We start from the raw sequence: 288,358 nt of genomic DNA on the forward strand, positions 1-288,358 counted from the left end.
TCATTTAGCATATCAGGGTCCGCACCCTCAGTTGCCCCTGTGAAAATACTCATCCGAGAAGGCTGGCTACTTATTCCAGCGATGCAGGGGTAATTCCAAATGTTTGGGACACTTGTAGAGTTGCTTTCAGAATCTTCCCTGACTGTTTTTGGAATAGCCTGGGAAGTGGCAATTCTCAGCCCTCGGGGAACCAGGAAGGATGGAAAATGTGAGTAAAACGCTCTGAGACAAAGATAATTTGAGCAAGCCACTCAGCAGTTCCCGGGCCAGAATACGCCGCACCACTGCCCCAGGAGAGTGTGGGGCAGCTCACCCCAACCGAGAAACACATCAGGAGAACAGAAACGAAACAGAAACAGGAAAGCAGGTTCCTGTCAAAGATGAGGAAGCAAATAGGACCAAGGAGCTTCAACTGAACATAGGAATACAAACTGACTTAAAAAAAAAAAAAAAAAAGGACTGGATGGAAATATAACCAAAAATCATCATGTCATAACAGTAAAATGATACAATCTTTCCTCTTTATATTTTCCAATTTTTCTTAAATTTTCTGTGGTCGTGCAAAAACTATTATAATAAAAATTAAATAATGGAATAGGTTGTGAAATGTAGGCAGCGTTATTTATAATTCACGTCCACCCAGAGGCACCTTGGAAGAAAGGTCTCCTGAAAATCAGCCATTGAAAACCCTATGGAACACAGTTCTACCCTAACACACGTCGGAATTGATTCCATGGGTACCTGGTTTATCTATCTTTTAAGTTTATTTCTTTATCAGAGTTGCATATCCAAGTGATTAAAGTATAAATAACAAGTAATATTTTTAAATGGGCTTGCTGTTGGAGGTTCCTGGCAGTCAAAGCAAAAAAAATCAACCAAACAAACAAAATGATTAATTTCACAATTCTGAAAAGAAAGCATAGATTAAACCAATTTCCACTTCAAGGGAGTCATACTTTATTTCGCATTTAACTTTAAATGAAATTTCTGATTTTTACATGTGCTTAAATTGGCTGTCTTCAGAGCAGTGCCAGTATGAACAATCCAGGATTTTAGAGCGAAAGCAGTTCATTAGAATAAATATATTTCCTCCCATGGTTACTTGCATGAAGGGAGCAATACTCATTTGGATGTCCGAGATCACAGAACAAATGACTACCTCAGTGGTCTCAGCTCTCCCTGTAAAGGAGGTCACTCCTGGCACCAGTGTTCTACCATAAGAGCGCTTCTAGTACCGGATGTAAGTACAGCCAGGCCAAAGCATGTTCCTCGCTCCCAGGCTCTCACTGCGTATTCTTGTTAACTGATCAGTTGCTGTCAAGTTGACTCCGACTCATGGTGACCGTGTGTGTGTCAGAGTAGAGTTTTCAGTGGCTGACTTTTCAGGAGTAGATCACGAAGCCTTTCTTCTAAGGTACCTGTGAGTGGACTCGAATATCCAACCTCTTCGGTCGGGGTGAACGTATGAACAAGAAAAACATTTGACGCTGGTAAGTGCTGTGCAGAAGAACACACAGGATGCTGCAGGATGAGGGACTGGGGGCCATTGAGACTGGGCCATCCTGGAGATGATGAAAATCAAAAACGGACCACACATGAAAAGAGAGGGAAGAGCAATCAGGACACAGGGAAGGGCCACTGCAACGATCCCGAGGTGGAGGAGCTCTGTGCACAGTGGGTGAGGGAAGGATGGTACGGGTTGAAAGCAGAAAGGTGTGGGTAGCCTGGGGGAAGAGTTGGGATTTTATCCTGAGCATCATGTGGGACACTTACTCTGTTACACAGGGGAGGCCTATACCAATGGCCCCCAAATTCTTTGCATCTTCTATATAGCTTTTTGCAGGTGTCTTAGGGTGTCACCTCCAGGGGAAGGTTTTCTCTCTTCAGCTCTGGAAGAAGGTCCTTATCATCAGTCTTCCCTTGGTCTGGGAGCATCTCTGTGCAGGGACCCCAGGTCCAAATGACGCACTCTGCTCCCGGCACTGCTTTCCTGGTGGTATGAGGTCCCCAACTCTCTGCTTGCTTCCCTTTCCTCTTATCTCTTGTTAGAGAAATGGTGGTGTGGGCCATACCCCAGGGAAACTCCCTTTACACTGGATCAGGGAGGTGACCTGAGCAAGAGTCTTACATCCCACCCTAACCCTCTTAACATAAAATTACAATCACAAAATGGAGGACAACCACATAATGGTGAGAATCATGGCCTAACCAAGTTGATACACACATTTTGGGGAGGGAACATAATTCAATCCATGACAGGAGGTCTCTCAAGAATTTCGTACTGTTAGGGTAGCTTCTCTCCACCCCAGTAACCCAGTTCTAACTGGCTTTTTCTATTATGCTTTGGGCTTCAAAATCTGTCAGCATTTGTAAATTAAGAGAGAACGATGCTTGGAAACAACTGAAATGTCTATCAACTGATGAATGCATAGACAGAAGGTGGTGTTTACATACAATGGAATACTAAAAAACAAAACAAAACCAAACCATTGCCATCAAGTTGATTCCAACTCATAGTGACCCTATAGGACAGAGTAGAACCGCCCCATAGAGTTTCCAAGGAGCACCTGGTAGATTCGAACTACTGACTTTTGGTTAGCAGTCATAGCACTTTGCCACCATGCCACCAGGGTTTCCTACAGAGCTTTAAAGAGAAATGATGTCCTGATGCGTGCAACAGCAGGGATGAATCTTGAAAACATTATGCTGACCAAAATAAGTCAGTTGCAAAAAGACAAACACTGTACGATCTCATTTATATGATACAAGCAAATATATGTTATTGTTGTGTGTCATCAAGTCTTTTCTGACTCATAGCAACACTACAGGCCAGAGTAGAACTGCCCCATAGGGTTTCCAACATTAGAATCTTTACAGGAGCAGATTGCCAAGTCTTTTCTTCCAAAGAGCAGAGAGGCTGGTAGGTTTGAACCCCTGATGTTTTGGTTAGCAGCCAAGCACTTAACCGTTCCGCCACGAGGGCTCCTTTAAGCAAATGTATAGAAACCAAATATTAATAGTGGCTACTTTTTTTTTACTCTTATTTCCCGGGGTGGGAGTAAAGGGGAAGGGGTGAGTTTTTGCTTTGGAGGCAGTGGATTTACGTTAATGGTAGTAGAATAATTTGGAAAAGGATAGCAAAAATGGCTGCACAGCATGAAAAATGTAATCAATGTCACTGAATTATACGCGTAAGTATTGTTGAATTGGTGTGGTTTTGCTATGTATATTTTTACCACAATTAAAAAAAAAGAGAATGATGCTTCTTGTAAAGGCAGAATTATAGAGTCAGAGCACAGATCAGTGGTTGCCAGGACCAGGAGTGGAAAAAGAGGTTGACTATGAAGGGGTGCAGGGGAATTTGGGGGGGCAATAGAATTCTATATCTTTGTTGTGGTGGTAGGAGCCCTGGTGGTGTAGCGGTTAAGCGCTCAGCTGCTAACCGAAAGATTGGCACTTTGAACCCACCAGCTGCTCTGAATGGAGCCCTGGTGGCTCAGTGGTTAAAAGCTATGGCTACTAGCCAGAAGGTTGGCAGTTCAAACCCACCAGCTGCTCCTTGGAAACCCTATGGGGCAATTCTCCTCCGTCCTATAGGGTTGCTATGAGTCAGGATCAACTCGAAAGCAACAGGTATTGTGCCTATAGTTACGCGAACTTTATCAAAACTCTCAGAACTGCACACTTTGTAGGGTGAATTTTACTGCATGTAAATCATACCTAAATTAAAAAACGAAACAATAATACAAATATATAAGACAAAAATGATGCGATTATTAGTGAAAACGAAACACAAGATCCAGCAAGGCTTTACCTGAGAGGGTGTGGGTGCAGCTGGCTGAGCAAACAGTCCAGATCTGACCTCAGTTTCACTTTTCTTTGAGGGTTTCTCTCTGTTGCTTCCGGCTCCTCCTGTGAAACCCCAGTCCCCCTTAGTTCCTCTTATCATGGCAGAAAGCGGCTGGCATTTTCAGAAGCATCTTTAAGGAGCCCAGTTTCTAAAAGCCCATGTGTCTTAGTTTCCTAGGCTGCCTGAACAAAGTACCACAAACCGGGTGGCTTAAATCAGCAGAAATTTTCTTCTCACAATTCTGGAGGCCAGAAGTCCAAAATCAAGGACCAATATCCCTCCTAAGCATCTAGAGGCGATTCCTTCCTCGCTTCTTCCAGATCTGGTAGCCCTAGACGTCCTTGGGTTTGTGGCAGCAAAACTCCAATCCTTGCCTCAGTTTCTCTCTGTGTCTCTTCTCCTCTTACAAGGACACAGTTAACCCATTGCTGTCGAGTCAATTCTAACTCATAGCGACACTCTAGGACCGAGTAGAGCTGCCCCATAGGGTTTCCAAGGCTGTAATCTTTATGGAAGCAGACTGCCCCTTTTTTCTCTCGCAGAGCAGTTGGTGGATTGAAACCGCTGACCTTTCTGTTAGCAGCCAAGTGCTTTACCCACTGCACCACCAGGGCTCCTTATAAGAACACCAGTCATAGTGAATCAGGGCCCATTTACTCCAGTATGTTAACCTGATTACATTTGCAAAGACACATGCACAAGTACAGGGGTTAGGACTTAAGTATCATCCCACCAGGTGACCTTCCTCTCCTAGTCCCAGGAGGTCTCACCCTATCTTGTCCTATCCTGTGGACAAGGGCAAGGGTTCCTTCTTTAATAAAATTAAAATTTTTCCCTCCTTCTCAGGGCTGGGTTCCTCAAGACCCTCCCCATAGGGTTTTTCTGACAAGCCCAGAACATAGCCAACTTTAGGGGAGCCATGTTGGTCTTCCCTGAACTCCTCGCCTTTCCAGGCTCTGGCCCTAGGTCTCCAGACTCACCCCAGACCCAAGGCTGGCTTGCGGAAAAACAGTGCCTGAGCTAGGATCCCTCCAGGCTTGGACACCTGCCCCAGCCAGAGTGGGGTCCAGACACCGGCAGGAGGCCATCACCCACAGGGCAAAGGGAAGGGCTGTGTCCCTGTATGTATACTCTTTCACAGTCAAGGCTGGATTTGGAGGATGGAGGCTAGAGCATCTGACAACCAAAGCCTACAGGTCCTGTGTGAGGACAGCTTAGGGGCTAAAACTTGATTGGAAGAAGATGAACTAAATAACACCCTGCTCCCTCATGTGGAATCCAAGAGGGACGCAAACGGTCCCTCCAAAAGGCACGTCTTCAAGGATCTTAGAAAGCCCTGCTGGCATGCCCTTCCTGCTGGAACTTTGATTAATGCTAAAACACAGATCTCTAAGGACGTATTATGTATTTAAGTTTGCTTTAAAACTATTCATGCTTCAGAGTGAAAATTTTAATATTTTTCTTTTCTTTAATCTGAAGTGCAGTGGATTGGATGAATCACACTCTACAGCAGTCTGTATAAGCCCCCTCCCTAGTCTTGTTTATGTGTTTATTCTCTTTCACAGTGAACTAACAGAAGGGTCATGGTCAGTCTTATGTGTCAACTTGGCTAGGCTATACCAGAAAAAACCCGCTGCTGTCGAGTCGATTTTGACAGAGTAGACAGAGTAGAACTGTTCTGTAGGGTTTCCAAGGAGCGGCTGGTGGATTCGAACTGCCGATCTTTTGGTTAGCAACTGTAGCTCTTAACCACTGCACCACCAGGTCTTCACGCTAGGCTGTAGTCCTCTGTTATTCAAACACTAATCTAGGGGCTGTTGTGAAGGTAATTTGTCGATGTGGTTAACATCTATAATCAGCTTACCTTAAGTAAAGGAGACTATCCTTGATAACTTGGGTGGGCCTCATCCAGTCAGTTGGAGGCCTTAAGGAGAGAACTGAGGCTTCTCCCAGGAACAAGAAATTTCACCTGTGAGTGTAGTACCAGCTCCTGCTCAAGAGTTTCCAGCCTGCCCTTCCTGACAGCCTGCCCTATGGATTTCAGACTTGCCTAGCTAATCCCCATGATTGCCTAAGAAAATTCCTTGCAATCACTCAATCAATACAGTGTGTGTATGTGTGTATCGGGTATGTGTGTATCTGTATCTCTATCCCTGGGTATCACAAATGGTTCAGCACTCGCCTACTAGCCAAAAGGCTATGGTTTAAACTCACCCAGAGGTGCCTCAGAAGACAGGTCCGGTGATCTGATCCTGAAAGCTTACAGTCTTGAAAACCCTATGAAGCACAGTTCTACTCTGCACACATGGGGGCACCATGCGCTGGAATCAACTCAACAGCAACACACACACACACACGCACACACGCACACGCACACACACACACACACATTCTGTTTTCTGTTTCTCTGGGGGAATCTTACAGTGGTCCAGATCTGAAGCATTTTGGGCCTTCAGAGAGGAGAGGGAGTATAGTGGGCTGGAGGTGTCTGGGCAGGCCTCCCAGGGGGTTAGGAGGAAGTTGGGTGCTATCTAGGATAGATGTTAAGAGCTTAGCCTCTGGAGTTTGTCTTGGTTCTGTCCCTTACTAGCTGTGTGGCCCTGGTACCCACCCAGCCTGAGGCTGTTTTCTCATCAATAAAATGAGGATAATGACGTGCTGTCGAGTTGATTTCGACTCATAGCAACCCTATAAGACAGAGTAGAACTGCCCCATAGGGTTCTCTTGGCTGCAATCTCTCTGGGAGCAAATTGCTAGGTCTTCTCTTCCTTGGAGCTGCTAATGGGTTCGAACTGTCGACCCTTTGGTTAGTGGCTAAGTGTTTAACCATTGTTGCACCAGGGATCCTTGAGGATAATGATACCTGTGCACTGTTGCCGATAAGTCAGTTCTGACTCACAGTGACCCTATAGGATAATGATAGAATAGTAATAATGCCTTTGAGCAGTGTCTAGTTCCAAGTTAGTGCTCTAATTAATACCTATTGGATGGAAAGGAGAAGGAACAGCATGTGTGAAGGCAAAGAAGTCAGAATGTGCAAATCCATTTCTCAGGAGTGTGTGGAAGCCTGACTGACAGATACCTGGTGAGGCCCTTGGCATGCCTGCATTTGCAAAATAGAAGGCCAGGGGCCGCCCCCTGGAAAGCTGGCCCTCAGCTCCTCTCCGCCATCCTGAGGCCCCCAAACAAGGTTTTTGACTTCTCAGATGCCCCTGTTTTCTGATCTGTAAAAGGAGGTGATAATACCTGTCAAAGTGGTATTGTGAAGAATAAATGAAGTATGTCAAGGTTTAGGCAGTGTCTGGCACACAGTAAGAACTCAGGAAATGGTGGCTGAAGCTCCCAGGTAGGACAGCGCAGTGTGAGGGTGGGTGGCTGAGAGTCAGGCATTAGGGTTGGGGGAGGTGGTTCGGGGAGGAAGACCTCAATAGTTGGGGCTTCTGAAGGGGTTTCCAGCTTTCTCCCTACATTCCAGCCCCAGATGGACTTGTGCTCACACCTGCTCACCCCTTCCCTTCACCTCCACTTTCTGGGCTTCAGCAGAGCCCAGCTCAATGGAGCCCTGAAGGCCTATCACCATCGGCCCCCTCAGGTGTGTCCATTCCAAGGCACCTCATCTAGAGAATTAACTTTTTCTCCATGTGTCTCATATCCCAGCAAGGCTCATGTCCAGCATTGCCTGTGGGGCTCAAAGGTGCTCATGAAGGAGAAAGATTTGAAGGGCCATTGGCCCCTTGTTTACAGTGGTTCCTGGTACCTGACATGTAGTTAAGTATCTGTCGACTAAGACATTTCTTGATCCTTTACAGACACCCTGTCCCTCAAACCACAGGAGGAGAGGCTTGGCAGGAAGCCTCTGATTTCCCCTGAGGAGACAAATCCAGGCAGAGCGGGGGCTCTGGATGGGAGATGCCCCACCTCCCATAGGTTCTCCACCTCCAGCCTTTCTAGATGTGCCAGTCTTAGGTCAGATTTTCCACAAGCCCACAAGTGCCGCTTCCTTCCCCCTTTACAATGCTCACCATGGCTGACAATCTTCACATTTACTGTAAAACACCCTAGCTGACTCCTGACTTGTGGAGTCAGGTCTTCTTTCATCCTGGCCACCCCCACGCCCACCTCTGCCATAGAAACTGAAGAACAAATTCTCACCCAAGGGCTAGGGAGGTGAAAATGTCACATGTTGTGAGAGGAGATTCAGGCCCTGGTACTAAAAGAGTACTACAGACACAGCTCCCCATAGCTGCCCACTGTACGATGGAGTTGGGGCTGGAGGGATGTGGACCTCTAGTGCCTTGCACGCCAGCAGCCAGACTAGCAGAGCAGCAGCTCACTTTTTGAGACTACAAGATCCTCTAAGACTCAAGCTGAGTAAGCCCCCCAGAGACTTCCTCTGTGCTCTGAGATCAAAAGGAGGCTCAGGCTGGCTGCTTACCATATCTGGAGACACCCAAAGGCCATCCAGGAAACAAGCAGTGAGTTAGCGCTTGCTGGCGTGGAGGTGCCCCTGTCAGAGGCCAGGCTGAGTCTTGGGCGGGGGGCGGGGTGGGCAGCAGGAGGAAGTGCTAGCAGGGAGGGAGGTTTTCCTATTCCTGGAAACACGTGCACCCAGAGGTCTGACCGCAGCCCACTGGAGGGACTGGAGAGCGAAGAGTTCCTGCCTGGGGCATGGGGGCAGGTGGACCAGCTCCCCCACCTCCAGGGTGCTTTCCCACAAGAGAGAGCCTGAGCTCTGGGCCTGAAGGGCAGGCGGCTGGAGAGTCTAGAGGAAGGAAAAAAAAAAATCCTGCTGGAGGATGAGGAAAGATGGTGAGATCCAGGACCAGGGCCTGTGGATAAAAAAGGATGTTCAAACCCACGATTCAAACTAGAACTGCACAAGTGGATGTCAGTGCAGGGAAACCCCCGATCCTGCCTAGCCCTGACGGAGGAGATGTGTGTGTTTGTTTGGGGAGGTGTGGCCCTGGGACACAACCATGACTCAGCACCAGCATGAGCTAACCTATAAGCCTGGAATTTCCCATGTTAATTTAAGCACCTTTCCTTCTGGATCATTCTATCAGGGGCCGACAACCATTCTATCTGGAGACCCCACCCCCCATAAAAGGAATCAAGGAAGAGTGACTTTAGGAGGACCAAGGGGCCAGAAAGCTTTAGAAAAGTTCGCTCCAAGAATCTCGCTATGGCTCAGAATGGCCCCCAGGGGAAGGGGTAGATTTCCCAGGGGTGTGGGACTGACTCTGCCAAAGAGCTGGACCCTTCGGCATTTGCCTGCCAGTGCTGGTCCACGTCATGGGCTGCCTATGCCACCCTTCATCTTGTCCCTCCCTTTTCTGAAATCAGCTGTTTGGACATTGGCTGAATGACACCAAGCCAGGGTAAGGGAGCTAGGGTCCTGGAGTAGGGGTGGGGGTGGGGTATGTGTATGACTAACGTGCATGTTGTACTTGGTGATTTGTTAGAGGGACGCTGAGAAATAGGGCAAACCAGGGTCCAGAATTCTGCTCAGAGATGCACAGATAACGAATGCCTTGTGGCAGAGTGAGTGAGTGCTGATGTGGCTGTGTGAGGCCCTTGTGAGACTTTGTGTTCCTTGAGGGGAGGGACTGTGTTGCCTCTCATCATTGTAGCCTTATGCACAACACAGAGCTGGGCCCATGGCCAATGAAGAATAAATGTCTGGGTTTGAATCATAAAGGCCAGGAAACACACAACTCATCAAACATGAAGCCTGGTCTTCATTCCTGTACTGACCTTCCCCCACCAATCCAAGCCTGCGGCTTCCTTCACACTCTCAACTGAGATTCAATCCTCCTCGTTAATTTCCTGGAAACCACCTTTGAGCAGCTGTTGCTGTTTTCTGTTACAGGCGGGTGACACTGGCACATCTGCTTGTGGTGGGTGCAGTCATGGTTGGAACTCGTGGGCAGGGGCCCAGATTCAACCTGCAGGGAAAGGAAGCCTATGGTGGCTCAGTAGCCTGTTTGTAAAGGGGTTCACCTGCCACCCACAGAGGGATGGATGCAGTGCCACCTTAAAACTCTGGGACTCTAACATCTGCCAGAGCCCATTAACATCTATGGCTTTGTTTCAACCCTATCACCACTTTGTAAACAGAGAGTGACTGTTATTTTCCTGTTTCATGGGTGAGAAAACAGGTCTGGAGAGCCATGCCCAGGTCAGTGGACAGGTAGTGGCCAAGCCGGGGCCAGGCAGCAGATCAGATCCTAGGTCCAGGGCCCGTCTCACATGGCCATGGCTCCAGTGAGGAATTTTCCTGTGAGGGTGGGGAAGAGCACGCTCAAGATCATCTTTAGAGGAGCATAAGGGAAAAGGAAGGGGCTGAGAAGGTACCTCTGTTGGCTTGGAGGAAATGACTGGACCATGGAGAAGCACAGAGGGGACCAGGAACAAGCAGCCATACAGCTGTCCCCACCTTCCCCGCAGAGACTTGCCCTGCTGGGGGCTGTACTGCTGGCCTGGGTGGACAGGTGGTCCTGTGCTGGGGCCTCAAGGCTGGAAGGAGTCCCTGGATCCCTTGGTTTTATGGGCACATCCCAGTCCCACTGAGGGTGTGAATTTGCTTCTTGGGAGAAGAAATGATCCTTTTACACAGAATTAAAAAAAAAAAAAAAGACTGACTTTATTTTGGTTGTTGGCCACTTTAGTACAAACAGTTGGGGGTAAACGTGCACCCCGCCACACCGAACTGAGGAGAAGTTACTATTTGTTTCTACGGTGAAAGCCCTCTTTCCTTCCACTTAACAACTCTCAAAGTCAGACTGGACGGCAGCAGGGTTTTTACGCTCTGGGGAGCCAATCTCTCCCCTGAACGGGATTTCACATATACAGGCATGTACGCACTTTATGGTTCAACTAAGTCACCATGGTGTTGCATTCTCCCTCTACCCACTCTCCCCAGAGGCCTAGTGTCAGGAAACTTGTCTCTTCTCAATGCTTCTTCCAAATCTCTTTCTGTAGAGCTTCCACCAGTCCTCGGGGCTCTGCTCCAAGGTCCTTTTGAGGTGGTTCAAAAGAGATGCCTGTGGTTGCCATCCCTCAAGAGTTAAGGTCCTGTTGGCTCCCGGCCCCTCCCCTGCTTGCCAAGGCGGTTGTCAATGAGCCAAGGGCTTCCACGGCACTGGGATCTGGCTGCAGAAAATGAGGCGGGAGGGAGAAGACGGGAGCTGCCCCTGTCTCCCCTCACCTTGAGCTGAAGAGTGCTGGTTTGCTCCCAGTAAGGCATTGAGCGCTGATTCAGGCCAGTGATTGTCCAGCCTGGTTTACAACCAGACAAGAAAGTCCAGGAAGTGGGGGGCCTCGGGCAGACACTCCTCCAGGCAGATACCCCTCCATACCCAGCCCTCACCCCTCCCCCACTCCAGGTTCTCACAGGCAATGCTAAGAACAATTTGATGAAAGCTTAAAAAATTATTGAGACTAGAAATGTTATTCAGTCCCAAGATAAAGCTGGTGCCAAGCTAGTCTTTCTATAAAAAGGTATTTAATTTTTAAAAGCATTAAAAAAAAAAAAAAGCTAAATAAAGTAAAGCTGGGGAAAAGGAGCTGGATATCAGGTTTATCTTATTTTTTCTTCTCTTCTAAGGAGAAACACTTGATATTCAAACTATTGGGGAGGCAACCTGAAGGCTAGATAGCCAAAGCCTTGAGTATTTAGGTGTTCTTGCTCTATCAAGAAATTCTCATTTTTCTGGGTGGTGTGTGAGTGAACCCCTTGTTCTTCTGGCCCTTGCTCAGCACTCTAACACCCAATGTTACAGACTTGGAATGAATTCCTTATCCTAGGCAGTAACCCCGTGGAGGACCAGGGGCTGGTGGCATGTCCCCTGGAGCCACTGCTGGGAGAGCAGGTCTGATGGCCAGCCCTTAGGTATGGGTGGGTGGTAGCTGGTGTCAGGGGACAAGTCGGAATGTTCCAGGAACACTGCCTGTCTGCAGCAACCTGTTTCTAGTAAGTTCAGGAGAGGAAATAAAGACAACCCAGCATTTAAAATAATTAAAATAATTTTAAATAATTAAAAGTAAACGCACAACTCTGTGGGCTCACTAGATAGATCTGAAATGCCTTTGGGCAGTAGGGATCCAGCCTGAAGAGGCCCTGGGGAGCACCTCCCCTCAGGTCCTGACTCAAGAACCTCAAACTTCCAGTGCATTGACCCTTCCAGCCAATTTTGTGCCTCACATTAGAGGGAAAACAAGGCACTGGCGAGGTAAACGATGTGGTTAAGGTAACACGTGGTCGGGGGAATAGGCAGGAATGATGTTCATGACTGTTGTAACCTTGCTCTCACCTGACCTGCGCTCCCCACCGCGTTCCCACTGGTGGACAGGCACCAGCAACCGCATCCTCCTCACAACAGCTGCCTGAGGCAGCTCCACATACACTGGAGAGCTTACAACAGTCCTTCTCCTAGATCTCGAGGATGCTACATCTGCCTACTCTGGAGGCCATTCAATACAACATCCAGGCTACAAGAGTCCCAACCCACATCCTGTCTTGCCCCGCAGCCAGGGCCACCCCCACAGCTGGCTCCACCCAGGGTCCAAAGGGCTGCCCAGAGCTTGTAGCTGAGACCCAACTGCTGCAGAACTAGATGGCCTCTTCTGGTCACGTTGGGTATGAAAAGAAAGGTGTGTGTGTGTGTGTGTGTGTGTGTGTGAGCTTCAGAGGACGCTATCTCCCCTCCCACATTCGTCCTGGTTACTGGTGACTTCCCAGGCAGGGGCAGCGGGCAAACAAGGCCTACCCTCAAAAGCTAAAACTCCCAACTTGCACGAAGACCTCAGGGTAGTAGGCTCAAGGAGTGAGGCTGCATAAAAATGCTACCTGGTAAAGTCCAGAAGTAACAGGCTGCCTAGGAGCGACTGGAGGGCCAACACGCTCCCTGTGCTGGTGTAGCAGGAAGGAGTGTCGCTAAGTGGCCCGTCTCGCCAGCTTATAAAGTGACATAAAATGGCACATTCTCTCCCCTTAACCATTTCTGACTCTGATCCCTAAGGGTTCAGGAAGGGTTTCAGAGCCAGCAGAGTGGCCATTTGTTGGAAGAGGGTTGTATGCTTGAGGTGGCTCTCATGGACTCCAGCAGCCTTCCTTTCTGGTTGTCTGCCTAGAAAAACAATCCCTACTTCCTGTCTCCCAGGGTTGCTGTGAAAAGTAGCCAAATCCTGCCCATTCCCCTCTAAAGAACAAAAGGTGACTGCAATCAGAGTGGGTGGCCATCAAAACCACTCTCTCCCCCAAGAGGCAAGGGCCATGATCTATCTTTCCTTGCAGGAATCAAGGGCCACAGCATCTTCACACTTGAGCTGGTTACATGTTTTTTCTTCTTCTTTCTACCTAAGATGTCCTCATTTGTCCTGGCCAGGCTCCTTTCTTTCTTCCGGGGTAGCTGGCAACATCTTCCTGGTGGGCAGCTTTCCATGGCAATGACCTCCAGATGACCTCTCAACTGGGCCAGGCTCAGGTCTACCCGTTCATTGCTGTTCTTTGCCCTCCTCTGCTGCCACTTTTGAATTCTCCAGAGGGAAACTGTATGCCTTTGGGGTTAGTTCTGTGGGGGATCATGAAGCCTGTGATATTTCTGATATGTTAACACACTAAAGGAGGGGACAAGCGAGCTGGACTGTACCTCTATTTGGAAAAGCAGCCCAGGAGGGTTCCGGTAGCAAAGGGAGAAGAGTTGGCCTGGACTATTTCTTTCTGGGAAGTTCCAAGACCTATGTACTGAATGAACATGGCAGACATGAAAACATCTGGATGGTTTTGTCCTGGTAGCTGTAGACCCTATACCAGTGGGCTCACTAGTCAGCCACGTAACCACACTGGTCAGCTGGGGGCCAGGCTAGGAGAGTGGACAGTACCAAAGGGTCACTCTGATTTGGAGAATCTCTATTTCAAAGAATATGCTTCTCTTTAAGAGGCTACCGGGGCTTGGTTTTAAAGAGCAGTTTCTTATCAAACTGGGTTGCTTCGAGTTCCCACGTGACCTGGTGCCAGAGCCACCTCCACAGCAGGCTTCACCTGGGGTCCAAAGGGTTGCCCAGGGCTCAGAGCTGAGGTCCAGCTGCTTTAGGACAACATGTCCTCTTCTGGCTCAGAAAGGTCACGTTGGGTATAAAAAGGAAGGAGAGGTTGTGTGTGTTAATGGCTGAGCCAGGGTAATACGCGGGACTAAAAAAAAAAAGTGTTCTTTTAACAACCTTGTACACACCAATGCACATGCCAGATATAAAATGACTTGACTGGACTCTGCCTCCTGCAGCAGGCAGGGGGTGGGGTGTGGGATGCACCCTGGCTTACTGCCTTGTCCAATAAAACGACTTAAGAAATACACTATGTATTTCTTTTAAAAACTTTTATTGCTTATAAAATGGGCCACTCCCCTTTATGGGTCAGACATTCCCATCTTTTTTACTCTCCCCTCTTCTTGCCCCACTAAAGTTTCTTGTCTTAGGATAGATTAAAGAACAGTCTGTGTCATTGCTGGCCCAAATCAGCTTGAGGATTGCTCCTGGCAACGAAGACCCCAAGACATCATCTCAACAGTTAGAATCCCTGCTGGGGAATCTCCACAGAGAAAACTTCGGGAAAACAGAGCTGCTGGCTACCACGCTATTGGTGGTCCCTCAAACTCAGGAGCCAGGGCTGCCTTCCCTCCAGGCTGCTAACTCTGGTTCCCTGCAAGACTTACTTAGCCTTGTGTTTGGGCTCACTCAAAACAATGCTGGCATTTTATAGACATATCCTGCTCCCCCGGCCTTCTAGAGGACTTAGCTCTTGGGAAGAAACCTTAGCTGGGGAAGCTGCATACTTTCTCAGTTGAAAAATACTTCACATAGCATGTCATCTAGTACTAAAATCAACTGCAAACTAGTTACAAAAGGGGCATGGTTTAAGAACAAGTGCTCTACTAGAACCTGAAATCCTAACATTGTTGAGAGTGAAGAGCTAGGGAACATTCTGGAAGCTTGAGGAGTTTTGCAGCCTCTGTGCAAAGTCTCCAGGCCCTTTCTGATAACTGCAGGCAGCAGCGTGTGCTTTGAAGAGTGCAGTAGTCATAAGGTTGACATGTACTGGGGGGCAGCAAGGGGCAGATGCTAACGCCTGGTGTTCCTGCTACATCAGGCCATTTAAAGTGTATCACCATTGCCACAGCCCTCATGAGTAACTTCATAAACTGCTTCCTTGTTTAGGGGTTAGGAGGACCTACAAGGGATGGAGACAGCTCTTCTGGGGCTCACTAGTCTGAGTGGGATTCAAGTGGTGGAAAGGTGAGGGAAAAGGCCATGCAGGCAAAGAAGGTCCTGTCCCAAGTCTGATTTTCTTGGATGACTGGGATTTGAAGATAGAATCTAGAATGCCTCCCTCTACCCCTGCCCCCACTTTTTTTTTTTTTTTAAGAAAAGTGAATAAAAATGGAGACTTTGCCTCATCAGAAAAAAGGAAGTAAAGAAGCCAGAGCCTGTGATGGTTGCTAGCAGTATGTCTCCTGGGTTTTCACAGGAAGAGAGATGGCAGCTTTTGGACAAAGTGAAGAACAGACAGGTTCTTTGCTCGTTTGTAGTAAGTGTTCAGGTTGAGGCACAGTATGGTTCCCCACGGAAATTCCAAGATCAGCATGGACCCTTGACCTGTCCTGTCCTTGGGAGCCCTCACAGTTTCCTGTTCCCTCCATACTGGCCCCCTCCCCACCAGGAGTCAGCCAGAGCCCCCATTCTGGACTGGTCTGGCCCTGAGGGGAAACCTCCCTGGGCTTACTATGTGCTGACTCTATGGCTGGCCAAACAGCAGACTCCTTGATGTCCTTAGTCAGTGGCTCTACGAGTGGTACACAACCAGGCTCTGGCCGAACCACCAGAAGTGAAGAGTTTGGCTTAAGGAACTAGCTACATGGTGCTTGTCATCCCTAGAAGCTGGATGCTTGCCTCCCCATGAAGAGCCTGCTACTGGGGAGGTTGCTGACCCCCTTGGCAAGAGAGGGCTGGATTTACTTGTCTGTCTGTGTGAGACCAACTTAAATCCCACACCTGCTGCAACAGGTACATTTCTACCTGGTTTCACCTTAAGCTAAGACAAGGAACTCATCAGCCAGGCTGATTACGAGATCCCACCACAGCTGTCTCCATCAATCCAGAAGTGGGCTTCCCTCAAATTTTCTTTAATAAATGTTTCATGGGAGGTGAAACTCTGGCACCAAAACTGAGGAAAAAGGGGCTCGGCAGGGCTGGGATCCCAGCATGGGGAGACAAGAACCGCATCTTTGCCTTTTGGCTTGGCCTCAAATGATGCTGAAATGTGTTCTTGACAAGCGAATGCTCCAGGTCTACATGTCTGGTGCCCCCTGGAGGACAGGGTGCTGGGTGAATGAGGAGGAGGGGGCTGGACATGATGTACAGGAGGGAACAGAAAAGCCGTGAACAAGGACCTGGCACTGTTCCCTGATGCCCGCTGGGTCAGTAACACTATGAAGAAGCCTACTAGAGGCATGGATCGCACGCTCAGTCTCGGGTCGGGCTGTGCAGATGTAACAGGGACATGCCCCTCACTCCTACATCCGGGTGCCAGGTGATCAGTGTCTCTAGTAAAGATATAAAAATGAAATTGCTTCAAGTATTAAAAAATAAGTTAATTAACAAAAAGGGTCCAAAGCGGCTGAGGGTCTCGCCAGGTCATCAGCTTCATTTCAAGGTGCAAACACAGAAAAAACGCCAAGAAAAGAGAACCCCCTGCCCCACGTGAAGCACTGAACAGTGACGTCACCTGTTGGTTGAGCCGGGGCTTGAAATGCAGGGCCTTACCCTGGCCCCCCAAAGTCAGTATTTTCCAGTGTCAAAATGGTGTGAATTAAAAGCAAAAATGCAGCAATCCACAGGCCTCAGGCAACAGCCAGAGAGATGCCTGGGGCATTTGGCCACTTAGGGTCCAGTGTGTGGTACAGGGCAGGGAGCAGACCCCTCGTTCCCCCCTCACTTGCATAATGAACTTGGAAGCCTCTGGCCCTCTGTTTCCCCGGCGATGCTGGGGTCTGCATCACCGTGGGCGGCCATGGCTCCTCTCCCGGTCTCCATACACAGCCTTACTCTGGTGGGGGGTGTTTTCATTTCTTTGGTGGCGCTTCACGGAGAATGAAAAAGACAGCTGCCCCTTCCTCTGTGGAGGCTTGCTCAGTGGTGGCTGTGGTTCTGACAGCGGGGGCAGCTCCTGCTCTTCTCAAACATGCCCACGGAGAAAAGAGGCACCAGCCAGGGTGCTTCCTCAGGGAGTGTGTGGGCTATCTGCACGTCGTACGTCTCACGCTCCCCGCCCTGCTCTCTTCTGTTGGAAGTCCAGTGGACCTCTCCCAAGGAGGCTGAGTCGTTGCAGGCTAGTGTCTTCGCCTAGGGTTTCCCCGCAGCACGTGAGACTTGGCTGTGCTTCTCAAGAGGCACGAGGACATTTGAGTGCAAACTCCCAAAAGTGCTGGGCCTTCTCCATCCTGGAATCCCGATGGTTTGGGAGACCCAGCTCGAGTCAGGAGGATGCCGAGAGACTGACCAGCCAGAGGTGGGCAGGCACTCAAGACCAGTTCAGGCTGAAGCCCTTGGACAGCATGACTGCCTCCAGGTCCTTGTCCTCCTCTTTTTCTCGGAGCCGCTGCTCCTCCAGCAGGGCCACCAGGGAGTCTCTCTGCTCCACCACCTCCAGCATCTCATTCAGGATCTTCTTCTCCTCTGACAGCTCCTCCTCCGTCTTCAGGTGATCTGTGGGGACCGAAGAAGACATTAGGTCTGGAGGTCCAGGGAGATGGCACCCACACCTGACCTCCCTGTGTACACCTCACCCCCGTTCCCTCTCACCTTCCACCGCCATCCGCTCCCGCAGTTCTTGCTGCAATCGGCTTTGCCGGTCTTCCAGTTCTAGCTCCCGGGCACTGAGAATGGGGCGAGGGGGAAAGATAAGCAACAGTGACTCGGGGACCAAGCTGCCTCACCCCATCTCATTAGGAAGGGCCAATGGTCTTTCTGTGATAGGCACTGCACTAACATCTCCCCCTTCGCCGGGCCTCCTAACTTAAGGCCACTCACAAGATCATCAGCTCCGACTCGTAGCGCACCATGGCGTTTTTCTCTTGCACTAGCTTGAACCACTCCTGCATCAGCTTGGGGTCGTCCTTCTTGCCCATGCCTGCCGAGAGAGAGGGCGCGTCAGGCCGAGGCAGTGTCTGCTGTCCACCCGGCCGGCAGGAATCATCACACAGGGCAAATGTGCAAAGAGAGCCGAGCAAGATGCTGCCGGAACACTCCCAAGCCAGGCCCAGAGTTTGCCTACAGCACATGGGAGGAGGGGCAGAGAACTAGAGGCCCCTGGCATCACGCCTACCCCCAGGGTCTCACTGGGGTGCTGCCCTCATACCCCTCTGGAAGACCCCTGGCCGATGGTGACTACTCACTCCTCATGGGCTGCTGTGTCCCCGTCAGAAACCCTGACCCCCTGCTCAATGCTTTTCTTTTGGTATGTCTTCAATTGCTTTTCTCTCCACACACTTAATGTTTACCGAGCACTTGCCATGTACTAGGTCTCCTCTGAGGTAAGTGGTCTAAAGAAATGAGGTAAATGTGAATTTATAAATTATTCTTTGCCCAACTTTTGAAGTTACATTCATTTAAGCAGTTTTTTTTTCTGGGCTACTGCCCCTCTCTGGGGCCACTGATACTGATGCCTCATTATTTCTTTACATCCTGACAGGAAGATACCTTTCCTGAACTTGTGCCTACATCAGGCTTCCTGGCAAATATTGTCACAGTGGATCCCCGTGATACATGTGGCACATGCCAGGATGTCTACAGGTTTCCTACCAAGGGCAGAGAAACAGCAGACCTCAGAGACTAAATAAGGCAGGCCCCTGCTCTGATCCAATCCCAACAGTAGTTTCCAGAGCTGGCGATTGGCTGCTAACTCCGGAGGCCCAGCTCTGGCACACCACTGCCCTTCGGACCTCCACCAGCAGCAGCCTGACTCCACTGGGCTTAACTGCAGCAGGAGAATGGAAGGAAGAACTTTCCAGCAAATCAAACCACTAAGGAGGGAACAAACTCCTTTCCTTGGCACACCAAGCAGCTCATGACAACAGTGTGGTCCTAAGGCAAAAAAAGGTAGACTTCTCCAATGGTTACATATTTTTGGATCACAAGCCCTTTTTAGAATCTGATGAAAGCTAGGGAAATATATATGTGTACACAGTGCACAATAGTATATAGAATTTCAGGGTCTCATGAGTTTCTTGAAGTCCATCCCTGGGCCCCAGGTCAAGAGGCCTCGGACTAAGAAACGGAATTTCCAAGTCCCTCCAATTTTATATTACTTGGTTGGATGCTCTATCCCAGTAAAGGCCAAGTCCAGAAACGTATGGAAGACATTCTCAGGTATATTCTCTCATATCATCAGGCTCCTGAACTCACTGCTTGCCTACATCCTTCCCACTGGACTTTTTTGCACATTATTCAAAGATAAATCTCTTTCTACAGTGCTGTTTGCTGATGCACATGATGCCTAAGCCAGTTAGTCTTTTACCCACACTCTGGAGAGGTAGAACCATGTCGTGGCCATACAAGCGGAGGTTAGTGTCTGTGTCCTGCCCTGGGGCACATGCAGCTTTGCTCCCCCATGAAGCCCTGTCCCTGAGCCCTGCTCTGAAGGATGGACGCTCCCTCCTGGCCTGCAGTGCCTGCTGCTGAGGAGTCCATGTCTGAGTGTCTGGGGACCATAGCTCTCCTCACCCAACCCAATAGACCAGCCCACGGCTCAGTTCCATGCATTCCTTTCGCAGCATCTCTGCACAGTGTGCCCACGTGCCCATGGAAGATGGAGCCCTTAGGCATGCAAGCTGTCCAGTGCGGCAAGCTGCCGGTGCACTGGGAATGCTCCCCCGCCTCCCCGCCTCCCCGTGTGTAAAGACAAGAAATTCCACGGGGAGACATCGGAACACCACTCATGAGCTATGGTGGAGATTGTTCACAGCTGATGAGCAAGGGGCATGGTAGGGTGCGTGAAAGTCAATGTGAGAGCCATGGAGAGCAGAATAAGAGGTTAGCAAGGGTTAGTCATGACCACACTCCCCTTCCCCTTCCCACATGCCTTTTCAATGACAATCTTATCACCACAACAGACTTCAAATAAGACAAACTAAAAAAACACACTCAGCAAGACACAGGGCAGAGAAGTTTGCTTGTAGGAGTTGTTGTGTAAAAGAACTCAGGGGTGTGTGTGTAGACCAGTCTTCCTAAGGACAGTATTCCTTGACTCCATCAAGATAAATCACTGCTGCACAGGTGGGAGGTTCCTCCCCTGTGCCCTTGGCCCCTCTATCTGATGGATTTGAGACTTAAAGGCCCCAACCATGGAAGGCAGGGCAGCCCTGGGGGCCATACTTGGAGGCCCTGCTTCACTCTGAACCCAGTCCTCCCCTTCAACAGTCAAAGGGATACTGTGCCTTGTAAGAAACTGCCACATACTCATGGGATTTTATAACAGGGCTATCAAGTGTCAGGGGAAGAAAGAGAAATCGTTGGGTTTTGGGTCTCTGTGTGACTAATGTTGCTACAACCCCTTCAGAGGCAGTGGGGATGAAGTTGGGTGAGGTTACGTTACCTTCATGGACACAGCAAGGGCAGAAGGAGAGAGGTCTACGCCGTGGAGTCCCGCCACTGGGCTCAACTTCAAAAAGGACCAAACAAGGAGAGGAGGAGGAAACGGAGAAAGACAAAAAAGGAGGAGGAAAAAGAGGAGGAGGAATTTGGAAGCGGAGAGGGACAGGGAGAAGGTGAAATAAAAAACAAGCAGAGGACAAAAAGCATAAAAATTGAGAAAGGAACAAGAGGAGGAAAAGAAAAAAATACAAGAAATGGAGAAGCAGAAACAAGGGAAACAAAGTCTACAAATGAATTAAGTCCTTTTTTCAGCACGGAAACTGAACAAGAGCAGACCCAGGCATTGGGCGGCAGCCACTGATGGGGCGTGTGGCTTAAAAAAGGGGTGAAGGATTCCTCCAGGGAAGACGCACACAGAGCCCCATCATGGCAGGCAGCTTGCGTGCTCCTTCTTTCTTTATTCCTTACAGGGAGGGCTGTGAAATTTGTGCATTACTACATCGTGGCCTTCTAGGCCTTGGGCTCCCTCCTCAAAAGTGCCTAAAGCCCCTGGATAGGTCTACCTCTGTGCAACAGATCATATTAAATATGGAGCCAATATTGCTTTTAGGCTTGCAGGTGATAACCTGGGGTCACCAACCAAGCCTATGTGAGATATTCTGTCTCCATAGTCACATGTGCTTGAACTGAAACGAATCTTGGGTCAGTCTAACGGATGAGGAGGGCTCTGCTGCCGACAGGTCACTATGCCTACAGGAAGAATATGAGACAACCGAGGTAGCACCCTCATCCTGTGGCTAGCTTCGAGGGCTCTGGCATCTGCAACGCTTTGAATTCTGAGCCAGGACATGTTGGAGGAAATGTATACACACAGAGGAGACATTTACCAGTCCAAATCACCATCCCCCCATATGCCAGGGACAGCGAACCACCCATTTCTTCTGGCCCTTCCACCTCTGTGGAAGGATCCAATGCCACATCTGGGGGGAAGGCTGTCACACTTTGGACTGCAAGACCAAAAAGGGTGAGCTGACAGGACATGCCAAAAATTCACAGTAACGATGCCAGTAAGTCATGGATGGGGCAACTGAGAGAAGACAGTGTGGAGGGAGACATTTCTAAGATCTTGGGGAGACCTGAAGGTTACTCAAGGAAGAGGGAGGGGAGCTGTGCAAGGGACCATCACAGAACCACAGGAGCACGCACAGGAGACAACAAAGCCCAGAGAAGAAACAGGGCTCAGGGCTGTAGGGGCAGGGTGCGCGGGTAGCTTTATGATCACAGCAGGGCTTAAGAAACAGCCTTGCTTTAGTCAACAGAAGGGCCAAGCAGACAAGCTACTGTTGGGCTGCCTTTCTCCTGAGCAACTGGATAAATGCAGGCACTGTGTTTTCCCTTTGGGTCCATCACAGTATTTTGCACAATGCTCTGCTGTGCACAGGTAATATGATATGGGGTAAAACTTCAAAACTAAAGCCAGACAGAGAGTATGTGTGTGCACCTATGGTGATTATACCCACTGTTCTAAACAGATACAACTCAACATCAGCTTCCCTGGCTGATTCCGGCATGAATAAACGTGGGATAGGGGAGAAGGATTCCTGTCCTAAAAAATATGCTCTGCCTATTTAGCTGATCTTCTGTTTCCTTTATTTCAAAGTATAGAGTCTGTGTCGATGCTCAAAATACCTGGACACCAAAGAACAAAATAAAACCCTTTGCCATCAAACTGATTCCGACTCATGGTTGCCCACGAGTTACAAAGCAGAACTGCTCCATAGAGTTTTCCTGGCTGTGATCTTTACAGCACCTTGTGAAATACGAGGTCAATGAAAAATCACTGTTGCTTTCTGTGTTGGATGTTGCACAACAGTCCACGATGCAGGTTAGAACAGCGTCCACATGCATTAGCAAGGGACAGTGACACAACACACAGCCAATATACGTCCACAGCAAAGAAGTACGTGCTGCATGTATCAACAAAACCGGCTTCTACTTTTTGGGCATCGTGAAATATAGCATTTAGCTTCTTTTATGTAGACCAAACCCCTAGTTACCCTTCCCGATACCTACGACAATACGAGGCACAGAATATTCAGAACAGGAACTAAGAAAGGGGGCATCACATAAAGGAAGTGTTTAAAAAGAAAAAGAGAAAAAGGTCTTCTAACACTAGCAGAAGGCAGGATGGAGAGGGCTGGCACTGGGCCCCTGAAGACATAGACCGAGGTTATAGCTTTCTGGCATGCTCCCATATTTCCAAAATCAATGTATGCTACTTTTACCATCAAAAAAGCATACAAGAAACATTATTTTCAAAAACAGACACAGAGAGGGGAAAAAAAAACAAGGGAGTTCCACCCCAGGCTAAAATCTGAAATGAGACGTGAGGGGGCACAGCCACGTTCATAGCAATTTCTCTACCTTTTATGGAGATGTGAGAAGTAGGTGATTTGGTTCACTGGTCCTAAGGGCTAAGATGTCATCAAGCACACGGCAAATACAATTTTTTTTTAATGCTGGGGCAATTGTTTCTGTCTCTTTTTAACAAGCACCATACTGATCACTTCTCAAACCATTTCTGCAGCCTCTGGACTCTTGTCATTACTTTAGAGCCCCCAAGATTTGGTCAAGGTTGGAGGCTCTTTATCAGCAGGTGAAGACTCTCATCCTGGACTACCTGGCCTGACTTCAACACTCTGCAAACTTCCCTGGTCCATTTTACACCCTGGCAATAAACGAAATCTTTCCCTCTGAATCAGTACTCCTTTTGAAAAGTGACCCTCCTTTGGTGCTTCTCTAGCCACTCTCCCTGAAGCAGGGGCAGGCAACACGTGCCACTGAATTCCGAAAAGCAGCAGAATATCATCATAGAGTAAGACAAGTGCGATGTATGAACCAAGCATGGACTGTGCTTTAAAGCTTCAAAACACTCTCACACGTGTTACTTCATTTGATCCTTACAATGTCCCTGGGTGGCTACCCGGGCAGCCATTATCACCCCCATTTTTAAATGAGAAATCTGGGACTTAAAGCAGCGGACCCTGGACTGAAAACATCTTCCTTTTCCACCCTGAGCTAAGAGCTTGTTCTCTTTAGAAGGGCCAGTGCAGGTCCAGGCGAATCTAAAAAATGGTGGCGACTTGAAGTGGCATGAAGAGGAGCCACACACAGGCCCTAGCTTGGTGCACAGTGTGGAGTCAGAGTGCCATCCCTCCTTCTGCGCCAGACTTCTGTAGAGGATAAGTACCCTGTTAGGGGATGTAGGGCAGGTGGGACCTGAATCCAGGTTTCACCCTCCTCAGTCGGGTGTGCTCTCCATACTGTGCTTCACCCTTGAACTGCTCAGATACCTCCCCTCAGGCCCTGCCTCTGCCATGGCCCAGGCTAGTCTGGGACCCAGTATGGTTGGAATGGCTGACACGTGGGAGGAAGTTAACAATCCTATGGCTTTTTCTCTTCTCTACACTTGTTTGTTCTATATTTCCATATTCCCTTCAACCCACTCATAAGATGCTTCATCCCCAAGATACTGTATCCTCCCCTCTTATCAGCTAATTGAATGAAAGGTTAGGATAGCTGTGAAGAAAAACCCTGCAAGATGTTGAACTTGGATGTTCATATGAAATATACATAAACCCTACTTCAGTCCCTCTGGAACTCCAAATCCCAAGAGCCCAAGCAGCCCTTGCCCTGAGACTGAGAGGTATAGAAGGGTTTAGTACTTTTCTTATGAGGAGAGGCGGGGATGTATGAAGCTTGGCATGCCAACGAACACCAGGGACAGCACAGCCCTGATGGGAGTCAGCTTGAGGCTCTGCATTTCCAATTCAGTAATTCAGTTCTGTCTGGTTATATTTAACCTGCTGGCTTCTATGCTGGCACTAACATAAAAACCTGTTAGAAATATCTTATAAGGATCATGGGCTTATTTTAAAGACAATGTGAGAGACTAATCATCTATATAAGAAATGTCTGCTGAAAACCTCTTCGGTACCAGGAACTGTGCTAGCCACTCATTATCCCAATTTTCTTTAAGAGCTAAAGCAGATAAGGGTTTCTGGTTGGAGGGGGAAGATGAGGGCAGAAGCAGCAACAGGAAAGCAAGTTGGTAGGTCAGACTCCAGTCTTCCTGGACAAAAAAAAAAGGGGGACAACCAGGAAGCTGGAATAGGCTTAGAAGAAGCCCTGGAGACCTACTTTACCTCAGGCACTCATATCTACCCATTATACAGGCTCCTAGCTCCCCCATGTTGGACCAAGGAGCTGTCACCAGAAGCCTAAAGCTGAGGGGTCTCTACATGCTGTGCCTGGTGGTCCATGGGGAAGGGCTTGCTAGGGAGAGATCTAGATCCTGCGAGTCCCAGCCTGGACTGTTGCATTTCCCCAGGGAAACACACTAGTCTAGTACTATATGCTAGAATGTCTAGAAACATTGAGGTGAAGTTTCTATAAGCTAAGCCACCATTTATAACTGCATTTCCATGTAAAAATACAGAATTCCAAAGAATCAGCTCACATAGAACATCCTGTTACGAGACGGAAATCGCCCCCAACCTCTACCACACACACTTTCCCTTCTGATATACAGAAGGTTGTTGCATGTGCAAAAACCTACTGCAAAGTACCCCTGGGTTAGATCATTTCCCTTTCAGCTATACTTTAGGAAAATCCTGCAGGTACAAAAAGATTCTTTTTTGGTTTTGACTTCCATTTGGCCTCTGAACATGCTCTATGGCATATCAAGGTGTCAGGGGCTGGAGAGAGGCTCGCTTACTTCCTCAGGGGCATTTGAAGAGTCCAGCTTTCTGACACAGGACCAGTGTCTGTGGGACAGCCCTCGTCCTGCCTGGGGTGGGCTCTTGCTTCTCACGCCTGTTTTGGGCAGCAATGCCACTGTATTTACTGATAATTCCCAGTGCTGGGACAATACTCTCTGCCCCCCAATCAATGTTAAAGATACTACCAACATTTTTGCTCACCTTTTCCTAAGGAAGAAACCTTATCAGGGGCATTAGCTTTCCGGCCCATGCTCAGTCTACCAGTTCAAACTTGCACAAGGCCAACCTGCAGAATGTCTTGGTGGTCTAGGTATAAGCGATGAGGTTTTTATTTACTGTCTTCTCTGTGCTGTTCAGGCTGTGTAGGCTGAAGCAAGGACAGGCTAACCAAATGTTCTGTTGGCTAAGATTATACCTGACTATTCCGACTCCCCAACCCAGGCTACCTATCTGGTCAGTCCCAATGCCTTGGCCCTGGCATGAGGAGGCCTTTCCACTACAAGGCTTAGATGCCCATCCCCAAACCCAGAGTGATGACAAACACTGCTAACCTCGCAGGGAATCAGGTTGGCTGGTGGGCAATGCTATAGAGCAGTGAGCAGACATGAGATGGGGAAGAAGGTTTCTGGTCTGGCAGGCTCAGGCTACATACGTGTGACAAGGCTGGGGAGACACTTCATGCTATAACAACTCAATGCAGAATCAATCTCCAGATTGGGGAACAACATGAAGGCCAAAAAAAAAGGTATGCAAGAATTGAGATCCAGCATGTGTGTGTACACACACACACACACACAAAGGCACATGCACACGCATACACACAGTGGAATGCTGGGGAATTTCAAGGATTTCAAAGTTGTTCCTAAGCAAAAAACAGAGCCAGGCTAATGTGAAAACTGAGCAGATGAGCCCAAATCTAACAACAGCAAATTGAGGGAAGCAAACAGAACAGGCAGGTGTGGACGTGGTCCCTCAGAGGGCGGGAGATGTGGGCAGGCCCAGAGGAGGCCTCCATGTGCCCTTCCCACAAATCACCAGCAACAACGTTCCAGCCCTTTATGTTCCACTTCTAAATGGTTTATATGCTTTCAATTTCACTCTGAGATACCCAATTCAAGAGGTGAGGTCTTTGAAAACTAGAAACTAGGTGTGTGTTTTAATTGAAAATTCTTCAGAAGAGATGTGGTTTTTCTCTAAAGATTTCTAGTCATCTATTTGTTCCAGTGCAAGACAACTTGGTGGGCTGTGGTGGGGTGGGGTAAGCCTGTCCAATGTCCCAGGGGAAGGAGAAGAAGGAGTGAGGTCACTCTGGGACCATTCCTCTCTTGCCCAAGGGTCATTATGTGACCTCTTTAATGGTTTCTTTTTAAGTCACAAGGTCCAGGTATGTGGCAAAGGGAATTCTTCATTCACTGTACTGTGGCTCAGAGACAGATTTGGACCGTTTAAATAGCTGGGTGCCATCGAAAGACCCCACCGAGGAATAGTCTGATGGGTGTAACAGTGGGCAAGGATCAGGAGTTTGGCCTCTGCTGGGCAGGGTATGAATTCCCAACACCCTGAGTGCTGCCTGGAGCTTCATCGTAGCCACATGAGAACTAATACAGGCCCTGCTGCCCAGCAGCAGGCTTCTGTAGTCTTCTGGGGATGCAGGAGCAGAGGGGCAATCAGGTCTACATCTCAGGCTCCAGATCTCAAAAGGTATCTTTTTTTTCAAATAATGATTACTACAAAGTGTCCCAAGAATGAAACACCTGCAGAAACTGAAAAGGGACCTAATTCTGGCATCTACGTCTTCCTCTTGGGGCTTGGTGAAAACAGGGCCTGGGGTCCTTGCTCTTTGCCAGGGGGGTCCCCAGGTGATGCCCTCTGGACTAGAAGGTTTCTTTTATGCTTCATTAGGAGGGCAGCAGCAGTTCCTTATGTGGCGAGCAGAACCACAAAAGAAGTCTACATTTTACATAAAATCATTGTGGTCTGATAAAAGGGGAAGTGAGGAGCTGATGAGAACCAAGTGGCAAGGGTTTTGGGGTGTTTGATGGTAAAGTGTTTTATAATTCCAAAGACACACTGAGTTTCTTTTTTCTATTTATTTCAGTTCCCCCTTGCATGTGTTAGAATTCTAAATCCAAAAATCTTCTAGCTGGAGTTCAGGGACCTAGAAATGAAACCAGCCAACTATATTTCATCACTCAGGCTGAATGCTGTAACGTGCAATGGGGGTAGGAAAAATCTAAACTAGACAGGTGTGAGAGGTGATCGTATGGTAACAGTATCTTGCGCTGGGAGGGAAGGGTGAATATAATTTTTAAGGAAATAGGTTTTGACTATTTCTTTCAGGATATTTTGAATTTAAAAAAATGATCTTTTCTGCACATTGATATTCATTTTAGAATTGACATAAACATTTCCCAGGGGGTGTTAGGAGGAAGAGGGAAAGAAGTAAGGGGCATTAGACAAGGATGGGATCGATTAACTGGAATGTAAGCATCAGCCCTTTTACAGCACCAGTGGTCGTAAGTCTGAATGTCACTGAACACACCAAAGCTCTGGGTGTCCAGCGGTCTCTGGAGGGGTGGAACTCAAAGGGAGTACAGGGCCACGGAACATAGCAAGCGGAGCCCACAACAATCAATCCTATTCAGTGAGCTCAAGAGCTCCGGCTCTTTATTGGTGGAGTTACCCTAAGGGTATGGCATTGCCTTATAATAGGAATCACAGAATTACAGCTTTGTTTTTTAAATGAATGGGCCAAGGAGTGCCTTAAAAGGATGGGTTAGAATAAAAAATGAGAATTTCCTTTGCCAGCCTTTCTGTTTTAAGACCACTTCTAGGCATGGAGTCTCCAAGGGGCGATGAAGAGGTCAGGCTGCCAGACCAAGGATGCCAGGACACCAAGAAGGAGCCAGAGCCTGCCCTGTCTCCGCCCTTTGGTTAACCTCAGTGTTGGCTGTTTGGCATTCCTCTTGACAAAATGGCAACCTTCCAGGAGAAAAACTGCCCAAAGATTAGAAACAAAACTCATGGACTGATCATTTCTCTGAGCTAATACAAATGCTGAGCTTTGTACAGCAAGACAACAAAAATACTGAATTTCTTTAAAAGCTGGTAATTCTCCCATGTTAGAGGGCATCGGGATCACCCTGAAGGTGTTAAAACACAGATAACCTGGCCTCATCTCCAGGGTTTCTAATTCAGTAAGTCTGGGGTGGGACCTGATAATTTGGGTTTCTTAACAAGTTCATAGGTAAAGATGCTGATACTGCTGGTCCAGGGACCACACTTTGAGCAGCAATGCCTTAGGCTTTTCCTGTCTTCATTTAAAAGAATAGCAAAGTAAGGCCCAGGACAAAGCAGGGAGTGTGGGCATCATTATAGGCACCTGTCAACATAGCCTTGAGCTCAGCGAATGTGGACAGAAATCACAGAACTCGTCCGTGCGCTTGAATCTTCTGGGGGGAAATGCGAGCACACCCTAATTAATGAAAATGGGCAAGGCTGATTTCTTCACGTTTGATTCTTGAGTGTGGTTTGCAGTGAGCTTTTTAGTGATGTGATACCTACAAGTTGTGTGTGATGAAATTTGGGAAGATGTCATGTTGACCTGCGAGTGTGTGTCTGTTATGTATGTGTGTATGTGTTGCTGCTGTCAAACAACCAAACAATATATGGGGACCAGGCTGCAAGGCTGATGGGTTGAGGAAGGTGAAGTTTTGTTATAAAAAATTAAAATAATTTTAAAATAATTTTAATGAGGCAGGAAAAGTGGCCTCAAATCTTTTGGAGCGTATCTGGGCAGTGGGGAGGGTCCGGCATGCTGCTGCGTTCTGAGCTGGAAAAGGGCCTGTGCTTTTGCCATTTGGTTATCAGGTTCATTTCTTCTTGTTTGTGAGCAGGGACTGGGAGAGAGGGCAGGGAAAGGGGATCAGCGGGGTTAGTGTCAGCAACAGATGCGGCTATACATACCACCCAGATGCAAGTCGATGAGGTCACTGTAATAAGACTCTCCCCAATAGTCTACAACAAGGAATTGGTGAAGAGAGAGTCATTAGATCAGATAACCCTCCTGTCCCCCCACGCCCAAAGCTATCGACGAAATGAAGCATAAGAGACATACACGCAGATACAGCAAGAGGGCAAAGAGGAACAGCTGGAAAGCACACATCTCTAAGTGCATTATACACACAATAGATACCTGTAGTTTGGGGTGGTGAGAAGGAGGAATTAACTGAATACCACTGGCGATGGAGCCAATACCCAGTAACAATGTGATTCGTATATATACCGCCTGCCGGTTAGGATGGAAGACCTTGGCATTGTTGGGAACCCTGACTCCTGGGACCCAGCCTTATTTAACTAAGAAGGTTTAAGCAAGTTTAGGGGCAGATCAGGGGTTACTTCCTTCCTTCTTAACCAAGCACTAGAAGCTCCAGGCTGAGGGACTGGGGGCAAGATCTGCACATCCTAAGCAAGCTCTGCAAGGACACCAACTCAGTTTTAAATGCAGACATAGCTCTCCAGGAATTCACTCACGTGTGACCTCACTGGAGACCGTATCAAACTCCTTGCACAACCACTTTTGCGGGATGGGTTTGAGATGAAGGAGATCCTGTTCTTCTGAGGCTGAGGCCCCATCTTCAGCCAGCCTTCTCTTTAAAACAGGAAATTAGCCATGACTTTGTACAGTTCTTAACTTAGGACGATGTGCCCTAAGGCCCTTGGAGGTCTGCTGGCCAGAGGTGCTCCTAGCCTTTATCTCCATCCACTCTGCCGAATGTTAAATTCTTCGCATGCCTGAGATGGAAAGGCTGGGTGCTGCTGAGGGGCTCCAGAAACTCAGCTATTGAGTAGGTGGTGGTCATCTGCCCCAAATCATAAAGAAACACAGAACACACCAAATCTCAGCTGCCACAGTGTTACCCCTTTTTCTCCAAACCTCACAATCTGAATGCTGATCCTGGCAGCCATTTACTCCACATGAGGGTTTTCCCTTCAAGAATGGGCACATCAGAAAGAAGAGGGCAATCTTGTAATGGCTTTTCAGCTCATGCTCTGGGCTGCTCCAGTGGCTTTAAGTCTGAACCAGGGTTCCAGAACCAAAAAGGGCTTCCTGGTGTCCCCAGGACCAGAGAGAATGCAAGAGTCTCAGTGTTGCCCTAGGGTCGAAGGCTCTGAACCAAATCTTTAACTCCAGACCCGAGTAATTCTCAGATAAGTTGAGAGGAGTGGGATGGCAGGTCCATATCAGATCTCTTCCCTGGAAGGGCAACTTGGCTAACGAAGTCTGACCTCCTCAGACAGCGACAGAAGCTTGAGTCCATTCAGCAAGATACTAGCCAGTTCAGCAGAGCCTTCAGGGTGGGGGCTGCACTAGCATTGCTGAAAGACTCCAGATTATCATGCCCGCTGAGGTTACCTTCTTACAGCAAAAATGGTCACACTGATCTGGGCCCAGCCAGGCGCAACCAGAGGAACGGAATGCAGAAAGAGGAAGGAGAGGCCAATGTGCATAGTTTAGCCTCAAAGATGATAAATGTCAACTAAGAACAGGGCCACTAGGAATTCTGACGGAAGACCAGCCTTGGAAGTGACGTCATTAAAATAAGAAAAGGAAAATAACATATTTGGAAATACATTCTTATGGTAGAAGCCACTGTATCTTGAGAATCTCTCAAATGCACCATGGGGAAATCTCCAAACAGAGCTACCAAGGCCTGTCTTTAAAAACTGGACAGACATGTCTTTGGATGGAGAGATCTTGGTGCAACATTGCCTAAAGGAAAGAGTTCGGACCAGAGGAGTGGTTTTCCAATGTTCTGTGGAACCCCAAGGTTCCACAAGAGGGTACTCCAGAGGTCTCCCAAATACCTGGTTCATAAATACTTCTGACTCATTTAAACCCACTTTAATAAGACACAGCACGTTCACTTTTAGCCCACCGAAAACCATCAACACACTAATCTGTGCTGCTAGGTCAACTCACTCTGTGATGCCCCAGGATCAACTTTTCTTGGCCCTCTCTGTGCAAGTATCTGAACTCTCTGAGAATGTGTAAGTGGGACAGCTTGCCTATTTATTTAAAGTCCAGCCTGCAAGTATAGTATTCGTGCAAAATTGTACAGGACAGCTAGCACTCCATGAGGTGGCAGCCACTCTGTGGTGTGAAGAACTAACTTTACCTAAAGTAATGTCTTGCCCGTATTTCCTGAGAAGATAACTCTAAAACCTTGGACTTTCTGGAGTAATTGAGGTACTGTTGTTATCCAGACCACAACTGAGGATTTGTGCTAATGAATGGGGCTGGCCAGACCAGAAAAATCACCTGGTACCTAGTATCAACTGGTCTCATGAGGTGTGATTTAACCTATAGTGATTATGCACTGAGGCTTTAATCCTGACTAAGTAGACTGAGGCTGATAATGGCTCTGACTTGGAGACTGCAGAGCTTCCTAACTGGCGAGGGGAGGGTGACTCACCCTCTTTGGGATATGGTATGGAAACTCCATGTTGGGAACCCTCCCAGACTTCGCCCGCTTGTCTCTTCCTTATGAAAAGCCTGATTTATATCCTTTCACTATAATAAATTTGTAACTTTAGTACTTTCTCTGAGACATTCCAGAGAATTATTGAACCTAAAGGAGAAGCGAAAGCCAATGAAGGAAATGAGGGACCCCAGGGCATCTGAGCTTGCAGCTGTCATCCTGAAGGAGTTATGGGAAAACCCCAAATTTGAAGCCAGCAAGTCAGAAGTAAGGGTGTGGTGTGGACTCCCGAGTTTTTGGCTGGTGGCCTATTTGGCAATCTGCAGAACAGTGTTCTTTCAACTTGTGAGCTCTACTCTAGCTCCAGATGGCGAGGGGCAGAGAGAAAGAGTGCAGTGTTGCACGCAACTGGTGTCAGAGATGACTGAGAAATGGGAAAGGAGGGATTTGATTGATCTTCATGCTTTGGAGATAGACTGATGTTGATTCTTAGCCACAACCTCTCCAAGCACACTCCTGCCTCGGCGTAGTACTTTACGTGGGTGACATGTTACGTGAAGATACCATAGCACAGTTGGCTTTTGTGTTTATATATGGGAGCTTCCTGACTGATATTTGTTATTTATAAGGAACATGAAGTGCTGTCAGATTCGTTCAACTGTGAGAACATTCCTACTGCTCCACTTTTAAGTTTTGAGCATCTCACATCATTTAAACCACAGGTATCCTGAGATTTCCAGGAGGGCTGCTAAACTGGTTATCATTTGTAACAACTACCTGCGTGAACTGGGACATTCTCAATACAGGGCCCCAGGAATGAGGAGGATGCCAAGCCTTACTGACATCTGCTGCTTCTACTACAGCCTGTATTTTCAAATTTGTGTTTACTAACATTTTAGACTAATTCTTTTTTTTTTTAATTTTTATTGTGCTTTAAGTGAAAGTTTACAAATCAAGTCAGTCTCTCACACAAAAACCCATATACACCTTGCTACACACTCCCAATTACTCTCCCCCTAAGGAGACAGCCTGCTCTCTCCCTCCACTCTCTCTTTTCGTGTCCATTTTGCCAGCTTCATCTCCCCTCCAGGCAGGAGATGCCAACATAGTCTCAAGTGTCCACCTGATCCAAGAAGCTCACTCCTCACCAGCATCCCTCTCCAACCCATTGTCCAGTCCAATCCATGTCTGAAGAGTTGGCTTCGGAAATGGTTCCTGTCCTGAGGCAATAGACTAATTCTTTTTTATTTTAAATGTGAACTTATAAAACATACTTATCTAAACCCCTAGAGAATTCTGGCAAAATCCTATGCCAATTTTGAATGGTATATTTTTCTGGTCCCTTGGCAGTTAGCAGCTTGAGTAAAGCAGGTTGTTCTAGAATGGTTCCTAGAAGTACTGTCTTAGGCTCAAACTACATTGGCAGCCAGTGGATGCTAGAGTGCCTTAAGGGAAATGATCAACCCTGGTGGTGAGTAAGGAGGGGTAGAATGCCTTCCTTAAGGATTTAAGCCAGCTGATCTATCTCTCTCCATCTTGACAGAAGTACACTGTGGGGAAGGGTAAGAAGGGATGATGATGGGCCCAGGCTCCCTCCTGATACCTTCTCCAAGAAGAGAAAAGCAGTAAGGAAAGGGACCTGTGGACACAGTTATACTGGGCACAGGGGACCTCAGGTGGGTTGGGCTAACTCCTCCCAAATGAACAGCCTTAATGGAGGAGGCCAACCCAAAGCATGTAGGGCGGGGAGTGAAAACAAGGAAAGGGGGGCCCGTAAGATAGTGGAGGATTCTCACAGGTTCACTGGGAAGCTTGGTGATCCTTCTAGGTGAATCTGACACATGGGGTCAGTGCTTGCTGTAACACATCCCAGGCTTCTTGGCTGACTGATGCTCAGTGGTTCAAGTGTTTGCATTTCATTTGGCGGCCTGGGCCTCAGGCACTAGGTGAGCACGAAACCAAGAACATCCACATCTTCATCTTCTTTCTCCCCCATCCCATCTCTTCACCTGAAGGACATCACTCAATTGACTGTAAGGCTGTGATATCTAGGCCTGGAAGGGCCTGGAAAAGGAGATCTACTTCTATGCTTGACCCCCTACTCCCAACCACATGAACTACAGGCCTACAGAACCTTATGAATTCAACTGACACCAGGCACACACCATGAGGTCAGCCCACTGGTCTGTTTTCTAGAAAGATCAGATAGCAGCAGCTGGCCCAACTCTTAGCTGACTCTCACTGGCTCTTTTTTAGCTTCACAGATGACTTGTCTGCATGTACTCCCCTTGCCCCTGCCTGTAATACCAGAATAAGGAAGTTAATAAACGGTCACTGCAAAATTAGATCACTATAAAGAGATGGAGGTTTCCCCATACAGAGACTGGACCAAGACTCACGGAAGCTCGAGAAAGCTGAAATCAGTCACAACATGCCTGAGGTTGGGGCTAACGTTGAGGGCTGGTCCAGTGGTTTCATGCTCCTGAAACGATACGGCTTCCTGGGTCCTCAGGACCAGGGATGGCTCAGGTACTTCCTGGCTTTCTTTTGCCCAATTGTACTGAACCCAAATCCACAAGGTTCTTCTGGTGGATCACTGGGTGTGACCACACTATATTCTAGAGCTGTTCCCTGTCAAGAGCGGCAATCACAGTCATTCTCCAAGGTTCTTTCCGCGCTGGCTCATCACAGGACAAATGAGCCTCTCAACCTACTCTGAGCGGCTGTCCTTCAGTAAACAAAGGGCCTGGGTTCACACTGGGAAATCTGTGCCAAGAGGGCCTTGTGGCCCACCCACAGGTTGTGGGAGGGCTCTGTGGCCATGTCCTTACGTGCTCTGTACAGCTTGGGCAGGAGAGAGCTAAACAAAGGGGGGTGGCATGTGGGGGGCAGGCTGGGGCTTGCTCATGCAGTTCTGTGATGGCTCCTTGTGGTACAATCTCCCTCATTCCCAATTATTTTCTCCTAGAGAAAATGAGAACGGGTGGGAAAGGAGGAAGAGGAAAGGGGGAAGACCGCCCAGAGCTTGCCATCAACCAATGAAATGGACTCAGATTTCATTCTACAGGTGAATAGCAAGCCCAAGGCTGGGCTGAAGACCAAGTCTGGGCTTTAGGGTAGTCCCAAACAGAGGCACTTCCCTTTCCTTTGCTTAATAGGAAACCCTAAATCTCAGTGATGAAGGGGCCCAGTGAATCCTGCTGGAATAGGAGCTGAGATCCAGATAAGGTGACACAAGGCCAGCCTACTATTGGGGCTTTCCTTCAGGAACAGACCTCCTCCCAAAGGAAACCAAGACAGTACCTGCTTCGCCACGCAGTGCCTTTTCCACAGCAACCCCTCTTTCCTCCAGCTGCCTCTGCTTCTCCTCTACCTGCTCCAGCTGCCGTTGGATAATCTACCACAAAACAAAACGCAGGATAAGCATCCAACTCTCTTACCTCCCAGCTTTCAGGAGGAAAATGAAGTGCACGAAGAAAGGAGAAAAACAATTGGGTGAACAAGCTGAGAAGGGCTCTCTTTATGGGTATTATGCTCAGAGTGCTGTGTGAAGCCCATCTGCGTCTGAACCCCTTGCTCACAGGGCCTCGATCCCTGTGTAGACTTCTAGGTCCCTGTGTGAGTCAGCACTGCGGGGTTGGATGTACTTTAAAGTGGTGGCCAGCCCCTCTCCGCAGCAGTTAAAAGAAAGGAACTGGACATAAACTCCCAGAGGGAGGATGTAAGTACCCTAAACCAAGGCTCTTCTGATAGCGAGATTGCTAAAGCACTAGAAGGGGCTCTTGTAAAGCACTGTGGAAATCCTGCCTGCACAAAGTAAATTGTTTTTTAAAACTCTGGAAAGGCCTAGGATCCATAAGGCCTGAAGACATAGGCTGATAACTCGGAGGACAGCTCTGGCCTCTTTCCCTAAAATTCCAGGCCCTTCAGAGGCTGACAGGCTACAGACTGACTTGTTAACAGTTCTGACAATTGAATTTAGCAGACTTTACAATGATTATTCTAGACTAAGGAATTTAGTATAGAAACTGAAAGCTTGGCTCTTCCTTTTTTACCAACAAACACAAAAATGAGGCCTCTGTAGTTGCATTAAGTTTGTGGCCTAAGAATTTGGGGCTGTCATCTCATGCAACTTACTTCAAACAGGGCCGCCTGTCTACCTCAGCTCTGTCCCTGTCATGGCCGTGAACAAGCTGGGTGGATAGGAAGATGCTGCCATGTGACTTAGCCAGGACGCCCAGTGACATTCAGGTGTTTTGCTGTCCCACCTTCTGTGGTCTCACCTGGGCTCGGTGTAGCCGCTTAAGCTCCTCCTGCTTGGCCTGTCTCCGAGCAGCCTTCTGCACACGCCGGGTCAGTTTGGCATTCAGCTCCTCCTCTGTGTAGGTTCTTGGCTGGAGAGAACAAGAGGTATTTCTTCAGTCAGAGCACACAGGCCTGAGATGTTAGTGGGAGGCTGGCTGGCTAGTGGGGTTACGGAGAGGATTCTTCCCCAAGGTGGGACCTGGTGCCTGACAAACACACTGCCTCTCCACAGAGCACTGCAAGGGTGTTGACAAAACATGTGGATAAGGTGTGTGTGGACTCCCCAGCCTGCAGTTCCGTCAGAGGGTTCACTAGTACTACCGTTACTGTGCCCCCAATGCCACAGGGCTCACTTTAAGATCTACAAGATGAGACACTCTCCCCTCATGACAAGGATGGAAGGCTGAGTGGGGACTGACGGTTAGGAAGTTAAAACAACTGACACCCACATGCCCCTTTCTGTTTGAGATCACCTGCTTCCTGTATAAGGATGCCTGCTCTTTCTAAGACTTTATGGGGGCAGAAAATATTGGTAAATGTTCCCCCCAGCCTCCTGCTTCTAGGAGGCTTACAGGAAGAGGAAAGAGAAAATCAGGGTCTTTCTACTGTCTTGTTTGGTATCAGATGCCACTTTTTTCAGATGAGTGGTACTTGTAAGGTTCTTTTAAAAAGTGACATCTGACATAAGGAAAACAGGGATGTTTCTATTTTAAGTCTGGGTGACCTCAAATTTACTAACAGCGTGAAGGGAAAACCACAGAGGTGAGCCTGGATTGACCCCAGGCTCTACACATAGGTGACAGAGTGGGGGGAAGCAACACTGGGAAGAAGGGAGCCATCGGGGGACAGAAGAGCTGAAGAGTCAACTGACCAAACTCTGGGTGACTTCACTGAGGGAAATGCCGACGTCCGCCTGAGAATGGGGGCAGTAAGGGTGCCAGTGAGTGTCGGGTGCTTTGAATAAACACTGGGCCAAAAAAGCCCAAACCCGTTGCCATCGCGTCAATTCCGATTCATAGCGACCCTATAGGACAGAGTAGAACTGCCTCATAGGGTTTCTAAGGAGTGGCTGGTGGATTCCAACTGCTGACCTTTTGGTTAGCAGCCGAGTTCTTAACCACTGCGCCACGAGGGCTCCAAACACCAGGCAACCAGAGGCAAATGTTGGGGGCTTTGCCTTTATTCTTAATATCCTCTTTATTGCCTCTAAGGACTTTACAGACTTTAATGGAGACTTCCAAATTCAACGCAGGGGTATAGTCTCATAATCTTAGTTGAAGAGCTAGTATGATGGTAGAGTCCACGGAATAGGCAGCCTTTAAAGATCACAGCGGGGTGTTGCCCTTAAAGATCACAGTGGGGTGCTGGGACCCTAAGTGTTTCAGCTTACAGCCAAGGCCCGTGACCACCCATCTCTGCAGTGCCCCATCCCAGAGGCAGCTCCGTCCACCTGAGGTCCTGGAGCAAAACTACCACATGCAGTCCAGCCAGCCGAAGAGCAGGCTGTCTCATCCTCTCGTGACACATCTGAAGGAAGTTCTGCTGCCGGTGTTTGCTGCAGCTCCATGCATGGAGTAACACAGTTAGTGAGGATGAGGCCGGAGGGCCAGGGCCGGCTGCTCTGGGTGGTTAATCACAGACATGCATGCAACAAGGACCAGCCAATGAGAATGAGACACTACCTTTGATGCACATGATCTCCTGAATGTCAAGGCGTGTGGTACATAAATCGACTTTTAAGGGGATGGCAACGGAAAACAAAACAGAACAGCAATAATAAAAATAATTAAAAAATCAAAAATTGAACACACAGAAATGGAGCAAAATCAGTTAGAAGTTTAAAACAAACACACAAGACTAAAACACATGATTACTTTTTACAATGTCACACAGGACTGTGTGAGTGATGCACTTGGGTGGGGAGCCCCTGGCAGCACCTTCTTAGGGAACCCCTTTTTTGAATAAGGTTCCCTCTTCTATTCACTGAGTAAATAGCTGCTTCTTCATTCTCCTCCAAATCTTCTCTTTTCTCAATCTCCCTCATGTCTAAGTTAAAACTTTAAATATATGACGACAGATACTATTTCTCCCTTAGTAACCCGTATCAGTTACCAGCTGCCATGGAGTTGATTCTGACTCATGGCAACCCCTTGTGGGTCAGCGTAGAACTGTGCTCCATAAGGTTTTCAACGGCTGCTATTTCAGAAGGAGGTCACCAGGCCTTTCTTCTGGGGCACCTCTGAGCAGACTGAAACTGCCGACCTTCTGGTTGGCAGCCAAGGGCATTAACCTTTTATGCCACCGAGGGCAACCCATATGTATGTGAAAACTTCAACGATTTCTTCTGCCTGGATGCTGTGGGGCAATGAGATGGGGATGGGTGGTGGGGGACTCCTGATGCTAGAGACACAGACACTGAGCAATGCTGAATGTCAAATCCAATGTTCTCTTCCAGAAAGGTTCTCTCCAGCAATAATCCTCAGCAGGGCCAGACGGGTCCACACCCAAGCCCCCGGCACAGAGGACAGGTGGCTGTTCCTTGATTATACACGGGGAAAGGGTACCGAAACAGCAAAAATAACCGATATCCACCAAAAGTGTTCCAGGCAGTAATTTTAACCTCCACTCTCTCCACTAAACCTTGAGCAAAGCTGCTCACATAGGTGAGGTCTGCGATATTTGCTTCTCTGGTCTTCTCACCACCCTTGTTTGGGTGGTGGCAACAAGCCACTGAATGGCTAGAACATAGTAAGGGAGCGAGGGAGGGAGGTGACACGAGGTCTGGATGAGGCTCAGGACAGGGAGACCCCGAGAGTTTCAGAACGGACTGCAAGCCCCTGCTGCCTTGTTACTTCTGTCCTTCGAGGGACCTCAAGAGCAAGCTGGTCTAGAGCAGAATGAGTGTGCCTCCTAGCAGCAACACTGAACTTTCAGCACATACGGTCCTCCCTCAGACTGACTCACCGCTCCTGCCAACCAGAGTGACAGGAAGAACTTCATTATTAGAATGAGCAGTTTAATTCAAAGGCAGATAAGCTCCCCAAGCAGGAGGTGAAAAAATCGACAGGAACTAAGATACCACAACCTGAAGAATACGTTTGACGCTCTTTATCTGTGAGTGATGTAAAAATTAAAAGGGTTGGGAGCAGTGGCCTCCTCCCCCATCATTTACTGATGTCTGGGGCTGGTACCGAACTTGGTAGAAGCAGCAACCAGAGGAGTGAAACCACGGCACGTCCTGAGAGAATGGGGACCCCCATGAGAGCTGCTGCCTCTGCTGGGAACTGAGACCAGGAGGCGTGGAAGAGCGAATGCGCAGCTCCGACGGCTCAGGGGTCGAGCAGCAGCCATGTTAGCTGTATTTAAAATCCAATTGAGGCAAAGAAAAGAGGTCCATGTGAGTTCTCTCTTGTTGGCAGGGGTACTAGTATCCTTTTTAAAAAAAAAATCCTAATTTTCTGTAATAAATATTGCCATTATTTGAAAGTTGTTTTTGTTTTTTAACAAAACACAGGTGCTTGTTTCTCAGGCACAGATGCTTTTCCCATTTGTACAGCCACAGTGGGCTCTGGCAACAGGGGTTTGGAGCACTGTCAGCAAGAGCTTTCCCCTCTTGAGTTAATTTAAATCCCATTCTCACTTTAGGTCCCTCCATGCCCCATAGATTTTATTCTGAAAAATTTCAAAGCTACAGACAAGCTGAAGGAGGAGGACAACGGATGCCCATATATGCCCTTCACCAAATTACCTTGTTGCTGTGTGCCTTTGAGTGGATTCCGACTCATAGCGACCCTATAGGATGGAGCAGAACTGCCCTATAAGGTTTCTAAGGGTGTAATTTTTACAGGAGCAGACTGCCAGGTCTTTTCTCCTGAGGAGCCACCAGTGAGTTCCAACTGCTGACCTTTCAGTTAGCAGCTGAGCACTTAACCACTGCACCACCAGGGCTCCTTACCAAATCACGTAGATATGCCAAATGTTACCATGTACCACATGTTTGATACAGCTGTCTTTATATATAATCTTTTTTTTTCCCTCTCTCTGAATCATTTGGAGACATCACAATCTTGCACTCTAAATACATTAGCATGTACTTCTTAAGAACAGGGACATTTTCCTACACTTACAAGGAATTTAATGTTGACCTGATATTACATTGCTTATATAGTCCATACTAAGGTTTCTTTGATTTTCCCAAAAATGCCCCTTAGAGCTGCTTCTGTTGGTTTTGTTTTCCTGCTTTAGGAAGGCAGCGGGTGCCCTCCTCTCACTCGGTATGACCGAGCATCATGGTGGGAGGTGGGCCGGTCCTGTCCTAGGCTTGGCTTTGTCTTTGGCATCTCCTACGTCACCTCCAATAGGTGACTTTACTTCTGGGGCATGGCTGGAACATGAGGTCTCCTGGGCCGCTCTAGTTTTAGGGTTCTACAGTGGGGGCCCGTGAGCTGCTGTTCATGTCAACAGTAGAAAAGAGGATTCCCTCTGCTCCTCATGCCCGCTAAGCCCTGGGAGAGGCGAGTCAATGAGTGGTGCTATTCCAAAGTGATGGCCTTGGCATAACCATCTTGCACAGCTTGCCACTCAGCATTTGGCAAAAGTCTTATTAATTTACAGAGAAGCAGCAGACAGACCTGGCCACAACAGCAACCACACATGGCAAGGTTGACCAATATGACACAGACTGGCTAAATGGCAGCCACTGAGGCAAAGCGAACTTTGGGTCACATTCTCCTTTCTTCGCAGACCCCCTAGGACGCCCTCAGGCAGCCACTAGCCAGTCCCCAGTAGCGGGATGTGTTCAGAGACTCATATATATATCCAGAAGCAATCCTCGGTTTGTACCAATGCTGCTGCCCAGGAAAGCCTGACAGGGAGCACCTGACTAGATGCATGTAAAAGCAGGTCTCCACTGGAGAGTACACAGAATCCCAAACCTTAACTCGGTGTGGCCTGGCTAAGACACATATAATGCCAGGCTCTGCAGATGCCCAGGGTGGGGCTGAAAGAGAGGGTGGACTTTCTAGGTGTCCCTCTAGGAGAGTGGATAAAGAGCTGGCATGGCCAAAGGAGAGACACAAATCAAGAATGAGATGAGGGAAAAAAATAAATAACTAGCTTTTCCCCAGTTTGCCAAGTTATCAAAAGAGGAACTGGATCAGACCAGGAGGGGGAACTGGAAATAGGCTACAGAAGCCATTGCTGAGCAGCATGTGCAGGGGCTCAGGCCCATTAGGGCCCTTCCAGCTGGCCTACTGGCCAATATTTTAAGCCCCGGAAGCCAGTGGAAAGTGCAGACTCACCCTCGAGCACCGAGAAGCCTTGTAAAGAAGGTACATGGTATTTGGGGAAATTTTTTCATTCAAAAAAGGTAAAAGGAGGCTGGGCTATCACCTTGGACAGGAGAGTATGCACACTACTCCCAGGGTTAGGAATAGTAGAAATCCTCTTTAATCAACAAACACACAAAGCAGGCAGGATGACCAGAAGATTGCTCGGAGTGACCCAGCTTCATAGAATGACTTTTCCATCTACTGTCCCAGCCTCCACCACACCCTGGAGCAAGAGTGGCCTTTCTCTTCTGTGGAGGTGGAGGGTGGGGGTGGTAGAAGGTGGGGTGGTGGGGTTGGTAGGGGTGGTGGAGGGTAGAGGTGGTGGTGGAAGGTAGGGTAGTGGGGCTGGTAGAGGTAGTGGGGTGGTGGGGGTGTGGTAGAGGGTAAAGGGTGGGGTGGTAGGGGTGTGGTAAAGGGTGGGGTGGTAGGGGTGTGGTGAAGGGTGAGTAATGGGGGCGGTGGAGGGTGGTGAAGGGTGCTGTGGTGGGGCTGTGGTGGAGGGTAGGGTAGTGGGGGTGGTAGAGGGTGGTGGGGGTGGTAGAGGGTGGGGTGGTGGGGGTGTGGTGGAGGGTGGGGTGGTGGAGAGAAGTGAAGGGTGGTGGGGGTGTGGTGGAGGGTGGGGTGGTAGAGGGTAGTGAAGGGTGGTGGGGGTGTGGTGGAGGGTAGTGAAGGGTGGTGGGGGTGTGGTGGAGGGTGGGGTAGTGGGGGTTGCGGAGGGTGGGGTAGTGGAGGTTGTGGAGGGTGGGGTGGTGGAGGGCAGTGAAGGGTGGTGGGGGTGTGGTGGAGGGTGGGGTAGTGGAAGGTAGGGTGGTGGAGGGTGGGGTGGTAGGGTGGTAGATGGTAGGGTAGTGGGGGTGGTGGAGGGTGAGGTGGTAGTGAGTAGGGTGTTGGAGGGTGGGATGGTGAAGGATGGATTGGTAGGGGTGTGGTGGAGGGTGGGGTAGTGGGGGTGGTAGAGGGTGGGGTGGTGGAGGGTAGTGAAGGGTGGGGTGGTGGGGGTGGTGGAAGGTGGGGTGGTGGGGTGGTGGGATGGTGGCGGTGGTGGAAGGTGAGGTTGTGGGTGGTAGAAGGTAGGGCGGATGGGATTTCCACAGGGAATTCTTAAGCTGAGGAAAAAAAAGAAAATGGACAATACCCAGCTGCTTCCCAAAACCACAGTGAAGCCCTAAGCTTGGACAATCCGTGGCCTTTCTCACAAGCGTGCCACATGGGACCTCTTGCTGTGGAGGCAAATTTAAAAAGCTGCTCATTTAAAAAGCCAAGAGAAGGGTCCTCTTTATGTCTCTTACTTGGACTCCGGATTCAGCTGCCTGCTGAGAGGCTGAAAGGTGGTGCTCATTTTTGGACTGGCTTTCCCTGTCTTTCCTCATCACAGGTCAGAACTAAACAGGGGATGACAGTCAAGGCCCTCGAGCCTCCTGAAGCCCCACTACTGATGGGACCCGCGTACCTCTCGTTTGGACTTCTGGGAGGACTTCTCAAGGATATCGTCACTGGAGAGGTCAGAGTCCTCCGAGAAGCTCAGCTGGTGCCGGAGGTGCAGCTCTGTGAGGACGGGAACAAGAGGCAGAGTGAGAAAAGTGCCGGCCACAGCATGGCCAAGCCATCCCCACTCTTGCAGTCGCTCAGGGACAACGGGCAGAGACTTGACTTTTTTTTAACTTTTCCTTTTTTATTGTGGTAAAAAATATATAAAACATAAAATTTGCCATTTTAACCATCTGTAAGCATACAACTCCATGGCATTACCACTATTTATTGCCCAAATGTTTTCATCACCCTAAACAGAAACTCGGTAACCATTAAGCAGTAACTCCCCACCCCCCTCTCCCCCAGCCCCTGGTAACCTCAAATCTACGTTATGTCTCTATGCATTTGTCTATTCTGGATATTTCACGGAAGTGGGATTATGCAGTGTTTGCCCTTTTCTGTCTGCCTTATTTCACTCAGCATAACGTTTTCAAGGTCCATCCATCTCATAGCATGCATCAGATTCATTTTTAGTTTACATTGTTCCTCTCCCACACTGGGGAGCAATGGGCCATGAAGGTGGACACTTATCCAGGCAGGGGCAGAGCCAACACTAAACAGACGCTGCCCCGACACCTGCCTGGTACTTCCTGGCACCAGTGCTCTCTTTTCGGCAAAACTCAGACCCACATCTGGGGTAAGGTGTTTTTAGGAAGGGTACAAACCCCAAAGTCCACCTTCAACAGTTTTAAGCTGGTTTTTTTATTAAATGAGAATATGCTCCGTGACAGAGCAGTGGTAGAATTCGTGCCCTCCATGTGGGAGACCTGGGTTTGATTCCCAGCCAGTGCACTTCATGTGCAGCCACCACCCATCTGTCAGTGGAGGCCTGTGTTGCTATGATGCTGAACAGGTTTCAGCAGAGCTTCCAGACCAAGTCAGATTAGGAAGAAAGGCCTGGCAATCTACTTCTGAAAACCAGCCAATGAAAATCCTATGGATGGCAATTGGTAGTAGGTTAGGATAAAGAAATATTCTGTCTCTGAAAAGTGTCGAATGAAGTCATTTTGTTACCTTGAGGAAAGCCAGAGGGAAATTAAACTTTAAAAGTTAAAAACAAAAAACAAAAACCCAACGGGTCACAGCTGTCCAATCTACAACTGATCATGGGGATGGCACAGACTGGACAGTGTTTCATTCTGTTGTGTACGGGGTCACCATGAGTCAGGGGCTGACTCAGCAGCAGCCAAGAACAACAACTCATGCTCTGTGAACCCAGAGCTCATTTCCCTTCTCTCAACACTGTAGCATCACTCCTAAGAATGCTTGGGTAAGCAGCACATGAAAGTGGCTCTTTCAAGAAGCGAACGACTAAAGCAGGCATATCTTACACTCTGTGCCATGAGGGTCTCTTGGCTGGCGGCATACCTGCTCTCACCATAGGAGACATCTTGTGCTTCCCTGAGTCCACGGTGGTACTGCTGGAAGGAGTGCTGCAGCTGGACTTGTCATCGCCCTTCTTCTTCTTGTCCTTCTTGTACCCAGAGAAGACAGACTTCCACAAGGACTTGGGTTTGGCGGTGGCTTCCTCCAGTAGGCTTGGGCTGGGTTTCTCTGGGGGCCGGCCCTCACTTTTGGACTTCTTCTCTTTCTTGTTTTTACGGGGAGAGAAGAGTGACGACCTCTTCTTGCTCTTCCCACTGGAGCCCTCGGATGAGGTCACCGAGCCGTCCGGGCCTCCTGAGTCGGATGGAGGGGACAGGACCTCCTCATTGGTGGCTTCATGCTTCAGGGTGGACTCCTCAGAGCCCTTGAGGACTGGGCGTTTTGGGGATTCAGGGCCGAGGTCTTTGCCCTTGGAGGGCATGGAGGATGCTTTGCGGGAGGGGCCTGCAGGGAGCCTGGAGGCTGCGGCCGCTATCTCCATCTCCTTCATCTTATTCAGCTGCTTGGCCATGGCATCTCTCAACACCTGGCTCTTCACAGACTTCTCCCTGGCTCGCATGCGCTCTTCAGCCAGCTCCTTGGCTTCGGGGGAGACTAACGGCAGCCCCCTCTTCTGCGGCTGAACCCCACCCTCCAGAGTAGGCAACCTACCATTCTCCTTGGCCACGGGTGAGTGGAAGAGCTTCTCGGAGCGGGACCAGCAGGAGGGTGGAGTGAAGAACTTTTCCTGCAGACTCGAGTCTTCTGTCTTGTCATCATAGGTGTCCTCCACATCATCAGCAAAGGGGATCTCGTCCACACTCTCCACAAATGACTTCCGTACCTCCTCTCTCGGGGGCTGGGCATGCTCTCGGGGGGGCCGCATAAATGGGGGAGGTGGAGGAGGGGGGATGACTGAGGCCTTGGGCTCAGCTTCCCTGGGCTCGTAAGTCTGATATGGCTTCCTTCGAAGGGTGGCGGGTTCCTCATCTTGGGGAGGGGGTGGGGGCGGGCTTGAGGGTGGAGTGAGCATGGTGGAGTCTGAAGTGTTGAAGCTCTGGCTGCCCAAGGTCTTCATGTTGGAGGAGCTTCCTTGGAGGCCCAGGCCAGAGCTGCTGGACAGGTCTTTCCGCTCCTCATGGGAGCTTTTCACCTCTCTGTCAGATGGGGACTTAGGAGTCAGCTGTGAGGGCTGGTCACCATCTGGCTTTGGCAGGCCCAGCTGTTTAGGAATAGGTGGTGGTTTCAGAAGATGGAGTCCCTCATCCTGAGGCGATTTCTCAACTGAATAGGATTTTAGGGATACTGGCTTAAGGGCAGGCGAGGTGAAGGTGGGTTCAAACCCCTTGCTCCGATCCACAGGACTGAGTCCGAGGCTGCGCCGGATTTCGGCACTCTTCATCCAGAACTCTTCCACCAGGTCATTCCGCTTCAGGGCCTCGTCTACAGTAAGAGGGCTGCCCAGTTTGTCCTTGGTGTCGGCTTGGCTCTTCATGGAAAGGGAGGCCAGAGGGGTGGATGTTTTGGCAGGAACAGGTTGGAAGCGTATGGGGGACTCTGTGGGGGATGGAATGGTGGCCTCGGAGGAAGGCTGAGGCTGGGAGCAAATGGGGAGCTGGGTGGAGGGGGTGGTGGAGGTGGCTGATGGGGACACCTGCTGAGAACCAACTGCGGAGGCAGGTGTCCTGGCTTCCGGCAGCGCCACTGGTTGGGAGCAGATGGGAGAGGGCACGACTGTCTGCTCCGTGGGGACTTCAGTTCTGGGCTTCTCTTTGGGGAGCAGAGGCTCAGGGAAAAGGCGCTCCTCTGGGGATTTCACCTTGTGGGCAACAGAGGCAAATGGGCTTCGGGCACCCTATAAAAAGGGAAGATAAAATACAGAAACTGCTTAGAAGGCAAGGGTTTCAATGGGTAGCAAACGCCCCTTGGGGAAGGAACGCTCTCTCTCTCAAAGAGCCTGCATTTGTTGAAATAGATTCCTCTCTCCCTCCTTTTAGCTGTTACTCAAATGGCTCCAGGAGACCATGTCTCACTTTCTTCTCCATTTGTTCAATTTTAGAACCACTATTCTTAATTTGAACAGAGTGAGGTTTCAGGGTTTGGTTCATCTCAAACACACCCTATGTTCTCTGTCCACTGAAATGAACACTGGCCCAAAAGACACTCATGAATTCAGCTCTCCCCTCCTGCCAACAGCCCCAGAACGCCAAGTTCCCTAATGGATGAACACGGGGCTGGCACTCGAAGAAGATTTTAAAGTTACTTATTACAGTCTGTAATACAACCAAATTGTCCTTCCCAGAAAAATAAAAGGTCCGTGCAGATATTCCTGCACTAATCCTTATATCACCCCATATTAGAGTCTCAGCAAAGCCCACTGCCCCCATTTCACAGATGAAATCACTGAATAGTTACATACTTCCTAAAACCCCAAAGACTAAACCATTAGCAGACCCAGGTCTTGAATTCCGGCCTCCTTCCCTGATCTGTTCCCCAGACAGTATTTCCCAAACTATTCCACAAAACATACTATTGTGACCTATTTACACAGCATTCTCCCATATATGGTTCACACACCATTGGTAACCTGGATAAACATATTGAATTTTAATAGTTATGCATTTATTTTAACATAATACTAAGAAAAAATGCACTTGTCATATCAAACTCCACAAAGATTATTGCTTTAATTTAAAAATATACTTATTTTTAAGAAGAAAGACACAATGCTTAGGGGACACTGAGCTTCTGTTAAGGGTAATGGAAAAATACGGGACGAGTTAATGGTGATGGTTGAAGACACAATTAACGTAGTTAATGTCACTGAACTTACACATGAAAACTGCTGAAATGACAAATGTTTTGTTACCCATGTATTACACGCACGCACGCACGCACACACACACACACAGGCACGGCACGCGGACACGACCAGAAGAGTGAAGGCAGTAGTGGGATGGCTGGAGTTTGCGATATGTGTGGAGGAGTGGTGGGGAAATTCTGCTCAGGCTATCTCCCTCCCCATGAGGACTGAGCCATAACACCAAGGCACCACCTGTTTTTAATAGCTCCACTTAGCATGGTGAGGAGGGAACATTTTTAAAAAATTTTGTCCAAACGAGAAGCCCAACAGGCTCCTTCATCTCCAGTCTTTGTGTGGTGTCCACCAGGTGCCCTGAGATGAGAGAGCTGATTTGTCTACTCAGGGTCTCCCACAGTGAACGCTAAGCCCTTACCTCCGCCACAGGGCTGTGGACTGGGGAGAACCCAACGGCTTGTTCCTGAGGGGACTGGACGGGGCTGGAGACTTGGGAAGAACCTGAAAAGAATGAATACAGGGATTTACAACAGAAAATCCACCCCATTCAAGCTAAGAGGGCTTCTCTCACAGCCAGCTCTGCAGTAGGCATCACACTGGCCATTTTTAGAGATGGGAGGGAGATCAGAGGGCCAAACTGAGGTAATTCATCCCTGTTCCTGGGTCTACTCCTCATGCTCTTCTTACGGAAAGAAGAGGTCCTCTCAGAAGTGACAGAATTTCTGGAATGTGTTTGCCCACGATTCTTCCTTCTGTTAGTACTCTTGTCAGTACTGTTGTCAGGAGTGTTAACTTTTTTTCATGTTTATGATCTTGCCCGAAGCTTTGCGACACACCTTCTACTCTTTCATATCCCCACGTAAGAAACATGGAAGGGGCCGCAGGCCAAAGCCATTTGTGGGTGCCTGTGGCATAGGGAGGAGCCCTGGTGGTGCAGTGGTTACATACTCGGCCGTTAACCAAAAGGTCGGCAGCTCTGCAGGAGAAAGATGTAGCAGTCTGCTTCCGTATATTACAGCTTTGGAAACCCTATGGGGCAGCTCTACTCTGTCTTATAGGGTTGCTATGAGTTGGAAGTGACTCGGTGGCAGTGGGTGGGTGGCACAGGGAAGGTAGAGGAGGGGGTGGGAGGAATGTTGACCATATGGAGAATAGGTGTGCAGCACCAAACCTGCTCTGATGGACCTGCATCCTCGGTGCTACACACATCCTCAGCCAACGCTCAGCAAAAATCTTGGAAGCCGTTTCTCCTGCCAAGAACAATGTACTCACCTCTCTCTTGTCGCTTTGGTTTGGGGGGTGGCTTTTCCTCCTCATTTTCTGATACCCTCAGCTCCAGCTCTGCCTCTACCTCTTCCTGGTGCTGTAAGCGAAGCTCAGTTTCGGCATCCGACGGGATGTCATCAGACCAGTGCTGATCTGGCAGAGGGAAGGGAGTGCACAGAAATGGGTGCATGCTCCAGGGAGTTCATGTTCCTTTGCCTTCCTCAGGGAAGAGCCCAATCACAGACCTCACAGCTGCCTGTGGTCTGGACCAGACTCTGAAATCTCTGCCTTTTACCTGGGGACAGACCCTGCCCACTGGTCCACACAGAGCTTCTGACAGACTCTCCTGATTCCTTCCCCTGGCCTCAAATCATATTATTCTCTGAAACATGGTGGTCCCATGAAAGCTTATGGTGCTCCATGTTCTTTTTAAATACAGCAGCAGTGACCCATGACAGGCCATGACAGAAAAAAAGCATTGGTGTGCCTGTGGAGGGTTGGGCCTGGCTCCAAGGACTCACTTGATCATGTGATTTCCCTCCCTTCACCACTCCCCAAAGCCACAACCCCAATACCAACATCTATGCTCCTTACAATCTGCCCTGCACTTTTCTTCTCATTTTCTGCCCAGCCAAGCTCCTGCTCCTTTTTCCCCAACCAACTATGCTATTAATACTTGAAATACCACCCCTTACATCTAGCTTTCAGAGGGTGACCACTGCATATTGTAATTGCAGAAGACCCTGTATAAAGCTCCAAATATGCTTGGGCCCTCAATCAATTTAACTAATGCAGGCTAAGTTGAATGGTGGCTTCTGGGTGCGTGAAATGGCACACACTCCAAGTTAGTGGCAGAGCAAGGAACCAGCCAGGAGGCCTAACAGCTGCCTTTTGTGACCTCCATGTTGTTGCTTTATTTGTGCAGTTCTTGATCCTCCCTGAGTCTGAAGCACTGTGGCCCTGTCTCCGCAATGGAGAATAGGGCAGTCACTGTGGAAGACAGAGGAGGCTCTGGGATCCCCGTACCATCATCCAGCTCAGCACCAGTGTCCCCTGTGTCCCCATTCTCCGCTGCCTCCCCTTCTATCTCTGCAGGCTCCGAATCCACGTCTTCCTCCAGGTCATTCTCATCAAGTGGGACTGCAAAGCAGAAACGTTCAAGGAAAGAAAGAAAAGGAAAGACAGATAGACTGCCTCTATGGGTGGGACAGAGGTTTTCTCGGAGCCGTGATGTGAAGGAGAAGGGAGAAGAAAGGCTCTGAAGGGTCTGGGTTTGGACACAAAGGCAGAAGTCAATCACGGCAGGGGGGAGCTTTCTAAAAATAGTGTGGGTGCCGGGAGGGCCTGGGGCCTTCCTGAACACCTGAGACTAGCATTTCTCCACTCTAGAAGGGCTAAGTGGATGGAAAAGAGCAGCTTAAGGCCTGGTCATCTTTCCTCTCTTCCTCCTGAGGCTGCTTGTAAGAGCCTCAGGTCTGAGAAGTACAGAAGGGCAAGGGCACCTCCCCAGGCCCAGCAGCACCGGCCAGCTGACAGGGCAGCATTAACAATGGCTCTCAATTATTGAGGATAATGTGCCAGGCACTGTACTGACTGCTTCACATGCCATGAGTCACTCAATTCTCATAATAGTCCACTTAGGAGGGACCATTTCTAATTCCATTTTTCAGCGAGAAGGCCGAGGTCCCAAGCCCTTAGGTCATTTGCTTATGGCCATGCTGCTCATCCAGCACTCACAGCCACCTGAGTTTTGTGGACAGGTGACACATTATGAGTGACCAATGGGACTCTTGAGGGCCCTGCCCTTTCAACTGGCAGAGGGTGCAGCTTTGCTTGGGGTAATTTAGAGAAACTCTCTTTGAAAGCACAGGGACAAGGCTGAGGGGATATGTAAAGTTCATTTTGTAGAATCAAGGGCAGCCTTTCAGTCCTGCAAAGTGAGGCAAAGCTCTAACCAGCACACACACACAGAGACAGACAGACAGACAGGTACATACACACTCTCTCTCCCCCCACCTTCACACACTGAAAACCTATACTAACAGAGTAAGAGAAAGCAGTTAAGAAAAGAAGGCTGTGAAGTACCAGTGCTCCCTGAGACTAACAGTACCCATTTGTCTGGAGTGCTGACATATACTTGCCCGGAGTTTCTTCTAGGGCTAAGAGCACTCATTCTCAAATCACTCCTTAAAGGTTTTCATTTCAGGAGAAGGGGTTACACCTTGATTTGCATGTATAGGAGGCTGTGGATCACAGTCCACGGTAGGGTGGGCAGCAGAGGAATTGGATGCTGCACGGTTGGATGGATTTCTTAAAAGTCGTGCTGAAAACAGGAGCGGGCAGGCCATGTAATGACCTCTCCATAGCACAACCTAAGGAATCTGCACCCCCAACAGCTTAAGGACACACAGAACCAGTGCAGCAGAAACACTGGGAGTGGCCACCGTGGCAAAATTATAAGGACAATTGAGGAAGAGACTGACTTGAAGGGTGGGGTGAGAAGGAAAGGGATTGTGATTGGGAAGAGGCACCGGGTGCTGGGAAGGTTTTACTTCTTGACTTAGGTGGTAGTTACGAAGTTTTTGTGTCTTTAATAATTCCTCCCGCCAGACATTTTTCTTTTATGCACATGACAGTTAAAATCTAGTCTTCAGAGAACTACAGGGAATTGGTTTGAAAGAGAAAGACAGTCCGGGATATGGGGAAAGATGGGGTTTTCCACGTAAGTTCTAGGCTGGCACACGGTGAACATTATATTCCCCCTTCTGAGACACCAGAGCAGCCGATGGAGCTGCCAATGCCCAGACAGTGTCTCCCTGTCCTCAATGATGGCATTAGCTGAAAAACATACTGGGGAAGGAATTACTCAGCTATTTCCATGGGTTAAAACCTTTGTGGGATAACATACCTTTTGGTCACTTAGGAAGACTTCCAAAAACCAGGGATAGGGACTTCTGAGGCACAAACAAAAACCCCACCAGAAAGCACCCACCTCTTCTGAGCACCACCCCCACACCTGGGGTTTCAAGTTCATCACTACACACCACCATTTCTAAGGATTCTAGGCAGATACATCTTTCTTCCCCTAGGATCCTTCTCCTTGGACAGTCACCCCAACCTGGTAGCCTGAGGAGGGACATGGTCATATGACAGGCCCAGGCTCTTAGGAGGCTGGTGGATAAAGACCCAGTGAGAGCAGAACCTGGCTCCTCCCGTGGAGAAGGGCCAGTTCCTGGTATGTTTGTTTGAATGGACCTGTGAGTGCCTGGGCACTGAGATGGCACTCTCACACTTTTGTTGGCAAGTTAACTGGCAGCCAGCACCAAGTAGACTGCTATAGAGGACTGCCTGGTCTGGGTAAGGTCAAAGCACACTGCATTAGATGGATTCCAGCCCTAGTCACTCAGTGCTTGACATAGTTCTCCTACTGACAGCTTATACTAAGAAATGTCTGCTGCGGGGTCAGAAGAGTAAGAAGTTTACACTCCTTGGAGGTACCCTGAAAAGAATAATTGTCACATATATCAAAAAGCAAACAAGGTGAGAAATGTCGATGCAACAGCAGCAGACGTTGAAAGAGTCGCACGCAGCTTAAAGGATGGAAGTGAGGATTAAATCTGGGTTAAGATGGAGGCAAGGTGCTAGAAGCTGCCACGCGAATTCATGAGCCACACGCTATGAAAGCCAGGAATCGCTGACATACTCTGTGCTTGCCTGGTTGATTTCAGCCGCCAGCTGGGATGTGATCCTAGCTGAAGTACTGTCACCTCAGCTTCGTCCAATCATCCTAGAGACACAAACTAACTAGAAGAGAGGGGCCAGCAGGTTTTGTTCAGGGTCAGTTGAACTAAGTATTAAATGAGGTTTTCTCTCTCCCTGGAGTTCCTGGGTGGCGCAAATGGTTAAGCACTCAGCTGCGAACTGAAAGGATGGCGGTTTGAGCCCACCCAAAGGCACCTCAGAAGAAAGGCCTGGTGATCTACCTCCAAAAAGAAAGCCCTATGGAGCACAGTTCTACTCTAATACATATGGGGTCGCCAAGAGTGGGAAGTGACTCAATGGCAGCTGTTTTTTGTTTGCTCTCTCCTTAGGGCTCTGTGGGAAGGTACCTCCTGACAGTGTGTGTGTGTGCGTACTTCCTGCAGCTGGCAAGGACACTAGGGTGGATTGGTAAGAGGCCGGTAGTAAAGATCTATGAGCTGCAATTCTGTCCATCCCAGAAGTAACCACGAGAACAGTGAGGTTCTCAACTAGGGGACAACATTGCCCTTCTTCATGCGATGCCTGATGACGTGCACGGCTATTTTTTGGTTGACTTAATGATCAGGGCGGAGGTCAAGAATGTTAAATGTCCTGCAATAGAAAGAACTACTCTACCCAAAATGCCACTAGTCCTCTTGTTGAGAAACACATCTCCAGAAAAATCTAGGAAGGACAACTAATGCTTTTCAACCATCTCTTGGCCTAAGTACCTAAAGTGATATCAGTACCTCAGTCTGAAGATCCAGCTGATGTCAACCCGGGTTAGACCAGCTTGTCCCCCTACCTCAGCTGAACAATGTCCTCCAATCCTCCCTTCTCCCCTCCTCCATGATAATTTTTCCATAAACTCCCTCTGAATTTGGATGGTTTCTTTCCCTGATACTTTTGCAGGAGTATTAGCTGATTACTTTCACACCCAATTGCTACTCGACCTGATTTCTATAGACTTTAAACCTCAATGCTAGAAACGTTCTTTCAGCTTTGGCCTTTACCCAGCATCTATTAATAACAACAAAAAAAAGTGTGTCTCGGTCCTGTTGGCCATTGCGTTGCCCTGGGTCTTCCCGGAGGACACGGGTGAGTGGCTGGTGCATGCAGCGACGCTGTCTAGGTGACACATGCACGTGCCCCCACCCGCTCGGCTCGGCCCCACATGCACTACCCGACAGGACCAGCGCTCTAGTGTTAAGGGACTAGCGGAGCTGCCAAAAGAAAGAGAGGTTATGGTGAACTGGAAGAGAGCAAACATCACCAGACTACCTCCGGAGACTGTCTCCAGCCAGGCCTGCACAGCCGCGCGGCGGACGGAGGGAAGGTCGGGCACTGAATTTAAAAGAGACGATAAATACAGAGTTACATAGGAGGAAGGGTTTCCATTGAGGAGAGCTGAGCTCATTCCTAAAGTCCGAAACAAGAGATGCTGAGATGACTTTACAACACAAAGGCCCATTTGAGCCCTGGCGAGGGGTCGCAGTCCTGCTGCTGGCCTACGTGACGGCTATTCAGGACGTGGAGAGGAAAGAAAACACAAGTGAGGTCCCCACAGGCCAGGTGCTGCACAGCTACCCCATGCAGCAGGACGGTTGGGCGTTCCTGGTCGGCAGCGGCTCTCGCTCTTCAACTTCGGCATAGCTGCTGCGTGTTTATACTGCTGCAAAAGGAGTTAACAGAGGTTGGTCCTGCCTGTAGGTAGAGACTTCAGGCTGGGCAGGAGCAAACGTCCACTAATTCTAAACTTCACGAAGGCAGGAACCACTTTTGTACACTCAGTGCCTTGCAGGGCACGTGGCCCAGCGCAGGCACTGAATGAATACATGAAGTTATGTACGCGAGAACAGAGGTGGACACTAAGCATCCGTGTTTGGATGGGTATGTTGGGGATGGGAGGGATGGAGAAGGAGATGCAACCTCTACATCCCTCAATAGTCTCCACTTTTTCCTTTTATTACAACTCCTTAAAAGACACCAGGATAAGGTACGTGGTCATCCTACTGTTGAAAACACACCACCTAACCTAAAATCTCGAGTTGGAAATTACGCTAGTTACTCTTGAGGCTTCCTGATATAAATCTGTTCTTAAAATCCCTCTCCAGTTCAACACACGCTCCCACCCCACCTGTGTACCGACGCATGTTCACACCCAGACACGCTCTACGAGAAAAGCACCAGGAGAATTCACAAAGTGGGAAAGAGTGAGTAACCCTGCCTGGAAAGCTGGGGGCATGGGCGGCAAACAAACCAAAGGTCAGGTTCATGTCACTATTTTGCATCAATGGAGACAGAGTCGAGACCTGAATCCATGGACAACTTTACACATCCTCACATAAGAGTCAAGGGCAGTTGTCCCGATTAACATCAGGAAAGCGAAACACGCTGGCTCTTACTTTTGATCCAGTGGATGGCTTTGGCTCTAACAGGAAAGCCGTCTGGACAGGGAGACAGAGAGCAGTGGCAGGAGGGGCTCAGAGGGGCAAGGGGCCTTGGATCCTGACGCAGTTACCTCTAGAAGCAGAGGACTCAGAGGTTGGGACTGTTTGCTCCTCCTCCACTTTCTCACGAATGTGTGTCCAGTGTACATCAGCCTGGATCTCCAAGGGATCCTCAGGGTTTAGGATCTGCTGCAGCCTCTGGTTCCCGGCTGGCGTGCCAGGTGCGAGGGGTGGAGGAGAAGAGGGAGGGAGAGAGGACAGGGAGGAAGGAAGGAGGAAATAAACAGCCAAGGGGAGGAGGGGATGAAACGCCACAGGAAAGGAAATGGAGAGAAGTTACAGTATTTGCCAGGATCAGTTTGAATCAGAAAGAGGCACAAATTGAGAGGGTGCACAAACACATTCTGGCACGTGAACGACTTCTGCCCACTCAGGCTGATTTAGCCACTTTGAGCTGCACCTGTACCACTAGTGGCAATGAAAAGGATGGCATGTTCCAACTCCAGGGCAGAAAGAACTCTCTCCCTTCTAATGCTCTTTTCACCCCTAACTGCATTTAAGGGCCCAAACTGCCAATTCAAAAAAAAAGAGAAGACAATGGGCCTCTGAAGGGCCACCTCTCCAGGGTCCCCAAGTCCTCAGCTCTGTCACCCAGCCCAGCACAGGACCTGAGGACGCACTGCTCATGCCCCCACCCATCCCACTGGTCATGCAGAACAGTGCTTACCACCACCTGCCATGCTGACGGCTTCTCCTTTGAAATTTAAGCCAAATGGCAAGAGACAGCTGTGATGGGACAGTGTCATTCTGCCACACAGGAGCCAACTCACACAGACGTGTACTTTGTCAGTACTTTGGTTTTTTTCTTGTGCGGCCAGAGCTACTGTTAGAGAGAATATGTCCCCTCCCATGACAGGACTCATGCTGCAAGCCAGGTCTGTGACAGGGACACAGATTGGAGGAAAGGATAGAGTCGGGTAGCAATTCCCAAAGCTTGAGAGTTCCTGGGTGGGACTGAGGCCAATGCTTCTCTGCTCTTCCTGAAGTCAAAGCCCTTTTCCTTAAAACTACATTGGTGCCCCACGGATGCCCTCTTGGCACAAGACCTGGTTTCTCGGCTGAACAAAATCTCACCTGCTGCCTCTTTATTCTTGCTGTCAGAGCCCAAGGGGTCCATAGGCAGGCCCTGTCCCATGGGCTCCCTATAGTTAGTGCTTAGATCACGCCATAGAGTTGGGTTGAAATAAAGGACAGCCAGCAACTTGGAGGGGCACTAGGGAAGGGAAGGTGGCTTTTCAGGAAGCAAGAGCAGATACCGCCTGATCTGAAGGACTCTGAGGTCCCTAAGCAGAGCCTGCTTCTACCCAAGAGTGCATGTCAGCCCTTCCCTTAACAATCTGACTGGGTAACCTGGCTTTGGCCTGTTTCCATAACAGCATCCCTTTAATTTTCAAGTCACAGGGAATGTGATATGGACAGAAAGTACCAATAAGATGGCCAAACGTGGGTGCTGATACTATGCTGTTACATATGGGGTTTCAGCCCCTTATGGGAGCTGCTGGTTTCTATAGATTTGTGGGCTTTTCCTAGGGTCAACTTGCCTTTATGGTGCTGTATCAGGCTGAATCACTGCTAAATCACCAAATAGCCTGTCTTAGATAGGACTGAGGAAGGTGAGTAAGAAAAATGTAGCACCTTTGTCTTCTGTGCAATCAAGGGGACAGAGTTATTCTTCTCCTGGGTAATGTCCTGCTTTCTGTTAGTAGGGGCAGCTGTGAGGACTTATCACCAGTGGGAAGCTGGTATCTCCCTCTTTCTCAGAGAAACGTTAAAACGGCATGGTGGGGGGAGGTGCTGGGCACTCGTGGTGGTGGGAGAAGCCCTGCCACCCTCAGAGCTGTGGCCGTGATGTAAGGTGTTTCACGTTAGAGAAGAAGCTGGGTCTCGACTGGATGAGAGGAACTTGCAACAAAACACTCAAAGGGGACAGCTGGGGTCACATTCAACAAGGTTGTTTCCAGAATCTTCTCTGACTTCCTCTGAAATTTCTTTTGACTCATGTGCTACTTTGTACATGACTGTCTGGGAAGGCTGAGCCCAAAGACAGGGGCCTGGCTAGGTATGTGCCAGAGTCTTTCAGCACAGCTCTATAGAACAGGTATTTTCATGTGGGACCTGCTCTGGGAGGCAAATCCTGGATGGCTGTTAGGGAGCCAGTTTAAGAAGGTGGGCGAGGGGGCAAAGTGGGTACCTTTACATGTACCCGTATCTTCTTCCTTTGATAGATGCTGGAGCCACTGGCCTTGCAGTTCTGTGTCCCAAGGGCAATACTCCCCTTCTACAGCAGGGGGAGCCACACACCCACAAACGCAGCATCAGAACCCCACGTGGGGATAAATGGAGAGAAAGGGGTGGAGGGGGAGGAAAGAGAATAGAAAGAAGAGTTATCTTCAGCTGCAAGGCAGTAACGTCCTGTCCTTGTCTACATAGGCATGGAAGTTCACTGTCCAAACGAAACACACACTAGGGGCTAGGAACAAAGGCCACGTTCAGGATCTTCCAGAGTCTAGCTGAATTTGTTAGTATGTATTTCTCTAGTTAAAGCCTATTTCCTGCAGGTTTGGTCTTGACATTAGTTCCAAGTCCAGGAAATAAATTCTGCATGGGGGAAACGCAGAGCTAACCTCTCCTGAAAAGGGACCAGGCTTGGACCCCGATCTGTGTGTGGGGCTAAAAGCCAAAGAGCATATTAATCATCAGATGGAGAATGATGTCTGGAAAGATGCAAACAAAATACCTTTCCCCTGGGTGAGCTCATGCCCTCTGACTAACTGGGATGCGGAGGTGGTTCTGGGCTTTACGAACACAGCATGATGGAGAGGAGAACCCAAGGCTCCAGCTTCCCAGTCAGTGCCAGCCTCCTTCCAGGCCTTACTCCTTTCCCATCCAACAGTGCGGGGGCGGGGCGGGTTCCTAAGTGCTGACCTGTGGGTCCTCTGGCACACCTTGGGGGAGAAGAGTGCAACAGAACCAGGGAGCCGGAGGAAAAACCTGACTGACTGTTGGCACTTACACCTGAGAACCTCAGGGTCAGAGGATAGGGTGCTCTCTTCCTGCTCACCCAGCCTCAGTAGGGTTGGCATCTGGGCAGCCTTCTGTCCAGAGCTACACAGCTCTCTGAGGATGGGTCCAGTAACATGAGCCACATCGGGGAAGGGCTCTGCGTCTGTCCGGCCTACACTAGTCCTTGCTGCGCCAGAGAAAACAGACTTTGGAATGGGACTGTGCTGCTGGGCCCATCACATTCCGGAAAAGCAGAGATAAGCCTGAAGAGCAGCAGAGCCACCTGGTGCCAGTTCCACCAGGGCCTGGGCTGTCCAGATCTAATCTACTCCTCTAACACCGGCAGGACCCACGTGCAAAAGACCACGTCCTTCTCTTCCCTCTTGGTACCTCTGGAGAGCAGGCAGACCATGACCGGATGGGGTGGTATCCTCTGGGGAGTTGTGGCCTCTACCTGCCCTGGTTACCTCATGACCACCCACCCCAGGCCTCTGTGCAGCCAAGAGAGGGTGAGAACGACCCTCTATCTTCACAAATGGCAAAAGGAGGCCCAGCAAGTTCGTCTTCATTACTCAAGATCCCAGTGAGCCAGGGATAGGGGCAGAACCAAAAAATTCTGAATTCAAGGCAAGAAACTATTTCAGAGCCAACCAGTCTGACTTAACAATGGTGCTGGGATGCTTCCTCTCAGGAAACTGGCTCAAAGATGTTACTCTGCGTATCATCAACTTGTCCAGTGGCCACCTAAGCTCGTAGCCCCTCTTCCCAGTGACGGTGACTCTGAGTTAATAGCAGATTCAATGCTCTCAGACTCCAATATCCAATAAGAGGAAGCAGGGGATCTTCTAGAAAACTAAAGTCCCTTTCTTTATTAAAATAAGGTTCTTTGACTGAAACTGAAGGGAAAAGACAGAAGACAAGGAGGAGACAAGAACGAGCAACTTAATGTGGATGAAGTCCTTGCACTGGTCCTCTGTTTCCCACTTCTGGTTTCAAGTGAGAATGTGCACACTATTCCCATGTCGATGGTTTGCTAGACACCGTGGTGTGGTGTCCTCTCCTCTGCCCCCCGCATCTAAGGGAGAGAGAGGCCCTCATTTTGAGGCAGGAGGGATCATCTCTGGGTCTCTGTGGGAGGCACGTTCCTGTGACTCCGGCCACAGAAACATCTTACGCCTAGTCACAAAACAGACCAGGGAGGGGCAGGGGCAGGGGCAGGATAAGAGATTTTTTCCTTACCTTCACTAGACTCTTCCTCCTCCTCCTCATATTCCTCCTCCTCTTCTTCATATTCCTCCTCTTCCTCCTCCTCCTCTTCCTCCTCATTCCTGGGCTCATAGTTATTCGAGGCCTCTAGTTCCTCTTCACTCTTTCCTTTCAGAAGAGCGTGGATCCTCACAGCCTCCTTCCAAGGGACCCCGCCCAGGTCAGAGGTGGGCAGCTGAGGCTCCTCCTCCTCCTCCTCTTCCTCCTCCTCCTCTTCCTCCATCTCAGACTCCGAACTGCTGCAAGGAAGTAACCATAACAACCAAAGTGAGGGAATGACAAAAAACAGAAGGGGTGGTTAAAAGCCACAATTAGGGGCAAACGCCTCCTGAGGAGAAAGGGAGAGAGTGCACCATGAGGAGTCAGCATCCTTCCCTGACACAGGTAAGAAATAGAGTGGGAGATAAAGAGAGTGAGAAGGAAGCGGATATTCTGGGGAAGGATGAAATACATGCGTGTACATGAACACCTACATAAAAACCAGCTGTCGTCAGTCAAGCCAACTCATGGCAATCCTTTGTGTGTCAGAGCAGAACTGTGCTCCACAGGGTTTCCAATGGCTGGTTTTTTGGAAGTGGATCACCAGGCCTTTCTTCTGAGGCACCTCTGTAAACCTACACAGGTGAACAGCCCAGGGTGGTGGGGAGTGTCTATTCAGTAAACTTCATGACCACAGAGTTAAGTTTTGTGCAGGCTTCAGGTGGCAGGGGACTTGTCTTGGTATAAACTCAATCCTGGGAATCACGAATGAAGAGAGAGTCTTCTTTTACCATGAGCCACAGTTTGGCTTGAGGGGCTCAATTCTACCTGACTCAGGTCAGGTGGGAAGCCTATCGTCAGAACTTTTGATGCAATGGGGAAGGAAAATGGGCCAAGAGATTCAATTTCATGGTGTTCCTTGAGCCCCCACTATGTGCCAACCCTGAGCCAGACACTGGGGGACACACAGGTATAGTGGCAGCAAAGGCACCATTCACTGCAGTGACTGTGCAGGGTCTACGGGAAAAGGCTGGAAACAAGTGTCCCAACCCTGGGTCATCACTCTTGGCAACCAGCTGCATCTTCTATACTGTTCCCTTCACAGCACATTGTCTGACTCCACGTGAGAAGACACTCGCCATGACTTATGCAGCAAGCCAAAAACGTGGGCCTCCACCCTCTAGGATCCCACCCTGGGGCACTTTTACCCACGGCCCCTGCCCCACACAATGAAGCTGTACAACGGGCAATGCATGAATAGTAAGGGTACACGTGGTCCCCAATCACACTGCGGGGCTCCCAGGCATGAGAACAAGCCCGAACTGCACAAAGGGAGAAGTTCCTCAGACCTGTTTCATGGTCTGAAAATTCCCAAAAAGCCTTTTTCAGGAGTGGCTTTGAACTGAAAATGTGCATAGTCCTCTGTGAGGAACCAATACTTGCCTGAACTGGGGGAAACTGGCTTTCACAATGTAGCCAAAGGCTGACTCTGGCATGAAGGAAAACTCAGACCACCGAGCATCAGATACTGAGGGCATCGGTTCTGACTTGCTGTGAGGGGCGGGCTCTCTCTACTCAGAGTAGGGCTGCTCACAGCCTATATGTGTGGGTGACAGTGAGCCATGAAGCCCTGTGATGAGGGTAACGAGGCCCACTTATAGCTATTAGTGCCACACCGGTTAGTTTTACAGCAGTCTAAGTAATGTGGGAGCACAGCAAATGAGGGAGGAGCATAAAGAAGCAGCAGAAAGGTCAACTCTCGCTTCTTCGTAAGCTACACGCTCAAAATACTTCTGAGAGGCCTTGGTACTTGGGTCTAGAGATCTGAGACAGGCACACCTGCCTCCCTCTCTTTGTGAAGGGCAGACAGAAATCCAACAGGTGTTGCCAACTGTCCCTCTTCCGGCTGGCCACTGCAACTCACAGTGCAGATTCCGTATCTCAAGGGTCATTTTACGTTCCCTGGCTGCTCCCAGTGCCAGCATCTCTGGGTATGGCCTGTGACTAGACTGGAGGAAGGGTGCAGGGGAGAACGGAATTTGTAGTGAGGTAGGTCCCCTTGAACTACAGCCAGGAAACTTTCCAAGTGGGGAGAATCGTGACACCGGAAAAAATGGAATATAGAGAACCAACTTCTCCCCGCCTCTGGCAGGAGAGGGATACCTCTCAGGATTAAAAAATTGCTCAAAATAGCCTAGGATACAGAGTCCAAGGAGAGATGGGGCCACAGAATCTAGTCACTAATACCACTTTTCCTCCCCAAATCTACTGCCTAGAAATAACCTTCGAACTTTGAACCAAAACTATCCCACGAAGCCATCATTAAACTAAACAACAGCGTAGCTCAATTAACAAAGAATGTTTGCCTTGAGCATTTCGCTCCTACAAAGAAGTTTCTACTATATGAGTTCAAACTGACAATAGTTCATCTAGAGCACAGGTGAGAACTTTCAGGGGCAGAAAAAGTAAATTAACGGTGGTGAAACACTATAGGTAAAGACGGTGAGAATGGTGACACAATGGGAAATATGTAACCAACAGCATTTAATTGTACATGCATCTGTTTTGCATTTGTAGCAATATAAGCTTCGGTGTGATTACGTGATCCAGGCCCGCCTCTCCCTGGCAGCAAGGATGGGCATGCAGGTACCAGTGACCACACACTGGTAAGGCCATGGCAGGCCCCCACGTGATTTCAGGGTGTCAGGGATGATATTGCCAAAGCCCCTTGGTAAAGCTGCCATCAGCAGCAGGAGCAGATCCTTTCAGTTAGAACAACGTCTAGCAAAACTCCACCCTGCTGCAATGTATACTATCACTCATCCCAAAGTACCTTCTCTGAGTTTTCTCTCAGGTGTCTTTTCATTGCGCCACAATGGGGCCTGGTTGGAGGAAAACAAAACCCGTACGGGGATGAGATTCTGAAGAGACAGGGTCTGCTTCAGACTTGACCGAGCCAAGCCGAGGTTCTGCTGTGCCAGGAGAGGCAACCCAGGGACGACGATACTTCACCATAATTGTGAGCACTCACTGAGCGCTGACTACATGCCATGAAGCACAGAGCACTGTGCATGGCGCTGCTCATCTACACACACAACAACTCTACACTACACCATTATTATTCCCATTTTCACAAATGAGGAAAATGAAGCTTAAGAAGCTAAGATAATTTGTGTGAGGAGACAGCCAGGATTCCCACCTAGAGTTCACACCACGTCATACTGTGCCCTCTTGGGCATTCCCCAAGAACCCCAGAGTTCTTCAGCCACTAGCAGCTGTCAAGGAGGCAAACCCAGGAGGAAGACAGTGATCAAGTTCCTAGCTGCCTGGGTTTAAGCTCAGAAGGTGGACAACAGGAATTCAGGGTAGGCTGTACCAACAATAAGGTTGGCTTCTACTTCAAGCTCTTGGGGGGTTTGCAAGGGGAAATGGAGAATGGTGGTCTTCACTCATATCCAGATACTGCATTCTTCTGTCCTCTTGGCCACACTCTTCTGAGCCCACCACAATGACAACCGTATAAACACTCTGCTGCTAAGCAGACTGCTAGAGAAGATGTGTGCTGTCCAGCAGTCCACACAGTGGAAATTTAATCCATGCTAAAACTGGCTTCCTGCTCAGCAAAGGCTCACGTTGCTGCTTCTGCTGGAAAAGGAGGTGAGGCAGATGAGAAGAACAGGCAGGAAGGCTTTCCATTTATTTATCCTCAGCCTTCAAGTAGCTGTTCCTCACGGTGTTATTCTGACGGGAGAGCAGGCCTGCCGGGACACCCCTGTTGTGGGAACTTCTCTGTAACCTAAGCTCTTCCATCAAGAAAATGCACCGGCTTGCTCTGTTCTTTGCAGACTTGCTCTTTGGAAAAGTGAGAGTGTAACATGTACAGAACCTCACTGTACAAATGGGCACTGCCACCATCACACCTGCAGCAAATTCTCCTGAAGAGACAGTCAGAGGAGAACAACACAAAAACCATAAAGCCAGTGCTCCCTGTCTCTGGCCCCTCCCAGAGAAAACAAAAGTGTTATTTCTAGGGTCTCCTCCAGAAGATAGGCCCCCGCTGACCTCAGCTGTAAGGAAAGGACATGGAACCAATTACTGGCTGCCATGGAGTCGATTCTGGCTCATAGCAACCCCATGGGGTTTCCGAGGCTTTAAATCTCTATGGAAGCAGACTGCCACATTTTTCTCCCGAGGAGCCACTGGTGGTTTGGAACCACCGACCTTTCAGGTAGCAGTTGATTGCTTTAACCACTGTCCCACCAGGGGCTCCTTACGGAACCAGTTAGGGAAAAGTGCCTCATCTTTAGTTTCAGGGCTTAGAGGTTCTTGTGTGAACTAACGAGTCCCTTGGTGGTACAAGAGGTTAAGCATTTGGCTACTAACTGAAAGGTTGGCAGGTTGAACCTACCCAGAAGCGCCTCGTAAGACAGACCTGGAAATCGATTTCTGAAAGATCACAGCCACTGAAAACGCAAAGGGGCACAGTTACAATGAGACAGAGCCCCCACAGTGCTGTATTCCTTACCAGGCTTCCTCCCCTACAGTGCTGTATTGAAAAATCATTTCCTTTGCTGCTCCCTCTCCCCCACTTTGCATTTGAATCCTGCTTTAGCTTGGAGGTTATATGTAAACCCCATCGTGCCACCTTCGTAGTATGATTAAGAATGTTGCTGACCTAACTTGTATAACTCCCTACTTGTAAACGCCTCTAAAAGTAACTTGCCTGCCTGACCTTGGCGAGCAGTCTTGGCAGCAGCAGCTCCGACTGACTCCATTTCCTTGTGCACTGAAACAACAGTGCCTTTCCTGTTCTCCCACCTCGGTCTCTCATTTATTGGCTAATACGCGCCATGAGGAGCACGAACCTGGGGTTTCCACCCAGTAACATTACTCTGACACACATGGGGTTGCCATGCGTCAGAACTGACACCATGGTGTAAACTAAAATCTGATCCTGATTATAGTAACGTGGGGTGCCTGTTAAAAACAGATTCCTGGCCTCCACCACAAACCCACTGAATCATCTACTTCAAGGAGATAGGCCCAGGGAGTCTTTTTATCTTTTAGCAAGTGTCCCAAATGATTTTCATTACCAGGCAAATTTGGGAACCATGGCTTTCGATGGATGGTAATTTTCAAGACCTCAGCAACACCAGGGAACTTTTTAGAAATGCAAATTCTCGGGCCCCACCCTAGACTTGTTGTTGTTGTTGTTGGGTGCCCTGGTGTCGGTTCCAACTCATAGCGGTTCCAGCTCATAGCGCGACCCTACACACAATAGAACAAAACACTGCCTGGTCCTGCGCCATCCTTACAATCATTGTTATGTTTGAGCTCATTGTTGTAGCCACTGTGTCAATCCATCTGGTTCAGGGTCTTCCTCTTTCTCGCTGACCCTCTACTTTACCAAGCATGATGTCCTCCAGGGACTGATCCTCCCTGATAACATGTCCAAAGTATGTAAGATGCAGTCTTGCCATCCTTGCTTCTAAGGAGCATCCTGGTTGCACTTCTTCCAAGACAGATTTGTTCGTTCTTTTGGCAGTCCACAGTATATTCAATATTCTCCTCCAATACCACAATTCAAAGCCGTCAATTCTTCTTTGGCCTTCCTTATTCATTGTCCAGCCTTCACACGCATTATGAAACGATGGAAAACATCATGGTTTAGGTCAGGCGCACCTTAGTCTTCATGGTGACATCTGTGCTTTTCAACACTTTAAAGAGATCTTATGCAGCAGGTTTACCCAATGCAATGCATCATTTGATTTTTTGAACTGCTGCTTCCATGGGTCTCAGTCCAGCAACTTGTGCTTTAACAAGCCCTCCTGCTGATTCTGATTCACCAAGCCAAATGCAATTTCTATCATTTGACTACCTGTTTAAGGAACCTAATACCAGATACCTGTATTTTGCTAAGGTCCACAATGTAACATTGTAATAAGTCCACTGCCATTGAGTCAATTCTGACTCATATTGACCCCATAGAGTTTCTGAGGCTGTAAATCTCTGTAGAAGCAGATTGCCACACCTTTCTTCCACAGAAGCTGGTGGTTTTATATTGCCAACCTTTCAGTTAGCAGTCAATTGCTTAAACCACTGTACCACCAGGGCTCCTTAATATTGTAGTAGTAATAACAACTGCTAGTCCCTGGGTGGTGCAAACAGTTAAGTTCTTGACTATCAGCCAAAAGACTGTTGGTTCAAACTCACCCAGAGACATCTAGAAGACAGGCCTGGCCATCTACTTTCAAAAGGCCACAGGCTTGAAAACCCTATGGAGCCGTTCTACTCTGCACACATGGGTCACCGTAAGTTGGCACTGACTCAACAGCAACTAACAATAACAACAACAACAAAAAACAAACATCTCATCAAGGAAGGATTGAGGGCTACAAACGTGCTTGGTGCTGTATCAACCAAACCAAACCCATGGCCGTCAAGTCGATTCCGACTCAGTGACCCCCCCCCCCCATTGGATTTCCAAAGAGCGCCTGGTGGATTCAAACTCTCTACCTTTTGGTTAGCAGCTGAGCACTTAACCACTGTATCACCAGGGCTCTGCTTGATGCTATCAGGGAGACAGAAATACACGGCATTTCTGCATCTTACAGCTTCCCTGGGAAAACCAGACGAAATCTATAGCTTCTGCCTCTGTTGTTGTTGATGATGGATGTTGTTGAGTTGATTCTGACTTACAGCGACACCGTGACAGGGGAGAACTGCCCCACAGGGTTTTCTAGACTTTAATCTTTACGGACACAAATTGCTAGGTCTTTTCTCCCGCGGAGCTGCTAGTGGGTTCAAACCGCGGACCTTTCAGTTGGCAGCAAATGTTTAACCACTGTGCCACCAGGGCACCTTCTCTTTAAGAGGCTGTTTTTCCTTCTGCCTAGCATTTAATGCTAGCTGCTTTTATCTACTTGAAGAAACAAGGGGTCTTCTACTGTACTGTGTAGATGCTGGCTGATTACATGCTCTGCTGTCCTGTACTTCCTGACCCACTCTGCCATAAATGCCATGATTTAGCCTTCCTGGAATGCCCTTGCTGTATTACCTGAACTTGGTGCCCTAATCATCTTCCCAGTTAACAAATTACAGTGGAGGAACAGTTACTACTGCAGGAAAAAGGCACTGACCCACACTCATCCTGAGGTCGAGCTGTGGGCTCTGCTCAAGGATTTACAAACGTGCTTTGGTGTACAGGCCTCCCAGTGCCCAGTGAGCGGAGCAGGTACTGAGAGGACATGTGGGGTCCTCCTCACCGGGGCACAGCAGGGAAGGGTGCGTCTCTCTGGGTACTCTGATGCCCAGTCATGTGCCAACACTGTGATACAAAATTATGCTTAGCGATGGCTTCAGAAATGCAGGTCCCAAGGGAGAGGCTGCCCCAGGATGCATGGCAGAGCTGCCTGTGGGATCAGTCCAAGAGGTGGTTTATCCAGAGTGCATGCCCTAAGGGCTGAGGTGGCAGGGCACAGCTGGAAGCAGCTCTGCCCAGCAAACATCCTCTGAGAAAACATTCTTGGAACTTAAAAAAAAAAAAACTTTGCTCTCTTTATCCCTAAACATTCCCTTAATCATGGCTAGATACAAATGCCAGCATAGGATTTAAGTATTGTCTGCAGGCCCAAAGCCTCCACCAGTCAGAGGCCTCGGCAAGTGCTCCGGCTCTTTGAAGCCCTGTAGGAGAGTCTCGCCAATACTGACGTCACTCTCTATTATGGATTGAATTGTGTCCCCCAGAAACATGTGTCAGCTTGGCTAGGCCATGATTCCCAGTATTGTGTGACTGTCCACCATTTCATCATCTGATGCGAGTTTCCTATTTGTTGTAAGTCCTACCTCTATGATGTTAATGAGGCAGGATTAGAGATAGTTACATTAATGAGGCAGGACTCAATCTACAAGATTAGGTTGTGTTTTAAGACAATCTCTTTTTAGATACAAAAGAGAATCAAGCAGAGAGACAGGGGGACCTTATATCACCAAGAAAGTAGTGCCAGGAGCAGAGAGTGGGATCCCTGTGCTGAGAAGCTCCTAGACCAGGGGAAGATTGATGACAAGGACCTTCCTCCAGAGTCAAAAGAGAGAGAAAACCTTGCCTGAGCTGGCGCCCTGAATTCGGACTTCTAGCCTCCTGGACTGTGAAAGAATAAACTCCTGTTTGTTAAAGCCTTCCACTTGAGGTATTTCTGTTGTAGAAGCACCAGACAACTAAGACACCCTCCTTATCTTCCATTCTCTTTCAGAGCCTTGATGATATTCTCCTGTGCAGTTTGTAGAACCCTTCTCTACTGATGCTGGAAGGCCTGGACAGGTAATGAAAGCGAAGCCCTGGGGTACAAGACAGTAGGAGCCTTGTGGAGCTGGAGCATGGATGTCCTCCAAGGCATCACTCAGTTAAACACAACTAAAACACTGGGATTGGCCAGACAGAAAGCCACTTGCTGCTGTGTGTGACCCTTGGGACTGCTGAGCCTCTCTTTATACAAAGGAGAGAACAAGAAGCCCAGAGAGGTTAGGTGACTTTCGCGAGAGTGCACAGTGAACTGGGGGCTGAATCCCAACAGAAGCTACCTAATTCCAACCCTGGAGCTCTTTTCATTGAACCACTCTGTCCCTCCACAGCACATAGCTTTAGATTTACTTTTGTTTCCTGTGGGTAAGTCTTCTCCTTCCAAGAAATTCATGAACAGCAGTGAGGGCAGAATCTGTGACTGATACTTTTCTGTTACCGTTTCAATGATTAACAAAGTGTTTCAGAAATGCTAGGTGTTCAATAAATAGCTTGTTGAATCTCTGAACTGGGAAGAAATAAATCAAATGGCTTGCGGCCCTTACTGACAAGATGAAGAGACAAGGACCTCGACAGAACCGGGAAAAATGGATCATGGGGCAGTGCGGAAACAGGAGAAATCTTGGCCTTGGACTGCAATCTGGATACCTTAATTCTAGTCCTAGTCATCGCTTCCTCACCTGTAAGATGGCAAAATACGTGCTCTTGTCTACTTTCCAGGATTCTTGGGAGGATGACCAGATGAGATGACAGATATGGGCATCCTTTGTAAACAGTCCAAACCAAACCAAAAACCAAACCCTTTACTGTCAAGTTGATTCCGACTCACAGCAACCCTATAGGACACGGTAGAACTGCCCCATAGGGTTTCCAAGGAACAGCTGGTGGATTCGAACTGCCAACCTTTTGATCAGCGGCCAAGCTCTTAACTACTGCACCACCAGGGCTCCTGTAAACAGTCCAGCACTAGGCAAAGTTATAATAATGACAGCTACCACCTACAAGTGCTTACACGTGCCAGGTACTGTTTTAAGTTCTTTACACATATCAGCTCATTTAACCCTCACAGCAATCCTGTGAGGAAGGTACTAGTATTACTGCCATTTCATAGATGAGGAAACTGAGGCATATAGAGGTTATATAACTTGCCTACAGTCACACAGCTGGTAAGTGGAGGAGCCAGTATTCAAATCCAGACAGTCTGGCTCAGATTCTAGGCTGCTAACAAGTTGCTACGCTTCCCCTGCAAAGCCAGGTAATACATTCTTCTGAGGCTCTAACTAAGTCACTGCCTCAGGGAAGAGGTGCCAGGGCAAGCCACAGGCATGTTTGAGCACAGAGGAAAACAAGCGCACCAAGTTCACAGGGCACAGGCTGACCTGCTGGCTGCGTCCTCCTCTGTGCCTTTGTCCAGCACGCTGCTGAGGTTGTGCTCAGCCTGCGTCTCCTCGGGTACCTCCTCCAGCTCCTCTGCCTGCTTCACTGACAGGCGGTAGTTCTCCAGCTCAATTCTTTCAGGTGTGCCCCTCAGCCTCTTGGCAATGCTGGGCTCCTCCAGGCCATTCACACTTGAACCTGCAAAACAAACAGAGAAGCAAGTTCTGATGACAAATGATGGGAACTGAATATAAGCCACAGGGAGGGAGGAGGTGGGGATGGAGAAGGCACTGATGGAGGGAATAAACTTAGCATCCAAGGCAGACACCACTCACCTCAATGAAATGAGACAGCCGCCCATGAAGGCCAGGGCACCACAACAGAGGGCAGATAGAAATCAGAAAGGCCACAGATTTGGGCCAGGCAGGAAAGGACCAGGTATGAGAGGAGAGCTTCTCTAAGTGGGAGAAACAAAAACTGTGCATCTACTCCTGCAGACAAGCTGTGGCTCACTCTCCTGGATCATCCCAAAATTCCCTGGGAAACCTAGGCAATGGTGACTGGGTGGGGGTGAGGGGGACCAGGGCTAGACTTAAGGTGGCTCGTCTCATGTCCAAAGAACTAAACCCTTTAAAGCACCTTTTATTGAGAAGGCAGAGTCCTTCCTAGCTGTGCCCCACCCTGACCCAGGAGTCAGTCAAGGTCCAGGGCCTGAGCGTGGTGGGCTGTGACAGCCAGGTCAGTGGTCTTGCAGAACTCCGCACACTTTGGATTTGTCTGTGCCCATGATTAAGATTCACATTCAACACTTTTTGCTTAACAAGAACACCTCACAGGTGACACTGTGTCCCCTGCCTATGACATCACATGAGGAGGAATATAGTCAGGCTGCCTTGTTCCTGGTGATGCCGGTCCCATCACTGCACTGTAAAGGCACATGTTCCACTCTGTAACTAATAACAATCTGTAGGATGGTACTTAGGAACCAGACACTTGTAGCCTGCTCCCCAGGATCCTCTCATCCAGTGCTGTGAGACCCACTGATGGTCCTCGCCTGGATCAATTACTCCACTGGGGGTCACAAAATGATGAAAAGGGTATCCTTCCTTCTCTTCTTATTAGCTATCACTTTGTTGTAAAGAAGAGATTTTCCCTTTATTTTTTTGAGTACCACTAAGGGCTCATGGATTTTGAAACACTTAAATGTTATCTTTAACTATTATGTCTCTTCAATCTCCCTAATCTAAAACAGTTCCCCTTGCCGCCTTCATTTTTCTTTTTGATGTTCCATTGTCTGAAATTCGGTCAGGGGAGGAATACTATCTATTCTTTAATGTGTCTGCTGTAATACAGTGGAGCACACAGGCTTAGAATCAGACAAACCCTGGCTACATACCATGCTCTACTGAGCAGCTGAAGGATCTTAGAAAAATCACGTAACTACTCAGAGTTCACTGCCTGAGCTATAAATGAAGATAATACTCACCTCCCAGAGTTATTATGGATATTAAATAAAACTATAAACACGTACGTACGTGTATGAGTGTGGTAAGTCTGTGCCCATATGTATGAGTTAGCTCCCTCTATTTCTACTTAAGCCAAGTACATGGATGGTGTCAGTAAATGAGTCAAGTGATACACCTGCTGTCTAGTAAAATTTTCACCACCGTTCCCTCTTGATAACACAATATAAAATTCTGCATGTTTTTTTGGTAGGTGTGTTTTATCTATTTGCTCTGGATTGCACACAATAGTTACCTGACAAAGGAAGATTGGAACAGAGTTCCAGGCAGAGGGAACAGCATGAGCTAAGGCCCAGTGACACAAAATGGCAGTTTGGCATTCTTAGATCTTCAGATAGGAGTGGACAGTAGTAGAGAAAAGGCAGAAACGTAGGTGGGAGCAGGTCATGAATGGCCTCGCATCCTGTGATATTCTAAACCCTAACAGGTAACAGTCAGTTTTGGCAATGGGAACCACACCAACGCAGTGTTGGGCAAAGCCCAGAACCTCCATGGGGAAGGACTAAAGAAAGGTGTCGGAGTATCAACTTAGCAAATTTTGTGGCCTGACAGGTTGTACAGAAAATGTTTTGGAAGCCTGGTACCTTGGTTGTGTAGCGTGTTTTCAAACTCTTTGTAATGGCATTAGAAAGAACTTTATATGGAACCAGATATTCACAAGATAAAATCTTCTCAGTTCATCTACCAAGATAATGTGGTCACACCAAGATCTCCCTCCAAATAGCATCTCTCAAATCTCCTAAAGGCTCCTTCCTGAAGAGCAAGACTGGTAGCATGTTCATTTACAAATTCAGGTACACACAGAACGATTGGGTCTGACCACAAGTCCATGGGTTCATACCCATCCTAGTCTTAGCACCTTTGGGAAAGTCATTTTAAACATCTCTGCTCCATTCTTCAACACCGAGCTCAGGACTCCAAAAGTATAAGCTATGATCCTGGACATCTGGAAGATTAGGAAATATGTGAACCACAGGTAATAGCAAGACAGAGGAAGGGTGCAAAGCAGGTAGACTCCACCTCAACATTCTCCAAACCTATGTGCCCAGATTCTCTAAGAGCACAGGCTCTAATTGAGCTAGTTAGTGCATCATTTCCAAGCATTAGAATTCCTGTTCTCTCTTTCTCCTCATCAAAACCCACTGATCCAACATAATAAAGACGAGAAGGCTAAGGAGCCCCTGACTCTAACAGAATTTGGTTTTTCCCTCTCATTGTGTATTTTTGACAACCGCTCTTAAATAGAGAGCAGATGAGAAAGGGAAATAAATGTGAGCCAGACAGCTAAGTATAAGCTTTTCTGGGAACTCCATAACTATCTATGCTACAGAAACCACTATTTCTTTTAGATTAAAAAAAAAGAATTTTTTTTTTTAAATAGGAGAAGAAAAATAGTTAAGAAGAAAAGAACTATCACTTTAGGGAAAAGAACTAACACTCATTAATCCAGAACGAAGCAATTTCAAGGCAGAGTGAACAAACACACTCACATATGAAAATACTCAGGACGTGATTATCTGTTGTTAGCGTGCATTGAATGTGTACTGTTTGCCAGGAATTCTACTAGAACCTTGGGAAATAAAGCAGATTAAAACATTCTCAAGCTAGTAATGGGGAACCCAAGGTTGAGAGGGGAGGGTGTGGACATGTCATGGGGTTGGCAACCAATGTCACAAAACAATATGTGTATTAATTGTTTAATGAGAAACTAATTTGCTCTGTAAACCTTCATCTAAAGTACAATTAAAAAAATTAAAAAACAAAAACATTCTCTCCTCTTAAAGAGCTAAAAGCTCATCATGCCATGTAGAAGAATCATTTCAGTGTCATGTATCAGGTATTAGGGCTGATATATGCAATTGGTGAGGGCAGTGGTGGCTCACTGGTAGACTTTTTTTTCCTTTTTTTTTTATGGCGCTCTAAGTGAAAGTTTACAATTCAAGTTAGTTTCTCATACAAAAACTTATACACGCATTGTTATGTGACCCTAGTTGCTTTCCCTACAATGTGACAGTACACTTGTTTTCTCCACACTGTATTTCCCGTGTCCATTCAACTTGCTCCTGTCCCCCTCTGCCTTCTCATCTCGCCTCCAGACAGGAGCTGCCCACATAGTCTCATGTGTCTACTTGAGCTAAGAGGCTCACTCCTCACCAGCATCATTTTATGTCTTACAGTTCAGTCTAATCTTTGTCTGAAGAGTTAGCTTCGGGAACGGTTTTAGTTTTGGGCTAACTGAGAGTCCGGGGGCCACAACCTCTGGGGTCTCTCCAGTCTCAGTCACACCATTAAGTCTTGTCTTTGTACTAGAATTTGAGGTCTGCATCCCACTTTTCTCCTGCACCATCAGGGATTCTCTGTTGTGTTCCTGTCAGGGCGTCCATTGGTGGTAGCCGGGCGCGACCTAGTTATTCTGGTCTCAGTTTGGTGGAGTCTCCAGTTTATGTGGCCTTTTCTGTCTCTTGGGCTCTTATTTTCCTTGTGTCTTTGGTGTTCTTCATTCTCCTTTGCTCCAGGCAGGTTGAGACCAACTGATGCATCTCAGATACCTGCTTGTTAGTTTTTAAGACACAAGATACCACTCACCAAAGTGGGACGCATAACGTTTTCTTAATACACTTTGTTATGCCAACTGATGTAGATGTCCCCTGAAACCATGGTCCTCAGATCCCTGCCCCTGCTACTCTGTCCCTCGAGGTGTTTGGTGGTATTCAGGAACTTCTTAGCTTTTGGTTTCGTCCAGTTGTGCTGACTTCCCCTGTATTGTGTGTTGTCCTTCCCTTCGCCTAAAATGATTCTTGTCTACTATCCTAATTAGCGAATACCCCTCTCCCTCCCTCCCCACCCTCATAAACATCAAAGGATGTTTTCTTCTGTGTTTAAACCTTTTCTTGAGTTTCACTAGTAGAATTCTTGCCTTTCATGCAGGAGACCCAGGTTTGATTCCTGGTAAATGCACCTTGAGCACAGTCACCACCCATATGTCAGTGGAGGCCTCTGTATCACTGTGAAGCTGAACAAGTTTTAGCTGAGCTTCCTGAAAGACTAAGAAGAAAGGCTTGGCGATCTACTTCCAAAAAATCAGGCAATGAAACCCTATGGATCACAATAGTCCAATGCCACTGTGCAAAGGGTCACCATGAGTCAGAGGCTGACTGGAGAGCACCTAACAACGACAATGCATGTGGTACTATAGGATAAAAAAGGGACAATTTAGCCTACCTGGGATTCAAAGAAGGTGCTCTGGAGAAATAAAGAATTAGCAAGGTTTAAAGAAAAATTTTAAAGTCAGGTATCGTTTTGCAACGAGGTAGCTGACGTTCGGAGACTTTAAGTAATCTAATCTGCTCAAGGTCACGCGGCTAGTGAGCAGTGGAACCAAGATCTGAATCCAAGGGGGAAGGCAATAACCCAGTAGACAACCACAATGTCCCTAGACACAAAAATAAGAAAAAGAAGACATACTTCCATAAAGTGTCCTGTTCTGTTTTCCCCTTTGGGAGTCTTCACCATCTAGTCTTCTCCCCACTATAATTTTCTGGACGAAGAATGGTCAACTTCACAAATGTGTCTTAAAGCAGACAATCTGGCATTTGGAACAACATTGTGTCCTCCTCCCAATGTTATTTCCCTCGAGTTTCTACAAGCTCCACAGGAGCAACAGAACTTGGCAGTCCAATCCCAGAGCATGGGGCTTAAGGGAGGGGAAATGCAGACTTAATTTTGGGCTTGGCCACAGCCGATACCCAGAAACCAGAAGTACTCAGAAGTGCTCAGATCATTCACACATCAAGTCCCCCAGAGAAAGGATGTTCGCAGCCAAGAAACTGTGAGAAGTATCTCATTGGAGGCTTTGCAAAAATTAAGATGGGGACGAGTAGAGTCACCTCTACGATTCCAGCCCCACCAGGCCTATCCAGTCTACATCCAACAGAGCTAGAACTCACCCCAGCACTGTCAGCGACACAGGAATACATTACATGGGTTCCCTGAGGGCCAGGCCCCTTCTGGGCTCAGTTTTGCCAAAGGGAAGGTAGTATTCAGTGGATCCTCAGAAAGTGGCCCAAACACACCAACTGTCAAAATAAGCCTAATACTTCTAGCCCATAATCTCAAAATACCATGGGGGGAAAAATCAACGAAATCAGCATTCTTGATTCTCTGTCTTGAGCAAGGGGCTATTTGCCAGATTAACCAGATGGTGATGATACACTAAGATGTCAAAAACGTAGTAGAGGGGGAAGGCTGGGCAGTGGTGATAACACTGTGACAAACAAGAACCTCCCCACACCCCCAACCCCAGGTCCTCCCTCCTTCATCAACTCATGGAAGAGCCTAGAAGAGAGCACCTATAAAAATGATACCCGCAGACACTGGCTGGGAGAGTCAAAGTGTAGCCAGCCTGGTCAGGCTAGCTGGCCAAGACCCACTTGGCCCCTCTACTTCACATGCTTTTGTGCAACAACAGCGGCACAGGGACTTTCCAGCTAAAAGCAGACGAAAGATCTAGAATAACTTCCAAGGCTGATTCTTCACTAAGTCTGGGCAGGCACATCTTGGGTCACTGGGCAGCCAATTACAGCTTTGCACATACCAAAAGGAAACAGCTCCCAGGATCTGGGCCGCATCCTAAATAGGAAAAAGGCTCTGGGCCTGACCTCAGGGTTCTGTTTTGGAACAGTCACCGTCTACATGAGCTCCATACATCACCCTGAAATATTTTTCCTAACAGGACAACTGCTCTCAGCTGATGTACAAATGCTGCCAAGAGCCTTTATGTGTGTCAGTCTGATTCTTGAAGAGAAGGGAGGGACAGCCAGATGATTCTTAAGAGGCAGTACGTACGTCCCAGCTCCTTGGCAGGTAGTTCTCTTTCCCCTTTCCTTCCCACAATGGTTATTAAAGGAACTGGAAGCCCCAGTACCGGACAGGGCCAACTGCTGGGGACATTTGAGGGTACTCTAGGAAGAGGGTCACATCAGACATCTGGACACCTGAGGGCCTTTTTTCCTTTTACCCCATCTTCATTTCTGGCCTTTTTACATGTTCTTTTTTCCTTTCCTTCTTTGTAAGCCTTGGGAAAGCTTGAACGAAATCTCAAAGTCCGATAAGGGTTTAAGAAAAAGTGGTGAGAACTGACACTGATTTCCATCAAGTTCCTAGAGCATAAGGAGGATGGCTGCAGGGACTCACTCAACAAATATTTACTGAGCACCGACTTCCAGCCAGGGGCTGTGCTAGGTGCTCAGGTACCAGTGGACAAAACAAGCAAAATGCCTGCCCTTGGGGAGCCTGCACTCTGATGGAATGGTAGGATGTCATCTACCTTCTAGGAGAGTCTAAGGACCCAGGGTGGATAAAAAAGTGTCAGTTGTGGCCATCTTTTAACAAGTAATGACACAGTGATTTCAAATAATGATTGGTACCATTTGAGAAGGAAAGCATTCGTACCATTTTGGAAAACAGAGACTCTCCCTCATGGCTGCTCCCTCTTCTGTTTCTTTTATCAAGTTACTGGATAATTTTGTGATGACTTTTCTTTTAAGGAAGATTAGCTAAAGTCATTTCTGATGTCCTCCTCACACATCCACCCAAAGCCTTCCCTGTCCATGACCTTCTTGCCTAAGAAAAGTGCCAAGCTATGAACCAGGTCTGTGAATCACAAGGTTGCAGGGAAGATGGTAAGGAAGATGGAATCTTCTGAAGAGAGAATTACTAAGCCAGTGGCATAAATCTAAATTCCCAGATGCACAGCAAAACTCTGCCAAAGAGCCCTTTATCCTGCCTGGTTCACTGGCCTCACAAACATTCTCAAAATCTCCCTGGGATATCAGGGTGCCTCTACTTTTACAGAGCCCTGGTTCATTACAAAGCTGTAAGGGGATTTAGGAGTCCCTGGGTAGTACAAAGAGTTCACACACACTCAGTTGCTAACCAAACGGTTGGAGGCTCAAGTTCACCCAGAAGCATCTTGGAAGAAAGGCATGGTGATCTACTTCCAAAAAATTGGCCATTGAGAACACTACAGAGCACAGTTTTACTCTGACACATACGGGGTTGCCAGAGTAGAAGTGACTTGACAATAACTGTTTTTCTTAAGGGGAATCTATGAATCAATTTTATTTTCTTCCTGCTCAAGCTGGAAATGATACAGCTGCTATACTCTCATGCTTCCTCACATACTGGGAAATATGGATGCAACCATCTGAAGTGGTGGCTATCCTACAACAGAACCCTTGTCCAGCGCAGAGACCTCTTCCCATTTAGGAAAGGCCTGGGTCCTGGGCACTGCTTCCTTTGGACTTTGAGAAGCTGCTGTTAGACTTCACTGACTTGAACTGGGACAGGCATAACTGAGGAATCAGCTTAGGAATTAGTCTAATCCTTCCATCTTGCTTTGAGCTCAAGTTCCCCTATCAGTTGTTACTTCACTGTATGAAGAGCAGGTGGGACAAAGACCATCCAACATGGAGCCCTCGTGGTGCAATGTTAAGAATTCAGCTGCTAAGCAAAAGGTCGGCAGTTCAAATCCACCAGCTGCTCCTCGAAAACCCTATGGGGCAGTTCTACTCTGTCCTATAGAGTTGCTATGAGTTGGAATCTCGACGGCAACGGGTTTGGTTTTTTGGTTTTGGACCTTGGCTTATAAATCTAAATTAATAGAACAGTTACTATCTGCCTCAGGGACATCATCACTGCTCCAGTCAAGATGGACAATATGATCTGACATTGGTGGGGGAAGGGCTTTGGCCTGTTGCTAAGAAGAAGAGATTGCTCCACGTTTAGAACCAACTCAGGGAAGAAAGTCTTATACTGAGGGTTAGTGTTAAAGAACCTGTAGTATACAAAAGGCCTTCCCTTGTCGTTGTAAGGTGCCTGGAACCACAGTGTGAGGCTTTTTCCCTTTTGCCCCTTGGTTTATTTTGCCTTTGCAGACTCTACTTCACCAGGCTCACATTTTTATACCTTTTACAGCTATTTTCTCATTCCAAGATGGCACAAGACACTTCTCAAACACTGACATGGATGCATGGGAAGGGCTCACCTTGCTTTGGAGGCCAAAGAAAGAAGTTTCTAGGCACTGCCATGGCAAGGTGACTTTTCTCCCTGCATATCTACCTCCAACAGACTGTGTGGCCTCCTGCTGGCAAGGAGGACGAGTCACTGAGTTTTTCCCACATCATACGACATGAAGGTATAAGGCGTTTCTGTGGGATAAGCAGCAATATTATTGAGCAGCTATCTGTGTCAGGCGCTATGACAGGTACACTACATACAGTGGCCACTGAATTGGCACAACACTTCTACAAACTGCTGTGACCACTACAATTATGTTAAGAATTCTGGGTCTCAGTGATGTCAGGAAACTTGTCCCAAGTCTCAGACGAGGCAGAACCAAGACTAAGCCCAGGTCTGGATTATTCTGAAGCTAGCATTCCTGCCCCTCCATCATGCAGGACAGAATTGTTAATTGTCCCTCACATGTGAGATGTTTATTCTTCATTTGGAGACACAAAGAAAAGTAGGTCACGTGGGCTCAAGGGCAAGCTCAGCTACTTTGGAGATGTTTAATTACCAGAAGAGTTGGGAAATTCTGAGTTAAACATAACAGAGAGGCCAAGGAGGAAAATTACCCAATAGGGAGCAAAGCAGTACTGTACCAGGAAAAACCACCCAAACGGGAATGGGAACACCACGAGACTTGAGGGTTGTTTCTCAAGAAAGCCGAGGGCACAGGCCCTCCCTTGTCAGGATCTGCTGGGAGGGCTGCGGGGCTCACTCTCCACCACAGCCCTTTGCTCTCAATCTGCGTGACGCCATGGAACTTTTACTTTCAATCTAGTTTTCTGATATTAGGCTATTTTACTGTTATTATTGCAATATTTCCCAAAGGTGCCTTTTTGGCAGCTGGAAATCCTGGCAAATATCACTGTATCTGGCCACGGCAAAGAGGTTTCTTTTAAGGCATATACCCTGCTATTTTTTGTCTTACTAGTACATTATGCTGGGCTCTTGAAAATATACTTTTCGTGTGTTTTTGTACTTCCTAACAATCAGCTGGGTAAGCTGAGGAATGGACGCCTACCAAATGGCCACGTCATTGGTGTGGGGATGCTATGGGCATGTCTAAAGTACTGGGGTTTGGCTGTGTTCCCTAAAATCCCATGACTGCTGTGCTCTAGTTAATATATCACCTTCTTTACCTGGTTGCCCACCTTTAGGTAGCAGAGGGTGAGCTCTCAGGGAGAGGTAACTATTGTACAACGGGGCTTGAGCTAACTATCTCACTAGCTAGTTCATACATCTGCCTCACAAACCAGGAGTTCCATACAGTCAACTACAGGGCATCTCTCAAACCATTCAATCATAGGGCTGATCACTGAAATCATTAGGGGGAGGTGAAGCGAGAGAGTATGGCCCAACAGCATAAGCCGGGACCACCACTTCTCCCCTCTACTTGTCTGCTTAACACTGCCTACTTCTGCCCGCTGGCTCTACTTTGCCCTCCCCAAGGGCTCTCCGTGCATCATCATTACAACATCTGTCTCCTTCTAGTCACAGTCTGAATGCAGCCCCAAACCAAAGGCTTGCTAGGTAGGGGGATTATTCTTGTCATCTTTGCGTTTGTTCCTGATGTTTGAGAGCCAGGCTTAAAAAAAAAAAAAGTTGTCGAGTCAATTCCGACTCATGTTGATCCCACGTGTATCAGAGTAGAACTGTGCTCCATAGGGTTTTTTCAACGGCTGATTTTTGAAAAGTAGATCATGAGGTCTTTCTTCTGAAGCACCTCCGGGTAGGTGTGAATCATCAACCTTTTAGTAAGTAGCCAAGTATTTAACTGTGCCACCCACGGAGTCCGTGTCAGGGTAGGTGTTCAATAAAATATTCGACTAAGTGATCAGAACAAAATTTCTAATACGATCTCTAAGCTAGAATAATAGTTTACTATAATTTTAAGAAACCAGTTGAAACTATTTCAGCATCAGTATCTTCATTTTAAAACAAAACATTAAAAAAAAAAATTGGAGATTATGGGATGGTCATTATTTTGATTATGGTGATGGTTTCATGGCTGTATATGTATGATGATGCCCTGGTGGAGCAGTGGTTTAAGTGTTTGGCTGCTAACCAAAGGGTTGGCAGTTCGAATCCACCAGCTGCTCCTTGGAAACACTATGGGGCCTACAGGGTCACTATGAGTCAGAATTGACTAGACAGCAATGGGTTTGATTTTTTTGCTAACTAGAAGGCCAGTGGTTCAAACTCACCAGCAGTTCCATGGGAAAAAGATGTAGCTGTCTGCTTCCATAAAGATTACAGCCTTGGAAACCCTATAGGGCAGTTCTACCATGGCCTATGGGGTTGCTATGAGTTGAAATTGAGTCAGCAGTAATGGGTTTGGTTTTTTGGGGGGTTGATAGTAGTTCATTATGCCTTAGTAACGTTGTAAACAAAAACATTCTGTTTCTCAAGTAGCTTGGTGCTATGAAGGGCCCAAGAACAAATGGGAAATACCACCCACCCTTGTGAAAAGGGCAGGTCTACCAAGTAGGAGCCCTGGTTGTGCAATGGTTAAGTGCTCAGCCACCCAGTGGCTGTACAGGAGAAAAGCAATCTACTCCTGTAAAGATTCCAGCCTAGGAACTCTATGGGGCAGCTCTAATGTGTCACATGGGGTCTCTATGAGTTGAAATCAACTCAATGGCACACAACAATAATACCAACACAGTAGCTGTTCCCTTAGTAACCTAGAGGGAAAAGTTCCTATAGAGATGTCAATGTCGTAGATGGCCCATCATATAAAGGCCCTGAAAAAAGGCAATCTCAAATGATCTGGTGGCCGAAAAAAATTATTTCACTTTGCAGTGAAGAATACTTCAGTTTCAGGGAGCAGCTTGCTTACTAGAAGAGTAGACCCAACAATAACAAGCGGAAAGGAAGGGAGAAAAAGCCAGGGAAGGACTACAAATCAGTTGACGTGCTCTTCCCAAGATGCTGGGCTTAAATGTCAACCCCTCCTATTCGCTAGAGCAGAGTGTCCTGTCTAGAGTGTGCCCAAAGTTGGCTCCAAGGTGGTTCACATGCTGCCAAACACATAGGCCCAGAGCCAGTTCTGTCTGGGAACAGTCCTCCTTCCAGGCCCCCTCCCAACCTTAACATGCATTTCAGAGTGAAAAGAGCAAAGTAATGAAATACCCTCCCAGAGCCATGGAAGTGATTTTAAACACCCTGGAATTCCATCCACAATCAGACTGTCAGTAGGGACAAACCCACGTCCCAACTAAAGCCTCTCTGAAATGGGTCAGATGCCTTTCTCTTCCTCTTTAAAGATATGAAATCTCATATACAACATTCCCATAGCTAGCTGAAGATATATTTTTGGAAAGGAACTAAAATCGCCTCCAGCAATGCTCACAACTACCACTTGATACTTATGACTATGGCCGTTAGGCTTCTGTTACAAGGTCACCGAAACTGACCTCAAAAGAGCCATTACCGTCCAGGGACAGAGAAGGTCTAGAAGAGAAGCCAGATACTAAGAACAAAGGCTAAGTGGAACAAGAGTGCTCAGGCTCAGGGCCTTTTTAACGAGCATCGCTGCAGAATAAGGAGCAGCTGGGCAGCTACAGTTCTACATAAAGCACCCATGATGCCATGATCCTCTCCCGCAAATGGGCCATGAGTTAACAATGCACCACTTGGGGCTTTGGGGGAGAGGCTTATGGGTCAAACCAGTACTGATCCAGACAGTCCCTAGGAACATGTATAAACCCTAGCTCGGCCTAAGACAAAGCTCTGACTTCCATGCTAGGTTTTGAAAATTCAGCTTAATGTAAACCCTATCTATGACTGTTTATGTTCTTGTTACTATAGTGAAGTGCCCTGAGGGTGTCATGGAATTAGTAGGTGACTTCACATCCCATCCATGCAGGCTAAGGAAAAAGCAATGCCAAATTTAGCCAAGCACTTGCAGAGATTTAACAATGCTTCCAAAGAACTGGCACGCAATACGGGTCAACTCTTCCTAGCCCACCCTGTTGTAGACTAGAAACTGTACTCTTTAACTCTTCCTCCCATTTCCCTAAAACTCTGCTGGTTAGGCATATATCCCAACAGGCCATTGCATTTGAACTCTGAGCAACCTAACTTACAGGATACACAGACCAGAGAGGGAGATCATCAGCCAGTCTGTAGAAACAATCCTAACCCATGCTCTCACTCCAATTATTCCGTATTTTCTGGAATTCCCACCACTGATAATCCATTTGATGGCTGCTAAGCAAAAGGTCAGCAGTTTGAATCCACCAGCCACTCCTCAGAAGCCCTATGGGGCAGTTCTACTCTGTCCAATACGGTTGCTGTAAGTCAGATTTGACTTGACAGCAATGGGTTCGGTTTTTGGGTTTTATAAGTAAACAAGTTTTCACATATTTTGGCTCATTTGCTCTTTACATCAATCGATGAGGTAAAGATGAGCAAGTAGCATTTTTGTCATTTTATAATTTTATAGATGGAGAAACTGAGGCTCAGAGAGGTTATAAGCGAAGTTGGCAAGGAAAACAGGCTGAAGAACTGGAACTCAAATTAACACCTTTTGTTTTCTGTGCTTGTTCCATTCAGACAGCTCAACTCTCTCAGGCTGTGGTGTAAAGGCAATACACTGCGGTACAGGAAAAAAAAAAAAAAGCCAGCTTTGGAACATCTGTTTTTAATTTGTTTTAGCTCTATCTTCCAACATGTTTTGTATATGTCCCATAAAAGAACCAAACGAAACCTGTTGCTGTTGAGTTGTCTCCTACTCATAGCAATTCTATACGACAGAGTAGAATTGCCCCACGGGGTTTCCAAGCAGCAGCTGGTAGATTTGAACTGACAACCTTCTGGTTAGCAGACTCAGCTCCTAACCACTGCACCACCAGGGCTCCATATGTCCCACAGCACATATAATATTAATATAATGAGTACATATGCACATTGGGAAGTACGTTCTCACAATTTTAATAGGAGTAGGCAGTAAAGTTTGGAGACCACTGTTGCAAGATTTCAACACAGTTCTGAATTACTTTTATTATTCTCATACATTCTCTTTCCTGATTTCTTACTGGGAGCAGTAAAAAAAAAAAATTGATTCCGACTCATGGCAACCCTATAGGACAAAGCAGAACTGTCCTATAGGGTTTCCAAGCCTGTACTCTTTATGGAAGCTGACTGCTACATTTTCTCCTGTGTGACTGAACTGGCTGGTGGGGTTGAACACCGACATTTTGGTTAGCAGCCAAGAACTTTAATCACTGTGCGACCAGGTTAATTGCATGTCAGTGTTATGTTCCTCCTTCTTTCGACTTTAATAGTCTAGGATGGGGTGCTTTTGCCCCCCAGGGGTCTCTTGACAGTGCCTGGAGACATTTTTCGGTTGTCACAGCTGGAAATGGCACTGCTAGCGCCACGTAGTGGGTAGAGGTCAGGGACGCTGCTAAATATCCTACAATCATAGGACAGCTTCCCAAACAAAGAATTACCTGGCCCAAAATGTCAATAGTGCTGAGCTTGAGAAATCCTGGCCTAATGGTTATGTCAAACTATTTCTAATCTCATACGAAACAGGCTAACTGACCCACCACAATCTGATCACGGCTTAACTGGTCTCCCAGTTGCCATTGAGACTCGATTTCGACTCATAGTGACCCTACGACGTAGAACTGCCCCATAGGGTTTCCAAGGAGCGGCTGGTGGATTCGAACTGCTGACCTTTTTGGTTAACAGCAGAGCTCTTAACTACTGTGCCACCAGCTAGGTGCATTAAAAGTACAGCGCGGTGAGCCCATAAATATTATCTTTGTGGTGAGCCCATAAATATTATCTTTGTTGCCAAGGGGCGACACCCTGACCAACGGAAGTGCAATATATGGGCCAAATGAGAACTGCCATGCTGAACAGAGAGCTCTTGGCTTGCAGTTCACAGACAGGAGACCTAGGGATGTTCAGATGCTGAGTGATGAACTCTATTAACTAGTCCTAATGCTACATGCTGAGCACATGTACCATAAGCATCCCCATGAGACTTTGGACTTTTCACCATCCTATGGCACAATTCTGCTTACAAAACGTTAACTGTTCAATGCCACTCACGGGCAATCTACATCTCCTGTTCAGGTGTAAGCCCTACTATTACGCCAAAGCAGGAATTAAAGATGGCCAAAAGATGAATGTGATTAACTGTTCTCCCTTCACTTCTTTCTGGCTGGATGTTAAAAGCCTGCTGATAGATGGAACAGCCCTGTGGCCTTATAGTAGGTCCTTTCACTAAGCCCAGAAGAAAACTAGACTTGAGAATATGACATGGATCACGCATCTTCTTTCTCTGTGTGTTTTCACTCTTCTTTTTTTCCCATTTCCCCAAAACACCCTATCTATATATTCTCATGGCTCTTTGTCATGGCACGCCTTCCCAAGGCTAGGGCAAGGCTGTGGCTGTACATGCTCCAGAGACTTCCTGAGGGCATTTCTGTGCCCAAACCAAATTTCATCTAACAGGTAAAATTGAAACTGCTTATACAGAATGATCCGGACATTTAGCCCAAAGACATAAAAGTCAGCCATTTAAAGTGTGAGTTGAGTCCAAAATGGCTCAAACTTGAATAGATGAGGATTCCCATATTTCTCTTCCTGTCACATGTGATTCAGCTCGGTCAGTACAAAAAGAGGTATAAAACCATCCCTTTCTTTCCCCATCCCCAAACTCCACACGGGGCTAAAAAAACGGAAACCCACTGCCGTTGAGTTGATTCTGACACATAATGACCTCACAGGGTTTCCAAGGCTATAAATCCCTATGGAAGTAGACTGCCGTATGTTTCTCCTTAGGAGCCACTGGTGGTTTTGAGCCGCCAACTTTTGGTTAGCAGTTGATTGCTTTAACCACTGTGCCACCAGGGCTCCTTCACCACACAGGGCCAAGGCAAGTAATTTCTGACGAGGATTGTGAATGGCAGTAGTAAAAGTAGTAAGTGAAGGAAAACGTCAGCCCAACAATCACTAGAGCTCTTTTTAGAGGTATGATAAAATGGGATGGTAAAGAAGATGATAAGCCAAAATATTTACAGGTTAACAGCAGTTATACTGGGTCCAGGGCACAATATACCTTCCCTTGAACATATTCACCATTTTCAGATCAGTGGCAGAGCACGTTTCCCTTTGGAGGAACACAGAAAGGGGCTGTGTCGGGCTTACGCTTTAATAATACAACTTTAGGCATGATATTTTACTTGCAATGACCAAAAAGAGGGTTGATACGAAGAAAATAAGAGGGAGTCTGCTTCATATTATTTAGAGTTAATTCAGACAATTATTATTTTGATTACTCCCCCTCCCGCCGCCTCACATATCAGTGATGAAAACTTTTGCTCTTTAATCTACCATTTTTTCAAAGGCATGGACCCAGCCCTGGGGTCATTGCCAAAGACACCAGGGGATATGTATTCTCAGGAATAATCAAATGCATATATATCCATTGATTTATAAAGAGCATTCACTCATGTTTAAAAAAAAAAAAAAAGAAGAAGAAACATCTCATTTATGGAGCTGAACACACAGTGGTTTTCCTTCTCACCAAGTGCTGACAAGCTGAGCTTATAGAGAACAGCTGAAGGGAAGTTATATACACAGTGGGCTGGGTTCCTATTCCAGATCTGCACCTATTAGTTACGTAGCCTTGATCAAGTGTAATTATCCTCTGTGTGCCTGCTTCCCCCTCTCTAAAATGGTGATAATAATGGTACCTCCCTCAAAGGCTGTTATAAACATTAAATGAGTAATATAGGTAAAGCACTCAGACAGTACCTGGTAAGTAGTAAGCATGATATGTTATTATTGCTGCCGTTGCTGTTATTATTATGTGTCTTCCTACATTGTTTTCTATGAGTTAGTATGACAAGGGCTACTACGGTACGTTAACCGGTATTAATCACATGGGGTGGGGGGCAACAGGAGTTAGCGCATTTCAAGTTTTGCTCCCTATTTTTATTTGAGGAGAACTCTTCAACAGAGAAGATGGCGCTTTTGGTTGTAAATATAGAACGGATGCAAATGTAGACAGCCCTTAGCATGGTATTTTCAGTAGCACCAAGGATGGTTTGCCGGCCTTCACCAATATAGCAAAGCTAGCCAGTAAGATTTTGGCTTTTACCTCCTGCAGCCCAGTCACTCCCCGTTACCCCAGTCACCCAGTGCCACCTGTGTCTCTGAGATTCCACAGTCAGCTGCTGCGGTCTGCACTGCCCCAGAGCCTGCCCTGCACTGTGGATTCCAGTGTTACTGTCCCTCTACAGTGCCGATTCCTCAAGAAAAGGTGAACCCAGATAGAAGGCAGGCAGGTAGTTGGTTCAGAGTACTTCACATTAGACCAGACTCTAAGGAGTATTTAAAGAGAAGATTCTACTGGCCCAAGTAAGTCTCTAGTTGGTAAAATGGTGGAAGAGAAATTTTACAGCTGGCCTAGTCCTTCTGGACCCTGATTAGTCCTAGAAAACAGGGAATAAATAAAAAACAAGAATAAATAAGCTGTTATAAAACAACAACAAAAAAAGAAAAACCCATTACCGTTGAGTTGATTTCAACTCATAGCACCCCTATAGGATAGAGTAGAACGGCTCCGTAAGGTTTCCAAAGAGTGGCTGGTGGATTTGAACTGCCAACCTTTTTGTTCTCAGCTTCTCTCTTAACCACTCTACCACCAGGGCTCCTAAAGCTGTTATAATCGATAGCAGCCATTCCTTTGATACCAGCCACTCCTTGGTTACCGGGTTGAGCTCGATCCAAAAAACCCACTACAGTTTAACTTCTTAGAGACATACTCTTTCCCTAAGGCCCCTGTGAGTGTACCCAATCATACTTTTTAGTTTTCATGTTTCAACTCTGAGCAACCCAAAGGGATTCCCCCCTCTGAAATTCACTTCCACAGTATTCCTGGTTTTATTAACCTTCAGAGAACATGGGAACTTCAAGAAAACATATTCATTTAACCCTCTGCCTGCAAAACAGCCTGGTTTTGCCACGTTTGTAGAGGAAAACCAAGACCCACTAAGGCCCAATTCTTCTGGTGCCCTTAGGTCCTCACCTAGTGCTGCTGGTCTTTAGTAATTATTTTTATATTAAGTAGTACCTGTCACCAGAAGAACTCATTACCCTTCCCCTTTTTGCTGGATTCACCTTTCCTCAGGGAACTGGCATTGGTAGAGGAACAGCAACGGTGCCACACAAAGTGTGGGGAAGGTGGCTGTGGGATAGTTCAGATCTCAGTGGAAGTCTCCAGAATCTCAGAGAAGCAGGCAGTACTGGGTGCCTAGGGTAAGGACTCTGAGTTCTTTGGGTGACAGGTGCTACTCAGTACAAAAATAACTACTAAACACAAACAGCACCAGGCAAGGCCCTAAAAGAAATCAGGCTACACTATGAAATGACAGTGATAAAGTAGAAATAACCCTGATGTATTACAGAAGCATAACTTAAAAGATCAGTCTCTGATAGTCACACTTGCGATAATTTTATGCACTTAGCATAAAACAACAAGTTGGGTAACCACGGAAAGAACCAGAGTTAAAAAAGCACAAGGGGCCGGTAGAAATTCCACAAGGATTTTTCTGGTAATCATCCTAAGATGACCCCAAAAGAGCCCATAGCAGGAAAGTTCTGGAGCCCTGGACTCCCTTGCTACAGAGGGATGTTCCAAAATTTCACATCGTGGGTACACTCAAGGACAACTTCAATGGCATGGTTGGATTTGGTTAGCCTGAGTTAAGTCTGGGTGGCAGTAGTAACTCAACCTCTTGCCTGCTGTCCTTTTAAAACACCCGTTAAAGTGCCTGAGAAATATTCAGAAAATATTCATAAACTGCTCGTGCAAAGCTACGTGGAAGTTGACCTACAGGAAGTAAAAGGGAGAAGGCGTTCACGTGGATGGTAAAACCTGGAAGTAATTAAAGCAGAGCGCGGTATATGCCTGGGGCCTCACCTCTCTTTCCAGGATCATGGAAGCTGTTACTGTGCCAAAGTCTACCTTCCAGAGCATAAGCAGTCAAGAGACAAGGAACAATTGTAAAGAGAGGCATCAGCACTTAGCACTCATACACACATAGTTGAAAGTTTTAAGCAGTGATGAGAGAGAAACACAGCAGCTCCATGACCTAACCTCAGCCAAGAAGGCCAATCTGACTTCCTCCTCATTTCGTTATGACTAATCTACCTGTTGGGACTTGCCAAATGCTTGGCTGGATTTGAGGTGCAAGGTAAGAACTGGTTTTGGAATCTCAATGAGGTTTTACAGCTTGCAAGAGACCCGAATTCAGGGTGGATTCTTCTGGAAATCTCTCCCTGGCTGTTAGGTTTAAGACAGTCCCCATGTCGATATTTTCCTTTCATTTGTACCTCAGGGGAGATACTACACCAACCTACCCTGTTTTTCAGTGTGAAAACAGTGACCCATTTTCATTGCCTATACTCCATTTCTGTACCACAGCATCTCTCCTAGGGAGTGATTTAATTATGAAAACTGCCATGGAATTCAGGGAAAAAAGAGAGTGGATTTCAAGAAGTTTCAGACTGAGACCTGGAGACTTTTCCGGGGTGTCCGAGATGAGTGGTACAGAACCATACCAGTTGTTACGACCTTCCTATTGACACTGCAGTCCATCTTGCTCAATAATGACGACCCTCCTGCCCTTTGGAGCCCTGGTGGCACAATGGTTGAGAGATACGGCTGCTAACTGAAAGGTTTGCAGTTCAAATCCACCAGCCGCTCCTTGGAAACCCTATGGGGCAGTTCTACTCTGTCCTATGGGGTCACTATGAGTTGGAATTGACTCAATGACAATGGGTGTGTTTTTTGCTTTTTTTTTTTCTACTCATCTTTATCATTGATTATTAGTCAATTTATTAATTTTCATTTATTGTACAGCCCCTTCAATCCCAATTCTTTCTCTCCCAAACCCTTTGCAGGCACCACCAGGACACTGATGTAGAATTCAGAGAAAGGGGAGCAATAGATTATAGATGGGGCAAGGGCTAAGAGAAAGGAAATAAGCAGGCCAATGGAGGCCACTCAGACCCTCTGTTGGGATAAATTCTGAACCAGCAATGTTCTATTAAAAAAAAAAAAAGTGTAATGGCAGAGTTGTTAGGTATGTAGGGATGCAGACCCTCCCTGACAGAAGGAGCATGGTTTACCTAGAATGCCACGGAGAACCAGGAGTCTGTGGTCTACTCTATGGCGAAGCCAAAGACCTCCTCAAGTCCCAGAGGGCTGCTTGAGAGTGGACGGAGGCCAGGACAGCCCTTTTAACAGCAGAACGCCCCATTCCCTAGAGTACAGCACAGGGAAGCCCTCCCCTTCAGGGCTGCAGTGAGCCTGGGCAGACACTGTGCTGAGTGCATCCCCCACTAAGGTGACCTCTTTTGGCCCAATTCAGCACTGAAGATGGGCCTGTGCCCACTGTGGTCAGCATGCTGACATGACAGAAGAGGCTGCCACTGCTAAAGTCAGCAGCGGTGCATGAGAGAAGGGGGAAGACTGCTTCTTAATATAGGCTCATCTCTCTAGGTTTGAGAGCAGCCAAATGGAACTGGCTATTCTAGCTCAGGGTCCAGGCCACAGCAAAGCAGCATGGGAGAGATGGCAGCTGGGGAGGAAAGAGCAAGAGCCCTCAATGTCAGCAGCTTAGCAGCAAGGTCATTGAGTCTTAGGGCACCCTTAGAAAAGCCTCCAGGCAGAGGAGAGAAACCTAAGAGCTCCGAGCTCTCCACAGCAGCCCACTATAGTTAGAACCAGAGGGGGCAGCACCTGGCTCTGTCTCCACAGTTGGCACGGCACGGTGTGCGATTTCTGTGCCACCATCTGCTCTAGCCAGCAGGTCCCTCGTGTTGGCTGACTGAATGTGGGATGTGTGACACAGATGATGTCTTTCTTGCCCTTCTCCTCTACCTCAAGCTGTGACAAAGCAAAGCGTCTTCCAACATACCAACCCCTCTGAACAGGGGCCCTCCCATTAGTGGGAATTTGTATCTCAGGTATGAACAACCTACTTCCTGCATTTTTAATACCTCTCTGCTTTCTCCCTGGCCCTACCCTCAGAAGTGAAAGAGCCCTGAGGCACAACGCTGGCTTCCAATCCCCCTCTGGAGACCTGCCTGGGCTTCCCCCCTTCCCACCCACCAATCAGGAAAAAGGGAAAAGAAAAACTCAGAAACCTGAAGATTGTTTGGAATTTATTCTCTTAAATAAGTATGGTAACATTTGTTAAAAAAATAAAATAAAATAAGAGCACAACACCTTGGTTTCACACAGTAACAGCAAAAACAAAGTTACACAATTAAATAAAAAGCTCACAAAGAAACACACCAAAAACTCACAACAGCACAGGTTAAAAACAAGGGCAAAAATAAAGGTGTTAGGGAAGGCTAGAAGTGGACACCAGAAGTGGACAGGTGGCGCATTCCTGGGCACAGCTAATCCTCCCTTGCTCTGGCTTCGTGGTACTGTTGCTGTGGACCCTGGCCTGCTGCCTTTCCCCTCCTGCCCCAACCCTGCCTCTATCCTACCTGACAGGCTCAGGAAAAAATGAGCCCCTCTATTCACCGGTCAGACTTCGAAGGCCATAGTGGGGCCTCTCTTAGAAAGGTACAAGAATGTTCCACTGTTCTATAGAAAACAGCCAAAGGACAAGCTGCAAACCAATGACAGCAGAAGATAGAGTAACTAACCCAGTGGAGCCAATATACAAGCCTGAAAGCAAAATGGAGCGAAGGTGGGGGGTTTGGTTCTCCCAACTCAAAGTGCTCTCTGTGGCACCCACTAGCGACAGAACCCCTGCTTTCCTAGCTTGCTCTCCAGTCTACTTTCTGAGGCTAGGGGTGTGTATGGCTCATTTTCTGAGATACCCACCTACCCAAAGTCTCTATCTCCACAGGTGTGCTGTCCCTTGGCTGCTCTGCTCCCTCAAAATCCTGACAGAACTCTAAGCCAGGCCAGGGGCATCTGTGCCCCTCGGAAATAGTGAGCAAGGTGGGTCGTGAGCAGGAGCATGGCTCCACAATATAAAAGCTGCCTTGGCTTCCAGAACCAAGGAACCAAAAGCTTTAGAAACAGCTTCATTACCAGTATTACTATTTAGGTCACGATATATATATAAACAAATATTTACCTACACATGTAAAACTAAGCCTATATACGCGCGTGCACGTGTGTGTGTATAATATTCACACATCGCCATCAACTGAGACTCTTGGGGTAGGGCTTGGGGGGTAAAGCTGGATTGCAGAAATCTCTTTGCTCTACTATAAAGGGTTTCCAGGAACTCCTATAAGGGAAAAGGGTTTGGGAAGCAGTAAGAAGATTTCTTAATTTTCCCGACAGGCAGAGACTCCCTTGTACCGCATGGCTACTCTTCTAGCTACTATGGGAAATGCCTGCATTTCCTAACGGCCTGTTCAGCATCCAAACTACAGGATCCAATGGTGAGCGTGCAAAGGGCTGTCCAGGGACTGGAGCAGGCATCTGCCACTTGTTACTTTACTTAAAAAAAAAAAAAAAAAACCCAGTGCCGTCGACTAGGCAGCTAAGTTAACATCATCTTTTCCATATAAGACAATGGCTTTTCTGTAATCTGCATTACAAAGGTTCAGATATGAACACCCTAAGAGAAAAGCTTTTCTACCCCCTTCCTATGATATCCTACAGCCTTTATATTTCATTTTTGTCTATCCACTATATGGGATGAGAAGGGGATTCCTCTTGACAAAAAAGGATCCCCCCCAAAATTTACAGCTGAGGGTCTGGTGCCCAAGCGGGGGGATCCCCTTTGGAGTTTTTCTTCCTCTGCCTGTTGCTGCCCCATTGTTCCCTGAAGTCAGGGCAGGTACGACGAGGCCAGGGTAAGAAAATCTGTGCCAGGTCCACTACTCTACAGCAGGAAGTACAAGAAACTTGGAAACAAAGCATTTACAGATCTTTGAGAACAGAAAAAAGGGTTTCTATATTAAAAGCACGTTACAAACAAAAATACCGTAAACAGTATCCTCCAAACACTACGTTAGACAGCAGTTACAGATTAGATTACTAAAGTAAGACAACACTTTAAAGCAGACCTAGAGTGGTTTACCTTGTGGGTGGTGGTTGTTTTTTTTTGCAACATCAGTCATTTTGGCATAAGGGGAAAGCACTCCAGGGAGAAGAGGGGAACGCCACAAATAAAGAGGCAGCGCAGAGCTCAAGTACAGCGGGGCTAAGCGCTGACTACAGACAGTAATGGCTTTCCCACTCCACCAGTGGTGGTGTGGTCTAGGGAGGATGGTTTATTTACGAACAACGTAATGGAGTTCATTCACTTACAGCTTTCTCCTGTCTGGAGGGGAGAGGAGGAGAAGCATGGTTCTGGGTTAATGACACTGTCTAGGACACACATTCTGGAGCCCTGAAACACCTGAGCTGTTCTGAAGCTTTCCAAAAGGAAATTCCAGTTAACCAGTCAAAGCTTCAGTTTGGGATTTAAAGAGGGAGAGTTTTATCAAGGGAGAAAAGGAAACCCATTTCACGCCAATATAAAATGCCACCCGTGATTCTGTCCCTTTCCTACGGAGGCCAGAGAAAATTAGTCACCTTACAGGGAAGGTGCTGGTGCTTTGGAGCATGTTCAGCACCCAGAGCTGTAATTTCCAAAGGCCCACGTCTCTGGAGGTGGATACCAAGGAAACGCCATCAGCCCTAAGCCCTCTGGCATTCCTGCTAAGAGAGCACCATCACCTAGAGGGACAGTGACTGCCTTCATTCACTTTAGGGGTGCAAGATGCAGCTGCTTTGGGGTGCCACGTGACTGGCTTGTACCCCTAGTGCTGTAACATGCAAGTCACTTTCTAGTTCAGAATGAAGAGCCATGGTGACCAAGACGCCTCAGGGCTCTGATTCTCTGACCACACTGCAATTCTCATCTCTCTCTGCTTGGTAGAACATTCCTCTCTATGGAACTCTTAATTCTTCAGACCTCCTAAAAACCTGAAACTTGTATCTTCAACTAGATGGTAAAAGTGGCAACCTGAATTAGATGGGAAAGTGGGCAAACTTGGCTTGCTCAGGAACGGCCTGAAATTCACGGTATTTAATTCTTTTTAAAAAGGCTCTGGACTTGCTGCCCAATTAAAGGTTTAATTCCCTAGAGTTGTTTTATTGATATAGTATTGAACAGCCAGGTTCCTTGAAAAATCCATCTCCCTTTGAATAAGGCCCTAACTTAATTCACCTGATCAAATGCACATTGAAGAGTGCAAAGCCAAAGTCTCTGTATAGATCCCTTTAGTGACTTTTCTCTCTGCAGACACTTCCCCCAGTACTCTGTTATTGTCAACTGTGAAGGGCTGTCAGCACTTCACAATAAACAGAAAGGACTTCAGGGCTGTAGAAAGTTTAAACTTCACATATGGCTTAAACATGGGTATAAAATATTGGTCCCACCTGCAGGGCACTTAAAAGGCTTGGCCAGATGGTAATAAGGGCACATGTAGTAGCAGCAGCAAAGTGTGCCTAGCTTGGCTGAGGTTTGCTGTGTCTCAGCCCCCAAATCACTACACACTATGCCGTCTACCCAGAGGGGACTGCTCAGCCTATGAGCACATTCTTCCTCTCCCAGAATGAGTACCACAAAGCGTATGTCAGTGCTTATGCCCGGGGAAAGGGGCACTCTAGAAACCTATCATTTGAATGCCAAGTGGATAAGTCTTCCCTTTTCCCACCATGGAAATTCCACTACCAACTCTTTCTCCATAGTTTCTGGCATTGGCTAATGACCTCTAATATTTATATTCGACCCGTTCATAAGTTTGTAAATGGCTGCTTGAGACGTTATTTGCTTTGAACAGGAGGAAATGTGTGCCAAACAGAAACACGGTATTGGCAACTTCCTCTCTTGTCTACACAGAGATCCTGGGTTGTGTACAGTCTAGGGCTATACCAGGGGCATCACGGCCACCCAGCAGCTTGTGGATGCTTTCATAGGCTGGTTTTACATAGCACTCAGAGAGGAAGAGATTTTAAACGAAAAATAACACACTTATTTACAACAGGCCTAGTGCCCACGAGCCCTTCCTAGTCCTGCCTATGACTAGGATAAACGTGTTTTTGGAGGTAGGGATGGTGTCATTCACCTCCTGATGCAAGGAAGTGGTTAATGAAAGTGTCACAAGTTAGGGCTTGATCCTCTTTAGAAGTTCAAATGCCCTAATACGGTCAGGACAAGAGTGTTCCTTACAGGCTGCAGGTCAAACAGAAAAGCAGTGAAAGCTAATCCAGACACATGAATAGGGGGTGGGATGCAACAATTTCAAGTTCAGGTGAACACAATCCAGAACGTGGGGGCTTATTTAGCATAATTCCGCCCGCTGTCAAAGGAGTCCAAAACAGGGAGCTACGTGAAGGCCCTGCAACTCTGGATTCTCATTTGAGTCCAGGATAAAAGCAGCCTACTGTAGGTTCCTGCTCACCCACACGGATCTGGACCAGCCACCACAGGTGTTAGATGGATGTTGGCAGACCCTGGGAGTAGCCATGACAGTACTCTGAGGCTTTGAATAAGTATTACCCAAAGCCTGGGTGATGCTGCTGACCAGATGGCACCCCTACTGGCTCACAGTCTGCCAGTGAAACTCCCCTCTGATTTGGACCAGCACCTCCGACAGGCCATAGAGAAAGGGGACTCCAAATGCAAGCAGCTGACACATGAAAAAGGAGTCCAAAGGGTTTTGGGCCACTTCATGCCCGATCGAAGAAATGTTGCTTTGGAGGTGCTGGCTCATTCCCTTGGCCTTGTCACACAGGCCAAGAGAGTGATGCACCACCCAGTCAAACAAGGAAGTGAGGCTACCTGGGGATCTCTCAGCTGCGGTGGCGACAGTGCTGGCCCGTCCATTTGCATCTGCAGTGGGGCCATCCTGCAGCGGTCCTCTGGCCTCCTAGGAAAGTCCATGAGAAAGAAGAGGGTGACTCTGACAGAAGCGCTTGAATCACAGAGGCAACGAAATCTGACTAGTTAGCTTACTGCTCCAATCTCATCAATCAACGCAGAGCTGTATTCCTCACTTGTTTTTCTTTTAAAATTAGGACATATTTTACCAGGGCAGTCACCAGGAGTCAAAGTCTAGACCCTTCCAAGTACATATACCTCTTCCCACAAGCCTCTCTCTAGTCAACAGAAGCCTGTCCAGTGCACATTAACTAGCCAGTGTGCTGACACGGTGATATCCATGTTGGGAAGGGAACACTCAGCGTGCCTTGACAAGGACAGGTGGAAGAGCCAGTTTCTCACCAAAAATTTTAAAGAAGTGAGCAAGAAAAAAAAAAGTTCCTGTGGTTTAAACGGCTGCTGCTTCTTAGATAAATACTCACAGAATAAAGAGTTAAAAGGAACTGGCAGCCAAGTTCCCTGTCAGTGTGGAGAGCAAGAATTAGCTCTTGCTCTCATTTGCTCTTAGACTTCTTGGGAGTAGAGCAGAGGCTCAGGGAGAGGCTCCTTCTTAACCTGCCTTTGTTCCCTCCACTGCCTTTCTTGATGAGAACTCTAATTATGTGAAACACAAACAGGAAGTTGTCCTCAGCATCAGGGCGACCTTCTCTCAAAAAGATGCTTATTTATGAAGGCAAAAATCATGTTCTATGCACAGTAAGCAGAAGAGAGTATCCATATCATCTCCCAAATACAACCCAGGTAGTAGATGGCAGAACATTATTTTAATGAAGCACAATGCTGGCTTATTCTTGGCAAATTCGCTCCCTTTCCGAACAGACTGTGACATGTCTGGGTCCTATCCTGCTCACAGGAGAGGCAATGCTCCCACAGCCCTTCAGTGGCCCATGCTCAGCCACACCCTGGCCGCTAATAACCCCCTTTTCCAACACTGATGTAGCACAAGCTGTGTCTTCCCCTTACAGAATGGATTACAACTACCTTTCCAGACAGAGGCGCCACAGCCGGTCTCTTCCGTTGTGCGTAGCCGGAGAGTCGATAACAGTAGTGTGGTTTACAATAGAATTTACCTGCAGGCAGCGAGAGGCAGGGAAAGAGGCAGTGAGCGAGACTTGGTGTAATTCTGAACTTGCCTCCCTGGTCTTAGCACACTCCCACCCATCTCCTCCAGCCACACGATGCCATCACCACCCCAGGCCCGGGTTTCTTGTCCATGGCTGACTTTGAGTCCAGCCCTCCTCTATCTCCCCTTTGCCTGAAGCTGGGGAGGGGTGGGGTCTTTTTCTTTGGGTATGTGAGGGCCATTGAGCCATCACCCAATCAGTGCCCAGAGCAGAGATGTAAGGCTTGCATGGCCGGGCCAGCAAACAAAGTGGCAGTGTGTGAAGAACAAAGATGTGGTCACACGAAAAGCTGGGAGCAGCATTTCTGGGGAAACCAAGAATGAATACAAGTGCGGGATGGAGGCATGGAGGCTAGAGGGGTGGGCAGTGCTGAGAATTAACTCTGCCAGGACCACCTCTGCCCGCTCCCCTCGCCTGCAACCATTCTATTCCCTGCTTCCCCACCACTGCTGCAGCAGTGCTGGTCAAACAGCAGGCTATGGCCCCTTAGTGGGTCATGGCCATTAAAAAACAAAACAAAAATGAAAAAACCTGCAACGAACTGTGAGTAGACTAGAACAGAACAAAAGAGAATAAAAAAAAATCTGAGTGCATCATGGCATAATTAGAGTTAACTATTATTCCTTGGAGCCCTGGTGGCACAGTGGTTAAGAGCTCAGCTGCTAATCCAAAGGTCGAATCCACCAGTCACTCCTAGGAAACCCTACGGGGCAGCTCTACTCTGTCCTATACGGTTGCTATGAGTCGGAATACTTCATGACAACGGATTTGGTTTTTTTATTATTCCTTGGAAGGCAGTGATGGTTCAGTGGTAGAATTCTCCCCTTCCATGCAGGAGACCTGGGTTTGATTCCTAGCCAATGCACTTCAAGTGCAGCCACCACCCCTCCATCTGTGGAGGCTTTCATGTTGCTGTGATGCTGAACAGGTTCCAGCAGAGTGTCCAGACTGAGATGGACTAGGATGAAAGGTCTGGTGATCTACTTCTGAAAATTAGCCAAGAAAAACCCTATGGATCACAATGGTCCAATCCCATTGTGCTTGGGATCGCCATGAGTTGAGCGCTGACTCAATGGCAGCTAACAATAACAACACTATTTTTTAAAAACTTTCAGGTACGTCTACATGTGTTTACTGGGTCCCAGTGTAACGTGGGCTTCTCGTTGCAGGTGTGGTCAAAAAAAGTTTGAAAACCACTAATTTAGGTTTTCCCATGACACTGGTAGTGGGATTCACTCACACGAAGGGTCATTTTTTCTGACTCTTCTCTCAGGAAACCCTCGTGATGTAGTGGTTAAGAGCTACGGCTGCTAACCAAAAGGTTGGCAGCTCAAATTCACCAGGCGTTCCTTGAAAACTCTATGGGGCAGTTCTACTCTGTCCTTTAGAGTCGCTATGAATCGGAATTGACTTGATGGCAGTGGGTTGGTTTGTTTTTTTACTCTCACTTAAAGAACTAAAGCTTTTGAAAATGAAATGACAGGCCCTGCTTCTATAGCTGGTGAAACAGAAGTGATTACATTTCATCCTTCTCATTGGAGAGTGAGCCTTTGACAAAGTAGCCTTCTTGTCCACAGGGTCGCCATGAGTTAGAATTGACTCAATGGCCATTGGTTTGGTTTATTTTTTGGTTCTTAATGTTAAAATAAAAGGGCCTAAGAGGGAAAGAAAATAACGATGGAATGGCACCCATTCTTTCCCCCTTCGCCTGGTGATCTGATTATATTTCTTCTCTCCCTTCAAAGTAACTTTTTTTTTCTTTCTCTGCCCCTCCCCCGGCCCCCACAAACTAATCTATTAGAAAAATACTATTTACGGGTTTTCACAGATTTCAAATTATATTCATATACAATCATATGTTTTCCCAGACAGAACTTTCCACCATTGGCTACTGTCTTTTAGCCAGGACTCAGAGACAGTATGTGTTGTCAGGAACACTTGATAGGCTAAGGACCATCAATCTTACTGCTTGTAATGTATGTCATATTTTAATGTACCTGCATAAGGAAGGTTGAGTCATGGGTTGTATTTTCAGCGTGGCCACAATCTCCTTTAAGAATTTTTCATAAGCCACTTCATTTTCGTGAATTCTGGCCAGTGATAAGTATATTAGTATATACTATTTTTTGGTCTGTTCTGTATCTCATGTGTTCAGTTCAGAAATACCCCGGCCCTTCCCTGTGATTCTGATAAGGCTACCAACCAGGCGGTCTGACATTACCCACCACAGAAGTGGACAAATGACCCAGGCTGTCAGTCAGAACACTGCCTTCCCCCAGTCTCACCCGAGGACACTGTGCTCTAAGTATGGGCATGTGACCTAAGTCAGGCTAACCAGAGTCATGTTGGGGGATATAGGGATGCTGAGGGGGTCGGGGAGGGGGTCCTTCTCCTCTGAGATTGCTGTCTGGAAGGAAGACGTACACCTAATGCTTAAACTTTAATCTAAGTTAGATTTTTGTTTCTTGTAAACAAGGGATTTTTATTACCGCATTGGAAAATTACAATTAGTTACATTCATTTTTTCCCTGGATGAATTGACCTTTTTTTTTTTTTTTTTAAATGAAAGTCTTAAAGTACAATTCTAGATCTTGAAAAACAACTCAATAGGCTGATCTACCAGGGAATCCTCACTGAACCCTGCTATGGTATGCTAAATTTGAAAAAAAAAAAAAAAGGAGGTTTACATTTCAGGAACAGGTCCCACCAGCACAGGCAAAAGGCAATGTCTAAGAAAACTGCAGAAATTTGTTTCTTCCTGGATGGTAGTATGACGTGATGGAAAGACCATGAGCACTGAAACCTGATCTCAGTTCAAACATGTGTCAATCACTCAATAGCTGTGTGAGCTATTCAGCCTCTTGGAAAATGCTTCCTCATGTATAAAATGAAGATAATATCCATTGCATAGGTTGATATAACTAAAGGAGATATCGATTGTGATGTTGGAAGGGCACCAATTAATGTATCTCCCTCTACCTCCTCCCAAATTCAACTTGATGGCATTTGTGCTTCTTAGGTTAACAATAAAAAGGGACTAACATTTACCTTGTGCCAGGTAATATTATAACTGTTTTGTATCTATCAACTTATTTAACGTTTATTCTTCAAAACAATCCAACGAGGTAAGGTATCATTAAAAACCACAAACCAAACCCGTTGCTATCAAGTCAATTCTGACCCTATAGGACAGAGTAGCACTGCCCCATAGGGTTTCCAAGGCTGTAACCTTTAGAAGCACACTGCCACATCTTTCTCTGGTGGAGCAGCTGGTGGGTTCAAACCACCAACTCTTTGGTTAGCCACTGAGTACTTAACCATTGCACCACCAGGGTTCCTTAAAGTACCATTAGTTATTATTATACCTCTTTTTCCAGTTGAGGCACAAAAAGCCTAAGCAACCTGCCTAAAGTATCCCACAGGAGACAGCATTTGAGCCCAGGAACCCTGGCTCCAAAATCTATACTTCAGCCACTAACTTGTAAGGCCTGTTTTGATTAGTAAATCTAGCTGTGTTAGCATTAATTAACTAACTACAAATTAAGAAGGATTCAGTCAAGTAACTGATTTTAGATCACCTAAATAGTTAAGGAACCTTGATAATTAAATACAGCAATGATGACTGGAAAAGGAAACTGGAAAAGAGAGACAGCTATAGGGTAAGCCTAAGCTAGACTGGGCCATTCATTCAACAACAGTACTGTTCTAAATATGGAGAATCCTCCAGTCAAGAAGACAGACAAGGTCTCTGCTCTGACGGACAGACGATACACAAGTAAGAATCAGACAGTGGTAAGGGCTGTGCAGAGGACTGAACAAGGGGTGTGACGGGGCCTGGGTGGCTACTTCAGGTCAGGAGTGGGAAAATGCCTCTCTGAGGAGGGGATGTGTAAGTGGAAACATGATGAGCAAGAACCCTACCCTCTTGGGGAGGAGACAGTGAGTGCAAAGTTTTAGGGTGAGAACAGCCTAATCAATCTAAGGAATGGAGCACCCACCATCGTGGCAGAAATATAGTGAGCTTGGGGCTGGTAGACAGCAGAGAGGTTGGACGGGCAGGCGGGGTAGACATGGAAGCTTTGTCCCTCTGGGATTACTGTGGATCTATCTGTAACGCCCACTACCTGTCAGTTGGTTGTACTATGATGGCTTGCATGTTGCTGTTATGCTGAAAGCTATGCCACTGGTATTTCGAATACCAGCAGGGTCACCGGTTTCAGAGGGAACGTTTCAGTGGAGCTTCCAGAATAAGACAGATTAGGAAGAATGGGCTGGCGATCTACTTCCAAAAATTAGCCAACGAAAATCTCATGGATTGCAACGGAACACTGTCTGACTTGCTTGCTTTGGACACGTCATCAGGAAGGATCAATTGCTGGAGAAGGACATCATGCTTTGTGAAGTAGAGGGCCAGTGAAAGCAACGGAGACGCTTGGTGAGATGGACTGGCACAAGAGCTGCCGTGATAGACTTCAACATGCCAGAGATCATGAGGATGATTTGGGACCGGGCAATGTCTCCTTCTGCTGCACATAAAGTTGCCATGAGTCTAAGTTGACGCACTGGTAGCTATATGTCTCCTATGCATTTGTACTGCAGTGGGTAGTAAGGGTAGAATGCGGGAGGCTGGTAAGATCTGATTTACACCTTCACAGGATCACTCACAATGCTTTGTGGAAACTCTGTGGAAGGCTGTAGAGGGGCAACTGTGGAGGCAGGGAGATGAGTGGTCTAGCAAAGGACAGAGGTCACAGGTGGCTGCTTAGGATAGTACCAGCAGAGATGGAGATACTGGACTGTTTCAGGCTCGTCATCACTGAGAACTGCCCTTGACAAATCACCTTAATAGGCAGTGTGTGTTTTCTTGACTCAAGATGACAGGAAAAGACATGACACACTGTCTGATTTAGGGTCCTGCCTTAAGCGTTGGCAGCAGTCGGAAATGAGCTAGTGTTTGGCAAGAGACAAAGTAGCTCAGCTTTTGGGCAGCCTGCATCCTTTGAAAAGAGCTGAGGTGAAGAACAAACAGAGGCAGGGGTGAAACACGGATATAGCTCTGAAGTGCATGATTCACAGTTTATGAGACTGTAGCTGACAATGTGACCAAAATCACTCATTCCAGAATCTCTGTCCTAGAAGGAATCTCAGAAGTCTTTTAATACAAACCATCCACTTGCTCGCTGTGCGAATTGGACAATCTGTAACTTCTCTGAACTTGGTTTTCTGATTTATAAAATTACTAATAAAAATAGCTCCCTCACAGGGTTGGCATGAGGACAAAATGACGCAAGTTAAAGGCCCAGCACAGTGCCTGGGTTATTTCTTTTCTCCTGAGCTGCAACTTCCCAGGCCTTCTTGTAACTGAAGCTCTTAATCAGCTTAGGTAAAGAATGGGGGCTAAGGCAGTCCCTAAAATTCCATTCTTTTTCCGAGTCCACCTGTTCTCTGACAGAGGAGGGGGAGCCGTGTAGAGGCGTAAGCTGATAAAAATTTTTTCTAGGTTAAAATTTGGGGATCCAGTTTAGGCAACTGTTGTCCTCGCTGCCCCAATACGAAGAAAAATACACTTAACTGGGCTGGCCTTGTCCTGTCTTGCCAACAACATGACTATTCCCATCTGGGCTTCTGTCGTCCTCTTGCCTGGAATGCTTTCAATTGATTCTTTTCCTTCTACTTAGCCATTTCATATTTCCCTCCCAAAATCTACCTTAATGCCATTAAGTCATTCCTGACTACCATCCAGCTTCACTGATTTGTTCCTCCACCAACTCCTCCTTCAGTTTTTACTAATAAAACAAGTTTTTTACAAATACAGCAAGTTTTTTACAAATACAACAAGAGGGCCAGGTACCATAAAGGTAAGAGTTAGCCTTTCTCAGTTCACCACTTTGGGCTCTTTTCTTCCTAATTCTGACAGAGCTACCTGTTTATTTACTATTAGGAGAGCTTGCGTGGTGTCCCTCACCTGTATGACGTCACCCTTACGATCTCCTCACCGTCTAGAAATCACCTACCAATGTAACGTACTTAACACCTTCCCTGGGCTGGGATGTCCACAAGTATTTACTTCCCTCTCCTATTAATCTAGGCCTTTCTTCATGGCTTTTCACTCCATAAGATAGCCTCCCATTAAGCTCCTTCAGCATCCTATAGGAATGGGATCAAAAGTCATCAATGTCTTTTTTTTTTTTTAAAATAATTTTTATTGTGCTTTAAGTGAAAGTTTACAAATCAAGTCAGTCTGTCACATATAAGCCTATATACACCTTACTACATACTCCCATTTACTGTCCCCCTAATGAGTCAGCCCGCTCCCTTCTTCCAGTCTCTTCTTTTGTGACTGTTTTGCCCGTTTCTAACCCTTTCTACCCTCCCATCTCCCCTCCAGACAGGAGATGCCAATACAGTCTCAAGTGTCCACCTGATACAAGTAGCTCACTCTTTATCATCATCTCTCTTCTCCAGCCCATTGTCCAGTCCCTTCCATGTCTTATGAGTAGTCTTCGGGAATAGTTCCTGTCCTGGGCCAACAGATGGTTTGGGGACCACGACTGCCGGGATTCTTCTAGTCTCAGTCAGACCATTAAGTCTGGTCTTTTTATGAGAATTTGGGGTCTGCATCCCACTGTTCTCCTGCTCCCTCAGGAGTTCTCTGTTGTGTTCCCTGTTAGGGCAGTCATCGGTTGTAGCCGGGCACCATCTTGTTCTTCTGGTCTCAGGATGATGTAAGTCTCTAGTTCATGTGGCCCTTATCAATGTCTTTTTAAATGAACCTTAAAGGGTCTTCAGATGGCAGGCATATCAGCTTGTCTCTGTCTCTGTTTCAAGCTTTGTTATCTGTTTGCCTAATTCCTCATCTCCTTCCCCAGCAAAGTCTCTGCGCTGTAAGAGCCCCAAGTACCACAAACCCTAGGCCCTGAACATCAGAATACATTCACTTTATCCCTGTGTGATCATCACTCAATTCATCAGACATGGGCGGAAAGACACAGATGCTAGAGAGATGGTAACACCAGGCACAAGTTGGTCATCTTCAAGAAGCAAAGATGGAGAGCCCAGGGGCCTGGGTTATAGTTCAGTTTGCTATTATTAATCTTAGGCAAGAAATGGACTTTATGGACTTGTCCTCATTGTATCCCCTTTGACTCATGACCCCACCATGATGTAAGAACGCAAGCAAGTGACTGTGAAGCCAGGGAAATGATTTAGGTAAATGCATACCATTCTCATTTCACCATTACTGAGAAATGCTTCTGACACAGCACGGTGACTTTGGAAAGTATTTATGAGAAGAGTCTCAGGGAAAAAACAAAGCCTGGAGAGAGACGGATAGGAAAGGCTAAGAGAGACAGGATGAAGAAAAAAAAAAATACTGTTGTTACGTGCCACTGAGTCAATTTTGACTCATAATGGCCCCACGAGACAGAGTAGAACTGTTCCATAGGGTTTCTTAGGCTACAATCTTTAAAAAAAGGAGCCCTGGTGGCATAGTGGTTAAGCCCTTGGCTGCTAAGGCTGGCAGTTTAAACCCACCAGCCACTTTGTGGGAGAAAGATGTGGTAGTCTGTTCCCGTAAAGATTACAGCTTTGGAAACCCTACGAGGCAGCTCTACTCTGTCCTATAAGGTCATCATGGGTCAGAACTGACCCAGTAGGAATTTTTTTTTTTTTGCTTTTTAATCTTTGTAAGAACAGATTGCTAAGCCTTTTCTCCCGTGGAGCTGCTGGGTGAGTCTGAACTGCCAACCCTTCTATTAGCAACTGAACACTTAACTCTTGTACCACCAGGGCTCCTTTATATCTATATAGATAGATATGGATGAAACCCTGCTGGCGTAGTGGTTAAGAGTTTGGCTGCTAACCAAAAGGTCAGCAGTTTGAATCCACCAGGTGCTCCGTGGAAACACTATGGCACAGTTCTACTCTGTGCTATGGGGTCACTCTGAGCTGGAATCGACTCAATGGCAACGGGTTTGGTTTTATATCTATACCATTTGCAAATATATGTAGAGAGAGATATAAATGAATAAAGAAGGCAGTAAGAGGTCTGAAGGCTCCAGTTCAGATGGGAAGAAGTGCCCGAGCCCAGTTCCTAGGCATGGCCCAGGTGCGAACAGACTCACCATCCTCGATGTCGTAGGCGTAAGCCGAGAGGCGCAGGGTGGTGGCGCAGTACTCGCACTTGAAGCAGCTCCGGTGGAAGAACTTCCCCTCAGCACTCAGCCTCTCCATCACATAGACTCGCTTCTGGCAAAAATAGCATGTGTCGCTGCCCCCCAAGTTCTGTGGGAACTCCTTCTTTATGGAGCTCTGTAGGAGGTGGGGAAAAGGAGGGAGGGAAGGGCAGGCGGTACGTCAGGGCAGGGCCTCTCAGGCCCACCTCCAGGAGGTGCATGCCCTCTCAGGCCCACCTCCAGGAGGTGCATGCCCTCTCTGTAAGTGGAACCGACCCTCACTATGTGCTTTTGTTTTGGGACTAGGAAAGCTATACTACGGTACACCTTGCTTTTGGCTCTCCTAAGGAGCAACAGTACATTTGCAGGAACCATATCATATGTGCCTAACTGTAATACTTGGCGCTGTGTCAGTTCCTGAGTGAATGCTGATCAACAATAAGAGCAAAGCTAAGTCACTTCGTTCTGCTGATGGATCCAATCTCACAGAATTTTCTAACTATCAAACCGAATTATTTTAATGAAATTCTTTTTTGAGGGTAGCATAAAACATATATATTCAGTGTTCCTGTGGTTCTATGGGTCCCCGGGGCTCTAGAGCTGTCACTTTTAGAGATACTAAAAAAACCAAAACGAAACCCAGTGCCATCGAGTCGATTCTGACTCATAGCAACCCTATAAGACAGAGTAGAACTGCCTCATAGAGTTTCCAAGGAGCGCCTGGTGGATTCGAACTGCCGACCCTGTGGCTAGCAGCCGTAGCACTTAACCACTATGCCACCAGGTTTCCTGAGAGATACTAGGCATGTTTTTCCACACAACATTCCCAACAACTATTGCAGTCCCAGAAATTCAGTTATCAAAATTTAGAAAACCTCAAAGAAAGTTACCACATGGCATATATTGCCTGTATATGTTACTAAGCTATTTAGAACAAAACCAGGTGTGTTCAACATAGCTGTGTACGCCTAGATAGACAGTGCCCCTACACATCTCTTACCAGTTCCTTCTTGTCTAGAAGGGTTTTGGGCTGCTCTTTCCTTTGAAGCTGATTGGCTATCTGCTCAGCCAATGAGCTCACTCCGCCCGTGTACATCTTTATATACTTCTATTGGTTGGAGATTATAAAATGACCAGAATGAAGGGGAATGAGAAGGAAAAAAATATTAAGTTAAGAAGACAGAAAAAAAAAAAACCTTCGAAATGAATACAAGGTGCAGCAACAAACCATGCCAACACAGTGCTCACAAGCAGAGATGCTGGGTGGTAAGAAAAAACACCGTGTCAGTGTCCACACAGAGCCATCAGCACAGGTGGGAACACCAGCGCCAGGAAACATGATCTTCGGGAGGGGAGAACCTAGTCTCTCGCCTCTGGATCTGCAGTTACAGGGAATGAGGAAGTGGGAGGGCAGGATGGAAGCAAACACAGGAGAGAGTACGACCAGCCTTAGTGATTTCAATTACATATAGAGAATTCAAGAGGAACAAATCCCACCAAGACAGCAGATACCCAGACTGACAGCAGGCCTCAAGAGTATGGCTGTGGGGTTTGGGGGTGACTTCCTCCTTTAGAAAGAAACCAAGCCAGCTCTCTGAAAGGCTCTCTACACTTGGGTAATAGAAGATCATCATAAGTCCTAACAGTGCTTGTGGTAATTTCCCTCCTTACTAACATCTGACCTAAAATCCCTCCCGTCACAGGCATCAAACACTCCCCACCTGTTGATATTTAATGGGGACCTGAGTACAATATAACGATGCCCACATTCTCCATCCAGGCACCAAGGCCAAGTCTCTAGGCTGGGTGGGACATCTGAAACACAAGCTACAGGCAGCTAGCACCTGCAGCTGTGCAGCTGAGTTGCTTCATTAGTTTTGGGAAGAGAGAATGTGTTTCTAGACCAGGAGAGGGGATAATGGATCACTCTTACAGGCCAGAAAGAGAAAAAGAACCCAACCAACTCAATCCTTTTTCCGCCAATGTTGAAGAAACAACAGAATAAAACTGCTGTTGTTAGGTACCACTGAGTTGGTTCTAACTCACAGTGATCCTATGTCCAACATAAAGGACCACTGACCGGTCCTGCACCATCCTCACTATTGTTGCTATGTTGGAGACCACTGTTGCAGCCACTGTATCAATCCATCTCATTGAGGGTCTTCTTTTTTCTCTGAGCCTCTACTTTACCCAAAGCATGATGTCCTTTTCCAGGGACTAGTCCCACCTGATATAACATGTCCAAAATACGTGAGATCAAGTCTCACCATCCTCGCTTCTAAGAAGCACCCTGGCTGTGCTTCCTCCAAGACAGATAACTAGCAAGTTTTAATTGTAAGCCTTTCTGCTCACATCAAAAGTTGGCATCTCAGGCAGCCTGTCCCCAGGGATGGAGGTCAAAGTCTCTGCTGGCAATCCTTTAGATACTACACGTCCAAGTCACCTTCCATGGGAGATGTTGCTGCCATCTAGTGTGTGACACTCCTCTTTTGAACTGTGTGGAAGCAGGGAGCTCCTGGCCAAGTATGGGGGTCCCTGACTCTAATTCTGATTCAGAAACACACCAGCAGCAGCTGTCTTGTACATGTCAACAACTTTCTTAGGAAATAGTTTGAAGGAAAGACACATGAAGTCATGTGTAGGGAGATTGCTGGCCTCAGTAATGGCATGTGCTGGGCTGGGCAGGATCACATGGGAGAAGGACTCTAGGGGGAATTAACTCTATACAAATACGGGAACAACAAAAGCACAAGAGAGAAAACAACTCTCCAAGGTTCAGCTGGAACTGGGGAATCAATTATATTTTTAGATTTAAAATAAGGAGATTTCCAAGGATTGGTGCCATGTGCTCATTAGCTTCATAGCTTCTACTCATTAGTGGCTGAGAAAAACAAATGGTTCTTAAATCGAAATCGCCTTTAGATTAGGGACACTAGAGAAGCTTAGGCCTGAAACAGATAGACACACCAGGCAGAGATGAGCAGATAATTTAATAGCTGACACCCAGGGAGCGAAAATTACATTTTTATCTACTCAGCAGCAGACAAGTGAGGGCGTGGACCAGATATCAACTATTAGGCTGGGACACTGAGCAAGCCCTGCGCCCTCACTGCTCAGCCAGCCCTTCTCTCCCCACTAGAAACCGCCACCCTCAGCAGTTAAGAGCCCAGGGCTGCCCGCGTGCAAAAGCATCGTCACATTCAGTTCTCAGTGATGTGGCCACATGGACAAGCATCCCCCCGAGAGGTGGAGACTCAAGTTCTATTTGTTTCTGGCATGAAAAGCATATGGTTTCCTTCTCCGCACTCTTAAATTAAAAGTCTCCAAAATAGCCATCACTGGTCTTATACTTTTGCACGCCACACACACATGCATGAGCTTCCACACACATACACTGCCTCGTCTGGGACTATCTCAACAACAGCAAGCATAAACAAAGGGCCAAAAGACCCTCCAATCTCTCTGTAAACTGCTCTATAGTTAGAACAGTGCCACTATAGGAACTAGCAGCGCTGACTCCTTAAATGATTACAAGTCAAGACACACCCAAAATAAGGCGTATTCACCACTCCATTTAAGTTCGTATTTTGTAACATGTATTAATATGAAGGCATTTGGAGTAAAAAAAAAAAAAAAAGGTCAATGGCTAAAAAATGTTTATCGTTATTTGATACAGTTAAAATATAACGGAAGTGGGTTGACTTCCACAGGCTTAGACAAGTGCTAAACACAATGTGATAAAAACTAGCTGCCTCTTTAACTTAGGTTACTGAATTTAGCTCAGGTTATTTAAAGGTGGCCCACAGACCTCACACGCAAAACAGATACCACCACCTTCTCTCCCTGGACACAACCGGTTCCTACAGGAGAGACGCCAAAGTGAAGAACTCCACAACCTCCCTCAGGGAGATGGTACTTGTGACAGTGATGTGAGCAGAGGCTAAAGAGGAAAGGAAGCTTTGTCAAGTCCCAGGCCATGCTACCTGTCGGAGGGAGTCAGAGGAAGGAGAGGCAGGGCGGTTGGAGGAGCGGAGACTAAGAGAAAGCTCCCATTGGTCGACAAAAAATCGACGTGATGGTTCAGGCTCTGGCTATAAAATACAAGACAGAGAGAAAAAAAAGAATCAAAGGAAACGTTAAAATAAAACTCACACGCTGACCTGAACGTAAGGAATCTGGCAGTTTTAGACACTTTTACTTTAGACCTTCACCTAAATAACATTTGTAGTAAAGAAACACTTTTAGTTCCCAGAAACATGAATGGTTTACTAACGTTTCCACTTTGCTTTTAGCTTACCCTTCCCTAATGCTTGCAGTGAAAAATCCTCTAGGATATGGTGACTGTAGCTGTGCTCAACCTGTGAGAGCTCGGTCTTGCTTGGGGACTCTTGCTCCATCTAGCCTCTAGGTTGGTAACGCTGCCAGCAGGAGGTAGGGGAGGGCAGTGGGCCTCCTGCTAACATATAAACTCTCTGTGCTCCACAGAGAGCCTCACTTCTGGCCTCAGCTGGGATTTCTCCCTGGGGAAAAAAGATTCTACTGCCATCTCATCACCCCATTTGCCTTACAAAGAGCAGATAGTAGAGACAGCAAATCTAGAGACAAGGTTGTTCTGCTACACAAAGGCCAGATCCGTGGCACCCCTTCTTTTATTGCTAGTGCTCAGAGTAGCACTGCTTGCTAAGGAGCCAGCCAACTCCCTGAAGTCCCAAGTCCTCTGCAGACTGCACACAGCACGTGTAGCAAAAGCAGCCAGGGTCTTCCTCGGTGGTGAGCCCACAAAGCTAGGGACTTTCCAGTCCCCGCAGGGTTAGAAGGTGGCTGGAGGCTCTGGCAAGTGGTAAGTGCTTTGTTTCCTACAGGTTCAGGGTGACATAGTTAACAGGTGGGAGATAGAGGTACCACAGAAGTAATAAGAGGGCCCCTGCGTCTCTAGCTCTGAGCAGATGCATTATATTCTTTATATCAGCAGGCGGGCAAGATGGAGGGTGATGGCATGGGCACAATTAGCTGGGTGCCTAGCCAGCCTCTGCTCCAGATGCCCAGCCAGCTAATGGGCCCTGAGCTCAGGACTTCGAGTGGGCTCAGCCATACAGGCTCCAGGGCAGCCGAGGAAGATTTCTACAGGAGACTAACAAGAGAGTAACTGAGCTCCCAAAGGAGTAAACGAGAGAAACTGAGCTTCCCCGGGGTGGGGGCGGGGAGGGGGGGCAGAGCTTATGGGAGGCTGGGGTTGGGTAGGAGCAGAGAGCTGAGGAGGGCACATGCAGGATAATGGAATAGTGGAGGGGAAGTCCTGAAAGTGAACATAAATAGGGTCCCTCAAAAGTACCTGGATTGCAGCCCTGCACTGAGGAAACTGGAAACCAGCCCACAGAAGAAAAAAAGAAAATCCCTGCAAGCCTTACTGCCTTCTGAGCTCAAACCCTGCTTTCCCCTCTGCATTGCAGCCCTAGTCTCTCCTGACCAATCTTCTTTCATTTAATATACTTCCCTCTGTTTCCTAAATGTAGGGCACTGTCCTGCTCAATGCAAATGCCTAGTTTTCTTGTGGAGGGGCCTGCAGCCTGTGAAGGAGGAAGAGGGCAGCAGGGCCCACCCAGTGCTCATGGGAGAAGGCAGCCCAGACGAGAGGAAGCAAAGTGGAGCCTCGCCATTGGTGAGGAGATGAGAAGGACATCCACCCTCTTCCTCAACTCCAGGTCTCTTCATCCTAACCCAGCACCTGATCCACTTGTGTCTTGGCAGCACACGGATGGCCTGCTTCTTGTTTTGGTGATAGGGAAAGAAGCAGGGTAGAGGATGACAAGGCTCTGCCTAGCTTCCAAACAGACCTGAGAAGTAAACTAATTTAATGCTTAGCCGTAACTGGAACTGGAGGGGGTGAGAATAAAAGCAAAGAGCCTGTGTGCAATTGGTAAGGAGAGATTATTATTCGCTCTAGCTGCAAAGCTATACCCACTCAGGGATCATCTTTAAGGGTTACAATAAAAAAGAATCTCACTGAATAAACAGGCTTCTTTAAGTGGGCATCTCTGCTATTCATGAAATTATATGATAGCCAGGTGCAATCAGCCATTCCCCTCACCAGTTTTGCAGAAAAGACTAGCTAAAGCTTCTCAGTATGCTCCCCCATCTGGCTAGCACTCTCCTGCCCCTCTACCCTCTTCGCACTTGACAGATCCCCACAGTGGTAAGAGTTTTGGCTCTCTCAGTATTCTACCCCAAGATCCCATGGTTGTCAAAAAAGCCAAGCAAATGCCACCCGCTTAATGACCAGAACCCTTTCGCCTGAGAACCCATACCTGGTTGTCAAATGCTATTCCACCACTGGCACATATTTTTGGGGTAGAAGAAGCGTGATCTTGGGATGGGAAAGGTGAATGGGACAAGAAAGTCATTAAGGCCCTTTATAGCAACACAAACACTCAGGATTAGCATCCCATCTGAATGCTGGTGCATGAAGGCTCTACCGTGAGTGCTGTCGGCATGGATCAACATTGCTAGCAAAAAGAACTCGGGCTCTTGGCTAGGCGACAAGAGCGTGCAAGAAGCAAGGGGAGCAGGGAACAGCCCCACCGTTCCCTCTGTCCCACCACCACAGCGTGCCCGTTTGGCTCTCAGCATCCCATGCCACGGGTTCATGCTCGTTTACCCTCTCATGGCGGGGACTCTGCTTGCCATGGCTGTCAGCATCAAGATCCCTGAGTGTCTGTAGGCAACAAAGTAGAAACTTAATCTCCATCCAAAGGCTCTATCTGGATCTACTAAGTGACAGTGAGAAATTCAGGGCCAGAAATTCAGAGTTCATTTCAAGACTTCTTCCCTACCCCCTGCCCATTCCCATTCCAAGTACCCACAGTTCCATCTACACCAAATTCTATGACCCAAGGGCAACTCTGCTACATAGACAAAAAAAGAACTACCGTTAGTACAGAGGTGGAACACGTGTACTTCTTTCACACAGTGGCTTAAGATCAGAGGCATTGGTGGAAGGTTTAAAAGGAAAAGCAGATTAGAAGGTAAAAGTTTTCCGCAACAAGACATTAGAAAGGAAAGGTGAGGAATTAGAAACTGGCTAGAATAAATAACCATTCAATAGTTCAGAGGAAACTCTAGGGTACGGAATGATCCCTGAATAGGACCATAGGACCAAAGCAAAAACTTATCCACGGGAGAAGTGGACAAAGGCTGGAGGCATTTCCAACGGGCAGATGGGAATATGTATGTGAGGGGGATGGAAATCCGTAAGACAGGCACACAGCTGCCTCTGCTGATCTGAGGAAACAGCTAACGGCAACTGTGGGAACAGGGAAGACCACATTTGCTGCTCTTTGGATAACTGTAGAATCATGTCATAGCCATGTAATGGCGGAAAAGTTGATTCAAAGAGTCAGATGTGGCTAATCTTATCCAGGGCCCATAGGCATATTGTCTCCTCAGGCAGCATAAGCACAGAGCTCAGGGCCCAGAGTCACCCACGCTACCTGGTTTCAATTTCTGGCTCCGTTACTTACTACGTGACCTTGTACTTGACGTCTCTACCCTATGCCTCAGTCTCCTCATCTGTAAAATATGCGGATAATAACAGTGCCTGCCTCATTGGGTTACTGGGATAATTAGTTGAAATAATGCGCAAAAACAACTTAAAATACTACCTGGGACATAGCAAATGCTCCCAGTATTAGCTCTTAGTCAGCGACAGGGCACAGAGCAGTCATCAGAACTGTAACAGCTCAGTTAGTTCTTAAACACACGGACACAGGTTGGGCCTTTAAAAATCACGCACACTACTAGGGGTTACTTTTTTTTTTCCCCTTCTGAATTTTATTTACATTGCTGTTGAGAATATACACAGCAAAATATACACCAATTCAACAATTTGTACATCTACATGCACAATTTAGTGACACTGGTTACATTCTTTGAGTTATGCAACTATTCTCACAAGTTGTCCCTCCTTCATTAACATAAATTCACTGGCCCCTAAGGTTCCCATCTAATCTTTTGAGTTGCTGTTGTTAATTTGATCCCATATAGATCTTAAAAGGGCATAATGCTCATGGCAGGACTTTTTTTTTTTTTTTACTAGTTAAACCAAGCTGTTGTTTGGTTTTAAGAAGACTTTGGGGATATTTTTGGTTTAAGGGTTAAAGATTGTCTTGAGGCCATAGTTTCAGTAGTTCATCTACTCTCCATGTATCCAGAAACTCTAGAATCCATGAGAATTTAAAATTCTGTTCTGCATTTCCCCCTTTTTGATCAGGATTCTTTTACGGAATCTTTGATCAAAATGTTCAGTAATGGTAGCCGGGCACCACCCAGTTCTTCTGGTAGGGGTCACTTTTTAATTAGGCCACATTAGTTGAGAAAATGTCTTTCCATAGATCCTGTCTCTGAAATTAGTATTTAATAGGGATATATCACAAAGGTCAACAAACTACTTCACAAATGTGCTTGATGTATGTGTTTGCCACAAGTGTATTCTTGTCCTCATTAACCATGTCCATGGTTAACTATTCTATAAAACAGTTTTTTAATGATCTGCCTGCAGTGTGAGTGGGGTGTGTGGGCAAGGGCGAGTGTCTGCTGGAAGATACCAGATACACAGGAGGCAGGGCTCCTGGAATCAGAAGGAACCAAACTTGAGTGGTGAAGCAACAGAAGAAGCTTCAAAGGCCCATCCTAACTGTCACCTCCTTGGGCTGCAAGAGATAAACGTCTGCTCTAAATGGGGTTACAGAAAAACACATTGCTCTCCAGGGATTCTGTGCCTCAAATCTGTGCCAACAGAGTTTAAATTTTAATTTGTGATTGCATAATCATATGTGGGATTGCACAGTTCCAAGATGTGGGACTGAACTACCTGGGGTTTGAATGTATTATGTGCAATCCTAAGGTTCAGCCACAAATTACTCAGTTGTAGTAACGACGGTTGCTTCTACTACAAATGGTTTTGCTCTTTACAAAAGCTTATCATTGAAAAGAGGGAAAACTGACTTGGTCCCTACTCTAGCCACCTGCACAGGCAGGAAGACAGACAGAGACGACATGCAGAAAGATCACCTGCTGACCGCCACGTATCCGGCAGGGAGGTGGAGTAGGGGGAGGAGAGAGTGTGATCACTTTTTTTGGGCAGGTCCGAGAACGCTCCTTTTCCCGTCGCTTTTACACCAACAGACAGAAACAGAGAGAACGCTGGTAAACAGTGGGAGTATGAGTGCTGGTTCTAGAATGACCAAGGGGCGTTTCTCAGAAGAATCCCCAGAGGCCCCTTCCTTGCCCCTCTCTTCTCAACAGCAAATCACTGTATTGCCAGAGAGAGCAGCTTCTCGCGGTCTCTGGCCTCCAGGTTGTTCTTGTACTTTCTATTAGGCACAGGTCATGTCCGAAATCTACACAGCTGGTCTTAGGGTCAGAGCTTGCAGTGTACCACTCTCTAAAGGCAGGGATCAACGGTATAGTCTTCTTTGCTGGTTTTATCAGGTTTGTTGGGGGACAGAAGAAACGGGCTTGTTTATAAGTAGAGGGAAAGGGCAGAAAGGCCAACCACCATGACTGAAAGGTGGAGAACCCCTCTCTATGGCTTAATCACATGTATACCCATCAGCGGCAGAGCAGCACTTGCCCTCAGAGCCCATCTATCACAATATCCTATCACCGCTTCCTTGTCTCAGCCCTCTCGCTCATGCTCAAGAGGTTCTGGAAAATCGGCAAGGAAACACAAGTACAGGAAAGGGGATACAAAAATCAAACCCACTTCACTAACTGAATACCATGGGTATGATGCCCGTGGCTTTTCCTCATTTTGTCCGTCTAGGGAAACCCAAAACCCCGGTGGGCAGTGGTTAAGTGCTACGGCTGCTAACCAAAAGGATGGCAGTTTGAATCCACCAGCCTCTTCTTGGAAGCCCTGTGGGGCAGTTCTACTCTGTCCTATAGGGTTGCTATGAGTTGGAGTCGACCTGACAGCAACGGTTTTTTTGTTTGTTTATTTGTTTTGTCTATGTAGATTATATGCCCTTCCTTGTCAGTCTGACTGTGATTTAGGGAAGCCCTTAGGACTTAACAATCACACATTCCTAGGACTCTCGGACACCTTCCAGAGGTATTCTTGTTTGCCTGTGCTCAGAATGACTGTGTGGGGTCGCCACAGGTAATGCCTGGGAGGGAGCTAGTAGTAAAGCCTGGGGAAATAACCCCACTGTTTGTTTTCTCTCACACGACAATCTCCTGCCAAACCAAGGCTGGGTGATGGGCAGGGTTTGCCTGCAGGATACATTTCTGAGATCAAAACACAAAAGGTGGGAAGGAAAGAGCCACTATGTTTACACAGGAAGGTAAAATAGAGAAGTCACTCGTGAGCAGAGGTGCCACTCATTTCCTCTCTTCTACACTGTGACCTAAGCAGACACTGTCCTAGCACCGGCTCAGCCATTGTTGTTGTGCGGGCCACACCCTCCTCCTGCCTTGGCTGAACCACTTCAACAGAAACACAAGTGAGTCATGGTGAGGTGCAGCCAGTCAGCACCTCATTCCTGATGGGGATGAGGAAGGGCCAGCAGTCAGGCTGAGTCAGAAGCTGCGGGCACCTAATGCACTATTGGAGATCCTCTGTGCTCAGGCTCTGTAGCATCTGGCATGGCACTTCCAGGTTCTGTCTTCCAGGAAATAAATTTAGAAGGTCAAAACTTACAATACCATCCCTGATTTAGTGTTGAGGAAAAAAAAAAAACTACATGTGAATATTACACATTTCATTTGCACGTAAGAATTATGACTTGTATTTCTTCCACAGTGCCACTTTTCTGCAGCCAAGTAAATCCCAACTCTATATGACTTGAAGCGCATACGAATCTAACAGGCTTTTCATTGCTCATGGTTTCTCACTTATCAGTCTGAGCACAGTATCAACCCAGCTACTTCTTCTAACTGTAACGTCTCACGTCCGTTTCGTAGAACTGTGTTGGACTGTACCGTTTCTCTTCTATTGCCCATATAGCCTACCAGCATTCTACTTCATTGACTGTGATCATAAATTGCCCAAACAGCAAGGTGTATAGACAGGGACTAGCAACTTTCTCCATGTGGCACCTAGCACAAGGCTAGAGGCTATGAGATGCCTCAGAAATAGAAGCACAAGTAGCTCCACAAACCAAGCTCTTAATGCCCCTTCAGTACAGCTCAATCAGGCAACAAGCCGATGCATCAGCTTTTACCAGGACAAAGGCCCCAGCTTAGCCAAGCTTCTGGGGTCACTAAATTTACCGCTGAGACTTCCCAGCAAATCCTTCCCAAGTGCTCCAAAGCCATTGAAAACCATTTCTCACTCATCCGCATGTATTACTCCTGACCTCCCTTCCCTTTGCTCCTCCTATCTCAGTGGGCTCTTACCAATCTTAGAAGAACCTAGAGCTTTTGGAATCTAGATTCCAGCTGACTAGACAGCACCCCTTCAAAAGATCCTCGACTAAAGATCTCCTTTCAAATCACACCTTCCTCCTAGACTTCAAAAAAAAAGATAGGAAAACAAAATAGAAGTGAATTTCCAGTGAATTTTTGGGAGAAGATCTCCTACAAGCATAGAGAAAGAAACAGCTTGGCTTCTATGGTGAGTTTGGACATTGCCTCCAAGGTTCCATCTCAGCCTCATGGACCCTGCCTTTAATGTGCCACATTACTAAAAGAAAGGCAGAAATGAATGTTTTGTTCTAAATGCAATTTAAATAAAACCCAGTGCACCACTCCCAAGCACCTCCCGCCAATAGCTATCACTCTGCAGCATAAGAGGCTGGCGAGGCTGACTGTGGAAGATGCTGGTGGAATCAAGGGCCAGTTCATCTGACCTCTTAGGATCTGATCAGTCTCAGATGAAACCAAACCATGAGGGAGGCAGTCTAGGCTCCACTCACTAGAGCAGGAACTTGCTCACTGTGATACGGGAAAAAACACAGTACCAATAAAGGCCTCCAACCCCTCTGCTGGGTTTTCTACTATAAACCAGGTGCCATCATCCCTCTTTCTTCCTGGCCTATTGTGTACTGCTGAGGAGAAGCTGTTTTCCAGGAGACATTGCATAGGCTGTAGGGAAAACTTACAAGTAGAGCATTTCAAATGTAGACAAAACACCAATAAAATGCCTGTGAACATCTTTTTCCAGGGTTTGAAACAAAAATCATAGTTCAAGACTATTTTTTTGGATATTGTTTTCAGTTTAACATCAAAGGCTCTACTACCCCCATTCTCAGCCTGAGGAATTCAGGCTTCCCTCCCCCTCAAACAGTCTTAAGAAGACATGTTATACAAAAAGTCAACTTTGGACAAATGTCGCAACAGCAGAACCGCAAAGGCTATATAAAGTACGTAACAACATACCACATAGTTTCATTAACACCAAATTAACTGTCCGTGATTCTAACTGGTCTCTCAAATCCCAAGGAGTTAAATAAATCATGCACTAAAGTCTGCATTGCCAGGGTCACTACTCAGAGGAGCACAGAGACCTCCTGCCCTGTGTGGCTCAGAGAAGCATGGGCTGGGAAGGCCAGGGGAGGCAGCACCCATCCTGGTCCCTGGGCAGTTCTTTACCTGTTTCCATTGGGGGGTGTGAGCAGGGCGACCCTGCTCAGGCTGGCAGCAGGATGGTTGGCTGACCCCACGCTCTTGTGTTGGCTGTGACACACAGGTCAAGTATGGGTGGGGGCATGACATGGAGACAAAACAAAATAAAATACGGTAAGGTAGGAGAAGACAAAAAAGGTGCTCAAGGAAGACAGACACACATCTACGAACTGAGGAGGGGGGTGGAATTTTTTAAGTCATACTTATAAAGGAAAGGAAATATTCCCGGTTGTGGGGGGGATGGGGGAGAAGCAAATTAAAAAAAAAAAAAAGAACAGGAATATAACTTGTGATTCTCATTGTTCTTTTCTCAAGTTCAAAGCTCTCTGAGCATAGACTACTAACTCTGATTTGGAAAACTAATCTTTCCATCCAAAATGAGGAAGACAACTAGGGGTTACCCTTCTCTCACAGAGAGTGTTCCACTGCTGGAGATGTGGTCCCTTCAGCCTTCCTGAGGTGGGACAGCACCTGTGGCTGTAGAGCCTCCGTGTAACCTCAGACATTTACCAACAAATATCATGTATGAGCCAGGACATGAAGAGATTGGAGTATAAATATTAATTACCACAGACCAAATGTGAGAAGAAGTTAGTTATGGCCAGACTCCAAGAAAAGTCAGTCCCATCCTCTTGGTCCATAACACCAATGGCTGATGAAGATGGAGAAGATGAAGAAAGAGAAAAGGAATGAAGACAATGGGCTCCCAGGTCTAGATGCTCCTTCAGTTTGTCAGGGAGTTTTACAAGACATTTTCAGTATAAATCTCAAAACCCCAGCACCTTCTCCTGTAAGCAGTCTTAGTGACCACTAGATAAGCAGGGGAAGGACAAGGCCTAAAAAGACACTTCAAGTCAGATACTCTTGTCTAGCACGCTCCTGTGCTTGACTTATGGGAGCACAGTTTAGTATTCCTGAATAATCTTTAAAATGTTCATATGCCTTGACCTAGTAATATCCTAGGAAAAATAAACAAGCAAAAAAAGCTTTGTCAGAGGAATGTTGGCTACTGCATTTTATAAGAAAAGACTTGGAACAACTAAAATCATTCAGCACTACAGGAACAGCTGAGAACAGTACGGTAGTACACACATATTTTGGAAGATGTTTATAAAGAGTTTGGAACAACATGGTACTACGTAAAAAGTGAAAGACAAGAAAAACATATATTAATCATAGCCTCAACTATGAAAACACAAATGCACTGAAAAAAAGACCACAATGAAAAACAGCAAAATATTAAAGGAACTGAAAACCAAAAAGCCCATTGCTGTCAAGTTTATGCCGACTCATAGCGACCCTATAGGACAGAGTAGAGCTACCACAGGGTTTTCAAGGAGTGGTTGGTGGATTCAAACTGCCGATCTTTTGGTTGAATAGGTGGCTTAATTATCCTTATTATACTTCTCAGCATTTTCCTAAATAAACATTTACTTCTTTTACAATTTAAATATGTATGTATATGAATATATACAGACATATCTATATATAAATGTATACAGATAAAGATATACATTTTTTAAACGCCTTTAATTTTTGTCACCGACATTTTGGACCTGAATGCTGAGGATAAAGCAATTCTAAAAGCTTATGAAACAATCTTCTCTGCCACAGTCAGACAAGAAAAAACCAGACACTAATCTCGAGCCCATGAATTCTAGCGTCTGTTGCATACCCCACCTCCTTTGACTAAAAACATTCCTCTTGCCTGTATGACCAGACCAAAACTGGATGGGCAAGACGTGCTATGGACTTACCTGTCTCCTTATGCCAGTGGACTGTGGGGGTGCATTCTCTTCAAATTTGGCTAGCAGCTGGGTTGCCATGTACTTGACTTTGTTCTGGTTCCCAACAGCAACATCCATCCTCCTGTCTGTCAGAGTGCTCACCAGTGTGGGTCTTTCTGCTCTGTAGCTCCGAGGAGCCTCCTCCTGATAAACACCAACCACCCATGAACCAAACTCTGTTACAAGAGGCCCCTCCAAATGCCCTTCCCTCCAAGAAGATCAGTCTGTCCCTGTCAAAGGGGGTTGGTATTTTGCTTTAGGTTGAGCTTAAAGGCTCTTTTCAAGGTTCTAATCTCAAGATGGAGTCAGCAAGACTCTGGTGCATGGGGGTGGTATGAAGAAGTACTTGGACTTTTACTATTGTTGTCAGGTCCCTGAAAGCCACTGTCCTTTGCCAAATGTGTGATTCCAAAGAGCCAAGAAACCAGTAGTGCACATGTGTGTTCCCTTGGACTCTCCCCCCAAAATTAAGCAAAGGCAACAGCCCTCAGAAAAAGCATCTGCCCACAGAAACTCTCATGAAGTTAAGAATATGAAAAGATCTAGCAATGCCAATTTGGAGAAATTAAAGCTTTCAACCAAAAAGGGCAATTCAGTACAATCATTCTAGCAAACCCCAGGTGATTCTCACCTCCTCTGATTGACTGGTCTTCCTCCTCTTTCCAGCACCATCCAAATCCTTTTCCTTTTTATCCTGTACCAAGAGAGGAGGGAAAATACTTTATCGTAGCCCCCATGCCTTGCCATCAGCTTTGCAGCCTATGAAAAGACTCCTTCTCTCCTCCAATTACCTTGGGAGAACGCTTCCGAGAGATGGTCTGTCCAAGTTTGCTTAGGAAGGAGATGGGGGATTTGGTGCTGGCTATCAGGACTGCCTTCTCTTCAGCATTCAGGTCTAAGGTGTCTGTGGACAAAAATCAGCAACGCTCAAGGACAGTCCTGGAGGGGAACACAAAGTCCTGACCAGTACTACTCCTTAAAGGTGGTTCATGGGACCTCAGAAAGCTCTAATGGTGCATCAGCTACGACAAAAGCATGAGAATCTCAACAGGAAAGTCTACAAAGGTCTGGGTGTTGAGCCTTCTCTTTTCCATCCTCAGGAACAAAGTACTCTCTTTTCCCCCAGTCAACTTCAGTTGGAAAAAACTCACTTCTGCTTTTTAAACGTTGGAGTCTGACTGTGATTGTTAGTTGCAGTATAGTGCTGAAGCTTCGCTTGTCTAATAAATATTTCAGGGATAGGGAGGAGAAAGAGGAGGTAAAAAGAAGCTGAGAGGGTGTGTAACCCAGGTTCACAGCCCTGGTATATGTAGACACCGTGCTTATCTTAAGGCTCTCTCTGAGTGGACATCCTACTGTTAGAGCTGCAGATCCCTGCTGTAACTGTGGTAAATGCTCAGATCAGAAAGGGACTCCATATCTAGCCAGAAAAGGCCCCAGATGCTATGAGTACATGGGTAGGTGGTGATACCAGAAACTTTGCGGACTCCAACGTTTAGTTAGTCATAACAGTAACTTTGAAAAATTGAAACTAACAGCTAACATTTATTAAGTGCTTCCAATCGCTGAACATTCTTTAGCATATCACAATTTAATGATATACAAGTAAAAACCTGAGGAAGCTGGAACCTGTGTAAGGCAGTAACCTGTCAGAAGGAAAATTCAAATACTTTCCACTAAATGGAGAGCCACAGAAAAGTTGAAAGACTGCACCCTGTCAAAGGCAGAAAACTTGCAAGACCTGGAAAAACAAGGCAGTTCTACTGAGTTCTGGCTCTCGCAGGTTTCACTATCATCTCCTCTTTACAGACGGGGAAACCGAGGCATGGATAAATTCAGTAACTTGCCTAAGGTCGAGCAAGTGGAAGTACTGGATGTAAACCCAGGTCAGGCACCAGAGCCTACACTCTTAACCGTTATGCTACACTTACTCCAAGGGACTATAAATAACAACAAGAAATGTTTTTTATAGCACACGACAGTCTGAGGCAGCAGCCTGAGGGCCAAGGAATACCTTTGGGAAACACTAAAAGGTAGGAGAAGAAAGAGAAGCCAGAGAAAGAACAGTTAAAGGAGAAGGGAAAATGAGGCAAGTTATGGCACTGGATCGTGAAAGCTGAGGGGAAGAGAGAGTTTCAAAAAAAGGACATCATTCCACAGTGATGAATGATGCAGAAAAATCAAGTGCACGAGGGATGAGGAATGAGAAAAGAATGTGGATTTGGTGATTTTTAATGACTGCGGAGAACAATTTTGATAGAGCAGTAAAAATAGAAGCTAGGTTGCAAAGTGTTTAGAAGTTCAGGCAGTGAGGCAGTGGAGGCAGTAAGCATAGCCAACTTTTTCAAAAAGGCTTGTTCTGTGAGAAAGGGTATGAGAAGGTTGTAGAGTCACGGAAAAAAAAAATACAAGGATAGGAATGCTTTTTGCATGTTTATAGATTGAGCGAGAAGGGTTTGGGGAAGAATAAGTGGTTGAGGACATATTTCAAAAAACCCAATCTCATTGCCATCAATTCTAACTCATAGAGACCCTACAGGACAGAGTAAAACTGCCCCATAGGATTTCCAAGGCTGTCATCTTTATGGAAGCAGACTGCCACATCTTTCTCCCTTGGTGTGGCTGGTGGGTTCCAACCGCTGACCTTTTGGTTAGCAGCTGAGCACTTAACCACTGTGCCAACAGGGCTCCTTGAGGACACACTAGAGAAGGGAAAAATAATGAAGCAGAATTCCAGAGACTTCCCCTGATAGCCTACTGGAAAAAGCACAGACTAAGCTGGGGTTTGCTTTTCGTGGTATTGATGAAGGACACAGTTGGAGGTGAAGACAGAAAAGCCAGGCAACAACACAGCAAGAGATGGTGGCCATTCAGAGCAGTGTCATAGCCAGGCCCTTACCACTGGAGGGGAGTGAGTCCTTGAACATCTCATAGAACTGGGTTAAGTACATCACCATGGACAGCTTGTCAGGCTCCCCCACAGAGGCCATTTCTTTGCCAGTCATGATGGGAGAAATGCCTAGTTCCTTCTCGGCAATATCAAAGGCCAGTTGGTTATTCTTCTCCACATTCTGCTCATCCAGAGAATCAAAGTCTCTGAGAACCAGGACAAGGAAAATGTGTCAAGATGGGTTGGTTGTCCCCAAACCAGAAAACACAGTATCACAGAGTCTTCATCATTTACTGATCTTTCGGTTGAAATCCTGGGTATAGTACATCACTGAAATCTGAAAGCAAATCTATTTATCTCATCTCTTTTTCTCTTTCTTTTTACAAAGGAAACACATTTCTTTTTAATGAGAATGATTAAAGATCTACCCAGTAAAGGCAAGAAGAGAGGCAAAATTGAAAAACTACTCTCATCTATCTGATAGCATGAATTTCTTGCTAAAATGTAAGCTCAAGAATAGGAACTATCTTTAATATGTATTCTCTTGCACTTCGTGTGTGGTAAGAATATAAAAAGCAAATGTTAAATATGACAAAAATCCTACTTGGATCAGACTGCTTAAGGTCCTGGGATTATCACTGTTTTGTCCCTTGGAACTGACAAACTGTTACTGTACTACATCAGCTCTGGTAAACCTTACTCAGCCTTCTCGAAGGGAAATTCCAAAACCTTCCTCAAAAGATTTTTCCATTGCTAAATTTCCTGAGTTTTCCCAAGAATTTAGATTAACTCACACTTCCCACTGGGTTTTAAACTTTTTGCTATTCAATTAGAGTAAAGAGTGATAGCATTCTTCTTGTGGTGAGTTCAGATTAACTGGGCAGACCTTATTTTGTGTTAACCTGCTGATCCCATAGCATTTTCTCAGTTTTAAAATTGTTTTCTCTGTAGATTAAGCCTAGTAAACTAGGGAGGCCTCATCCTGGATGAAGTCATTACAGTCCAGTGCCAAATTACCTACTCACTGCTTTGTGTTCTGATATAACTTCATAGATAACTCCCCTAAATCTTTTTTCCAGGCAGCGTTTGGTCTTTTCTAACAGTAATGTACTCCCTACGCCCCCGTATGTACCCCTTCACCCCATCTGCTAAGCTCCCTTCAGCTACTTCTGTTTTTCGTGTTTTTTTTCCTTTGCCTTCCCTTTGGGATAGAACTGATTCACCTATCCCACCTCCTAATGCACTTATGGGCCATTTATCACAATCTTAGCTCATGCTGCTTCTCCCCTCCTCCGCTCCTTTTTTTGTTTGGAGTGATTAAGCCCTAATTTCACTTACCTTTTACCAGCCTCTGGATGAGCTAAGGGATAGAGCCCCAGAGGTCACCTACCATTATCCAAGCAATCAGAAATTCCCTAAACCACACTATGTAAGGCTATTTTTACTAGCTCTTGGCTCAATACTGTATTAAAAAAAATTGAGACTGTCTTTCAAGATAAAGCAATCATTAAAACAAAACAAAGAAACTAAGACTGGGCCCTTAAAAAGTGGACCCAATGATGAAAAGGACAGGCAGCCAAAAGAAACCAAGATGCTCTGCTTCTGTTTCTGAGTCATTTTGTTTGGCTTCCATGGTAACAAATGCTGATGGGGGACATCTGAGTACACTGGTCACCAACAGTTGGCCTGGGTCCTCCTAGTGTCCTGGGTTCGCAGACAGGTGAGTAAAGAATGACCAAGAGAGGAGATGGCACTGGTATAGGCAGTTAGGGTGACATGAGCTTTGTGGGCTTGACAGAGTACATGGGCAAAAAGCACAGTCCTCAACAAAGAGACAATACCAATGGACTATTCAAATTGGGTAATCATTCACTGGTTTTTGTTTTGTTGGAAGTGACATATTTGCCTTGAGCTAGCCAAATGTTCCAGCCAGGTTTCCCTTGTGACCAATAGCACTGGAAAGATAGCTGGCCAAGATGAAGAGTTCAACCCAGGGCCAATAAACAGGGTTTTCCTTTGTGTGAAGTTAACAGGCCCAGGTGGGTGTTAAAACCAGTTTTTTACTTCATGAGTGCTATGCTTTAAAAAACTTCAGTTAATTGAATTTTAAAAATTCCTGTTTTGAGCTACATAATGCTTGACATACAGAGTTTAAACACCGTTAAATCAAAATTAATCATTGCCTTCTCGAGAATGTTTCTTACTATGTACCTCATTCTAGGCAACAGCACAAAATTTGGCCACTTGATAGCAGGGTGCTCTGAGATTCTTAAGGAATATGAAATAAAACACAAAAGTTGATCACGACTTACATCAGATCTGGGCGATATCTATGGATAATTGCACACAAGGCCAGGCCACTTTTCCAAGACATGGTGAGATCTGTCACATTTACCCCGGAGTAGCCATCTGTCTGCCTTTGGCACCAACCCAGCAGTTTGCTCGAACGAGCTACAGACTCTAAAACAACAAAAACAAATTATTATTAGAAGTACGGTCACCTAGTAACATTGATATAGGATCCTCTTTGTACACACATCAAGTATAAAAAATAACTCCACTAGGTAACTCCAGGGAGCCTTTGGTCTTTTCTAACAGTAACATTCTCCCTATTCCCCCATACCTTCCAGCCCATCTGCTAGGCACCCTTCAGCTACTTCTGTCTTCGTCCTTTTTTTTCTTGCCTTATGTGCTGTGTTTTAAAAAAATTCAGCTAATCATTCCTGGACTGAGCTACATAATGGTTGACAGATGGAGTAAAAAAAAAAAAATTAGTGAGGGTAGGCATAAAATAGTTTTCACTGGTTTTCAAAAGGAAACAATGAGGAATACAAAGCCATGTAACTGATACCATGATATGGAATTTTAGGTAGACTACCAATTTACCAGATTCCAAGGTGAAATTCCACCCCCAACAGAATGATACACCACAACTGGGGTGATCTGGAGCTGTTCATGCTGAAGCCCCGTGTCCCTGTGGCACTCTTGGATACTGACTTAGGTGGAAGAGCGCCACCTACTGAGCTGTCACCCTCACTGGCAACAGTTGTAGGATTTCCCTGGAGAGAGCTTCTTGGCAGCTGACTGAAGAAACTCTTTCCCTCAAAGTAACACCGGGAGAATATGCTCTATCTAGCACCACTTTAAACCAATGGCAAACAAAGTCCTGATCTTACACTTCCCAATTTGCCAAGTTAAACTCTGTAGGATTACAGGACCCCAGACCAGAGCAACTCCTCAGGCCAGGCTGGGCATCCTGTATTTATAAATTATCAGATCTTGAAAAACTAAATCAGCAAACTAATACACTTGGGTGTTTTTCAGTTCATCGATATATTTTCTAAAGCATGAAAAGCCTTTATAAACACCAATTTTTCTTAATCACAAGAACTCTGATATCCGCAAACTCCTATCTGGGTTCAAAACAGTCTGTTCTTTTACATAAGGCAGCTGAAAATATTTAGCTCTGTATCAAGTGATTTAGTGAGCTGTGAACATAACAAGGTAAAAAAGCCACATATCATGAAACTTCTGTTTCATTTAAGTCTTTCATGGTAAAAACGTATTCTGAAAATATACACAGAACCATTGCTAGTGCCATCATCATAAATCCCCTGGCTTCAGAAATTAATTCAGATGCCTCCTAAATCTGTATATAACCATCCATCCAATACGTATTAGGCAACTTCAATATTCCAAGCTCTAGAAATAATGACAGCCAACAAAGATACGCTCTCTGCTTTCTAGGAAATGACATTCCAGTGGAGAAAGAGGAAGGTGTTCTAATTGCCTGTTGGCTATCATATCTACCTTGAGACCCCCAAAAGGTCCAAAACAGAACTAATCATCTTGTTCTCTCAAGCTTTCTCATCCTCCCACTTCTTATTTAGATCAATGGCAGCATCATCTACAATGACCTCTCTCTTGCCTCACAGTGCCATCAACTGCCCATGTCTATCGTTTCTGACTCCTTAATGTTCTCTCACATAGTTAATAATGACAAAATGGCTACCATTTTTGAATATCCACTATACGCCAGGCATTGTAATAAGCGTTATACACTTCACAGAATCCTCATGACCACATTGTGAGGCAGGTATTGTTAGTGCCATTTCAAAGACAAGAAACTGAAATTCAGAAATGTTAAGTAGCCTGTCCAAGGCCACATGCTTCACAAACGGCAGACCTTGGACTGGGGCCCAGTTATGTCTGGTCCCAAAGTCAGAGTTCTCACTGCATTCTCCCTTTCCCATCTCCACCATCACTACCAGGTTTAGGTCTTTATTACCTTTAGCTTGAATTATATAACAATGTGCTTCTCACTAGTCTCTCTACCTCTGACACTCCCCTTCAACAATCCATCTTATACATAGCTGAGCAGATATATTCATGTCTTTCTCCTTTAAAAAAATCTTCAGGGGCCCCCTCAATGCATACAAAATACAGAACGGCCTTTGCCTCTATCACTGTATCCTGTGCCTGTCTTAGGACCAGGGCTTCAAACTAGTTCGAACCAGTTCAATCATGAATCACCAGGTAAAACTGGAATAGACCCAAATTTTTTAAATTTAGGTGAAGCAGAATGATAAGCAGGATGGGAAAAATTACAGATGGAAGCTCTGGAACGGGAGACTTGGAAGAGGCGTAGTAAGCCTGTTCAGGAGCCTGATGAGGGAGAATGGATTACTGCCAGGACTGTGGAAAGTGACACACATTCAAAGCTGTGCAGTCAGCCACTATCTCTGAGTGAGAAACCACTGTTTCCGACTCTGGGGGGGTCAAGAAGTTTGGTTGCTATGCAACACGCATGCTGCCCTTATTTTCTGAGGGCGATGAAGTTTCTAGCAGGGCTTCGACCCGTAATTTTTCCTGTTTCAGTTCACCCATGTCTTAAAAATTCAGTTCTGTTCAGGTTTTGCTTTGTCAGCCGTGACTGAACCAGGCAGGACTGATCTGAAGCCCTGCTTAGGACACAGCTGTCACTACTTCCTCCATAAAATCTTCCTCAATAACCTTAGTTGGCTCTCTTCCAGTCCCCCCCTTTTTTTATTGTGCTGTAGGTGAAAAAGTACAGAGAATATTAGTTTCTCATTGAACAGTTAATATACAAACTGTTTTGTGACATTGGTTGCCAACCCCGTGATGTGTCAACACTCTCCCCTTCTCCAACCTGGGTTCCCTGTTTCCATTCATTCAGTATTCCTGTTCCTTCCTGCTTTCTTGTCTTTGCCTTTGGGCTTGTGTACCCACTTAGTCTCGTATACATGACTAAACTACGAAGCACATTTCTCATGTATGATACTGTCTGCCCTACAGACCTATCTAACCTTTGGCTGAAGGGTAAACCTTGGAAGTGACTTCAGTACTGAGTTAGGGTGTCCGGGGGCCATACTCGTGGGGTTTCTCCAGGCTCTGTCAGACCAGCACATCTGGTCGACTCTCTTCCTCTCTTGAGAGGGGCAGCATGTGTATTCGATTTATCTTTACATCCCCATAATACCACAGGAGCTCTGGTGGTGCAATGGTTAAGTGCTTGGCTGCTAACCAAAAGGTCAGTGGTTTGAACCCACCAGCGGCTCCAAGGGAGAAAGACCTGGCAATCTGCTCCTGAAAGATTACAGCCTGGAAAACCCTATGGGGCAGTTCTACTCTGTCATAGAGGGCTGCTATGAGTTGGAATCAACTCAACAGGACGTGACAACAAAACACCTTAAACTAGGGTTTCTCAGCCTCAACATTACTGATAACTTTGGCCATATAATCTTTTGTTATGGAGAGCAGTCTTGTGAACTGTAGGAGATTTAGCAGCATCCTTGGCCTCTACCCACTAGATCCCAGTAGCACCCTCCCCTAGTTACGACAACTGAAAATGCCTCTTTAAAAAAAGAAAAAACTAACCCTTGCCTTCGAGTTGATTCTGACTCATAGTGACCTTATAATACCTCTAGACACTGCCAAATGTCCCCTGGGAGGTAAAATCATACCTAGTTGAGAACCACTGCCTTAGTACTGTACACATTAACTGTCAGTGAATGAGTACAGGCTTCTCTGAACAAGATAGCTGCATTTAAAAAGGCCATTACCAGAACTCACCATTGCGAGTCAGCTTTGGAGTAGTTCGGGAATTCACCAGGTTCTCCATTTCCAGATGAATGTCTTTCGTTTCTCCAGTAGCATATAAATGACGCACCTGGCAGAAAGTTAGAGAGTCAAAAAGAAGGAAAATTAAATGCCAAGTTTACAAATCCCCATCCAAGAGTATAATGACTGAAATAAAAGGCTGGCATAGCAGCAGGATGGACAAAGTTTTGACAGAAGCTATAACGATGCCCTTTAAACCCTTTATGGAATGAGGTAGGATTCTGTGTAAACGAATACATATTAATCTTGGTTTGGTCTAAGACGATGCCAAAGACCAAAATCTCTTTGTTGGGACATGAGAAACTCGAAAAAATCTCAATGGATGAAGGAGGGATCTCACTGACAGCTTTTTGTATGTTCTAAGCAAGAGATAGTAAGATTGCTACTAGCCTGACAACACCCAAATATTTACAGCTACAGTCATGTAGGGAAAACCCAACAGGAGCTCCATAAATCTTGAACCCTCCAAAAACTGTAAAAAGCTGTGCTAAAAATTAGCTGCTCAGCCATGGCAGTCCATAGACAGCCTCTGTTGGACCAATAATGCAGCCAATCAACAGCAAATTTTATGAACACCCTATAAACCCACCATACAAAAATACGGAAGGCCTAATTTTTTAAGGTATACCTGGAGACCCTGCTGGTGTAGTGGTTAAGGGCTACAGCTGCTAACCAAAGGGTTGGCAGTTCAAATCCACCAGGCGCTCCTTGGAAACCCTATGGGGCAGTTCTACTCTGTCCTCCAGGGTCGCTATGAGTCAGAATCGACTTGATGGCAACAGGTTTTTTTTTTTTTTTTTTTAAGGTATAGCTTCAGCTAGAAGGTGAATAAAAATCACACTTTGACAAAGGTAAAGTATGTCTAATGGGTTGTTTTCTAAAAACTGTTCTGCTTTTTGGGGCTATTGTGCTTTGTAAAGTGTCATTCTCAATCCAGTAAAGAGGATTTAGAGATTCTGAGAAATACCTCAGTAGTACAAAAAAGTAAACTAACAACAATAATAATATAAATATCTTTTACATGTAGAGAGTGTTCTGTCTTTCCAAGCTCTTCCAAGTGAATAATCTCACTTGGCCTCACAAGGATCCCATATATAAGCAAGGATTATTACTTCTATTTTACAGGAGAAGAAACTGAGGTTCAGAGAATATGAAATAACCAAAGTCATGGTTGATTTGTGGCAAAAATGAAAGTGGAAGTCACATCTCCTGACTATCGAACAAGTGCTCTTTCCCCTAGAATACGCAAGTTTGAATTAGGAGGTGTGGGATAAAGTCCTGGATCCACCATTTTTGTCATATTTGATCTTCTGCAAGTCATTCAACAACTCTCTGCCTTAGCTGCTCAGTGTGTTGATGGGAAATAGTACCTACCTCAGCCAATTCAGAGGCACATCTACTTCGATTACTAAAGAAGTGCCATGCAAATATGTTTGGCATTAATGGTTATACACATTTCAATACATCAGAGGCCTGATTTGTTCTGAGAGTGGGCTCAGATGTAGATAACTGACCAGACGGCTCTTACCTGGCTTGGCCGGAGGAAGTTGACATTAATATTGGGATACCTGGTGACAGGGTCAATACTGTATTGGCTGAAGTTTTTACTAACATTCTCAGGGGTGGTCTGAGGCAGCAACCTATAAATGCTTTCCCTGCAATGACATACAATATATTCAGGTCAGTGAAAAGCACCATAAACATCCCTCTTTCCTTTTATAATAGTTCTATTTCTTGACAGTCCACCAAATTATCTGAAGGACATGACAAACCCTCATCCTTGACTGGTTTCCACCAATCCCACATTAACCCTCTCTTACCATACACACTACCTCAGTGATTCCACAGGATCTGGTCTGGTTAAGAGCCAATGAGAATAGCAAGCACACTGCTTTGGGCAGTGACAAATGCCTGGCTCTAATTTAAAAGGTAACTCATTTATTTTTTGTTGTTTTTTTAAAGTATGCCAATATTTACTTTAATTTTTAAGAAAGTCACTGATAAAATAGGAACTTGCTACCAACTTTACCCAAAATGACTTAAGTAACAGACTTAAAATGACAAAATGATATCAACTATCAATTTCACCCAAGAAATCTTGTCTCTAGTTCTTCTGAGGCCTTGGTTCTTTATCAGTCAGCAAATCTTTCAATTTTTATATCCTCTGTCAAAATTTGCTTCAAAACATCTGACATTTGGGTGTGTGAATAACGTGTACAAGCAGTTTGGTGTTTTCCTTTGAATTCAAAGTCACTTTTAATTCCTTCTCCTATGTCAGTATATTCCCTACTACCACACTGACTTCATTATATAAGTCTCCCTGGCTTAAGGGCAAGAGGATCTCATTTACTATTTTTATTTGTTCATGTAACTATCATAAAGGAATCAGACACTGTCTTTCAATAGTATACAAAGATTCAGATACCATTTGTTGGTAACAAATATAATTTGAAAAGGGATGAGAGAGGAGCAGTTAGACCAGATTATCTTTAAGTTTCTATGATTTTATGAATTAATGTCTTACCTTTCTTCCCTTATTATGAAAACATCTTTAGTTAAGGAAGAAAGAACCTGTACTCTGCCTAAAGAGTAAACCACTCCTCATTCCCAGTTTTCTCAGGGAAGGAACCCAGGGGTGCGTTCCATTACCTCTCTGCCAGCACTTCCAAGGGACTTGTTCCTAGAGACCAACTTCGTACCATCCAGGCAGAGTCCATTGCAGCTAGAAAGCCCCGGGCTATTCCTGTTCCCATTGGCCAGAAAGGCTATGAAGGAGATATAAAACAAAGAATTAAAATAAATTACCTTCTAAAACAGGGAAACTAAGAAACATAGTGTTGGCTCTTGAAAGTAGAGTTGGCAACTGTTTGGATACTGGACTTCTCTATTATGTCACAAATTGGTAGAAAGGCAAGTCACAAAATTTGCATAATTTCCAACCATACTTAACAAATCTGGGTTCCAGTGGCCTGTAATCCACCCCTTGTTCTTGGTGTAACTCCTGTAGGGAGTTTACCTATGCTGTACAACATTTGGAATTAGACACCCACTTCACAACCCAAGACACAGATTTGGTCCTAAGAGATACCACTGCCTCTACCCCAAAATGCTGCCATCTTTAGTACTCACCTCAAGGAGGCTGTCCCCAACCAGAGCCACCAATAACTGATGTCCGTTCTGTTCCCGCACCAAGGCAGCATTCTCGGAGGCGTACATACAAGTGAAATCAAACATGGCCACGTCTGGCTGCCCATAGTGATTGATGGCAAAATCCAGAGATGGCAGCTGCTGCTGAGTGGAGAAGTCTGCCGCCTCCCTGGCATAGTTCAGCAGAGCCTCTTGGTCCACATTCTCCCGGGAAAGCAAGAGCTCTGTGTCAGTATAGTCCTGTCCCCAGAGAGAGAAGAGGCTCAAGATGGAAAAGCCCATCAGGGATATACAAGCTTAGCCAGCCAGAACTACATTATGTATGTGTGACACAACCCAGCTTCATTGACTTTCCCTTCCCCCTAAAGTGACTTGACATTCCAAAATTAAATCTTTTACACAAATTAAAAAGAAAAGGGCTGTTTCTAAGAGAGCACAGCATAGTCCTGGCTTCTCCATTTAATGTGTGCCCTTGAGGAAGTCACTACTTCTTTGATCCTGTCCAATCTACCTCACAGAGTTGTGCTGAATCTTAAATAATTTATGTGATGGGGCTTTGTGAACTGAAAAATCATTTTATAGTTTATGTTATTACTGGCAGTCATTATCTGGGTAGCAAATAGCTGTGGCATCTGGGACCACAAGGAACACTGAGCCTTGCATAATCAGCAAACCCAAACGAAGAACCTGAAAGCTTCAGGGCCACAAGATGTGGAGGTGGGAGGAACAGTAGCCCAGGAGGCTGGGAAGAGATATATAGAAATGGGAACAAAGGTTTTCAAAATAATACATAAAATTCTGAAAGGCTCTACAAAAACCTGTTGACAAAGAAACAATGATGAGAGCTTTCCACATAAAGGACTGAGAAACTCCTTTTCTGTTCTGGAGGTTCAGAGCCAACTCTTAATTCTCCTTAAGTGGAGCCTGAAGTTTCCAAGTGCTCCTGATGGCACTCTGAGCTACCATGACAAGATGTTAAAAGCCAAAACACAAACACTCAAGTTGGTGCTGGAAACAGTGTTTGTTCTATATAAGTAAGTGGCCACAACGAGCAGCACACGGAGAAGGCATGGTCCTGCCCTCTAAAAAAATAAATAAATAAAAAGGAAATCAGGTGTTGGCACTCAAGTTGTTCCTACATAATTTCAACTGATAACCATGATCTGGAGTCCTGGTGAAGGACTTGGCTTGGCGGCTAACCAAAAAGTTGGCAGTTTGACTCTATTAACTGCTCCTTGGAAACCCTATGGCAGTTCTACTTTGTCCTTATAGGGTCACTATAAGTAGGAATCCACTCGATGGTGACAGGTTTTTTGGAACCATAATCTGCCTAAGATGGTAGGTTTAAGTCTTAGTCCCACTGCGTACCAACCGGTTTCACTGGCTATTCCTCTCTGATAGCGATATTAACAGCTCAAAATAACCAATAAACCAACTTTACAAAGCATCCAATCAAATATATCTTGCTGACACTTCTGGCAGAATGGGCTGTACAAACTGTTTTGTTCTGTTTCTCCTTCCACCACTAGGCTGAGAAACACACAAAGGCCGGACACAGGTTCCTGGGTGGAACGGAGACTTTGTGTTCTGGGCACGTGCTCATCAGCTTGCTCCCCAGTCTGTTCTCAGAAAAGGCAGTAGTGTCATCCAGACTAAAGTGACTGGATTCATCATCATCCCGCAAAGACAAAGGCCTCCCTGAAACTCAGCTATGAGTTTCTGGTGGGAATTGTGCAAGCCTGAATCAGCACATCTGGAGCCGCCACACTTCTGTCCTTTTCATTACACGGGGATAGTAATTCCCTGGACTGCTAAGAAGAAGTGCCAATTGTAGGATTTTAACGCTAAACATTCAACTACAGAATATATTCAAATCAATGAGACCAGAATGAGACTTAAGGAATCTGCCTGAAGAAACCATCCACCCTGTGATTCTCTGAGTTAATATTTCAGATAAACATCTCGGAGTTACCTAAATTTGACCTGGCTAAGAAGAATAAGCTTCAGCCCCTGTTGTTAGATCATGAAGAAGCCCACCCATATAAGCCAAATATATTCTGATCTAGTAAGTATCCCCTGGACCTCTGGTAACTATACCTGCAGTAAAACCAGAACTGTCGGCAGACTCCTATAAGTATCAATTATTGTTTCTTAGTCAACCTTCCCTCCCCTTTTTACCCACCTCCCAAAAGAAGGTCTATTAACCAATCAGCAATCAGTCAAATATGGAACTCCCTATAACCACAAACCAAATCACCTAAAATTAAACTGAATATTTAAACATTAAATGATACCCAAGGCTTGCTATGAAACAACCCAATGGTTAGAGGGGTACTACAGGGGTACTACTGAAACAGAACTGGCCATGTGTTGATAATTGTAAAGCCAGATAATGGGCACATTGGGGTTCATTATACTATTGTCTCTACTTTTGTTTACATTTGAAAATTCCCATAAAAAAGTTTTTTTAAGTTAAACTAAAAAACACCAAAGAGGAGTATGTGTTCCCAGGAGACGCGTTAGGTGCTCATTTTCAGTTCCTTGCAGGAAAAACCCACCAGGCAAAAAAATTTTTTCTCTTGGTGATCACATTAACCATACCACGTTAAACAAAACAAAACAAAAAAAGGTTTGAAAGAAATCCAGTGCTCACGTGCAGAATCACCCCTTTGTCCAGTAAACTCTGCTTTTTGGCTGTCATAACAAAATAGTGCGTATCATCTTTGTAATAGACGATGTTCTCCAAATCAATACCTGTGACCAGAACACAAACATGTGCATGTAAGAGTTTGCTGAGATGAAGGTACATCAGGGTGGCTGGAAAGATTACACACGGGTCCACAGCAAGCACGGGGCAAAACTTCAGATAGGGAAGGAGAAAATAAAAAAGATTCCTTAACCCAGGCTCTTCACTTCCTGCATACACAATTCATGAAAAGAAGGGGAGGTCTGTTTCTCTTTGCACTGTGCCATAATTCACTCAACACTCAAAGATATCCTAAAAACAATGATCCAATGATCAGCAGTAAGCAGAAATATAAAGATGGTGAGAGGACCCCAAAAAAGACATCAGCCTCTGGAAAGAAGATTTGAGTTAGTTACCAGGTTAAACATCTTTGATAGTCATCAGGAAAGCTGTGGGAATCTCCTAGACTTAAGAACAGGACAGACAACTTTATGTCTGGAAGCAGAGGGTGAACTACTGATTTTTCAATTCATTTAATCTAAAAAGCAGAAAATGGGAAGAATTCATGTTCTAGAAAGCAGAGAAGGCAGGCATGCTTTTGTTGCAGCAAAATATCTAAGCTGATCTATTCGAAAGTTCTCATGCAACGGTCTAATTCCTATCTAGCAGGTGGTCTGTTTTCAAGCCCAAACTGGAACTCAGGAAGACCACATCCTCAACACCTAAAGTCAGGTTCTTAAATAAAATCAGAGAACTATCAAACAAACACCGTAACTTAGTCTCACAGTATAGGGGTGAGTGGCTGGGTAGGGGTTGGTAGAATGCAGTACGAACATTTAAAAATAAATAAACAAAACCCAGAGCGCTCGGATGAAGAAAGACACTAGAGGCAAGTGATGACAGGAAACATGCTAAGACAAAAGCGTGGGGGTGTAGAAAGAGCAGAGAGGCCAACAATACTGCAACAACATCAAGGACCACCTACCCTACACCAAACTCCCCAAGACAAAAATAACAGGTGGTGGTTTAATTTCTATCCTTATTGCTTTGGAGGCATCTACACCAACCTGTGGCTTCCCTCAGTTCCTGGAAAAATTTTTGGTTGAATATAAAAGCCACACCACTGATCTCTTCCACTTTGGCTTCTGCTGTCGTATTCCGGTTAATAAAATTTGCCGTAATGGCAATGGCCAATTTGCCACGAAATTCTTTCCGACGAAATCCTGGAACGAAAAAAATTGTCACAGAAGTGGCAGTGGTTGGCTAGTGAAGAAGGAGGATCACTTCAAATGGGAGGGACTGAGGCAGACATTAGCGGAAGTGGGGATGGGAATCAATGGAAAACGTTTAGGGCAGCTCGTCCCTATATGAGAGCAAGGTGTTCACCTTCCAAAGAATGTAAAAATGAAAGAAAGAAGTCAAAGTCTCCCATGCATTAACAAGTTTGAAATCTGACTGACCAGAGTATTACTTAGCACTAGGGATTTCATTAAAAAAAAAGGGGGGGGGTGCATCTGCTTATTAATACTTACAGTCAGTTGTCCCTTGGTATCCATGGGGGACTGGTTCCAGGACCCCCGCAGATACCAAAATTTGAGGATGCTCAAGTCCCTTGCATAAAATGGCATAGTATTTGCAATATAGCCTATGCCCTCCTCCCGTACTCCTTAAATCATCCCTACCTGAAACAATGTAAGTGCTATATAAACAGCTGCTATACAGTACTGTATTACTTAGGAAATAATGACAAGATGTAAGGCAAATAATGCTCAAACAACCAATGCTGAAGGGAGACTAAGGATCTGTGAGATGCTGGGATTCTACAGCAGAGTATGCCTACACATCACTTCATTCACGTGGATTCAGTGTAGTTCTTGTGTGTGGCGAATTCAAGTTTTGCTCTTAGGAATTTTCTTTTATCTTTCTGAGTATTTTTGATCTGCAGTTGGCTGAATCCGTGGATGTAGAACCCAAGTATATAAAGGGCTGACTGTATCTAATCCTGGTAGTGCCAACAACACGAAGTACAGCTCATCTCCTTGCACTCTGACAGGAGTGCCCTGTAAGAAGTAACCCGAGTACCAGTTGGCCAGAGGAAGGCTAGAGTCTGACATCCAATTAGAAGTAGCAAACATGCAGATTCTTAGGAGTGTAGGCTCTGATGACACAAACTCTCACTGCAGAGGTGGAACAGGGTCGCCCTTCACTCTGCTATGAACCAGGCAAAGGAGGAGGGACCAATACCTTCCAAGGTGTTTCTACGGCCATCCCCTCCGATGATCACTTCAAACTCATACTCTGATACAGGATGGGTTTTGGGGTGCACCAGTGCCCGCCAACCTATCCCTGTGAACCAAAGTCAAAATGAAAGTCACCACCTAGACCATATTCACACACCTAAGACTATCTCTAGATACCCAAGTATGCAGACTGCACAAAACCTCAAGCCAAAAACACCAGGTGTAAATGCATGGGGTACAAACCACATAAAGAAAGAAGCCTTGAAGAGGGTTCACAAAGAACCTTTCCCAACATAGGATTTTCTATAATAAATATAGTGCCTGCCATGTCTAATGTTATGTCAAAGGCCTCCTCAATGAGCTAAAAGGTCCTCAAAAGATAGAGGCTATCTTTTGAGATAACCCAGTTTCCTCTAGTCTTCTCCCTTAATCTCATCTTTTCTCACCCAGTCATTACCCTTTCATCACTCTTCACCTGTTCCAATCCAACTTACGTTCATTTTCTTGGTCCTCAGGAGGCTGTACAAGTCCTTGGAATTCTACATTGACATGGATTTCAATGCCTAGGATCAAAGCTACTTTCAAAAGTATGAGTTGGAGCTGACGGATACCTGGATGAATACAAAGATTACATCAGTGAGAGCCCCAATGAGGAAAGGGTACTGGTCAGCTGTCACTGCTCCAACTCCCACCCATCCACTCACTCGAAGCTCTTTCTCTCTCTTTGAAACAGTAAACATTATCTGGTCAAAGACACGTCACACAGGGACACCCAAGGCCATGCCTACCTCTTAGGGCAGGTGTTCAAAACCACCAGAAGCCTATGACCAACAGCAAGTCTCATTTTCTTCCTCCCCTGATTGCATTAAAGGAACCACTAGAGCCACCATCACTTAGCAGAGTCTACAATCCTGATGGGACATGGTTCTTCCCGTGGAAGACAGAAGGGGTGTGATTTCCACAGTCTGACACAAAGCTGCAGAACTAGCCCTGAGGTTCCCACAGCATCTTTCTTTCACTGTATTACCTCAGTGATCTCCATACATTCTCGTAAGGTGAAAAACAGAAACCATAACCCAAACTTATTCTCTTACCATTCCGCCTCCCACCACTAGTCTAGTTGGGGAAACTAAGGCCTAAAATCATTGAAAATCTTACTCATTATTATGGTGAGAGTCATTCATTTCTACAATGTCTAATGAGTACCTATGTGCCAGACACTGCAGCAGCACCAATATACGGAGATGAAAACCAAGTCCCTGATCTCTCTCAAATCCTCTTAGCCCCAAGATAAATCCTTCAGACATAAGGCAGACAGATCCACTGAATTAATGACCCTTGGTCCTCTGTGAAGACAATACTACCTGCAGTCCGTGACTAATCTTCTGGGAGCACATGCAAATCCTCCACTAAGTCATGTTGGCTATTTCCTCCAGCTTACCACACCACCACCCTTCTGAGTTACCCTCCAAAAGGCTCATTAAATCCCATGCTAGCACACAGTTTATTTTTGCACACAACTGTGGGTTTCAAGATACTTCACAAATTATAACTCAACAGATGGGCTGAGCACTTCCTCTGCCAGCGGAATGTGGCAGCTGTTGGCCAGAGTTTGATAAAACAGAGCAACCACTTCAAGCAAAAGGTTTAATGGTTGAATGCATTTCCAAGGCACATCTGGAGGAGTTCATGACATACGTTCCTTGATAAGACTCCCATGGAATCATTTGTGGTGATCAATAAATAAGACCCCAACTTCATAATCCAGAAACTCTCTGTTCTATATTGATTTTCTGATAGGTCACATACAGTCATGAAAACAAAATCACTGCCCGCACGAACTTATATTCACTCTATAGAAAAGCATTGGCCCAAGCTCATTTTGGAGATAACAAGAGTAAGCAAGAGCTGTCCTGGCTGTACACTTCCCCGGGTCTTCCCTGCCAAAGGAATCTCATTATCAATTTGACATTCAAGACCAAGCTAGGACTCTACTCCTTCCTTAAGTGTGGCTTAGGACTCCAGGACTGTGTCCCTATAGCACTTTGTTCTTGTATTAGCAGACAATGTATCATATCACATTACAGACAGCTGCATGTCTAAAAACCCATCAGTGGGTCAAGGCTCAAACTGGTCATCAGTTTCCCCAGTGCCTGGCCCACGGTGCCTACCCGGCTCACTGCAAGTGCTCAGTAAGTGTTCAAGACCTACATTAGAAAGCCTTACACCAAACTCCTCATTTTACAGGAGATACACTTGTAGTTAAGAGTCCTACATTACATAATGACTGGGTTGCATGTATTTGAGCTCCAAGCAGAGTGTGCTGTCTACAAGATAGATACTAATGACAGCAAATTGGGCCGTTGAGTATTCAGTCCTCAGACAATCTGCCTATCTCTTTTTATTGAGCAGTAGGCAGGAGAAGGGGGAACCCTACAGGAGAACTGGTTTTACTTACTAATATGGTCGATGGCTCCAGCACAGAACTTGCCATAGAACTTCTTGGCACCCAGACCTCGCAGATCATGTATGGTGAATGGCCAGAGATGCAAGACATTGTTGCGGGAGAATGCATCTCGTTTCTCAATTACGACTACCTTGGCACCCAGTAAGGATAAGTCAATGGCTGTGCGGAGACCACAGGGGCCAGCTCCAATGATGAGACACTGAAAAAACACAGCTACTTTTAGGGCAAAGGCAGCACCTATTTAGAAAGTTCACATTTCTACACAAGCTTTATAATCTCGGAACCACCCTTTCCTAATGCCTCCAGATAGGAGTATTCTCCCCACTATCAGAAAACCTTCAAATCCTTCTAGGCCAAAGCAGAATGCATGCAATAGGCTGAGATAAGAACTAGTAATTACTGTGGAAACAGGGGACTTTAATTGTCTGTGCTGGACATAAACCCAGCACGTGCTCACTTTGGACAGCCTGTAAGGCTCACAGATATGTAATATTTTTGAATGGTCATCATTTCAACAAATGGTTTGAAAATCACATCTAATCTTTCATCATTAGGTAAGGACCTTTTGGAAGGTTTTTAAGTCAAGGAGATTTCTGCCCAAGAAGATATAGATTGTTCAATACATACTCCAGGCACTCTTAGAATCCTGGAATGAGTCTAACCAAGAGGAAACTTTTGAAAGTTGAAATTTTATTTGCTGTGAAGAATTCAAAATCATCATCTCTAGACTGAAAGTCCGGGGACATGATCTTGAAGATCCATTTTATATGGAAGTACTCAGGGTGAAACTGAACACTTATATGTACAAAACAAAAAGAAGACATGCTATTTTACGCCTGTAATTCCTTTTACTCCTAGTAAGAGTCCAGTTTTCATTCATGAAATTTACGCCTTTGAATTTCTTTAATTTTATTGATAAATATCTATCAAAATGCAAATCCACTGTGGATGGGTTGCCAGATACACACACAGGACAATTTAAAACGCATTAAAGGATATAATAACATCATCAACCACACAGACATGTGCCACTTCCTTTCCCTGGCAGCTTTTCCGAAACTTCTCACAGAAGGCATTCTTACATAAGGAGGAAAGCAAGAAATGCACCTCTCCTCTACTTCCTCACACCTACTCCTACAAAGGTGTTTGAACATCTCAGATCTCTGCCCAGGTTTACCTGTTTCATGCAAACCTTATTTCTCTAGATTGTGAAAAAAAAAAAAAAAGCAACAGAAATACTTTGGTTCACAAAGTACCTGCTTATGAATCAAAACAGACCTTGGAATATAGCGGAGGAGAGGTCTGAGGCCTTTTGCAAATCCCCACGTTGGCAGATACTATACTGATTACTGAGTATGGAATAATGACTTTATAAAGATGAGATGCTACCAACCATGAAGCCAGTTTCAAACAGAACGCTAACAGGGCTTGGCTCCTTGCTACGTGACCTGTGGCCTCATAACAGTGTGAAATTCAAAATAGAGCCTTCGCAAAAGAAAAAATTCCTACACCATTTGGCTTCAGGGTTGTTCTTAAATAGTTGAAACCTTAACCGTTCAATGAGAAATCCATGAAATATGCTTAAAACAGGATCTGGTACACAGAATAGTCAAATGAACAAAAGTAACGAATCCACAAAATTTCAATAGGGTATAACCTTGACCTCCTATGCTAAGTTGTAGCTAGAGTTTGCCTGCCTCTATACTCAGTCCTTCTCTTTGGCATTTGGTTAAACCCTCAGGTCAGTGACCCCAGGACCTGAAGGCAGTCAAATCCTTACCTTAGTGTTAGTGCATGCCTTTCCCTTTTTATAGTCTTTATGGCTGCCCCGTTTGTCCAATTTTGCCCAGAGGGCTTTGGCTTTCCAGTAGTTAAGCTTGGACTTGAGCTTATGATAGAAGGAGCGGTAGTCCTTGGGCTTCAGTTCCAGGTAGTCACAGAGCTCTTGAAAGGCCTTCAGAGTTCCCTTGCAGGTGGTGGCCTGGACAAACCGGTCAAAGAGGATGTGAGCTCGATTCGTCGTCTCATTCTTACTTTCCTCCATGCTTCACCACAATCAGCAACCCCCACAGAGGGGGCAGTGGGATGGCCGTTGATCCACCTAACACTGTCACGTTAATCTAAGAAAAAGAAAGAAAAAAACGATGTCAGCAAATCCAAGTTTGTTTCTACAAACATCTTCCAGGAGACATAGCTCTTTTTCAAAGTGGAGTTCCTAAGTGTTATGTTCACTTGTTCAACAGACATATATTCCTATCTTCTATATGCCAGGCACTATGCTAGATAGTAGAAATGGAAAGATGAATAAAACAGTTCTCCCTTCAAGGACCTTATAGCCTAGTGGTAAGGCAGACACATAAACAGAACGTTAGAATATACCACACTAAGTGCCATTAGAGAGAGAGACGCGTAAGAAATTTGGGGAACACAGAGGAAGAGTACCTAAACCACAGGGGTTCTTCACTGAAAATGAACTTAAGAGAGATAACAGCTAAGTCTTTCAGAATAAGTAAGCAGCTCCAATGAAGAAAAGACCTGGCAATCTGCTCCCATGAAGATTACAACGTAGGAAACCCTATGCGCGGCAGTTCTACTCTGTCACACAGCGCCGCTATGACTCAGAATCAACTGGACAGCACACAAAAACAAGCATTAGCCAGGCAGTGAAGTGTAGCACATGGGAAAGGAAGTAAAACAGTCAGGCCTGTGAGTGACTCTTACAGGAGAAGAGATAGTCAAGGATGACTTCCAGATTTCTAGTTTGGGCCACTAGATAAATGGTGACACCAGATTAACAGATTAAAAATAAAAGAACTCACTTGTGAGGGTGGGGTGGTCAGTTCCCTTTTGGACTTGTTAACTTTGAGGTGTCTTAGTGGAGGTATTCACTAGGTGGGTGGGTATGGGTCTGAAGCTAGACTTAGGAGTTGTTAGCATACAGGTGAAACACTGGTGGGTCAGTGGTAGAATTCTCACTTTCCAAGCAGGAAGCTCACGTTTGATTCCTGGCCAATGTACCTCGTACTCAGCTACAATCTGCCTATCAGTAGACGTTTGAACGTTGCTATGATGAAGAACTAGCTTCAGCGGGGCATCCAGGCTAAGACAGACTAGGAAGAAAAGCCTGGCAATTCACTTCTGAAAATCAACCATTGAAAATCCTATGGATCATATCAGTCCAATCTGTAACTGATCACGGGGACAGAGCAGGACCAGGCAGCATTTTGTTGGACGGAGCAGGACCAGGCAGCATTTTGTCCCATTTGCATGGGGTTACCATCGGCCAGGAGCTGACCCAACGGCAGCCAACAACGACAACTATATATATAACGTGATAGCTAAATCTATGAAAGCAGATAAGATCACACAAGGAGAATCCACAGGGAAAGATGAGTTGTGGCTCTAGAAGAGACCTGAGAAATACCAACTTGTAAGAGGACTGGCAGAGAAAGATAAACTCTCTGAAAAGATTTTGAAGGAACAGTAGAGACAGGTCTGAAGAGAAGCAGAGGGGAGGGTCAGAATATCAAAGTCTGCAGGGGCTTAAAGGACTGAACGAGCTCTGACACTGCATATGGTGCATGGCAGGGTAAGGAGACCTTACAGCCACTTCATGTTGTTCCTACCACATTTAACAGTATTAATGATGGTGTCCACACTTTGTACTTATCAAAAACTCCCACGCACCTATATCCAATGTTTGTGCACCGAGTAAGTCTTTAAGGTGGGAGATGGCACCTTATGTACTTCTTCATCCACTTGCTCCTTTGGGTCTGTTTCATTTTTACACCAGGTTTTATTTATTATCCCTAGTTACAACTATTCATGAGAGGTAGAAGGCAAGAGTCAAAGATCAAAACTAAGCCACAGGAAGTCCACAGACTCTTCTCCAGAGAACTTCTCACGGAATAGAACAGGGCAATGTGGCAAGCATGAACATGACTCTGAGCTTACATGTGCCAGACACTGGTTGCATGACTTTGGATAAGTCCCTTCACCTCACCAGGCCTCAATTATCTCTTGTGTTAAGATGAGGTCAGACTGGCGGATCTCTAGAACTCCCTTCCAATTATGAAGTTCTCCAAGCCTAGCACTAAAACTTGGATTGGAGGAAGACTCATTAACAATCTGTGATATACAGATGACACAACCTTGCTTGCTCAAAGAGCAGAGGACTTGAAGCACTTACTGAAGAAGACCAAAGACCACAGCCTTCAGGATGGACTGCACCTCAACATAAAGAAAACAAAAATCCTCACAACTGGATCAATAAGCAACATCATGGTAAATGGAGAAAAGGCTGAAGTTGTCAAGGATTTCATTACACTTGAATCCACAATCAACACCCATAGAAGCAGCAGCCAAGAAATCAAACGACATATTGCACTGGGTAAAATACGTTGCCAAACACCTTTTTAAAGTTTTAAAAAGCAAAGATATCACTTTAAGGAACTAAGGTGCTTCTGATCCAAGCCATGGCGTTTTCAATCGCCTCATACGCATGTATAAGCTGGACAATGAACAGGAAGAATTGATGCCTTTGAATTATGGTGTTGGCAAAGAATATTGAATATACCATGGACTGTGAAAAGAATGAATAAATCTGTCTTGGTAGAAGTCTGCCAGAATGCTCATTAGAAACAACGATGGCAAGGCTTCGTCTCACATACTTTGGACATGTTATCAGGAGGAACCAGTCCCCGGAGAAGAACAACATCCTTGGTAAAGTACGAGATGAACTGACACTGTGACTGCAACAATGGGCTCAAGCATAACAACAATTGTGAGGATGGTGCAGGACCAGGCAGTATTTTGTTCTGTTGTACACTGGGTCACTGTAAGTCGGAACCAACTCGATGGCACCTAACAACAGCAACAGAGCTAAGAAAATTCTCACAGTCACAGTAGTCATTCCTGGCACTCTAGTCAGAATGATGTTACCAATTTACCACTAGTGTGACAAATACTCCTGGATTGGAACTTTGCTTGTAGAGCATTTACTGACTTGGGAGTAGAGGAGACAGAGGAAGGGACTTGTTAATCCACTGTGTTTAGGAAGGGTGTAAAAGCAAGAAGTGACAAATTTAGTGAACCAATCCAACGGTGGTGGAAGCCACCAAATTCTGTGTATTGATGAAATCAATTCTGTGAAGACAGGCATCAAGTTCCAGAATGACACAGGGTCCTGCCCTAGAGCTCTGACTTGAATAAGTCACTGAGCAACAGAATGTCCCTTTGTGAAATAAAAACATTCTGCTTCTCTTCATACCTTACCATCATAAAGTTTAACTTAATCAACTGGCAAAGATGAGAAGGCAGGAAGGGATAGGAAAACTAGAAGGATGGAAAGAGGGAAACTGGGGGCAGGGGGTGGGTAGTGTGTGGACACATTACGGGGTTGGCAACCAATGTCACAATTTGTGTATTGTTTAATGAGAAACTAATTCGCTCTGTAAATTTTCACCTAAAGCACAATTAGGAAAAAAAAACCCTAAATCAACTGGAGATATGTCTTATGTTTCATGAGAAAACATTACAGCTAAATACAAGGAACTGCCATTTCCCCCTATGTTTTCTACACCAAGACACGACAATCTTCATGTGATGTTGAGTCTAAGACAGTCATTCTTTGCCTGAAATACACTAGCTGAACTTCCCACCTCAACAATATCACATACTCAACAACCCTTCCTGCCTCTGGATATGAAAAATTACTCTGCTAATAAACACAGCTTGTCCCAATACCCACACAGCAAAAGGTTCAGCGAGAAACGGAACTAACTAGAACAAACCTTCACTTTCCCCTAAATAAAGATTTAGTCTAGGTAGCAACAAGGAGCAGAGGAAATATTTTGAAATCCCTAAAAACAGCCTATTTTTCCTTGCAAGCCAAAGCTCACCCTAGAAATGGCGGATAGTTAAAAGATATCTTACAGGGATGAGAGGAGAAAAGAAATGAAAAAAGACGTGTTTATCCAAAGGCAGAAAGAAGAAACCGCAAATGAGGAGAACAAAGTTCCCAGAGTTTGCTACGTCAGGGGACCTCTTTGCATTGTGCCTTTTTAATGGGGATTTCTGCAGCTTTATTTGCTCTCTGGCAAGTAGACAGCATTGTACAATCCTGACCCTGCATACCCTACACCTGTGTTCATAATTAACTTTAAGTCACAATGTTTGGAAATGGTGTAATACACCTAGTTGGATCTGTCACTGCCTTGTATCAAGGAAGAAAATGGTTATTTGTTGCTAAATAGCAGCCACCTTCCACTCCTTGTCATCAGGATTCGGCACACTTAGCATCATGATGTTCTTGGTGAAACTGATTCATGAAAGGTCCTGTGATACGGATTTCTCAAAGCCTCCCCACCATCATCAGGCTTTCCTTATACTTGAGCCTCCCTAAATGATAGTCTCAGGTATGTATTTCCAAAGAAGAGTTTAGTCATGGGAGCTAGCATCCCTCTGGCTGGCTGTAGACCACTCTGTTTGAAATAAATATTCACTTCCATCACAGAGAATTTTCAAACCAAACCCAGTCACAGACAAACACCTTCATTAATAGCTGCCCCTCAATCCTTTTATTAACATAAAACACCTTCAAATCACCAGGTTTTAGCCACAGCTCCAGACAACTGCAGAGCGCCTGCTTCCAAGCGGCAGGCAAGTATTAAGTGCCCAGTTGAAGGGATTTTGACCTGCAGGTCACTAATGACAACAGATAAATAGAGGTAGGTCGGTTCCTGGAACAATGCGACAGGCACCCAGCGAAAGACTACACAAGATTAACTCCCTTGGGCTGCCTCACTTTTCCTACTTTGCAAGCCAAATGCCCACAGGAGGAAGACAGCTCTTGAGAGCAACAGCTCTATTCTGTAGCTCTGCTGGGCTAGGACTTAACCGGTATTCTGACTCACTCTGAGAGCAGCCGGGAAGAATTGCAGAAGGGCCATTCCAATTACTGCCCTATTTCCAGAAGACCAGTATTTCCCCTCATTCTTAAAGGTCGACCCCAGCCTCTCCTGGGCCAGCCCTGTGTTTGTCGTATGTCCCAGCATCTGGGGTAGCCGGCATTCATAATCACAGGAACCGAGAGACCAGGAAACCTGGCCGGAAGGTACCAGAAACCCTGGGGACTGGAAAGCCAAGGTGTGAAAGGAAGGAGTAAGGGGAGGGAAGAGCCTGAGGAAGGGAGAGGAAAGGAAGGCGACACCAGGTTTCCAGAGCATCTGCGCAATTTCTGCCAGTTGACAATATTCTGCGTGTTTTGTCCCGTGGCAGCTGACTGCTGACTCAGAAGCCCTGCACATTCCTTGGCTGTGGAGGAAAGTGCTGGAGAGATGGCCTATGAAGTACATGCAGGAACAAGGTTTATGTTTCTATTTACACTAATAATAAAAGGTTGTCACTGACTCATGGCTGGTTATGAGAACACTCAATCTCCAGCTCTTTGAATAGGTGGGTGGTTTTTTTTTTTGAAGGGGGGGGCAAAATTATCTTTAAAGGTAGAAAAAAGAAAGAAAAAACAGAGTCACATTTCAAGCATGTGGAACCAGAGTCAAGTTTAGTTCACTTTCCCCTTGGCCACTGTACCATCGGTATCCTAGCAGGCATGGAAATCTCTGAATCTTACCAAGGCATCTGGGAAATACTCCTTTCCCTGCCCCACTCACTCAGGGCTGTAACCCACCTAAACAGAACTTGGAAGTATGTTATAGGAAGACATGCTTCGGAATGCCATCAGGAAAAAACTTAGATGAAAAAGGCACTTCAGATTATAGAGATTCTCTCGTGTTTTGTCTTAGAAACAAGGACCAAAATCGCCAGAATGCCTTGAATTCTTGACCAGTCTTTCTGACCTGGACTTAAAACTCAGGCCGCTATGGTCTGTAGGTGGGGACATTGAGACCCTCACCGTGGAGGGCAGTGAGCTGCCTAAATCAAAGACAGTCGGGGAATGAGGGCTGACACCACCTCTAACTCAGCTTCCCAGCTCCTGTACCAATGGCTTCTTATCACTCACAGCCCTTAGATAAGGTTCTCTGGGTACCTAAAAAGCAAGCTCAAAATACAAGAAGGAAAGCTGTCTTCCTCAGTACTCTTGTTTCTGCGTACGCCTCATCTGGAGATCTTTCTCGCATCCTCTTTAGCATTAAACTGACACTCAACAGGATGGAGAGAAACATGAAACCCGTCCCCGTCCCTTCCCACCAATCTGCTCTGTATTCACCTTCCCCACAGTACTACGCCTCACTGGCACCTGCCATTCTGCAAGGACATTATTTAAATGTCTGTTTCCACCACTAACTGTGGGCTTACTTAAGGCAGGGACCAGGTCTTTGTGACTACAGCCTGACCCGTGGCAGAAATGTACTACGTTTCCATGGAATTAACGATAAACGGGGAGTTTAGCCTAGACTATCTAGAGGAAGGTAGAGCCCAGTAGCTCCATACTTGAAGCAACCGTCCTGTGCAAATTAGCCTTGGCTGGTATGGGCTAGGGATGGTGGAGAACTTGGCAGACATTATAGAGGAACAGACTTCTAAGGCGCCATCAAAAGTAGCACCTAAGAATGCAATAAGGAGCCCTGGTGGTGCAACAGTTAAGCGCCTGGCTGCTAACTGAAAGGCTGGCTGTTCGAATCTACCCAGCGGCTTTGTGGACAAAGACCTGTCGATCTGCTTCCTTAAAGATTACATCCAGGACAACCCTATGCGCCAGTTCTACCCTCTCACATGGGGTCACTGTAAGTTGAACCTCGACTCAACACTTTGACTCAACAACGAACAACAAGAGGAATGCAATGGTCTGCCTCGACAGGTAAGTGGTATTTCAAGAGTAAAAACTAGCAAATGTAGCACTTTTATTACGACTTCTCCCACCAGCCCTGGAGAGTAAACCTTATATCTTGGCTGTGGACTGCCAAGAGGACTGAGAAGAGCCAGAGCCAGGTGACCTCAGGTTCTTTTAAAAGTCTCTAATTCTGGAAGACACTGATAAATTCTGGAAGATACTGATATGGTCCTAACTCCCATGTTATATCTTCTCTGAATTTTTATTCCTATTCTTTGCTGACAACCACTTCTTCATGAAAGTCAAGTTAAGAACACCTACACAATCCAGAAACGAAGTGAGTCAGGAATTAATTGACCTCTGGCTTTCGGTTCTGTCACCCCAAACACTGAAGTTTCCAAAGTCAGAGCCAAACACCCAATAAACACAATTGCTCACGCGGATGCCAATGCCTGTTAAAAATGATCCATAAAGGTAAGGAATCAAAAAGACTAATGCCTATGGCCCAGTGTCTGTCTTATAGTTTTCTTATCTGTGAATTGAAAATAATCACCAAATCACAGGGTTTTGTAATAATTAAGGTAATGAATGTAAAATGTTTAGCAGTGCCAGGAACAGAGCAAGGCTCAGTAAATGCTTAGTACAGTTATTATCATTTAGCAGTTTATAAATAAGTCCCAGCCAAAAAAAAAAAAGGTTATATTCAGACCAAATAAGTACTGTTTTATATAGCAGAATTATAGAGCTCAGATAGTCTTGTTTTTTAAAGCAAAGAAAAATGTTCTGAAGCTTTCTTTCTTCTATCATCACTCCTTCCCCTCTTGCTTCATCAGTTCCAGAAGCTGTGATAATGGCATTGGGTGAAAAAAAAAAAAAGAATTTTTTTTTTTTATGCCATTAGGAGAGGGTAAAGAAATAAGACAGGTCAATAAGTTCCTGCCAAAATAATAGCTTTAGAGGTTAAAACTAGAAAGATGCAAAGACCTTCATCAATAATGATAAAAATAGCTAACATACTGAACATTTACTGGGTGCCACGTGTAGATCTCATTTAATCTTCCCTGCAATCCTATCAGGCAGAATCTATTATTTCCATTGCGCAGCTTAAAGAAGTTTAAAGGGCACACAACAAGAAAGCAGTGTAGCCATGTTTTGGATCCGAACCCAAGTCCTTAGCCATTATGAAAAACCACCAAAGAATAAAGCCTGAGAAACTACAAGCTCAGCAGAATGCATGCTCCCAGCCCCTCGTTACCTAAGAGTAGGAATCTGCAGGTATTCAGACAGACCACAGACAGACCCTGTCTGCTCTGAAGATAACCACCCAGCCATCAACGGCTATGCAGTTTCAAGTAAATTTAGCAAGGATACACAATACAGGATTCTTCTCCTCACGATTTATCACTGCATCTGCTCCTTTGAAATGGAGCCCTTTCATAAATGGAAGTAAGAGCAGTCAGGTTTCATGGTAATTCTTCCTACTGGTTGCCAAAACGCTAAGCAACAAAAGTAGTCTTAACACAGTGCTTATCAGTCTGCATTCCGTAACAGCCCCTGGCACTGTAGCATCAGCAACACCTTGGAGGAGTCAATGGCAAAGCATTTTCTAATCACCTAATCCTAATCCATTCATTGAAGGAACTCAGGGACAGGACTGGAGGTGAAGAGCAACCTACCAACCACTACCCCCACCACCCCCGGCCTCCAGCCCCCCCTGCTCAGGTTCTGTAGGGGTCCCCTATGCTCCTTAGGCTGTAGTCATGGTCTCCTTGCTGTTCAAATAGTAAGCCCTCTCCAGTAGGCTGCCTACCCAGGGTCTTTGCTGTTCCTAGTCTCTTGGCCTCAATGCTCTTCCCCCAGATGGTCACATGGCTTGCACCCTCACTTTCTTCAGGTCCTGCTCAAACACCACCTTAGCAGAGAAGCCTTCCCTAACCACCTATATGAAAGCACACCCCACTTCATTTCCCATCACTCTCTATCCTACTTACCCTGTTGTATTTCCCTCTGGCATTTATCGCCGCCTGCCCAGATGTCAGGGATCCAGGCAGATTTCCGTCTGGACACGAGACAAGACATCTCAAATGGAAATGGATTGAGTGCTTCCAGGCAAGTGCCACCAGGTTGGGAAAAGGAGCCAAGAGAGATGCAAGAACCCTACAAGGGGAATCCAGATGGTTTCTGCCCAAGGGGGGAGATATTCCTCTGCCCCCCTGGAGACCTGCCCTTTCTCCCCAACAACTACCTTCCCTGGACCCGACTTACACATGTTCACCCCAGAAGGCTGCGCACCAGCTCAGGATCCATCTCTGCCAGTAAAGGGGAACAGGGCAGTAGCCACGACCTGGAGGTAGCATTTTTTTCAATGGTCGAACAGTTTCAGAGTAACTGTCCCCTATAAAAAGAAACTGGTTTCTAGAAAAGCACTGTGGTGTTAGTGTCAAGACATGTTATACAACAGCCCCCAGCCCACTTTCCCAGAGAGATAGTGAAGGATCCATAACATTTCTAACCCCAAGTTGCATATGTGTGTTTTAAATCTGCGTCAGAAACCATGAAGCTGTCAGAAGCCCTGGGTGTCTGAAAAGGCAGCACTTCTTCATTCAAGGCATTTCACTATTCACTAGCTTCTGATAAGGTTGCCCAGAGACTGGGTGGAGAGGAGGGAGGCAAATAGAGACAGATAGCTAGATACGTGAAACACCAGCTTCAGAAGAGGAGTGGGAGGAGGTGGGACAAAAGCAACTTCTGTGCACTGCTCAGGGGCAGATTAACTGGTAAGCAAGGTACTCACTAGCTTATAGTATACAACGTATTAAGGAAAAAAAAAAAACCAAACCCGTTGCCTTTGATTCAATTCTGACTCATAACGACCCTATATGACAGAGTATAACTACCCCATAGGCTTTCCAAGGAACAGCTGGTGGATTAGGTTAGCAGCCTAGTTCTTAACCACTGTGCCACCGGGGCTCCAAGCAAGGGATCCACAGGGTTAATTGCGTTTACTTACTCATCTGTAGCGACCAATTTCACATGGGTTTCACCACATTTTTGACTTGGTAAAAAACAGGTGAAATTGGTCGCTACAGATGAGTAAGTAAGCAAAAGCAAGCCTGCGCATACCTTGCTTATTGGGTAATGTGTTCCTGGCACTGCTGGAGAAAAAAATGTCACATCAGTGCTGACTGATACAGCTATACCTGCACCATCATCAGCAAGCACAGGTGTGGCCTCAACACTGCCAAGCAGAACCGCTACTGGTTCTGTAGCCTCAGGTTCCCTACTCTGTCCCTTGTCCTACTCCTTCCACTTTCAAAAGACCTTGGCTCTCACATCCCAGAGAAGAGACAAGGACACCTTCCGCTTCCTGCTCTCCAAACGCCATACTTCTCTCCTGGTCCGTATCCCTTTCTCCTGCTGCCTCAGAAGGGTCCCACTACTCAGAGGCTTTACAGACCATCCCCTCTGTTCTCCACCTGAATCTGGCTCCATCTACCACCGTATAAACCTCTTCCTTACTATCAGCTTCCTTTCCCCTCAGCCTAATGACATGCTCAAATCTCTCTCATCTTTAAACAAAACAAAAAACTTTACCCTATTCCCCCCATCAAGCTACCTCTCCCTTCTTGCTTTCATAATTGAGCTTCCTGAGAGAGCAGCCTAAGTCTACTCTTGCTGGCACCACTATCTGACCTTCTACTCACTCTTTTTTTGTTGTTGTTCATCTTTGCACTCCCTCTCCAAACCACTGAAATGTGGTCTCTGTCTCCATTGCTCCACTGAGGTTGGCAAGGACTTTCTAATTGAGAAAGACCCAGGCACTTTATTTAAGTCTTATCTTACTTGTTTCCTCTCTGCAGCTATTCCTAGAAAATCCTCCCTCCTGTCTTGTCTCCTGCTTCTCCCACTACTATTCTCACCACCCCCTTGGTTCTCTCAGGTGACTTGAATTCTTTCATCTATCCCTCTTTCATAAAATTAGATGACTCCTAAATTTTTATCTTTTCTGAACTTGCTCCTGAGATCCAAATGCTACTAAGCATCTCCATCTAGACATTTCGCAGGTACCTCAAACTGAACACCTGTTTTCTCCTTCCCCCAATCCACAGCTCCTCATATAGCCGAATACCACCACCATTCTACCCACCAAATGAAAATATGGAGTCATCTCGGATCCTTCTGTTCTTCACTCTCCTGATCCAATTAACCAAAAGCCACCTACTGTTGATTTCACCTCTCTAGACCTCTTTAGTCCACCTCCCTGCCATTATCTTGGTATAAGCACCCAAGATTTCTAGCTTGGACTATCACAATAGCTAGTGCCCCTAACCGTGCTACAGCTCTCCGAAACCCATTGCCGGTGAGTTGATTCCAACTCATAGCGACCCTACAGGACAGAGAACTGCCCCATACAGTTTCCAAGGGGTGCCTGGTGAATTCGAACTGCTGATCTTCTGGTTAGCAACCACAGCACTTAACCACTACGCCACCAGGGTTTCCTACAGCTCCCCAGTCTTCAGTGAACAATCCAAACCCTCAGCCGAGATTCAAAATGCCTATCGAGATCTAGCACCAGTCTTATCTCCTACACTTCCAAACACAAACCATTTTCTCTGGTCATACTTACGGTTTCTGGAACAGACCATGTTCTTACATGCCTCCTCACCTTTGCTCACGTTGTTCCTCTTTGCCTAGTATGTCTTTTCCACCCTTGTCTACTTGACATTCCTAAACCCCATTCCAGAATTCACTGACATGACTCCGCCTACTCCAACGCCTGGGCAAAGTTAACCACTTCTCCCTTGCACCTTAGTACTACATACCTCCCTTTCAGCACATATCACATAGCTCTGGAATTGTTTCCATGTCTGTCTACCCATTTTTTTTTTTTTCTGTCTACCCATTAGCTTGTGTGGCTCTAGTTATCAGGAAGAGTCATTCATTTTCGTATCTGCATCTAGTACTGATGCCAGTGGTAAAGCATGTGCTAAGTATTGCAGTTACTAGGAAAGAAGGAAAAAGATCAATGAAAGGCTTACTTGATCCACAAAGTCTAGCTTCACAGAATTTAAAAAAAAGGAAAAGCATTCATGTGATTTTAGTTGGTTATTAATTTGTTATTGACACGGAGAGTGAGAGAAGGACAAGGAAGCAGCCCAAGTTGAATCCTCTAAGGGAGTTCTGGATAGTCAGTCCCTGACTACTGTTTTCAATTCACATTCCAGGATGATATTTACCTTTTTTCAGGTACCAAAGGATCCAACTCACTGTATTATGGTGATTTCAAAGCACCCAAAGGTGAATTAGGCTAAGGGGAAAAGACTCGCCAGGTTCCCCACAAGCTTCTTGGAGACAGAAGAGAAGGGAAAGAGAAGGAAAAGCAGGTACAGGTACGCACACTTCTGAGAAGACTGGCTGTAAAGCAGGAATGGCAAGAATGGAGCTGTTTCAGGAGGCTTGCAGCTAACAAAGTAAAAATGTCTTTATTCTCCAACAAGGTAGATACGCACCAAGCAAGCCAACTAAATCTGCCCAGTTCCAGACCATAGAGGGAGTAGGGGCTGGCTGACTCCAAGGGACTGATTTTTTCAACTGTTCTCATAGAAAAAAAGCTCAGTTGTTCTCTCCAAAGCAGAAATAAACCTAGAGTACTAACCCTAAGCCATCTCTGTGGAACACATTTTCCTTTACAAACTGGTTTTAAAGGGTATGGGACTTAGGCAGAATTTTCCCAGTGATACAGAAGTATTCTCTGGGTCAACTGCTCCTCAAAAGTTTTCTCTCTGTCAACTTTTCCTCGCTCTACTCTAAACCCTGTTGAGTTTGATATTACCAATAATCACTCCAGCAGCTACATCCCTCACTCCTTGGAGAACAGCATGAGGAAGAGATCCCATTTGGTTGGAACTGAAAGTTTCAATGAAAAGGAACAACAAACAACAATTTTCTTTCTTATGCTTAAATATCACAAATTCCCCAAGATATAGTGTGGTAGGTTCTTGAAAGTCTACACTGCACAACTCCCAACTTGTGCCACCCCCCCGGCCCAGGCCTGACCCCCCAACCCTGTCCAGGAAGGGTGATGAAGTACAGCCAAAACTTTAGTTAGTTTTTTGTTTTTTTTTTCCCTTCCCAAAGACCAATTGCCAAAAACCAAGTGCCATGAGCCTTTTGGGTCCCAAAATTCCAAATACTGGGGGCTCACAGCCACAACCCACCAAGTTTTCTAAAGAAGTATTAATCTTCACTTTATTCAGCACCATCGAGATTAGCTGGTATGGCCCCAAAAGGGCCCACAGGCTATACTTCACATCTACTCTTGTCCTAAAAGGCCAACAACTGCTGGCCAAGAGGTCCAGTGACACCTTCAGCCATCCTTCTTGGATCCAGCAGCAGCAGCAGAGCTTCAGATTACAAATTGTTCCTTGCCTGCCACCTGAATTTCTAAACCCTTACTTAATCTATTACAGGCGTAGGACTACTACTGCCAATTGACCTGCTGGCTCTGGTGCCCAGAAGGTAAATGCTCTGGCTTGCTCCGTGGGCTGAAATCTAAAATCTGAGAGAACCCAAGTTTTCCCTAGGGGATGTTACTAAGTGTTACTTACTGCTGTGTGACCCTCTTGCCAGTTGTGGCTTAGGCAAGTCTGACTAACTCCGGGGAGGCCAATCCTTACAGGAAAGGCCACCAAAGGGAGCTGTCTGCCCTTTCTCAATCTCCTAGAGAATGTATGTGCCTGTAGCCAAGCACCATGACACAGGACCACTCAGAACAGCAAGCACTGCCAAACCAATCTGGACCACATCTCACCCCGAGGCCCCTTTTTAGGGACAGACTTTAGAAATACTAGGCACTTGGGGACAGAGAAAAATGAATGTATTGTGTACAATTTGAATAAATATCTGATCCAGATACGAGACACAAGAGGCATAAAGACTTTGTTAAAGGATATTAACTAAGCCACCCCATATTTCAGAGGACATCTGACCAGGAAACCCAAAGCATCTCAAACCACAGCGTGACAGCAATAGGAATTCAATAAATGTTATGATAGGATGCCATCAAAAAAAGCAGCCCCTCCTGTGCTCTGACTGCCTACCTCCTGCAAGGCAATTTAAACCACTCATTCATATTAAGCCCGTCAACAATAGCAAATTTGCATATTAAACCCAGTGCCGTTGAGTCATTCAGACTCATTGTAACCCTACAGGAGAGAGTAGAACTGCCTCATAGAGTTTCCAAGGAGCGCCTGGTGGATTCAAACTGCCAACCCTTTGGTTAGCAGTCCTAACACTTAACCACTGCGCCTCCAGGGCTTCCATTTGCATATTAACAACCTAATATGTGACAAGCACTGGCACACAATAGTGTATGTGGTCAAGATCTTTGCCCTAATCAGATAGTAACAGTAATCTTTTATATTATTGCATCCGACTGGATAGAGTGGCATTTGGGGTGAAGGCAGGAAAAATATTTTACCTCATTTTTCAATCACCTAGATAATTTTGAGGAGAAAGCAGTAGAAAGAGGATAAAGAAGACAGAGACAGGTAAAGGCATAACCTAACCACAGGGCTCAACCTCCTCTCTCATTGAACTTTCACAGTGAGCTGCTAAGAAATGGCCAAACTGCTAGATTTTTGTTTTTCCCAAATCCCCGCTTACTCCGTAACCTGGGTGTTAACAGAGCAACAAAACAGCCAAACAGCAAGGCGGGGGGAAAGAAGAATCATGGGCCCTGAATAAATCACAAACTGGATAACTGGCCTTTGGATCTGGAGAACCTGAGCCTCTTCTAGAGACAGCAACGGGCTTGGCTTATTCCTGGCAAATAGTCCAACTATGTTAGTGCTGGACGCCCTGGGCAGAGCAAGTGGCAAGGAGCCGGGTGAGAGCCAACTGCTGTGCCAAATGCCTGATGTCAGAACCACTGCCGGGGCTAGCTAAGAGGCCGGAGGCCTTAGATCAGGGCTGCTGGCTGCCCAAAAAAGCAGCACGCAGGTGGGCAGGAAAAATGGTTCAGGGCTTAGTATTAGAGGGGATGGTTTTTAAACAACTTTACTGAGGTATAATTTACATACCATAAAATTCATCCATTTTAAGGGCAGGATTCAGTGAGTTTGGTAAATTTATCAAGTTGTCCAACCGTGACCACAAACCAGTTCTAGAACATTTTTCATCACCCTGGAGGGGATTTTTAGTTAACTCCCAAACTTGAAGACGATTAACAGTCTCGTTATGTTTAAGAGGCCAAGGGACGTGAACAGCATTTGCTATTGCTGCCAATTCAGCAACATTAGGGACTCAGGGCAGGCCATAGAAAGAGGAAGTCACAGCCATCTGCCTCTGCACGAAAAGCACTCAGCCAGGCTTGGCTTGGGCACCTGGAAACTTAAACAATTAAAAAAAGTAACTACTGCTAAGAATAGTGCTTCTCGAACTTAAATGAAGAATCCCTTAATCTGTTTATGTCTTCCTGGCATCCCTCCTCCAAAACAATGTCTGAGTAGGCTACTATTGCACAAATCTTCACCATGACAGATTTTGAGTACCTGAGCCAAGGAATCAAATTCATTTCAGTGAAATTCTGAAATTGCCTCTTCCTCTTGACAGCTGTAAGCTTTCAAAAACACAGTGTAAAAGCAATGGCTTGTGAATCCCAAACCTAATAATGTCCCAAATCCACTGATCAAAGAAACCAAATGAAATTTAGGGGAAAATGATCTGACCTTTAAAATATATATGCACGGGTGTCTTAATTGATGGTACCTACGGGATCGTAGGGTTTGACAGATGTCTTTTATCTTGAGATCTATGTCGGCCACAAGCTCCCAATTTTTCTTCTTATGTAAAATGTGAGCAAAGGAAGCAATTGAAGGGATAAACCAAAAATCAAACCCGGTGCCATGGAGTCGATTCCAACTCATAGGGACCCTATAGGACAGAGCAGAACTGTCCCACAGGGTTTCCAAGGCATCGGCTGGCGGATTCAAACTGTGGACCTTTTGGTTAGCAGCCAAGCTCTTAACCACTGTGCCATCATGGCTCCACTGAAGGAATAGGGATAGTGAACTCAGAAAATCAGAAAAGGTCGGAAGACAGGACACTAAAGGTTTACAACTTTCCAAACAGCCCAGACTGCTTGGAAACAAATACCCTTCTCTGAGTCCATTTTACTCAGCTTACCTTCAGCACTCCTGGATGTCTCTGCCCTCCTGTGGACACCGTGACTTGAAGAAAGAATATTCCAAGGGAGAAGTAGGAATCCATTAAGAGCAACCAAAAAACCAGTGTGGCAAAGGACAAATGATTATACAACTGAACTCTTTTCCCCCAGTTTCTCTTCTGATGCTCCCCCAACTTCTTCTGTCACACTCATAAAGGATGAGGGCTCCCAGTTTTTGTTCTTGGCCCTCTTTCCTCTTATTTCATTCTAGCACCATCTTTGTAACTCTCTCCGGGACATCTCCATCAGAACAGGTTACTCAAAATCAGAAGAAGTCTTCCTCTTCTCTTCCAAACATGTCTATCCCCCTGAATCCCAATCCCAGTAAAACTGCTGTCCATCCAAGCCAGAATCTGGGTGCCTGCCTCCACACCATCCTTATTTCCCACATTCTCCACACTGCTAAAGCCACCACCAAAAAAAGTGTGATGAGGGAAGCTACCCGCTATGCTATGCTAAGTATTATGGGGAACGCATGTAGTACAGGGTATGCTCCCGTTTGTTCTTCCTAAATCTCTCCCCCACATACCCCCTCCTTTCTAACCTCATTACCCTGACCTTCATTATCTCTATACCTGGACTCATGCAACAGTCTCCTAACAGTAGACTTGAAGTCTGAATTCTAATTCACATACTATTTTCTTCCCAAAGTGATCTTTCTAAATAAACCGAATTATACCACTCTCCTATTTATACAGTTCAAAAGACACTATTTTGCTGATAGACTAAACTCCTTGGCCACCCGCCTGGGACAAGTGAGCAGGCCCTGCCTCACCTCCATCCTCATCCTCATCACTACCTCCCTGCCACGCACCTGGTGGTTTAGCCACTCACATCTACCTGCTGCTCCAGAAACATGCCCTTTGCGGCACACCCTGTTTCCCGGCTCCAAACGCACTTTCCCGCCATGCTCAGCTGCGGACCTCTGCTCATCCTCCAAGCTTCCTTCAATCTTCTCTGAACTAAGACTGATTATAAATACGACCCATTGAAGTTTTAGTTTCACATCTTCCCTGAGCCCTTCCTTGCACTACTTGCTCTTCCCTTCGTGCTGGGTGCAGCTCTTTCCTCTGCTCCCCAGGCTACCCCACTAGACTCTGGCCTCCTGAGGACAGCGAGTTTCCCTCAGTCACATTTCCATCCCCAGCATTTCGCAGAGTGCCAGACTTACAACAAACACCCAAATCTTTGTGGAACGAATTAAAAGTCTTGGTTTATGAGTATAAACTTTGAGTACTCAAGATAAACTGTTTTTTAAAAAGCAGTAAAAATACTTATGAGTGCAAAATCTTGTTTTTAAAATCATGTGTAAGCTGGGTCATTATTATCTTCCAATCTTACACCTAGAAAGGAGCAATAAATAGCCACATTTCTTTCAAAGGCTTCCCTCTTCCAACATGCCTGAACCCCCATCTGTTCCCTTCTTCAGAAGGAAAATACCTCTTTAAAGCTGAAGAGCTGCATATATTCAAGGCAAGTGTCATATTCAGAATATATAAAGAATTTGTACAAATCAATAAGAAAAAACAGACAATGAAAAATGGGCAAAAGATTTGACCGGGCACTTCACAAAAGAGAGTATTCAAATGGCTAAAAACCATATGAATAGGTGGTCAGATCTTTACTCATCAGGGAAATGTTAATTATAACCATGAGATACCACACACAGCCACCAGGATGGCTAAATTAAAGATTGACAGTACCAAGAGCAGACAAGGATATGGAACAACGGGAACTTGCAGACACTGAGATGTCAACTTGTACCACCACTTTGGAAAACTGTTTGGCAACGGCTCTTAAAGCTAAATATACCTTAAAACTCGATAATTCTATTCTTGGGAATACAACCAACAGAAATGAATGTCTCTGTCCACTAAAAGACAAGTACAGTATTCTAAAACTGGAAACAACCCAAATGACCACAACAGAAGTTACACTGAAGTTACAGTAATACAACGGAGTATTACATAGCAGTGAAAGGGAACGAGCCACTGTTACATGCAGCAACATGAATGACATTCAGAGATAAAATGTTGAACAAAAGATGACAGACACCTGATGGAAAAACAGCACTGATTAAGGGTAGGGTTGCACAGCTGATTAATGTAATTATTGTCAATAAGTTGTATAGCCATAAAAGGGTGAACAGGCAAAACATATGACGGGCGTATTTACCAGAAAAAAAAAAAAAAAGATTATCTGCTGAGTCTGCTTATGTACAACCAAACACCTCACAGGATTTGGTCATTTAGGGCCATGATTTTAAGAGAGATTTGGAGGTTTAGGGTCATGGTTTCATTGGGCATCCCAGTTAATTAGCCTGATAATGTGTTCAGTACTTGTGTTCTACCTCCTAGTTCATTGGGGTCTGGTGCCTGGGGTCTTAAAAGCTTGCAAGCAGCTTTTAAGCTTACAGATCAAAGACGCTATAGAAGAGTTCTGATCAAAAAGGGTGGAATGTGGAAAAGAATTTCAAATTCTCATGGAATCCAGATTTTCTGGAGCCATGGAGGTTGGATGAGCCCCTGAAACTATTGCTGTAAGATGATCTTTCACTTTAAGCCTTAAACTAAAAACATTCCTTAAGGTCTTTTTAAGACCAAATAACAGTTTAGCTTAACTAGTAAAGAATGTCAGCCTTGAGCACTATGCTTTTTTAAGAACTATTTATATATGGGATCTTACTGACAACAGCAACTTGAAAGATTAGACAGGGCAGTGAGTTTATGTTAATAGGGGAGGAACAACTCAGAAAAGCAGGATGAGAATGGTTGCACAACTTGAAGAATGCGACCAATGTCACTGAACTGTACATGCAGAAGCCGTAGAACTGGTGTATGTTCTGCTGTATGTATTTTCAACAATAAAAATCAAATATTAAAAAAAAAAGATGACAGACACAAAAAAAGAACATACTGCATGCCTCCATTTATATGGCAATCAAGAACAGGCAAAAGTCAAATATGGTCCTGAGGCCAGTCAGAATAGTAGTTACGTGGTGGGGAGGGGAGGTAACAGTGTGGGAAGGGGCAAGAAGGAGCCTTTGAGGTCCTGATCCGTATGGTGGTTACACAGTATGCTGGATTGTGCTGTGTCAACTTGATTAAGCTGAGAATTATGTTTCTCAGAATCCTGAGTAGAGGTTCCAAGTTAGAATTGGCCAGGAGTGGAACTTGCGGTAATAGCAGTAGCTATTACTCTGAAGGTCTGAGCAGTCAAACGTGGTGATGGACAGACCAGTGCCTGGTGGGTTCCAGCTTGTCCTTGCTCTTCCCTACTCTGCATCTAGCTCTTCTTCCTCAATGTTGACCCTGCTGATCAACAACAGCCCAAGGTCCACCACCAGGTACTTGGCTGTAGACCCAACTGGACAGTGGCTTACCAGAGACAACAGCTTTCCACAGAGGTCTCCAGAGCGTCCCTTCTGTGGTCTCACTTTGGTGCTGGATGTGCCCGTTTCTCAGGCTTCCCTATTATATGCCCTGTCTTGTCTGCCCATGCCAACGCTTCAGGAGCAATGGTTAGAGATTCTGACACTTCAAGACCCTCTTCTGGACCTTCATTTTCCTAACTTCTCCCACAATTGTGTAAGGTCCAATTCCTCTAATAAATCCCTTACTCTAAAATTTTCATAGAGGCTCTGCTTCCCTGACTGTAGTCCGACTGACACACATGGACATTTATGTATATAAAAATTCAATTTGTACACTTAAGATTTGTGTGCTACACAGAATATATGTTATATCTCCATTTAAAAGGAAAAAATAATAATAAACTGAAAAAGGGCATCTTTAAAGTGTTCTGAGAGGAGAGTAACCCGAGGGGCACCCAGCAGCAAACATGAACGAAATCCACACCATGCCTCACATACCAAGAAGAACCTGACCCAGCACTACTTGGCATGAGACCTGGCAGACAGCTGGGAGCCCCATGGGGTGCGGTTCTGACCAGAGCCAGGTTGTGTGCTTTATAAATAGCAAATAGGATACACGCTCCCTGCCTGGCAAGCTATCAGCTCCCTGGAACCAAGTTCCCTAGCCCAGAGTGAGTTTTCTCTTTTGATAGGACAACTTCATCAGTTCAATGTGCACCCTGACTGCAACTGAGTTCAGGGTCACTATGAGTCTGAATCGACTCAACGGCAACAGGTTTTTTTTTTTGTTTTTAACGAACAGAAAGGGACACGCAGAAGAGGGCAGGGATGAGTCTCAAACCCAGCCTGTGGCATTTAGAACCTGCAACCTGGTGGTGGTATCCCATTCTCAGGTGAAGGCATTCCTCCGTATCCAGATACCCACAAAAGAACGTGTAAGTGTCTGGCCATCTCCAAAGATGCAGTTTTCTAGGCAGAATACTAACATGTCTTGCGGCCTTTATTTCATTCAGCAAATATTTACTGAGTGTGGTAGTATATGTCAGCCCCTATGCTTTTTTATGCTTGGCATTAAATTTACACTGTTAAATGAAAGTATAATACCTACCCTTGGGGAGCTTACTGTTTAGTAGAAGATATAAACTATAAACAAGTAAGCAAACAAGCACACAATTACAAAATATGAGTGTTAGGAGGAAAATGCAGAGGTTATAGTGACTTAGATAAGTCACAATAAGTTGGTCATAGAAGCTTCTCTGAGCAGACATTTAAAGCACACATCTGAAGGACAAGAAGAGTAGGTTTCGTCTCTCTCCATGACTTTTTTCTCTATAGAGAGAGCAGACTGACATCTGTCTGTGTATCCCCAGCCCCCATCATGTATGTAGGTAGCACTTCATGCTTCTCAAAGAAATTCCACACAGATTATCCCACTTAGTCCTCACAATTCTATGGATAAGGAAGGTGGATGCTAAAAGCAGAAGTCAGGGAGGAAATAACCTGTCTTGAGTCGCAGAGCAAGCTACCAAGTATGCCAAGGATTAAGTGGTGAATTCTCTTCGTTACCTCCCTTTGGTTCCTTGTTACTGTTGCTAAGTGTCATAAAATCAGCTCCAACTCACAGTGACCTTATGTACAATAGAAAAAAATGTTGCCTACCCGCGTACCATCCTCACAATCATTACTGTTTGAGCCCACTGTAGTAGCCACTGTGTCAATCCATCTCATTGAGGGTCTCCCTCTTTTTCACTGACCTCCTATTTAATTGTGGTGCTGGCAAAGAATATTGAATGTACCACGGGCATGATATCCTTCTCCAGCAACTGGTCCCTTCTGATGACGTGTCCAAAGTACGTGAGATGAAGTCTTACCATCCTCACTCCTAGACTGACCGGCAGTCTGTGGTACATTCAATATTCTTCGCCAATACGACAATTCAAATGCATCAATTCTTCTTCAGTCTTCTGTTTTCATTGTCCAGCTTTCACACGCATATTATGCAATTGAAAATACAATGGCTTGGGTCAGGCAGACCCTAGTCATCAAAGAGATTATCTTTGCTTTTTAAGATTTTAAAGAGGTCTTTTGCCACAGATTTGCCTGATGCAATATGTTGTTTGCTTCCTTACATCATTAGTTTTAAGCTGAGCCAAAAACATACTCCCTAACTCTTGTACTGCAGGCCCTTTCCAAGGGCTCATCAATCCTCCAAGGACACTATTTTAAATTGCATAATGCTAAACTCTAGCTTTCCCCCATCTACTTAATCCTATATTTATTATAAAAAGACAGTCCAAAGCAGGGGAAAAAAAGACAGATTTGCTATCAAAGATAGATTGCTTACTTTACCATACCCAATACTGGTTTCTATCATGGCACCTATAAAGTTTAATTATACTCTAGTTAAGCGTTCGGCTGGTAACCAAAAGGTTGGCAGTTCAAATCCACCAGCTGCTCCTTGGAAACCCTATGGGGCAGTTCTACTCTGTCCCACATGGTCACTATGAGTCGGAATTGACTCAACGGCAATGGGTTTGGTTTGGTTTTTCGTACCCAGTTTACGTACATTCCTCCCCAGATTTATTAGTTCCTGGGGGGCAGAGACCATGTCTTATCTTATTCCCAGCACTAAAGCAGTCAAGATATGAACAAAATCAAAGCACCCACTTTCAAAATTCACTTCACATATCCTCTTCTCCCTCTGGCATCAAATTTCAAGGTGAGTGTAAGAGTTTATAAATAATCCCTGGTTTAGCAGGAAGAGGCCTAAGGTGTTTGCCAGCCATCTCTTGTTGATACTAGTAACTATCACTAGTTATTAAAATTGCCTATGTGCCAAGCATTGTGCTGCATACTGTATACAAATCTTTTCAGCTGGTCCTCACAATTACCTATAACAAGTTTTATGAATCTCATTATAAAACCAAACCAAACCTGTTGCCACTGAGTCGATTCCGACTCACAGAGACCCTACAGGACAGAGTAGAGCTCCATAGGATTTCCAAGGGGTAGCTGGTAGATTTGAACTACCAACCTTTTGGTTAGTAGCCTCAGCTCTTAACCACTGTGCGACCAGGGTAAGCTAAAGGTGACCAAATTCCAACTCAGGAATGCCTCATTCTGAAGTCCAGATTATTCCTGCTGCCTCCCAAAGGACTTTTATGTGCCAAATATGGAACACAAATTCATACCTCCATAGGCAGATCACAATACCCACTGGAAAAGGAAGCAGTTTCAAAGCCTGGGTCACTCAACTATAAGCCAAGTTCAAGAGGGTTCAGCTATGAACGCTAGCAGCTTCATATTCTTCCGGGGAACACATGCAGGAGGGCTTAGGGGGCTCCTTTTCTTACAATGCTGCCCTTGCCAACAAGAGAGGTTGTACTGGGTCTCTGGGGTCCTGTATATTCAGAGCTTAAACCTGGCAGACAGTTATACTGTGCTCCGGTGCCAAATACAACTTTGGACAAAAGATTTGGGTGTCAAGATGAACTAGGAGCCCCTTGGTCTAAGATGTAGCCCAGGTGGCGCAGTGGTTAAAGTGCTCGGGTGCCAACTGAAAGGTCGGCTCCAAACTCACCAGCAGCTCCTTGGGAGAAAGATGCAGCAGTTTGCTTCTGTAAATACTACAGCCTTGGAAACCCTGTGGGGCAGTTCTACTCTGTCCGACAGGGTCGCCATGAGTTGGAGTGACTTGACGGCAGTGAGGTTTGGTCTGGTCTAAGATGATGTGTTGATAATCAGAGTCTGAAAGGACCAAACGGAAGTTTGGTGCAGAGTGAGGCCATGTCTCACTTGTGAAGGGGAGTCCACTACTCTCCCCACCAGTGCTCCTGGCTCCAGCCGAAACTGCAAGGGCGCTTAGGACTTAGAGCAAAAACCATGTGAGTAACAAGTAATAAAGGGCAAACACATAACCGCATAGGCATTAGAGCTCATCACCCTGGATGAGTATCAAGCTTCTGCTCCTCATCCCTGGCCAACACATATGCTAGTGCAAGCTCCCCAGCTGAGGGCCGGGGAAGCAGGGGACGAAGTTCAGCCTACACCCCACTCAGCAAGTGTGGAGCAGCATCCCCCAGAAGAGGCACATTTCGCTGCCTAACGCAGTTGCACTGTAGGGGTGGGGGGCTGCCATGTGTCTCTGCAACCCTTGAGGAGGCCAAGCCCAGTGAGGCAGGATGGTAAGCCCGTGAGAGCTGGTCCTGACCACCGACAGCGAGTTCAGCCAAGTGCAAGGGCTCTAACACAACCTTGTATACCTTGTGGAGAGCAGACCTTTCTCTGCAACTCTGAAAGGTGGATCAGACAACCATTTCTGAGGAGTTAAATACTTTTACCACACTTAGAAATGAAAAGCCCTCTATGGCTGGAAAGGGACTGAAGAAACTAGGCTGCCATCTTTCTATTAAGTTAGAGCACATCCCTCCTCCAGAGCAAATAGTCTCATCCACTACTGCCTGCCTACTGTCAGAAGCAAGGTTACTCATCTCAAGGCACCGTGGAAACATTAGACACCCGTTCAAAGGGCATCAGGACTGACCAACACTCTTACATGCTAATGATTTGAGGAATCGACTCTACGGCACTGGGTTTTTTGTTTGTTTGTTTGTTTTAGTATGAGTTGAAATCGACTCGACGGCAACAGGTTTGGTTTTGATTTTTACTAAGTAGGCACTGGGTTGTTTAGGCATGTGCATATGCACTGTATTCACTGAAGCTATTAATACTCCCGCCAAGTAGCCCTAGAAGTCACGTCAGCACAACCGGCAGTCCTATTCTGCTCCTAGGTCAGAACTTGCCTTCAGATCACCAGAGAAAGCCGTCAGACTTCATAACTCTAAGGCCAAGGACAGAAGACTGGACAAAGAAGTGCCAAGGTCTCTCTTTTTTAAAAAATGTGTCAATTAGCTGCCATTTTAACATCTGACTTTTCTGAGCCAGCTGAATACAACTACATAAACAAGGATTCTTACAGGAGAAAAGTATTTGTGAGAATCAGCCTAAAAAGAGGAAAACTGATCCTGATGAACGCTGCTAAATTCATACAATTTTAGAAAAACCAAACCCAAGGACTAAAGGGAACAGGGAAGGACTAGTTTTGTGAACTATCCAGGTCCAGCAGCCTTCCGGAAGAATATAATACACTCAGGAGCAAAGGAATAAAAACAAATTGATCAGAAAGAAAGATGCAAAGGTAGCATAAACTCAAGGGTATGTAAATATGAAAGCAATGGCAGCCACAGAGAGGATCAGGAAGGAAAACTAGCTTGAGGAGGGGATAAAAATTAGGTAGGGAATACTCACGCACTTAGAGAATGTTTTCCAGATCTGCGGAAGAGCTATAAGCTCTGCCTCACAGCCCAAGCCAATGTCAATTATTCTCAGAGAACTATTTAAGCAGAGTGGGATGAATTACACAAAACAAGCCAAGAGTGGAGTAAACTCTCATAATGTAAGAACACTAGGCAGAATGACAGGTCAATCCACTCCTTCCCCACCTGCCCACTATAAAAGTAGGAGACATCCAGTTATGCCCAGAGGCCACAGGACAAACGGACCAGGCAGAGCACTTCTTCCACAACACACCCCCGCCTATCCCACCGCAGGCACAGGCAGGTGTTTGATTTACACCATACGACTCCACAATTCACCTGGTTCTCTTAGACCTGTCTTAAACAAGTCCTCGTTCTGGTTTTTGGAGAGAGAGAGAGGCTCAGAGCTCAGGGACTCCACTTTTCTCCAGCCTGCATTGCCCTAAGAGACTCACACAATTCTTGTCCAGAGAGATGCCATCATTGGAGAAGTGAACAAAGGTCCACTGTCAGTCAAGCTGAAAACCACAATCCTCCTCAAGGGAGGAGATGAGGCTTGTCAATCAGTGAACAATGGTGATAGTAGGCATGCATGGTCTTGAGCACTTCCCGATTCTCCGTTTTTTCTGGAGAAAGTGCCTGGGGCTTGGAAAGATATACAAGGACTGTAAAAGCCCTCAGTAGACCCTGCAACTCAGTTCTTCCCAGTGGAGACAGAGAAGCTGGATGTTAAAAGAGGGAAGGTAGAGACAAGCTGAGTTTTGAATGCCACATCAGAGCAACAGTTGTCATTGTTCATAAAACTCGGGAATTTTCAATTTATAGAACATATACTTTTATGACAGCAAAGAACTATCATGTGCTTTATAAACAACTTTCAATGTATGAGAACTCAGAGACGAGGGAAAACTCACTACATTTTAATACGCTGAGATGAGCTATTTAGACAACCTTTACAGGGTATACATAAGACTCATTAGAGTCATTAATCATCATTGACAAAATACATCAGTGTTCAGACCCCAACTCAGACCAATCAAATCAGAATCTCTGTGGTAGGGCCTAGGCATGGGGTAGTTGTATGTACAAAATTTTAAGCATACCCCAAGATGATTCTAGCATGCAACCAGGGCTAAGATGAAGCAAAACAGAAAGCAAACCTGGGAATGCAGCATAAATTTAGCTGAATAATTGGAGGTTCACCTACCTTCAAGTGGGCCTTCTCCCCTATATACATGTCAGTTACCTAGTCAGCAAATCTCTTCTGCCTCTAATCATAAAACAAACAGCAACAAAAGGAGAGGTGCCCAACAAAAAAATTAAGTAATATTCCGCACAGCTCAAGGAAACGATGTGCCTAATCTCTGAGTATGTATGTCTTGTTCAGGAAAATGTTAACCAGCTGTAATGCTCTGTCTCTCCTGGGGTGAAGTTACACCGCAACATATCTAAAGATAGCCCAGTGATTGTATGTTTGCAGGGAAGCACAGAATTAAGCACAACCTAAGTGGGGGAAAGAAGACCATGTGCTGAGTGGCTGAGGCTGCCAGGCCAGCTTTAGCATTTTCTCTCGCCCAACAAATCAAAGTCCTGGGTGCTCAGAGAAAGGTAAATATAGGCTGGCCCCACCAAGGACAGCTCTGTGGGTTGGGTGAGACGCCTGTTCAGTCCTCTGTCCCGCCAACGATGTCTCCTGTCAGACATACTTCACTTCCTCCATTTACCAGAGCAGTATGCACTCTCCCACCAAACTTTTTGGAAACAGCCATTAGGCCAGTGCTAATTCAGGTATGATCGTAAGTATCAGGGGAAAAAGGTGAATCTTTTCAAGGTCATTTTTTGGGTCTTTGGCCCTGAGAGTATGTAAAATCTAAGGAAAAAGGCCTTTAGATGAGCAGGGACTGCACCCAGTTTGAAAACAGTTACTAGGGGATCTCTGGCAAATAGAGAGCTTCATCTAGGTTATTGGTAATATTTACTGCAGAAACTCTGCAGGTTTCCATATGATCTGAGCAGCTATAAATGACCAGTGACTAGTAATTCTAGTAACTCTGCTGGGCAGTATAAGATGAACCCAACTCACAAGGCCAACAAAGGCAGTCCTAGAAGACTCAGGACTGGTGGTTACTGCCCTACAAGATTCAGACCATGCCAGGTCCACTGTGTTAGTTCACCTGTCAACCCAACTGTTCTGTCTATACCATAGCAAGCTCAGTTACGTTCCAGGTGAAAGCAGACCTCATCCAGTCCACCCCAGGGTGAACTCAAAAGTAAGCTCTGCTCCTCAGGTCCATTAGATCAGAGGCAGCACTCTAAGGTTGCATCATTCCCTTAATTCACACATTAGAGTTGTCATTACATAGCTAAAATTTACCTCTTTGATGGAAGCATTCCAACAGCAGGAAAAGTTTCCAAGCTTGCAAGGAACCAAGTAAAGGTGGTCCGATTACTATTTATTCTCCTAAAATCAACACCTCTTCCTGTCTTTTCTTGGGCCAGTAGAATATGATGTCTTTGAAAATGCCTTTATCTTTAACAGAGAAGTCTAAGACAGGCAGACCAAATCCATGAAATCTCTTCCATACAAAACGAACCAAGTGCTCTCATGAAAAACAAAGGCTCTTTCCTTATCTGAGAAGCCCCCTACTCAAGGAAGCTGAGATTGAGCTTTACATATAAATCAAAGCAATTTGCAATCGTGGCTCTGATCCAACCTGTTCCCATCCCATTTGGTGGTGTGCAGAGACAAAAAAGCGAGTGCTCTGATGTCTGCTTTTTTTTTTTTCTGGGTCTGCCCCATAGAGAAAACAATCAGCTTGAGCTTTATGCCATGACATCATCAGCCACCAATCAACACAGAGAGAGTAGGTGTTGTCTACGAAACCAACCACCGTAACTGTCAAATTGCAAAGGGCAGTGCAGGTGTGAGGTGGGGTTTTCTTTTACCCTGCCTTTGTGCTAAACTATAAAAGAAAGTGGGGAGCAGAGAAATGAAACCTTTCTATGGAAAAATGCTGAAGTCTGAAATCCCTGAGGTGTGAGCAACAGACCATCCAGGAATATACCTGTGCCCCCGACCCTCTCTGTCTCCCACCCCTGCCAAGGCTGACAGTGGAACCTTTGTTCCATGAAACAGTGGATGGAATCTTCCCAGTGCTCCCTGCCAAGGCAACAGTTTTAGGAAAGTTGTTTTTTTGTTACATGAGCACGTGTGTGCGTTCAAATAGGATTCCAAAGTAGTGAAGGGAGTAGCGAATAGAAAGAAAAGAGTTTGGTTGATCCAGGCATTAGTTAAAATTTCTACCCCAAAACTAAAAACGGTTTTCCTTATGCACCACAGCTGGAGGCTCTCGGGGCTTGGTTACTTTCTGTCCATTTTCCTCCCAGAAAAAAACTGGCCATCTTAATGAATGAAGCTGTTTAGCCAAGGTTAGAATATGCAAGGACAGAGGGGGTGGTAGTGGCAGAGGCCATAGGGCTCCAGGAGAGTAGGGGGTGAAGGAAAAAACTTACAGAGCAAATATTGTTTACAACTGCAGAGCCAGGCTAATGTGATCTCTCCGCCTGTTCAAGCATATTATTACATTAGGCCGCGAACAATAAAGTCGGAGGCAGGGAGAGCAGGGCGACCCAGCCTCCGCTTTGCTAATGGCATGAGGGCAACATTCCATGCAAAGTTTGTCCCGGCAACGGTGTGTGCCAGCTCTCCTGGAAGTCCACCAGCTGAGACTGATGGCAGGGAACAAGCACTCAACTCCAACTAAAAGGCCAAAGCAACCAGGGTTGAGGACTAGACTGGCTCATATACGGCTATACAAAAAAGCATACACGAGAAGCTGAAAATGGAGTGCAACTGACCACGTTAAGAGAACCACAGGCTGCTAGGGCCCTCCAATAGCCATCTTGGCTGGGGCCAGCAGTGCTTGCCAATGTGGACAAGGCCTAGGTGGGGAGCAGGGTTCTTACCACAGTTACTGAGAAATCACTGTCCTTAGAACAATTACTGAGAAATCACTTCCAATAACATCACTGTACCCTTCTGGGCTCTTAAAACTTAACATAAATGAAAAAATATACTATCAAACCCCATTAAATATGAATGTCTCTCATAAACCCCCCCTTTTTTTAACTGTATAACTGATTGTAAAATAAAGATTAAGCCAATAAATATATGATCTAATATTTTAAGTCCTCAGGCTAGATTTAATCTATACCCTTTAGCGCTGACTACTGTCAATTGTTAAGGAGACCTGGTGGAGCAAACGGTTAAACGCTCAGCTGCTAACCAAAAGGTTGGTGGTTCGAACCCACGCTGCTGCTCCGTGGGAGAAAGATCTGGCCATTTGCTTCCAGAAAGGTTACAGCCAAGAAAACCCCATGGGGCAGTTCTATTCTGTCACACGGGGTCGCAGTGAGTCGAAATCAACTTGACGGCACATAACAACAACTGTCAATTATAATTCTCCATGATTTGGAAGAGAGAAGATGCTAAAATCCTCTCCCTCACTGTCATTTCAGTCTTTTTACCTTTTCCCAACAGTTGTTTCTCCGGTGCAGGGCTGGAAGGTCCCCTTGACTCCACAGTTCTTTCCCCAGTTCAGCCAGGCTGGTAGAGGAGTCAGGCCACCAGTGAATAGCCTAAGTCTTAAAAGCACCCATGGCCTGTGTTCCTTCTGCCTTCACCTACTAACGTACTTGGAAATCCAAACTAAGAGGACACCTTGGGCTCTTGGAGCCACATCGAGGCTCATCCCTGGCCCGGTGTGGAAGCAGTGACCTTTGCTCACTTATGCTACATACAGCACACAATGCCAACATCTGTTGCAGCTCTGTGAGCACCTTACACACACACTTACACACACACTCACATACACACACACGACTAGGACGGGCACCTGTTACATTAAAAGACTAACAGCCCAAACAAAGGCACCAACTAAGAAGATCCTAAACCTTTCACATCTCCAGGTTTCCCTGAATATGACAAGACTCACAGAAGAACTGTTGTCTTCTCCCTGAGAAACTACTCCCTGAGACTCGAACTTCAGGGGGGAACAAGGACCCCGCTGCTAAGGGAGAGAGCGGGGCGCTGAGAAAGCAGGGAGCCCTCCTCTGCTAGCAGCACCAGTGTATTCCAATCCCACTGTGTGCTCCCTAACCACCCAAGACCTAGCCCAGCTGACCGCAGGGCCACAGGCCAGGCTTCTCTCCTGCCCAGAGAGCTGAGAAGCAAGGGATGAGAATGGAGAGGCTATATTTAGCTAGCGGCCCAAGATAAAAGGAATGAGATGAGTCACACAGGCCAACCACCACATAAGCACTTAACTATCGCTTGCTACAGTAGAAGGTCCATCCGCGAGCCACGCAAGGGCAGGGTTAGAGCTGCGCCAGTTTGCTGAAGAGCACAGCTACTTTCTCAGGTTGCAGAAACGGGCAGAAACAAGCAGAGAGAGATACAAAACCAAGACCATTATTAAGTTGTTCAAAATCTAGTCTGAAAGTCAGGGCAGAAAATTCTCCCTGGTAAAAAGAAGGTACTACATATTAGGAGGAAGATGGGGCAAGGAAGTGTCAACGGCCTAGAGCAGATACCATCTCAAGTATCTTGATAGTTTTCCCTAGAGTTCCCTCTGGCTCTCTTGGGGACAGAAGGGACTCCACCTGCATCTGCTTTATAGACTGAGAGGATGGGAGTATTTTCATTTTCCTTAGCTTAAGGAGGGAAAAAAAACCCTACTTTTTAAAAGAGCAGGAAAAAGGGCAAAAGCAGCAGCTTGTGGGCCTGATTAGAACAGCCAGCACAGCTTGCATTTTGACCCTTCTGCTCAGTAACTGGTATGCCTCCTGTGTGATGCAATGACCCGGGCTATGGATCCAATGAACAAACATGACCCAGGGGAGTTTCTTCCATTTACTGTAAGGAAAGTTGCCTTGTAAATGGAAAGCATCTCTCTTTATAAGTGCGAGACATCTCACAGGAACAGCTTCTGTGACAATACCTACCCATGGTCCCAGAATATCTCAGCACTTGAAACACTGAGCCATCTGTGCGCCATACACATGTGGACCCCATGCACTGACGAACATATTGTTACAGACACACACATGCCCAGAATCACATGGGGACACATATCTAAAACCACCAGATTACTTGGGAAAGTTCCTCTTATATGGAACATAAAACACAAGCAAACAAACAAAAAGCAGTTGCTACTGCCTTGATTCTGACTCATGGAGACCCCACGTGTTGTAGAGTAGAATGCTCCATAGGGTTTTCATGGCCATGACCTTTCGGAAGCAGATTGCCAGGCCTTTCTTCCAAGGCACCTCTGGGTAGGTTTGAACCACTCTTTCAGTTAGTAGACATATAAAATAGGAGAGCCTATATGGTGTGCTGATGTTTGCTTCTTTCTTTCTTTTAATGAGGACTGATTTATTTTTTCTCTTCTCTGTTCTAAAAATGCACTATCCCTTAGCTTTGTTATCACTGGAGGGCCACATCTGACTGGGAGAGCAGTAAGCAGGTTCAGTGGCAAGCTGTCTATTTTTAGACTCTGATTCTTCCTGCCCTCTCCCCAGGGAATGCCCCTCCCTCTGCTCTCCAGCAAACCGTTCCCAGCTAAACACAGAGACCCTGACTCAAGCAGGAAGGTAGGCTTGTGAGACCGCCAACAGTGCTTCTCCATACTTCAGACTTCAAGAAGTATGGACTGAGGAGTTTGAAGTACAAGTGGGAGGGAAGAAATCTTTGAAATCACAGAGAGAATAGGAGCTTGACTTCAGAAGAGAAATACTATACAAAAAATGTTTGTTGTCCATCTAAGATGACAACGAAGCTGCTGTGCCACATGGCTGGGTTGGCACACCTCCTCCTCTTTGTCCTCCTAACCCAGGACCCCACCACCACCGGCTCCTGCACACACTCATCTTGCAGCCTGCGTCCCTGTGGGCCAGGCTGAACCAGCCAAACAGCCACCTCTCAACCCCAAGAGACCAGTGTCGCTCAGCAGGGTGACCGTAGCGCCAGTGAGACAGACAGTCTTTTCTCTTTACAAGGCAAGTAATTCACAGTAAACAGATCTTTTAAGGAAAAAGGAATCAAGTATCTGTCTCACTCTATAAACACCAAGATATGGCCTTCCTTTCACTAAACCTCATGGTATTACATACATGCAGTTGTTAACCACCAATGTGGACTGAAAAGTGAATTGTGTTAATTCTGGCCTTTTGTCAACCTCTTATTGTAAAATTAGAAGTATCAGCAGAATCCTCAATCCTCTGAAGGTTCAGATACAGCAGGCGAAAAAGATCCAGTGCATAAAACAAGGGCTACCCTCTTTTTTTTTTTTTTTTTTTAAGCTAAAGGACACAGTAGTCCAGCTGATTAACTCTTTTCATCTTCAAAGAGCTGGAATACATTTTTTAGTAATCCACCCATACCATCCATGCCTTGTGCCAGGTAGACATCATGCCTCCAACAGAAAAAATGAAAAGCAATTTGTCACTGCAGATCTAGGACAACATCGAATCTAAGATCTCCGGATTCTCAAGGCTTTGCTCCAACAAAGCAAATACATGACAGCTTCATAGCTCCCAAGGTTACCCATCAGATACCTGTACCATCACCGTTTCCAACTGCCATAGGAGTAGAAACCATTTTGTAACTTGGCATGCCCCCCCGACCCCCGCCCCAGACCCCCTCCACACCTGCCCAATCTCTGCAGGAGGAAGTGGAAGAGCTGGCAGGAGCGGGGGAGGGCCCCACTGCATTGCCACAATCTTGCTGACTTTCTGGCTAGATTCCTGAGAGCTCCCAGGAGAGTTATTTAGGTCAAATTCCACCTTTTGGTAGTTTGTTTTGTGCTTTTGTTCACAGCAGCATGAGCACAGTGTCCAAAGGCAGAACACAGAAAGGTAGCGATGCTCTCCTCTGTCAAATTCTCCTCCTCCCTCATCCTAGGACATCAAATAGCCAACCAACAGCCCTTTATACCAGGTGCTCCTCTCTGAGACTGGACCTCTTGGGGAAACTGAGTATGCAAAAAACAGGGACCCTGTTCCTCGGGAGCTTATAGCCCAGTCTTGAAACCATGAAACAGTACAAAGGGTTAGACATAACATAACTCTCAGTAAGTCGTCTCTATTTTGTCCCTTTTGTCCTATTTATAAAACAATGGATTAGTAAGAACCCAATTGAAATGACTAAAAATGCTAGCTAGTGCTGATTCCATGAATGCATTCATTTCGCCCCATCTAGCTACCATCTATGTGCCAAACACTCTGTCACGTGCTTTACCTACATTGAAGTCCCTGGATGATGCAAACGACTTAAGCGCTTGGCTGCTAACCAAAGCTTAGAGGTTCGAGTCTACCCAGAGGTGCCTTGGAAGAAAGGCCTGGTGACCTACTTCCGAAAAATCAGCCATTGAAAACCCTATGGACCACAGTTCTACTCTGACACACATGGGGTCAACCGTGAGTTGGAACTGACTTGATGGCAACTGGTTTAGTTTTTTGGTTTTTACCTACATTATCTCATTTTATCTTCAGAATGATATTATAAGTGCACTATTAAGCTGTTTTATTAGAGATCAGGCAATTATGGTACAGAAAAGATAACTCCCCCAAGGTCACACACAGATGTTAAGTGTTAGGGCAGGAGACTTTATCTAGTGAGGGTTGGCTGGTTCCAATGCCCTTGCTCCTTGCCTCACTTCGTGGATTCAAATTTTATTCACTTTGTCCTCTCTTACTTTTCTGGTCCTTCTAGTAGCGACTTTTTGTAAGAGTGGTTATCATATCTCCCATGCAATTCTCCACATTCTCTCACAATAGTTTTTTTAAAACATGGTGATTGTCAGTCTATCTGCAGATACTGATCAGTGCCTGCTGTGTGCCCGTGGCTGCACTGGGTACTACAGTTAGCAAAGGAAAGAAGAATTTGTAAAGAGAAGAGAGAGTGCAACAGTTAACTAAGAATAACAGATGTTAAATAAGCACAACGTGAGATGCAGAGGCCATGCTTCTGAAGCTTCTATGTGTACACAAACCACCCAGAGGTCCGGTTACAATGCAGATTCTGATTCAGCAGTTCTGGGAGGTGCCTGAGGTGCTGCATTTCCAAGCAGCTTCTGGGTGATGCCAACGCTGCACAACAAGGAGCTGAAGTATTTCAAATGACTGCCCTGGGCTGGGCTGGTCCAAAAAAGTTAAAACGTGAATCAGAAACAGCCTTTAGAAGGCTGAATAGAATTTGGAGAAGTTTGGGATGAGTGTTGGGAAGGAAGGAGCCCTGGTAGCACAGTGGTTGAACACTCGGCAATGAACCAAAAGGTTGGCTGTTTGAACCTACCAGCTGCTCCATGGGAGAAAGATGTGGCAGTCTGCTTCTAGCCTTGGAAATCCTCTGGGGAAGTTTTACTCTGTCCTATAAGGTCACTATGAGTCAGAATCAACTTGATGGCAACTGGTTTGGACTTCTTTGGTCGGGAAGAAGGGAAATATTATTTTAGATGGAAGAAAAAAAAAAAAAACACTCAGGCAAAGGAAAAGCAAAAATGCACAAGTCACTTCCAAGTATAATTATCTGTTTTAAAAAACCATTATACCGTTAAAAAGAAGCCCTGGTGGTGCAATGATTAAGCACTCAGCTGGTAACTGAAAGGTTGGTGGTTCAAATCTACCCAGTGTCTCTGAGGGAGAAAGACCTGGCAATTTTCTCCCACAAAGATTAAACCCAGTGCCGTCGAGTCGAAAAGATTTCTGCCTAGAAAGCCCTGTGCGACAGTTCTACTCTGTCACACAGGGTCACTATGAGTTGAAAATCGACTTGATGGCACCCAACAACCACACCATTAAAGAGGTAATTCCTAAATCATACCATCGACTGACTGCCAGGAATTATGAGATTTATTGACTGGCTTGAGAATAAGTTCCAGGTAAGGAATAATTTTAGGTTGGCACTCTACAAAAAGATTATACCACGTTACACATACTGCAGAAGGCAGCCCAGCTCCTTCACTATTTGGTGATGTTCAACGGTTTAAAGCCATGAACTTTGGCATACACTCAGCCTCTGGCCAAAGAACGTTTCATGAGACGTTTTTAAATACTTACCATCCCGTAATGAACAGGAAAGAAAATCGCACTGTCAGCTACACCCTATGTCAGCCTCCTAAGCACGGGTCCCCTGGGAGAAGGGCCAGCATAGTGGTCTCTCCAACTGTGCCATCTGGTGATGTGGCCCCACTTCCTGTCTGGGTCACTTCCTCCACGGTCTCGGACAAAGTGGCACTGCCCTTACTCAACAAGCTCCTCAGCAACCAGAAATGACTACCCAGGCTGTAAGAAAAGGTCACTGCGATAACCCTGCCGAGTGCGCATTGTGTCTGTGAAGAAGCAGGGTGGTATGGGGCGGGGGGGAGGGGGCACCGGATTCAGAATCAGAGACAAGGATCTGAATTAGAGCTATGCCATTTAACCTGAGTCTATTTTCACTCCATTATTGGAAATTACAATCCATGTCTATCTACACCTTACTGTTGTGGATAAAAACAGGCAATGTGTGTAAAAGTGCTTCTTAAACTGTAAAGTACTATAAAAACACAACTCCTTATTCCTAAAGGGCCTGAGAGATAAAGAGACCCTTTATCCATTTCAGTATCTCTCCTTCCATTTCAATGGTGGCGTAGTGGTTAAGAGCTCGCTGCTAACCAAAACGTGGGCAGTTCGAATCCACCAGCTGTTCCTTGGAAACCCTATGGGGCAGTTCTACTCTAGTCCTATAGGGTCACTATGAGTCAGAATCGATTCAATGGCACATACCAACAGCAGCAAATATACATATACACACACACATACTTTTACATATATATATTTAAATTTATTATCCTTAAAGCACAGAGAAGAAATTATGAACTTGTTCAAGGTCAAATGGCAACAAATTCATGACTGTTAAGGCATGAAATGACTGTTATAGATTACCATAAAGTCAAGTATTTTTCTGTCATGGGATAATGAGAGCAATCTACTAAATCTGCCTCTAGAGAATCAATATTTTAACATTTCCTAAGGGTGCCCTGACAAAAAAAAAAAAAAAAAAATTAGAACTCAACTCCCGTTATCCAAAACATGAAAAGCAAAGGTGGAACTGACTGGAAAGATGGGAACAAAATTCCAGCACTGATTTAATGGCTTATTAGACAATACAACATTGGATAAGACATCTGTTTGGACAAGGATTCCGTTTCCTTTTCTATAAAAAGACCAGACTGGACTAGCTAAGTGATTAAACCTTTTGTCAGCAGCCAATCCCTAACATCTAGAACAGGTAAAAGCTGCTCTGACTGATGCATGGGTACATGACCCCAGCCTCCCCAGACCCTTTCAACAATCTTGTGTTTTGATTTCCTTGAGGCGCCGCCAAAGAATCAGGGCTCTCCAGCACCCAGCTTAAACCCTCTGCTGTATGAGACCGTTTATGCCCCCTCGCAGCTCAGACATGTCAAGGCATGGCTTGGTGCATGAACAAGGTAAGCTGGCGTCCTCCTCCTCAAACTTCCCATCACATTCTGCTCTCCTAGCCTTTTAAAATCAGCTACAATTCCAGAGTTGAAGAGGCAGAACTAAGCCAACTTGGTTATATTTGGTTGGGGCGTGGGGAGAGGGAACAAAAAGGAAGAATCAAATATAAAGAGGAGGCTCAACAACCAGCCAATCATACACAGCAAAAAAAAAAAAAAAGCTCTTTATGATTTTTTGTGAAGGCTAAGGGGGCAGCAGGGAGAGAAATCCACATACAGGCTGGTACAGCCAGTAAAGGACTAGGAAAGAAGCATGATGCAGGGAGAGCACCTGATGCTCCAGGATCTACCTGACAAGCAAATGACAACTGTCTGTGTGTGAAGTCCTAGAAAAAGCACAGCAGTTTGGGGCCAAGCAGACCTCAGTTCAACTCCAAGTCTGTCCCTTCCTATCCGTGTGACTTTTGGGAAGTTTCTTAACCTCTTTGAGCCTTGGTTTTCTTTTCTGACCAAAGAAGATAATACCTACCGAGGGAAGCTGTAACATATGTAAAATGCCCTGGTAGCACGGTGGCTAAGAGCTCGGCTGCTAACTGAAAGGTCGGCAGTTTGAACCCACCAGCTGCTCCGTGGTAGAAAGATGTGGCAGTCTGCTTTCATAATGGTAACAGCCTTGGAAACCCTATGGGGCAGTTCTACTCTGTCCTATAGGATTGCTATTGTTCGAATCAACTCGAAGGCAATAGGTTACATTCAATATGGGATAGAATGTGACCACAATGATAGTGATAATGGGTATTCGGCCTTCCAGCCCTAACACCAGGAAATTGATGGCAACGTCAAATCCAAAATCCTTCATTCAATAAGTCTCACAAACACATGAGGAATATACTCAGTCCCTAAGCGTGTTGTTCTTAGTGAAACTACTCTCCTGACATCTTCCCTGCTCCTTCTTCTGAATCATAAGGAAGGGATCTATCCAGGCACCTGAATCTGATCTGAAGGCAGACAAGAACATTCAGCTAACCTTCTCTTATACCCCTAAGGCCTGAACCAGACTCCACAGAAAAGAATAAAGAAATTGAACCAACTAAAATAAATTGAACACAGGAACCCCTCTGAAACCAACCCTAATGGCAGCTCTCAATAAGGATTAACATAGCACTGACTTCTTGACCTTTACCCTCCCTGACCTCAAAAGCAAATTCTCAGGGAAGGCAAAGCAACTCCATGTGAGCCCCCCCGAAAAAAAACAAAAAAACAACCAAACCCACGGCCGTTGAGTCAATTCCGACTCATAGCAACCCTACGGGGACAGAGTAGAACTGCCCCATACCGTTTCCAAGGAGCGCCTGGTGACCTTTTGGTTAGCAGATGAAGCACTTAACCACCGCGCCACCAAGGTTCCCCCATGTGAGCCAGGAGGACCCTTTCCCCTTCTGAGGGCAAACTGGAAAGTATGGGCGAATTCACGAAACCCCAGGGCCTCCCCATAGAGCAAAATATCTTAGCTCTCCCTGATATCTGAACAGAATGCTCTCAGGGAACTGGGGGGCCGGGGGGTAGGTGTTGGGGCAGGAGTGAAGAGTCCAATATCCAACAAACAAGAAACAACTCGCTCTAGGGCTCAAGAAAAACAGTCATTTAAGCAGCATTCTGGGGAAGGAGTGTGATAGTTACATAAAACGTAGGGTTAGAAAGATGTAAGGAAACTGATTTTTAAAGAAGGTAGAAAACGACCTCTCACTAGAGTATCAGCTCCATAGGGTAAGGATTTTTATCTGTTTGATTCACTGCTACTACCTCCAGCACCCAGAACCGTGCCTGGCACATAAACACGTGTTGAATGAATGAAACAGAGAAGGAAAAATCCTATATGGCTAAAGTCACAGGCAAACAAAATTGGATTCAAATCTTTATTTTGCTACTTACTAGCTGTGTGACTTTAATCAAGACACTTAAACTTGACACTCAAAATCCACATCACCACATTCTTGTTAAAGATTAAATGACCATGTATTTAGCCACTTAGAATGCCTAGCACCCAGCAGTGACCCAATAAATGGTGGCTATGAGCTCTGATCCTCTCTTCTCCCCTCCTCTGGGACAGAAAAGAGAAGCAGGCACAGTACAGAATTAAAGGATCACGCTGAGAGTGGCTGTTGCAGCTTGTCCTGCCTAATCCTTGGCTACAGGTGTGTCTTCCCCTCACCTCTCTATCCTTTGTTCTCTGAAATCCATGCCCACAGCACTTCCTGCCGCCCATCCCCCTCTCAACATGGAGTCTTCCTTCCGTCTGCTCAGGAGAGGCCGTGACTATCACTCCACAGAGGAATTGGCAGCGACTCACTGCAAGCAGACCCAGCACTAGGGCAAGAGGAAGAAGCTGTGTGCAGCAGGGGAAGACAGACAGCACCTAGCAAGCCCCCCAGCTGAGAGCCAGTTAAAATCAATGGCAGCCTCTCCTATGCTCACTCCCACTCTTATTCCCACCTACCACCGTCCCATAATATACTCATTTAATTCTTACAAATTAACACTTTCACCAGCCACTGCTGGGAAGCAACGTTTTCCAGGATGAACCCCACATTTTCCCTGACAGCTCCATTTGCTGTGCATCTCAGTGTGTCAGTGACAATTTCCTGGATAACTTCTAGGCAGGAGTGGGAGGCGGAAACAGATCTCAAGACTGAAAAGCCCCAGGCAGACATGACTGACAGTCGCTGAGTGGGGACTCCAACTGGAGAAAGCCTAAAGATCTCTAGCACTGAGTTAACCATAGGATCCAGGTTTCCTAAGGAGCTGGGTCTAGACAGAATTTAGGAATTTCAGATTTTTAGTCATACACCAAAATCTCAGCCCATTAAATGGTGCTTATGAATGGGTGTGTGCAAAAGGGGAGAAAGTGAGCGTTTAGCGGGGCTCCTGAGAGCGTGGGCTGTGACTGCTGATCTCTTAGGAGATGCAGCTGCAGAGACAAGCTGCAGTGACAGGACATAATGCACATGTCAGGGCCTCATATGGGAGGCCTTCACTGGTTCGATCTAACAAGTTCAAAGGGGCTGCAAGCTCACCTAAAGCCCACTTCTCCAGGCCCTTCCGTGGTAAGCTAAGCAACGAAGCCAAAGAGCACCACACATCAAGACCACAACTCCCAAACAGAACAGGAGTCAGACAAGGGAGGAAGAGCAGCAAGGCTGTGCAGGAAGAAGCCCAGAGTCATAAGAACATCAGCCTCCCAGGGACATTCAGGCCTTCACGCCTCTGCTGTGAACCAAGACATCATCCACAAAAATGTACGCACGCTCACTCACGGGTCTCCCAAGAGACTCCTGCAACTGGATTATTATTTAGCTCAGAGAAAACTGAACAAAGGAGAAACAGGATAACACCAGCCAGTATCTGGAGAAAAAGGGTCACAATGTGCCTGTGTTTAGCTCTCCTTGATGTCCACAGGAGGCAGGGCAAGAAGAAGTAGGCTCACATGAAGCACAAAGTGTTTACATTAGACACACTTAGTAAGTACAGCAAAGACTTCTTTCTTAGTAAAAGAACCCCAGTGTGCTCAGTTATAAACCCACATGTTCCAGCCTCCCTTAAAGCTAATTGTGGCCATGTTTTCTAAGTTCTGGCTAACGAGATGTAGGCAGACATGTGTGAGCCTTCCAGAAAGACTCCATTAAAGGAGGTGGGAAAGTAATCTTTTGGGTTTCCCTTGGAAATAGGAATATGATGGCTGGCGCTCCAGCAGCCAATTTTGACCATGAGATAACCTTAAGAATGGAAACTACGTGCAAGGGTAGTAGAATCAGACCAAGTTAAACTCTCATCTGTCCATCCATGGAGTAGGCCAGACAACCATCATGCTGCAGCTAAGAGGGCCAGAACCTCTATCTTTCCAGACAGAAAGAGCCAGAGTGCTGACCACCATGGAGCTGCCATACTGGCTCTGGGTTTCCCATCTCTGGGTTTCTTTCACACAAAAGAGAAAATCTTCTTTCTTGTTTAAGGCACATTTTGCAATTTCCAACTGAAATTAATCCTAACTGATACCCTAACCTTCACAGAAGGTTAAGCTCTGAAGGGAAGCTCTGAAAGAGATCAAGTGGCACACAGTCTTACATGCACAGGACAGATCCTGCCACGGCAACTTATCAAATGGTGCCTGCTCACAGAAAATATCTTTGGCAAGGGTTCAGCCCAGAGCTTTGCTACTGATAAAAGAGCAGAACTTTTCACAGGGAGTTAGGGGAAGGAAGATTCTTCCCCCAATAAATTAATTTTCCACATAATCCATAACTGAAATCTTAGGATACAACCGACTGAGTGAGGTGGCGTGATTTGATCTTTTAAATGGACGGACCCTGGATTGTATAAACCTACAGATTTTCATCACTAATTAAAATAATGCACACCCCATTACAATCATATCAACACTTTTAGGGCAGCTTATTTTATATCACCTCCTGCAGAAAACCCCTACTAATACATAAATGAGCAAATCTCCATATCTTCTGCCCATTAACTCACCAACTAAGATTTACCCTTACTAGGGTTGCTTGAGGTCCTCAGGCCATGCTGGTAATTGCGGCTGGAGGCAGTTATAAAAGACAGTAAAACTACAGCTTGGCTCTGTCCACCTTGCAAAGGTGCCTCCTCTGCCAGCCCAAGGCCTCATTCTCACCCCCGTTCAAGCTGGAACAAATGCACTTGTCAAGCTGAATTGTCGCTCCCTGGAGTGGAGCACACAATCACCACACAGCAGCTGGTGGGGCCAGAACTGACCATAAAAAGGGGGCTTAAGTGGCGGTGGTCCTGGTCTTAGGGGCTCTAAATGCAGAGGGCACCAGGGTGATTTGCAATGACGACTGCCCACATTCGGAGAAGGAGGGGAGGGATTGTTTTTGCTACTAAAAAATTAGGTAGGCTAAGGGGATTAATTTCCCCTCTGCTAGGGATGGAATCCTTCTAGGACAAACAAAGATAAATAAATGACAAGAAAAAAAAAAATAAAAAACTGGAAAGGGTACAGGAAAAAAAAAAACCGATTAACTGGATAGAAAGCAGGCCTTATAAGGAAAGGTTAAAGGAATCAGAATCATTTGGCATTAAGAGGAAAAAAACTCATGATACCTTCTCCCTGTCTTCAAGATCCAGTGGTATTCCAATGCCTAGAAGTTGGCCTAGTACGCAATAAGCATTTAATATTTGCTGACTGACTGATGAGCAGAAGGAAGTTGACAATTCTCCTTTTCGGCCTGGTGAGAAAAGGGGCGTGCACAAAGAATAGCAGAATGGTTCTAGGTAAGGCTTCCTCACCTTCAGGGTTGGGATCATCTTTGCCGGCTCCCTGGCCCCTTTCTCTCCCATGGCAATTTTAACTTTAAACTTAAACGTAATCCTAGACCTAATAATAACCCTAACCCCTAAATTAAACCTTACCTTAACACTTTTTTCTAACACTAAGCCTAACCATAACCCTAAACCTAAAGAAGTTCCTTCCTTATTCCCTCACCATTTTACTCTTCTATCAGTTCTGCCCTCACTGCACCATCATTATTTGCTCCCTCTATCCTCACTAGACAGCAAGCTCACTGGAGAGCAGCCGTGCACATTCTACTGTGTGCATGTGCGCGTGCATCCTAGAGCCTGATCTTGAGTTCATAATGAATGTGGAATAAATGAAGTCAGTCAGCAAATATTTACTGTTCACTCCCTAGGTGCCAGGCATTGACAAGAGAACAGCAAACAAAACAAACAACAATCCCTGTCCTCACAGAGCTTTCATTCTAGTGTGGGAAGACACAACAAAAAAGTTAGAAGGGAACACACACTATGGAGGAAGAATAAAGCTGGAAAGGAGAACAGGAAGCACTGGTGTAGGTTGGGGAGAGGGCTGCAACGTTAACCAGGACAGTGGAAGCCTTGTGACGGAAAGGAGAGTAGACAAAAACTAGAGAAGCAAGCCACATGGTTGTCTGGGGAAAAAGCCTTTGGAGCAAAGAGAACAGCATGTGCAAACCAGGAGATAGGCCCAGTGAGGTAAGGGAACAACCAGATTGTGTTGGACCTTATAGGCCGTCCTGAGGGCCTTGGCTTTTATTTGGGCGCAACGGGAACCACTGCAGAGGTCTGAACAAGAAGAATGACGTGATAGCAACCTACTTTTTAATAAGACCACTCTGGCTGCTGTGTTGACCGTACATCTAGGGCATATACAAGGGTGGGAGCAGGGAAACCAGTTTGGAGATTACCACAAGAAGCCAGGGTATTGATGACAGTGGCTTAGACAAGAGAAGCATCAATGGAGATTGTAGTCAGATTCCAGATCAAAATATAAAGGTAGAGCTGACAGGATTTGCTAATGGATTGAATATGGGGTGTAGGAGTTAAGAGGATAATACCAAGGATTTTTGGCCTGATGAACCCAAAAGATAAATGAAGGTTCAAACCAACAAAAGAACAAGTGAACTAACAAAAGAATGAACATATACAGTAAATCTCCTTCCTGTTGGGTCCTACTGGAGGCAGATAAATAGATAAAATAACCCCATGGCCATTCTCACTGTGCAGGAAAGGGTCAGCCCCCAGGAAGACAGTTACCTGGCAGCGGTCCTCTCCCATTCGCACAATTTGACCCTGAGGGCGTCAATCTCAGATCCAGCCTCTCATGCCCCACTTTGCTTCCCACACTCTCAGTCCCGTGAGTCTTCCCTAAGTGAACAGGCACATGGTCTCACACCCACAGATTCTGCTCCTGGAGTTCCTTATCTATCGTGAACAAGTCCACAACAGTTCAACAGAGCTCCCGATAAAGCTAAAGCCCACATTCTTAGCACGTACATAAACTCCTAGAACTTCTTCCCAACACAGGTGCCTTTGTGCAACAGTATCTCCAACACGGCAGAGGTAGCCCAGACTCCGGGTAGAGATGGGAAAACAGAAAACTAAAAAGCCAAAAAGCAAGAGAGTCTGGAGAGTATCTCCTATTCAAAGGAAGGCCTCCAGCCCCACCTCACCCCTGCTGCTACCACCAACCACCACATTACATATCTGTAGCTACTCCTTTCCACTACTGCCTCCTTCCAAAGCCTAGAAGGGTGATTTGTATTACCATGAGATTTGTTTTCGAAAATAGTTTGGGCTTTCTTTTCGTAGCCAACCCATACAACCCAATTCCTGAACATTCAAACTGAAACAGACTATGACACAGAAAAAAATAATTCAAAATGGGGCCAAGATGGGAAAGTGCTTCTTACTGATAATTTTGTAGGGCCAGTGACGATGAGAGACTGCCAATCAAGTGTTTACTGACTGTTTACAATGTGACCAACTTATGGTGACCGCTGAAAGAGCCACATAAGAGGTAAGACATTATTCCTATCCACAAGAGGCTGACAATCCAATCAAGGGAAAAAAATGAACATAACTGCCACAGCAAACAAGCAAACACTTCCTAAACTGCAAGGCAGGGCTACAGGGCTAAGAACGGTTTAGATGGGTGAACAGAGAAGAGAAAGCCCTTCAGGGAGAGAAGGCTAGATGTAGGACTTGCCCATGCAGGGAACTGGGAAGAGGTGGAGAACAGTACTGGACAGGCAGGGTGTGGTCAGTTTCCTATGGGCTTTCACAGCCAGGTAAGAGTTGCTTGGGAGATGGTGAGAAGGAGAGCAGCCTTTAAGGCCGAAGTAATCTTTAAGTTCCTGGAAGAGGGAACTGCAGCCAGGCAATGTCCAGGAGGCGTGGGTAATCACTTGGGCACGAGGTGAAGGGAGACCAGGTTAGAACTGTGGCAGGGGGGAGTGGAATAGAAAAGGGTAAAGTTGATTAAGAAACACTGAGGATTCATTACGACAGGAATAGTTCTAGGTGCTGGGGGTAAGCCTTTTCCAAAGACATTTTGAAGAAAAAAATTAAGCACATTAGATATATAAGATATCCATACCAATTGCTGGTTTTTATTTTATTATCTGCATCCTGTTCAGAGGCAGGAAGGCTGACAAATGCTTCTCTGTTCCAATCTATGGCTTAACTTCATAACTTTCCTAGATGTAGAATATTTAAAAAAGATTCTGTTAGAGACATCCATGCTTGAGATAAAATGACAGCCATCTCCATTCTTCAATGGCAAATATTTTGCTCCCCTAGGTTTCACATACACGTGGTAGGAAGGATCTGAAAATTCCTAACTATCTCAAGTATTAAGGCAAGACAGTTGTTAACATACCATGGGCCAATTTCCCCCATTCCTTATCTGCCATAGCCAAGCACCATCTTCCCTCTCTGGGAAGCTGAGGTGATGAGGACAATGAGCAGGGGATGGAAGGGAGAGTTCCCCTGACACCCATGGCACTGAGCTAAGACTCTTCTTTCATCTGAGTCCCTTCCCACCCTCAAAGTGCCCGATAAGCCCCTAGCATTTACCATAAACTAGCCCAGGGGGCAAAGTCAGACTCCCTTAAAGTCACTGCCACAAGCACAGAGGGAGCCAGGAAAGTTACTTTTGCCATATCCTATCCTAATCCACACCCAAATAAAATACCACAGACTGAACACCAGCTTTTCAAGGTAAAATGGTTCTGGCTTCAGACAAATAGCCTCTTCACTCACTGGGACACCAGCTGAGGGCCAAATGTGTACAAGGCCCTAAGGTCTTGTTTTAAGGGCACATCCTCACCCTTAACCCTGTAATCCTTTGTGGTGGAGTCGATTCAGACTCATAGACTCTAGGCATTTATACGCACCCTTACTGCATTTATAATACATAGCAAAGTCAGAGTCCCTCTTAGGTTTTTAAATGCAATGACAATAACAACCAAGGTACCAATAAAGAGACTTCCTTCTAAGTCTTTTCCAAAGGCAGTTAGAGGTCTATTTGCTTTCTGCCCCAGTCTACGTCCATCAAAAGCAAAAATAACCAAAACTGCTGCCTTCAAGTCGATTTCAACCCATGGCAACCCTCTATGTCTACAGGAAATTATAAACAGGGTATTCAAAATGAAAGAACTGAAGAAAAAATTCAAGTGTTGAGTTGCAATTCTGAAGGGTTCTATGGGCAAAACACTGAATGACTCAGGAAGCATCAAAAGAAGTTGGAAGGAATATACAGAGTCACTGTACTGAAAAGAATTGGTTCACATTCAACCATTTCAGAGGTAGCATATGATCAAGAATGGACAGTACTGAAGGAAGAAGTCTAAGCTGCACTGAAGGCACTGGTGAAAAACAAGGCTCCAGGAATTGACAGAATACCAATTGAGATGTTTCAACAAACGGATGCAGCACTGGAAGTGCTCACTCATCTATGCCAAGAAATTTGGAAGACCTGGCCAACTGACTGGAAGAGATCCATATTTGTGCCCATTCCAAAGAAAGGTGACCTAACAGAATGTGGAAATTATCGAACAACATCATTAATATAACACACAAATAAAACTTTGCTGAAGAGCGGTTGCAGCAGTACATTGACAGGGAACTGTCAGAAATTCAAGCCGGATTCAGAAGAGGATGTGGAGCCAGGGATATCATTGCTGATATCAGATGGATCTTGGCTGAAAGCAGAGAATACCAGAAAGATGTTTACCTGTGTTATATTGACTATGCAAAGGCATTTGGCTATGTGGATCATAACAAATTATGGATAACACTGCAAAGACTAGGAACTCCATAACACGGAAATGTGCTCACGAGTAACCTGTACGTAGACCAAGAGACAGTCACGTGAACAAAACAAAGGGATACTGCGTAGTTTAAAATCAGGAAAGGTGTGCGTCAGGGGTGTATTCTTTCACCATACTTATTCAATCTGTATGCTGAGCAAATAATCCGAGAAGCTGGACTAAATGAAAAAGAATGCACCATCAAGATTGGAGGAAGACTCGGTAACAATCTGCAATATGCAGATGACACAACCTTGCTTGCTGAAAGTGAAGAGGACTTGAAACACTTACTGATGAAGATAAAGACTACAGCCTTTGGTATGGATTACATCTCAACATAAGGAAAACAAAAATCCTCACAACTGGACCAATAAGCAACATCATGGTAAATGGAGAAAAGATTGAATTTGTCAAGGATTTCCTTTTACTTGGATCCACAATCAACGCCCTTGGAAGCAGCAGTCAAGAAATCAAAGATACATTGCATTGGGCAAATCCACTGCAAAAGACCTCTTTAAAGTGTTGAAAAACAAAGATGTCACTTTGAGGACTAAGGTGTGCCTGACCCAAGCAAGCCATGGTATTTTCAATTGCCTCATATGCACGTGAAAGCTGGACAATGAATAAGGAAGACATTATGTCAGAAGAATGAACAAGTCTGTTTTGGAAGAAGTACAGCCAGAGTGCTCCTTGTAAGCAAGGACGGTGAGACTTCATCTCACGTACTTTGGACATATTATCTGGAGGGACCAGTCCCTGGAGAAGGACATTATGCTTGGTAATGTAGAGGGTCAGCGAAAAAGAAGACCCTAAAAGAGATGGATTGACACAGTGGCTACAACAATGGGCTCAAGCACAGCAATGACTGTGAGGATGGCACAGGACCAGGCAGTGTTTCGTACACAGATGTGGTCGCTTATGAGCAGGAACTGACTCAACGGCACCTAACAACAACATTCAAAATGATATTACTACTACTGTTGGAATTGTGTGCTTTAACAAGAAAAAGAAAAATACCCCCAAAATCAGCCTCTCCTCCTCAGCTCAAGTGGGAAATCCAAGAAAGGCAAAGCTGGAGAAAGACCAACTTGTTGCTACCACTGGGTCACTCTGTGTTCTTCAGTACCCCACCCTCCCCCTTCAACAGGCAGTCCTCCTCTCACATCCTTCGGATTGCTTTTTTATCTTGCACGATTGGGGCCAAATATGCAAAGCCTAATCTTTCAGCCATTCACACAGTACCTGCCAGCCTAGGACACTGCTCCCTATAGGATACCACCGCCAAAACTAGAGGTCCTCAAGAGATGAGCCTTTATTTCCGTTTGATCATCTGCCCACATGGCTAATGGTGCACATCTCAGCACACAACACGCATCCATACCTACTACCAACCATAACAAGGGCGGGAAGGGTCAAAGGGATTAATTTCACAGGACTCTGACCCTATGTGAGATTACAGACGTAAAATCAAACTCATGTTCCGATGGCCAGATTGTCACCCATCTCAACACCGTCACAGTCCACACTAGAATCCTATTGACAAGGTTCTATGGGCAGGGATTTGTTCCACAGATAAGCTGTCCCTTTAAAGATCTGCCACAATTTAAAAGCAGCTGGTTTCTGGTATGAACCAGTCCTCGGAAAGCTACTCTCACTTCATCTACAAAGGACAAGGTCCAATGATTGGAGTTTTGTTTGAAAAAAAAAAAAAGGAATTGCTGCACAGATATATTCAAGACTCCGGACAAACAACTGTTGGTTCAAGAGCAAGGGGTTGAGTGCTTTTAGAAGCAACAGCCAGAAGGCACTGGCCTTGGCTACCGAATGTACCCACACCGCTAAAGCTAAATGTGGCTGGTCTTGGTCTGGGACAAGAGAAAGGAATACACTCCAAAAGAGAAACGCAACGGCTAAAGGGACACCCAAGCAGGCACAGAGCCCACCAGACCGGACAGGTCGCAAGGGGCTGACCTGGCCTCATGAAGGCACGGGTCTCACCCTTACTAGAGTATGAAATTCTCTGAAGGAGGGTACAAACTGCTGTGACTGAAGGAAATCCACTTATTTCCCTCTGGGCTTTCTCTCCATACCCCCCACCCCCACCTCTTTTTATTTAAAAAAAAAAAGAAGAGCATTAAACATAGAATTACCATATGATCCAGCAATTCCACTCTTAGATACATACCTAAATGAAAGCAAGATTGCAAACAGATACTTGTACACCACTGTTCACTGCAGTATTATTCACAATAGCCAGAAGGTGGAAACAACCCAAATGTCTGTCAACAGATGAATGGATAAACAAAATGTAGTATAAACAGACAATGGAACATTATTCTGCCACAAAGAAAAATGAAGTCCTGATGCATGCTACAACATGGATGAACCCTGAAAACATTATGCTGAGTGAAATAACTCAGTCATAAAAGGACAAATATTGTATGATCACACTTAGATGAAATATCCGGAACAGGCAAATGTATAGAGGCAAAAGTTTACTAGTGGTTACCAGGGGTTGGAGGGAAGGGGAAAGAGGAACTCATTGCTTAGGGGCTCTGAGCTTCTTCAATTAAAAAAAAAACCCCACTGCCGTCGAGTCGAAGGGTGATGGAAAATTTTGAAAGCAGGATAGTGGTGGTATACAGCACGATGAATGTAATTAACGTCACTGAGTTGTACACGTAAAAAGTGCTGAAATACCAAATGTTTTGTTATATATATATATACTTAACACAATAAAAAAATAAGAAAGAAAAAGAAATATTTCTGTACCTGAGAAAAGTTATGATTGCAAGGTTTCTCCTATATCAGAAAAAAAATGACTAACTTTTTAACAGGATCTCAGTAATACCTGAAATCTCTAAAATACCCTGAAATTGGCACAAGATGGTTATAATTGTGGTGCTTAAGAGAAGCACTGATGGCACATTGTTTACGCTCTGATCTCCTGCCTTAACAAAAGCACCTACTGAACTACATACCAAGTACTACAATGGTGATGAGACTAATAATAATAGCAGCTATAACCTATTAATTAATCACTATCATGTGCCAGACTCTGCCTAAGAGCTTTATATACACAACCCCCTTTAATTCCCATTATGAGGTAGGTACAATTATCAGCCTCATTTTGCAGATAAGAAAAATGAGCCAGAGAGGTTAAGTGATTCGCCCAAAGTCACACACTAAGTGATACAGCTGGCATTTAATCCTGTGAGTCTGAACTACTGTATCAAACAGCCTTTCTATTTATACCTGCTATTATCTTAATCCCACAACTGCCCGATGAGTCGTTACAATAATTTGGAAATTACAGGGGTGGGAGGGAGGAAAGAATTAAGAAAGGTTAATTTGTCCAGCAAACGTGCCTAGGTGGCACGGTTTGCACTTGACTGCTTACCTAATGGTTGTCAGTTCGAACCCACCCAGCAATACCATGGAAGAAAATGCCTGGAGATCCGCTTATGTTAAAGATTACAGCCAAGAAGACCCTATGGAGCATTCTACTCTGTAACACATGGGGTCACCATGAGTCAGAGTCAGCTCAGCCGCAACTTAATGACAACACGTCCAGCTAGTTAACCTACATGGCCAAAAGCCAAATCCAGGCCTCTGACCTCCACATTCTGTACTGTTTCACTTTACCAGACTCCAGGGTGGTTTGATCAACGTGGGACTTCTGTACAGACTGTTGTTCCTAAGACCCGAAGAGGTGACACTAGGCTCCCAAGGGCACACAGGGAGGGGAGAACTGAGAAAGAACTGGAGAGGAGAGTTTGAAGGTAACCATCCTGCCATCTAATGCCAACATCATCGTTCTCAAACTGCAACTTACCCCATCATGTTCTGTTCAAAAACCACATGGATCTGTTTATTACTCACTGCGTTGTGTCTTCTTTCTGGCTATCAAGTCCCTCTGACTAGTTAACCCCATCTCTTCTTTCGCTTTCCCTGAGATACCCTGCCCTCCAGTTTGGCCTGCTCACCCCCATCCTGCCCCACTGCCCAAAAGCACATCACTCTCCTTAGGGCCTTGGCTTATGCTATTTTCCTGTACCCAAATTCTCTCTTTCACCTCCACCTAGATATACTTCAGGCCCCAGGAAGCGGCCCAGTTCCTTCACAAAGCCCCCTTGCCTTGTCCAGCCCCATCTGAGCTCTTCCTCATCAGAGCTCTTTTGCTGCAACAAACAATTTAATACTTATTCATACCCAAGCAGTATTGTTTATCATTGTTTCTATTTCCCCAATGGAAAATTCCTCAGGGGAAGAACCATGCCCAATCCTCAGAAGGTGGTAGACACCAGAATGTTTCAAAGCAGGGGCTTGGGAGTCAGACTGAGTTTGAATTCTGACTCTGCTACATACTTAGCTGTCTGATTCCTAGTTAAGTCAGGTGTAAAAATGGGATAAAAACAGTAGCTACTTTAAAGGGTAGTCGTGAAGATTAAATGAGAGAATGCATTTCTAAAGCACTTTCCACTATGCCTGATAAAAATGCTCCATAACTAATTATTTGAGTTTTTATTTATTTGCCCACAGCCTAATGCTTGCTTGATATGCAGTGAGAAGTTGGTTAAGTAGCTGCAATTAATTGATGGGAAATTATTGGAAGTTAGGCATTTTTTGTACAAACTAAAGAATGGAGGAAGCAGAGGGAGCTTGAGAAAGTAAAATATCAGAGAATAGCAGGTAGTGGAACAGGAAACATGGGATCTAAGGAGCAAATCAAATCTATAAATATTTCCTGGGCACCAACTATGTGTAAACACTCTGAGGAATAAAAGGGCTTACAAGACAAAGACCTCCTATTCATGCGGTATACATGCGATTCACTACTTGAGCAGTCAAGACTACACATAAAATAACTAAAAATACAAAATAGTATATAAACGCCAAGTGAATGGCATAGTCAGGGGTTCCCAATCTGTTTTGGCATAATGATCCCTGTCTTAGTTATCTAGTGCTGCTATCACAGAAATACCACAAGAGGGTGGCTTTGATGAACAGAAACTTATGTTCTCACAGCTTGGAGGCTAGGAGTCCAAATTCAGGGTGCCAACTCCAGGGAAAGGCTTTCTCTGTGTGGGCTCCAGGGAAAGGTCCTTGTCTCCTTTTAGCTTGTTTCTCAGTTCCTTGCTGATCTTCACTGTGGGGTGGCATCTATCCTCCCTCATCTGTGCTTGCTTTCTTCTATGCTTATCCCACTCTTTCATATCTCAAAAGTGATTTAAGACACACCCTACACTGATACTGGCTCATTATCATAATAAAGAAACACCTATTACCAAATGGGATTATACCCACAGGTATAAAAAACCAAAAAACCCAAACCCACTGCCTTCGAGTCAATTTCTATTCATAGCAGCCCTATAGGACAGAGTAGAATTGCCCCACAGGGTTTCCAAGGCCATAATCTTTACCGAAGCAGGCTGCCACAGTGGTTGGTGGGTTCAAATCAGGGATCTTTCAGTTAGCAGATAAGCACTTTAACCACTGCACCACCAAAGCTCCTCTGGAGTAGAGCAGGGTACTAAAATAGAGGACAAGATTAAGTAGGAGCAGGGAAGACACAACGAATAAAACATTCTTCTCCATTTTAGTTAATCATGCTAAATTATATGGCTGGGAAAGACATTGTGTTCTGGAGCCCCTTCCAATTCCCCCCCAATTTAACAACTATTTAGAGCAGCTGTTGTGTGCCAGGTAACACTACAGGCATTAATTAAGCAACGGGGCTTTTTGGGGAGGTGGACAGGAAGGGGCAGTGAGGGGGAAAATATCAATTCTTCTGCTTCTGAATTTAAATTTTTTAAAAGGTATATGTATTTCTACTGAAAGCTGATGCTTTTTTAAAAAGTGAAAACTAAAACATGAAAACAAATAGAGCTGCCCTTGAAGTAAAATGGAGACAGTCTGACTCAAGAGACTTTTATCTGACTCCCAAACAGAGTTCTGACTGGCAGGGGAGCAAGTGAAGACCCTCAGATCTGGTTACCTCAGGGATGGACTGAAAGAGATTTAGACCCTGGCATCCACTCCACCTCTTATGCAACTCACAAGCAGGGGCTAGTAAAGGAGAAACCACCCCCTCCTCTTTCTTCCTTCTTGCCAAGCTGAGAAAAGTAGGTGTCGAAGGCAGATGAAAATGTCGTGTGGGACTGAAGAGCAGAGAGACATCCAGGGGGACCAGAAGCCTCTATGGCAATGTGCTCCCTCAGAGGCTGTCGCTGCCCCCGCTGTATGCCACTCCTAACACTAAGGACAGTCGCTTAGGGAGTTCTGTTTATCTACAGTCTGTGCCACTGTGCCAGGAGGGGGCTGGGAGAGATGGTCCAGTTACTTTCCGTATGTTAATCCTGGCAGCCTGAGCTGCAGCAGAAGGCAAATCCAGGGCAGAGTAGTGGACCAAAGGAAAGTTTGATTAATAATTACACCCTGAGTTTACAGATCACCTCTTTCTTCCCTGACGAGCTCCAAGTGCTTTCAGAGACATTACTTCACTAGGTCTTTCAGGTTCTTTATTTAAACATTTTCCCAGGCAAGTCATAGACAGCATCCCCAGTACACTAGGCAAGTTGAGATGGTAAGTCCACTTTAAAGATGGCGAAAAACACACATACCCACACTGATGTGCCCAACGGGTGGCTGTGACAGAGATGAGACTAAAAGCTTTTTTGCTTCTCCCAGTTGTTCAAGCCAGTAAATAGGCTGCTTCTCAAAGATGATTCTGAGAGTTTAGGAAAAAATGAGTATCCCAAAGGTCCCAAAATAAGTGTCTAGAATTCCACAGAAGAGAATAATAGTCCTGCCTCACCCTCCTCTCAATACACCACTTTTCTAAGACAGCCCAAAAAGGAATAATGGAGGCAGGGAAGGAAGGAGGAAGAAAGAGGGAAAGAAAAAAGGCACATGTGTTTTGCCTAGATGAAAGAAGTTTCAATTTTTATCTAAAGAAAGGGACACCAGGTGGTTCCATAAAGTCTGTCTGTTGCAAACCAACTGAAGACTGTATAATCTGTGAAAAATTGCTAGTAGCCTTCTATGCGCTGCCTTGTCTCTTAGAGAAAAGTACTCGTGTTTCTAAAAGGAACCCAAATCCATTTAACGTTTGCTGTGATCTACTAGGTACCAGGCACTGTGCTGGGTCTGAATATAGAACGTGAACGACACCGTTATGGTTTCTATGCCCCAGATATGGAAATAAAATGATGGACACAGTCATTAATATAAAAAGGTCAATACATAAATAAACAAATAACTTCATCCGTAATGTACTGTGAAAAGGTCTGTAGGAACAATAGCAGAATGTAAGAGAAAATAAGAGGAAGGGACTCACAGGGTATAGGTGGTTAGGCAAGCCCTCAGTAATGAAGTGTTTGTCCGCCTGAGATGGTGCGGATGGCGCCAAGGGGAGGCAGGAGAAAAGGGCAGCTCTAGTGGCAGAAGGAAACCCTTGTGGAGTAGTGGTTAGGTGCTATGTCTGCCGACCAAAAGGTCTGCAGTTCAAATCCACCAGGGCTCCTTGGCAACTCTATGGGGCAGTTCTACTCTGTTCTATAGGGTCGCTATGAGTCGGAATTGACTCGACAGCAACAGGTTTTTTGGTTTGGTTTAGCAGCAGAAAGGAGTCCCCCGGTGACATCAACAATTAAGCACTCAGCTACTAACTGAAAGGACGGTAGTCCAAATCCACCCAGAGGTGCCTTGGAAGACAAGCCTGACGATCTGCTTCTGAAAGGTCACTGCCTCGAAAACGCTATGGCGCACAGTTCTACCCTGCACAAATGGGGTTGCCATGAGTCAGAATTCACAGGACGGTGACTGGTGTTTTAGGGGCAGAAGGAAGGGCATGTGCACAGGCTACCACGAGAAAGGAGCTAGGTCTTCTGTGAACCAGAGGCCAGTGGGTTTAGAGATCACTAGGCAAGGGAGGGAAACCCTGGTGGCGTAGTAGTTAAGTGCTATGGCTGCTAACCAAGGGGTCGGCAGTTTGAAACCGCCAGGCGCTCACTGGAAGCTCTATGGGGCAGTTCTACTCTGTCCTATAGGGTCGCTATGAGTCGGAATCGACTGGACAGCACTGGATAGGCAAGGGAGAAACGGATGGCGGGCAGAGGGTGCTGTATCATGCAAGGCCAGGCTGGGAATCATAAAAAATTCAGATATAAGGACTTTGGTTTTTTTCCCTATGCCTTTCATAATCCCCAGCCCAATGCCTTCCTCACAGCAAGACACTAAGAAAATGCACGCTTAATCCATCAAATACAAGTCAATGAATAACAAAGAAAGCAATGACTTAAAATCTTGATCATCAACAATCTTATGATCTGGTTTGTAGAAAAAAGAAACCAGACCACCCCACCCCATCCCCAACAGAAACAACAATAAAAACAGCTTGAAACGAACAGATCTATTCCAAGGCAGTATCTGATTATATCCCAAATGAAGTGTTTAAGTCACACAGTTTGCTGGAAGGGGGACAACAAATTTAGGCTAAGGTGGTGGCAGGAGGTTTCGCAGAGGGGGTGGGGCCCCAAGTGGAAACTGAAGTCTGGGGAGAATTCAGCTAAACTATCAGGGGAGGATAGTCCAGGCATGCAGAGCAGTGTAGACAGAAGTGTGGAAATAGGAAAGAGCAAGGTATGTTTGGCAGGAATAAGCACACCAGAACATGGGCCCACCCTAAAAACACAGCAGTGCATCCCAGAGCCAACTCCAGGGCAGCTCCCTCCCCTCCTCAGGGTTTTACTTGGAGGTAAGAGGAAAATTCCCACAGGCCAGGACCTAGGGCTGGTCTCCTAGTTGGCACACTTAGCGGGAGCAGGAGAAGAAAAATGAGAAGGAGGAGTTGAGATCCTATATACGAGGAGGAGTTGAATGCTATGGATCTCATTCACCAAGATAAAAAATTAAATGCCACAACGAGAAGAGAAGGGGGAAAAAAATTCAAGTTGTTGTAGTATTATGCAACTGAAATTCCATGTATAAACCAGGAAATTCAAAGGTCACAGTTCCCACAGCAACTGTAACCTGACCCTTCAGCGTATGTAGTCTTTGGCACTGCCAGGCCCAAGGCAACCAACCATGCTCAGCACTTGCAGCCCGCACGCTGCCGCCACATACCTGCTGCTGGGACGCCCTGCGCTCTGCCTCTGCTCTCCGGGACCCCCACATCAGGCTGCACCAGGCCCTGAGTGTGCTCTGCAGTCCCCACCTCTTTCTAGGCAGCGCTTCACCCTGACCCCAAGCCGACTTAAACCTTAACTGTTCTATGGGGTGAGTTTCCCCACTCCTCCACTCACCACCTTACCTGTCTGGATGGATGTTTAAGGGAGGAGAAAGGAAGTGTGTGCAAGTGGGTACAGGGGCTGCTGCCACCCTCTCCCTTTGGCATCCCAATGCTTGCCAGGCCTCACTACATGGGAGTGGGGGGTGGAGTGCATGGGAAATATTGTGTTTCAAAGGATACCATCAGAAAGGTGAAAAGACTACCCACAGAACGGGGGATTTTTGCACATCATATATCTGGTAAGAGGTCTGTTTCTAGAATATGTAACTGGGCACATGTTCCTTCCTAAGAGTGTTTAGCAAATAGGCAAGGTCACCCAGACCCTTCACCTATCTTGAGCATGAGGAGTTAAGATGTAGCCTATACTGAGACAGTGGAGGAAGGGGCAGGGAAGGAAGGTGACCACTGTACCACATCCTTCCATTCTTATCTCCCAGCCTGAAATGTCACTTAAAGGAGTACGCATTTGCCTGTGGACAGAAGGAAGATCAATGGGTGCCTGGCTTACAAACAGGTGAAAATGGACCCTTTTTAAAAGACAAGGGTTCTGAGGTCCTCTTCCTCACTGTTCAATTATCACAACATAAAAGACACCCAAAAAAAGGTTTATATACTGGAAATTCTGCCTCCTTCAGGGCCGTGGTTTACATGAGTAGCTGAAATTACAGGCCCAGGGCAAAAAAAAAAGCTTTCTGGTGACTTTGACTCCCAAGGTGAACACAGACAAGAAAAACAAAAGGACTGTCAAGACAAAAACAAGCTCCTAGGGAATGTGTGAGTAAGACTATCGCTGAGAAGTGGATTCTGAGCACATCTCCTCCACAGTGCTGATAAGACACACCTTGTTAATGAGAATTAAGTGAGGGAATGTATGTAAGAGCCTACACACATGGCGTCTGACACACAGGAGTGCTCAATAAACGGGAGATATTTCTGTTGCTGTTATTTTCACACATCGTGTTTTACCAAAAACACTGCCATCCAGCCTGGTTACTCACTTAATTTACAAGGGCTGGTTCTAAATTATGGTTTTGATTGTTTCATAATAACGACAGTAGTTAGCATTTAAGGTGTGCTTACCACATGATGGGCACCATTCTGAATCTTGTTCCTTTGAACTTTGCATGCAAAGTTTCATTTAATCCTCACAATAACCTCGTGAGATGGGTATTATCATCCTTATCTTACAGATGAGGAAACTGACAAGATTTAGTAATTTACTTAATGGTTGCATAGTCATTAAAAGGTACAAGATGGACTTGAACCAAAGCAGTGGGTCCAGTGCCCCCATGCTCAACCACATCACATCCATCTTCAAAGAATAAAAATTTGCCTCCACTGAGAACAAAGTAAACAAAGAGGCCAAAGAGTCACAGGTTCCAAGACAATCCCAAGAACTCAGTTTCAAGTCGACCTTGTGGTCACAAAACCATATGGAAATGGCTCTGAGTTCTGCAGAAGAAAAACGCCAGAGCAATCCAAGAGGCCGACTTCATCACTACCATCCACTTATCAGAAGCAGCTCCATTCAAAACTGCACTTGCTAAAGAGTTATCCAAGTATTTTGCTGCCTACTGGGTACCATTTAATGAAGAAGCCTCGGCATTTTTTAATTGTCCTATACCCTTCTTAGTTCAAAACTTCCTACTTAATAAATTCCCACGACCTTCCTGAATTTGTAAAGACAGAACTTCTCACCTTCCCTTAGGTTTCTCCTCCTTCTCACATTTTTGTTCCCATGTGCCACTCCCCGGTTTACACCCACACTGTTCAGATTACATGCAAAGAAAAAAAATCAACACGCTCATTTACCCACAGTTAGAAATGTAGATACCTTATAAACAGAGCTGTAAGAGACTGAGAACAAATGAGGCTCTGAAATAGCACATTTGCAAATAATGGTAAGTGTCCCAAATAGGGAACCCAGCATTCCTACCCACTGGTGAGTTATATGGAGCCTGGTGGCGCAGTGGTTAAGAGCTCGGCTGCTAACCAAAAGGCCGGCAGTGTCAATTCACCAGCTGCTCCTTGGAAACCCCAAGGGGCATTCTGCTCTGTTCTATACGGTTGCTATGAGTTGTAATCGACTCGACAGCAACAGGTTTGGTTTTTTTGGTTTAGTGAGTTATATGATGTTGTACAAGAAAAAGACCCTCGTGAGCTTCCCCTTCATCTCCAGCAAACAGTACTAACTATGACAGAGGTGTTATGTGGCTCAAAGGAGGCAGCGAATAAGACAGCAAAGAGAAATTATTGTGTAAGTAAAATGTCTTATTTTTTTTTAATCTTTCCTGAACGATTCAGTTGGACTGGTAAAATATTTTGTAGGGATTAGGGTAGAAATAGATTAAGTTCTTCACTCTGGTGACTTGTCCACATAACCCAGATACACTTCAGTGTTATTAAATTCCACGTCTTACCGCAGAGTAAATAGAGCTGAAAATCTCATTAGCTAACAGAGGGGAGTTAAGATTACAATGGGAAACAACACTGCTCCATTTCCCTAGCTTGTGCTTAAACACAATCTCCATATACTCATTTCCAACCCCTAGCTGTTACCAGACACCTGGTCCCCAGTGAATGTGTTCAGTAGTCACCGCTGTAGTCATCAGTTTATGGGTTTTTTTTTAAATCAGCTGTACGGTGAGTGAAATGGTATAAAAAAAACATATGTGATCTATTCTGCTTTCACTGAGTTTTAAGTTTTCAAAAGTTAACCATAAAGTTGCCAAACGTAAGAATTTCTGAGTATTAAAAGTTATGAAACCAGTTGTAGATTGTTCAGCTCCAGAGACCTGTTAAATGTAACAGAAACACCTGAGAACACAAAAATCAGACATGCACATCTGGGTTTATTAAAAAACTAAGGACAAACTAAACATCATCAAGGTCAAAAATTTTCATGCTTCGAAGGACACCATCAAGAAAGTGGAAAGAGAACCCACAGAATGGAAGAAAATATATGTAAATCATAAGCTTGATACAGAACTTGTTTCAAGAATATATAAAGAAATTTTTGTAACTCAGTAAAAAAAAGACAATCCAATTTTTAAAAAGGTAAAGGATTTGAACAGACATTTCTCCAACGAAGATATACAAGTGGCCAACGCGTACATGAAAAGATGCCCAAAGTCATTAATCATTGGAAAAATGCAAATCAAAACCACAAAGTGTTATTACTTCACACCCACTAGGATGGCTATAACAAAAAAGACAAACAATAACAAATGTTGGAGAGGACATGGAGAAACTGGAACTCTCATACACTGTTGGTGAGAATATAAAATGGTGCAGCCACTTTGGAAACGTCTGGCAGTTCCACAAAATGTTACACACAGAGTTACATGACCCAGCATTCCCACTGGAGATATACACATACCCAAGAGAAACGAAAACACATGTCCATACAAAAACCTGTACACGAACGTCACAGCAGCATTATTCATAATGGCCCAAAAACGAAAGCAACTCAAATGTCCATCAACTGATGCACGGACAAAGAGTGATACAACTACACAATAGACTATTATTCAGCCATTAAAAAAGAATGAAGTACTGATACATGCTACAACCTGAATGAACCCTGAAAACATTATGCTAAGTGAAAGAAGCCAGTCTTTAAAAAAAAAAAAAACCTATAAACCGTATGATTCCATTTATATGAAGTGTGTAGAACAGACAAATCTATTGAGACAGAAAGTAGATTAGTGGTGGCCTAGGGTTGGGGGAGGAGGGGAGTTGGAAAGAAACGGGGAGTGATTGCTATGGATACAGGGTTTCTTTTTGGGGTGATGAAAGTCTTCCAAAATTGATTGTTGTGATGGCTGCACAATTCTGTGAATATACTAAAAATCACATAACTGTACAATTCAAATAACTGAATTATACGGTATGTGAATTTTATCTTTAAAGAGCTGAAAAGCAAAGATGCTACTTTGAGCACAAAGGTGCACCTAATCCAAGCCATATTTTCAGTCACCTCATATGCATGTGAAAGCTGGACAATGAATGAGGAGGACCAAAGAAGAACTGACGCCTTTGAATTACGGTTTTGGTGAAGAATATTAAATATACCATGGACTGCCAGAAGAACGAACAAGTCTGTCCCGGAAAAAGTAAAGTCAGAGTGCTCCTTGGAAACGAGGATGGTGAGACGTCATCTCATGTAGTCTGAACATGTTACCGGGAGGGACCAGTCCCTGGAAAAGGATACCATGCTTAGTAAGGGAGAGGGTCAACGAAAAAGAGGAAGACGCTTGAAGAGATGGACTGACACAGCGGCTGCAACAATGAGCTCAAATATAGTGACTGTGAGGATGGGGCAGGACCAAGCAGCGTTTCCCTCCGTAGTACAAAGTGTCGCCATGAGTCAGATCGACTTGACGGCACCTAACAACAACAAGAAAGCTGTTTAAAAAAAAAAAATTGAAGGCAATAACCTATGTGCAGTGTATTCTCATAAGTAGCACAGGGTCTGGCATACAGTACCCAATTAATGTTGGTAAAATGAAGAGAATAGAGGTGTTGAGTCTTTTTACCAAAGATTTCAATAGAGGAATTGTACACTACACTCTGACTTCTGCATGACAGTCCCAGCATAGAGGATACAGGAAGCCCTCCAGCACCTTCTCACAGCCCAGCACACCCTCTGAACATCAGGCCCACCTTTGTCTGGCAATAAAAAAAAAAAAAAAAAAACCAACCCGTTGACACAGATTTGACTTCAACTCATAGCGACCCTATTGGACAGAGTAGAACTGCCCCATAGGATTTCCAAGGAGAGGCTGGTAGATTTGAACTGTCGACCTTTTGGTTAGCAGTTAAGCTCTTAACCACTGTGCCACCAAGGGCTCCTCTTTATCTAAAGTCTCTTCTAAACCTGGTTTGCTGATGGGTATAAAAAAACCAACACATATTTCTGAAAGCATATAATGTGAGCTCTTTGTCAGGTGCCATGAGGAACAGGAGGGAAGTATGGGATACAGGCCCTTTCTAGCAGTCTGGGTAGAGAGAATTAGCATTCATGAAATGACCAAAGACTGTTCAGGGCAATAAATGATGAAGTTAAATCAGGAAATAAAGACAGTAAGGTTCTTTGGTCAAAACTGTGATACTCTCCTGGGTTTCCCTAAGTAAACTATTATATACTGCCACCCTACCTTGGCCATATGGCCTTCTCCAAGCCCCCTCTGCCACTGGGCAATCAGAATTGCTCCCTCCACATTTTGTTTAAAACCACTTTGTATTACACTTCCCGGTACATAAGTCTGCCGAGTACATTAATCGTTGGCACCACCCACAGACTCAACATTATAAATCTTCCTGACAAAAAGATGTGTAGCATACAACTACAAATAGTAATAAAATATACAATTCTCCTTACTGTAAACTCCTTAGAGCCAACTGATTCTCATGGAATGCTTTCACAGGTTCTTGTCTAAGTCTCATCTGTTGCCAACCTATAACTGGAATTGACAACAAGTAGTTTTCATATGTTTAATATTTTCATTTACTTTATGGAGTAAAATAACAGTGAAACAAGTAAGATGTATACCAAACAGGATATGAGCAACTTCTTTGCTAAACTGGATACTTGCTTTCCAATACTGGAAGAGTATTTTCTCCATTTTTTTTGTGCTATTCACAATGTAGTGACTACAGACACAAAACTCTTTTAGGTTTAAGCTGCAATGTTAACATTTTCTCCATCATTTTCTTAGACAATGAACAAAACAATAAAGCAAGCCCTGATTTGTAGTATTTGCTGATTTCTGTGATGTAAATACACCCACCATAGGCAATTTCAAGCCACCAACTTGCTATCATGGAATACAGGGCTGGGAGGAGATACATCCTAGTACACTATTATGTAGCACCTCCACCATACAGATACAACAGGCATAAAGGCACAGTTAATAGTAAAGTGAGGGGGAACGATATGTTTGGGTATTTATTGCCTCTGTTATTTATAGGATGATCTTATGTAAGCATAAGTTTACAGAATTAATTTTTAATAATGGCTGTATTTAACAACCAACCACTGGTTCACTACTATATTTCCAACACTTCGCACACAAAAGATGCTAAACGTTTATTTGCAGAAACAAAGTACAATATTGTAGTTACTTCACTTCCAAGAGCTTCGTTTACTCCAGAGGACTTTCGTATAGCTGGGAATTTTGAAAACTAGAGAGAACTGCACCATCTTCGACATAATACCTTCAAAAGGTGTGGATAGGGGGAGGGTGTCTTTTAAGATTTAGCATAACTAAGCTCAAATATAAGACATCTTTCTTGGATAAATCTTCCCTGAGGTATTTCTCCCACAAAAACACTTAAGCAGTCGGGAAGTGAATTTTAAATCCTTCAACAATCTGATTTGGTTTAGCGCTCTGGGTAGTATTCATGGGGTGTTCCTTAAAGCTCATGAGTTCTGGCTCCTAGTCTGGAAAGAACAGACCCCAACAAGTACCTCCAGGCCCAGATGGTACTGAGAACAGCTGGGAAGTTACCCACCCGTGCTCTGGATCTCTTCTTGCTCTGCTCTGGTCCTCTTTGTCAATTCTACTTCTTTTTATTCTCTTGCCACTACCTTCCCTGCAATCTTCTTTCCTTGGTTTTCACACCTCTCCTGGTTTCCCCATAGATCCTCGCTCCCTGCAGCTGTTTTTGGACTTTGGCTTCCCACCACCCTCACCACTCCTCCACAACCAAGATTTATATTGCCTATCATTTTCACTTATTATTGTTGTTGTTGTGTGCTGTCAAGTCGATTCTGACTCATACTGACCCTATAAGATGGAGTAGAACTGCCCCATAGGGCTTCCCAAGCTGTAATCACTATGGGAGCAGATTGCCAGGTCTTTTCTCCCATGAAGTGGCTGGTGGGTTCGAACCACCTACCCTTCAGTTAGTAGCCAAGCGCTTAACCACTGCGCCACTTGGGCTCCTTCCACTCTTGCTAAAAACTCCTAAATCTACATCACACTACCTAAAAGCTCATCTCTCAGTTATCTTCAAGACAAAACCTAAACTATTCACCTTCCCCCAATTATCAACAACTTCAGGGTCCTTCAGATTCACACTGCATCTCTCCGCTCTCAAGCCTTTTCACAAATACAATAGCACACCTGCTTCTCCAAGAACACAGCAGATACTGGCTATCTGTATCTGCCAGAATTTGGTGAAATTTATCTTTCATAGATTGTAATGTGAATAAAACTGGGAGTGGGCTTCATTTTCCCAAGTATGAAACTAAAACTGAATTTGCTTCTTCGGATTCTACATGCCGTTCTCCTCCCCTAGAAAGAAGCACTGCTCTTAACAGTTTATGGGACCTCCCTGCCCCTCTTCCTCTCCTTCACCCAGCCCTAGCCAATATATACACAAGACCCCATTACCTGTCTCCTGAGTCTGTACCCCTTTCTTCATTTCTGGTCACTACCTTGTCTTCATCACTCTCCAACAGAAATTATTTCAGGCAGCCCACCCACAGACTCCCGGTCTCTAGCCCATCTGCCCCAAATACTTTTCAGATCCTGCTGCTACCTTGTACCTTATACTAAGGCTCTCTAGCAAAATCAAAGAGAATATCCATGTTCCTAGGAAATAAACTCAAGTATTTAGGGATGGAGGACCACAATGTTTATAACGTCTCTCAAATGGTTGCAGAAAAAGCAAATGGGCAAAATGTAAATTGGTGATCTGAGTATAGGGTAAACAGGAATTCCCTTGCACTTCTCTGAAATTACATCACAATAAAGTCACCAAAAAGAAAAATTTAAATCCTTCATCTCTGCAAAGTTTGACAACAGACAGCTCCGTATTAACCACTCCAGTCAAGCTTCTCTGTGACGGTTACATCCCTTCCAATACCTTGTTTTCATCCGTCTCTGCACCTAGACTCAGGATTTCCCCTGCTCCTCCCTATCAATCCACTTCCTTCACTCCTCAGAGCCAGTTCCTGACTCACTTCTTCCAGTGATTCTGAGGGAGGAAAATAACTAACATCTACTGATCGTATGCTACAAGCCAGGCCGATAGCGTGCTTGGCACTTACTGTACATTATCTCACCTAATTCTGCTAACAACTCTATAAGGGGGCATTAGCTTGAGACTTGGAGAGATTAAGACACTGGTCCAAGATGACACAGCCACTAAGTGCAGAGCTGGCGTAGGAGACCAGTCAGCCTCTGCCACCCACAACACTGACCCCTCACCTCACTATTCCCTGTTGCCTTTCCAGATCATCTCACCCCATAGCCCGTGCACTCACACAACACATTTACTTTTATACCAGGCCCAGAAACCCTGGTAGCATAGTGGTTAAGTGCTATGCCTGCTAACCAAAAGGTCAGCAGGTCAAATCCACCAGGTGCTTCTTGGAAACCCCGTGGGGCAGTTCTACTTTGTCCTGTAGGGTCACTACAAGTCAGAATTGACTCAACGGCAGTAGGTTTTATACCAGGCCCTGCTCTAAATGCTATGGACACATCAGACAACAAAACAAACAATGCTCTCCGACCTCATGAAGCTTCATTTTAGTGGTAAGAAACAGAAAATGAAAGATGTATTTATCACACGCTTATATAACATGCTTATTCCATGTGAGGTGTTATGCTAAGCATTTAATAAATATTAATTCATTTAATCCTCAAAAAATCATGAGTTAGGTATTTTTACAAATGAGGAAACTGAAGTCAAAGGGGATAAATAATTTACCCAAGGTCACACAAGTGCTAAGTGATGAATGAAGCAGAGATTTAAACCCAGGCAATCTGGCTCAAGGTTGGCTCCGATGTCTCTCAATAAGCGTAGTAAATTACATAGTATGCTAGAGGGCGGTGAGTGCTCTGGAAAAAAGAACAAGTAAAGCAGCGTACAGGGAATGCAAAGTACTAGGGAGACGGGCGCAAGTTGAAATTTTAAATTCAGTGGCATGGACAGGTTTCATAGACAAGATAATATGGCAGCAAAGACATGCAGGGACTAAGGTGATTAATCATGCAATATTGGCGGGAAGAGTGTTTCAGCAAGAAGTAACAGCCTGTGCAAAGGCCCTGAGGCAGAAGCATGCCTGGAACATCCCAGGAACAGTAACATCACTGGAAGGCTCAAGTGGAGGGAGCGACAGGGACAGTAACTATGGCCTTTTGTGCAGGAAAATACTCATATATGTTTGGTACCTGATTCTATATCTTCCTGATATTCACCGGCTATCTCTTATTTAAGTCAACTGTTAATAGCAGAGCCTGTGAACACCACTCCCTTTGGATGTTCCTGGTGCTTTTAAGTTGGAATTTCTGAATCTATCTGCCTTGCTTGAGGACTTCAGGAACTACAGGGTCCAAGAAGACACGCAAGTCCCATCAGGGTGGCTTTTGACATCTCCACCCATTGGTCCTCTTACAGTAGTGGCAAGCAGTCCTCTGAGTTAAGGATATTATGAAAACACCAGTATGTAAACGGTGCTTGCATTTTGTTTCCAAGCACACCTGCCAAATTTTATACTCAAATCTTATTCCCAGAATGCCCTATCAGGAGCTCTGGTGGGAGAGTAGTCAAGAGCTTGGCTGTTAACCAAAAGGTCGGCAGTTCAAATTCACCAGCCACTCCTTGGAAACCCTATGGGGAAGTTCTACTCTATCCTATATGCTTGCTTCGAGTCAGAATCAACTCAATAGCAAAAGGTTTGGTTTGGTTTTGGTTTATGCCCCATTAAACTGGTGACTAGCCAACATCTTTCTGCTTTACCCAAGATCACACAAGTAGTTTACAAATGATAAAACTGTGATACAGAACAATTAAGCAACTCACCTGAGCTCACTGTATATAGTAGCAACAACAACAACAAAAAAAACCAAGTGCCATCAAGTTGATTCTGACTCTTAGCGACCCTATAGGACAGAGGAGGACTGCACCATAGAGTTTCCAAGGAGCGTCTGGTGGATTCGAACTGCCAACCTTTTGTTTAGCAGCCGTAGCACTTAACCACTATGCTACCAGGGTTCCCACAGTAGCAACAGAATCAAGGCTTTCCCACCTCTTGAGAGACCAGGGAATGCAGAGGCAGCTCACGCATCTTTATCCTTCTTTGTGAGCAACCCACTCTCTCCCGTGCCCAGCACCAGGCCTTACAGACCAAAAACACTGAAGGACTCCTGGATTTCAGATGTCCTAGATCACAAGAACACGCTTATAAAAGTTCAGTAACAACTGAGCGAGGAGCCCTGGTGGTGCAGTGGTTAAGCATTCGGCTGCTAACCAGAAAGGTCGATGGTTTGAACCCACCAGCCGTTCCATGGGAGAAAAGATGTGGCAGTCTGCTTCCATAAAGATTACAGCCTTGGAAACCCTATGGGGCAGTTCTACTCTGTCCTACTATGGGTCGGAATCAACTCGACAGCAACAGGTTTGGTGGTGTTTTTTTTTAAACAACTGAGAACAGTGAAACATGCTAATTACATCTATGCAGGCTTAAGACAAAGACAAGCATTTATTAAACATGGAGAACTTAGGGGAATGCAGCAAGTCACCCACTGGACGCAGAGAAAAGAGTCTTTCCTGAATCCTTTCTCATCACCTGCAGAATTTCCAGATTCCTTTTTCCATGGTTCCGTGGGAACTATGGAAGCTACAGCTACTCATAAGGAATATGCATTAAACAGTTCCCTACTTCTGGTTTCTGTTTTTCTAAGTAGCAAACAGAAAGTCCCTTTTTCCCCCAAGTCAAAATTCAAAAATGGTAGGATGCCTTTTACTCCCATTTTATTTCCGAAATAAGTAACTCCAATTTATTTCCATTTTACTTTCCAAATCAAGCCTGGGGCTGGGGGGGGGAAGGGGAACCCATCCTAGAATTGTCATTTTCTATAAACCAAAACGCAGCAGAGGCAAGGAAAGCCGAAATTTCGGCCATTTGTAGTTATAACTGTAATGTTGGGTCCTGTTCCATTTAGAAGACTTAACTACCTCAGGAAGGAGGCGGGAAATGGCAGGCGTTCTGTGAAGTAAAGGAGTTCCCAGCGGTACAAAACTTTAACAAGCTTGGCTGCTAACCCAAAGGTTAAAGGTTGAAATCTTAAGCAAAGGTGCCTCGGAACAAATGCCTAGCAATTTACTTCCAAAAAATCGGCCACTGAAAACTTATGGAGCATATGATACACAATGGGGTCACCATGACCATGAATCAGAATCTAAGGCAACTGGCATGCAAAGTAGAACACAGTTACTACCCTCTGGCAGCTCAGAAACTCAGGATAACAGATAATCCTTTAGCTGCAGGACTACTCTCCTTTTTGGCAGCTGCTGGTCCTGCCTGTACCCCACTGAGCAGCCCCTGCATGGGTGCTGGAGAACCGCTTCTGGGAGTGTGGCTCCCAGCACTGAGCAGGTACCTGTGACGGTATCCCTGTTAAAGGGAACAGCGATATCATTATTTACATATGACAAGTCATCTATAAATAATAGTTATCAGAAGGGTGCTAGGTTAAAAAACAACAGTTAGATAACATGATTGTATCGCTAAGCGTTCGGGTGTTGATTCATTATACTATGTTATGGAAAAGGACATCCTTATTCTTGATTAATCCACACGAAGTATTTAGGGGTCAAGGGGCACGACGTCTCCAACTTTCGAACAGGTCAGGCAACAATGCCCATATATAGAAGGAGAGGAGGAGAATAATAAAGCAAACAGGGCAAGATGTAAACAGCTGATACGTCTCCGTTACAGGTACGGGGAAGGGGTCTGCTCCTACTACTACTCTTTCAACTTCTCTGTAAATTATAAATTACATCAAATAAAGTTATCCAAAAAATGACCTTTTCCTGTGCCCCAACAAACAGGTTGGCCTGGCATCCCAGTTATAGCAGGAGCCACCTCCTGCCCAACAAACCTGGAAGCCGAGGCAGCTTAGGTGCCTGGTGCAAGGACACCCACAGGAAAATGACTGGAACAACTGCAACACTGACAGAAGTCTCAGAGCTATCACTGTTTTTCTCCAGAATCACGTCATACTCTCGGCACATGGAAAACAGGGCCAGCTTTTCCAAAAGAGGGCTGGGAAGACACAGAAAACTTCAGAGTCATCTGAGGCTCTTCCCTCTCCTTATCTCTCCTATCTAATCAATGTCCTCTTTCCAAGCTGTCTCTGCCATCAGTCTTTTCCTCTCTAGTTCCACTGCCAACATCGTGTTCCAGTTCCACATCATATCGAACCTGAATTACTGTCATTGCTCAGGGGCCGGGAGGCCACAACCTGACCCATGGGCCAAATCTGGCCTGCAAGCTAAGAATGGTTTTTACATTTTTAAATGGTTGAAGGACAAAAAAAAGAAAAAGACTACTCCGTGACTAGTGAAAATTACATGAAATTCACATTTCAGTGGGCATAAATAAAAGCTTTATTGGAACAGAGCCAAACCCATTCATTTGTGTACTCTCTAAGGCTGCTTTCACACTACAATGATAGAGTGGAGTGTTGCATCAGAGACAGACTGGCCCAGAACGTCTAAAATACTTACTCCCTGGCCCTTTACGTAAAAGGTCTGCCAACCCTTTCCACAGCTGGCCTTGTTTGAATCTCATCTCTCCCACCTGCACCAGATGAACCTACTAGAATACTACTTCCATTCTGTCACTCTGTGTGTTTGAACAGACAGGACACCCCACTGTCTACAACTGTACCTGGCAGCTATCGGGCCAGGTGAATAAAGTTACTTCTAACAAGAAAAGCCTCAGAAGCCACACCTTTGTTCATGCTATTCTCTGGTTTCTGGAAAACCTTTCTGGCTTCCAACAGCTGGCCTGCTACTAACTTATCTTTTAAGACCACTCTCCAGCAGCAGCACCTCCTCCGGGAACACTTCATGGCCCCCCTCTCCTCAGCCCCTACTGCAGCCTTTACTTACCCCCAGGCCAACTCTTACCACACTGCGCTGCAATCATCTATGTGTGTGTCTGTCTCCCCAGCTACAGTAAGAGTCCAGAAGGCATCTCCCAGCACCCAGACACTGCCTGGAACAGTGGTCCATAAATACTGAACTCGACTCCAACCCGGCCAGGCTGGCCTCCTCGCTGCCCCAAACACTGCGTGCTCACTCTCAACCGGAGCCTTTGCTCATACCAGCCCCCTCACCTCACCTAGAAAATCCTACCAATGACCCAGGACACAGTTCAGGTTGCCTACATGGGCCCAAGGGTGCCAGTGGGGACAAGGGTTTAAATTCCAGGTTCCTGTCACTCATGTGCTGCATGTCCCTGGACAAGATCCTGACATCTCTGTGTCTTCATCCATACAGAAGGGACACTGAAGTCTCATCCAGCTTGCAGGGTTGGCTATGCACATAACAGATTCTAAAAAAGTAAGAGTTATTGTCCTTGTTTTGTCCAAATACTGAAGTCGTACTGTCTGTGCCATTTTGGTATTTCATTGCTCTTCCTCTCCCTTTTCCCAACAATTTCGTACGTTCATATTGTGTCTTCTGAAGCAGGTAAGTTCCCCACGAGCAGTGACAAGGTCTTATACTTCTTCTGAACTTGTCCCCTATCCTAATATCCACTACAACATATGGAAGAGGGCCCGATAAATAATTAATAAATGATTGACTGATTTACTCCAGGAAGTCCAAAGAAGTGCTAGGAATAAGAAAGGTAATGGGGAATACCAGGGGATGAGGCAGAGAACAAGGACGCAGAGAGCAGGAGTCAAAGGTGGGGTGGACTTTTGAGGGTACTTTTACACTGATAGGAAAAGCAGTTAGAAGTCAGGGGTAGAGGACTCAGCTGAAGATTTGGCTGCTCAAGAGAGGGGCCAGGAGAAGGGTGAAATCTGCCCCTTTGGAGCTGGTACTCTTACCTATGCAAATACTGCAAAGAAACCTGTTTCTGCCTCATTGTTATCGCATCGACTTATACGTGCTCCCCTGGAGACTGTCCCCTGGATGAAAGGAAACCCAAAACTTCAGGATTGCATGCCACGTGTCATAAACACAGGTAATAAGGGCTCTAGCTAACTCTTGAGGTGCTAACCACCTCAGTGCTCTAAGTGCTCACACCCAAACAGGGCAAGTCGTCTTATTTCATTGCTTTTCCTCTCTTTTTTCTCAACAGTTTTGTACATTCATATTGCGTCTTCTGAAGCAGGTAGGTTGTAGAGATGTAATGATGAGGAAGATGGGGCCTGCAGAAGTTAAGTTACACATGTAAGGGCACAGGCTAGTAAATTGTGCAATCCAGTTTGGTTCCAGAGTCCATGCTCTTAACAACTACACATTTTGCCTCTCATGATCCAATTTAGTGCCACTACTTACCAGCTGGAGTCCCTAGGTGGTGCAAATGGTTAATACACTCGGCTGCTAACTGAAAGGCTATGGTTCGCGTCTACTCAGAGGACCTCAGAAGAAAGGCCTGGTGATCTACTTCAGAAGAACATGCTGTTGAAAACTCTAGAGATCATAGCTCTACTCTGACACTTACGTGGTCACCATAAGTCAGGGTTGACTCAGTGACAACTAGTTGTTGGTTATTTGGCAGCTGGGGGACAGTGATAGTTCCGTGGTAGAATTATTACCTTCCATGCAGGAGACCTGGGTTCAATTCTCAGCCAGTGCACCTCATGTGCAATCACCACCCATCTATAAGTGGAGGCTTGTGTGTTGTTATGATGCTGAATGGGTTTCAGTGGAACTTCTAGGCTTAGACAGACTGGGAAGAAAGCCTGGTGATCTACTTCTGAAAATCAGCCAATGAAAACCCTATGGATCACATCTGTTTGATATACAACCAATCATGAGCACGGAGCAGGGTTGGGCAGCGTTTTTTTCTGTTGTGCATGGGGTCACCATGAGTTGGGGGCCAACCTGACAGCTGCTTACAATGTTTACCAGCTGAGAGATCTCAGGAAAGTCATCTAATCTCATTAGCCTCATGTTTGCTGACCTGTTAAGTAGGTATCACATGCTTACCTTCCCAAGACTGTTATAAGGATTATATGAAATGATGGCATAAAGCCTACAGTATTTATAAAGTAGACTACTAAGAAATTAGTTCCCTTCCCACTTTTCTCATGTCCCAATATGAATGAGGTTTTTAGCCAAATCCCTTACCTCCTTCACTCTACTATCAGGGAAAAATCTATACTCCAATCTGAATTTCCCTGACTATTGCCTAGACCCAAGTGTTTGGACCTCATGAAAACCTACAAATATAGCCTAGCGACAAGCATAAAAGGAAGGCAGCTGCACTTGGAGTGAGGCAGCACAGATGGAGATGGTTCAGACAACTCCTGGTGTGCAAATCAATACTGCATGAGCAGAGGCTGGGCCAGCAGGCGCTGCCAGGATGCACCCTAACCCACAGCCCACGACAGGACCTGGCTCTGTCTGCCGCGCCAGCAGGCCCAATGACAAAACTGGGAGGCTGCAAAGGCAGAGCCTGGTAACATCCCTGGCTCAAAGGCTGCAAGTGCGATGGCGGTGAGGTGTGGTACACAGGGGTTCGGGCAGGTCAAAGTGACAGGGGGTCCCTGCCACTAATGGCGGAAGATCACAGACTGCCTGAAGAAGTTGTATGTAAGAGTTTTAAATTCCTAGAGAAGGACTCCTGTTGCAAAGTTCCTTTAATGTGAAGAATTCAAAGCAAAAAAGTACAGACACACGCTATTATATATTCTGGGCATAAATCAGAATTTCCATGTACCAAATTTGCTTAAGGCTGATGAAACCTTCTCTGGGGTCACTGGTAAGAGACAGAGAGAAATCTTCATTAGAGGCATGTGAAAGGATCCTAAACTGAAAGTCAATTAATATAGCAGGAGGCAGAGGTTGGAAGTAATCCATTTCCAGGAGACAAAAGTAATTTCTATTGGAATGACCTGATCGAAGTGATCCAAAGGTCTTGGAAAACAAAAATTAAGATACAAGCAAAAACTGTACCTTACTATGTACATCCAGCAATAAGAAGTCCTATTATGCCTCTTTTCTATAATACAGCAGCTTCCAAAGATAGTAGTGCATGACAAAGAGATAGTCACGGAACAATGGAGGAGTGAGATAGGGGATGTGAAGAAACAACAGTTTGCTGGCCAACTCCTCTACAAGGCCATGACCTGGTCCCAAGGTCATCCAAGGGCATGATGTCGTGATCCGAGAACTAGAAAGAAGCCTTAGAGGTAATAAGGTCTGATGTAATTCCCAAAGCACCAATAAAGCATCTCCATGTCCAGTACTGCTCCCACCAGTTAGAACACCTGGAAAAGGGCTACACACACCTCTGGGAAGGGCTGCTCATCCACAGGATCACCTGTACCTCTTGGCAAGCAGCTGCTGGGGATGGACAAGCTGGCCCAGACAACAGACAAGCAGAGATGGACCTAAGAGTAGCCTGGGGGAAGGGGAGGTGGCCCAGCCTTTCCTGCAAACAAGGTGCAGGGCTGGGCCTCAGGAAGGAACTGCAAAGTGATCCTGTTTGCAAAGCACAAACACTCCAGAAACAACGGCCATAAGGGGCAGGCAAAATCTAGGAATTCTGAATCCTGTACGCATAACTAAAAAAACCAATTTAACGGTCAATGTTTTGTTATGTGTACTTTCACCACAACAGAAAAAAAAAAAGACACAACACAACATGTTACTAGTTGGTAAAATTTGCTTACCACTCCACACTCACTGCTCCCTAGTCACCTATCACAACTTACCACCGTTTTGTGCATTTGTGTCTGCCTCCTCTAGAAATAGTGACCTCTGGCACGCAGACACCGTCTTCCTTAACCTGGTTCTTGCCTTATATGTAGTAGGTGCTCAATAAAAGTGCTGAATGAAAGTCTAAGTCTGCAACCCCTAAAGCTCTTAGGCTCTGAATTCCTTCGTTCCCCAGCTCCCAAAGTATGGCTGGTTCATGCACTTCTTTGTGCTTCACTCTCCCACACCAAACCAAAAACCCACTGCCATTGAGTCAATCCCAACTCATGGTGACTCCACAGGACAGAGGAGAACTGCCTCATAGAGCTTCCATGGCTGTAAACTACAGAATCAGATAGCCACATCTTTCTTCCGCAGAGCAGCCAGTGGGTTCAAACTGCCAACCTCCTGGTTAGCAGCCAAGCGCTTTAAACACTGTGCCACCAGGGCTCCTGCCAGGCATAGAGTGTCCAAGAAATACCTGGGGACTGATTCGAGTTCCCATCTCATGAATTTTTATCCCCTGCCCCATACTGTCTTTTCCTCTTCCATTCCTCTTCCTTTTGCCCCATCAACATTTCACCTCATAACAAGGGTATTAAAAGCACCCTGCCTATGCAACTTATTGGGTTTATAGACCTTAACCTCTTTGGAACAGTTTCCTTATTATAAAATGGGGACGACAATACCTACCTAAAGATTAGAAAACATGTGTGCAAAGAAAGCACTAGCAGCGTCTGACTCACAGTAACACTCAATAAGTGACAGCCATTCTGGCTATCATAGGCAGTCCCAGACTACAAACAAATTCCATTCCTAAGTCTGTCTTAACTTGAATTTGTACGTAAATCAGAACAGTTCGGTACAGTTTATATCTAATGTCAGTTAGTCAAATGTTTGTCTTAGTGTATAGTGTACCTTTCTATGCGTAAAAAAATTAAACACTTCCAGGCACACTAAACTTCTTCAACATAATAATGTAGTAATAATAATAATGTTTTGATACATAGCACCTGGTTGTTATTATAAACCACTGTATATACTTCAAATTTTTAACATAATAGGCTTTACGGGAGTTGGTTCATAACTACAGGTTGTACATAACTCGGACGTTCGTAACCCAGGAACTGCCTGTACTATGTAACTGTCCATAGGCCCCACTTGTCTCAAGATGCTTAAAATGCCAAAAGCAGAAGGTGGATTTTTTTCCTACCTCTGCAAGGCTGGTTTTGAGAAAAGCCTATCTGTTTTAGAAACAAACCAACACATCCCCAGGCCACTAGTTAAAATACTTCCCTTTTCCTTCTTCATAGGGAAATAAATGACTCTGACCACGTGCCATTACCAAACTGGGCAACAGGTTCTATTTCAAAAGTTCATTTGACAATTATTAACAGTGGTTAGGATCCTGGACTAGCTCGTTAAAAAAATAAATAAGAATCATCTATAAATATAGTAGCTGAGCTAGGGTAATGAAAGGATGTGCTTACGTTCCAGGTCTCAGGAGTCAAAAACCCACACCATGCAAAATGGAAGAGAAGGGAAGGAGTGGTTTCCATGACTTTCCTGGGAGCAGAGCTGTACTCAACAACTCTAGTCCTATGGTCCACCCCTCAGGGCCCTGAAAATCCTTATATTGTCCTAAGGGCCCCTTCTGGGAAGTCTACTTGGGCCTGTGTTTTCCTCCAAATACTCCAAATTACCTCCTCTGCCTGTGCTATTTCATACAGATAGCTCAAGAATAAAGGGGTGGGGGGGGGGGGATAAAATTAGGGGCAGGAGTAGAAGAGAGCCAGGGGTAACCACGAAGATGGCAGATAACCCTGACTAGGAGTCTGCCTAAGTCAGTTTCCCTTATCTGGTCCTTGCGAGCACAATTCCAAAATCAAACGTCTGACTTTGAATCCTGACTCCACCACTTTCTAGCTGAGACTCAGCTCTCTGTGTCTCATTTTCCTCACGTATAAAGTAGGGACCATAACAGTATCTACCGCGTGCGACTATGGTGAGGACTGAACAAGTTAATACATGTCACCAATGAGAAAAGGGCCTGGCACACAGTAAACTGTCTCTAAGTGTCTTCTGCTGCTGTTATTACTGTCTTTCTCATCATGACCCTGCTTTCTCCACTTCTTTTCCTCTTACACTCACAAACCCAACAATTCTCTTCAGTCACAGCAAAGTAGCTTGGTGGTGGAGGTGAGAGAAGTAGCGGGAGGGACGGTCAAGTTATTAGTTGGAATCTCTGTAAGTCAGGTTTGTTTTTTTTTGCTAGGGACAGTCTGTGCTGAAGGTCTGCTGCTGTAATGCAGGGTGCTGTCGGCGCTAGGTGCTCCCACGACAGGTCTTCTCTCTAGATTGCTCTGCTCCTCCTCTCTTCCTCAGCTTCCTACAGTGAAGTGGAGAAGGTCTCCCGGATGCAAGCCTCTATACTTAAACTGGCTACAGAAAAGAGGCACGGCAAGAGAGGGGACAGCTGGGACAAAACAAAGCTTCGCTTTATTATTTACATATTTATTAGTCATTTTAAAACAGCAAATAAAAGTCAATAAAAGCTATTAGTGAACTGCTTGGCTGTGCTCTCCCTCTGCCCTGAGTTAACCAGGCTGGATCCTTAACCTTCACTGGATATACAATCAAACAGACACCCACAGACCTATCTAATGAGGTCCCTGGGTAGCACAAACAGTTAAGTACACGGTTTCCAAATAGAAGGCTGGCAGTTCAAGTCTACCCAGAGATGCCTTGGAAGACAGGCCTGGCCATCTGCTTCTGAAAAATCAGCCATTGAAAGCCCTACGGTAGCACAGGTATACTCTGACACACATGGGGTCACCATGAGTCAGAATTGACAATGACAGCTGCTTTTTTTAGACCTACCTAATGCAGAAAGACCTATTTCCTGACTTTCACTCACACACCAATACATGTGTGCTCCCACCTCCTATGTGACACGTCCTGAGCTAGCACTTGAAGAAAAACCAAAACAACTCAGTTGTTCTTACCAAATTTACTACTTAGCAGAAGCTCTTGCCCTCCTCTCTTCCCACCTCTCACATGTACAAACCAGGAGTCCTATTGCTTCCTTAATCTGATCATCACCACATTCTGTCTTCTTCAAGCTGTTTTGCAATTTTCTGTCCTCTGTGAAACTCCAATTCCCCCAATGACAAAACGTCAATGAATTGCGGGGTTTGGGGTGACAGTTTAAAACCCACCCTAAGAAGACAGCCAGTCAGGTACAGCTGAGCCCCGTGATGGCAGGGATGTTGTTCCTGTCCACTGATGCGTCCCAGGCATCTCAGTGTTTGACACCCCTCCACACCACGCCCACCCATCTGCACAAGATCAGAGTTGAATTCCAACAGGAGGGGGGAGGCTGCAAGGAAGGGGAAGCCCACAAAGAGTTTAGGTAAATTTCCAAACAATATCCCCACCATTCCCACAATGTACTGCGTTATTTGCAGACAGACGCTAAAAACCAAAAAGGAATCAGATTCTCAGCTTTGCCATCTGAAGTTGAAACTGAGAGCCTTATCTGCTGCACAGATTTTCACCCAAGTGCCTCCAGGTTTACAATTTCAAACAGCAGCTGAAGTAAATAAAGTCTGGGCACTAAAGATTGCCCCTAGGTTACCCAGACCCATCACAAATTTCCTGTCTACAAACCACCTCAATTCTGTCCCTATTCTCTCCATCTGGTGTTACTAAATACTTCACACTCTCCAAATATAGACATTTTTCAGTTCTGATTTTTTTTCTAAAGTAATGACCTTCCACCTGGCTAGAGGAATACTCCTGGCAAAGGAAAAGACCAGGGTGTAAAAACTGTACTGCAATGAAAAATAAAGCCCCAGTCCAACCACAGCCTGTCAGACTGAGGGCGAGCAGCAGCAACAGGTGTCGGGGACTCCGAGGTCTGCTCCATAGTCACCATCAAAGCATGGGGGTTAAGAATACACGCTTTACCATCAACCCTGCTTTCAGTCAAGGCTTTGTCATTTAGTGTCACTCCTTTGACCTGGGGCCTCGCCAAATCAGAGGTCATCATCTGTAAAATGGGAATAGTAAGTCCTACCCTATCTGTTGCTATAAGGAATAAACAAGTTAAGGTACATAAAGCACCCAGCATGGTACGTAAGTGCTCAATAAATGTGAACTACTGTTAGCTATGTGTTGTTGTTAGTAAGGAGCCCTGGTGGCACAGGGGTTAAAAGTTAGGTGCTGACCAAAAAGGTCGACAGTGCAAATCCACCACTGCTAGTTGCCCTCGAGTTGCTTCCTACTCATGGCGCCCCACGTGTGCAGAGCAGAATTACGTTCCACAGGGTTTTTAACGCTGTGACCTTTCAGGAGCAGATTGCCAGCCTTGTCTTTTGAAGCACGTCTAAGTGGGTTCAAACCACCAACCTTTCAGCTAGTGGTCAGGTACTTAACTGTCAGTACCACCCAGGGGACTCATTAGCTATCTACCAAAAGCCCAAACCCCGTGCCATCAAACTGATTGCAACTCCTAGTAACCCTACAGGACAGAGCAGAACTGCCCCGGGGGTTTCCAAGGAGTGGCTGATGGATTCAAACTGCTGACCTTTTGGTTAGCAGACAAGCTTTTAACCACTGTGCCACCACGTCTCCACATTAACTATCTAGTAATCATAAAAGCACAAATGGTTTGGTTTCTTTAAGTCCTTCAAGTTCCAAAAGAATTTTTTTCCTCCAAAGGTATCAATGTAAGAAGGAAAACCCAATTCAAGTCCTAGCTCAGGTACCGATTCACTTGAAACTTTGAGCAAATCTTACCACCTCCATTTCCTGAACTACCAAATAGGAATAATATACACTATACTAAGCTTTGATGACTTCAGGGACATGTAAGACTCAATGAGATAATAAAAACCCATTGACAGGAGTCAATTCCAACTCATAATGACCCTACAGGAGAGAGCAGAACTACCCCATAGGGCTTCAAAGAAGCGGCTAGTGGATTGGAACTGCCAACCTTTTGGTTAGCAGCTGAGCTCTTAGCACTGTGCCACCAGGGGTTCAATGAGATAACAGGTAACAAAAAAGCTTTCAGTTCTTCAAAGAAAAAGCAATACATAAATCCAGGGCACGATTATTATTAAAATGCCACACCCACTATTATAAAAAAAATTATGGGACATAAAAAAAATTATGGGACATAAAAAAAACCCACCCCTACCCAGTGATGGTTCTTAACCTTTCAACAACATTAGGTTTGATAGCCTTTTAATCTGTCCATGGAGCCTGCTACAAGCGGGAGACTGTAAAGGGCTGCTCCTTGCAAAGCTCAGCTCAGAGGCAGACCCCATCAGAGGTAAGACTCTTGGCCCTGCCTACTGGTCAGGCCTTGCCACCCAGGGCCGCTTCTGGGTGCCAGTGCCAGGAGGAATTAGGAAAGGCTTACCATTTCACTTGGACATGCTAAACCAACAACAACCCAAATCCTCACCTGCAGGACAGCTCAACAGACTTAAGAATGGGTCAATTCGGACCATTTGCTCTCTGGTACTGTAAAACCTTTTCTAAGGTGCACACTGTTCTTTCTGAAAAGATGCAACACACAAGCCAGGCGGAAGAGCTCAATTTTCTCCTTGTTTGATTTTTACTTCTAGGTCCAGTGGTTTGAGCTCCATTTTAATCCACCATAAAAAATTTCGGTGTGAGTAGAGAGCTGGAGATGGGGGTATGAGGAGGAATAAGGGGGGCTAATCTTCCCAAAGTTAAGAAGGGAGCATGCAATCAAAACTGCATCATTCCCAGACATCCCAAATCCAAGGAGAATAGGAAAAATTTACTTACTTTACTGAACAACTATGCGTCAGGCACTATGCTAAGCATTTCACACACATTATCTACAAAGCCCATTTTGTCTCCCACATCTAGCCAATCCAAACCCACTGCTGACGAGTTGATTCTAACTCATAGTGACCTTACAGGACAGAGCAGAACTACCCCATCGGGTTTCCAAAGCTGTAAATCTTTACAGAAACAGACTGCCACATCTTTCTCCCAAGGAGCAACTGGTGGGTTCAAATGTAGACCCTTCAGTTAGTGGCTGAGTGCTTAACCTCTGTGCCACCAGGGCTCCTTCTCACACCTAGAAACACGATGAAATAGTCATCACTGAGCAGTACTATCCCAGATGCGAGGGAAAAAAATCACAATCCAGTAGTCAAGCTTCAGACATTTCCTATGTTGGTGCTGAAAACAGAAAAAGGAGCCTTGGCTGACAAACCAGGTCCAAGTTCTGAAAGATCCTTTTCAAGAGGAATACCCAGACCATGTTTTTCCTATAATTCTGGAATTAACTGTCAAAACCTCCTCATTTGGGTTCTTTAATGCACTATCAAAAAAGTTTAAAAGTTTTTACTACCTGGAATGCAAAAAAACCTCAATCTAGGGCTAAAATAATCTGGACCACATTTCTGGCCCAAGTTCATTTGACAATCAAGCATGGAATTTACAAGGTTCTCCTAAAGGCCAAAAAAGGCAACCACAACAATAAATTGGCATCTGTATGGCCAGGTAATGAGAGAGCAAAGCTTCCTAATGGCAACAGCTACTTGAAGTAAGACGTCTTTATCACTATAAAAACTAATTCATTCTCACCCCTGGGGTACAAGCCATCATCCTAAACGGCTAGGTAGAAAACTGTGAGATGAGACCAAATACACATTGGTGGCATGATGTTTAAATGCCATTTTCTCCATCCACATCCCACTAAAAAAATTAAAAGATAGTAAGCCCTAAAAAAAACTGTCCACAACCCACCTGCCTTAACCCACTTCTTGTAAATGGTAATTAATGCCTGTGTTAAGCACCAACATTAAAAGAACATAAATGTGGTTTGTATTCTTGAAAATACTTTCTCTACAATCAGACTCTGGAGTAAAAACAGCCAACAAGCTGGCCTGTGCCCCCTAATGGGTTATGGAGCAGGGCTTTGCTTGAGGGTCCTGACAGATCCCTTCTTCCTAAGGCACCATTGTGAAAGAGCTTGATGATGTGATGATGGCTGAGATGCCAGAAAACTGCACCTCTAAGGCTGCCACTGCATCTGGCTTTCTGCTAAAACCAGGCAAGCCACAGATCTGTGTACAAGGCTCCTCAAAGTGGTTTTTAAACCAGGAATTTCCAGTGTACCACCAAGACCTCCCATAGCACTACCACCTTGTTGGGCAGTTAAGGAAGGGGCGGCAGGAGATAAGAGAATGATGCTATCACGCCCTCACTGCCCCCGCCCCACACTACCACGAAAATAAAAAAGCACTTCAGCGTTCTATTTTGGCCACCTACCCCTAACGACCTCAGCAACCCACACTCACAGACCAGGGACAGAGGAACAGGGTTTACCCGCCAGAGGCCGGTAATCCACTGAACCGTGGCGGGACTGACGTGTCCCCAGGACCCCAGCTCGACTGGAAGGCAAAGGCCCGCCGGAGGCTGAGCTCCGGGGGCAGGGCAGTGAACAGCCCCATTCCCAAGCCTCCGGGGAGCATGGACCCTGGGCAGGATGAGATCTTTGCTCCCGCCCCCCCCAAAAGCCTCCCCGCAGAACATCCAGTCTAAGTCCCTCTCCCTCCTATTCTCACAAGAAGCTGGATGCCTTCCTCGACTTCCCCCAGAGCCAGTCTGCCCTGGAGCACTGGGACGCGCCTGGCCGGACTGGACTGAGCGCCAACTCCTGGAGGTCAGCAACAGGGGCCAGGCAGGGCCGGCCGGAGATGCGCGAGGAGGGGGCTTCCTCCCGGGCTCTACTGCCCCGCGGGGGAAAGGGCTGGAAGGCGCCGCCAGAAGGAGGCGCCAAGCGCCCACAGAGGATTCCGAGCCCTCCCAGCTGCGGGGCGGGAGATCTACAGCCAGATGCCCGGCTGCAGCAGCTGCCGGCTCCAGAAACCCCCGCCGGGGCCAGCCCGGGGTCCCGGAAACTCCGAGCTCCCGGCGCGGGTGGGATACGGCTCCCTGGGGCGGTTGGGGCCGGTCTAGCTCCCGGAGCCCGGTCCTCACCTCCACTTCATGCTGGTGTGTGCCCTCGGCGCCGGCGTCCCCGTGGCCGGCCCGGGCCGCCGAGCCCTGCTCTGGGCTCCCGCAGCTCCGCAGCCCCAGCGCGCCAGCCCGCTGCGTCCGGCCAGGGTAACAGCGGCAGCAGCGGCCAGCGGCAGCAGAAGCAGCGGCGCCGCCGCCGGTGGCTGGGCGGGCACATGGGAGGGCGGGGGCTGCGGCCCTCCAGGTCCGACCACTGAACCCCAGCCTCGGGGACGAAGAGTTCAAGAGCGCCTCTGGAACTGGCGCGTACTGCCCGACCTCAAGGACCCCGTTGCTACCTACCGGCCCAGACTTTGCCAGAATCTCGCGGGTTATGTACAAAAGGTAAAGAAATAAACCGTTGCCACGCCCTTCCTCCTTTCTACCCCCCCTGCACTGTCCATATGGTACATTCCTCAAAGCCCGGCTGGAGTGAGAGAGGGAAGAGTTGATTGGTTGGGAATCTGGGAAGGGGGCGAGAAGCCACACGAAATGGCCAATGGAGAAACGTAGTGGGCATATCGAAGTCGGCCCGATGGGGGAAAAGAGGGGATGCGTTTAAAGGCGACTTGTTGGTTGCTCTCAGTAGCCGCCGCAAAAACAAAACTACAATTGTATGCTGATCCTATCCAGATGGGAAACAAAGAGATTAGGGAGCCCTCAAGTTTTTGGCGGAGGGCGCTAAAAGAAAATACATAGAGAATTGAACCAAGATATATATTTGTGTGACCTTGAGGACAAGGTAACCACCTCTTTAACTCAATTTCCTCATCCGTAAAATGAAGATACCGGACTACAGTTGATCTCCGAAGGCACTTCCAGCCCTCGTATGTTTTGATACTATGATCTTTTGCGTATGATTAGCAATGTTTGCTTATATTCTTCAGTTTTGGGGGTGTTCCATCATCTTAAAGAGCCTTCGGTTGGAAATGGGTAGTCGCCTATCCCAAATCTTTCATACAGGCAGTATCAACTCTACCTTTTGTAAACGCGAATTAGTATTCTTTTCGGGACCCTCTTCTCTTAAAGTAGAGCATTCTTCATGTGTGTGGCGAGACCCTGGAGTATTTCATGATTTCTACCCTTCCAAAAGTCACCTCTTCCTTCTCCCTTCTTCTACATCGTCAAAGTTTCAATTAATAATTGATTTGCCTGTTACCTTTTTTTTTTTTTTCAGCAACAAATTCCGCTGCACAATCCTTATTGGAGTTACTAAAGTGTTCTTCTCTGTCCCGAGTCTGTAACATGCCATTCAACTATGCATGGCCAATTGTGCTTTCAGTCACACTTATCGAATCCAAGGCTTCCCAAGCACCCCTTGGTGGCCTACTCTGCTCCAATTTAGAGCTTTATACAGGCAGTTAGGGCTACTTCTCGGCTACCAATCTTCAGGCCAACTCTACCTTATTTTAGAACTTTTCAACCTCCCATCATCTGGTCACCCAACCTACTCTCCTCCAAATTATATCAGGTATTAGGAATACCCTTTCTAATAACTTCACTTCCTAGCCAGACAATTCATCTTCCACCTATTATCAAGAGTTCCAGAAATTCAGTTCTTCCATGAAGCCCTCCCAGACTGATTACAAGAAGCTGCTAGCTTATGGCGTTCCCATGTCTACTCTGCTTCCCCCACCATAGCCTTGAGTCTCTATGCTCTCTACCCCAATATGCATTTTTGACATATTTTCCTCTTTCATTCATTTACAACAACAGCAGCAGCAGCAGCAGCTTACATTATTAAGTGCTTACTAGGTGCCCAATACTCTTTGGAAGTGCTTTTTTTTTTTTTTTTTAGGTGCCCAATACTCTTTGGAAGTGCTTTGAATGCCTTACTTCATTTCATCCTCACATCAGCTCTGTGAAACTGCATTATTATTGCCATATAATGATGAGCAAACCAAGACTTAGAGAAGCTGATTTGCCCAAGGGCACACGGAGGAGGTCTGACTCTAGTGGCCACCCTCATTCCCCAACAATGCAATAAACCAAACATCAAACCCACTGCTGTCATGTCCATGATTCCAACTCATGGACACTCCATAGGGCTTCCTTGGCTATAATCTTTATAGAAAAAAAAAAAGCCCTGGTGGTGCCACAGTTAAGCACTTGGCTGTTTGGTTGGCAGTTTGAACCCACCCAGTAGTTCTGAGGGAGAAAGACCTGGCAATCTGCTCCCGTAAAGATTACAGCCTGGAAAACCCTATGGGGCAGTTCTACTCTATTACATGGAGTCACTGACTCCACGACACATAACAACAATCTTTACAAAAGCAGATTGCCAGGCCTTTCTTCCACAACACCACTAGATGGGTTTAAACTGCCAACCTTTAATAGACAAATGCAAACAGTTCGTGCCACCTAGAGACTTTCCCACAACCTCCTTTTTTTTTAATTTTTGTACTTTTGGTGAAAGTTTACAGATTAAATTAATCTCTCATGTAAGATTTTATACACATATTGTCATGTGACTCTAGTTACAATCCCTACAATGTGACAGCACACTGCCCCTTTCCACCCCAGTTTCCCGTGTCCATCCAACCAGCTCCTGTACCTTCCTGCCTTCTCATCCTGCCTCCAGAGAGGAACCGCCTGTTTGGTCTCATGTATCTGCTTAAACTAAGAATCACTATGACTTCATATTTTATAGTCCAGTCTAATCTTTGTCTGAAGAGTGGGCTTCGGGAATGCTTTTAGTTCTGGCTTAACATAGTGTCCAGGGGCCATGGCTTCAGGGTTTCCTCCAGTCTTAGTCAGATGATTAAGCTTGGTCTTTTTACATAAATTGGAGTTCTGTTCCACACTTTTCTCCCACTCTGTCAGTGACTCTCCGTTGTGTTCCCTGTCAGGGTGATCATTGGTGGTAGCCAGGTACCATCTAGTTCTGGTCTCAGGCTGGTGCAGTCTCTGGTTTATGTGGTCCCTTTGTCTCTTGGGCTAATATTTTCTTTGTTTCTTTGGTTACCTCCTGTTTCTTAAGAACCTACTGCATTCCATACAAAAGATAATATCAAACACTTACATCATGTTTTATAGCTAAAGTTTTATGAACTTTTATACCTATAATATCATTTCAAAGCAACCATGTGAGGAGGGTTAGGAGCAGATTGTTTATAGATTAGGAAGGAAAACTGTGGCTCAGAGAGGCTGACTAATTTGACTAAGGTAGCAAGGCTTATAAATAGTGAAGTCAGGTTTTCCAATTTGTACATTCTTTCCACTGCAATCTCTGCCTCCCCCTCCTCTCCTCCCCCCATGAGCACAATGTTTTTTACATGTAACAACTAGAGAACAATTATAAGCAACAAAGGAACAAATGCAAAATAGCAAAGTCCATGCCATGGAGTCCAGGGAGGATAGTACAAGAATTTCTCTCAGTGGGCAGAAGGCAAGTCAATGAAGACCTTCTATAAAGAGTGAAAAGCACTGTGTATATATTTTTTACTGGTTTGTTGTCTATATTCTGCCAGTGAGATTACTGTCTTTGACACACCTGGGAAATTCAATAGCAAAGGAGAACAAAAACTGCCCCCACTGCCGGGAGCGGTCAGAGGATCGCCTGATGCCCCTCAGGAAGGGGTTCTTTGTGTAGTACTGCTGCCCACCAGTTTGGAGACGATTCTGAGTTTCTCTTTAGCAAAATATCCTGTTCTACTGGCAGTTGTAAAGGAGCCCTGGGGGCACAGTGGTAAAGGACTTGTCTCCTAACCAAAAGTCAACAGTTCGAACCCACAAGCGCTCCACAGGAGAAAGATGCAGCAGTCTACTTCCATAAAGATTTACAGCCTTGGAAGGGGTGGTGTTAGGGATTGAATTGTGTCCCCCAAAATTTTATCTTGTAAATCCTCACCCCTATACGTGTGGATGTGACCCCATTTGAGAACAGGGATTTTTTGTTATGTTAATGACACCATATCCATGTAGGGTGTATTATAAACCACCACTTTTGAGAAATAAAAAGGAGCAGATTAAGCAAGAGAGCAAGCACAAATGGAGGGGGAGATACGCACCACGTGAAAATCACTAAGGATCCGAGGAACAGACAATAAAGAGACAAGGACCTTCCCTTGTCCCCCAAGGACAATTCTTTGTTTGTTAAAGCCAAAAAAAAAAAAAAAAAAGTACAGCCTTAGAAACCTGAAGGGTCAATCTACTCTGTGCTGTAGGGTCACTATGAGTTGGAACGGACTGGATGACAGTAGTTTTTGTTTGTTTGTTTGTCCACTGGCAGCTGTAACACTGCCCTGAAAATATAGTCTGGGCTGATGATTTTACTCTTTGCAAGCTGCTGAAATCCCCCACGGGGATGGACATGCTAACAAATGATGTGGGAACCAGTAAACTTTTTATATCGATTACAAAGCCTGAGCAAGGTAATTCTGAAGTCAATACTTCTGACATGCTCTTTGCCTGGCCCAGTCCTAGTCAATACAGTTAATTTTCTTTTCCCATAGCTTTCCTTTCTTTTCTTATCCCCCAGAGAGCTCTAAAACATCTCGACATATCTGAGTGCTTTATTTATGCATTCAGACATTGATTGGTCCATCAACAGATGAATGGATAAACAAAATGTGGTATATACATACAATGGAATATTACTGAGCCATAAAGAGAAATGAAGCTCTGATACATGCTATGACATGGATGAACCTTGAAAACATTATGCTGAGTGAAATAAGTCAGATATAAAAGGACAAATATACGAGCCCACTTTTATTAAATATCTAGAGTAAGCAAATGCTTAAAGACCAAAGTTTATTAGTAGTTACCAGGGGCCAGTGGGAGGGCTAATGAGGAGTTATTGCTTAAGGGATAATGAGTTTCTGTTAAGGGTGATGAAAAATTAGGAAATGAATAGTGGCAGGGCAGATTGACCAGCAAGCAAGGTGTGCACAGGCTTACAGTAAGCAAGGTACACACAGGCTTAATTGTGTTTTTTTACTAATCTGCAGTGCACAGTTTTGCACGAGTTTCACCACATCTTTAAGCACAAGTAAGCTGGCATCTACCTGGCTTATTGGGTAATCCGTCCTGGATAATGGTGATGGTTGTACAACATGATGAATACAACCAGTGTCACTGAATTGTACATATAAAAAAATGGTTGAAACGGCAAATGTTTTGTTATATATATTTCACCACAATAAAAAAAAGACAGAAAACATTTATTGGGCGCCTACTGCGAGCATAGAATTGTCAGGTTCTGTGAAGTTATCCTGACAGATGACATACGAAGCCTGTACTTAATGAATGAATGAAGGTGATGAACATCAGACCCACCTTGATAAGGAATGAATCAGCCTGAGCTCCTCAGAAGATATGTGATAGAATAATATCCCCAGGTCCACGTACAGACTTATGTTGGAAAGCCCCATCACCTGTGCTAGGAGAAAGTGTTGCATTCTGGGAGAGGGCAAGATGGGTGTATATATTGGGGTGGAATATGAAGAGGTAGAGGCCACCAGAAATAACTGGACATGTGTAAATGGTAATTTGACCATTAGAAGAGTTGTGGTATGTTAAATCTTTTAAAAAATTTTTATTGTGTTCTAGGTGAAAATCTATACCTCAAGTTAATTTCTCATTCAAAAATTTGTACACAAATTGTTTTGTGATATTGGTTACAATCCACAATGTGAGATAATGCTCCTCCTTTTCACCCTGGGTTCCCTGTGTCCATTTGTCCAGTTCCTGTCCCTTCCTGCCTTCTTGCTTTTGGGCAGCAGTTGCCCATTTGGTCTCGTATATTTGATCAAACTCAGGCTCACGGTCCTCACATGTGTTACTGTTTGCTTTATAGGCCTGTCAAATCTTTGTCTGAAAAGTGGGCTTCAAGGGTGGTTTCAGTTCTGGGTTAGCCAAATGTCTGGTGCCATAGACTCAGGGGTTCCTCCAGTGCCTGTTAGACCAGTAAGTCTGGTCTTTTTTTTTTTTTTCATGAATTTGAATTTTGTTCTACATTTTTCTCCTGCTCTGCCCATAACCCTCTATTGTGATCCCTGTCAGAGCTGTTGGTGGTGGTTGCTGGGCACCATCTAGTTCATCTGGGCTCAGGTTGGTGGAGGCTCTGGTTCATGTGGTCCTTTAGTCTTTTGGGCTAATATTTTCCTTGTGGCTTTGGTTTTCCTCATTCTCCTTTGCTCCAGATAGGATGGGACCAATAGATGTATGTTAGTTGGCCGCTTGCAAGCTTTTAAACCCCAGATGCTACTCACCAAGGTGGGATGTAGAACATTTTCTTTATGACCTATGTTATGCCAATTGACCTAGATGTCCCCAAGACTATGGTCCCCAGGCCCCAGCTCCAACTTGGTTCCTCAAGGTGTTTGGATGTGTCCAGGAAACTTCCATGCCTTTGTTTCGGTCAAATTTTGCTGACTTCCCGTATATTGTGTGCTGTCTTTCCCTTCACTAAAGTTGATACTTGTCTAGTATCTAGTTAGTGATATCCCTTCCCCCTCGTAACCATCAATATTTTGTGTGTGTGTGTGTTTAAACTTTTCCTTGAGTTCTTATGATAGTGGTCTCATTCAATATTTGTCCTTTTGTGACTGACTTATTTCACTCCAGATCTGTCTTATTTTTTAAATAAAAACGATTTTCTGACTTCAAAAGTAATACGTGTTCATTGTAAAAAAATTTTTTAATAGGGAAAAGTACAAAAACAAAATAAAAATTACCCATTATGCACAAAGCAAGTCTTGATAAATTTAAAAAGATTGAAATCATATCAAGTACTTTCTCTAACTGAATGGAGTAAAGCTAGAAATCAATAACAGAGAAAAAACCTGGAAAATACACAAACATATGGAAATTAAACAACACACTATTAAACTACCGATGGGTCAAGGAAGGAATTAAAAGAGAAATCACAAATTTCTTAGAGTCAAATGAAAATGAAAGCACAACATAGCAAAACTTGTGGGATGCAGCGATGGTAGTACTCAGAGGGAAACTTATATGATAAATGCCTACATAAAAAAAGAAAAAAATTATCAAGTTAACAGCCTAACTCAACAGCTCCAAGAACTAGAAAGAGAAGATCAACCTAAGCCTACACCTATCAAAAGAAGGGAAATAACAAAGATCAGAGCATAAATAAAGTTGAAAGCAGAAAAACAATAGAGAGCATCAATAAAACCAGAAGTTGGTTCTTTGAAAAGATCATAAAATCAACAAACCTTTAGCTACACTGACAAAGAAGAGAAAAGATCCAAATAACCAAAATAAAAAATGAAAGCGGGCACATTACAACTGACCCGATAATTATGACGGAATATTATGAACAACTGTACAGCAACAAACTGGATAACCTAGATAAAACGGACAAATTTTTGGAAGAAGGTAACCTACCCAGACTGACTCAAGAGGTGACTGAAAGACTCAACAGACCCATAACAAGTAAAGAGACAGAATCAGTGATCAAAAACCTCCCAATGACAAAAAAAAAGTCTTGGATCGGATGGCTTCACTGGGGAATTCTACCAAACATTTAGAGAAGAATTGACACCAATACTGTTTAAACTCTTCCAAAAGATAGAGAAGTAAGGAATACTCTCTAATTCGTTCTATGAAGCAAGCTATAACCCTGATGCCCAAATCAGACAAAGACACCAAACGAAAAAGAAAACTACAGGCCAATATCTCTCATGAAATATAGATGCAAAAATCTTCAACAAAAATACTAGCAAACAGAATCCAGGTGGCACAGTGGTTAAAGTGCTTGGCTGCTAACCAAAAGATCAGCAGTTTGAACCCACCAGCTGCTCCAAGGAAGAAAGATTTGGCGGTCTGCTTCTGTAAAGATTTACGGCCTTGGAAACCTTATGGAGCAGTTCTACTTTGTCATATAGGGTCGCTATGAGTCAGAATCAACTCGACAACAGTAGGTTTGGTTTGGCTTGGTGATCCAATACATAGAAAATCCCAAAGACTCCACAAGAAAACTTCTAGAGCCAATAGAGGAATTCAGCAAATTTGCAGGGTACGAGGTCAACAAACAAAAGGTTTCTATACACCAGCAATGAGAAATTTGAAAGGGAAATTAGGCAAACAATTCCATTTACAATAGTGTCTAAGAGAATAAAATACTTAGGAATAAATCTAACCAGGAACATGAAGGACTTATACAAAGAAAACTATAAAACACTACTGAAAAAGATTAAAGAAGACTTAAATAAATGGAAAGCTATTCCATGCTCATGAATTAGAAAACTTACTATTGTTAAGAGGCCACTACTGAAAGCAATCTGTAGATTCAATGCAATACCATTCAAAATTCAAACAGCCTTCTTTTCAGAAATAGAAAAACCAATCGTCAATTTTATATAGAAGGGCAAGAGGCCATGTAAATCTAAAACAATGTTGAAAGAGAAGAACAAAATAGGATTATAAAATCACACTTCCTGATTTCAAAACATACTAAACAGCTACAGTAATCAAAACAGCCTGGTACTGGTATAACAATAGACAGCCAAACCAATGGAATAGAATTGAGAATTCACATATCTTTGGTCAAGTGATAGAAACCCTGGTGGTGTAGTCGTTAATTGCTAGGGCTGCAAACCAGGAGGTAGGCAGTTGGAATCTGCCAGGTGCTCCTTGGAAACTCTATGGGGGCAGTTCTACTCTGTCCTATAGGGTTGCTATAAGTCGGAATCGACTCGACGGCAGTGGTTTTTTTTTTTTTTTTTGGTCAACTGATTTTTGACAAGGGTGCTAAATCCATTCTTTGGGGAAAGAAGAGTCTCTTCAATAAACAGTGCTGGGAAATTGGATTTTCATATACAGAAAAATGAAACAGGATCCATGCCTCACACCATACACACAAAAAAATTCAAAATGTATTAAGCACCTAAATGTGCAAACTAAAACCATAAAACTCTTAGCAGACTAAGCAGGGGCAACACTGTCAGGCCTGGCTTTCAACAACAGATTATAAAATGTAATAACAAAAGCAAAAATAGCAAAAGACAAAATAGATAAATGGGACCTCATAAAAATGAAAAACTTTTGTTCATCAAAAGACTTCACCAAAAATGTGAAAAGACAAGTTACCGACTGGGAGATTGTCTTCAGAAACCATATATCTGACAAAAACTTAATAACCAAAATATATATACAATTTCCACGACTTAACAACAGAAAGACAAATAACCCAATCATAAAATGGGCAAAGGACTTGAATAGACATTTCACCGAGAAGACATTAAAATCACCACCAACACATGAAAAGATATCAGCGTCATTAGCCATCAGAGGTACAAATCAAAACCACAATGAGATACCATCACACTCCCACTAGGATGGCTAAGATGGAAAAAGAAAAAAAAGAACAAAATAACGAATGTTGGCAAGGATTCAGGGAAATTGGAACCCTTACACTTAACCACTGCCCCACCAGGGCACCACCCAGCAATTCCACTCCTATTGCTGGTGGGAATGCAAAATTGTACAGCTATTATGGAAAATAATGTGACGGTTCTTCAAAAAACTAAAAATAGAACTGCCATTAAAAAAAAAAAACCAAACCCATTGCCGTTGAGTCAGTTCTGACTCATAGCCACCTTGTAGGTCAGAGTAGAACTGCCCCATAGGGTTTCCAAGGAGTAGCTGGTAGATTCAAACTGCCAACCTTTTGGTTAGCAGCCAAACACTTAACCACTGCCCCACCAGGGCACCACCCAGCAATTCCACTCCTAGGTATATACCCAAAAGACCTGAAAGCAAAGACTCAGCAAAGACTTGTACACCAATGTTCACTGCAGCACTATCTATATAGCCAAAAGGTGGAGACAACCTAAATACTTATCAACAGATGAATGAATAAACAAAATATGGTACATACATACAATGGAATACTATTCAGCCAGTAGGAGAAATCAAGTCTTGATGCATGCTACAGTATGGATGGAGCTTGAAGATATTATGCTGAATGAAATAAGCCAATCACAAAGGGACAAATATTGTATGATCTCATTTATAGAAACTCATAGCTTCTTAGAAGCAAGAATGGCAAGACTGTGTCTTACATACTTTGGACATGTTGTCAGGAGGGATCAGTCCCTGGAGAAGGACATCATACTTGGCAAGGTACAGGGTCAGCGGAAAAGAGGAAGACTCTCAACAAGGTGGATTGACACAGTGGCTGCAACAATGAGCTCAAGCATAACAACGATTGTAAGGATGGCGCAGGACTGGGCAGTGTTTCGTTCTGTTGTGCATAGGGTCACTATGAGTTGGAACCGACTCAACGGCACCTAACAGCAACAACATTTATAGAAAAAGACAAGAAAAGGCAAACATATAGAGACCAAAGTTTATTAGTGGTCACCAGGGTTAGGAGGCAGGGGGAAAAGGAGCATTAACAGTGATGGAGAAATTGCTTTGATTATGGGCACACCCAATTATTGTAATTGCTGTCAATAAGTTGTATACCTGTAAAAAGCTGAATTGGCAAAAAAGTTGTGTGATACATATTGTCTTAGTCATCTAGTGCTGCTGTAACAGAAATATTACACGTGGATGGCTTTAACAAAGAGAAATTTATTTTCTCAGTCCAGTAGGCTACAGGTCCAAATGCAGAGCATCAGCTCCAGGGGAAGGCTTTCTCTCTCAGCTCTGGAGGAAGATCCTTGTCATAAGTCTTCCTCTGGTCAAGGCGCTTCTCAGGTGCAGGGACCCCCAGTCCAAAGGATACGCTCTGCTTCAAGGGCTGCTTTCTTGGTGGTATGAGGTCCCCCATTCTCTGCTCACTTCCCTTTCCTTTTATCTCTTGTAAGATAAAAGGTGGTGCAGACCACACCCCAGGGAAACTCCCTTTACATTGGATCAGGGATGTGACCTTAAAGGGTGTTACAATCCCACCCTAATTCTCTTTAACATAAAATTACAATCACAAAATGGAAGACAACCACACAATACTGGGAAGAATGGCCTAAGCAAGTTGACACATATTTTGGGGGGACACAACTCAATCTATGACAGATAGATTTATAACAACAACAAACAAGAAAGAGTAGCTGCTGAGGCTGCTTGTGTATAACCAAATCCTACATGGGATTTGTTTCCTTGGTTTGGAGGTTTAGGGTCATGGTCTCAGGGGACATCCTAGTTAATTGGCCTAATAATGTTTTTAGTGCTTCTGTTCTACCTCCTAGTTTGTTATGTAGGCCATCCAAGGCACAACAATTGGTCTGTATTCACCTGGAGCAACAGAGGAATAAGGAGAGTCAGTGAATAGGAGGAGGAAGTGGTATGTCAGTAATTGCCTCTATGAACAACTGCCACCTTTCCCATGAGACCAGAAGAACTGGATGGTGCCCAGCTACCATTACTGAACATTTTTTTTTTCATTACTGAACATTTTTATCAAAGATTCCATAGAAGAATCCTGATCAAAAGGGGGAAATAACAGAAAAAAAAATTAAAATTCCCAAGGACTTCAGACTTCCTGGAGCCATGGAGGTTAGATAAACTCCTGAAATTATAACCCTGAGATAATCTTTAAACCTTACACTAAAAATATCCCCCGAAGTCATCTTAAAACCAAACAATAAAAAAAAAAAAAAATAGTTAAACTAGTAAAAAATTCTGCCTTGAGCATTATGCTCTTTTAAGATCTATCTATATGGGATCAAATTGATAACAGCCACTTGAAAGAATATATAGGAACCTTAGGGGGTATTGAGTTTGTTAATGAGAGAATAACAACTTAGAAAAGGAGGGTGAGAATAGTTGTACAACTTGAAGAATGTAATCAATATCACTAAATTGTATGTGTAGAAATTGTTGAATCGGTGTATGTTTTGCTATGTATACTCTCAATAACATCAACAAAATAAATAAAATTTAGAACAAACAAACAAAAAAATTACCCATTACCAGCATATCACTGTCACTATTTTGGTGGATATTTTTCCTGTATATTTTTCTTTGTATGTGTGTATGTACTTTTTATATGCATCTTTTTAACAAAATTTGATCAGACCTCTTTGCAATCTACCTTTTTCCTTAATAATAGAAATTTTATTATTTTTCATGACATTATGTATTATTCTAAAACATGATTTTAAATGGCTACAGCATATATCTATACTATAAGTGGTTTAACCAAGATCTTATCTTTAGTCATTAATATTATTTCCAATTTTTCATTTCTATGTTTAACTTCAAGATTGTCAGTATATATAGATGATTATATTTCTCTGATTAATCTCTAATATTTTTAGAAATAGAATTGCTTGATCAAAAGGTATATACATTTTTAAGACATCTCATGTATATTGCCAAATTGTCTTTCAGGAAGTTCATCCCAGTTTACTTTCCCACCAGCAATGTATGAAGAAGCCCCTTCTCTCAGTAATCCCGGGCATTTCTCATCTTTTTCACCCCTTGCTAATTGTTTGAAAAATTACACAGAAGTTAGAGCAGAACCTGCACAAATGATTAATGTCCAGACAAACTCAGTGTCATTTCACCTGAACCAATGAAGACGGCAGTGGGACAGCTCAGAACAACACATAAAGTATAAATTATAACTCTGAAGCGGTTAGTAAGTCCTTACATAGAAACTTTTTCAGTTATAAAGAGGTATCAGTCTTCTGATTTATAGTTGTTAGGTGCCATCGAAGAGGCTCCGACTCACAGCGACCCTATGTACAACAGAATGAAACACTGCCTGGTCCTGTGCCAGCCATCCTCACAATCATTGTTATACGTGAGCCCATTGTTGCAGACATTGTGTCAATCCATCCTACTGAGGGTCTTCCTCTTTTTCACTGACCCTTTACTTTTTCAAGCATGGTGTCCTTCTTCAGGGACTGGTCCCTCCTGATAACACGTCCAAAGTATGTGAGATGAATTCTTGCCATCCTTGCTTCTAGGGCGCTTTCTGGCTGTGCTTATTCTGAGACAGATTTTTTTGGTTTTTTGGGAGTCCATAGTATATTCAGTATTCTTCGCCAACACCATAATTCAAAGGCATCAATTCTTCTTTGGTCTTCCTTATTCATTGTCCAACTTTCGCATGCGAATGAGATGATTGAAAACACCATGGCTTGGGTCAGGCATGCCTTAGCCCTCAAGGTGACGTCTTTGCTTTTTAACACTTGAAAGAGAACTTTTGCAGCAGATTTGCCTAATGCAATGTGTCATTTGATTTCTTGACTGCAGCTTCCATGGGTGCTGACTGTGGATCCAAGTAAAATGAAATCCTTGACAACTTCAGTCTTTTTCCCATTTATCATAATGTTGCTTATTGGTTCATTTGTGAGGATTTTTGTTTTCTTTATGTTGAGGTGTAATCCATACTGAAGGCTGTAGTCTTTGATCTTCATCAGTAAGTGTTTCAAGTCCTCTTCACTTTCAGCTAGCAAGGTTATATCATCTGCATATTGCAGGTTGTTAATAGTCTTCCTTCAATCCTGATACCGCATTCTTCTTCACAGAGCCCAGCTTCTCAGATTATTTGCTCAGCCTACAGATTGAATACGTATGGTGAAAGGATATAAACCTGATGCACTCCTTTCCTGACTTTAAACCATATGGTATCCCTTTTTCTGTTCAAATGACTGCCTCTTGGTCTATGTACATGTTCCTTATGAGCACAGTTAAGTGTTCTGGAATTCCCATTCTTCACAATATTATCCATAATTTGTTATGATCCACACAGTCAAATGCTTTTACATAGTCAATAAAACACAGGTAAACATCTTTCTGGTATTCTCTGCTTTCAGCCAAGATCCATCTGCCATCAGCAATGATATCCCTAGTTCCAGGTCCTCTTCTGAATCCAGCTTGAATTTCTGGCAGTTCCCTGTTGATGTACTGCTACAACCGCTTTTGAATCGTCTTCACCAAAATTGTACTTGCGTGTGATATTAATGTCATTGTTCAATAATTTCTGCATTCTGTTGAATTACTTTTCATTTGATTTATATTTAGTACTGGCTAATATTAGGAGTTCCTGGGTGGCAGAAACAGTTAAGCACTCAACTACTAGCTGAAAGGTGACAGTTCGAACCCACCCAGAGGCAGCTCAGCCTGGGGATCTGCTTCCAAAAGGTCACAGTCTTGAAAACCCTATAGAGCACAGTTCTACCTACACATATAGGGTCACTAGGAGTCAGAATCGACTTGACTGCAAGGAATAACAACAACTGGCTAGCATTAAAATCAGGAGTCCCTGGGTGGTGCAAAAAGTTAAGCACCCAGCTACTAACCAAAAGGTCAGCAGTTCGAATCCACCTAGAGATGCCTTGGAAGACAGGCTTGGTGATCTACTTCCCAAAAGTCAAAGCCTTGAAAACCCTATGGAATGCAGTTCTACACTGCACACATAAGGTAGTGATTAGTTGGAATCTATTTCACTGCAACAGGTTTGGTTTTGGTTTTTTAATATTAAATCAGTTTGCATTTCCTCGACAATGCCGAACTCCGTGATGAGGGAGAGCCCAAGGTGGCTAAGCAGAGCAGTCCATCCATATTGTTTGTGTGCTTAATAGTACTCTCAATTCCTGTTTAGCTTTCTTATCTCTTGGCTGTAGTGGGTTTTTTTTGTTTTTATTTTTGGTCTGTGGTTGCCTCTGCAGGATCTCCTCCTCTATTGCCTTCAGTAACCTGATTTTCCTTATAAGAAATCACCCATCTCCTATTCCTAACCTTGCAGTTTGGGTGGGATTGACCAGAGCCCCAGCTCTAAGCATTAAGCCCATCAATATATCCCACCCCCTGACCCACAGTGATCCCTTCAGAGATAGGGACTAACCACTCAGAGCTAGGTCTTCTGGGAAATAGCCTCTTTCTCCTCTCTGGACTTGAAGTGGGATACAGGTAGCTCTCAGAACTGCTGGCAGCTATCTTGGGCCATGAGGGTGGAGTCTGTCTGAGAGTGGAGCCAACCTGAAGCAGTGGAGTTGAGAAACGGAGAGAGGGAAAGCTGGATCTGGTCACATTTGTAAGCCCTGGATCAATTCTCATGGGAAACCAGTTTATGTGAGACAATGAATTCTTTTTTTAACTTAAACCAGGTTTCATAAGCTTTCTGTCACTAGCAAAACAAAAAATGCTGACTGAGATACAGACTGTTGGATGGATTTCATAGTTCAATAGGAATTTAGAACATCCTTTCTAAGCATTCCAAAGTTCATACCCTTTACTTCCACCAGGATTGGCATTAGGATCGGAGAAAGACTAATTAACAACCTGCGACACGCAGATATGTTACAACCTTGCTTGCTGAAAGTGAAGAGGACTTGAGGCACTTACTGTTGGAGATCAAAGTCTACATATAACCTTCAGTATGGATTACACCATAACATAAAGAAAACAAAAATCCTCACAATTGGACAAATAAGCAACATCATGATAAACGGAGAAAAGATTGAAGTTGTCAAGGATTTCATTGTACTTGGATCCACAATCAATGCCCGTGGAGGCAGCAGTCAAGAAATCAAATGACGTATTGCATTGGGCAAATCTGCAGCAAAAGATCTCTTTCAAGTGTTAAAAAGCAAAGATGTCACTTTGAGAACTAAGCTGTGCCTGACCCAAGCCATGGTATTTTCAATTGCCTCAGGTGCATGCAAAAGCTGGACAATGAGTAAGGAAGACCAAAGAAGAATTGATGCATTTGAATTATTGTGTTGGCAAAAAGAAGTGAATATACCATGGACTGCCAGAAGAGAGAACAAATCTATCTCGGAAGAAGTACAGCCAGAAAGTGAGACTTTGTCTCGCTTCCTTTGGACATGTTATCAGGAGGGACCAATCCCTGGAGAAAGATGTCATGCTTGGTCATCGAAAAAGAGAAAGACCGCCAATGAGATAGACTGACACAGTGGCTGAAACAGTAGTCTCAAACATAGCAACGATTATGAGGATGGCACAGGACCGGGCAAGTTTTCGTTCTGTTATATACAAGGTTGTTAATGAGTTGAAACTGACTCCATGACACCTAAAAACAAGAACAACACTTCAGCCAGCTCAGTTCATCATGGCTCCTGGGTGTTTTTAGCTTTAAAGTACCTCCAGAGAAATCCCAAGCCATGTGTAGGCTAAGGCTACCAGGGTGCCTTGGAGAGGCTCAGAACCCCATCTTATCTATCTATAGGATAAGAATCAGGAGTGAGGAACAGAGTGGTTTGGTACAAATTCAATTCCTGGACTATATTCATTGTCATATTTACCTGTTGAAGACATGAGGACATAAAAGGCTTGATGTTCTTGCCTCTCTTCTACACTGAAGGCCTGGTTTGGAACCTACCTAGTCTTCTGAAGGAAAGCTGAGGGCTTGTTTGGATTGGGATGTCCCAGAGCCAGAAAACATCATCTCGAGTTCTTCTGGGGTTTATCCCTAGGCTAACATCTCATCATGTGGTCAAGGTAATAGAAATCTTTTAGTTTCCAACTAATTCCTGACTGATTTGCAAGTTTTCACCCTGCTATGAGAGAGGAAATTAAAGTGCAACTTGACAAAACTGCAAATCTACTTCTGCATTAATTTTTCATAATACAATGGCAAAATCTTGAGAAGCGTTTTCCCTGACTCATTGGTATGTATGTTCTGTAGTACCAGAAGCAACACACAAGTCACCAAGATGGGGCCATAGAAGAAATCTCGCCACCAAAATCACTGCAAAGTAGAATCTAGAATCACCACATTATAATCATCACCCAAATAGAGATTATCCTAGAGTCCTGATGCAACTTGCATGAAGGCTCTTCCCCAAGCCAACTCAGACCGAGTTCTTGAAAGAATCCAGGAAACACAACAAATCTTGCCAACAGGGCTTTTCTGGACTTTTATCTTCATATGCAGTTACACCTAAGAAAAATTTGCCAACAAAATACTTTTAAATGTGTGTATGTGTAATTGTTTTCTTTCTCTGTTCTGCAGGACTTAGATTCTTTGAACATAGGCCTCAGGTCTCTGTGCTACTATCAGGCAGAACTAAAAGAAGTAAACTCAGTCGGGCAATTGGTTGTTTTTGCAGTGACGAAGGAAAGAAACTATCAGTCTCCCCACCCCTCCCTTCCTCTGCTGCTTACCACATTGTTCTTAAAAACATAGACATCAACTTCAATCTTGCATGTGGCAAAGGTCAAGTTCAGCCCAATGCCTTATACAGTAAAACTTGCGAAAGCTGTAATCTGTGTAAGGCGGAAACCTGTCAGAGAAGGAAAACTCAAATATTTTCCACTAAAACGAGCGATAGAAAAGTAGTACACTGTACCCTGTCAAAGGCGGAAAACTTGGCAAAACCAAGAAAAACAAGGCAGTCCCAGTGAGTTCCGGCTCACACAGTTTTCACTGTATTTGAATATGACTTATTTGACACAGCTCCGTTTTCAGTTGCAACAGAAAGAGAAAAGAATAGAGGGAAAGGAACTGAAGGAAGGGAGGGGAGGAAGAGGAGAGAAAGCATATGATAATACACATCTAGGAAGTGGAACAGAGCTAGAGGATGCCCTGATAAATTCTCAGGGTGGAACTGGCGCACTGAAAACCACTGGCATACAAACTGGCCTTTTCAGATTTAAGAGGAGAACACAAGGAAGTGGAGCAGGCTTTTGTAGGGAAGGAAAAGATATCAGGTCTTCCTTTGTCTGGTGCCTAGTAAGGGCACATACAGGCTACCAGATCCTTCTCTTTGCTCCCATTTGAGATCCTGTGAACTTGTGTTTGATTTAAGCCTCCCATGCATTTTCATTCATTCATCCTTGGGTGGCACTTTTCCTGGTGCTGCGAGCCATATCAAGATCAATTAGACATAGGGTCTGACCTCAAGGAGATGACAATAGAGCAGGGAAAGTGAGGTACAGATATGAAAGACTCTGCAATGTGACAGGTGCCGTCTCATGAGCCTGAGAAAGCCTGCATCTAAGAGATTGGGAAAGTTTTATGGTGGAGGGGGTATTTGAATGGTCCCTCAAAGGAGAGGTAGAATTTCATCATGGGGACATGGAAACGGGTATTCTGAAAAGTGAGCCTCCTTCTTTTTGGTCCTCGCTCTCACCTACAAAAAACAGACCTTCCACCACTCTTTAAGGGGCTTTCATGAGAAGCCTGTCACTGCCCCGGGGGGGAGGTAGAGTGAAGGGTTAGAAAGAAAGAAAATTTGGAAGGATAAATACTAGCATGTTAACATTTGGGTAGGTAGAGATATGGGTAGGGTTTAGGGTGTTTTAAAATTGTCTTCTTTTGGCTTATTTATGCTTTTTCATTTTGGGAGGGGATGGAGTATGGAACATGTATTGCTTTTGAAATGAGAAAAAAAAATAGATAAAAATTTAAAGCAACAGCCCCCAGCCCACCCCAAGAAAGGAAAGGGCATGGGAAAGAACATTCAGGTCTCTCCCAGATTTAATGGGCTTTTGGATCCTTGGTCTACCTTCCATGATCACAGGTCTTGAGTTTTTTTTTCTTTTATCATGCTTTAGATGAAAGTTTACAGAACAAATTAGTATCTTATTAAATAATTAATGCACATATTGTTTTATGACATTGGTTAATAACCCCATGACATGTCAACACTCTCCCCTTCTCAACCTTCGGTTCCCCAATACCAGCTTTCTTTACCCCTCCTGCCTTTTCGTCCTTGCCCCTGGGCTGGTGTGCCCCTTTAGTCTTATTTTGTTTTATGGGCCTGTCTAATCTTTGGCTGAAGGGTGACCTCAAGAGTGACTTCAGGACTGAGTTAAAAGTGTGTCCAGGGGCCATACTCTCAGGTTCCTCCAGTCTCTGTCAGACCAGTAAGTCTGGTAGGTCTTGAGTTTTGCCAACACTTGGTCCTTTTAGGAAATCCACTATAGGGTCCATATGAGTCAGAATTGACTTGAGGGCAATGGGTTTGGTTTTTTTATGCATCAACAAGAACAGCACTATCTATGCCTTCAGAGCTGTTCCTCAGGGCGTACATTACAGCAAAATCATTGACTTTAATTATCAACAATCTCATTGATAAATAAGTAGGCAAAGAGATAAAGCCTCTAAGATAGTCTAGGTCCCTTGGGCCAGATGTTCCTAAACTTATTGGGAAGAGAATTACTGACAGTGAAAATGAAAGTCCTTTGGAGAGCAGGGACAGAAGATGGTTGACCAACACTGGTAAAGCAAAGGCAGAGATACCACTATTGACTTTGCTCCCTGGCCTCCTGTGCTGATGTTGTTATTGTTGTTTTTAGTTGCTGCAGGGTTTGCTCTTACTGATAGCAACCCTGCGTACCACAGAATGAAACTTTTCCAAGTTCTACACCATCTTCACAATCGTTAGTATGCTCGAGTCCATTGTGTAGCCACTGTGTGCTTTGAGTGGAGTGCTTTCCAACCTAGGGAGCTCATCTGCCAGCACTATATGGGACAGTAGTCTATTGTAATCCATGGGGTTTTCACTGGCTAATTTTCAGAAGCAGATTGCCAGGCCTTTCTTCCTATTCTGTCTTAGTCTGGAAGCCCCGCTGAAACCTACCTACCATTGGTGACCCTGCTGGTATTTGAGATACTGGTGGCATAGTTTCCAGCATCATAGCAACATGCAAGTCACCACAGTATGACAAACCGACAGATGGGTGGTGGTGGTGCCTCCTAGGAAGCTTCATTAAAAACTTTGGGGGCAAGAGAAGGGGTTACAGGCTGAACTACGACTAGTCAATGGAAGTTGGCCTGAAAGTCTATCATGTAAACTTGAACTTCCCCACCAGCATGTCACTAACGGGTGCCACATATTGATGCCTCAGTTCTCAGGGCTGCCAGGCAGGGCCAGCGTGGCCAGAGCCGCCTCCTGCAAGAGTACCTTGTCCATTCACCCCAGAGTGCTGGACAGATGTCATTTTCTACATGTACCATAGGATGACACCCACAGAGAGAGCACTGAGATAGGACTGCAAGATGCACTCTTACATTGTAGTTTACTGGTCTGGAACTGCTGTCTTCAGGAAGAGATGTGAAAGCAGCAGCAGCAGCAAGCATTTTCTGAGCCACTCCTTCAAGCCAGGTCCTATCCTGGGAGCTTGACTTGCATTAGCCGCATGGTGGGCATCTGTTGTTTTTGCCTGTCTAGCATCCACACCCTCTTGCTTAGTAACAGCACCTAGGTCTTTTGTGAGAACCGTCCTTTCCTTGGCATCCCTGGCTGGTGCCAATGATTAATGCACTCACTGCTAATTGATAGATTGGAGGTTCGAGTCTGCCCAAAGGTGCCTTGGAAGAAAGGCTTGATGATGCTCTTCCATAAAAGCATCCATTGAAAACCTTATGGAGCACAGTTCTACTTTGACACACGTGGGTTGCCATGAGCTGGAGATGACACACCACAACTGGTTATCTTTCCCCCACCAGAAGTAGGCCTGGTAGGCATGTCACTCAACACACCCTGCTCTCCATCCATGACATGGGCTGCACATGGCCCAGCCCAGGCTATTCAGACCTCCCTTTTTGGAAGTATTAAGCAGAGAGACACAAGAACTGAAAATAACTGGAGCTGATTCATTCAGTCAATAATACCCTAATGAAGGAAACTTGCTCTCTCTTTTCTCTAGATTCCCTTAGCTGTCAGGTTCTCATTCTTCCCAAGATTGGCTGTTTACCTTTCATTCAGTTACATGAACTACCTAATATCCTTCCAATAAAGTCCGTCTACATTTCTGTTGTTTGCAACCAATGAACCCCAATGTGTGTGAACTCTAACCCCATTTTTTGTCATTATTAGCTCCATTTTAATATAAGGTAATTGAGTTTCAGGGAGCTTTAAAAACTTTCCCAAGTTCCCATAGCTATTCAGTGCCACAGTCAGCATATGAACCCAGGTCTGTCTGAAAAACGCCATGTGGTGGTGTGACAAGAACACGTGTTTTGGCATGAGAGAAAGAGGAGTTCAAATCCCCACCTCCCTGCTTTCTAGCATAACCCTGGTCACATTAATATCTCTGAACTGTCGTGGCTCTCTCTAAATTAAAAAAAATGGGAATAATAATGTTCATTTTACAGAGTCATTGAGGGCTAATGGAGATGATGTATATGAAAGTACCCCATCTATTAAGTATGTGCTTAAATAATGTTAATACACCATCCCAAAAAGTGAAAATTATTATCTCTACATTATCTATTGCTGTGGAGTCAATTCTGACTCAAAGCCACTCCATAGGGTTTCCAAGGTTGTAATCTTTATAAAGTAGACTGCCGCATCTTCCTCCCACAGAGCTGCTGATGGGTTCGGTTAGCAGCCTTTCGGTTAGCAGCCGAGTGCTTTACCACTGCATCACCAGGGCTCCTTTATCTCTACGTAGTAAAAATTAAACAAGATTTCACGCTTTGTTTAGTCCAAAGATTATTTGTTCTGACGTGACCCAAGCATAGTCTCTCACACATACACAGAGTCATGTTTATGGGGATTTCCCTCATACCTCTGCCCTTCCCCCACCACTTTTTTTACTTTTAAAAACTTGGACATTTCCTATTTTACATCTTGGAAGGCCTATCAGAAAGTTCAGACACCCTTAGGAAAAAGGGAATAAGGTGTACATAAATATATATCTAATCTAAATCTTCTGCCCAACATGCTGTTGGAGAAGAGTAAGAGTTTTCATTCCTCTTGAGAGTGATGAAAATGAGACACAGAGACACTAGATTTTTATCTCGAGGTGACATAGCAAACTAAAGGTTAAAGAGAATCTAGGAATTACACACTAGGCCATCTGATCTGAAAATACCAGAGCCTGAAACAAAGAGAACAGGTTTTCCAAGCTGTTGGCTTTGTTCCTGCCCCTACCTTCTCCCATCTCAACAGAAAAAGCTCTATCATTTAAACATCTGCATTAGGCAATTTTTGAAGAAAGTTCTCCCAGAGCTCTGGCATTACGTGCCTAAGAGTTGTGGCCTACTCACAATGTTCTCATAATTCCTTTAATGGGGGAAAAAAAAAAGTACCCCCAAAATCCAAAGATATGTTCCCTATAGTAGAAAAATTAGTGTCCTTACGATACACAGCTAAAGCGAAAATATTGTTTGTACTCTTTTTTTTTTTAGTTTTACTGTGTTTTAGGTGAAAGTTTATAGCACAAATTAGTTTCTCATTAAAAAATTTATACACAAGTTGTTTTGTGACATTGGTTGCAATCCCTGCAATGTGTCAGCACTCTCCCCCTTTCCCTTTCTGCCCTGGGTTTCTCCTGTCCATTTGTCCACTTTTCCTATCCGTTCCTGCCTTCTTATTGTTGCTTTTGAGCAGGTGCTGCCCATTTGGTCTTGTATGCTTGATTGAACTAAGAAGCATGTTCCTCACATTGTCATTGTTTGTATTATAGGCCTGTCTAATCTTTGGCTGAAAGGTGGACGTTGGGAGTGGCTTCAGTTCTGAGTTAGCAGGGTGTCCAGGGGCCATAGTCTTGGGGGTTCCTCCAGTCTTGGTCAGACCAGTAAGTTTGGTCTCTTTGTGAATTTGAATTTTGTTCTATATTTTTCTCCCGCTCTGTCCAGGACTCTATTGTGATTCTTGTCAGAGCGGTAGCCAGGTAACATCTAGTTCTTCGAGTACTAAGATTTCTGATGCTGCTTCAGAGATGAATTCAGATTTTCCCAGGAGAAGTGACCACAGTGGAAAAGTACACTCAAAAGATAGTCAGTCAGCCATTGAACAGATATTCACAAACAACCTGCCATAAGCAAGGAAGTGACCAAAGTTAACAATAACTTATAGCAAGAACGAAAGAAAATGCACACAGCTTGTACTTGTTCATCATAATTGTGGCTCTAGTGATTCTTCTGGTTTCTAGGTCTGGTTTCCAGGGCTGAGAAGAAACCCTGGTGGCACAGTGGTTAAGAGTTCGGCTACTAACCAAGAAGTTGGTGGTTCGAATTTACCAGCCTCTCCTTGGAAACCCTACGGGACAGTTCTACTCTGTCCTACAGGGTCACTATGAGTCAGAATCAACTCGATGGCAACCGGTTAATGTGTAGGGCTAAAAAAATAATATTCTACATATTAATGTAGTAATTTCTGGGATTTCTCTTCGCCTCCACATTCATTTCTTCTAATCTTAAAGGTTTTATTTGAAGGCTCTTTGTCATTGAAAAGGCAAAATAACAACATCAAATGAATTCTTAAAAATCACCTATAATCCATCACTTTAGTACTTGCTTTTGGCATTTTGTTTCCCACCTGCATTCAGATTATTTAAAGTTACAAACACGGTGTGCATGCTAGCTCGCATTTGCTATTGTTCATTTTATCATGAGTCTTTTCCATGTTTATTTCTACAGCTTTTGTGGTGAATACAAAATATTCCATCTTACTGATGTATGACAATTTGTAAAATCACCGCTTTAATGTTGGGCATTTCAGCTATTTCTAGTTTTCTTTCCTATTATAGCTAACACAGTAGAAGATATCTTTCATGTGTTGAGGATTTTTTTAGATCTTTGTTAAATAATCTTATTAGGAAAAGTTCCTAGAGTGGTACCTTTATGGCTCTTTCTGTGTCTTTACTCCTCCCAAATTTTGTAAATTTACAGTGCAACCCTGTCCCTGGGTGGCACAAACGGTTTGTACTCGCCTGCTAAACTAAAGGCTGGCAGTTTGAACCCAGTGGTGCCATGGTAGAAAGGCCTGGTTATCTGCTTCTGTAAAGATTACAGCAAAGAAAATCCTATGGAATAGTTTTACAGTGTAACACATGAGGTCACCATGAATGAGAATCCACTCCATGGCAAAGGGTTTGATTTTTTTTGGTTGTACAATGCAACCCACAATAAACAACGTGATTTTACTGCAACCTTAACAGCAGTGTTATTGTTTTAAAAGATTGTTACTCTTTAAAAAAGTAAAACAGATAAGTATCAAAGTATTGCTATAGTTTGCACTTTTGAATTTTTACAATAAAAAAATACAGAATACAGGATCCATGCCTCACATCATATGCAAAAACAAATTCAAAATGGATTAAGGACCTAAGTGTGCAAATTGTGCAAAACCATAATAGTCTTAGAAGAAAAAGCAGTGGTGATGCTGTCAGGCCTAGCTTTTAACAATGAATTATCTAATATAATAACAAAAGCACAAATAACAAAAGACTAAATAAATGGTATCTCATAAAGATTAAAAACTTTTGTTAATCAAAAAACTTTACCAAATATGTGAAAAGATAAGCTACACCTGAGAATATCTTTGGAAACCATATATCCAACAAGAATCTAACAACCAAAACATAGATAAAACATCGACAGCTTAACAGCAAAGACAAATAACCCAACCATAAAATAGACAAAGGACTTTGTTTTGGATTGAAACGTGTTTCCCCAAAATGTGTGTCAACTTGCCTAGGGCATGATTTCCAGTATTGTGTGATTGACTGTCCACCATTCTGTCATCTAATATGATTTTCCTATGTGTTGTAAATCCCACTTGTATGTTGTTAATGAGGCAGGATTAGAGTCAGTTGTGTTAATGAGGCACGACTCAATCTACAATATTACGTTGTATCTTGAGTAATTCTCTTTTGAGATATAAAAAAAGAAGTGAGCAGAGAGACGGGACCTCCTACCACCAAGAAAGCAAAGCCAGGAGTATAGCGCATCCTTTGGATCCAGGGTTCCTGCACTGAGAAGCTCCTAACCCAGGAGAAGACTGATGACAAGGACCTTCCCCCAGAGCCTACAGAGAGAGAAAACCTTCCCCTGGAGCTGGGACCCTGAATTTGGACTTCCTGGACTGTGAGAGAATAAATTTTTGTTTGTTAAAGCCATCCACTAGTGTTATTTCTGTTATAGCAGCACTAGATAACTAAGACAGACTTGAATAGACATTTCACCAAAAAGGACATTTGAACGGCCACCAAACATATGAAAAGATGCTCAGCATCATTAGCCATCAGAGAGGCAAATTAAAACCACAGTGAGATACCATTTCACTCCCACTAAGATGGCTAAAATTAAATTAAAAAAAAAAACTGAAAATAACAAAGGTTGGCAAGGATGTGGGGAAATTGGGACCCTTATCCATTAACGCTAGGAATGCAAAATGGTACAGCCATTGTGGAAAAAAAGTATGGCAGTTCCCCCCCCAAATTAAATATAGAACCATATTACCCAGCAATTCCACTCCTAGGTATATACCCAAAAGATTTGAAAGCAGAAACTCAAACAGAGAGAGACTTACTTGTACACCAAAGTTCATTGCAGCACTATTCACGATAACCAAAAGGTGAAAACAACCTAATTGCCTATCAACAGATGAACAGATAAGCAAAATGTGGTACATACATACAATGGAACACTACTCAGACAGGAGAAATGAAGTCTTGATACAGCTATATAATATGGATGGAGCTGGAAGACGTTATACTGAGTGAAATAATCAACCACAAAAGAACAAATATTGTATAATCTCACTCATATAAAAAGACAAGAAAGGCAAATGTATAGAGAACAAAGTTTATTAGTGATTACCAGGGGAAGGGAGCCCTGGTGACGCAGTGGTTAAGAGCTGGGCTGCTAGCCAAATCCACTAGCCGTTTCTTGGAAACCCCATGGGGCAGTTCTACTCTGTTCTATAGGGTTGCTACGTGTCTGAAACAATTTGATGGCAATGTGTTTGTTTTTTTGTTTTTTGGTGCCGGGGGCAGGAGGAAGGGGAAAAAAGGAGAGGGGTTAATGGTGATGGAAATATCACGTTAATTAAGGGTATGGTTGCATAACCGATTATTGTAATTGCTATCAATAAGTTGTATACCTGTAAAAAGTTGAATTGGCAAAAGTTGAGTGATAGATACACTTACAACAACAACAAAAGAGTAATTGCTGAGGCTGCTTATGTACAACAGAAAACCTCATGGAATCTGGTTTCTTGGTTTGGAGGTTTAAGGCATGGTGTCTTTGTTCTCTAGAGCTGCTACAACAGAAATACCACAAGTGGATGACTTCAACAAACAAATGTATTCTCTCATAGTTTAGGAGGCTAGAAGTCCAAATTCAGGATGCCAGCTCTAGGGGAAGGCTTTCTCTCTCTGTCATTTCTGGGGAAAGGTCCTTGTCATCAATCTTCCTCTGGTCTAGAAGCTTCTCAGTGCAGGAACCTCAGGTCCGAAGGCTGTGTTCTGCTCCTGCCGCTACTTTCTTGGTAGTCTGAGATTCTCCTGTCTTTCTGCTCGCTCCTCTCTTATATCTCAAAAGAGATTGACTTAAGACACAACTAATCTTGCAGATTGAGTCCTTTCTCATGAACACAACTGCCTCTAATCCTGCCTCATTATCATACAAGTAGGATTTATAACACATAGGAGAATCACATTAGATGGCAAAATGGTGGACAATCACACAATACTGGGAATCACGGCCTTGCTAAGATGACACACGTTTTTGGGGGGTACAATTCAACCATAACACATGGTTTCATGAGATATCCCCAGTTAACTGGCCTAATGAAATGTTTAGTGCTTCTGTTCTGCCTCCTAGTTCATTGCGTAGTGCCTGGGGTCTTAAAACCTTGCAAGCAGCCAACCAAGGCACAACAATTGGTCTCTAAGTATCAGGAATAAATGGAAGATATGGAATGTGTTGGTAACTGCTTCCAGGAACAACTTCCTCCTTTGCCATGAGACCAGAAGAACTGGATGGTGCCCGGCTATCATTACAAATATTTTGATCAAAGGTTCTATAGAAGAATCCTGATCAAAAAGAAGAAAATGCAGAACAAAACTTCAAATTCTGGTAGACTCCAGGCTTCCTGGAGCCTTGGAGGTTGGATGAACCCCTGAAACTATTGCCCTGAGATAATCTTTGGTTTAGGCCTTAAACCAAAATATCCCTTGAAGTCATCTTAAAGCCAAATAATAGTTTAGCTTAAGTAGTAAAAAACGTCTGCCTTGAGCATCATGCTCTTTTAAGAGCTTTCTTCATGGGATCAAATTGACAATAGCCACTTTGAAGATCAGATAGGAAACTTAGGGGGCAGGAAATTTATTTTAATGGGGAATGGAACAATTCAGAAAAGGAGGGTGAGAATGGTTGTACAATTTGAATGTAATCAATGTCACTAAATGATACATGTACAAACTGTTAAATTGGTTTAAGTTTTGTGTATATTCTCAACACAACAAAATAAATAAAATTTAAAAAAAGAAAAAATACAGAATGAAGCTAGAGAGATAAAAATATAATACTAATTTGTACTTTTGATGGCTGTCAGTGATGAACACATATCTATGTATTTGGTCACTACATTTGCAAACGTGAGTTAATTTCTCCTCATGGACTGTGAATATGGAGTTGTTTTTTTTTTTTCCCCAGTCAGGTTTTCTGAGGTATAATTTACATGCAATAAAGTTTACACTTTTTAGTGTACAGCTCTATGACTTTTAACAAATACGTAGTTATAGAATATATCTATCATCCTAAAAAGTTTCCTTCTGCCCCTTTATAGTCAACTCCCTCCCTCCACTACCACCGCTACCTTCGGCCCCTGCCAATCACCTATCTGTTTTCTTTCCCTATAGTTTTGCAATTTTCAGAATGCCATGAAAATGGAGTCATACAATATGTAGGTATGTATGGAATTTTAATGCCTTTTTATAAATTTGAAATGCTTTTCTTTTCGCAGTATCCAAAATGCTTTATTAAAGGATGGTTCAATCTCCAAAGAGCAGAAGTTGTAACTGTTAACTCATTTTCAGGCATCAGCACAAATGGGGAAAAGTCTTATGGAATTGGGCTTTAAAAGGTGCGAGTCGATACTTAAATCGCTCTGCTTCTCCCTCCTCAATGCCCCAACTCCCTTCCCTTTTCTGAAACTCATTATTAGTTTGATAGATAGTTAACCTGTTATCTATAATATGCAAGGCAAATATTTCCCCTATTCTGTTCACTTTTTATTTTATGGAAATTTAAAATTTCAATGCGAATTAATGGTTCCCCTGCTCCCCATGGATCCTACTATTGTTTCTAAATAATCCATAGGTCTAAAACATCGTGAATTCGGTTTTTCTGCTAGATTTTCTAGAATCTGACTTTTCAATATTTCACTTTGATTCAGCTCTAGTTATGTCAGCATTTGCTGTAAGGCAATGGCTTTAAAACTTTTTGACCATGACCTACAGTACGAAAATATTTTGTATCACGACCCAATGCATACAAACAAACACACGTATACATAAAGTTAAAGCACAAATTTCAGGAAAAAAACTTTTCCCCATTACATGAGATGTACTCTGCTATTTTCTATTCTATTCTGTTTTGTTTTTTCTTTTTAAAAATGCTGGTCATGACCTACCAAAGTGGTTTCATGACTCACTAATTAGTTACAACCCACAGCTTGAAAAAAGCACAAAATAAGGGTTTTATGAAAGCATCACAGTCTCTTTGGTCTTCCCTCTCCCGGCTTGGGTAGTGCCTAAAGATGAATGGATATGCATGGAATATCCCAGACCAACTGGACGTTTTCCCTCACTGGCCTGTGAAGAAAACTGTTTTCAGAAAGTAGATATTGATGGTGGTGAGGAGAGGGGGTAGTAATGAGAAGTCAGACGTGGTCTTGCTGCTCCTGGATTAGCCATCTAGTGGACTGGCAGCCTTCAAAGGGTTTGTCTGGCCTGCCTGCCTGGTGAGGGATCAGTTCTCAAGTCACCTGTCAGGAAGAGAGTGTGAGGTTTAGAGGCAGCAGAAGCCACTGTGGCCACACTACCTGCAGAACTAATTAGTCCAAAGTGGCTCCAGTTCAGCTGAGAGAAGCTAAGAGGCGGCGAGGTGGAGCATGCCCATAAACCACTGTGCCAAGTGAAGGCCAGGGAAAACCTGTGGGGAGCCCAGGCTGGGTAAATGAAGGCATTGTCTAAGAGGTCAGGTCAACTACAGGAGGAGATGAGCACAGACAGGACAATGACTAAAGGGAAGGATGGAAGTTGTTATAATTGTCTGGGGTTGCTTGGAGAGAATAAACAGGCATGGTCAGTACCCGGGACTGCAGAGATGAGTAACCAGGTAAAGCTGTATGGAGGAGCTGGGGCCATTCTGTGGTCAGGGGATACCTCCCGGTCATTGCCCCGGTGGCCTCAGTGGCCTCGGCACATGAGACTTTGTGATCCACATTGGGTGGGTTGTTTCATCTTTAAACAGTGTCTTAATTCTCTTGCCTATTAATGACTGAGCCTTGACAAGGGTTTCAAAAGATACAGTGCTGTCATTTAAACCTGTCCTCCAAGGAGTTCTTAACCCCTTCTGTGTTCAACCAAAATTGAAGCAAGAGCATTAGGAAGCTGTGACTAACCAGGTACTGGCGCCAGGTTGGTAGACTACACTCTAAAAAAAACAAACCTGTTGCCATCGAGTCAATTCCACCTCCTAGTGACCCTTGAGGACAGAGCAGAACTGCCCCATAGGGTTTCCAAGGAGCAGCTGGTACATTCAAACCACCAGGGCTTCCACACTCTAGTGTATTTCATGCCCAAAGTTTCAAAGCCTTACCTAATTTCCTTGAGTACCTAAGGCATTGCTAACTAGCTGCATGGTTTCTGCCTCCCACCTGCTTCACAGCATTTATGACCATTCGTGAGATCTCTGTAAACAAGGGTTAGAAGAGCCTCTAACAAGTTTGCCCTCCAGTCTGCAATAATACTTGTGGAGAGGAGCTTAGCAATAATACTTGTGGAGAGGAGCTTAACCTGGTATTCAAAATTTCAAGGGAAAGTAAGATTCTAAGCTCTCCCTAGGCTTCGGGAGCACTCGAGCCATGGCGAAAGTTTTTAGGTGTGAGGAGGATAATGCTTTATAATTTGTAGGTGATCTCATTATTGCTTTCCCCTTCTTTAGCGTGACCACTGCATCCCTAACCCCTCCTTTCTAAGCCTCCATTCTACTGCAGTGGGGTGGGGCGGGGCAATTTATACATGTGACTGTTCTGTGTTAACAGACATGATGCCCCTAAACATACAAGGGGCCACAGATTTCACCCTACACCTGCCTTTCCCCATTGCTCTGGAATACAGAGCATACCATTTCATTTAGCGAGGGGATCTATTCTGAGAGAGATGCTCCCTTCTTCCTCTGAAACGTCACCTTCATCCTTAGTCTCTTTGAGCAGCCCAAGTCCCTGCCAGCTCTCTCTGCCTGCAGCTTCTAGGTATTAATGACGTTATAGTTAGGTATACCTTGGTCTCCAACAGCAGGGTGTTTGATAGGCTAAGCTATTACCAAGTTCACCTGGAAAAAAATAAAATCCCTTTAGCATTCATCCTGATTGATTCAACAGTGGGTCACAACCTTAGCTCATTAGAATCAGCTGGGGAGCTTTAAACTCATCCCCTCCCCCATTCCTGGGCGGTATCCCAAACCAATTGAGTCAGAGTATCTGGGGATGGGACCCTGTCATCAGTATTTTTTAAAGCTCAAAGGTATTCCCACGTGAAGCCAGGGCTGAGAACCAATGAATAGTCCTGCAGGGGCCCAGCAGTTCAGCCCTCAGTGTATCTTTTCATTTTAACAAGATCTAGCTGCTTCCTTGAAAGGCTTCTTTGTAACAATGTTGTTGTTAGGTGCTGTCCAGTTGATTCCTCTCATAGTGACCCCTGGTGATCGAGCAGAACTGCTCTACAAGGTTTTCTAGGCTATAATCTTTACGGGAGCAGATTGCCAGGTCTTTGTCCTGAGGAGCTGCTGAGTGGGTTCGAATAGCAGCCAAGTGCTTATTCACTGCGATAACAATGGAAACTAAATAGCTGATCCCAGGGCTAGATTAAGGAGGAAGGTCATTTTTTGTTTTGTTTTGTTTTTGGAGCATTCGGGGAAGGGCTGGCAGGCAAGGAGAGGACTTTATACACAAAAAGTATTTTGCCTTGGAATCATAACCGTTTCATTCTGAAACAAGATGCAGCCCTCCAGAGGTCATTTGGTTCTTGCCTTTGCTTGCAGGAAGGAATGAATGTAACCATCCTTTTGTTAAAAAGCTGGGAGAGAAGCCCTTGCCTTTCACCCATTGCAGCCTCCAAGTACACTCCTCTGCGTGTGCCTGTTTCATCTTTGGGCCTGTTTACTGAGCTGTGGATGCAAGCGCTGGTGCCGTCTACTGGGCTAGAAAAATTTCCCTTTCAGTGTAACAATTGTTTCTTCTGGCTGAGCTCATGGGTTCATTTCCTTGAGCTCACCAAAGGACAGGGTATTACCAAGAACCTCCTGGCATCCCTCTGACATCTGCCATGCCACTGGTTTGCCTGGGAACGTTATTTCTTTGATCGTAGGATAAGAACATAAAGCAAATTGGTTGAAAACGGCTGGGAAACTGAGCCCTACTTCTGTAACAGGCTTTGGGGTATTTGTGATACATGGTATCTGCATTGGTGGGGTGTTGTACAGCGATCCAGACACAGACTGAAGGTGTAGCTCTCACTGGTTAAGAAAGCAGAGCATGAAAGGGAGATGAAATTACAATTCCAAGAAACCCAAAGCTGTCAGAAGGGAAAATGCTTCCCAGTCATAAGCATTTTGAAGATGATTTTTTTTTTTTTTTAAAAGGCACCGATCAAGAAATATAACCCTATCATTTCGGAGACTTGCTCATCCAAAGGAAGACTAGATGGTACTCACCAATGAGGGCTTCAAGCAGCATCTATCTCCTCCGTAGGTGGTAAATGCCTGTCTCTCCAGGGTCATCGGTGCTCAGTGTCCCGGCGCTGCTGCTATGGCTGCACACAGCCTAAGTGCCTACACTCCATCTTCCAGCAGGAATCCCTTTGGAGGTTAGCATCGGGAGGCCCCGAAGTGCATCCCCTTTCACCGCCTTGTCCCTGCTCCCCGCTTCTCCTCAGGTCACGGTCAATGCAGCGAGGAAGGAAGCAAATCCCGGTGTCGGACTCTCACCGCAGCATCTCAGCGGCGGCTGCAGAAGGCAGCGCAGCCGAGGTGGCTGCAGGCTCGTCACGGTTGCCATGGCAACCAGGAGTCAGCGACTCCCTCGCTGGCTGGGGAAGTCAGCGAAGAAAAGGTAACAGATAAACGAGGACGTGCTGGGCTCTCTCCTGGGCATCTGTGGAGTCACAAGCGATCTAAGAAAAGTGGGGTTCTTGGATGGGACCTCCGGAATGTCTGTCCTTAAGGCTGCAAACGAAAACAAAACCATCCCTCTTCCTTCCCAGTCTTTTCCCCTTTCTCGCGTTCCTCAATCCCTCTCTCAACACATGTACTACCAGGTTAAGGTTTGGAAATTCCAGCACTATCCTGAACCTCCTTGCCCCAGGGAATTCTGCTACATCCAAAGCTAAACTTGCGCTAGACTAACTCTGGAAAATTTAACCTCCCAGCCGGGTCCTTGAGGGACTGACCTCTGGGGAGCTGAAGAAGGACCTGTGTCTTAGATGCTGGGCATGTAAGTCACTTAACTTCTCTGAGTTGTGGTGAAATTTCAACAGTATAAAGGACATGATATTGCCTTGTAAAAGGAAAAATGCTGTGAAATTTTATTGCCCCCATTGCCATCTAGTCGATTCCGACTCATAGCTACCCCACAGGACAGAGTAGAACTGCCCCATAGGGTTTCCAAAGAGTGCCTAGTGGATTTGAACTGCCGACCTTTTGGTTAGCAGTGTAGCTCTTAACCACTATGCCACCAAGGTTTCTGCTATAAAATTAAGTTGCTATTATTAGTAGTACTATGATGGTGATAAAGGAGCCTTAGTGGCTCCACGATTGAGCTAACTGAAAGGTTGGTGGTTTGAAGCCACCCGGCTGCTTCTTGGGAGAAAGACCTGGGATCTACTTTTATAATGATTACAGCCTTGGAAACCCTATGGGGCCGTTCTAATCTGTCATGTAGGGTATGTATGAGTTGGAATTGACTCAACAGCACCTAACAACAAAATGTTGGTGATGGTGACTCTGGAGAACAATATTAAATCATGACTCCATGTAAGAGGTCTTTTAAGGCCCCAGAACCTACATCCTTCTCCCCACTTTGAGAAAGGCTCCTGCTGCAAAGCCTGGCTAGTTCTCTTTCACACTCCCAAACTAACCTCCCCACCGCCCACGGATTGTCAAGGCCTGTGGGACTTGAAAGAAATTCACTAACACTAAGGGAAGTCTGATGGAAGACCAAGATGGTTTTGAATAAATACCTATTAGCATTCACTTATTATAATCATAGCGCTTAGAGCAGAAAGAAGCCTTAGAGATTATTTTGTCTTCAAGGATCATTGGCCTTAATGTTATCATCTGTCTGAAGCCATGTGTTGAGAACAGATTGACTCTAGCAAGCATTCTCAGAAGAAGGCTGAACCTTGGCTGGTGACTCAGAGAGAAGGGGCTCTTGCTTATCCCTATTATATTGCCTTAATCGTATCGTCATCTGCCACATGAATTAGTGTTTGTCTCTTCAATGTGACAAGTGGAGCCAACAGGATAAGAAGTGTGGGTCAGAGGTGGTCTCTGCCCACAGTCTGGAGTTTCCCCCTTTACCACGCCCCTCTGTATACTCATGTCTGTTCCACCTACAGATCTCCAGGCATTTTACTTCAGTTCTAGAATCAGGGGAGGAAATTCACATTTACTGAGCTCTGATCAGCTCTGATCAACTCCTCCTGTATGCTGTGAGATTTTGCATCGCTGTTTAAAAAATGAAGAACATAAGAGCACAAAGAATAAGTGACTAGCTTGTGTAAGATTGTATAGCTAGGTAAGCAGTTAGGCTGGAATTCCCACCCAGTTCTGTTTGACGCCATAGCTGAAGAAGGCCCAAGGCTATCTGGGTATGGCCCAAATGAGTACTAGGGAAAAACTTCCTGAGCCATCCAGAGTCACTGGTAGTTTCTCCCGCATCTCATTTATTGATTTAATCTACTTTTACTGTCTTTTTTTTTTTTAAGAAATAAAATGTTTTAGAAAACTTGAAAGATACAGAAACACAAAGGAATAAAAATCATCTATAATCCTGTTGTTCAAAGAAAACCTTAATTGACATTAATATTTCCTTCTAGTTGTTTTTCTTTCTATCTTTAAACTAAATTGAGATAAGACCATTGTCATGGATTGATTTGTGTTCCCCCCAAATATGTGTCAACTTGGCTAGGCCACGATTCCCGGTATTGTGTGGTTGTCTAATATTTTGTCATCTGATGTGATTTTCCTGTGTTGTAAATCCTATTTCTATAATGTTAGGAAACCCTGGTGGCATAGTGGTCAAGAGCTACGGCTGCTAACCAAAAAGTCGGCAGTTTGAATTCACCAGGCACTCCTTGGAAACCTGGGGCAGCTCTGCTCTGTCCTATAGGGTAGCTATGAGTTGGAATGGACTAGATGGCAGCAGTTTGGTTTTCTATGACGTTAATGAGGCAGGACTCAATCTAAAAGATTAGGTTGTGTTTTAAGTCAATCTCTTTAGAGATATAAAAGAGAGAAGCAAGCAGGAGGACCTCATACCACCAAGAAACAAGAGCCAGGAGAATAGTGCATCCTCTGGATCTGGGGTTCCTGCGCTGAAAAGCGCTTTGACTGGAGAAGATTGATGACAAAGACCTTCCCCTGACAGAGAAGGCCTTCTCTTGGAGTTGGCACTCTAAGTTCAGACTTCTAGCCTCCTAGACTGTGAGAGAATGAATTTCTCTTTGTTAAAGCCATCCACTTTTGGTGTTTCTATTATAGCTGCACTAGGTAACTAAGACAACCATAAAAAAACCAAAACCAAACCCATTGCCACTGAGTCGATTCAGACTCATAGCGACCCTATAGGACAGAGTAGAACTGCCTCATAGGGTTTCCAAGGAACGGTTGGTGGATTTGAACTGCTGACTTTTTGGTTAGCAGCCAAACACTTAACCACTGTCCACCAGGGCTATATATATATGTATATATATATGCTAACCAAAAGGTTGACAGTTTGAATCCACCAGCTGCTTCTCGAAAACTCTATGGGGCAGTTCTACTCTGTCCTGTAGGATTGCTATGAGTTGGAATCAACTCCGTGACAACAGGTTTGGCTTTTTTTTTTTTTTTCCATTTAAAATAGCCTTGTGAAAACTTTCCCCTCCATTAAGGATTCTTTAAAAATATTATTTTAAATGCTACATAATAGCTCATCATATGAACATACCATATCTCCTCTTTTGTTGAATATTTGAGTTATTTCCAATTTTTATTAACTGTGAATAACTGTAATAAAAATTTTCCAAATATAGCTTGGCCACATTTGTGAATATTTTCTTGCAGTTGAGTGCTAGAAGTGGACTATTGGGTTAAAGGATCAGAGCATTTTTAAGATTTTCTAATCCTTCTCTCCTGTGGGGCTTTCCAGCTCGCTGAACCCTCATCAAGTTGTGCACAGTCCCACTCCACTCACACCTTTCCCCACACCAGGTTTGCCAAGCCTCTCATTTAGCATTTTAAGTTGTTTATCTCACAAACTGGGAAATTAGAGTTAGTTCTTTGTAGTTTTTGTTTAAAAAAAAAAAACACAACTCATCACCTCCTTTATTATTTAAAAATCCTCTAAACCAAAAAAAAAAAAAAACAAATCTGTTGCTGTTGAGTCAATTCTGACTCCTATCCACCCTATAGGACAGAGTAGAACTGCCCCTTAGGGTTTCCAAGGAGCAGCTGGTGGATTCAAACTGGCAACCTTTTGGTTAGCAGCCATAGCTCTTAACCACTGTACCACCAGGGGCTCCTAAAAATCCTCTATGAGCAAGAAAAGGGGGCAGTTGTGATTAAGCGTAGAATTTTCACCTTCCATGCAGAAGGCTAGGGTTTGATTCTCAGCCAATGCACCTCAAGTGCAGCTACCACCCAACTGTCAGTGGAAAATTGCATGTTGCTATGATAGTAAACACACTCCAATGGAGCTTCCAGACTAAGACAGACTAGGAAGAAAGGCCTGGAGAGTTGTGCATGGGATTGCTAGAAGTCTGGGGCAGACTGGACAGCAGCTAACAATAAGCAACAAATAGTAGAATGCTAGGTTTTAGGGAGGAAAATTTTGAAACAGAAGTGATACAAGCTTTTCAAGTTCCCATGGAGAGCCAGGGCTGCTGGAACTAAATCAGAGCTTGTTTGCTGTTGACTCTTGGGGTGGCCTTAGCTCCACCCTTGTTACAGAAAAGCTGCCCTTGATTTCCCTCTGATCCTTGCATTTTAATTTCACTGTTTACCACTGACCAAGTGATTAGGTAAATTTAATAATGTCATAGAAGACTGGGCTTGGATGGAAGGTTGAGAAATTCCTGGGCAAAAGCAACTGGAGTAATAGACCTTTTAAAGGTTGGCAGTAAGGCTGCTTGACCAGCCAGGGGTGGAATGTAAGGAAAGCCAGCCTAAGGCTGTTCCCTTCTCCCTTGGAAGGAGATGGCAAAGGAGGGAGGGTGCGTGGGGGAGGGTGAAGGCTGGTACAACACTGACCCAGAATATCTTCAAGCTACTTAAAAAAAACAAACAAAACCCGTTGTCGTTGAGTCGATTCCGACTCATAGCAACTCTACAGTGCAGAGTAGAACTACCCCATAGAGTTTCCAAGGAGTGCCTGGTGCATTCGAGCTGCCAAACTTTTGGTTAGCATCTGTAGCTCTTAACCACTAAACCACCAGGGTTTAAGAAGAATGGCTACTTAAGCTTTGTTATTCTGCTTACTGAGAAATTTACGTGTGGCAATATGGAGCCCTGGTACTGCAGTGGTTAAGAGCTTGGCTGCTAACTGAAAGTTTGGCAGTTTGAATCCACCAGGCACTCCTTGGAAACCCTATGGGGCAGTTCTACTCTGTCCTATAGGGTTGCTATGAGTTGGAATTGACTCGACGTCAATGAGTTTTTTTTTTTTGGTTGTGGTTGGAACCCACCCAATAGCTCCACAGGAGAAAAACCTGTCGATCTGCTCCCATAAAAATTACAGCCTAGAAAACCATACGGGGCAGTTATACTGTGTTACATGGGGGTCGTTATGAGTCGATTAACTTGCTGGCATGTAACAACGTTTCCTCTGGTTATTTTTAAACATAGCTTCTAAAACCAGATCAGGTCAAGATGTTTTTACTCTTGACTAAAGGGCTAAAGGGGCCCTGGTGGCACAGTCGTTAAGCATTTGGCTACTAGCCAAAGGGTCGGCAGTTCTAACCCACCAGCTGCTCCTTGGAAGCCCCATGGGCAGTTCTACTCTGTCCTGTAGGGTTGCTATGGGTTAGAATCAACTCAACGGCAATGGGTTTTAAAGGGCTAAAGGCTGTAGTAAAAACTGATAGGAATAAATATAATATGGTAACAGGTCTTTCATAAATTCTCTTATTGAGCTATGTTACAGTGAATTTCTGAATATAAAAATGTAATATTTAGCACTGATTTCACTAAAGGGAGTACAAGACTAATATTTCACCAATAATTAATTTCACTAATAAATATTACGGTCACATTGACAAAATAGTTGTAAATTTCCGTAGCTTTTCTCTTCTACAGATCAGAACTATGTAAAAGTGGAATGTCTTGTTATGATTGAAGGTATTTATAACCATGTTGTTTCATTTCCTTAGGGGAATGCCTGGGCTTTAAGGTCAAAACCCATGTATTTGAACACAGCTATTTTGACCACCTTATGTCATAAATGAAAAGGATCAGTTTCTTCTTTTCTCTCCTACCTAGTCCAGAAAGATGTTTACCTGTGTTTTATTGACTATGCAAAGGCATTCGATTGTTATGGATCAGAACAAAATATGGGTAACATTGTGAAGAATGGGAATTCCGGAACATTTAATTGTGCTCATGTGGAACCTGTACATAGACCAAGAGGCAGTCATTTGAACAGATCAAGGGGATACTGCGTGGTTTAAATTCAGGAAAGATGTGTATCAGGGTTGTATCCTTTCACTGCAGTTATTCAATTTGTACGCTGAGCAAATAATCAAGAAGCTGGCCTATATGAAGAAGAACGGGGCATCAGGATTGGAGGAAGACTCATTAACAACCTGCGATATGCAGATGACACAACCTTGCTTGTTGATAGTGAAGAGGACTCGAAGAACTTACTGATGACAATCAAAGACTACAGCCTTCAGTATCGATTACACCTCAACATTAAGAAAACAAAAATCCTCACAAATGGGCCAATAAGCAACATCATAATAAACATAGAAAACATGGAAGTTATCAAAGTTGGATCCACAATCAATACCCATGGAAGCAGCAGTCAGGAAATCAGATGACACATTGCATTAGGCGAATCTGCTGCAAAAAACCTTTTCAAAATGTTAAAAATCAAAGATGTCACTTTGAGGACTAAGGCGTTCCTGACCCAAGCCATGGTATTTTCAATTGCCTCATATGCATGTGAAAGCCAGACAGTGAATAAGGAAGACCAAAGAAGAATCGATGCATTGGAATTACAGTGTTGGTGAAGAAAAGTGAATATACCATGGACTGCCAGAAGAACAAACAAATCTGTCTTGGAGAAGTACAGCCAGAATGTTCCTTAGAAGCAAGGATGGCAAGACTTCGTTTCATGTACTTTGGACATGTTATCAGGAGGGACCAATCCCTGGAGAAGGACATCATGCTTGGTAAAATAGAGGATCAGTGAAAAGAGGAAGACCTTCAATGAGAACCTTATATGGGATGTTTTATATAATAGTTTTTAGGGAAACCACTAAATCATCTATCTGGTGTGGAATGCTATCTTTAAATGAAATCTTATGCAGAAACCTAATATATAAAACTTGTTTTTGTTTAATTAGAACTCCTCTTTTTGAAATGAGAGAGAATGGGGGACCCAGAGCAACAGGAAATCTTGAAGGCTTTATGGAACACGGTTTTTAAAAAATTCGTATCTGGTCCTGCCATAACCTTCTCACTTGACACACGGGGAAACTGAGTCACAGCTGGACTCAAGGTGGGTGCTCAGGATCTGGCACTCTCTCCTGTCTCCTATACCATGCTGTCACTTTTCCATCAGAGGGGAGCGAATGTGGAAATACCAACTTCATCTCTTTTCCAACTCCAGGGGGAGAAATAGAAACGTTCTAGAAATCCTAAAGTGAGGCTTTTGTCATGGTTTTCTGGAGGAAGACCTTGCCTACCTTACTAGATTCTGGACTTGAGTTAGAATGCTGTTAAGCAAAGGAGCAAGTTCAGTAAGGGTTGAATGAAAATATAGTAATGCATAACTGGTTGGAAAATTGTACCAAAAATGTTAACTTAAAGGCAGAGCTCTTAACAGGGTGTGGAGCGTGGAAGGAAGGTATCACGATCATCTGGTAGGGCTTTTTATTTACATCCCTCACCCTTTGCTTGGAGATTCTGTCCCTTCTTCCCCTTCCTTGGCACAGTGAGTCAGAGTTACTGAGGGAAAATCTTGTATCACTCAGATGTGTTGAGGAGAAAAAATGAGTGAGGACTGTTGGTTTGGAGGAAGGTCTTGCAAAGAGCACAAGTCTTGGTCCTAATCTTCATTTCAACAGAGTTACAGCATGTTAGAACTACTTAAGGCTTAGGGAAGTCATACCCTCACCCTTATTTTACAGATGAGGAAACTGAGGGATAAATACATTAAGTGACTAGTTCAAGGCCACACTGCCTTTTTTTTTTTTTAATTTTTATTGAGCTTCAAGTGAACGTTTACAAATCAAGTCAGTCTATCACATAAAAGTTTATATACACCTTACTCCATACTCCCACTTGCTCTCCCCCTAATGAGTCAGCCCTTCCAGTCTCTCCTTTCGTGACAATTTTGCCAGCTTCCAACCCTCTCTACCCTTCCATCCCCACTCCGGACAGGAGATGCCAACACAGTCTCAAGTGTCCACCTGATACAAATAGCTCACTCTTCATCAGCATCTCTCTCCTACCCACTGTCCAGTCCCTTCCATGTCTGATGAGTTGTCTTCAGGAATGGTTCCTGTCCTGGGCCAACAGAAGGTTTGGGGACCATGACCATTGGGATTCCTCTAGTCTCAGTCAGACCATTAAGTATGGTCTTTTTGTGAGAATTTGGGGTCTGCATTCCACTGATCTCCTGCTCCCTCAGGGGTTCTCTGTTGTGCTCCCTGTCAGGGCAGTCGTCAGTTGTGGCTGGGCACCAACTAGTTCTTCTGGTCTCAGGATGATGTAAGTCTCTGGTTCATATGGCCCTTTCTGTCTCTTGGGCTCTTAGTTATCTTGTGACCTTGTTCTTCATTCTCCTTTCATCTAGGTGGGTTGAGACCAATTGATGCATCTTAGATGGCCTCTTGTTAGCATTTAAGACCCCAGACGCCACATTTCAAAGTGGAATGCAGAATGTTTTCATAATAGAATTATTTTGCCAATTGACTTAGAAGTCCCCTTAAACCATGGTCCCAAAACCCCCGCCCTTGCTCCGCTGACCTTTGAAGCATTCAGTTTATCCCGGAAACTTCTTTGCTTTTGGTCTAGTCCAGTTGAGCTGACCTTCCATGTATTGAGTATTGTCCTTCCCTTCACCTAAAGTAGTTCTTATCTACTAACTAATCAGTAAAAAACTGTCTCCCACCCTCCCTCCCTCCCTGCCTCGTAACCACAAAAGTATGTGTTCTTCTCAGTTTATACTATTTCTCAAGATCTTAAAATAGTGGTCTTATACAATATTTGTCCTTTTGCCTCCAACTAATTTCGCTCAGCATAATGCCTTCCAGGTTCCTCCATGTTATGAAATGTTTCAGAGATTCGTCACTGTTCTTTATCGATGCGTAGTATTCCATTGTGTGAATATACCACAATTTATTTACCCATTCATCCGTTGATGGACACCTTGGTTGCTTCCAGCTTTTTGCTATTGTAAACAGTGCTGCAATAAACATGGGTGTGCATATACCTGTTTGTGCGAAGGCTCTTATTTCTCTAGGATATATTCCGAGGAGTGGGATTTCTGGGTTGTATGGTTGTTCTATTTCTAACTGTTTAAGATAACACCAGATAGATTTCCAAAGTGGTTGTACCATTTTACATTCCCACCAGCTACACCGCCTTTTATTGGTAATCTTGGAGGCAGAAGACAAGCTGATTAAATTTGCAGATGACAGAAAGCTGAGAAAGATAGCTGATATGATAGATGACAGGATAAGTATTAAAAATGGCCCACCTGGAATGAGAGGCTAAACACCAGGAAATAGAGACTTAACATGAATAAATATAATGGGCTGCACTTTTGGTTAAAAAAATTTATTGCACAGTATGGGTCTGATTTGACTAAAGTTCATGTGAAACAGAAGATAGGAGAGTTAAGTCACCATAGGCTCAACAAGAGCTCAACTTGGGAAGCAGTTGCTAAAACAGCTAACGTAACCTCGAGCTATATTAATAGACAGAATATAGACCAGGCATTTCCCGATATCATAGGAAGTGACTGCCCTGGGATACTTGGTGCTGACCAGGTCATATAGGGTGCAGTGTTCCAAAAGGGACCTTGATTAAATAGAGTCCATCCACTAGAGGATGGTCATGGGCCTGGGAACGGTATTGTGTGATGAAAGGACTCAGGAGTTGGGCATGTTAAGCCTGGAGATGACTTTTTTTTGTGTGTGGTGAAATATATGTATAACAAAACATTTGCCATTTCAACCTTTTTTACATATATAGTTCAGTGACATTCATTATACATTCACCATGTTGTGCAACCATCAGCACCATCTGTTTCCAAATTCTTTTTATCACCCTCCACAGAAACTCAGTGCTTCTTAAGCAAAAACTCCCCCGTCCCTGGTAGCCAGTCCCAGTGCCGTTGAGTCGATTCCGACTCACTCGTAGCCACTAATAAACTTTGGTCTCTATACATTTGCCTACTCTATGCTTGCAAAACTTTGGGTACTGTATTACATACTTCCTTGCCTTCTAAAACTGCACGCTGAATACAATTTCAGTTTTTCGATGACTCAGGGTGGTTATTACCCACATGATCTCCCATGCTGTGAAGTAGAGCAGTGGCTCCAGGTAGCACTACCATGTTACAGTTTCCATAAGTGCGGTCTGCTCCCTAAACCACTTATCAATTCAGTACCCGATTCAGTGACATTAGTTACATCCATCATGTGGAGCAACCACCACCACTATCTGTTCCCAAATTCATCACCCGTGACAGAAACTGAGTGCCCCCTAAGCAATGGCTCCCTTTTTCCTCCTCTCACCCACCCCTCTAACTACTAATAAATTTTGGTCTTTGAATTTGCCTGTTCTATGGATATATCACATTTTATTTATCCATTTATCCGTTGATGGACACTTAGTTTGTTTCCACCTTTTGTCTATTGTGAATAGCACAGCGATGAACGTGGGTGTACAAGTAACTGTTTGAGTCCACGTTGGTGTACAAGTATCTGAGTCCCTGCTTTCTAGTCTTTCGGGTGTATACTTAAGAGTGGAATTGCTAAGTCATATGGGACTTCTGTGGAAGCACTTGTGGTGTAGTTGTTAAGAGCTATGGCTGCTAACCAAAAGGTCGCCAGTTCGAATCCACCAGGAGCTACTTGGAAAGTCTATGAGGCAGTTCTACTCTGTCCTACAGGGTCACTATGAGTCGGAATCGACAGCAACGGGTTTGTTTTTTTTTTGGTTATGGACTTCTGTGTTTAATTTTTTGAGGAAAGCCTAAGACTTCTGAGGGACACGATTGCTGACTTAGAATATTTGATGGTTATCAATGAAGAAGTGGTATGTGGTTTGTTCTATGTTACCCCACGGGGCAGAACTGGGATCAATAAGAATGATGGTTAGCAGGAGACAAATTTGCCCAATATAAGAATTTCCAACATTGCTGACTCACCGCAGAATGGTCTGGAAGTATGTTCAGGGAAATACTTGGGTTCAGGCATCAGAGATCTTGTAGGAAGATACTTAATTTGGGAGAAAAGTTGACCCCTTGACTTCTAAGTTCCTTTTAATGTAAAGATTCTGAGAGTCCTCGTAGGTTACTTTTGTCTTGTACTGCTTTTTCCCTCCAGTAGATAATGTGTTAGTGTCTTTGGCCTTCAAATTCCCAAAAGGATATTAAACTACATATTTCAAACAAACAAACAAATAAAACTTTTAATGAAAAACTCCCAGGACCCCTGGGAAAAAGTGAGTTGCTACAGGATTTGGGCACTAAATTTAAATCTAAGCTTGCTTACAGTCTGGACAAAGAGAAATGTGTGATATTATAGGTTCTTACTGCTCAGAAAGAGAAAGCCTACACTTTCATCTGTATTAGTATTGACCTTGACTTCCCAATGGGATTATAAACTCCTTAATGGCAGGAGACAAGTCCTTTATTTCATTTTAGCTCCAGCAGCCATCTCTCAGAATATCTTATGCAGATATTGTAGGTGATTGGTGTATTTCAAATGAATTGAATTTCTTAAAGGTGGAATAAGATATTTTTTGCTTTACTTTCTCTCTGGATCTGGTAGAAGGAATGTCCTGGCCGGGCTGTAAGTCATAGTTCTGAAACTATATTGTGTTGCTTCAGTGAGGTAGCCTGAACTTGGCCTTTAGCAAGCTCCAGACTGCCGTAATTGCATCTACTGACATTTCATGTTTTCAGAATAGGTTTCTGTCTTAAATGCATTTGTGCTGTAGACTACAGCTGTTCTAGGACACCAGCTTTCTTTCCTCTGTAGCTCTCCATTGTACCCAGTAATAACAATAACCAGCATTTATATTTCATTTACTTAGAACACAAGCACTGTTCTAAGTGATTTATGTATATTTACCCACTTAATCCTACCAACGGCTTCATTAAGTAGCTGCTACTATCACCCCTAGGAGTCCCTGGGTGATACAAATGGTTAATGCGCTCAGCTGCTACCCAGAATGTTGGCGGGTCCAGTCTACCCAGAGGTACCTCAGAAGAAAGGCCTGGCAACCTACTTCTGAAAGATCAGCCATTGAAACCCTAGGGAGCACAGTTCTACTCTAACATGCATGGGGTTGCCATGAGTTAGAATCAACTGGGCAGCAGCTGTTTTTTTTTTTTTTTTTAGCCCTATTTTTCAGATGAGGAAAAAAAGACAGCGACTTGCCTAAGTTAGCAACTGGTGGAGCCAGAATGTGAACCTAGCATCCTGGTTCCAGATTTTGTGCTCTTAACCACTGTATCCTTCTGTTTTTCTTAGCAAGATGTCCTACATGCAGTGTGTACCTAATTAAGTCACTGAGGGACCAAAGTCCAAGGTAGGTTCTGTCTTCTCTGTAGTGAGACACCAGGTGATAATTGGTTTTCTCTGCCCCTCCTCTTTCCATCGCTCCCTCTGTTCCCTGGAGACCAGCTGAAAAAAAACTGCCCTTCTATATGAGTTGTATTTCCCTTCCCCAGCCCAGTTCCTGCAATTGGCCACTCTCCAGCTCTGCTACCAGGTCTGCTTGGCTCAGGGCTTTGGAATGAAAGACACAAGACTGAGCTCCTCAGAGTGACTCACATCTGTTTGGACTGGTTACAGCCTATTTGTTTTTGTGCCACTTTGCAATTCTTCCTCGAGGAACCCACCCCCTCTCTTTTTCCCCCCAAAGGCCAGATGGTGTATATTTATTTTTAAACCAGTGTGAATTTTAATACATTTAGCTTTGAGAATTTACCAACATTCGCTCTCCCTTGGATTAATTAGAGCCACCCCATGGTATTGCAAAACCAGGCCTGGATTGCTGCTAGAGAGCCTCGTCTTCACCTATGACCTCAGGTATGCACTTAATTGGTACTTTCTGATGATGACATCTCAGGACAAGTGGAGAGAGGACTAGGACCAAGCCCTTCGTATAACTTTGTCCAAGTCCAGGTGGAAGGGGACAGGTCTGTGCCTGGCATCTCTTGCTTCTGTTCCGGTTAGACACTATTAAACCCAGTGGTAGGAAGAAGTGGAAGGCGTGTCCATGGGAACCGCATCCTCCTTTATGCAGTTACTCACACAGCCAGGAGTCAGCCCCTTTCCTTCATCCTAAACAGCTGCGTCACTGGCACCAAACACAGTGTCTGCAATTGTATAAATCTCCATACCAGTGAATGTTCTCTATTGTAGGAGGCCCGTCAGGGCTGGAGGGTTGGGAGAGGCTCCTTGGCTTGAAGCAATGGATGAACAAGTGAATACTCCTCTCCACCTGGGCACAAGAGTCTGCATGTCTAGAAACAGCAAGTGCTCCTCCATAGCCTTAGTCCAATCTGCAGAGACAAAAGCCAGACAGAGCCCAGATGTAGAGGGTCATACAGATCATTCATTCCTCATCTGGTCCTCTTACAAGGTAGCAGGAAGAACAAGGATAAATGAACACCAAGGATCCTTCAAGAATGTCTTTAGACCAACCTGTACACCAGTGTTCATTGCAGCACTATCAGCAATAGTCAGAAGGTGGAAACAACCTAAATGTTTCAATAGATGAACGGATAATCACAATATAGTACATACATATAATGGAATATTACTCTGCCATAAAGAGAAATGAAGTCCTGATACCTATCACACATGGACAAACCTTGAAAACATGAGGCTGAGTGAAATGAGTCAGTCACAAAAGGACAAATACTGTATGATCTCACTTATAAGAAACAGGTAAATATATAGAAACTGAAGCTTATTACTGGTTACCAGGGGTAGAAGGAAAGAGAAGGAGGAGTTATTGCTTAGGGGGCACTAGGAGCCCCAGCGGCACAAATGGTTAAGCACTCGGCTGTTAACCGAAAAGTTGGCAGTTTAAACCCATCCAGCGGCTCCATGGAAAAAAGACCTGGCAATCTGCTTCTGTAAAGATTATAGCTTAGAAAACCCTATGGGGCAGTTCTCTGACACGTGGGGTCACTATGAGTCGGAATCCACTTGACGGCCCGTAACGACAACAAGTTTATGTCAGTAGTGGTGGAATAACTTGGGAAAGAAAAGGATAGGGACAACGGTGTACAACATGAAGATTGTCATCAATGTCACCAAATTATACGTGCAAAATTTCAAACTGGCAAATGTTTTGTATATTTTTACCCCCCCAACACACAATGTTTTTACACCTAGATAAGATGACCTGTGTTTGAGTGCCAACTGCATGCACCATTTATTAACTGTGTGGCCTTGAGCAAATCAATGAACTTCTTGAAAGCACAAATCCTCTTACCTGTCAAATGGGAATAAAAATATCAATTTCTCTTACTTGACAGGACTGTGTGAGCATCAGATGACATAATACATACAAAGACACATTGTAAGCTCTAGTAGTGCTATGAAAATGTAAAGAATTATTATAAATTTCTCTTTATTTTAGCTAAAACAAATAATAGTTTAATCAGTTGGTACCTCTACTCAATTTCTGACCAAAATTGCTTGTAAATAGTAAAATGGAAAGCTTTGATTTTTTTCTCCTGCACTTCTTTTCCATGTTCTGTCCCAGGCAGGTGGAAACCCTGGTGGTGTAGTGGTTAAATGCTATGGCTGCTAACCAAAGGGCCGGCAGTTCGAATCCCCCAGGCGCTCCTAGGAAACCCTGTGGGGCAGTTCTACTCTGTCCTATAGGGTTGCTATAAGTCGGAATCGACTCGACGGCACTGGGTTTGGTTTTGGTCCCAGGCAGGCAGACAGATATTGGGACGTACAGGAGACTTACAGGGAACATATTACAGGCACTTACAGGCAGGTGCCTGGGTACTCATTGTGGTAAAGGCATAGAACTAGACAGAATTCACGGTTGGCTGGAAAAGATCAATCTGGGTCACTATAGTAGGATAGCCCTAGACATTGCCTTTAAGCAATTGACTCAATATGAAGCAAAAGGTGATCTCAAGCGAAGTTCGAAGTCAAGAGAAATAAAACATAGAGGATACGGGCCCTTTGATAAGTTCTCCCCACAGAATAGGGCTTCCTATACTGGGATGCTCAGAAATCCTTGGTCACTTCCACCTGGTCCTTGACTGGCTGGAATAAAAAAGAGTTTATATGAGAGAGGATTCTTGCCTGTCCAACCAACCGCTCTCAGTACCACTGTCCAAATGGAAATTAGGTCTTCTGGGCAGACTCACAATCTGCTTCTCTGTGTGTCCCCAGAGCTCTCCCTGGTTCAGATTCCTCAGCAGGCAACCCTGGCTCACTGAAGGTGACACCTGCATTTTTTGGTATCAGAAGCATGATCTTTAGCGAATCTGAGTGGCTTTCTGTGTCCAAAACAACAATTCTAGCAGTATTGATGCTGTTGATATCCAGGCTAACCTCTGAGAGAGATACTTAAGGGAAAAAAAAAAATTAGGAAGTTTAAAGAACAACACAAAAGGTTGAAATTGTTCCCAAACTGGCCAATCAATCCTTACAGAGTTAAGAGTAATGGGTAACTATGGGTAGGAATCCAAGGTCTTGGGTCCCAAATTAACATTTACCTGTTCCTAGAGGGGCATCCCTGTCTAGTGCAAATGGTTAACATGCTCAGCTGCTAACTGAACAGTTGGGGGTTCGAGTCTACCCAAAGTACCTCGGAAGAAAAGCCTGGTGATCTGCTTCTAAAAAATCATCCGTTGAAACCTGTGGATGACAATTCTACCCTGACACACGTGAGGACACCCTGAATCAGAATAAACTTGATGGTAACTGTTTTTTTTGGTTCCCAGAGGCAATTTTGTAGGTTAAGAAAGCAAAAAACAATGGATCTTTGCTAATGATTTTCCAGAAAGGACTATTAAGAAGGCGTGGTACTTTGAGTAACAAACACATGAGATAAAAAGCATGCCCATTTTGCCTGAGATATCAAAAACAAGAAAAATAAAATCTTCGTTGGTTTTTGCTTGGTTCAAGTCAGGGGCTATAAACTGACAGTGGGCCTTGAGTGGTCAGCAGCTGTGTTTGGGTTGACTATTTTATTATGCTCGCACAGTGCTTTAAAAGGCAATGTAACAACATGAAATATCTAGAATAGGCAAACAAAAAGAGACAGAAAGTAGATTAGAGGTTACCAGGGTCTAGGGGAAGGGAGGACATATAACGTGGAGGGAGGAAGAACTGAGCCTTGGGCCACTAAAACCTACTTAATCAATGTCTCCTGATTGAAAGAAGAGGCTTTGGGGGATGAGAGTACAGAGGGCTTCCCCCTGGAGCCAGGAGCATGGGCTGCCTGAGCTTAGCTGCCCTGGCAGCCCTCTCACCTCTCTATTGCTGTGCCGCCCTAGGGCCCCCTCTACCTTGCTTCCTCCTCCAGAAGCAGAGACCACCTTCTTGGCCTCGTTTAACAGACAGCGGCTCATAGGAATCATCTCCTCCAACAGCAGGCTGAGGGGGCTGCGAAGAAGGCTGAGGAGAGATTAAAGCAGATGTCACGAAATAGTTGGAGGCCTGACAGCAAGACAGTGTGTTCACATCACTTGCCTCCCTTCCTGCCCAGAAACAGTCAGCCAGCACCTGGGACAAAGCTCGGCTCCAAGCCCTTCCCTCTGCCCCACTTCCCCATCCTGACACATACACACATATGCACAGGGGACGGGGAAGACACGTTTGCGGAAGTTGGTATGTGTGTGTATCTCATATCATATACATAAGCAAATATATAACTTGCATAAGCAGAGTTATACTACAAACATATGTATGCAAAAGCATATATAGGTATATGTAGAATATATATATATTTATGTGCACGTAAAATTTACTGTTTTTTTTTTCGGGACACTTAAAGTCAAAAGCACATTATCACATAAGGAAGATGCAGCTTTCAAATAAATCTGTGGTCCTTCCCTAGTCTTTTATTTTACCTAGAAAAAAAACGTAGGGTTCCTGCTTCCAAACCCTGGGCTTCCAGGACCTCCATCTCCCACTTCTCCCTCACCTCCCTGTTTGGCGGTCCTCATCCGACTGGCTAACTCCATAGGCTCTCTGTGTTCTGAAGGCCTTTGCAACACGGAGGGAGGAAGAACTGGGCAACGGGCCAGGGGTGAGGGCAGTGGGAGAGCTTAGCTTACAAGAACTAAACAGAAAGACTATCTCCTCTAGAGAATCCCTGGGTGGCACAAAAGGTTAACACACTTGCTGCTAACTGAAAGGTTGCAGGTTCAAGTCAACCTAGAGGCACCTTGAAAGAAAGGCCTGGTGATCTACTTCTAAAAAATCAGCCATTGGAAACCCTATGGAGTACAGTTCTCTTCTGACACATATAGGGTTGCCATAAATCAACAGTAACTTTTTTTTTTTTTTTAAGCTAGTTTATAATGCAGGGCCTGGTCCTCAATTTTCATAAAGTTTCTCTATAACCCCATTCCAAACTGTGTCACAGCTCATTGTTTATGGAAACATGTACTGTTTCATTTCTCTCTCAGCATTAAAAACTGATTCTAACCATACTCAGAGGAAGTTCAATAGTTCAAATCAGTACATGTTTATTTAGTTTGACTATACGCCAGGCATGGTGGTAGGTAGGCTCCAGGGGCACAAAAATGTATGGGAAATGGCAGTTCTTGCTTTGAGGCAGGTTAGTGATGAAAATGTGCACATAAGCAGATACTTCCAATCTAATATGATAAGAGCTACAACATAGGTATGCAGGCTGATAAGGAAGCATAGAGGAACCCTTGGGCCAGGCTGATAGTTCAGGGAAAGCTTCCTGGGGGAGAAACACCTGAGCTATCTTAAAGCTTAGATAAGTAAATGTAATCAAACTGAAGAGAGAGAGAGCAAGTAGCCTTGGTGGTACAACGGTTAAGCGCTTTTCTGCTAACTAAAAAGTTGATGGTTCTAACCCACCTAGCAGCTCCACGGGAGAAAAGACAAGGTGATTTTCTTCTGTAAAGATTATAGGCTAGGAAACCCTGTGGGACAGTTCTACTCTGTCACACGGGGTTGCTATGAGTCAGAAATCCACTTGACTGGAAAACTCTGTGAGGCAGTTCTACTCGGTCACATGGGGTTGCTATGAGTTAAAAATCGACTTGATAGAACCTAACAACACATACACGGATCTATAGGTATATGAATGTATATGTATGTGTGTAAATGTGCTTGGAAAGCACAGACTATCTCTGTAAGGATATTCAAGAAGCAGTGGTTGTCTTGGTAGGGGAGCTGGGTGGCTGGGGGACAGAGATTTTCACTGGATATGCTTTTGTACATTTTATTACCTACTTAAAAATGAATTTATAATTACACCACCACAGTCAAATAAGGAGCTTGGTAAATCTTCAGTAAAAAGGTCTATTCTGAGGGAGTTTTTGGGAAGGATAGAACTGTTCTGTATCCTGACTGTGGGTAGTTGTGCATATCTATACATGTATTAAAATTATTGAACTGTACACCAAAAAAGTCAATTTTACACTATGATAACATAAAAAATAAAATTTAGAATGGGACCTATAAAAAAAAAAAAAAAGATAGTCTTTTAAGCAAGTGTGAAAAATCGCAGGGGATGAAGGTCATGGCACACATTTGGTTATCATCCTTGGTAACAGTTTTTTTTGGTACCTGGCCCCAGGAAAGTTAACAATATATGCTGTAGAATGGACTTATGGCACTATCCATGTATTTCACTTAAATATAATAATTAGTACAGAGATAAACCCATTGCTGTCGAGTCCATTTCAACTCATAGCAACCCTATAGGACAGAGAAGAACTGCTCCATAGATTTCCAAGGCTGTAATCTTTACGGAAGCAGACTGCCACATCTTTCTTCTGTGGAGTATGAAGATACTAAAGAGTAAATAGCCTGAATGCAAAAAGTTAATAAAACAAAAAGAAGCATAAGATTAGAGGCAGGATAATGAGAAAAGAGGCTGCTTGACTGCCCAGGCAAGACATACTTAGGGCCTGAGTAATGCTGAGGTATTAGGGAAAAGAGGAGGACATGGAGAAGAAAATAGGTTGGAAAGAGATAGTGGGTGTTATTGGTAGGAATCGTCTGAGGTCTATGACATCAAAATAGGTAAGGTTTTGGTATGGTGGGAAAAACAGTTGGATTTGGAGTAGGACCTGAGCAGCCTTGGGTATGCTTCTTTAATTCTCTGAGTTTCAATGTTCTTATTTCTCCAGATACTTCATGGAGTTGTAAGGATTAAATGACTCAATAATATGTGAAATATACTTTGTAAAGAGCTAGACTGGAGAAGGATGACTAAGATTATTTGCTTATAAAAGACAAACAAACAAACAAACAAAAACCAAACCCATTGCCATCAAGTTGATTCTGGCTCATAGCGACCCTACAGGACAGAGTAGGACTGCCTCTTAGGGTTTCCAAGGAGCGCCTGGTAGATTCGAACTGCTGACCTTTTGGTTAGCAGCCATAGCTCTTAGCCACTATGCCACCAGGGTTTCCAAAAGACAAATGGTACTTCAAAAATAACTTACGTTTACAAGGAACTATTATGCAGCATATATTGAAAAGGATGCTGAGAGGTCACTTGTTCCTGGGGCAGAGATTGCTGATTGCCTAACCATTACCCATTCTCTCTTTCTGCCTTACTAACAGAGCCTTGATTTTATTTGGGTGGCAATGCTCTCAGTTACAAAACTACATTTCTCAGTCTCCTTTGCAACTGGAGGTGGCCAATTAGACATAAGAAGAAATATTTGAGTAGAACTTCTGGGGAAGTTCTTTATTGGAGGCCAATTTAGCTTGGAGGCCTACTCTTTTGTCCTGACCTTTCTTTTACTTCCTATTGCTGGGAACATGATGTGATTGCTAGTGTTCAAGTAGTGATTATGTGACCATGTGGCAATCTAGAAGATGGAAGCCATGCAATAAGGACGGCAGAGTAAAAATATAGAAGAAGGCCTGGTCCCTGATGGCCACAGGGATACTAAATCAGCCTGGTCTACCTACCTCCAGACTTCTTTTTTTAATGTTAATTTCTTTATTGTGGAAAAATACATGTAACATAAAATTCACTGTTTTAACTAAACTGTATAATTCAGTAACATTTAGTACGTTCACAGTGTTGTGCAACCATCACCACTCTCTGGCTCATCCTAAAAGGAAACCCCATATCTATTAAGCAGTCTCTCCCCAGTCTCCCCACCCTCAACCTCTGGCAACCACTAATCCACTTTCTACCTCCAGACTCCTATTATGTGAGGGAAAAATAAGCCCCTACTTTTGCTTAAACCTCTGTTATTTTGGGCTTCTGTTTTTGGTAACCAAACCTATTCCGAACTGATACAGATCCTTTCTCAAAAAGATATAAGGATTGACACCAATATGTGAAAATAATTCCAAACACAATGATGTTATGTTTGACCCAATTAAGCAATATAGCTACTGTCACAGATTGAATTATGTGCCCCAAAGAATGTGTTTATCAATTTGGCTGGGCCATGATTCCCAGTATTGCCAGATTTTCCTATATGTTGTAAATCCTGCCTCTGATGTTAATGGGAAACGCTCCTGGTGCGGTGCGTAGTGGTTAAGAGCTATGGCTGCTAAACAAAGGGCCGGCCTTTCGAATCCACCAGGCACCCCTTAGAAACTCTATGGGGCAGTTCTACTCTGTCCTATAGGGTCGCTATGCATTGGAATTGACTTGGCACTGGGTTTGGTTTTTTTGTTTTGCTATGATGTTAATGAGGGAGGATGGGCAGCAGTTGTGTTAGTGAGGCAGGACTCAATCTACAAGATTGGATTGTGTTTTGAGGCAATCTCTTGAGATATAAAAGACAGAAGGGAGCAGAGAGGCAGGGGGACCTCAAGTCACCAAGAAAGCAGTGCCAGGAGCAGAGTGTGTTCTTTGGACCCGGGGTCCCTGCACAGAGAAGCTCCTAGTCCTGGGGAAGATTGATGAGAAGGCTGACAGAGAGAAAGCCTTCCCCTGGAGCTGACACCCTGAATTTGGACTTTTCAGCCTACTTTTACTGGGAAAAAATAAACTTCTCTTTGTTAAAGCCATTAAAAAAAAAATATATATATATATATATATATATATGGATTGAAAAGCAATACTCTAGAGAGCAGAGTTTCAGCAAATTTTTCCTGTAAAGGGCCAGATAGCAAACATTATAGAGTTTGTGGGCCATCGGGTCTCTGTTCCAACTACTCAACTCTGCTGTTGTAGCTCAAAATCAGCCATAGACAATATGCAAACAAATAAGCATGGCTGTGTTCCAACAAAACTTTATTTATGGACACTGAAATGTGAATTTCACATAATTTTCATGTGTCATGAAGTGTGTTCTTCTTTTGGCTTTTTTTTTCAATCATCTAAAAAGTATAATGACCACCCAAACCCAAAAAAACCCAGAGTTTCCACAAAAATAGGATTTGGCCCTGGGGCTATATCTTGCCATCCCCTGCTGTAGAGAATACAGTTTTAACAAATAAACCAAGGTATAAACAATGTCAGTATTATGCATTTGTTATCTTTATGCTTCAAGACCTCCTTGAATGTAATAGAACCAGGCCTATAAAATAATGAGACTAGTTTTGAAACAATATATCAAAAAGCACACATTTAAATGAATGCTGCTTCCATAGCGATGACCTTAGGAAGTAAGTGATCAATCCCAGTGAGTGTGCTCACAATATTAAGTGAAGCTTCATTCGAATACTTAAGTCTTGATGCCAGTTGCCATTGAGTCGATTCCAACTCACGGTGGGTCAGAGTAGAACTGTACTCCACAGAGTTTTCAATGGCTGATGTTGCAGAAGTAGACTGCCAAATCTTTCTTTTGAGACACCTCTGAGTGGACTAGAACCCTCCAGCCTTTTGGTTAACCACCAAGTGAATTAACTGTTCGAACCACCCAGGGACTCCTTAAGTCGTGGTATGTTTGTTTAAACAAAGTCGATCATCTTACTTCATAACCATACAACCACATTGCAGTTGACCACCCAGTTGTTTAGCCAAAAAAGGCCAAGTTGAAGCAGCCTGAGCAGCATGGGGCGGGCCAATGACCCTCATCCACTTTAACTGTTGTTGCATGCAGTGACTGGTAAAGGCCACTAATGGTGGTAGAAAACAATAGAGCAGTGGCCAGGATCTTGGGGGAAAGGCTAAGAGGGAATGCACACTACTGGGGGCTGAAGGGATGTGAGGGTTAGTTTGAAAAGGACCATGGTTGTGTGTGCCTAGTCTTGGCAGGTAACTTTTCTGATGGAAATGATACAGCATTAGTGGAAAACAGGAATATATGTTGGACAGCTGGGGTAAAGACATAGATAGTAAAACTTTAAAGTAGTATGGAAAAGGCCAGTAGAGTGTGTGTGTGTGTGTGTGTGTGTGTGTGTAAATTGCCAGAGCCACTGATACTTTTTTGGGGAAAAAAATTAAACGATTTATCTAACATCATTTGCACAACTTACTGGGTTGATTAAAAAGTTCACTTTTCTCTCAGCGGGTATGGTAGTGTGTACACGTATCTTTTGTGTGCATGCAGGGGTGGGTGGAGAGGTTGTGAAAAAAAGCGTGTGTGTGTGGAGGGCAGAAGGATGATCTGGGTGTGAACAGTCCAGAGCAGAGTGAAAAGTGGTTTGTTATGTAACTTGGGGTAAGGGTCAGGGAGAGAATGCTTTGATGGGCTTTCAGTCATGCCAATAATAATTGTTTAGCCTCACATGTGGTAAGAATAGAGTGGGCGCTGTCTCTGTCTCGGTCTCTCCCTCACTCTCTCTTTCTCCCCAGGCAGCTGAGCAAAGATTTTACCATGTGATTCTGAAAGCATAACACTGAAAGCTTCAGACTGCACGAAGAGAAGAGTGTAGGGAAACAAAGGCCAAAGCCAGGGCCAATGCCAGGGTCAATGCCAGCTGCCAGGAACCCCCATCCTGGCAGCAATACGGAAGAATAATAGCGAGACTCCACTTACCAACACACAGCTCACCAAGGTCAGCTGTCTGACTTGGAGATGAAAACCTCCCCCGGCCCTCTTCTCACCACTCTCCACCTTACTTCCTCTCATCTTCTAGAAGTGAAACACTGTTGTTGTTAGTGCCGTCCAGTTGACCTTGACTCATAGTGACCGCATGTGACAGAGTAGAACTGCCCCACAGAGTTTTCTAAGCTGCAGTCTTTATAGGAACAGATCTGCAGGTCTTTCTCCTGTGGAGCCACTGGGTGGTTTTGAACCACCGACCGTTCAGTTAGCAGCCAAGTGCCTAACCATTGCGCCATCAAAAGCACTGGGGCCCAGGAAACAAGCTGCTCCCCTTTCTCTCCCTGGAGGGGTTGAGGGGTACTCTTCTAGGCCAGGTGGAATTTCTGGAGAGCACAGGGTATGGGCATACCAGAAAGAGATGAAGAACCTCTTGAGGGTGAAGCCTAGTAGTTCAATGTGGCTGTGTGACTTAAACACTGGGACAGCTCAGTACAACTCTTAGATTCAGGATGTGCACTGGACTAAAACATCTAATTGTGTTCCTATTTCTCTACACAACGCATCTCTGCTCTTCTTGGCTGATGGCTTCCGCTAGGTGGCCTTCAGGCAAAAGCAGATCCAGTCCTCCCCAGAGCCCCTGTCTCCCACCCTCCCATTCCTATTCTCCCACCCTGTCCCTCTCTACTTTATTCTGAAGTCTCAGTTCTACCTCAGGCCCTAGGTCTAGATACCTAGACAGTCTGGTTAGACTATTACCAGATTTACAACATACCTCCTGTGTAATCTTAAACCAGCCATTTTTACCTCCCTGGGGCTTGATTGGAAACCCTGGTGCCGTAGTGGTTAAGTGCTGCAGCTGTTAACCAAAAGGTTGGCAGTTTGAATCCACCAGGCACTCCTTGGAAACTCTATGGGGCAGTTCTACTCTGTCCTATAGGGTTGCTATGAGTCAGAATCGACTCAACAGCAATGGGTTTGGTTTTTTGGTTTAGGGGCTTGATTTCTTTTAATACTCAATTCTACCTACCTTTCCTCTAAAGGATAAAATGAGGTTAAACAAGCAATTGATGAAAAATACTTAAAAAAAAATCTATACAAGTTACGGGGCAGTTCTACTGTGTCCTGTAGGGTCGCTATGAGTCAGAATCGACTCAACGGCACTGGGTTACTGGGTTATACAAGTATTATCGCACAAAGTGACAGATGTCACATGTCAGCAGGTCAGTTGTTAACTATTACCTATTGAAAATTATTGTCAACAATACATTCAGTGGGTCATTTTTAAGGTGGCAGATGGAGCATTTGTTTTCTTACAACACATTCATCTTCTAGCCTGTATTACTTGCCTAATATTACTGACACCCAGTAAAAAAGCCAGCCTTTAATTGACAGTTTCAGCTGCCATGTTCTTTTAAGATGATAAACTGAACCAACATCAAAATTATTTTTATGTGCTTTTTTTTTTTTTCTCTTGTGTCAGATATGGCCACAATCACTCAACTCTTTAAATGTTGTTATGGAACCTACAGATGAACACGAAATACTATGTAACTGAGTGGAAATAAAGATCATGATTTGCCTGGTACCTTGCTGTGTGCCCTTGGATAAGTGACTTGGTTTCCTCATCGTTATATGATATTTAAGGCCCTTCTAGCACTCACAGCCAATGAATCTGTAAACCAACGATTTGACGCGTCTTTCTCAGGATGAATACAGAATAATACCATTGAAAACCTATTATCAGTAGCCATTCAGTTGATTTTGACTCATGGCGACCCCATGTGTGGCAGAGTAGAACTGTACTCCAGAGAGTTTTCAATGGCTGATTTTTTGGACATAGATTGCCAGACCTTTCTTCCAAGGTACCTCAGGTGGATTAAAAACCTATACCTGCTGCCATTTTGCTTCAAGATGCTATACCGCCTTCACAAATTGAAGTTAAGGTATTTCTAGGTAGCATTTAGGAGTGCTTCCAATGGATCAAAATCAGCTATTCATTTATAGAAGGAAAAAGAAATAGATCAACTTGAAGGGCCAAAAGGTTGAGTTAAAATGGAGATCTTTCTTCAGAAGGTCAGTTACTGAGTTGATTTCTGCACAAACAACAGCAAGGTTCAGGAGACCCTAGACCCCCCTGAGGGAAACATGTCTTTATTAACCCTTACAATGCTTTTCAGCAGAGAACACCAATTTAAAAATGGTAATAACAGCACATATATAATGTCTTACATTCTCCTGAAATCCCAGCCCACATCTTCTGGTGCTTGGTGTACGCTCTGCCTACACAGTGACATCTCATATTGATTTCTTTGGAGAAAAGATGTAGGTGTTATGAGATGTAAATAAGCTAATGAGAATAAATAAACAAGGAGAATGTTTTTCTCCAGGACCTCAGGATATTTAATAAATGTAGCTCTCAAATTCCCGCCATGTGGGGGTGCATTTAAGAACCTCGGAAGCTAATGACAGATCTAGGACCACACAGGAAGCCATAAGCACAACTAGATCAAAGCCTTGGTCGTGATTTGCTGTCATGGCTGGTTTACATTCCCTTCCTTCTGCGGAATCATATGGTGCCTGGAACAATTCCACTGACCCTCTTAGGACCTATCCTTTTTTCAAGGGGATTAGTTCCTTCTGTCTAAAGACCAACAGAAGCCCTTGCTATTCTTCCCCATTTACGACGCTTAGCAAATATGAAGTGCGGCTTTCTGTTGTGGTTGCTATTAGATTGGGCTCCTTGTACCCCTATTATCTCACCTGATTCTTCTTACTCATCTCCTTTCTCCACCCTTCAATTTGTATCTGCCTTATTATATTGCCTTTAATGGATTTCCCTTCCTGGTCCCCCCCATAGTCCACGTGATTCATTGCTTCATTTTTATGGACATTTCTAATGTGTCTTCTGTTTCTTGCTACCACCCCTTGGCCTGAAAAGTCAGATAGGCCCATAGAAAGAATGCAGCTTGAGGGCTCAGACAAAGAAGGCAAGGAAGGCAGCATCCAGAGGAGAGAAAGATGGTGAGGTGTGGTTTTAACAGGTGAGACCCAGGTCACAGTCCCTATTAACCTGTGTGCCAAACCCAAGGTGGCCTCAGGAAGGGCAGCACCTCCATCAATCTCTCTTTCTTCTATTTATAAATCTACCTTTCAGAGGGCAGGGCAAATAAGGTCCACAGCCCCTATGGACCCATCTTTCTCTTAGGCCATGATAAGCTCCCTGTATGGAGTAGATCTCTATCATTTGGAGGAGGCAGAGATCACCACATTTGTCCAACTTCTGAGTGATCTGATAGACCAGGGACATACCAAGACCAGATCCCATCACAGAGGTGTAGATTCCGAAGTGTCCTGGGCTGGAGGTCAGCCTTTTGGAAAGTGGTCCCAGGAAACCCTTGCACCATCCCAGAGTTGGAGTGTATGGGCTGTGCGATGTACTATAAGTAACTCGGTGCATTTTAATTCATAAGAGTGTTCTTGGAAAAGCTTTTCCAATATCTAATTTTATCCTGGTTAGGCTGAGGATAATTGAATGGGGAGTTAAGGGATTGAGATAGTGGAGAATGGACAAGAAGAGCCTTGTCCTCTGAGAGTTTGTGGAAATCTTGGTAGTGGCATGGTGGCAGGGAGCCATAGCTCCAGGGAAGGGCCGGCAGAAGACAGGCTTTGACTTGCCTTTTAAGGAGGAAGTTTTACCAGCAATTCCAGTTTAAAAAATAACTTTGCCAGCACAGATCGAGTCTTGGCTCCTTCTGTCTGGAATACTATGAGGACACATCTTTGGGATTCAACCATGAGTCTCTCCAGCCACTCCTCAGCCTTCCTCTTATGGAAGGTAGTGGTGGCTCTCTTGATCCTTTTGCTGGGGTAGGCTTCACAGACCTCAGAGGAAGTCTGGCCTCAGCATTGGACAAGGCTGATAATTATTAATAACAAAATAGACTGTTCTGTTGTGCAAAGAACAAGAAGAATGTGGCTCCCATCACCAGGGGAGAAAGATATGACTGGATTTCTGTGAGACCATTCTGGTAATCTTTCTGCCAGAATTTTTCCCAATTAGCTCTTCCGCTATGCACTGTGAATGATGATGTTAGGAAGAGGTAAGCCAATCAAGATGGAAGGATACCTTCTCTTGGTTCAGAAGACAGTACCCCAGAAAGACAGGAGCCTACAGAAGGCTTTCGATGCTGTTTCTACTGGTGACACAGGATGTGCCCTCATTGGACAAAAAAGGCAAGTCAGCTCTACCTTATTATTAGAGCAACGTTGGGGCTGTATTCATGATACAGGGTCTCTAGGTTGAAGATGGATACAAAGATTGTGAGATTATAGGTAACAGTGGTCCCTGGTTATGGAATGGTTGAGCACCTATAACCTACCCTTCAAAGCTCAGTTCCAGCCCTAGGCTCACACTCTACTCCACTGGGAGGCCATGTTTTATCATTCAGCACACAAAGAATTCCATGGCCTCTGAATTTGGTAGCATGCTTTTCTATAGTATGGTTTTTGACTCCAAATTGAATTATATTTGTCTTCAAATGATTTCATGAACTGTAAAGCCTTTCACTTTAACCTGAATGACATACCTTGCCCCCATCTTTGCACCCCTAAGCATCTAGTGCTAGACATATAGCAGCTTACTCACTGAACACTTGTTCAGCTGAGATTAAATAACTGGAATGAACAGCACAGCCAACCTTGTGTTGTGTGAGGTGGTTTGAGATACCAATGTTTCTCCCACCTGCCAGGATCTACCTCCATAGTAAAATTCACCCTCCCACTTGGGAGAAGACCTTCATACTCCTGACCCTCATCTTAAATCTCCAGCACCTCATTCCTGCCCTTCACACCAGGTAATGACTTCACCTCATACTTCCTAGAGAAAACTAGTGTGGACAGGGGAGGAATATACCCTCTTCCCATCACCCGTCCCTCGATCTGACTGTGCCTGTACCACATGCACAGGGTCCCTCCCTGTTTCAGCAATGGAAATGTCTTCCTATTCTTATCTGAAATCACCCTCAACTCGGACTCTGGGAACACATCTTCTCTCCTTAAGGCCTGCTTCTCCCCTTTTTCTCGGAGTATCAGTTTCTCCCTCTCTCCTGAATTATTTGCAATGAAAACCAAATTTGACATTAATACCAAACACTTATATCATGCTGCTTACTATGGGTCAGGCACTGTTCTAGCTGCCTTCCACATATTAACTCATCTAATCATCACACCAAATCTATAAGGCAGGTGAGTAGGTATTATATGTTAAAGATGAGGATGGACACTTAGGCACAGGGCTTAAGTAACTTGCCCAAGGCCAACCAGCTTATAAGTGGCAGATGTGAGTGGGGAAGGGCAAGCGTGGGAGGGCAGCTCAAGCAGTCTAGCTCCAAAGTTAACATTCTAAATCGCTGTGCCATGTCACTATCTACCAAAGTGCCCAGATGACTACATATTCCTGTCCTGCCATCCACTCTTCTTCACCCTTTCCCAGCAAAGCTTCTTAAGATCTGTACTATCTCCATTTCCTCACCTGGCATTCTCTTCTCATCTTACTCTACTTGGCTCTCGTTCCAACCAGCCCACTCTAATGGCTCTTAGCAAGGTCACCATTGATCTGCATTTAGCCAAAGCCAATGGCTAATCATCTGATGTCATCTTGACCTTTCTGCAGGGCTTGACCCAGATGATTACTCCACCTCTCTTAAAGCACTTTCTTCTCTAGGCTTTCCTAGCCCCACGCCCACCCCATTTTCCTTCTGTTGTACTAGCTACTCCTTCTCAGTCTCCTTTGCTGACTCCCCTCCTCTGCCTGTCCCCAGTCTTTGGGCCTTGTCTTTTCTCTACCTATACCTACCCTAGGTGATCTCATGCGGTCCCATGGGTTTAAATATCATGTAACGCTAATGACTCTCACATTTTTATCTTCTGCCTGAGCTTCTGACTTATACATCCAGTTTCTATTTCCTCTCTTGGTGTCCAATAGCCATCATGAATTTAACAGGCCTAGAACAGAACGCTTGGTTCCCTCCCACTCCAAACCAATATCTTCCCTAGTCTTCTCCACCTTGTTAAATGGAACCACGACTTACCCAGTTTGCTCAGGACAAACACCTAGGAGTCATTCTCAACTCTTGGCTTTCTCTTACAATCTCGCAATGAATTCATCAGTAAGCCCTCTCCACTTTACCTTCAAAATGCTATACCAGATGGACCAGTACTAATCACCTGCACTGCTTCCATGCAGGTCTAAAACACCACCTTCTCTTCCTCAGACTACTGCCTCCTACGTAGTCTTCCTATCCCATTCTTGGCCTCCTCTGGCCCCTCCGCTACAGAGCAGCCTGAGTGATCTTTCTAAATTAGACATTGCATCACAGGTCTTCTGCTCAAAATTCCCCAAATCCAAATCCCTTTCCACAGCCTACAAGGCCCTGTGCAACTGGCCCTGCCTGCTTTATAGGCAGTCTCCTTCTTCTCCTTGGGTACATTATGACACTGCCCTGCCAGCCTTCTTTTTGTCCCCTGAACACGCCACCCTGTTTTCTGACTCGAGGTCTTTCCACTTGCTGTTCCCTCTCTGCCAACACTCTCCCCTGTTGCACGGCTGCCTCCTTCTCACCTTTAAGGTTGCAAGTTTAATGATACCCACTCAGACGGGCTTGCCCTAACCTCTTGAGCTAAGCCAAACCAAAACCAAATCCATTGCTGTCGAGTTGACTCTGACTCCCAGTGACCCCATAGGAGAGAGTAGAACTGCCCCACTGGGTTTCTAAGGAGCGGTGGTGGATTCAAACTGCTGACCTTCTGGTCAGCAACCAAGCTCTTAACCACTGTGCCACAAGGGCGCCAAAAGACTCCAAACCAAAAACCAAACCCAGTACTGTCGAGCCAATTCTGACCATAGCGACCCTATAGGACAGAGTAGAACTGCCCCATAGAGTTTCCAAGGAGCGCCTGGTGGATTCGAACTGCTGACCCTTTGGTTAGCAGCCGTAGCACTTAACCACTATGCCACCAGTTTCCATAGGCTCCAAAGGACCCTCCAAATCACTTTCTGTTCCATTTTATGTTCTGTGAATCCCTGAATGGTGCAATTAACATATTCAGCTACTAACCGAAAGGTTGGAGGCTTGAATCCACCCCGAGGTGCCTAGGAAGAAAGTCCTAGTAATCTACTTCCGGAAAAGTTGGCCGTTGAGAACCCTGTGGAGCACAGCTCTCCCCTGACACCCGTGGGTGCCATGAGTCGGACATGTCTGACGGTAGCTCGTGGTGGTGGCGGCTAGCACCTATCGGTTCATGGAACTATCTTGTGTCTATATGGCATGCTGGTTAAGTGTCTGGCTACTAACCAAAAGGTTGGCAGTTTGAATCCAGCAGCCACTCCTGGAAACTCTACGGGGCAGGTCTACTCTGTCCCATACGGTCACTATAGGTCAGAACTGACCTGGGGCAATGGGTTTGGTTTTTTTTTTAATTATTATTCTGTATGTTGTCTGTCTCCAACCACTCCCCAAGCCCTCAGCCCCTACTCCAGATGTAAACTCCCTGAGGCAGGGACTTGTCGTCTTGTCTGCTGTACTCCTAAGGCCGAGAGCACTCCTCGGCACTCAGGCACTGAATATCTGTGGATGGGCTCCAGTTTTCCACCTGTTCCTGTCCTACACAGCGAGCACCCTTCAGGGAACGGGAGGCATCAGGAAGCGGGGACCTTTCCTCTCCCCTAGGCCTGTGTCCCGCTCCTGGCCATCTCTCTTTTCCTGTTTTTGTCCTCCGCTTTGCTAACTGTGGGGAAGCCGCTATCCAGTTCAGTGCTGGGGTGGGGGTGGGTGGAAAGGGTGGAGGCCAGCATGTCATGGAAAGCCATGGCTTCTAACTGGTTCATTTAGGTTCAAACCCCTGCCAAGAATTTGCATTTCTAAAAAGTTCCCAGGAAATTATATATAAGAACCGCCTGGAGGATCTTGTTAAAAATGTAGATTCTGATTTAGTATATCTGGGGTAGAAATGCAAATCCTCAGCAAGGAACTTGTTAAAAATGAAAATTCTCAGCAGGGGTTCGAACCAGAATGAATAAGATCCAAGCCCTGAATTGAAAACACCGGCCACAGTCCAGATTGATGGTATCAATGCTTAATGACTTCAGCCGCATTTAATTAAAAATGGAAGGGCTTGTTGGAAGGCAGGCCTTTGGGCCAGTACTCTGCTTTCTGCTCTCATTTCTGCTCTCTTCCAAGCTTCAATTAAGGGAGCAACAAAAGATTCCTATCATGAGGCCATGTGTGGTGATCTCATCAGCTAAGACAAATATTTTTTTCTGCTTATATTTATAGAACCCTTTCTTGTTTTCTTGGACAACTCTAGCTGGTATTATCTTATTTACCTTCTCTTCATCTAGATTTGCATTTGTGGGGGACAGCTTTTTATCTTTTGCTTCTAGCCTCCTTGGATTTCCAATTCCTCTGTTTTTCTTCTCTGAGCTTTCATCTGTGGGGCGCTTTTCAAATCAAACCGTTTGTAATTTCCAGTTACCACGGCGTTGATTAGTATTAATAAGGGATAGATAACATTGGCTTCCTCTAAGCACTTGGCAATGATTTTTTTCATAGCAGCATCTCGTTGCCTCCAGGGGAGGGTCCAAAAAAAAAAAAACAAAACAAACAAACACCAAACCCAGTGCCATCGAGTCAATTCTGACTCATAGCAACCCTATAGAGCAGAGTAGAACTGCCCCATAGAGTTTCCAAGGCACCTGGTGGATTCGAACTGTCAACCCTCTGGTTAGCCGCCATAGCACTTAACCACTACACCACCAGGGTTTCCCTAGGGGAGGGTAGAATGTGGAATTCCTTTACCTTTCTGTCAGTCATGTGTCATGATCATCAGCCTCCCTCTACCCAGCACAGGGTGAAAAGTGCAGAACTTCCCCACAGGCCCCTAGCTAATACCCAAGTGCCTCCTGGGGGCATTTGACCCTGTATACAGTCTTACAGAGAGTTAAAAAAAATGCAGTACTTGCTTACTGGATGACCCAGTAAGCAAGGTAAGCACAGGCTTACCTGTGCTTGCTTACTAATCTTTAGGGAACAATTCCACATGGATTTCACTACATCAAAGATGTGGTGAAACTCATGTGGAATTGTTCACTACAGATAATCTGGTAAACAAGGTAAGCACCATGCTTACCTTGCCTATCGTATAATCTGCCCCTGCCAGTGCCAGATGCAATGAAACTGATTCTGACTCATGGTCACCCCATGTGTGTCAGACAGAGTAGAACTGTGCTCCATAGGTTTTCAATGGCTGATTTTCTAGAAGCAGATCGCCAGGTCTTTCTGCCTCTGGGTGGACTTGAACCTTCCACCTTTCTGTTAGCACCTGAGCCTGTTCACTGTACCACCCAGTGACTCCTACGAATCATACGAGAGTTTAGAATGTATAGCTCAGGTGGGAACCTACTTGCCAGCAACATTATCTCTTTCTTGGGGTCCCATTAACCTAGGTACTGTCAGAGTCAGGAGAATGGGACCCTGCAAGCTAGGGGGAGACTGTATGTAGGTTACATTCTGCTCCTGCCGCCTGGGAATGGCTGTCAGGGATGTAGGGAGAGGCAGCATGGCCAAACCAAGCAAGGTGGTTTTCTTTGTAAGGAGTTTTCTTTGGTGCCCCTCAGCTTCTTAATTTTATATATATATATATATTTCCCCCTGAGTCATGATTTCCCAGCCATGCATTATTAACAGGGCAAATTGGCTCTTGGAAGACTGAAAAAAAGTCTTACTTTTTATGTATAAACCACATATGTACATATGGTTCAAAAACAAAGATTCAGTATATCTTATTTCACGGGGGCAGGGGGACGGTAGAAATTAGGAAAGACATATGAAAAGGCTCTTAAGGGAGTAATAATGACAAAAAATTAAAAAAAAAAATTTATTGTGTTTTAGGTGAAAGCGTTGACAACATTTTTGAGAAATCCTGTCCTAGAGCCTCCTGAGACGGTTGTCACATGTTCTTTCCTTCCTCTCTCCTGATCCGAACTGGCTTTCAGTGAAGGGTTAAAAACACAACCCCACTAAATTGTAAATGACTGATCACAGTTTAAAAAACACCCCTCACAGGGACGTTTACCCACAAATAGGCCTGACGATGCCTTACAGTAAAAAGGGACGAAGCTCTAGCTGTGAAAGTGTAGGTTACAACAAGCAGAAGTTGCTTTTTGGAAAACTTGGATGCGTTGACTATCTCTTTCAAATAAGAAATTTGGACACACTGTCTGCCAAAAAAAAAAAAAAAATCTTTTTATTGCTTTTAGATGTAAGAGGCTTTCTCTTAAGTGTGGTTTAGAAACAGAAATGTTGGAACTTCTGGGATAATTTGATGGCTTATGGCAAACCAGAAGAGAGGTTTTGAAGTCAGGACAGTTCTGGAAAACCCAGAACATGGGAATCTCTCAGTGTCCCCGAAGTCAGAGCTTTAGACTTTGGCCAGCTTCGCTTTTGTAAAAGATGGTTATCAGTACTAAACTGGCTCAGACAGAGGTGAGGTGACTGTGGGGTGTGTGTGTGTGTGTGTGTGTGTGTGTGTGTGTGCACGCATTTATATGTGCCTAGAAAGAGAAAGAGCTTTTAGTAGTTTAGGTGTTACTTCTGAACATTACCTTGTGCAGAGACAGGAGCCATGAACCTCATCATGTTCACCGTGAACACAGTCGGCTGGATCTGTGTGTGCCTGAGATGGATTGAAATGAATATCATGTGCAAGGCCCAAGGTCCATGAAGTCATCCTCCCACTATTCTTGGCTTTGGCCATGCTCTCACTGGTGACCCATGTCCAGTTTTGGCTTTATAGCTAAAAAAAGAGACCAGGAACAACTGGCTAGGGTCCATATAAGAACAAATAAAATGACTGAATGTTTGGAAAATAGGTCCTATGCAAAATGGAATTAAGATTGCTTAACTGAGACTAGAGAGAACAGAAGGAAGAGGTTATTTATATGAGGAATAGTGATGAACTAGTCTCTTTTTCTGCTGTTTTGGATGTAGGTGGTTATAGATAATATTCATGCTTTATATTGTTCTCTGCTGAGAACCAAGTAAAAGAAACCGGGCTTATTTGCAATGACAGAGAGATAGAGTGGACATAAGGAATTCCAGTATGTTGCTGTATGTTGGTCCTTCATGTACTTGGTTTTGTTTCTTTTTCTGGAAAACGTGAAAAACTAGGCACACCAAGGATAGTTTTGCTGCAGTGGATTTAGTTAATATTTATGAAGTACCTGTGAACTAGGAGGAGCCCTGGTGGTGCAGTGGCTAAGCACTCGGCTGCTAACCAAAAGGTCAATGGTTCAAACCCACCAGCTGCTCAGCAGAAGAAAGATATAGCAGTCTGCTTCCATAAAGATCACAGCCTTTGAAACCCTATGGGGCAGTTCTACTCTGCCCTCTAGGGTCTCTGTGATGGCAGTGGGTTTGGTTTGTGTGTGTGTGTGTGTGGTGTGAACTAGGACCTTATAGAAGCCAGAAAATATATACTGCCTTTTTTCCAAAAGCTCCTAATTTTAGGATTAATTCTGATTCATTTCATTCTTAAAGGTCAAATGCTGCATGATGGAGTGAGTGGGAGGAAGAGGCAAGCACTTGTCCTGGTTCTGCCATTTACTGACTTTCTGACCTTGGAATAACCATAGTTTCCTCATTTACTATGTAGTGATGATAATAGCTTTCCTTCTTAGTTCACAGATTATTTTGTCAAAAAAAAACATGACAGTGTTCTAGAAATTGTTCAGTGCTATATAAATACAGGACTCCATATTAATTTGGTTAAGTCATCCTTTAGGCCTTGATTAAAGGGGTTTCCAGCTATAAGTGTCATCTGAAGCTGATTCCCAGGTTTGAATTTCAAAACCTGTGAAATCCATCCATTTCAACATCCCATCTGCTCATCACGCATAGAATGTCTACCTTCTATGTAATAACCACAAGGGATACAATGATGACTCATAGGCAGTGCCTGGCTTTAGGAGGTGAGGGCCCTGGGTGGTACAAACGGTTTTCGATCAGTTGCAGCTAAAGATTTGTGGTTCGAACCCACCTACTGGAAGAAAGCCCTGACGCTCTGCTTCTGTAAAGACTATAGTCAAGAAAACCCTGTAGGTTGGTTTTACTCTGTAACACACGGGATCGCCATAAGTTGGAATTGACTCAATGGCAACAGGTTTTTGGTTTTTGGTAAACAGATAAGTAAACAGGCAATTACAATACAGCTTGTAAGTACTATGATCTGACTGAGCATAAGGCCCTACAGGACCTCGCTCCAGGGCTTTGAATCCAAACTTGTACAGTTAGAGGGACACTTTCTAGAGAAAGTGATAGCCAAGCCAAATCTTGAGTAATAGGAGTTAGCCAGGTGAAGAATGGGTGAGGTGGGGAGGACTCCAGGCCAAGGATCATCATGTATAAAGATTCAGAAGCAAGTGAAAGCTTGGCGAACTTGAAGAACTGCAAGTCAAGTTAAAGGCTACACATTATCCATGCAGGACAGGGAAGGATGAGCACATACTAAATGGAGGTCATATCACAAAAGGCTTGTCTGCCTTGCTAATAAGTTTAGATTTTACCTTGAGGGAAATGAAGAGCCACTGAGGTTTTAAATAAGGAGTGTTAAGATTAGATTGAAAAATTTTGGCAAGGTCATGGAAGCTCCACAGACACATCCAAACTTCCTGAGGGACTGAATTGCTGGGCTGAGGGCCATGGGGACCATGGTCTCAGGGAACATCTAGCTTAACTGGCATAACATAGTTTATAAAGAAAATGTTCTACATTCTATTTTGGTGAGTAGCATCTGGGGTCTTAAAAGCCTGTGAGCGGCCACCTAGGATGCTCCGCTGGTCTCACCCCTTCAAGAGCAAGGAAGAAAGAGGAAAATTAAAGAGACAAGGAAAAGGTTGGTCCAAAGGACTAATGGACCACATCTACTACGGCCTCCACCAGACTGAGTCCAGTACAATTATATGGTACCTGGGTACCACCACTGACTGTTCTGATAGCGATCACAATAGAGTGTCCCAGACAGAGCTGGAGAAAGATGTAGAAAAAAATTCTAACTCAAAAAGAAAGACCAGACTTGCTGGCCTGACAGAGACTAGAGAAACCCCGAGAGTAGGGCCCCAGAAATCCTTTCACTTCAGTAATGAAGTCACTCCTGATGTTCACCCTTCAGCCAAAGGGCTGGCCCATAAAACAAAACAAGGCTAAAGGGGCACACCAGCCCAGAGGCAAGGACTAGAAGGCAGGAGAGAACAGGAAAGCTGGTAGTAGGCAACCCAACAGTGAGAAGGGAGAATGTTGACATGTCATGGAGTTGTTAACCAATGTCATAAAACAATATGTGTACTAATTGTTTAGTGAGAAACTAGTTTGTTCTATAAACCTTCATCTAAAGTACAACGAAAAAAAAAAAAAGATTGAAAAATTTAAAATGCCACTCCTGATACAACACAGAGGTGAATTGGAGGGGGCAGCACCCTAGTCAGGAAGATCAGTAAGGAGGCTAATGTACCAATTCAGGAAGAAACGAAGGTGGCCTGACCTATGTTAGTGAGTTAGTAAGAATGGATTCCATAGATAGTGAGAAGATAGATTTGACAGAAACCATCAGTTGGGAAAGGTAAAATGAGGAAGGGGAGAATTCAGGTTTCTGGCTTGGGTAACGGGGTGGATCACGGAAGAGAAGTGTTTGGGAGAAAGGAAGAGAGCAAGTTTAGTTTGGTGTGTTCATTTTAGATGCTTGTGATATATTTGAGTGGAGATGCCCTAAAAACTTTATATAGATTTGAAACTCTGGAGAGAAATTTAGGGTAGAAATAGCAATTTTGGAGTCATCAAATAGGAATTTTGGGCCTCAGTGATGAGGTGACCGAGGATAAGTGAGAAGAGAAAGCCTCTGTCACAATACTGGGGAACACAGGCTTTCAAGGGATGGTTGGAAGAAAAGGAGCCCATGAAGAAATCTGGGGAGAACCTGCAAGAGAAGAAGGAAGGTGGGACGGAGTGGTGGCTCCTGGAAACCAAGAGAAGGGAGTCTCCCAAGAGGAAGGGACTGGTCAACACTCTTATATGTTAAACGCTACAGTGAAGCCAAGTGAATAGGAATAAAGGTCTTTGGATTTCGAAACCAAAATAATCGTGGTGACTTTGGTGAAAGCAGGGATAGAGACCAGATTCCAGTGGGGTGAGAAGTAAGTGGTAAAAGGGAAGTGGAGAAATCAAGAGTAGAAAACTCTCAAGAATCTTGGTTATAAAGGAAAAGTGAGACATGGGTAATCGCTAGAGAAGAACATGGAGAGAGGTTTTTTTAGGTAGCTTGTTTTTAAGATGAGAGATTTCAATACTAATGGGAAAGAGCCAATAAAGAGATGATTTCTAAAT

At 44.8% G+C, this 288,358-nt stretch overlaps 1 protein-coding gene across 6 annotated transcripts; it reads right to left on the bottom strand.

Annotated features, from left to right (window-relative positions):
- Positions 1 to 10,468: 10,468 nt before the first annotated feature.
- MICAL3 (microtubule associated monooxygenase, calponin and LIM domain containing 3) lies at positions 10,469 to 219,328 on the bottom strand. Of its 6 annotated transcripts, none has more exons than XM_064284802.1 (34): positions 219,241 to 219,328; positions 139,132 to 139,471; positions 137,343 to 137,550; positions 135,379 to 135,495; positions 134,889 to 134,990; positions 133,712 to 133,867; positions 132,612 to 132,712; positions 129,941 to 130,198; positions 129,461 to 129,576; positions 128,340 to 128,466; positions 126,764 to 126,860; positions 122,983 to 123,130; positions 120,680 to 120,876; positions 118,572 to 118,684; positions 118,412 to 118,474; positions 117,751 to 117,924; positions 115,961 to 116,044; positions 103,322 to 103,508; positions 95,056 to 95,144; positions 93,976 to 94,063; positions 68,552 to 68,747; positions 58,868 to 59,133; positions 53,397 to 53,459; positions 49,401 to 49,514; positions 48,381 to 48,527; positions 47,527 to 47,609; positions 44,294 to 46,145; positions 42,846 to 42,940; positions 37,748 to 37,798; positions 36,044 to 36,154; positions 35,064 to 35,157; positions 17,936 to 18,035; positions 17,708 to 17,781; positions 10,469 to 17,611 (listed from the first exon to the last, which is right to left on the bottom strand). In XM_064284802.1, the coding sequence occupies exons 2-34, from the start codon at positions 139,393 to 139,395 to the stop codon at positions 17,427 to 17,429; spliced, it is 6,120 nt and encodes a 2,039-aa protein (XP_064140872.1). In that variant the 5' UTR covers positions 139,396 to 139,471; positions 219,241 to 219,328; the 3' UTR covers positions 10,469 to 17,426. The 6 variants fall into 6 exon arrangements, with proteins under 6 accessions (XP_064140872.1, XP_064140873.1, XP_064140875.1 ...); XM_064284803.1 differs by lacking the exon at positions 219,241 to 219,328 and adding an exon at positions 148,408 to 148,509; XM_064284805.1 differs by lacking the exon at positions 115,961 to 116,044.
- Positions 219,329 to 288,358: the final 69,030 nt, after the last annotated feature.

Source organism: Loxodonta africana, chromosome 4 (assembly GCF_030014295.1).
Source record: "Loxodonta africana isolate mLoxAfr1 chromosome 4, mLoxAfr1.hap2, whole genome shotgun sequence".
NCBI lineage: Eukaryota > Metazoa > Chordata > Mammalia > Proboscidea > Elephantidae > Loxodonta > Loxodonta africana.

Excerpts from the sequence above, each read along its gene's own strand:
- MICAL3 (XM_064284802.1), bottom strand. The coding sequence starts at position 139,395 with ATGGAGGAAAGTAAGAATGAGACGACGAATCGAGCTCACATCCTCTTT. Across the intron at positions 134,991-135,378 it reads TGAGGACCAAGAAAATGAAC|GGATAGGTTGGCGGGCACTG; the intron begins GTAAGTTGGATT and ends TTTGGTTCACAG. Across the intron at positions 42,941-44,293 it reads GTCTCCTATGGTGAGAGCAG|AGCTGCACCTCCGGCACCAG; the intron begins GTATGCCGCCAG and ends CCGTCCTCACAG.